This window comes from Uranotaenia lowii, chromosome 1 (assembly GCF_029784155.1).
Source record: "Uranotaenia lowii strain MFRU-FL chromosome 1, ASM2978415v1, whole genome shotgun sequence".
NCBI classification, from domain to species: Eukaryota; Metazoa; Arthropoda; class Insecta; order Diptera; family Culicidae; genus Uranotaenia; species Uranotaenia lowii.
Window position 1 is genome coordinate 156,110,350 of NC_073691.1, and position 288,358 is coordinate 156,398,707.

Genomic DNA, 288,358 nt, shown 5'->3' on the forward strand with positions numbered 1-288,358 from the left:
GGAACAAAACTGTTCGGTTTACAACAATTCCAGTTGCACAAACCGCAACATACTTACAGTTATCAATAACCAGTGCCTAAGAAGGGTTACAGGTTTGACCAGATCCACTCCAAGAAATGTAATTGTTGCTCTCAGTGGGCAAGAGCCCGTAGGGTTAAGACAAGAATTCGTGACTTGCAAGGAATTATGCAGACATTTCTCCCGCAATAATGTCATTGCCCAACAGTTGAGAAATGTGGTGCTACCAGAAGATAAAAATAGCTGGAAGAAATTTTCGTATCAAGAGCAAATTTACTGGGTCCACAAAGAGATTTTCGATAACATTCAGCCAATCTTACGCTCAGACTTTTTCCAACCTGTCGAAATATTCCCTGAATTGGAAGGTCTAACTACGGCGAAACAAAATACGAACCCGATGAGATCCAAACAACTCGCCTTATTCGTTATGAACGGTAGAAACAAGGGTAGAGGACGTGTTTTTACTGATGCCTCGAAAGATGGGTCGAAGTGTTCCATAGGAGTGTTTTTCGAAATGACGAATCTTCGGCTTTCCATGCTGTTAGGCAAGGAAACAAGTATAACCTCAGCAGAATTAATTGCCATCAGAGAAGCTACACGGATCATCGAAGAAAGATCACTGGTGCGATCGGTAATATACACTGACTCCAAAGCATCCTGTCTCATGTTACAGGCAGCCCAGGAGTCCAAACAAGATGAAAGGATTTTAATCGAAATTCTACGAGTATGCTCTCACCATCAAGTTGCTATTCAATGGATCCCTAGCCACGTTTCCATCCAAGGAAACGAAATTGCAGATAGTCTGGCTAAGCACGGCCTTCAGTCGGCTAACGTTTATGAAAACCACTTGATGGTAAAGGACAGCATGGCTTTCTTCAAAAGGTACTTAGGAGAGAAAACAGAGTCTTGGTACAGCTCATACTCGGAGGAGAAAGGCAAAATTTTTCATTCCATTCAACCCAAATTCTCAAAAACTCCATGGTTCATTGGACAAGATATGGATGGCAGAGACATTCGTCTCTTGAACCGTCTAATGACCACTCACGACTACTCGAAGTACTGGCTGGCGAGGATGAAAATAGTTGAGGACGCCAATTGCGAAACTTGTTCAGTACCAGAAACGGCAAACCACATAATAATAGAATGTCCCCGGTTCACATCTCTAAGATTACAATACGATTTCAACGGATTATATTCAAACATTCAAGATATCTTCAAGTCAAAGACAATTATGCACTATAAGGAAATCGTAGAATTTGTACGCAAGACAAAGATCGAATTCTAAATCGTACCGACGAAGTATAACAGGGCATATAGTCTAAGCCACTGGCCCTTACACCCCCTGGACTGCAGCCCAAACAGCCACAGTCCAGAAGTAGAAAGAAGAAGAAGAAGAGGACCCATTATTTGATGTAATTTTCTCTCCTCAGATAATAGTTCATAACTCTCAACATTTTAGAAAATTTCAACCGTTTTCAAATGTTTATCAGGCTTCTTTTTAACCTTCTGGAGGAAAATCAGCGAATTTAGGTCGAAGCGCTTGAGCAACACACGCTTTGAAAAAAAAAAGGCGGGTAAGACGGACACATGAGTTTTCCCAGGTATTTAAAATTTTTCATCGGTTTGATCCTCCATATGACTTTCAAAGACCTTGACAAGAACAATTGTCGACCGAAAAGCCTCAGCATCTCAAACAGGCCAAAAAAACTGTAAAAACTGGATCCCTGGTGAAGACAGCGCCTATAAAATGCGGAATTCCGAAAACCATACTGATTTGCTTCTGGACACGGACCAGCTGGTTCCATTATGGTTTCACCTTAGATATTTTTCTCACAAAAATATGTACTTTTCCGTCAATTTTTACGGCAAAATGTACCTTTTCTACGCAGTGTCCGATATACCCGACCATTTCTGGAAAGTGTAATTTGCAAGCATGTTTAAGATTGCTATAAAAACAGTCTTGATGAAGGAAATTGATTTATTCCAATGGTTAATGCGATAGCAATCAACCTAAACTGCCCATCTGCACGCATACTGCGATGAAAAAAGCAATATCTGATTTTCTATTGGGATTCTACCTTAGGGTGTCCGTTTTACCCGACTAAAACTCTTTCATACGATACCACTGTTGCGTAAAAATTTTATAATTTCAAGTATTCTAAAGGGCGAACACCAAATTATTGCAACACATTCAACAGGGCATAACTTTTTTTACCATTGGGTAAAAATCAACCAAATTTTGCATACTTTCTCATTGATGTATATTGTTTACATGCTGTCAAACTTGAAGTCGTGTTTTTCGATTGAACTGAAATGGAGGTGAACCAACGCGACAAAGATAGTAGATGTAAAGATACCCAACTCTTAACATTTTCCATATAAATCCCAACAGACATTCTTTCTACAAACATCAGCACCACCTACTGACGGAAAAGGTCAACATTTCTCACATATTGTGTTTAATGATCGTTGCGTTTATAAAAAATGACGTTCAACTCAAGATGCACTCTGATATGTTTTCAATCAAATTTAAATTCAAAACTATTCTAAATGCACTCTGACATAATTTGGATAAATTTTACAGAAAACAAAGCAAATGACTGAGTTAAATTGAGCTAACCACGTTTAGATTCATCGGTGATGAAAAAATGAAACTCATTCAGTAAATTGATTAATGGAAACATAAATGTTCACAATGTTATTAAGTTGATAATGAAATCAAATGAAAAATCTTATTTTGTCAATAACTTAAAAAAGCGACACATTTTAATTTTCTTACATGGTGGAAGGGATGGGGAATAGTGAAGTTACTCCAAGTGGCGTATTAATTAAAAAAAAAAAAAAGATTATTTCATTGTTCATTTGGAAAACTTTGAGTTTTTCTTAAAAACTCAACAAGCGAAAAACGAAATACGAGATAAACTATCGTATTTGGTCCGCAATATGTTAACTTGTAGTTCACAGAATGAAACTTTGTTTTGACATGTCGCACAAATGTCACAATCCACAGTAATGAAGTGCGCAGTATCATTTAATCAATAATGCGCACCTTTATTTCTGGCACGAAAACTTTTGAGTTATTGCTTTTTGATTGCTGTGGTTAAAAACTCTCAGTTCAGTACATGTTTTCCACCGATTGATAAAAACTGCAATACATGAGTTATCTGTGCTAACAGTGTTCGCTGTGTTTTAGTTGCAGTTCTGCCGTCATATTTGATGGTGGCGCTTTTTATTTTTGTCTCCCGGTTTTCCTAAGAGTCGGGAATCTTTATATTAATTATTTTTGAACGCGAGTCGTGAAAACAAATTCTTTCCAAACACCTGGAATTTCTTGACCGGTCGCCCCGGCAGCTGTGAAAAATGTTGAACATTCACTATTCAACCGTCTCCAGAGTGTTGAAGCGGTTCCAGGAGCGGTTGACGTTGGACCACGGCAAAGAAGAAAACCGGGGCCGGGGAACAAAAAGACGGATAGAAAGGTGAAGCGGATGATTAAAGCAAATCCCAACGACTTAAACCATTATTTGGCTATAAAGATCGTCATATCGCCGGGCTACGTCCAGAATGTAAAGAAGAGAGTTGACCTATATACATACATACAAGGTACAGAACTTCGCAAACCGCGATAAGCGGCAACAATCGACGGCTAAAACTCGGGAACGAAAGCTCTACGAGAAGATGCTGACAAAATATGGCTGCTGTGTGATGGACGACAAAACGTATATAAAAGCCGATTTAAAGCTAATTCCAGGGTTGGAGTTTTTCACTGGCAAGTGCAAGTTTGATGTGGACGACAAATTAAGGAAGAAGAAAATGTCGAAGTTTGCCTCCAAATATCTCGTTTGGCAGGCCATCTGCTCTTGCGGACTGAGGAGCTAGCCTTTGGTGGCAAAAGGGCACAGTAAATGGCAAAATCTACTAATCGGAGTGCCTCGAGAAGCGCCTTTGGAAGTTCTTGCAGCAGCACGACGAAGCTCCGCTATTTTGGCTAGATTTGGCATCGTGCCACTATTCTCAAAGTGTCCTGGAGTGGTATGAGGCCAATTGTTTCTATTTTGTTCCAAAGGACATGAACCCGTCAAACTGTCCGGAGTTGCGCCTGGTGGAGCAGTACTGGGCAATAACGAAGCGGGAACTTCGGAAGAGCAAAAAGACAATCAAAGACGAGAAGGACATGTTTAGAAAAAAGAGAAAATCTGAGAAACTGGTACCGGATGACATTGTAAAGACTTTGATGGAGGGCATCAAGCGAAAATGCGTTCAATTTTTCACTCAAGGCTCCATCGATTAACTTTTCTTCTGATTTTGAAAGTAAATATATGTATAAAACTACCTTAAAGTTTTGGTTTGATTCTAAACATTATAAGAAAATTGGCATGACATTTTCGGTGTCGCAATAATTTCGTGTTCGCCCTTTAAGGCAGTCTCCTTACTGGAGTAATCACGCATGACTTACGGTCCAATGTTTTGTCCACATGACCCGGTATCCACCCAGATTTTTTTTTGTCAACGAAGTTCATTTCCTCTCCCTACTTCTCAATTTCATTTCAGATTGCTCCAATGCTTATTTCTTCCATTTTCGGCATTTGACTAAGCGAAATGTTGAGGATTACTATCACCAACATTTTGTTGAGTCATTTGTGCTCGATATTTTTGCACTTTTCCGGGGTATTGCTTCTAAGAAAACGAGAGCTGACGGTTCACAGAATTTTAAGTTGAACTGTAAACAATAACACATAGCGAAAATCAGCTGTTTAAACGTCATCCGGAATGATCAGAGTTTTATCAAAATTGTGCAAAGACATAATGGGACACCCTATAAAGAATTGAAATAGTTGCTTGGGACTGTATAATGCATTTAATGGAAATTATCCCTAACCGGAATCAATTCAGTGTTTCAATTCGATGAAGAATAAGGTTCTTGCTTTTAGTTCTATTGCTATATTGAACGAAATATTTTGAGGCAATTTTAAATCGGTTGTCAAAAAAAAGGAAAACGCTTCAGTGAAACAGGATGCTTCAACATTTTTATTTACGATAAACAATGATTACTCGGCGAAGCAATAAATCACATCCCAAAACAGGTTTAGCCATTCCAGCCAGCGATATTGTTTTATTTGTTGTGAAACATACGTGGGATCATATCGAAGCAGTTGATGATAGTTGATAGAATGTCTTTTACACCGTCCACCAGAGGAGTTTTGTTGACAGAATGTGTTTTCCATATCATATGCAGAAATAAGTTAGAGTAATGGCTTGTTTTACTTATATTTGGGCACTGTAGAAAAATAACTAAGGTCACGAATAAAAAAGTAACTAATTATGTTCAATTCAGGTATGCATGATTTTTCGTCTTTTGACGTCAGAACCATTTTAGTCCGGATCTTGACCGTTTTACCCTTCAACGAGTGGTTGGGAGCGATTGGTTCCGTTTCGCAAAATGGTTGCAAATTATAATATTAGTCATGCTTCGCGTTAAATAAGTAATTAACATTTGGTCGTTTTGAACCGAATTCGAGTTTTGAAATTAACAAGTCATCCGATTAGCTCACGACCTACGTACCTACTGAAATTAAGTTAGAGCGCTTCAAGAGAAAACTTGCTTAAAGCTTATAGGTCATTTTGTCACCTTACGACCGATGTAAACAAAAATGTGTACTCCAGGTTCCGTTTCGGCTCAGAACGGTGGGCTGGATTGTTGTTTCTCCGTTTTGTCACAAAGGCGCAGAAATTATCGCCCTGAACCTGAATGACAATCAGTTGGTTTCTGTTTTTGTTTTGTTTCCACACCGTTTTCAAGGTTATTCCGGATTCCTGCAGAGCCGTTGGCGTCGCCACTTAGCCTAAGAGCATCGGATACTTGTTGGGGCAAAATTGGATCCCGCGATTGTCATCTTTCGTTAGCAACTCCTGAATTATTCCGCTCAACCTCCAGTGTAGAGAGACGTTCGATTGGTATCAATTTTAATTACTGTTTTATTTGCTTGCACTACGAAAACAAGCACTTGCTTCATTCTATTTAAAAAAACTGCTCATAAAACAGCTAACTAACTGTCACGATCGCATTCCGTTCCGCCCAATTTGGACAGGCGACACGTTCTTCCGATCGAATATGATGGATTCAGATCAGCTGTCGATTCAGATAAGTCCGTTCTAGCTTCCAGTACAGTAAATAGAAATATCTCGAACCAGTCACATACCGGCTTGCTAAAATTGAACAAGCCAGAACAAGCATGAGATACGATTCATAACTAGGACTTGGACTTATGGGAAGTGTGTGGAATGTTGATTCAGTTAGTACAAATTAAGTTTCACTTACGCAGCGGTTGCGGACGCATGGGCGTAGAACATTTGCAGTACATAAATACATATATGTATGTTTGTAGGTAGTTGCGGGAAATTCAAAAAGCAAAAAAAATGCAAGAAAATATAAATTATCAGGTATGTATTTGTGTTTAAAAATAAACAATTAAGAATGGAACTTCAAAAGCTGAACAATCTTATAAGCGTCCTTCCATTAAAAATTTAGTTCGTGGTCTTATTTTAGTTTTGAATTTTGTTTTTTTTCTTCGTCCTTTAAGTGTAGAATTGGTTTTATTCACAGAGGATCAATTTATCAAACATGTAACCTTGATGTCATTAAATTCAAATGCTATACGCACAATTTCTCTAATTCCGTACAAGATGTTTAACTGTCTTGTTGTGTTTTATGTTTTATCTGTTAAATTTAATAATTTGAAGTAGTTTTTCTGAATTTTTACAATCAAATTGGTATTTCTTTTTTAACAGGTAACTGATTGAAGTTGACAATACTCCTTAACCTTTGAATGACAATCGACATGTAAGTAAAGTACTTTTTCATACGAATTTAATTCATTAGGATCATTCTTCCACGACAGGTAAAGTATACGGTATTATTATTTGGTTTGTTCTGGTTTCAAACGTTACGTTTTTTTTTCTCGTAAATACGTAAGCAAATGTGCTTCAGAAATGTCAAAAACCAGGTTGTTTGTATCTCCGATTCGAGTGTACAGTAACTAGGAAAAATAAGCGCCTGGTATTAAAAGTTCCTAAATGCTGGTGGTAGAGTTGAGACGAAGTGACCATTGATCGATTAGTTTTTGCTGCGGCACCAAAAAGTTTAAGATCAAGTTCACCGGTGTTGGGAAAAAGTGGTAGGAATTTTGACACTTGTAGCACATTTTGAAAATTTTCCCATGTAAAAATGTTTTCAATATCCCTGGGCGTTGTATTTTTTACATCACTGTTTTTATTTCAGCCGTATGTGATAGAAATATTTCTGTTTCTGCATCATAGCATGCGAAAATAGAACACGTGTTGTAAAAAAATCTTGAAGGCCGCAGATTTTGAAAATGTTTTTGCATGGTAAAGTTTTCAAAATGTGCTAAAAGTTTCACAATTTCTACCAATTTTTCCCAACACCAGTGAACTTGCTCTAAAGTAGGCAGACAAACAGTTGAAATTGTTTTCGATGTGGTATGAGTTGTGAGCTATTTATGTGATTTATCTATAGGTAGGGACAACCAAAAACTTTCACTCTAAGCGGCTACAACCCAAAACCAAGTTGAGATGCCGCAAAATCGGATGAAACTGGCTCCCGACGAAAATAAGTTTAGAGGGGTTTTCCCAAACTTGAGAATCAAGCTCTTTCTCACACCCCAAAATCGAGAAAGCCATTCTGACGAGAAAACGATATTTATTTGATGTTCATAGCATTTAAAATGGACATATATTAATAAAAAAAGAAAACAAATGCGTTGTTTCAAGTTTTTTTTATTATGATTTGAAATAGTTTTTAACTCATTGTGTTTTAATGGTGTCTTATCTATAATTCCCAAGGTGAATTTTTTCGAACTCTGTAATGAGAATGGAAAACAAAGAAGAAGAAAAGTATTAGAATTAATGTGCAATTTAATGATCGAGTACAAAGGTACGTCATATTTATTGAGTTGTTAATGAAATTGATAATATTAAATATTGAAAATAATCTCCATTCAACTGCATGGTACAAATCTTCAGTTAAAAAATTATTCTACACTCACCTATAGCTTTTATATTTCTGTGGTATCCCCGTTCCATTTGTTGGTCCGTTGCTGCAACTTCCTCCAATCTTTTCCAAATTCCAACAATTGATGTAGCTGAAAATAAAAATAAATTGTTTTTATTTACACTATTTACTAATATAATGAATGTACCCAATGTTTTATAGCTTACCAATAATTTTTCACTCCTTTTTCAACCGAAAAAAATAAGTTTTTGACAAAAGAAATCGGCATATCGACAAGAAACGCAACAAATTCCGAACGATAAATTTTTGGGGCAGTCAGTTCAAGCTGTGAACTTTTATTTTGGGGTGTTGACAGCAGCCCAAAATTAAGAACAGCAGCTAAACTTTGTTTTGATGCCCGGGCGTTCTTAATTTTGGGTTGTTTTTATTCTGAGTGTTAGTATTAGTTCGTTGTCTCCGTACAGTTGTTTATGAACGATTGTGACGTAACGCGACGCCATCACGGAGTCAAGTATTAGGCGTCCAAATGATTTTTATTTGAAATTCGTTTATTTGGAAGGGTGCCGTGCGCTATCCCGGTTAGGCACTCTTCCGTCCAAATGAAGCCATAGAAACTTATTAGAAGGAATGTTTGGGACGCAAACTAAAATTTAGAAATCATGATGTCACAGTACTACGCGTCAGGAAGAAAAAGCGTAAATAAAAGGGTGCTATGATCGAGATTTTTTAAATAACATGAAACGTTGCAAGTCGTCGATGAATGGCGACACCAACGTCGAGACGCTCAAGAGCGTTTGTGACGTAGCAATCAAAACATTAAAAAAACTGATTCTCACACTCGTGCAAGGGTAGTCACTCAGAAAAATACTATTATACATGCCATAAGATTCTTTTATGAAGTGGCGCCATAAGAAAAATCATCAAAATTTATAAGACTTTCTTATGACGCGAATGAATTCTGAGATGAACACTAAGAGGATCTTATGGAAACAGGAAATGATGATAAAAATTCAAATTATTTGTTGTTTACTTTTTATTTTTCGTCAAATTCGTTTGAAATAACATCATGCATGTACTATGGTCACCATCACTAGCAAATCGACACCTGGTTACAATAAAAAATTTGCCGCATCCGGTTCTTTGGCCTTGCGCATTTTGCCGGTCAGTATGCTGAAAGGTAAACCAAAAATGTATTTTAAGTTCGCAAATATATTCAACGTTAGCAAAAAAAGAAACTTCAAATTAAACTTACCATTTAAAAGACCAGAAACACATTTAATTATGCATTTAGGAAAATATATATTCAACAATGAGTTCTTCGGCTGACGATGAAAAAAACTGAAGGAATGAATGAATGTGTTCATTTTATTTTCTCAATGTTGTTTCTTCTATTTTTCATAAGATGTTCCAATGAAAATTGAAAGAATTTCTTAAGACTCTTATGAAAACCAATTTTGCACTATAAAAAGTGGTTCATAAGACGCATCTTATGAAAATTATAATATGAATTTGCCTAAGTGTAGATAAACCACATAGAGTTGTGAGATCATGTTAATGTTATGAAAAAGTTAGATATCTTGAATTAAATACATTTTTTGATAGCTCTATCTCAATCCTATCACAATTTAAAGCCAACAACTACAAAATTGTTGCTTTGTTACACGGTACAACTCAAATAAAACTCATTAAATCGTATTTTTCCTGCATGTAGAAACGTTGCACATCTTTAAAGCTGGCTGGTTATAAAAATGTTTAATCTGATGTTAAAAATGTTCTTCGAATAGCCATTGTTTTGCTTATTTTGAAACATTTTAAAACATACATATTGAAGTATGTATGTCAATTCAGTTATAAGAAATGGCGCTTATTTCTACGCTTGAAAATAATTTAAAATTATATAAAAGTTAAATGTTTTACACTTTTTAAGCTTTGGAATGTTATTATGAATATTTATGGACTTTCTTAAAAAAAAAATGAACCTAACCCATCATTTGGAGGGCGAGTCCTAAAATTCCCAATTTTGGGACAATCTACTAAATAGGCTTAGTCATTGATAGAATATCCTTTTAAATGGGCATTGCCAGAAAATAAAGTTTTCCAGTGAATATGATTGAAAAAGTACCTAGTCTACTACTCAAAATCTAAATATAGGTACATATTAAAACTACGCTACAGACTGATTGTTAACTGATTTACGTGGTTTAACATTACAAAAGATTCAATAAAAATTATATTTAGTTTGGTTCTTAAATGTAAAGTTCTTTATTTAATTCTAAAACTATGTTCGTTTTCTTTTTAGATTAAAATTCACAAGAAAATCATACTTTTTTACGAACTTTTGAGCATAAAATAGGAAGCTTCAGTTATGTATATCTACAAAACAATAATGTATCTACGAACCATTTTTTAACGAACAATATCAGGATTTAAATGAAGAATTATTACCAGATTTTCCGTCAAGCACTCACAAATATGGCATTTGAGCTTTAATACTTCATCAAACTGTTCATTTTTTCATCAACATCAACCCTATATACTGGTTGTGATAGTCTTGGACTACATGTTCGAAATATACCATTTCCTAAAATCTATCGATCTTCGCCTATAATTCTTATAATTTTCATAATTGTCTATTAAAAGACTCGCCACTAGTCAGTCGGCAGGCGTCCCAGAGACTAGCCTAAACAATCCTTAGGGTCGGCAAGCTTACTGAATCAAATGCAAAATGCAGAGAATATTCGGAGGAAGAAACAACTCCACCTTCTAGCTTAACACATTATTTATTCCTTAGAATTTCGAGATTATTATTATTATTATTATTACATATTAGATTACGTGGCTTATCCATTGGCTTAGCATTTTTATCAAAATTTTCACAATAAGAAATTATTTCAAACGCAGGTAAAATAGTGGTTAATGTAAAAAAGTTTCCTCGGCATTTTGATAAGTTTCTTAAAGACCTTTGAATTTAAACTTTTCATTCTCTTTATTTTAAGAGACTTTCAGCCTTTAGCTGGTTCGTGTCTGAATTTAAAGTTAAAAAGTTGTACTATAGTATTCAACCATTGAAAACAGCTATAGTTTGTGAGTTACTTCATTGTTTCTTGTTCAGACACTGAAAATGTCTATTTCCTATCAGGCTAAAACTTGAAAAAGTAAATAAAAACGACGTTTAAAAATGCATTTTAAAATGTTTTGCCAAAAGCTGAAAATCAGTGACTGTAGGGGCATAACGAGAACCCTCATTGGGGCAGTTTGAGCACCATTCAACGGGGCACAATGAGCATTTTCTGCCGTAGAATCTAGCAGCAAATTCAACTCGATGAAGTTAACTTAATTATAGAGCTACAGCTTCAAAACACTCGAGTCCGATTCCTGGTCGAGGTGATTTTTTTTTCATTTAGCATTCATGATCATTTTTTTTTGTCTTTATTAGAGAGACTTTCAGCCTTTGTTTGATTTGTTTCGTACTTCCTATAGTATTAATTTTTCACAAAAAAAGGAGTCTCCTTATCATCTTTACAGAGATATATTTAAAAAAAATCCAGCTAGGTTCTCAAGTTACGAACATATTATATTTTTTGAGCATCACGAAATAAGCTCTTATGATTTTAAAATCATTTTGATCTATAATGTACGCACTGCAACATGATGTTCCTCCATTGTTCCTCAATTTTCATCATCATAAGTTTTTTGATTTTTCACTTTAATCAATTTTAAAAAGGGGTTTTAATTAAATTTATTGGCTCGGGGCGATCAGAGCACTATTAATCGGGGCACGATGAGCGTTTTCTGTCGTATAATCTAGCAGCGAATTCAACTCGTTGTAGTCAACTGAATTATAGAGCTACAGTTTGACAAGTTTACATCTGACGTTGTGGCCTATTGGTAAGGTGTCAGAGAGGTAATCGAAAGACTAGAGTTCGATTTCTGTTAGAAGTGATTTTTTATCCATTTAATTCATGATCGATTAATTTGATTGTTCTTTATATGACTAGTAGCATCATCTGCCAAACAAAGTATGAGTTTGTGTGAATTGCTTGTATTCTACAAAAAAAACATACAATATTTTGTTATTGCTTTGTTTGGTGAATCTATGACTCGCCGTTTAGTGCAAATTGCACCACCTAACCAATAGGCTAAATCGTCAGATGTAAATTAGTCAAGCTCGGGCTCTATAATTCAGTTGACTTCATCGAGTTGAATTCGTTTATAGATCCTACGGCAGAAAATGCTTATCGTGCCCCGGTCAATTATGCTTTATACGCCCCGAGTGAACAACACTACTCCTCATGAAAATTTATTTGAAAAAAAATCATACTTTCATGGAAAAGAAATTAACATTCAATTTTCAACAAACAAACAATAGGGTGGTGCTATTTATTTATGTTTCGCTCTGTGTGCATGTGTATGTATGTATATTAGAAGAAATAAAGTATCTGTAAAAAATTAGGAAGCGGGGAAACGGAAGTTTCATTACATTTCCAATAGTACAATGATCTGTAATAAATCAAGCGCCATGACTCGTGTAAACTAATGAAAAAGGGTTAGCCTTTTTCTTCTTGGCAAAATACCTAAACACATCACAGGTTGATAGTTACGACGAGAAATCAGAACAAAAACAACATTACACACGCCAATGGCCTCTGGCCGGCTGGAAAGCTTCAGAACGGAACCTAAACAAAATCTCCACGCGGAGTGAGGTACGTGCGGTATCCGGAACGGTCTAGACAAACTTAGCAAACACATTGTACCCCAACTATCTACTGTATGTATACTTGTACACTTGTTTGGTAAACAAAATAGCTCGGGATAAGCCATTTTCGTCGAACGCACTGAACCGGCTTAGGCGCTTGCGTTCGCGCGCATTGCGTATACCCAGCTTCGACCTTGTGGTCGTAACTGTTGTATCGCGATTTACGGCGCCGCATCTTCTGAGAACCGCCTCCACTGCACTGATTGGGCTTTGATGAGCGGGTGTCTAAGTTTCTAAGCTCAGCGATGCGTGCTGATTATGTTTACGCGCCAAGAGAGCAGCTTAGACGTGCCGTGGAACGCGGTGCGGAAGTATTCTCGCTCGCGCCTAAGTATAGCAGCTCACACGTGGCCTATCAACAGGTTTGGTTTGAGATCGTCTACCTGGTGCCGTTTGATCTATACGAATATGTAGTCTAGCTAAGCGTACGTGTTCAGCTGTAGAATCGGAATGCGTATAGTTTCGCGATCATTCTTGGCGTTGATGTGAGTTACCTTTATTGAAAAAAAAACAACCCAAAAACTGCGTATACGCTTAAGGGGGGGGTAGGGTCTAACGGGTATAAAAAAACACCATTTTCACGATTTTTTTCTAGAGCTATCGTTCAAACAAATGTATTAAAATTTTTCGCATTATACAAAGCATTGTTAAAAGAACATTTAGTAATTTTTTCGTAGAAAAATATTGAAAAATGAGCCGGTGACGGAGCATTTTCGAGGATGCCTTTTAGAAAACAGGATTTGCGGTGGACACTGTATCTCTGCACAGAATAATCTGAAGTCAAAAAATCGGAGCAAAATATTTTTAATAGATATTTTTCTGGACCCCAACGTTTTTGTTTAACTTAAAAATATTTTTATGAAATTTTTGTGGCTGTTTGAAGTAAAAACTACGATTTTTCACTTAAAAATCCGCCATTTTTCACCTCTAAAATCTCCCCAAAGTAAAAAAATCAAAAAAGAAAAACGTTGGGGTCTAGTATTTGATATGTAGAATATATGTTCCAAATTTGAAAAGAATCGGATAAGTAGTTTTCAAATGACGATGTCCACGGACTTTAAAAATGTGCTTTCGAGAAAAACGCGTTTGAAGTTTCTGCTCTTGCATTCTTGCAGTATTAGATAGGAGGGGATAAAGGCCTATAACTTCTACAGTTTTGCTTCAATTGACTTGAAAATTTGACACAACATTCTTGAAATGTTTTGCAATAAGAAAATAAAAAAATAAAAAAATCGATTTTTTGAAAGTGTTAGACCCTACCCCCCCCTTAAAGCTACTCAATAAGCCACAATAAGCGGATACGGTTCAGCGAATAACTAGCTGCGTCAACTCTCTACTTAGTCTTGGTCTCTCGATATGGGCTTGATGTAACTGAAGCGCGCGCTTGCGTTTGAAACCTAATAAGTGAGGACAAATATGATCCAATTCGTACGCCATTTACATCGTTTTCGGTTATTTTTGTTAGCCCACATCGCTATGTTTCAACCTTTTTTGCTTATACTCTTTCGCCGAAACTATGTGCCAAGTGCCGTCAATAAGCAGCTGATAATGGGTGTTAAACAGGTGCGGATCCAATAGTCGTGACATGTTGTATTCTATTTTCTGGCCCTTCTGAACAAATCCGCAATTAACTTTGATTACGATGACAATTTGACCTTACTGAACTGTAATTGTTTTTGAATAGCCATCATTAAACTTATCCATTTTGTTTTGATGCGTTGATTATCAACTCAGTTGTTTTAACTTGCTGCATAGGTACTTGTTCATAGAGCTTTACCAGCGACAGAATACCGAATAATACTTTTTTTTTACTATTTATGAGATGAATGTATTCAGCACTAGATTTTTTGGGTCTTTTTGAAAAAAAACTTGTTGGTTCAGAGAAAATGAGCATTTCATAAGATATTCTTCACTTAACAGTTAAACTTAAGATGCATTGTAACGAAACAAAGTCACATTTCAAGGAAAAAATAATAATCAATCGAACATATGATACGGTATCTTATTTGTCAGCTTCAAAACGTAAAAAAAAATATCCACATCTCCGAAAATATTTCAAATTTTGTATATACGACGCTGTCTAGAAAAAAAAACCAACAGGGGGTGCCTTCAAACTTTAAGTATCCTTTTTAAATAAATGGTTATAATTTATCAAGAAAACTTCGAACGAAACTTGTTCCTGATTGCATGTGTGGCGATTTCTTTAAATTTCAGATTCAGATTTCAGATTCAGATTTCAGATTCAGATTTCAGATTCAGATTTCAGATTCAGATTTCAGATTCAGATTTCAGATTCAGATTTCAGATTCAGATTTCAGATTCAGATTTCAGATTCAGATTTCAGATTCAGACTTCAGATTCAGATTTCAGATTCAGATTTCAGATTCAGATTTCAGATTTCAGATTCAGATTTCAGATTCAGATTTCAGATTCAGATTTCAGATTCAGATTTCAGATTCAGATTTCAGATTCAGATTTCAGATTCAGATTTCAGATTCAGATTTCAGATTCAGATTTCAGATTCAGATTTCAGATTCAGATTTCAGATTCAGATTTCAGATTCAGATTTCAGATTCAGATTTCAGATTCAGATTTCAGATTCAGATTTCAGATTCAGATTTCAGATTCAGATTTCAGATTCAGATTTCAGATTCAGATTTCAGATTCAGATTTCAGATTCAGATTTCAGATTCAGATTTCAGATTCAGATTTCAGATTCAGATTTCAGATTCAGATTTCAGATTCAGATTTCAGATTCAGATTTCAGATTCAGATTTCAGATTCAGATTTCAGATTCAGATTTCAGATTCAGATTTCAGATTCAGATTTCAGATTCAGATTTCAGATTCAGATTTCAGATTCAGATTTCAGATTCAGATTTCAGATTCAGATTTCAGATTCAGACTTCAGATTCAGATTTCAGATTCAGATTTCAGATTCAGATTTCAGATTTCAGATTCAGATTTCAGATTCAGATTTCAGATTCAGATTTCAGATTCAGATTTCAGATTCAGATTTCAGATTCAGATTTCAGATTCAGATTTCAGATTCAGATTTCAGATTCAGATTTCAGATTCAGATTTCAGATTCAGATTTCAGATTCAGATTTCAGATTCAGATTTCAGATTCAGATTTCAGATTCAGATTTCAGATTCAGATTTCAGATTCAGATTTCAGATTCAGATTTCAGATTCAGATTTCAGATTCAGATTTCAGATTCAGATTTCAGATTCAGATTTCAGATTCAGATTTCAGATTCAGATTTCAGATTCAGATTTCAGATTCAGATTTCAGATTCAGATTTCAGATTCAGATTTCAGATTCAGATTTCAGATTCAGATTTCAGATTCAGATTTCAGATTCAGATTTCAGATTCAGATTTCAGATTCAGATTTCAGATTCAGATTTCAGATTCAGATTTCAGATTCAGATTTCAGATTCAGATTTCAGATTCAGATTTCAGATTCAGATTTCAGATTCAGATTTCAGATTCAGATTTCAGATTCAGATTTCAGATTCAGATTTCAGATTCAGATTTCAGATTCAGATTTCAGATTCAGATTTCAGATTCAGATTTCAGATTCAGATTTCAGATTCAGATTTCAGATTCAGATTTCAGATTCAGATTTCAGATTCAGATTTTAGATTCAGATTTCAGATTCAGATTTCAGATTCAGATTTCAGATTCAGATTTCAGATTCAGATTTCAGATTCAGATTTCAGATTCAGATTTCAGATTCAGATTTCAGATTCTGATTTCAGATTCAGATTTCAGATTCTGATTTCAGATTCTGATTTCAGATTCTGATTTCAGATTCAGATTTCAGATTCAGATTTCAGATTCAGATTTCAGATTCAGATTTCAGATTCAGATTTCAGATTCAGATTTCAGATTCAGATTTCAGATTCAGATTTCAGATTCAGATTTCAGATTCAGATTTCAGATTCAGATTTCAGATTCAGATTTCAGATTCAGATTTCAGATTCAGATTTCAGATTCTGATTTCAGATTCAGATTTCAGATTCTGATTTCAGATTCTGATTTCAGATTCAGATTTCAGATTCAGATTTCAGATTCAGATTTCAGATTCAGATTTCAGATTCAGATTTCAGATTCAGATTTCAGATTCAGATTTCAGATTCAGATTTCAGATTCAGATTTCAGATTCAGATTTCAGATTCAGATTCAGATTTCAGATTCAGATTTCAGATTCAGATTTCAGATTCAGATTTCAGATTCAGATTTCAGATTCAGATTTCAGATTCAGATTTCAGATTCAGATTTCAGATTCAGATTTCAGATTCAGATTTCAGATTCAGATTTCAGATTCAGATTTCAGATTCAGATTTCAGATTCAGATTTCAGATTCAGATTTCAGATTCAGATTTCAGATTCAGATTTCAGATTCAGATTTCAGATTCAGATTTCAGATTCAGATTTCAGATTCAGATTTCAGATTCAGATTTCAGATTCAGATTTCAGATTCAGATTTCAGATTCAGATTTCAGATTCAGATTTCAGATTCAGATTTCAGATTCAGATTTCAGATTCAGATTTCAGATTCAGATTTCAGATTCAGATTTCAGATTCAGATTTCAGATTCAGATTTCAGATTCAGATTTCAGATTCAGATTTCAGATTCAGATTTCAGATTCAGATTTCAGATTCAGATTTCAGATTCAGATTTCAGATTCAGATTTCAGATTCAGATTTCAGATTCAGATTTCAGATTCAGATTTCAGATTCAGATTTCAGATTCAGATTTCAGATTCAGATTTCAGATTCAGATTTCAGATTCAGATTTCAGATTCAGATTTCAGATTCAGATTTCAGATTCAGATTTCAGATTCAGATTTCAGATTTCAGATTCAGGGTTCATATTCGATGTTTAGTTCCAGAATTCAGAACTTGTGAACTTTAGATTTAGAATTTGAAACAATTCACAATTAAAAATTTTGCTATGAGATTGAGAAGATAATGATTTTTGCCAGCTTATCAGCAATACAAGCGAAATTTTGATCGAATAGCGGTCAGTTATTTAAAATTCCAAACAGAGTACGAAGCGGCTCGCATTAAAAAACGATTTATAACCCAAAAAACAATCCCAAAGCACGTGATGATTGTTCAACAGATTTTTTTTTGCTTTATTTCACATTAACAAAAAGGTCTGGCAGCGATCATTTCGTAAACAAAAACAACTCACGCCCAAGATCACGAAGACCGATTGGAGCCCAGCCGTCATCAGCCGTAAAAGTTGAGATCGCCTGGCTGAATAATTGTCATTCATGCCGCTGCTCATTCGTCGTTAGTCAGCGGAATTTGCGCACCGTTTCGACGTTGTTGCCGGAGAATTTTTTTTGCCCAATCAGCTAGGGGGCGGGCGACCGGTTGTAACTGTCACTTTGCGGTTTACTCATTCAGCTGTAAAATATCTACTCGATCTGTGGAGCTGTCATATTAGCACCATGTGTTGCTACACGTGGACTGCCAAACTGTGACACTGTGAATAGTAACGAGGCATAGCCGTCCGATACGATTGATTCATTCTTTGGTTACAATTATCAGTTCCAGATTAGTGATTGGAATGGCCTAAACGTTTATCGAGATCAGGGGAAGCTGGTGCAAAAGTCCTCTGCATCAGAATAACAATAAATTAGATGATTATTCATTCTGTTTGTTCAAAACTGTGAAAAAATATCATAGAAGTCATATACTTACTCATTTATTTGCTATTTACTTACTTACTTACTTTTTTTTTACTTTCTCATCAACTTGTTTTCTCCGTAATACTTAAAGGTTTGAGCCGTTTCAAATAAACGAATTATTAAAAAAAAATCAACTTGTTTTTTACTTGCTTTTTTTATTATTTATTTACTAGCATATATTCGATCATTCTTTTCCAAGATCTTAAACATGTGAATAATTCAACCAAGCTCTACATACATATACCAATCGAAAACTCTTCATTCCATCTTCATGTATGAAGAACTAGGAAATTTCAATTCCCAGCAAAGTTATGTGACATCGAACCCGTTCTGCCAAGCCTCTCGCGGACAGAAAGTTGCTACACCAGGAAGGATTATGAATTGATTCCGCGTGACGCTTCTTCTTCGTTTCTGCTTGTCGCTGTGCGGGTGCCGATCTCGAGTGATGCAAGTCCCGGGAGAAAAATCGTCAGCTTCCGCAACCACCATCCACTGAGAACGAACGCGAAGACAAACTAGATCTGCGTCCCTGCTTGACTGTCCATTGTTATCGCCATTGAAGACAAAGCGCCGTTAACGAGAGATCTCTTCAGCAATCCAACAACCGGTTAAGTTTGCTGTTAGGGTGAAATGTAAACAAAACGCCTCATATGTCCATAAAACTTAATCCCTTTGGCGCGGAAGGATTTGATTTAATAATCTTTGTTTATGTGGGTTTTTTATTCTCATATATTTTGGTTATCAATTATTTTCCAAAGTTTGAATTACGATAAACAAAAAAAGTTTTTTAGGAAATGTAGAACCAAATATACAGCTAACGTTCAAATTGTAATCGACTGCGCCTAACCATCTGTATAACAGGATTATTATCTTACCTCAGCTTGCTAAGCGAATCCTTATCAAAATTCATCAATAGAATCATCGGAAATCACAATGATCATGCGGTACTGATGATGGCTTTATTTATGCACATTTCGCTCGGCGGTGCAGATTTGCCGCCATCACTCGCCATTAACGGGTTGGTCAACCTAAGTTCACGTTGTTGTCTGCCTTGAGCTCTTACAATACCCATCTACCTACTAGGTATACGTACCCATACGATCGATCCATCTACGCACGCGGTCCATCGATGCGATGCGATGACGCGCCCCCATTAATCAGTGAGAGTAATCCTGACGGCTGAATGATCTTGCCGGGTCTAGCGAATCCATTCAGTCGGTCGGTCACGTGAGTTGAATAATGGCCGCTTAGCCGGAGTCTAACCTGTTCGAAAACAAACGACGGGGTTGTCGTTAGGGGCTCGATATGTTTGTTCGAGGGCACGATTGAAATTTTGCTACACTAAAACGTAAACAGTATTGCAGGCTGAATCAATCCGATTGAAAACGATCACATATCCTCATTTAGGCTGCAATACTGTAAGCGTCAGGTAACACTTCCATCGGATTTTTGAGGATTGTCGCGAGAGCAACGACCTGATTACTCGGGTCAAGGTCGGTCAGGAACGGCGACTTACTGGTGCCAGCTCACTTCGGTATAAACCACCGACGCGTCGTGTGGAAAGCTAAAACGCTCTACACTGCTAACAACTGAATTTAACTGTGTTAAAAGCCAGCGCCAGGTAAGCAAAGAAGCCACCGAACTGCTATTTTGTCTTATCCAGGGTATGCCGCTTATGCATCCCTTGTTCCACCATAGGACCCCTTGATTTTCGGCAAAGAATTCCGGAACGGCCACAGAAATACGACGAACGAAGGTGTTTTGTCGATTTCAATCCCGAACCAATCGGATCGACAATCTCCTCCTTGAGGCAGCAGGCTATTTAGCAGACGTCCTACAAGCCCGTGGTCCACTAGCTTTCAACCAGGAGAAGGTGATTCGATCGGAGCCTCATCAGAAACACAAGGCTAAAGGTTTGGCTTATTTATATAAACGTGGGAGTAAGAGAGGTGTCTGCATAGAATTGTTAAACATACGTAGCTATTGAGAATTTTTGGAGTTTTACTAAATGACAGATGACTAGCGATGACAGAAATGAAGGCTGTGACTAGCTTGGTTTTGAGCAAGTAAAACATTCATAAGGAGGTCAAGGACCAGCTTGTAGAGGCTATGGATCTTTTTACAGAGGCAAACAAGGCAGTCCTAGAGATGATAAGAGCGCTAAATTGCAGCGCTACTAGTAGAGGAATAGAGACGGAGAAACACTCTAAGGCGAATGTCAGTCGCCCGAAATTGATCGATGCCTTCGTTCAAACGGTGAGGAATGAGCTCATTACTCTGAAAAGCTCTAAGAGTGTAAAAAGGATACGGGGGTCGCCAGGCGATCCAAGACCTGGCACTTTAAAAAAAGGGGGCCGAGACCCGATGGTTCGACAGGACCCTGGCCAACTGAAAGGTAAGGACGACAGACCCAACGAGGGAGCGCCCTCCGAATAGCAAACAGTGACGCGTAAACACCGTAAGAAGAGAGCTAAGAAAACAAACCCCAAGCCCAAAAAGCAGCGAAGCCGCGTAAGGGGAAAAGGTGAAGCTATCGTAGTTAAGGCGCCAGAGGGTACGTACGCGGACGTGCTTCGTCAGGTGCGGACCGACAACAAGCTTGCTGGACTAGGTGAAGACGTGAGGAGTATCCGTCGTACTCGTTCTGGTGAGATGATCCTCGAGTTGAAACGAAGTTCAGCAACAAAAAGTGCATCCTTCAAGGTGCTAGCGGAGGATGTTCTAGGCGAGAAGGCGGAGATGCGTGCGCTATGTCACGAAGTAACCATCCGTATCAAAAACCTCGACGAAATCACGACAGAAGATGAAGTCAGGACAGCAGTGTAAGATCGGTGAAGATCAGATCTCGATTCGATTGAGACAGAGTCCCCCCGAATCGGGAATAGAGGTTGCAGTTGTGAGGCCCAAGGTGTTCTGCCTGCCAAAAAGCGCTAGCAGCGATACCAAGGGCTTGAAAGTAATCCAAATCAACCTCAACCACTGTCACGAAGCACAAGAGCTTCTGCGACAGATGGCGGTGGAAGAGAAGCTAGACATAGCGTTAGTAGCAGACCCCTATTATAGAGCCCTGAATGGCACAAATTGGGTGATCGCAATAGGGGTGACAGGAAAGTTTCCCATACAAGAAGGTGTCACATCGAATAAGGAAGGCTTCGTGATAGCCAAAGTCAATGGGATCTTCTTCTGTAGCTGCTACGCTCCACCGAGGTGGACCTTGGAAAAATTTAGCGCTACGATGGATAAGATAGTCGAGGTGCTCACAGGAGTCACAGGTCGCAGCCCCGTTACTATCACGGGGGATTTCAATGCGTGAGCCCAGGAATGGGGTAGTTCCCTTACGAACGCCAAAGGACAGAGTCTACTTGAAACACTTGTAAGGCTGAATGTGGACCTGGTGAACGTAGGTTATACTAGAACCTACCATAGAGAGGGACGTGAATGCATTATAGATATCACATTTGCTAGTCCCAGATGGACAAGTAATTGGAGGGTGAGCGTGGACTACACTCATAGCGACCACTTTGCGATCCGTTATCGTGTGGGTAAAAGTGCACAGTCAGTCAGAGGAGAGGTAATGATAGGTGAACGACGCTGGAGGACATAACAATTTGACCGGAATGTCTTTGTCGAGGTTTTGAAGTGGGAGCAAAACCTGTCTAACTTGTCGGCGGAAAACCTGACGAAAGTACTCACACGTGCTTGTGACGCAGCAAAGACGAGGAGAGCTAATCGTAGAAACACATCCACCAGTTTATTGATGGACTGCAGAAATCGCGATTTTGCGTGCCAGCTGCCTTCGCGCTAGACGAAACATCCAGAGAGCACGAACTCAAATGGAGAGAGACGAGCGTAAGCCGCTTTTCAAAAATGCGAAAAGAAACCTATGCAAGGCAATTAAAGAGAGTAAAAAGGCATGTTTAAGAAAACTTTGTCTTGATGCCAATGACCGACCATGGGGCGATGCCTACAGGATGGTCGTGGCAAAAAACAAAAGCGGTAGTACACCACCTGAAATGTGCCCCTACAAACTGAGTGAAATAACGAGAGAGCTGTTCCCTCATCACGATATCAATAGCTGGCCACAAGTCCCGTACGACTGGGATACAAGCGAGGAGGAGTTAATATCGTTGGATGAACTGCGCGACATCGCCAAATCCCTTAAGCTGGAAAAGGCTCCGGGTCCAGATGGTATCCCGAACATTGCAGTTAAGGCCGCGATTATGGAATTTCCCGAAATGTTCCAATCGTCACTGCAAATTTGTATTAAGGAAAAGATGTTTCCAGAGGTTTGGAAATGGCAGAAGCTGGTTCTGCTGCCCAAACCAGGAAAGCCATTGGGGAACCCATCGGCATACAGGCCAATGTGCCTACTGGATACTGTTGGAAATGTTCTGGAAAAGATGATCTTGAATTGTATCCAGCAGTACACCGAGGGCGAAGGCGGATTGTCTAACAATAAATTCGGCTTTTGAAAAAGGCGATGCACAGTCGACGCTATTCGAACTGTCATCGAAACGGCTGATAAAGCCAGACTCAAGAAGTTTTTGTGCGACAGTAACATTGGACGTGTGCAATGCCTTCAATAGTGTCAGCTGGGCAGCGATTGCTTCTTCGCTTATAAAAATGAGGATACCGAAATATCTCTGCAAATTAGTGGAAAGCTATTTCCAGAACTGCAAGCTACTGTATATGACGAGCGAAGGATTTCAGGAAATGGATGTTACAGCTGGAGTACCGCAAGGGTTTATACTGGGCCCGGTTCTGTGGAATATTACGTATGATGAGGTGCTGACATTGAGCCTGCCAGGGGAAGTAAAGTTGGTTGGTTTCGCGGACGATGTCGTGCTTCTAGCGACGGGTTATTCAACAGAAATCGTCCAGCTAAGAGCTTCAGAGGCTGTAGAACCGGTAGAGAGCTGGATGCACTCCGAAAGTTTGCAGTTGGCTCACCACAAAACCGAGATGGTCCTGATATCAAACCTGTTGGATCATGCACTATCGAATCAAAGCGTGAGCTTAAATATTTGGGTGTGATGATTGACGACCGGCTCAGCTTTAAAAACCACGTTGAGTATGTATGCAAGAAGACGGCAACAGTACGAGGATAATGGCGAACAACTGGGGGATCTGAAGTAGTCAGCGAAGGATAATTTCGAGTGTAGATTCGTCAATCCTTCGGTATGGAGGGGCGGCCTGGAAATCTGGTCTAAACATCCAGTGTAACCAGCAGAAGCTGAACAGTGTACAAAGGCGAATGAAGTCATCAGTGCATACCGCACCGTTTCGTCGGAGGCTGCATGCGTTGTAGCGGGAGTCATACCCATGTCGGTTTTGTTGGTGGAGGACTCCTATTGCTACGAAAATAAAGGCACGCAAAACGTGAAAACACAAGCCAGGGTTATCTCCATGGTCAACTGGCAGCAGCTGTGGGACAGCTCACAAAGAGGAAGGTGAACCAATCGTATGATCTCAAATATCAAGGAGTGGATGAAGAGAAAGCATTACGAAGTGGATTTCTACATAACGCAATTCCTGACTGGTCATGGATGCTTCATGAAGTATCACCACATGCGGCCTCGCCGGTCTGCCTAACATGCGGTGACGTGGACAAGACACCCGAACACGTGGTATTCTATTGTCCAAGATTTGAAGAGGAGCAGGCCAACATATTCGCCGCCTGTGGATCAGAAACGACATCGGACAACATGTTGCAGAAGATGTGTGATGACATCAACACATGGCAGGCAGTCAGTGATGGGCTCGCCCGGATAATGACTACTTTGCAAAGGAGTTGGAGACTGACGCAAATTGTAATTGACGTAGGATAACGTAAGTAAACTTTAGTAAGCTTTAAGAGTCCGAAGCTATCAAATGAACTACGCAAAACAACGTAGCCGATGGGACCACAACGTGAAGATGATCCTGGGCGGTCAGGATGATATTTAATTTAAATATGAACTTTTTGGCGAGTGTTGCATAAGTAGCGCATATGCGTGAATTAGACACCCCCTGCCGTTGTATTGCCTTAGGACTTAATTTTCCTGTTGCTTTCTTCGGTGGATGATGTGAAACGCCAGAGCAAGTTTCGAAGCTTTTTTGAAAATTTCTGCCACATGAATTCCTCTCTTTTGTGGCACTATCACAATACAAGTACTGACGAAATGAATTCACATAACGACAGATTCCCCGACATGAATTTGTCGTAAGACTATGTGGCTGAGGGTGTGCGACTTGCCCCACCTTGAGGTGCTGATTTCGACCATAGTCAGTATCCTAAAGCAGCGTTTTTCACAGTTAAAGTGGAAAATCAAATCTCATGGCAGATAAAGTAAATTTATTTATCGATCATAAAAGGATATTTTCAAGAGCTCGAGAATTATAACTTTTTCGTCACCTTAGAGAACCCAATTGGCTTTTTAAATATACTTCCGTTTATTTGAAGAGCAATTGCATCTTAATGAAACATGAAAGTAACGTTTCCATTATTTATGGAACCAGAAATTCCTCCTTTACACAAATCATCCTAGCGACACGCCACTGTAAATGTTTCTCTGCAGAACTGGTAAAAACCCACCGAATCCGGAATTAGTTTTTTTTTGCTTCCATCATCTTTCCCGTGCTTTTCTTCTTTGTAAAGCGAACCGTCGAATGGTCGTCGTGGTGGGTGCGAAGAATGGCTTTGATTGAGTACATTGCATACGATCAATGGTATTGCGGTGACGCTCTGACCATCTCAAACCTGATGTAACTGGTTTGAGGTAATGTTCCGAACCAAAATTTCCGAGTGATTAGGATCGGAACGCAGTTGTAGGTGTATCAATTAATGATTAGCTTTAGAAGCATACGTCATTTAGTGGTACAATAGATCGAGAGGGGAGTAAGATTTATGATCAAACTCAAATTATACTTCCTGTATGTATGTATGTATGTAGATTATCCACCATGGTATTCACCGCAGTTTTACCAAAGCATGAACACCTTCACATTCTTACATTCTTCAATTCAATGTGTTTCATACCCGGCACCATGGCTTCGTGTTTTCTGTTGTGGATGGATGTTTCGTGTAACTGTATTAGTTTATTCTGGAAAAATGTTTCAATCATCTCCAAACCACACAGAAAAAAAATCTGAATCCTTAACAACACTGAAAATGAAAACCTTTATAATTACATGACGTGGAACGCGATTTATTAATGTAAATTTACAAAATAAAAAAAAGTTGAATCCTTAACAGCACTGAATTCTAATGACAAAAATATTACTCGACACGGAATGCGATTATTAGATGTAAATTTACATCACATGTGATGTAAATAAAAAGAAGCATCACATATGACGGAACTTTCAGTGCGAGTTGAAGATTACACGTCTTAAATATTTTACATGCCTCATATTTTACATGTCAGACGAAATTTACAGACGTGTAATATTCAACTCGCACTGAACATTCTTTCATCATATGTGATGCTTTTTTTTCTTTACATCATATATGATGTAATTTTAAATTTTTTTTTTGTTCACACAAGATTCTCAACAACACTGAATTAGAAATTTCTTAAAATTACACGACACGGAATGTTATAAGAACAATGAATTTGAATTTAATAAATATTACAACACACTGAACGTGATAATGTCATGTTAAATTATAAACTGCCAAGAACCGAACCAGACAAATGTAAACAATCTGTTAAGTGAATTGTTGAACCAAAGTATTTTGTATAAGCATTTTCCCCGCGCGCGAGTAAGTTTATCGGTTTTGATGGTGTCCGGAGATCTTCGAGAAGCGGTTCTGGAAGCGGTTCCCCGTAATTAAACTTTGGATCCGGTACTTCGGGGAAGAAAATAAAAGTTATAAAAAATATTTGTAAGATAAAAAATTTTGGCACCTAATAAAATGGAGAAAATAAATTATAGAAGCATTTTATTTTTTAAATGAGAAAATTCCATTATTGAATCATATTATCCATAAATAAAACAAAACAAATTCCAATTGGAAAGTTTTTCTTTCAATATTCAGTGATTTTATAATTACATCTTTTTTATTTTACACGATGCAAAATTGTACATCATTTTTAATTTTACACGTTGCAAAATTTTACTGGCGTGCAATTTCCAACCAGCACTGAAAATTCCGTCATATATGATGCTTCTTTTTATTTACATCACATGTGATGTGATTTTACAGATTTTTTTCGTAGTGTGCAGTTAAAAATTTATAAAATTTAAAATTCTATAAATTCACTCAGGCATTCCGGCATCCGTGTATATACCTGGCCAGTTTCCAGATGATGGAACATTTCGTTATATAAGAATATAATGATTACGAAATTTAATGTATTTAATGTACTTACCTAGTTATAGGACTTCAGCCCATAACTTACCTTACCCACCCTGATAACAATCCCAATTCACTTCTCTTTATAAACCTCTTATTGGTTTTCTGATCACCCCCTTCTTTACTACCACTAAGTTTTCTTAACAAATCACCCTGTAGTAATCATTCTTCGCCTTCTATTCGGTCTTAAACATTTATATTTCTCTTCGCTTCACTACTTTATCTTCACTTCAAACTTCCTCCCTTCCTCACTTGCTGGAAACCTAGGGTTGTTTTTTCAAAATATGGTTTTAACCCGTTCATTTTTCCCATAAACTGAGCACACATCTTTCACAATTTCAAATCCTGTAATAAAGGCTGTAGACCAGACATGTATCGCGATAATTGAATTTTCAAATTACTCTTCCGCGAGATTTCGGCCACTATTAATTTCTCAGGACAAACACATCAATATCAATCACCTTAATCCCCGCAAATTTTATCACCGAGGATTTAGCTTTGAGCGCAATGGCTCAATATTAAAAAAAAAATTTAATTTTCACTCCATTTCCCCATTTCTCCAATCACCCCTTTTTATTATTGGCTCATCTTTTCATTGCGCAAACCATTTGATAACTGCATAATAATCATAACCATTCCCTCTATATCTGGATAATTTTCATTATTGATTTTTCAAATGATTTGTGTTGTACAAACCAAACCGAAAATCGACGAAAAATTGAAAACTTTACGCCAATCCAGAAAAACGTAGTAGGCCATGATTAACTCCATGCCTTTATCACACAGCACAATTTAGCGCAGTTGAATAACTCGATACCCCACACCATTCTTTTCAATAACCAACATAAATACCACTTCCTTACCCCTGCCACTCAACGCTTGCTTTAATTTTTTTTCATACTCTTCTATCGTTTTGCAACGCCAAGCGCCTGGGAGACATGTTCTGACATGTCTCGGCGTCTTTTGTCAATTTAACGTTAATTGCCACTCAAACCCGATGTTATTTTAGTTCTAACACTTTGCGGAACTATCGTTAAAGTTATCTTTTTCTGGAATCGTTTCATAAAATGGTTTTAGCATACCGCACTTTTATAAAATTTGAAAATAACGACTGGAATAACCGTCAAAACTAACAACCAAACATTCACAGAGGAAACATGACTTTTGACGCCATTTTCTTCATTTGAGAGCTTTCCTCTGAGCGCACAATTTCAATTTCTTCCATCAATGCATTCATTTAAAAATATGATTAATATCATCGGTTAATTTTCGGATGTACTACGATTCTCGTGTTTATCTAAGCCATCGAACTAAAACTGGATTTCGTTCACCGATTCGCCGAGCACTACGCGTAGGAAAGGAGCAAACAAACAAACGAACCTAACTGCTTGAGCTCTCGCGCACGACGAAAAGATCAAACTCAAATTATACTTCCTCGCGACAAATGGATTGAAAGTTATTACTGTGGAAGTAATCCGAGCCAATGATACCATAAAATACAGACCACGTGGTATGGAATAGGCAGAACATTAAGTTCATTGAATGTTCTTAAGAATAAAATTATAAAATAAGATGTCCTCTTAAGTCGAATTTTTCATGTGCCTGTAACTTATGATGGTCCATAAAAAGGGGTGATCCTGAATCTAAAACTTGGGGGCTACGATGGATGGATCAAACCATCTTTAATCAGCTCTGGGATAGGAATTTTACATGGCGATGGGACAGGACAAGGAGACGGAGGGATTTTAAAATATCAAATTGCTGAAAATTTGCAAAGTAATGGCAATATTTAGTATGGAAGGTGATATGCTCGGGTAGAGTGAGAAGCAGCATTTTTTAAACAACCGACACCATCAATCGAGAAGTTTACGTCAACGAGTTGCGCCCTGGAGTAGAGTCCTGGAGTAGAATTCGTGCCCAATTCTTGCCAAAGGATAAGAACCCTACCCTACCAACACCCAGAACTTAGCCTGATCGAACAATTCTGGGCCATCATACAGCGAACCTTACGAAAGACAAAAAACGTCGCAGGGAAGGTCCGAGCGTTCGTTTTTCCTGTATCAATGAAATTTTGAAGTTTTATCACTAAAAATGTCTTCTTTCCATCAGAAATATTTAAAAACATATTGGTGAGAATCACCTTTCCGATTTTTGTCCATGTAATCTTACATAGTGCAAGCACGGATCTTATTTTCCACGCAAAGCATTTAAAAAAACTATCAATTTTGCACCATAACCGCATATACACTGATGGAAATAAGTAAGTATTTGACATCACTTCACTCATCGCATTCAGATTCTGTAAATTGTCATCTCTATGAGCACATGAAAATGAAAATGAAAATGAACACATGAAAATGACTTTAGTCTGCTTTCATAACACGAAGGGAAGAAGGAGGCTGTGGAGATGAGATGAAGAATGTATAATTGTACGGAATAAAAATAAAAGTTATAGAAAGAATTAAAACAATTACGTAGCAACACTGAAATAGACGCTTCAAAGTGTGAAAGAAAACTCGAATCAGCTATTGGTTTCGTCTGTGGTGAAGCGAGATTTTTAATTATGATTCAGATTAATCGTCAGTTTACAACAATGGCGTAGTTGGTACGATGCGCGCGCATTTTAGAAAGGCTACTTTGTTGGTTTTGAATTGATGCCAGTTCCGGTAAATAAGAAGGACTGAAGAAGCGCAGATAAGGAAGCAGTTCCGGTAAATAAGACAAGCCGAAAAAGCGCAGATTTGAAAGGCTGCGGTTTTGTTTGTTTTAAAAAGGATTCCTGTTCAGGTGAATAATATGGATTGAAAAAGCGCTGATTAGAAAGGCTGCTGTTTTGAAATGATGCCAGTTCCGGAAAAATAAGACGGACGACTGAAGAAGCGCAGATTTGAAAGGCTGCTGCTCTGTTTGTTTCGAAATGATGCCAATTCCGGTTAATAAAACGGACTGAAAAAACCGTCCGTCTCGTAAATAAAAATGACCCTTTCTCAATCTAAGTAGACCTCAAAACTGTCTAACTGATTGTTTGTGTAAATGTCTCATTTTCTTTGATGAAGTTTTCGATGAAGATCTTTCGCTTTTGTTCTTTGTCTAAAAGACATATCCCTGTTCACCAACTTATAATTTTTGATTTAAGAAATTACGGTTTTGACATAAATGTCAAGCAATGAAACAGAATTTATAAAATGGCACAAAAATGTAATCGCGTGCTGAATTTCCCGTAACATTTTTAATTGTGATGAAAACTTACGAGAATCAACGAAAATAATAGATTTAGCTTAAGAATACTTCAGATGAGGCGTTTGGAGTCGGGAGGGAATAAGGCTTGTGCCACTTAGAATCGAGTTATATACAATTTCCGATTTCTTACAACAGTTACAGATGGCTTGCCAAATCATCAACTTGCGGGTAATTTACCCACGAAAACAAATTTGAACCTACCTAGAATATTCCCCTTACGCGTAATTACGGTTATTAAAATGAAATATCTGATCCGAGTTTTGCCAAAGTCCGCTTTAACATTAGTTTTGTTATCCATCAGTTGTAGAACTCTTTTTTTAATTAGTTGATCACCCAGGTGGTAAATCTTTTTACGGATTGCATTCCAAGGCACGGCGGTTGGCACGACTATCGTGCGCTCCACCTCTGTTCGAGACCACTGCAAGAGATCAATGACATCTCTCCTAAGGATCGAGATCTTGGCTCCACTTGGTTTGGCTCGAGGCCCTTATCCTGGACACGCACCTGCACGCACAGCACACGTCCGAGACTTTACGAAACTACTCGGATGATTCCCGGCGAAGACGTCATACCGACTCGAGTGACTCACCCGCCGACGACGTGAAGTCATCCGAAAGTATTTCGCGGCTTAAATACTCTTCCCCCAACGAGTTCGGCTGCGATGAAGGTCAAGTCTTATCCCCGCAGATTCCGTCGTTCGACTCGGATACTCCGCGATGGTAACGTTGGAGGTATCCTACACACAGAAGGTAGAGTCTTATTTATGTATGCTTTACTGCCAAGATCGGACGCACACTACTTAGATGCTCCCCGACGAAGGGGTCACCCTACACCTGTCGCGGACTGGTGCTGGTTTCAACTTCTCTGCAGAGCAGTCATGATCCGGGTGAACCCATCGCTAACCACGCGCCAAGTATTGGCATCCTCACACATCTTCCGCACGATGTTGTCGGCTGTCGTGTCTGGTCCGTAGGCGGCAAGCAGCGTAGCGTAGCGCGTACCCCTTCGAACCTCGGACAGTTGAACACTACGTGCTCAGGTGTCTCTACTGTGTCACCGCAGGTTGGGCAGAATGGCGAGGCCACGTGTCCAAACCGATAGTGGTACTGCATGAAGCATCCGTGACCAGTCAAGAACTGTGTCATGCAGAAATCCACCTCCTCATGTCTCCGATCCATCCAGAATCCGAAGTTAGGGGTCAAGCGATGGGTCCACCGGCCACGTTCAGAGCTGTTTCACTGGTGCTGCCAGTTGGACATCGAGGCCTCTCTGGCATGGCAGAAGATATCTTCCTCCAGCAGCTACCGAGGACACCGTTTGGTTTGCGCTGATTACTCGCAGTTTCACCAGCCGCTGCACACTGTAGAGCTTTGGCAGTTTACACTGCCTGTTGAAGGCTGCCTTCCAGGCTGCCGCTTCGTACCGCAAAATGGACGAGGCCACACTCGCCAGGACCCTCCTTCTGCTGCAGCGGATCTTCGAGTTATTCGACATGGCCCGTAAGAGGGCTGCTGTCGTCATTGCCGCTCTTTTATAGGCGTAGTCGACGTTGGTCGTAATGCTTAGCCGGTCGTCGATCATCATCTCCAAGATACTTGATCGCACGTTTGGATTCGATTGGGCACAGTCCAGCTGCAATCGTCCCTGATTGTGCTGAAATCAGGTTGGAGATCAGTAGCATCTCGGTCTTGTGGAGAGCTAGATGCAAGCTCTTGGAGCGCATCCAACTTTTCACCTTCTCAATCGCTACTGTGGCGATTAGCTGGACCTCTCCGTTTGATGGGCCCGATGCCAAGAGAACCACGTCGTCAGCGAATCCCCAAGTCTCACTCCCGTGGGGAGACGCAGTCTCAGCAGTTCGTCGTAGACAATGTTCACAATGCCGGGCCAAGTATCGATCCTTGTGGAACCCCTGCCGAGACACTCACTGTTTCCAGTCCCTCGACTGTAGTTGGCAGTTATGGCAGTAACACTCCACCATCCTCCAGATATATGCCGGAATCCTCATATGAATGAGCGACGACGCAATCGCTGCCCAACTGACGCTGTTGAAGGCGTTCTTCATGTCAAGGGTGACCACTGCGCAAAATCGGTCTCCTCTCCTCTTCTTCAGTGAGTTGTAGAACTCTGTCAGGACTTGGTCGTATAGCTTTCCTGCTCGGGATTTAGCAACCTGGTTCTATTTCTGCGCTCTGTTGGGTTGATAGCTGGCATGATACGATCATTCTCCTTCAGGAATATAGAATTGAGCAATTGTACTACTTGGTGCATCGACCTTTCCGCCAAATTACGGAGTTAGACACTTAAATCAATCCGGGCTGCTCTGATGACCTTTGCAAGTAGTTTCCGATCCAATTTTCCACTTCAAAGATTGGTTTGTTTAGCGCAATCTACCGTCGTCAATATATCCTGGATACGTTTGAGCTTGGTATTCACAGTCGATTTCGAGAGTTTGAGAGCCTTGGCGATCAATCCACCTCACCATAATGAGTTTTCAACGTAGTTAAGCAGAATTATGTCTCCTCTCTCGCGTTCGATCACGCGGATAATTTTTCAACGCGTGAACTAATCCTGACTTCTGTTTCTGACCTGCGTCTTCTTCGATGCCCATTTGGATTTCAGTCAAGCACCTCTCAACAAATCTCGTTCTCATCTTTTCGCAGCGTGTACCCAATCAATCTCTACTAACGTTCCCGAATCTCGATTTCTAGCACTTTTTGGTGAAACCTGCGTTCCACGTTTGAGATCTAGTTGCCAGGACACCAAGCGTGGATAATAGGTATTGCTGCAGGCAGCGATTCACAAATACTAGCCGTTTTCGCATCGTCACCGCATATCTGCATCAAATTTCGCACCCGTACAACAATACGGATTTAAAGTTCGAGTTGAAGATCCACCATCTGTCGTTATCTGGCTTCAAAGACACTGGAAGCACCAGACTTTCTCAACTAATTGCCCAGCTACCACGAAATTGGATGGATTTTCTGTGTTGATTTCCATCAATTTGGTCTTTCCGGCATTGACTTTGAGACCTGCTGCCTTGGAGCTTTCGGTGAGGTCGTCGTGTTTGCTCTGCATGTCTTGTTATCTTTGGGCGAGCGAAACAATACCGTCAGCAAGGTCAAGGTCGTTCAGTTGCTCCATTGTCAAGAGATTCCACGGCAATCCTCGATTTGGTCTACAGTCATTCGATCCAGTCGAAATCTCATCCATTACTTTGGGAAAAAGTAGCGGTGAAAATTCACATCCATGTCTCACTCCAGCAGCTACCGGGATTGGATCAGACAAGACACCATCATGCAGGACCTTGCACGAAAATGCCTCGTACTGTGCTTTGATGAGGTGGACTAGTTTGAAACTCCTTGTCGTCTAAGAGTCGATGATTTCATGGTTCAGTCGGTCGAATGCTTTTTCTAAATCAACGAATATCAGCAGAAGAGAATCCTGGAATTCGTTGTTTTGCTCCAGTATTATTAGTATAGCGTTGAGATGTGGCCAACACATGATCGTACGGATCGGAATCCGAATTGTTTCCGTCGGAGTGTAGCGTCAATCTTTCATCTTAATTTTTTTTTGAAAACTGTATCTTTTCAAAAAAAAAATGTAAAAAAGACGATACGAAAAATATGAATCGCGTTTACTCGGAAACAGTTTTCATGCACTTGTACCTCTTGACTCCAAGAGCTTCATATGTATTTAGACAAATAAAATTAAAATTTCTTTGCATGAAATACAGGCGTCATCTCACCATTTATATGCTATATTATAATGTATGTATGAATTTTTCTCTGTTACAATCGTGTATTTAAAATTGGAACACAACAAGAACATTATAGGGCACAAAATCCGCTAGGCCTTTAGTATAATTTAAAGTATTTATATTAATGATTGTCATTAAAATATTCTACCATACAGCCAACAATCTCGCTCTTCTAACTCAACAATTGCCTCGTTTTGACAGCTTAATTGTTATGAAATGATACACTGGTTTATTTACAATGTATTAAATATCATAGAAAGTACTAAATAGGGAATTATGTAAAACGAACAACCTACAGTACAGACCTTTATAAAACTTATATAATGAAGTGTAACGAAAGTGATCGGAAAAATCCATTGGGTGTTCAGACAATCGAAAATGCTGGAGAAACACTCATCTGGTGCTATCGTCAAGTGATTCGTCACCATTTTTATTTTTTTCGTACAAGCGGCTTCTGATCACATCAAACGCAAAACAATCGCGATAAGAATCGATCTATTGTTCGGCTTAAATTGTATTAAAGCTTAATGTACTGAAGCCTTTTGAATAGTTTAATCATTACAGGTTAACTATTCCCAGGCATCAAAACAAGATTGATGATGACATTTATTGTTGTTACTTTCGACCTATTGATAGCGATCAGAATATAGGAGCATTCCAACCGACACTTGTGGACATTTCGAGGCATTCATCAACACATGCTAGTAAACAACAGAAAATGTCTCTTTCAACAAACGTTCGTTTAATTCCTGGAAACATAATGTAAAAAACCACCAGAAAATATAACTGTTCTGGGAAAAATTTAAAATTTTGTATTGTCCAGCACGTGCCGATGATAAACTGAGATTGCAAACCGATCAAACGCTAGAAACCCGAAGCTGAGTAGCGGAAAAATTAGATGAGTTTTTTCGATAGCGCCTAAAGATAATCACAGAGAGCTTTATTATAGCATTCCGCGCAGCCTAGTGATTGTAATTAGGTAGCCCGGTGGCAGAACGGCAAGTAAACAGTTAGGTTGAGGTGGCAGCTGGGAATTGTTTTGATTCGATTGGGCGGAAGGTTCTAGTTAACATTCCCCAATAATAGAGGCTTCGGAAACGGTTCTGGCGAAAGGCAGCGTCATCGATATCTGTATTGGCAATCGGGCAGAAACGGAAAAGGAAATTCCGCATTGCAGCGAAATTACGATAAATATGAGCACATGTAGCAGCGTCAGTAAACAATTTAACTGAAATGCAACAGTGTTATTAAATTTATAATATTATTGATCAAGATGTAAAATGAAACGCAATCGAATCCATGGAAATTTAAGGACAAGGATTTAACCATCTGTGCACATTAGAGTCCCCCAGATGACCCGACTTCTAGAAAAGTTTTGCGCGGCAGATTAAAACTTATCCTAGGCCTAGTACAAGATCTCATGCTAAATTTGGGCCAGATCGGATCACAGGAAGGGGTCGCTAAACGAGCCTGCAGTTTGTAGGGGATTTTGTTCGAGAGAAACATGAAAAACTAGTTTTTCATCAAAAACGTTGTGCCCTGCGGCCGATTTCTTTTCAATAGGGTTTTAAATAAGGACTAAACTATGACAAATATTTCATCCGAAGACTGCATTTCGATTAGAGTTAAGATAAAAAAGTTATAAGGCTTCAAAACTAGGCTAACTTTTTTAAGGGTGGTATTCATCACTGTCAATGAGGCGTCAACATGATCGACCGCCCGACCAGAACACTCAATTTGTGCTCGTTTCGTCAAATAATGACCATGATTCATGTTTCTCCCAAAATGACTAAAAATCCCATACAAACTTCAGGCTCGTTGAGCGACCCCTTCCCGTGATCCAATCTGGCCCAAATTTGGCATGAGATCTTGTACTAGGTCAAGGATCAATTTTAGCCTGCAGCGCATAACATTTCACAGGTTTCAAATTCCCCAAACAAATTTGGGCAGTCTAGTGCACATGTTTTGCTTTTTAGAACATTGTGTCTCTTGGTGTCACTTTTGTAATAACTTTATACCCTCTATATTTTTCTTGAAAATATTATCTCCTCTTGAAACACACAGAAAAAACTGGTTCTTAGATGAAAAAAATAATAATAATAAAGTTGAAACTTTAAGGATATCATCTTTCTGAGGAATCGATTCTTTGAATCTATCATAAGCACATTGCTTCAGAAAAGGGCTAGACCTAATAGCACATTGCTCACTGACTTGGGGAAAACTAAGCTCCTCTAGGTGGGGTAAAATGAGTACCCGCTGCTTGATGTTAATGTGTCTTCCGTACATTTTTTCATACACCCTGCATGGTTAAATTTTTAGATTTTCATTATGCCTAAGAGGGTGATCAATTTGTCTTACAAAGTGCCAGTAGAAGTACGAGCTTAAATTGTAGGGGAGAGTGGGGTATCGTGGGCCATGGAGAAACGTGGGCCACTTTTAATATCTCAGATATGTGTTGAGATAAAAATCTTAAACCAACTGTCATCATCGTCGCTTTGTGTGAGCATATATTTCTATATGTTGTTGACTGAAATACGCACCATATGCTTCTTTTATTTATCAAGCTAAAAAAAGTTAGAAAAATTTACTTACATAATTAAAAAAAACACCTGTTAATTTCATCGATGGGGAACCTATAGTGCATAACAAAAATATGCTCATACGCTTATGATCTTAGTGTTGTCATGATCTTTCACGTGGAAAAGGAATTTTTGATGAAACATCAATAAGTCACACAAACGCAACCAATTTGCAAATCATAGCTTGTGGGGAATCGTGGGCCACACATCTTGAGCCACCTATATTTTTATGTTTTAATACACATTCAGAACTTAAAATACGTTCTACCTATTTGTAAAGTTTTCTTATGCCAAATGAAGAGTTATGAAAATATTTTGTCCATCATATATAAGAAATTCTGCCAAAACGTTCGCGAGCCAGGTTTTGGAATCTATGCGATCATACATAGCTCTGTTTTTTATTTCATCATCTGAAATTGCTTTTAAATAACGAAATGAATTAGGAAATCACAGTTTTGGGTCAACTAATAAACTTTGCATGTTATTTTGTCTATTTGGATTTGGTGGCCCACGATTCCCCACCACTTTTCAAAATCAAAAAAATATTGCTTTGTTTCAACAGACAGAATTTAGGGAAAATAACTTATTAAAAATTATAAAAAAATACCTTATGATACCTTGAAAATGTAGAAAACCATACCATTTTTTATTTCCATTTTATCTTTTATAATAAAGAAGTTATGGAACTACGAAAAAAGTGGCCCATGATTCCCCACTCTCCCATACTTTTATATGTTTTTATCTACTTTTTTTGCTTTCCATACAGGTAAGGTACTGAATGACTTTTATACGACTAACTCGATTTTGCACATGTCCTGCCAACGGCGATCTTTTTTCAACATTAGACACATTCGAGCGTGACGTGACGACTTTTCGACTTTTTTTTTGCATAATTTGTCAATGTTTCCCAACCCCAAATTACCTATCCAACGAGCTCATTTTTATCTTTTTCCAACTTGCGTTTCCGAAGTTTTTAAGAAAAATAAGAGTGGCGTGACGATGGGCGAGAAAATGACTTTTCCAAAATTAAAAAAAAACCCGATTTCTAGTCTCTCTTACATTTTAGCAAAAAACTTTGTTCTAGAGTCTAGCAAATGAATTTTGTCACAATACGGGAAATAAAAAAAATGTAAAATTTACCTTCTTGCGAAGTGATTTTTTTTCACCCCTCTTTTGAGGTAAATTTTACCTTTTTTTCATTCACCTAGCAAAAAGGTAAATTTTACCTTTTTCGCATTCACCCAGCAAAAAAGTAAATAATAATTTAAAAATACTAGGAACAAACCCATGCAATGTTTTTGTTAAAAACGAAGCATATTTTATTGACTGACACAAAATTTATCTTGTAGTTGAAATCCTTGAACAAACACTCCCCTATTTCGGAGCAAAGAAATGCGGGACACATCAAATAACAATAAATAATAATATCTAATATCTGTTAGACCTAACACCCGGATCTAATGATATGCATTATTCTATATTTCAGGAAGAGAAACCGCTAGACAGGATCGGTTGTCGTAGTAGGACTGAAACCGGAGTTGGATTGTAAAGTTAATCTGGCTTCAGGGAGTGCCTGTCTCTGAAAGCCCCGTGGCATCGATAACATTTAATAAGTTGTAAGTACGTACCTACTGCCCTCGAGTGAGATTTGTACGAGGAAATCAGAGTTTCAGAAATCGAATTCACTCGATAGCGTGCCAAGGTTATATTGAAAACGAGACATCTGAATCGCACATGAAATAGCAACAACGTTTTAGAATTTTCCCAGCAGCCGGTCTCGTGCAACTTTGCCAACGGGATTCATAAGTAATGAGCTCATTTGCCTGATGGGACTCCCTCCCACTTGCTTTTATAGGTTAATAGGGTAATCTGATCGATTAGTCATGAGCTGCGACTTGTAGAATGTTGAAACAATCGTAGCTATAGGTACTACACGAATGCAAATTAGAAAGTGTTTCTAAAGGATGGGGAAAATGGCGCAATGATTTTGCGCATTCAATTTTGTAAGGCTTTAGCAATGGCTCCATTAAATCTCTTTCCCTTAGTATGTAGGATTGAAGTTATGATTTCTTATTGTTTGTATGATGAGCTCAAATTTGGAATTAGCATTTCAGTATTTATAAAAAACTTGGTATACAAAAATTGTGTGAGAATTTGTTTTCGCAAATTATTTTACCTTGAAAAGAAAAATCCCAGAACGGCTTCCAGAATAAGTTGATTCACGCAAGAATTTGTACTCCATAACGGTAATTTGTTATCTTGAATCCACTCCTGATAAAGTTGTTGTGAAAAAATAACATCCCTATTGAAGAGGGATTTCCATATACTCTAATTGAGTTTAAAAATGTTTCAGACCCATTTGCATGGCGCTTGATAGCGCCTTTTTTCACATAAAATCTAAAATTTTAAACTGACTCATTATAACTTCCATGTAAATTTTTCATTTCTGTACAGTTGTTTCGAAAACAATATGGTCGATACTGATTTCATTTTCTGAATTTCTTTCTAGGGACTTTTCAAGAACCTGTGTAAACAAAAACTTATTTTACAAATATTTATATATTTTTTAAGGTATCAGCACTGATAAACTGACGTAACACTCAGCTCCATTTCCATCAACCATTATCTCAATAGTTAATGATTATACCGTTGATAGTGATTGCGCTAGTGGAATAGGAAATGCTCACACAGGAGCCTATGATTCGGAAATGATAGGCTAGATATTGCCCAGAGCTTTGGGCGATAAAATTTTCTTTGGTTTGCTTAGAGAGTTACATCAGTTTAAGAAAATTATTTTGATAAATCATCACTTTTTCTGACATCGCAGAAGGACGTTTATAAGCTTTTGATAAAAGATTTAAAAAAACTTTTTTGAAGACCGCAAAACTCATGCTCAAGAAATAAAAAAGATTTCTATTGTACTTATGGTTTATTTTATTTACATACCTATTTATTTATTTAGATCCTAGGATCTAGCCATTCATCTGAATTAAAACTTAAAGTAACACTTATTCTTAATTTTAGTTTGTTGTAATACGTCTCCTAATACTAGATTTATTTGGTCTCTGGACATGCTCCATTTCTTCGACATATGCGTTGAAACGTGCCGTCATTATATAAAGTCTGTTTCACACAGAATCTGGTCGGATAAAATAGATCATTTCTCCGCAAAGAAATAACGTACAACGAAAGTAAAAATGTCATTTTGTAGGGTTTTTATAGCACTTCAAGGAAAAAAAATACATAAAAATCATTCGTCAGCTTTTCGGATGAATTTTCGAATCATTTTTGTGATACCACCCATCATTTTCTGCACAGTACTTCTGGTAACCTCATTCGCCATCTTGTTCCACCACTTTTCCATTTGAGCGGGTTTTTTCATGGTTCTGCCACATTTCTTTCGTTTGCCCTTCACTATTGCCCAATATTTCTCGATGGGACGAAAATCCGGACAGTTTGGTGAATTGATACTTTTTTCAACAAAATCGATCTTGTTCTCCTTATACAACTTAACGACATCCCGGCTGTAATGGCAGCTTGCCAGGTCCGGCCAGAACTTCACCGGACCTTTGTGGGACCGAATGAATGGCAAAACCCTCTTCTGGAGACATTCTTCTTTGTAAACATTTCCATTCATTGCGTCCCCAGTGATGAAAATCTTAGTCTTCTTCCCACAACTACAGATCCCTTGCCAAATCATCAACTCACGAGCAAATTTAATCGCGAAAACAATCTTGAATCTACCCGCAACATTCCCTTTACGCTTCGCAAGATAAAATTTGTTACCGGGTATTTGTCCAAAATCCATTTTGACGTAAGTTTCGTCGTCCATCAAAATGCATCCGTTGTACTTGGTCAACACTTTCTCGTACAACTTCCTTGCCCTGGGTTTGGCAACCAGGTTTTGTTTCAGCGTCTTGTTGGGGTGTTTCCTTGCATGATACGACCGCAAGCCTTCTCGCAAACAAATTCGTTGAGCTGTACTGTGGTTCGTCTTGAACTTTTTCGCCAAATCACGCTAGGAGATTCCAGGATTATTGTGAACTGATCAAATTGCTCGCAGCTTCCGGTCATATGTTCCACTTTTACGCCTGGTTTGTTTTGCTCGATCCCGGTCTCCCGGTAACGTTGTAGCACCGAATGTACAGTCGATTTTGGATATTTCAGGAATTTCGCGGACTTTACCCCTGACCACGTCGGTTTCTCTACGTGATTGTTTCTGATTCTGCCACCGGTAGAAAGACGGATTGTTTATGTTTCGGCTCTAGTAAACAAAGACAGAGCGGCTGGAAAAGCACAGGTTGGAAAGGGTGTTGCTAAGAATGTTTTTATGTTATAATATTTTAATGGCATTTCGGCGAGATGACCTCTAGTAGAATGAAATTGAAAGATAGGAAATGATAGGTGGATAGTTAAAGCTAGGGCGCTTTTGGAGAAGAAACATTGAAAGGTGGTTTTTGAAAATGTAAGTCTAGGGCATGTGGGAGAAAGCTCAAACTAATCGGTTGAATCTTTGCTCGGCAACGGTTAATTCTTTATGGGAGGCGAAGCAATCGCAGCTCCCATACAGAATCAACCCGATGGATTAGATGTGTACCTACACACCTAATCGAGCTCGATGCGGGATGCGGGATGCGAGTAACCTAAGCGGAGATAGGGTGCCCAACCCCGGTGGATGCTTTGGTCGCATGCAGACTGAGAAGGTGGTCGCACGCGTCTGTTCCCCAGGTCAGGGGCGGCGTGCAACAACAACCGAGCGTCTGTTCTCCAGGTCAGGGGCGGCTCAAACAGTGTCTGTCTCGCAGCGAGCGGCTGAATTTATGAAATGCGGCTCCCGCCAGCTAAGTCCAAGATGGCAGCCCCATCGCGGGATAGGGACTTTAGGCTAACAACCTACTGCTCCCGATTCATAAAATTTTTGCGGAATCCGAAAGAAATGACCGATCTGGAACTTTTGCGACGACTTTTAGCATGAAAACACGGACACGAATTGGAACTTGGAACGCTTTAACCCTTGCCCAACAAGGCAAACTGGCACAACTTGCTAGAGAGGCTAGCCGCCTCAAGCTTGAAATTCTGGGACTGAGCGAAGTCCGTTGGCCTAACACTGGAGAACACAAGACACAGTCCGGGCAAGTCCTGCTTTACTCTGGCATACGAGGAGAACATGCTACTCGGGAACGAGGAGTTGGTTTCCTGTTAAGCCCGCAGGCCTAGGCGGCCCTCATTAGATGGGAACCGATAAACGAAAGAATAATCGTAGCCAGATTCAGAACACGGGTTAGAAACCTTACAATGGTCCAGTGTTATGCGCCAACTGACGTTACCAATTTGCAGGAGAAAGAGCAGTTTTACAGTCAACTGAACAGCGTGATAGAGAGAATTCCGAAGGGTGACATTCAAATCCATTTGGGCGACTTCAACGCAAAGATTGGCTCCGAAAATCAAGACCTTGAGCGCATCATGGGGCGCCATGGCCTAGGACAGATGAGCGAAAACGGAGAGCTGTTTGTAGAATTTTGTGGCAACAACAACATGGTGATCGGTGGATCGCTCTTCCCCCATCGACCAGCATAAGGTCACTTGGGTATCCCGAGATGGTCGAACAGAAAATCAAATTTACCACATCTGCATCAGCCGAAAATGGAGAAGGAGCCTTCTTGATGTCCGCAACAAACGAAGCGCAGACATTGCATCTGACCATCACCTCGTCCTTGGCGAGATACGACTGAGAGTTGCGCGTGTTCAACGGCGCGAGGAGAAAGTCGGGTGTCGATACGACGTCCGCCGGTTGGAGAATCCAGAGGTGAAAAGGGCATACGTTGAACAGCTTGAATCCCGAGCCTCGGAGCTGCCGATAGACGGAACAGTCGAAGAACAGTGATGTGGAATCAAGAATGCCTTTATCACGACGAGCCATGGTACTCTCGGTAAAGTTTGTGGAAGAAGAAGTGAATGGATGTCGGATGAAACTTGGAGGATGGTCGATGATCGGAGAAAGGCGAAAGTCGGAATTGAGCAGGCATGTATTGGGTCAGCCAAAGCAGCCGCCCGCTTACGATATGCGGAGCTGGAAAAGGCAGTTAAACGAGCTTGTAGACGAGACAAGAGAGCCTGGACAAACTCCCTAGCCGAAGAGGGGGAAAGAGCCGCCGCCAATGGAGATATCCGATTACTTTATGACATTTCTCGCCGCCTCAGTGGTGCAAGGACTAATGCAAAAATGCCGCTGAAAGACCGAGCAGGTCAGTTATTGACCGATCGAACAGATCAGCTCAAACGATGGACTGAGCACTTCGAACAACTCTTCCGAGTCACGAATAGCGATGGCCAATAGAACCCGCAGCTTGAAGCGCCAACAGTAAGTCGCATAAATGGCGTCAACTCGGAAGCGCCCTCGCTGGCTGAAATAGAAGCGGCAATCAAAAACATGAAATCCATCAAAGCACCTGGGATCGATTGCATCCCTGCTGAAATGCTGAAAGCCGACCCTGCCCTGTCAGCACAAATGTTGCACCGTCTTTTCGCTGACATCTGGGATACTGCAACATTCCCGGTCGACTGGATGCAGGGTATCCTCGTAAAGGTCCCGAAGAAAGGAGACCCGACAGAGTGCGGTAACTGGCGAGGCATAACGTTGATCTGTACAACCCTCAAAGTACTCTGCAAAGTGATCCTGAACAGGATCCAGGAGAAAATCGACGCTACACTCCGACGGCAACAAGCTGGATTTCGATCCGGACGATCATGTGTGGACCACATCACAACGCTACGAATCGTACTGGAACAAATCAACGAATTCCAGGACTCTTTTCTGCTGGTGTACGTTGATTTCGAAAAAGCATTCGACCGACTTAACCATGAAAACATCTGGGCGGCTCTAAGGCGACGAGGGGTCCCAGAGAAACTAGTCCATCTCATCGAAGCACAATACGAGGCATTTTCGTGCAAGGTCTTGCACGACGGTGTCTTGTCCGAACCAATCCCGGTAACTGCTGGAGTGAGACTAGGATGTATTTTATCACCGCTACTTTTTCTAATCGTAATGGATGAGATTCTGACTGGATCGATCGACTGTGCTCCGAACCGAGGATTGCCGTGGAATCCTTCAACAATGGAGCATCTGACGACCTTGACTTGGCTGACGATATTGTTTTGCTCGCCCAAACGCAACCGGATATGCAGAGCAAACTCGACGACCTCACCGAAAGTTCCAAGGCAGCAGGTCTCGAAGTCAATGTCAGAAAGACCAAGTCAATGGAGATCAACACAGGAAATCCCTCCAGTTTCATGGTGTCTGGGCAACAAGTTGAGAAAGTGGAGTGCTTCCAGTATCTTGGTAGCCAGATAACGCCTGATGGTGGTACCAGGAAAGACATCGAAACCTGGATCAGAAAGGCCCGATTTGCGTTCGCGAGTCTACGAAACATCTGGCGGTCACGCCAGATCTCTCTACGAACAAAAATCCGAATCTTCAACTCAAACGACAAATCCGTATTGCTGTACGGGTGCGAAACTTGGTGCAGATATGCGGTGACGACGCGAAAACTGCAAGTATTTGTAAACCGCTGCCTGCGGAATATCATCCGCGTCTGGTGGCCTGGCAACTGGATCTCAAATGAGGAACTACATCGCCGGTGTCATCAAAGGGCGCTAGAAATCGAGATTCGGGAACGTAAGTGGAGATGGATTGGGCACACGCTGCGAAAAGATGAAAACGAGATTTGCAGAGAGGCGCTAGATTGGAATCCAGAAGGTCATCGAAGAAGAGGCAGGCCCAGAAACTCGTGGCGGCGAAGCCTAGCCGCTGAAATCCGAACTGTCGACGAGAATCTTGACTGGGACCAGGTGAAGACGCTGGCTCCGGATCGTCAACAGTGGAGGTCTTTTACCACGGCCCTATGCACCGGAGGATCGGCGCGGGACAAGACAAGACAAGACAAAACACTGATCTCTGATCTATTCTTGTGAGCGACAGACGTGACTGAGAAAATCTCTGAATTGAGATTCGTTAGAATCGTAAAATCACGACATGTATATTAGTACCAGAGATATGAAGTATTCATCGAATCCCAAATAAAATCGAAAATCAAAGATGGAACGCTCATCCGGTGAACTTTTCTGCACACTTGGTGAGTTTTGCCGCACACTTGGTGAATTTCGCTCACACTTGGATGGATTCTGCCGCACATCTGATGTATTTTTCACAACTGGTGTATTTCCGTCCGTTCCAGCGCACAATTCCGCACACTTCAGTGTGCTATCAATGTGCTTTCCTCGCGTTCCAAATGAACGTTGCACATAGCTGATCAGCACAAACACGTGCTGTAGAACCTCGAGCAACTCCGTCATAACGGTGATTAAAAGGAGGGGTCCCTTTTGGTACACCACTGTTAATCAAGAAAGTACCGGATCTGAAGTTCCCTCACGTATTGAATACTTTGAATGTAGGGGAGGTAAGGGTATAATAGTCACCTTAAAAAAGACGCTTATTTATTTGTTTATTTGTATGAAAAATCAACGGATCACATGTTGATCCAAATGATAACTTAATCCTAAATAACTTATCAAAAATTAAATTCCACTCGACACAGTTCTGGACACGTCTAATATTTTCCTTCGGAACACATTTCTCGAAACGTCAAAGTCGAAATGCGCAGAAAAACGATTAAAAATTTTTAAGATTCCGACAAAAGCGCATCATTGTTTCCTCACTAAAAAGTCTATATCCTAACTGGTTGAAACTTGAAAAAAATAGATAAAAATTAATAAGAATGCATTTTACTTTTTTTTGGCGAAGCTGAAAATCAGTCACTTTAGGGGCATAATGAGAACCCCACCTGGGACAGTATAAGCACGATTAATCTGAGTATCATGAGCGTTTTCTACCGTACAATCTAGTAGCGAGTTCAACTCGATGAAGTCAACTGTACTACAGAGCTACAGCTGGACTAGTTTCATCTGACGATTTGGCGGAGGGATAATCAGATGACTCGAGTTAGAATCCTGGTCGGCGGCTGAACCCTATGAATGTGTCTATTTGAGACAGGTTCAGCCAATTTCATTTTAAAGCGTGGTTTACACTTCCCGTGAAAATGAACGTAAAAAAAAATTATTTTGTCCTCAACTTACATACATTAGAGTGAAACTATTCAAGAGATTATTTCAAGGGCCACCCTTTAGCTCTTATATTTAAAGTTTTAATTTCGATTTTCAAGATTCCATTTCTTTTCCTAGATTTATAGAACTTAAGTATGTTTTAATTTCTGCCTCTTTGTGAGGAGGGCTTGGGGGGTGGGAAGAGGGTTGCAGTAGGGGTGTTGGAATTTCCGAGGAAATTGCCCCCCGACGTTGGCTATAAAACTAAATAACTTTAAATATAAATTCTTTAAGTTGACGGCATATAGTACATTGACTTCACCATTTGAGTACTGAGAGCAGTTCAAAATTCATCTTTTAACTACACTTTACATCGATTTAACCATGTTACAACACCAAGGAAACAATAATTTTGTCGTACACATGATGTACAAACTCAAACTGCGCTTTTCATCCAATGTATAGAAATTTCTACCATAAAAGTAAAAAAGACGTTAAGCTTTTAGCTTTCAATATGCAATCCCCCCCTTTGCCCATGTTTGGTGAGAATGCATTAATCAAGTTTCATAAAATTTAATTTGCTTATTTTGTTATGATTATGGCCTCTCAGTGAGTTTACTAAGTACACTGAGGTTTTTTTTTACGCGGTTTTTTTTACACGGTTTTTTTTTTACGCGGCTTTTTTTACGCGGATTTTCGAATTAAAGCGGTTTTTTTTACGCGGATTTTCGAATTAACGCGGTTTTTGAGAGAAAATATTCTAAGACTTTTTCAAAGGAAAACACTTAGAATCTTTTCGTAGTTGGGAAAATCTTAGCTCTGAGACTAAGAACGTGATACATGATATCTGAGTCCTGAGACCTGAGACTTGAGACCTGAGACCTGAGACCTGATACATGAAACATGAAACATGAGACATGAGACCTGAGACATGAGACATGAGACCTGAGACATGAGACCTGAGACATGAGACATGAGACCTGAGACTTGAGACATGAGACATGAGACATGAGACCTGAGACATGAGACATGAGACATAAGACATGAGACCTGAGACCTGAGACCTGAGACCTGAGACATGAGACATGAGTCTTGAGACCTAAGACATGAGACCTGAGACATGAGACATGAGACATGAGACATGAGACATGAGACATGAGACCTGAGACCTGAGACCTGAGACATGAGACATGAAACATGAGACATGAGACCTGAGACATGAGACATGAGACCTGAGATATGAGACCTGAGACATGAGACATGAGACATGAGACCTAAGACATGACACCTGAGACAAAAGACATGAGACCTGAGATATGAGACCTGAGACATGAGACATGAGACCAGAGACATGAAACATGAGACCTGAGACATGAGACCTGAGACATGAGACATGGACATGAGACCTGAGACATGAGACATGAGACCTGGGATATGAGACCTAAGACATGAGACATGAGACCTGAGACATGGAACATGAGACCTGAGACATGAGACATCAGACGATCTAATTGATTTTGTTTTTTATCTTAAAAATAAACTATCATTGTACGCAAATTTTTAAATAATCATGGTTCTTTCGCATTTTTTTAGTAACGTGCTTTTTTGCTCAAATTTTTTAATTAAAATGGTTTTTTTACGTGGATTTTCGAAATTCGGGGTTTTTTTACGCGGATTTTCGAATTAACGAGGTTTTTTTTTACGCGGATTTTCGAATTAACGCGGTTTTTTTTTACGCGGATTTTCGAATTAACGCGGTTTTTTTTTACGCGGGTTTTTTTTTTACGCGGGACGAAATACCGCGTAAAAAAAAACCTGAGTGTATAAAGCATGGATCACTACAAATCTGGACGCATTAAAACGGGTCTATCTCGGAGCTATGTAAACGAAATAAAAATGTTTTGTACTTGAAATGTAGGGTTTTTATTGCACTTTAAAGGAAAAATAATAAAAAAATTATTCCGATGTTGTTTTGATGAATTTTCGAACTTTTGGTTGAGTATCACTCATTATAGTTTGAACACCCTATTCGCTGACCTCAGCGGCCATTTTGTTCCACAATCTCTTCATCTCTGTTGCTTCCCGAGTCGTCCTACCATTCTTCTTCATCTTCTGCTTGACAATTGCCCAAAATTTTTCGATAGGGCGGAATTGAGGGCAGTTGGGTGGGTTGATGTCCTTTTCGACAAAATCCACCCGTTGGCCCAATACCACTGTAGAACCTCCTAGCTGTAGTAGCAGCTTGCCAAATCTGGCGAAAACTTAACTAGTCCTTTGTGAGATCTAATGTACGAAAAAAAAAAGTTTTTCGGGCATTCCTCCTTGTAAATTTCGGAGTCCATGGTCTTGTTTTTCACAAAAACCGGAATTTTTCGTCCGCAGCTGCAAATACCTTGCCAGATCAAACACTTTCTTGCACACTTATCAGCAAAAACGAATTTGAAGTTGCCGGGGACATCACCATGACCAGTGCAGTGCACCACTGCAGTGGCTTTACATAATTTTTGGCCAGAAAGCTGCCCAAAATCCATCTTCACGTACGTTTCGTCATCCATGAGGATGCATCCGTCGAACTTCGTTGGAATCTTATTGTATAACTTGCGGGCACGTCCTTTGGCTACTAAATTCTGCTTCAATGTCCGGTTTGGTTGCTCACTGGTCCGATAGGATCGTATTCCTTCGCGTAGACGATTTCTGCTGACGGTGCACCGGTCGGTGTTGAATTTCTTGGCAATGTCATAGTCCGACTACCCTGTGTTTTCCTTGATCGTTCTCAACACCTTCAAATGCAGTTTCTGATTCTTAGGTCCACTATAACGCTTGGTATGAACCTGCCGATCTATAGTACGCATCTCACGGAAACGTTTGAGAACGCTACACACGGTTGATTTGACAATTTTTAACGATTTCGCGATTTTTGAACCCGACCACGTCGGGTTTTTGACGTGGGTGTTCAAAATTTATTTTCATCTCGCGGCTTCCATCACGCACAGTTAGAAAAATCCATGTAGCATTACATGCAACTGCATGGGTAGAAGGGAATCGGCCTTTTACATGCGATGATACTACATATTTCATGTAAAATCCCAATAGCACAACACTTGCTTTGTTTACTGTAAGTTTACATTTTATTACCCCAATTCAATATTCCTATTGGATTCTAATGTTCGGAATAAGATCGGAAACACAAGTTTGACCAGGCATTAATTCTTTATTAGCAGATTTTATGTTTGAAATGTACACCTGTCCATAAGTGTTTGAAGTTCCTCCGGTGATTGGACAGCAGAAAAGATAATTCAAACTATTCCTTTGTTGGGTTCGCCCGCTGCTTTTGGCTCTTATGATTTCTGAAAAAAGATCAATCGGTGTGAAAAATTAGTGACGAATGGTTAAAGTTCTTTAACACCGTCTTTTCACATACAGTTAGATAGATTTTAGATCAGAACTTACCTAGTTTGAATATTCTGCGAACAGCTAACGAAATTCAATTCCCACGGGAATTGGGCTGATACAAAAGCAAAAAAAAACTAAGTGTGTTGACAGTTGAAAAACATGCAGTTTCACGTAAATGTCCTCTAGAACATGCATTCCCATTGAGTTTCTGCGTGTTCCGCGTGCATATTCATGTAAAAATCTTTGCAATTACAAAGATGCTATAGCCTTTTTCATTTTTTTTTCAGAAATGATGCGGAAACGTAAAATCGCTTGTAAAGTAGGTTTACATTTTTCTTTCTGTGCGTGTAACTTTTTTGAAACAAAACGAATCGTAATGAAATTTTCAGCACTGGTAGAAAAAACATTCCTCTACAAAGTGCTGCCAAAACATTCCAGATCCGACAACTAGGAGCACTATGGTAAAATAAATACTGCGTCCAGATTTGTAGTGATCCATGCTTTAGTCTACTTTTTAACAATGAATATTTCATAGACTGAATATACATACCACAATCCTTGAAGAGTTAAATTGCTTCTTGAACAGTCCGATCCGTAATGAGCAGATGATAAATCATTCTGTTATTGTTTGAAGTGGTTTTCTGCGGCATCAAACCTGAAACTTTTTAACTTCCGTGTAGGCACTCTAGACTGTACGAATTGTCTACGCTCTATATTCTGCTAATAGCGATGTTTTAGTGAAATCATTTCTGAATGAAGCACGTGTATTAATGTTTTTTTTCGATGAGAATTTGTGTACGTTTTTCCACAAAAAGCAGAGAGCGGCATGACGTCAATGGATGGTCCCTAGCAAGTTTGATTCAACCAGAGAAACGCAAACAGGCGAACAATCAAGCTCGAACATTCGTAACCTAACCGGAACTTTCTATAGTGCTATTCTTTGAGAAATCGAAGCTCGTTCGCATATCCGCGGTAGACCTACCGGGCTCATAAAGTTAATATATCCACTTAGAACCCGTTTTCAAACAATTAACGCGCATTAATCGCTACCCGCGCCGCGCCAGGGGCTAATTGAATCGTTGCGAATCGCCGACCGCCGACCTGCCTAGATTACTAGAGCAAATTTTCCGCTATAGCGATTCGCGGCAGGAGACGCGATTGATCGATTGATTATCATTCATTTAGGGTGATATTCGATACCAAACAAACACCTAGGCTACTTACATCGACGTGCAAAGTGGGAAGTTGCTCCGGGTGCGCCGAAAGACGCAGGGAGCTGTGAAAACTGGAACTGAGCCGTTGTGGGATTTGCTCGTACATATGAAGAAAACTGGATTAACCGGAAAAGTCGTGACTTGTCGTCGTCGTCGGCCGATTGATCCCGCGGGACTGGTGGGCGACAAATCATCTCCCCTAGCTGGGCTGTTACAAAACGACCATCGGCAGTGTTTGGAATTGGGTACGCGGGATCATGGCATGAAACTCAACTATTTAAAAAAAAATCCGCATTCAAGATCACAAACAAAAAAATCAATGAAATACAATTATCTAACAGCTTTAGCAGACTTTACAAATAAATTTCTAGAACTAAGAATTTAAATTTGGGGAGGGGATAATAAAATATAATGTGAAAAAAACTTTAAATTGGAATAAACTGTAGAAAACTTTGTATGCATTAAAATTGCATACAATCCACATTGAATAGCATCAAAAAATCAAGTTATTTTGTTAACAAAAATGTTGATAACTTCACGAATACGAGAAGTAAAAGCAATGTGGCAAAATTTACTTTGTTTCTCATAAATTCGACTAAAATTGCACCACATAAAAAATGGTGTAGAAAACTATTCATTTTTTTCTTTAAATTTTAGATAAGTATTACTTTGCGATACAGTTTCCAAAACCGTGTCGAAAAGTGCTTCTTTTCGACCCTGTTTCATTTTGTAAGGAAAAAACTACAAACTGTTTCTTTAGGATGATAAACTTGATACCGAAGGGTATTTTTCGGTATTGCCAAAATATTGTGTATTGCAAAACTCGATTTCTTCAGCACTCGACGTTATTGCCCAACTCGACAAGCCTCTTGTACGACTCGTTGTATAAATAACAATTTAAATTTAAACTTCAATTCAATTACAACCTTAAGCTCATTCTAAAAATAAATGTTTGTTAAAATATAAAAACTGAAGAACAAACAATTGCAATTCACTTTTAATTGTTTTTATACGCCATGTAGATACGTTGTAAAACCACGCTCAAATTTAAAAAAAGTTATTCAACAAAAAAAGGTTTCTTTCACATTTTGATATCTTACTATAGACACTGAAATTTAACCTAAACGTTTGTTCAATAGTTCCTTAGATATAAACTGCAAAATCTGTTGTTCCCACTATTTCGTATAATTAAAACACATGTTAGGTCTTTGGGTGTAAGTTTGTCATTCATTAACAATTGCGATAAACAGAAATTCTCTGACGAAGCCTCACTTTGCAAACACTGGTCCCAAGCTAGGTGCAGGGGAGATTCAATAAATTCCTGCTGCTCCTGCTGTTAGACATGCAGAGACCGAATGATAGACTCAGTTGATTGAAATATTCACACGATTTTTAAGCCGCTAAACCACGCTGCTAAACAAACATGATCCGGTCCCTGGCTGGCATGTGCCAATATTCATGAGCCACACGTTTGTTAAACTTGTTCCGACGATTGATTAACAACTTGGGACAGTAATGGCTGGTTAATCAATTGATTGAATACATTTCCTCGAGTGATGTAAAATTGTGGTCAAACATTATCCTAAAGTTGAGGTAAATTTTACCCTAAATTTGCATAGTTTTTCACAAAATGACTTGAAAGATCGGGCGATTTCTTTGATTAAGTATTTCGGCAAGTTGGCTCAAATCTTAATGATCGAATTAACATTTCTTGGGAAAGACCATCATCAGCTGTTGGCGTACCGGTTAATTGACGTCAAACATGTCTTAAGATTATGTAAATAAGTAGATTTGAGGAAAATCTGCCTTGACGCTTAATACTTTAGGTATGAATTAAGAAATGAACTGGTTTCGAGGGCGAATGCTTTGAATGATCATCATAAACATTGTTGTTGTCGAACTAAACTATTTATAAGCATCAAACCGTGTGAGTTTTTGTTTCATATTCATTATATTCAGATTAATGGAAAATTTTCCAATCTATACGGGATAAAAAAACGACGCGTTGCACAGTGGGGAAAATTGAAACAAAAAGGCTTGAAATAACTATATCGATAGAAAAAAAAATCGGGTCTAGTAAACTTCCTCAATTTCTTCTCTCCAGCATTTCTTTCGATTCTGTTTTTTTTTAAAATTTAATGTTATTATAGAAATGCTCATTGAACAAGAACTATGCGTTACATGAGATTTAATCTAATCAGTAACATTTCATTGTTTTCGTTTGATGATCGTATCAGAAAACTAAACACCAAATCGCATGCAAATTTAGTAGCGAATGTAGGTAAATTAACATGTCAAAAAGGTAAAAACTCTCCATTCTAATTCTTTACCGCATCGCAAGAAGTACCTATATCCACGAATGTGCCGGTTGAGGGTCGAGGGCCGGTTCTTCAACACGCACCATCAACGTGCAGAGCCCTCACTTTGGAAGCACCGGTGACGACAAATACAAATTCTACGCGCAGCCCAAAACATGATATCAAGATCGCCATCGCGGATTTTATGCTCAGGTCGGCCAGGAGAAGGAATTGAAACCGACAATTGGAAGGTTCAGCGCGCACCAGCTGATCAACGAAAACGGGCTCAAACTCATCGATTTCGCCGCCTCCAAACGAATGGCCGTACGTAGTACTTTTTTCCAGCCCCGCCTTCCACACAAGTACATCTGGAGATCATCGTACCAAGAGCAATCACAGATTGACCACATTTTGATAGACAGGCGGCACTTCTTGAACATCATCGACGTAAATCTTGTCGAGACGCCAACATCGAGTCAGACCACTATTATTTGGTGATGATGAAGATGCGCCCAAAACTCTCCTTAGTGAACAACATACGAAACCGCCGCCCGCCTCGGTTAAATATTGCACGACAAAAGCAACTTGAGGTCGCGGCAGACTACGACGAGTGTAAAGAACCATCTTTGACGACATGCAAGAGATCAGAGTGTTTAGGCAAAGGATGAACCACGAGCTCGTGCGATTCTACGGCGAACCCAGTATCCAGAAGTTGGCGAAGGCTGGGCGGAATCCGGTAGGAACGAGACGAGCAGGGGCGCAACGAGCGAGGTGGTTAGGCCAAATGAAGCGTGATCAAACATGAAATTGTATAAGAAATAATAACTTAAGTCGTTGCGAATCGTAATTCCAACTGCATAGAGCATAGATCGTATAAAATGTCGTCTGAAGTTAGTTTAAATCGGATATCATAGAAAGTCCGCCATGTTTGCAAATCCAAAATGATTTTGCTCCCACGCGGGCTTCCAGTGAGAAAATCATCGTCATGTTCTCTCTACAATTAGCAGTGCATCCAGATGGCTGAAAATGAGATGGGAATTGAGTAATATTGACCAATAGGAGAACTGGAAAATATTTGTCGCTGGCAACGATTTGTAGGCTATGAGCCCTCTTGCATTCTTCGAATAGGTACGAATTAGGATTGGGCCTGCTAAAAAGAATAAAGCCTGCTCTTTACTCTTACACAGATTTCCATAAGAATGACAGCTAATCGGAGTGAAGGCTATTTCTCTCTCTGTTCAACACAAGAGAAATCGTATACCGGGACTGCGAGCGCACCCATCGTCCATTAGGTGTCGGATAACGTCCAACTGGTGTAGTTTTCGTCCCTTCAGAAAAAGCTGAAATTTATGTATCTACATATAGTGCCTACACTTTGGTAGGTAAATAGGGGAGAATGAGGATACTTGATCCCTGGGGATACTTGATTCCTTAGCTATATCTCCAAACTGGAATGTCGTACAAAGATCAAATGTTCTAGAAAAATGTGCCAAATGGAACAAAACAGCAATGGTTGAAGCTCTAAAAATTTTAACAAAATAAGCTTTTGGATTATTGAACTTTGAAAAATTTCACAAAATGTGACTTGAAGATCTTTTTTCATCATTTTAAAATATTCCTAACATGGAAATACTATACCAAAAGTATTTATTCCAATACATCAATTTTTGAAGTGTAGAATGAACTTCAAAATACAATATTTTCAACGCGATGGAAAACTCCCAGCTTTTTTCAGAAAAAGTTTTCTAAAAAGTTGATTTTGGGTACAATTGATCCCTAATATATGGGTACAAATGATCCCGGTATATTCTTCTTCTCAATGGATCGTGGTCATTGCTGATTGCGAGGTTACTTATATTTATCCAATAGCTAATATTCATTCATCAATTATCTGAAGAAAAGGGCTAAAATAATTGATTTTCTCTTGTTTATAAAAAATTGCGCCCGTAAGTATGCAATGTCATAAGGGTTGAGAATAAGCTATAGAATTTTTTTTTCTGACAATGATAGATTGTGAAATGAGAACAAACATGACCAAAATAGGAAATTAATATTCTATCTTGGAGTTTCGTTTGATTTTTTCCATGGATTAGGGCTTCCTGAATAAAGGATCAAGTCTCCCCTAACTTAAAAAATATCGCAATTTTTTTACTCCCACGAAAATGCTTCTAGTTCATCTACGGATTCAAGTATCGTTCTAATTTTAGGAGCATAGAAACTTGAAGTTACACGCTGTTAGAAAATGTAAAAGAGTGCGAGTTGCTAACTTTTTCCAAAAAGATATGGTGAAAATAAGAAAAAGGGATCAAGTATCCCCACTCTCCCCTACTGTTTTTTCAACTTTAATACGATCATTCTATAACGTATATGGAACGTATATCAAAACAGCATAAGAATATAGCTACAAAAATGTTTGCTGAGTAAATAAAACCTATACTTTAGAAATTTTATTTCATAGAAAACCTCAGGAAGTAAAAGGTGTTCGGATTAGAAAATTTCGGGAATTCCCGAATCCCGGGAAACGCTTCAAAAATCCCGGCAATTCCCGAAGTCAGTAAAATGTTCTAAATTGCTACAAATTTACACGATCTAAATTCGAAAAATGAATCATATTGAGCAAAGAAAATGATAGTTTTACCACTGACCATTCTGACTCGACACTCGATTTCGTTGGTTGGGTAATTTTTCCAACAGGACGCAATATCGATTCCAGAGTGCGGATCGATCGATTTGAGAAATGCTATCCCAGTTACGATAAAATCGGGCTAAACAGGTTAATTTTTTCGTCGATTTTGGAAACCTACAAACTTTGACAAAAAAAAAGCCTGAACATGGTTGAATTTGTTTTCTAAGTGTCATGTCAGTGTTATCAGTGACCTTGATGGCTTAGTCTTAAATATTTTTTTTTCTTAAATCTGGTTAGCACAAAGAATTTGATAAGAACATGTTTTTCCTATCGAAAACTTAGTGTAATAGTGAAAACGCCAAAGAATCTATAAAACTACTTTCATAAAGCACAGGTATCCCGATCAGGAGAGAAAAACTAAATTATATCAAGATGAGATATTTTGATACTAATTTTGTCCTATCTAAATGAGTTATTATTCTGTACTCGTAGGATGTTAAAATATCTCAAATTATATCAAAAAATCTACACGATCATAGCTAAATTATATCAATTTTTGATATGCTCCTTTCAAGATTATATCTCCTTCAGATAGCATAGTTTGATATTGGGCAGAACAAAACTTATCAAAATTATAACTTATCAAGATATGAGTGCTTCGAGAAAAATTACTAGTGGAATGTCAATAAACCATATTATTTGCTCAAACCATGTTCCATTTTTAGTTTCCTAAAAATTGGATTCAAATTTAAGGATCTGTTGAGCGAATCTCATTAATGTACGGTTTGGGCCGTTGACTTCGATGTCCGTGTTTCAGAAAAAGTTGTACATATATCAAAATAAGATATAATCATTTTATTTCGGGACAACCCGAAAAAATTCTTTATCATTGAAAATTATCTCAACCCCGTTCAAGTCTGTCAATCAGAATAAGATATAATTCAGATTGGAGAAACTTAAAATCTAAATTTTTTAGTACTTAATTATAACTGAATCAGATGTAAATATCTTGGTGAGATACGTTTGAGTTATTATTTTGATATGTTCTCCTGATCGGGATACCAGTAGTACTCAACACTTGGCGATAGTGAACTCGTTCAACATCAGCATTCCCAAAGGCCCTTTTAAGAAATCAACGAGCGTAAGGGAGCAGTCCCCGATGGTCTGCCCCCGATTTTCATCAAGCGGAGTTGTGACTCTCTGGCACTTCCGGTAAGCATGATTTTTAACAAGTTCCTGAAGACGTTTACCTTCCCTAAACTCTGGAAAACTGCCGCAATCACTCTCATTCACAAATCAGGGAACATACATCTCGTAGAGAATTACAGGGATATCTCTAAATTGAATTGCTTGGCAAAGGTTTTCGAACTCTTGGTATTCAACGTAATGAGCACTGTTTCTTCACACATTATCGCAGAATGTCAGCACGGTTTTCGCAAAAAGAGGTCAACTTTATCAAATTTGATGGTGTATGTTCCCTTCGTCAGCAGCTGTCTTGCAAATAAAAAGCAACTGGATGCAATATACGTGGATTTTTTCAAGGCATTCGATCGGCTCCCCCACAACCTCTGAATCGACAAACTTGATAGAATGGGTTTCCCAACTTGGCTGGTTAAATGGCTCGAGTCATATCTTCGATGCAGGATTGCTTTCGTCAGACAGGCCCACATCAAATTCCAACATTTCACTGTTCCTTATGGGGTCCCCCAAGGTAGCGATCTAGGTCCTCTCCTGTTTAACCTATTCATGAACGACCTTTGTCAATTAATTGGTTCTGAATTAGTGTTTTATGCAGACGATCTGAAAATGTACCGCTCAATTACGCATTACTCAGACTGTTTGCTTCTTCAGCGAGATCTTGATAATCTTATGCTCTGGTACCAAGTGAATGCGATGGAAGTCAACCTAAAAAAATGTAAGATTCTTACGTTCAACAGAAGCAGAGTTGAGATTACCCATTTGTACACAGCTGTTAGCGTGTCTCTTGAAAAAGTTGAGTCTATTAGGGATCTTGGTGTGATTATGGATAAATCTCTGACATTCAAGGAGCATTTAGCTGTAACCGTGGCCAAGCAAAAACTGTGCTGGGATTTCTGGTAAGGAACACCGAAGGATTAAGTGACATTACCACTTTCAAAGCATTATAAATACTGCTCACTCGTTCGCAGCGGTTTGGAGTACAATATCCAAATATGGGCAACTAATTCAATTGGAGGGCTGAAACTACTTGAGTCAGTTCAAAGGCGGTTCCTGCAATACGCGCTTCCAAATTTACCATGGAATGAACCTCAGCGACTTCCCTCCTACCATATGACCGATGTGGAATCTTGAATATCGAACCAATCGGCTCACGTGCTGTGCTGCTTCGTCGTTTGTTTATATTAGACGTCATATCCGGAAATATAGATAGTGCCAGTCTCATCGAAATGATACCGTATCATGTACCATCTCGTTCCCTAAGAAATTTCGAGCCGCTAAGATAAAACAATTATGGAAGAAATGAATTTTATAACCCATTTGACATCTCTTGTAGATTGTTCAACCAAGTGAATGTGTATTTTGATTTTAATATAAGTAAGGATAGTTTTAAGCGTAGTTTAAGTAACCAGTCTGTATGATATTAAGTTATCGAAGACCGTGAACAATAAATAAATAAATAAAACTAATAATGAAACGCTACGGAAACAATCTGAATGTTCTATTTTGCAACATCATTTAGAACCACCGTTTCGGATACTGTTTACAGTAGCAAAATCATCAGCAAAGAAATGACATATTGTTAAACAAATGGATAGTTATCTGAAAATTTACGAATAATAACAGTCTAGCTAACTAACTTTTACGGATAGTGAGAAATCTTTCTCAATTATTTCAAATTTTTGCAGTTAGAATCAGACCGGTTTTTCGGTAAAAGTACTTTGTTTTTGGGTCTTTGGTTTGCTTATTGAATTTCTGACGCATTAAAAAAGTTTGAAATATTTTGAGATACTAGGTACTACTTTAAATTTAATAATACCATATTGATAAGAATTCATACGCAGTAGAGGATTATGATCTCCATGTTGAAATCTTCATTTTCAATTTTTCCGGGATTCCGGGAATTCCCGGGAAAAGGATCGTCAGATTTCCCGATTCCCGGGAACGCTAAAATGGCCGGGAAATAGACTTTCTAGTTCGGAAAAAAGTGATTAAACTAAATTGCGCGTAAATCAATTACATATTTGTTTTGAAAAAAATCCTAGTATCTTTCTTTCAATATGTATAAAAGACGGAACAAATACTCAGTTAAGATTCCAGTCGATCGCCCAAATTGGCGAGCCTTTCATTTGACGCCTGCCATCAGATTACACATTACAGTCACTTTATCCACTTTCTTCGCCGCAGAACGCCCGTTTTCTTTGAACTTCTTCTCGCTGCTAACAGTTTTTAAGTCTTCTTAAGGTTCTGCTAAACTATCGCCCAATATTTTTCTATTTGGTGTAGTTCGGGTGTGTTGGGAGTTGGGAGGGATCCTTGGGCACATTCTGAATATTGCTAGCTTCATACCACTCCATGGCCTTCTTTCCATAATGACAGGATGTCAAATCCGGCCGAAATAGAACAGACTTGTCATGTTCTTTCAGGAAAGGCAGCAAACGCTTTTGAAGGCAATCTTTCACCTAAATTTCCTGGTTGACGGTCCCAGCCTCAGGTACAGAAAGCTTGCCAAACGTGATATTTCTTGGCAAACTGTGATAGTTTAATAAGCTTGAAAATGTCTGCCAACTTTCCCCTTCCAGTTGCTGCATAATATACTCTTGCCTAAGAAGCTGTCTAAAGTCTGCCTTGGCGTAGGTTTCGTCGTCCATTACCATGCAATCAAACTTTATCAACAATGTCGAGATCTTGTTTATGCCGTAAGGTTTTGCCTATCGTTGCGATTTGGGGTCACTACATTCTCGCAAGTTCATAGTCCGGATCATTTTTAAGTTTCATACACTATTGCAGACGGAAAAGTTGAGGTTGCGCTTGAAAGCGCAAGCCACTCTTTTGTTCGTCACTGCGGCTCCCGGATTTCGATTTCCCCAAGATTCAGGCTTCCAAGTTGTCGACGAACGCGTGTAGTTTGGATTTTTACGACGCATGTACAAAATTTTGGTTCGTAGCTCCCCTTGCATGGACGTGATTTTGATAATCAATTAATAGAATGATGCTTCAATTTTGATTTTGACATAAGATATTTAATATCTTATGTCAAAATCAAAATAGAAGCATCATTCTACATACACACCTAACTACAAAATTTGGTACATCATTCTACATACAAATATATTTACGATAAAAAAGATACGGTTTATTTAAGTTGACCACTTTTTGACCCGAACACTCTTTAACTATAAGAGAACTAGTTTATTTTTCATCCTGGATGTTTTATAGACATATGAGTCGTTTTCGTATTTTTTTAAAGTACGGAACAAGTTCACCTCCGTCCTAAGGAACCTTTTGGTTTTTTAATTCAAACAACTGATATTTTCGATAAAACGAGTGAAAAATATACCAGTAATTTCTAGGGAAAAAAAAATTTAATTACGCTTTGAGGGGCTGAACCTTTCTGAATATTTTTCACCAATTGATTTATTTATTCACATAGATTTAAAAGCGACCAAAATTGTTCATGCTTTGACTTCAATCCAACAGGCTGGGAAAACTGGGGAATTCACCGGATGAAAACTAACTTTAAATTTAAAAGAAATTCCATTTTGCTTCCACTCAGTTGGAAATATATCTTGATGTCAATGCTAATAAACGTACCCCTTCAATGGGTAAGATTGCAGATTAAACACATGCCTCAATGGGAATCCCTGGTCCCGGTCGGTGGATTAAACTGGAAATTCCGTATGTAGGTTCTGCTTCATGTTCTGCCTGGCGGAACACCGAGCTTGTCTAGACTTGTTTGTTACAGTTCACATGGCAATCGTTTGATGACGTTTTTTTTTGTTTAGATTGTAACGATTTGCCGAATTAACCCTTTACGCATACTAAACCATAAATGTTGTTCGGAAGTTGATATTACGTTTTGAGCTTAATCCATTTATAAATTTTATTAGCAATTATACAACCCGAAAGACTAATGCATACAAAAACTGCTACTATTTTGTGAACACTATTCGTAAAACTAAAACAACTTATCAAGAGCCGCACAATTTGGATATTAGATCACTGAAGTCTAATTTTCGTATGTTTTTGTCAATCCAAGGTGGTCCTTAGCATTACCTCGGATAAAAATGCGCTTACCCTAAATAAACAAAACAATATCTGTAACAAGACAAGAACGTATAGGATTTTTTCCGGCATCATCATTTTAGATCTATCTTCCATGTCGGTACACTTGAATTGTTTTGCTCTAAATCATTTCACACCCTGTTCAATGTTCCTTAAGGAAGGCATCTTGGCCCAGTTGGTTTTATGCTGTTGGGCCGAATTAGTCTCTTAGAGTTAATTTATGCTGTTGGGCCGAATTAGTCTCTTAGAGTTAATTTGAACCGCCGAAGAGCCGCCGAAGAGCCGAATTGAAACCTCATGTCGGTGAGTCCAGAGTTTCTTTTTTTACTGTCTATTCGATCTTATATTCTAACTGCCTTCTAGTGACATTTGTTCAAATTTACTAAAAAGTAAGTCTTCAACGGAAACGCATTGATGGAGAGTGAAATTTGTTTGCGACATCGGAATTCTTCTTATCAAGCATAGACAGAGCTCATATAAGCCATGTGGCTCGAAAACAGTGAATTCCTGATAGCCGATTGATTCAGATCAGCCACAAAAAACGTGATTCCAGGGTATTCTCTACCAAATGCCGGTTAATTTTTTGTCATGCGGTAGCCGATGATCACTGAAGCGATTGCCACGATCAAGCCATGATAACAAATGCCTCGAGCGGTGAATTCAGGCGAGAGAGGAAGAGCCGCCTGGTGGAAGTACGCTAGTTCGAGGAATCCCCCATTGAGCTATTATACCTTCATGTAGGTAGGTAGCCGAGGGCTGGGGATCTTCGGCCAATAACGAACTATGTAGTTTCCATCGGAACAACCAGCTGTTTGATAGAGAACTTGTTTGTTTACGATTCGTTCGGAAAACCGACTCTACCAGCAGGCTCCCGCCCGATGATGATGATCGTTGATGATCGTTGGAATCGCCGAACCTGCTTCGGTCGACCGAACTGAGCCCGGTCTGGTGAGAGAATAAAGAGCGTGATTGTTTGTGCTCAGTTTACACCTATTGAATTGATTAGTGGGCGCCTCGATCGGGACGCGATCTTTCTGTGACTGAGCTGATTGTGTCATGTGTGGGTGGTTGAGCTGCTCTTTCTCTCTGTCTCTGCCAGGTCGGGTTGGATGGAATTGTTACTGACGATGATCGCTGCTGCGTTACTGACGAATGATTGCAGCGGTGCGCGCTGATAACAACCCGGGTAAAAGTGTTCGGCATCGACAGTCGTGGCTTAGCCGGCATCGAGTCAAGTACACTATTAGTGCGCGCAAATCGTTTGAAAGTCGGTGTCTTTTATTCGTCGGGGAATATTTGATAATTTCTGAGACTGAAATTAACAAGTATTGTTTGTGTTGTTAACGCGTGATCGTGATTAAAATTGATTGAAAAAACTGTCAGTGAAAACTGAAAGCAAGTTGTCAAAAGCTGAAAGTGTTTTGTGGAAGGTTGGTGTGATTCATAAAATCTTTAAATAAGAGGTGTTAAATAAATGAGAAGAAAATGTTGAAATATTGAATCAAAGTTCGGTTTCCAAACATGAGTGATTATTGATTCCCAACCGACGTACCTTGTTCAAAAAAGGGGGCATAAGTGATTGATTCAAGCATGGTCAGGAACCTGGTGAATAAATGGTATTATGCTCAAAGGAGATAGACCCAACAGATTAAAAGCGCTGAAATGGAATGTTTGTGCATTCAATTTGTAATGATAACTAAAAATGTGTAAAAATGTTTATATTCCGTTTTATTGAATAGAATGCTGCTAAGTATCTTAATGCCTTAGGAGAGTTAAGGGCGTAATGACCACCTTAAGGAGGACGCTTATTTAACCATAGAAAACAGCTATAATGTGTGAGTTACCTAATTTTTTCGTGTTCAGACGCTAGAAAAGTCTATTTCCTTACTAGCTGAGTCTTGAAAAAGTAGATACATACGTTTAAAAATGCATTTTAAATTTTTTTGCCCAAAGCTGAAAATCACTCACTGTAGGGGCATAATGAGAACCCCCCCGGGACAGTATAAACACCATTAATCGGGGCACGATTAGCGTTTTCTGCCGTAGAATCTAGCAGCTTATTCAACTCGATGAAGTCAACTGAATTCTAGAGTTACAGCTTGACTAGTTTCGTCTGACGATTTTACCCATTGGTAAGGTGCCGAAGAGATAATCAGAGGAATCGAGTTCGATTCCTGGTCGAGGCGAATTCTTTTTTTTTTCATTTACCATTCAAGATCGATGCATTCTCTACACTAAACGGTGAGTCGTAGATCCCTAAAACAAAGCAATAACAATATGATGTACATATGTAGAATACAAACAATTCACACACAGGACTTGGTAGGCTGTGAGCGAAGTAAGCGGACGTATTTTTTTGACAGAAAAATTTGTTGCAATTTGTGATATTTGAGGAATATTTGAAGATGGAAGCTTTTATGGTAATTTAAGTTCGGAAAATGGAACCGGCCGGACTCTGGAAAAGTGGCCCACCCGAAAGAAGACCTTACTAGTAGCTTTGGTTCCTACGAAGCCGGAAGTTTCCCAACCATCACCGCAGTTAAAGCTGTTCCTGTGTCCTGAATAATCTGTAATCTCTTTGATTTGGTTAGCCCGTTCTTTATTATTTTTAATCTGTTTTTTTTTTCTACTGCTCACATTCTTTGTTACAAAGATAACTTTGGAACTTGGACACGATTTCCACTCACTCTAAATTTTTCGTCAATTTTAACAAAATGTGTCACATAGCTTAATTTCATAAATTATTCTCTCAATATTTCTGAGCAACAAATTATTATAAAATATTCAAAATATTACATTCCGCCTAAAACTGAAATCATACAATCTTAAAATGAAAACTAATTAGAGTTGAGCTTAAGAAATTATGAAACATAACTAGCACAAGAACATAGAGGTAGGAGGATATGAAGGGAAATGTTTAAAAATACTATTCCCAGGAAAGCAATACACTATACTTTGATTTTATACAGCAGCGAGCTCCCGATTATTTTTTTTTATTTTTTTAATTAGGTTTTTGAGATTTGATTGAATTTTAACAGATTTCAACTTTTGACATACCTTCTGCCAATGGAAACAAAATCTATTAAAATATTATCACATGAATAATTTGCAAAAAATATTCTAGATATTTCAGTACAACCACTTCATTATCGATAAATGTTTTTTCATGGCACAGATAATTTTTTATTTGTCATCAATTTTCTTTAGGCAGAATTTATTATTAAATTTTCAGAAAAAACGACATCACAACCAAATCGTTAATAATGATTGAAGTTAACTTAAGAAGTCTCAGATATGTGTCACAAAAAGTAAAATATGACTTAATAGAAGTTTTTTAAAACTTTTTTTCTAATTTAGGGATAGGAATATATTTCATTCACATAATGATATTTCCAGGTGATTCCGGGAGAACATATACAAATTTAATGCGATTACCAAACTTCCAAAGTCGATACATCATCGATCCGAATTGTAATTCCTTAGTTTTCCTTAGGTCTTCAACCATTAAAGCCCTTTTGCAAACTTTCTGCTTCAACAGGGATCACGGTTAGAAAAAAGAGCTAGTTTATCAAGGAAGAAATTTGGATGGTATTAACACTAAACGTACCGGAGGCGGTCAAATGACGGTTTTTGAACTTTAAACGATGACTACGCCTTAAATAATTGTTTTTTCGCAAATTTAACGACAGGACTATTTTTGTTTTTGAAATGCAAGTATTTTTGCGTTTTTAAATTTTTTTTAAGTGTTACGGTTTTCGAATAACGTATGTGGTATACCTATTCATACCGCGAGCGGTCAAATGACGGCAAACACCGTTTTCGCTAAAACTCCCTTGTTTCTCAACCGATTTCTACCAAATTTATAGTTTTGAAAAGCTTATAGCTCGACTCAAATATGTTTCTCAGACAGTTTTCAGCTACAATCAATAACTTTAAAGTTATTTACAGTACAAGAAAAATTTTATGAAAAAACATGCTTCAGGAAAAAGGTTGTAAATCAGTTATTAAGTGCTTGAAAAAAATTTCACTTAATGCCTGAGAAAGCTGAAGTTAGAAGCTATATGTTGCACATATGGAAAAAAATTTTGAAAATTTTCTAAGATCATGGCCACAAAAAATCTAAAAAAGTTGTGTAAAACCCGTACTTTTCAATCAATCAACCGCCAAAGCTGTTCCTGTTACAGTAGAAAATTTTGAAAAAGTGAAATGAAAAGTAGACGTAATTTGTAACATTTTGGCATCTTTAGATTTTTGAAATACGAAGTACATAATTTATGACGACTTTTCAAAGGTAGCAGTTTTTCGAACTTTTTATCAATTTTGATTTTCTAAGACAATTCCTACACCAAGCTCAGCTTTGCACTGGATTTTGAGTACGTTAACGTAAGGTTTAGGCAATAAAACTATATGCAAAAGAAAGCTTATTTCATACCGATTCTTGTGGTGTAACTGCATTGGCGTTGCAATGCTTGGCAAAAATATGATAAATAAAACAGTGAACTAGTTTCTGAATTTTGAGAAGTCAGCACAAATTCTTGATTGGCAGACGGGCGCAGTGGGTGGTAATATCTCAAAGCTATTTTGCACACGAAGACGGATGAAAAGAAACGAAAAAACAAACAAGCATTAGCCCAAATTTTCTAGTTTTACTTTCAGAAATATATTTATTATATTTTTTTAAAGCATTGCACCGCCGATGCAGTTACATCACTAGAACCGGCATGAAATTTGCTTTCTTTTGCATATAGTTTTATTGCCTAAACTATACGTTAACGTACTCAAAATCCAGTGCAAAGCTGAATTTGGGTGTAGGGATTGTCTCAGAAAATCCAGATTCATAAAAAGTTCGCAAAACAACTACCTTTGAAAAGCCGTAAAAATTATGCATTTAGTATTTTAAAAATCTAAAGATGCCAAAATGTGACAAATTACGTCTACTTTTCAATTCACTTTTTCAAAATTTTCTACTGTAACAGGAACAGCTTTGGCAGTTGATTGATTGAAAAGTACGGGTTTTACACAACTTTTTTACATTTTTTGTGGCCATGATCTTAGAAAATTTTCAAAATTGTTTTTCCATATGTGCAACATATAGCTTCTAACTTCAGCTTTCTGAGGCACTAAGTGAAATTTTTTTCGAGCACTTAATAACTGATTTACAACCTTTGTCCTGAAGCATGTTTTTTCATAAAATTTTTCTTGTACTGTAAATAACTTTAAAGTTATTGATTGTAGCTGAAAATTGTCTGAGAAACATATTTGAGTCGAATTATAAGCTTTTCAAAACTATAAATTTGGTAGAAATCCGGTGAGAAACAAGGGAGTTTTAGCGAAAACGGTGTTTGCCGTCATTTGACCGCTCGCGGTATGAATAGGTATATACAAAGTGTCGGTATGTTTAGTGTTAAATGCCCTTATCACTCCTATTACTCTTAAAATATTTCAAGACCGGTTTTATCATTCACTCAATAATATTCTCGATCGCATTGAAAAAAATAAATCAAGTGAAATGAGTGTTAGTGATTCATTCAATTTCCGAAATTCGTCTAAAATTCGGATTCACGCTATAATGAATAATTAAACTCAAGAAGCATCGAATCCTTGAACCGGACCCACACCGAAACGACCGCAAAATCTGCAAAAGTCGAGGTAGAAAAAAAAAAACTAATTTCTTCTTGTTGACAAAAGCCCCTGATGCGCCGGCGATGTCAAACAATCGAGAGGTGTGATATTTCTAGTGTCGGTAATTAAATATTTACCAGACTCTATTGTAGCAATTGTTGCTGACATTTACTCATCTTTTAACGATTTAGCATTCCAATCTTGCGAGGGGCTGCTGGAAAAAATCATTAGCATTGTGCGAATATTTCTGCACATCTGCAGAGCAGATAAAAGCTTTCATGATATTTGAATTCTGTTGTTGAAAGTTATTTACAATATGTTCAAGGGAAACGGAAGAGGGATACTCAGTTGATTCTTTATCAGAATCTTGGTTCTGAACCATTTGGACATGAACATTGTTTACTTCAATGATTTTTAACACATTGCGGAAAAAATACAAGATATCTCATTTTTTCGCTTAACTCGAAACTGCTACATTTAGAATAATAACTAAATTGTAATAAATTGTATAATAAAACACTGTTCAACAAAAATATACACAACACTTTCGGTAGCTTAAAGTTACTGTATTTCAAGAATTTGGTCTAGTGATTTCTGACATATAAAATGCGGAATTGATGTTCTCCGGCATAGATATTTTAGCAGTCCTTAATGTGTTAAGCTAGGCTTGCCAGATACTTTCAGAAAAAGCGGGACATTTCACGATAAAAATGCGGGACACAGCCGAAAAAAGCGGGACATTTGAAAAAATTTTAAAACATCAATTTTTTCCTTTAAAAAAATAAAACAGCTTATTTGTGTAACCAAACATCACCCGAAGTTGTTCATTGAACACTTTTTTTCACGCGGATTTTTTTGTTCAATTTTTTCTTACATGACTTCGATTTTCCCTGGTTTTTGCCATAAACACGTTTAATTTTCACGTTTCTCGCAAATTTACACGTTATTTAAGAGAAAATATATATAAAATAAAAGCCCTACAAGTAAATGGTGGATTTGATACAGCGTATAAAACTTTTGTGTAATAACAAATATATTTTAAATTTGTTTTAAACATTTGAAAACTCAAGAAAATTTTCATCATTGTAAATTAATTAAAATTTCGGCGAAAAATTAAGATCTTCAATCATTTGGAAGCAACCTTCACAATACTTTCTTCCTACTGAATCATACACCCTTATTCTTGTTTACGACGTATCTGTCGTTCGTTCGAACGGATACTTTCGATCGAATTCGAAAAAGGTATTCTTGTTTTCGTTCGAACGTGCTACGTTCGATGTTGGTGTTACCAGATCGAATTAGAAATTTCGAAGAACAGAGATGTGTCAAAAAACAAATTTCGCCATGACAACACAATGTAAACAACTGTTTATTTTCGTAGTTAGTGAAATTTCGGGTGGTCGGATCCGTAATCCGTATGAAAAGGAAAACTCAAGTCTCTGTACCGATCGAGTTGGGCCGGTCTCCAAATCCCGATCAGCCGAATTGATCGGATCCTTAGAGAAGGCAACTATGGCGAACGATTCGGAACAGGTGCCCCAACATTTTTTCCGCTGCCTTGAGGTATCTAGCGGCTAAAGTGATACAGTTCATAGGAAACGTGCGGACAAAAAAAATCAGAACCATCCCTCGTCATTTGAAATTAGCCGTTCAGAATGATGTGGATCTGAACAAGCTCCTGGTGGGCTAGACCGGATCGGAGAATCAAGGACATTTTGCAGCCAGCGGTTCTGGCCCGGAACAAAATTTCGTATTTGTCGATTTTGAGCTTCGATTGTTTAACGAACCGGAGCCGGATCCATTCGATGGTAAGTTTGCAGTCGCTGCTGCTTCTGAAAACTTATCCCATATTGGGGAATAAGCCATTGATGCTTAAAATCCCTTGAGGAAAACATTGCCCCATCGATGGAGATATGTGTATTGAAAATAAAGAAAGAAATCCAATGTGTAAAGAAACATTTGAAATAAAAATAATTATAAATCTAGAAAATTTGGATTTTTGAATCGTTTACTTTCATTCTTTAACATGGGTACTTCTCTAATTTTCCTTTTTTTTGTGTTAAAGTATATTTTTTTCATCAAACGCCTGCCGTTCGCAGCAGTAGACTTGCGTTTGTTGCGCGGTAGTAAAAATACGTTCGATCGTAAACCGGAATGCTACGATTCGTTCGTACGAACTATGTTCGAAAGATCGAACTGCTCGCATTCGTTCGAACGAAAACAAGAATATAAAATAGCAAAACTTTCGAACGAATGTCATTCGATCGAAAACGAGAATAAGGGTGATAATCTTTCTGTAATGCTATGAACATTAGAGTTATTCAGTATTGCTTTACATGAAATATGAAAAATGCTGCATATTTTGAGAAAACAAGTTTTAGAAACCTTCGCTGTGTTGAACCAATGAATTCAAATTGAGGCTAAAGTTTGATTTTTTCTAGTGTAAGCTAGTGCACTTTGTTAAAATTTTCCAAGAAAAAAAGCGGGACATTTTGAGGAAAAAGCGGGACAGCGGGACATTCAACAAAAAAGCGGGACATGTCCCGCTTTTGCGGGACGGATGGCAACCCTATGTTAAGCACATATTTTTATCCGATTCCTGGTAAGAGCATAGCTTTGAACCAAAAACCAGAATCAGAAAACCAAGATGGGCTTGTGCTAACGCTCAGTTGGCAAGTCCGTTGCTTCCTGAGCCGAACTCCTTGTTTTCTTTTATCTAAACAAATAAAAAGGCTACTTATTACACAAGACTGAGTCGATTTGGGGTCATTTTTTAATTTCTCAAACCCTGGGGTCTTAAAAGCTTCGTTTTGGTCATAAACTCATCCTTGATTGTTGCTTATAATTTTTATGCCAATTTATAAATTTCCTAGAGAAAATCTTCCGCTGAAAAATTTTTTTTTCGAAGACCGTAACTTCTTATTTTATAAGACAAAAAAGTTATTAGTTGTTGAATGGGGATATGTCTTTTGGCATTGGCAACAGTTTATTACTTTTTTGCCCAATAAGATACGCAGTTACGGTCTTCAACAAAATTGTTCAACGGAGAATTTCCTTTTGGGAATTTATAAATTGACAAAAAACATCAGCTGGCCCGGTTTCACAGAAGTAACAAAAATAATATAGATTTTTCAGTACAAAATATTCAATTTTTCCATACAATCCTAAAAATTCAAATTTACTCATATACGTTAAATAAAAATTCTGCAAAAAATCATGGTTGAGTTTTCGATCAAAACGAAGCTTTTTAGATTTCATGGTTTTGAGAAATTCAAAAATGGTCCCAAATCGACTCAGTCTAATACCTTTTCTAATGCACTTCCCAAAGAAAAAAAAAATGATTGTGTTCGGGGTGAAGAAGTTGATAATCTATAATTATTTTTAACATGAGAACTTTTGTTCAACAGCGTTAGTTCTGCATACTCGATATGTTAGTAAAAATTACATGGCAAACATAACAATGCATGGGAATTTTAACTAAAGCATCTGAAAACCAGCTTCTTACTTTTTAACATCACATTCAACTGATAAACGTGTATACATGAAAATTGTAAATTACATCTACATACGTTTTCTCATCGATGAAAACAAATAAAATGGAGCATTTATGTATTTTTCACAATGCGAATAATTTTCCCATTTTAAAAGTGAATAATTTAGCTATCGATCATCTGGATTCGAGCGTCTTACCCGGGATTTTCCGACTAGGAAGCTAAAATATCCCGGAAATTTCTGAAGCCAATAAAAGTGCTTGAATACTCAAAATTTACACGAGCTAAATTGGAAAAATGGATCAGATTGAGCAAGGAAAATGGTAGTTCTTCTTTGTTTTATATGGTTTAGACTCGAACTTTATTTTTAAACTGGTTAATACATTGAATTTGATAAAAAATGCTTTTTTGGATCGAAAACATAATTTAAAACTGAAAAACGACAAGAATATTCTATATAACCTAACAATGCCAATAAAGAAACGCTACGGAAAGAATCATAATGTTCTTATTTGCAACACTCTTCATTTAGAACATCTGTTTTGCAAACTGCTGACAGTAGCAAAATCATCGGCAAAGGAATGATATATTTTGAAAAAAAAAGGATAACTATGGATTTCATTTTTGCGTATGATTACCCATATTGTCGATATTGGTGAATTTATGACAAAAAACACTAAAAATAACTTCTGGCGAAAATATATATTTTCGTAATCTTTGGATGAATAATAGTTTTTGGATCAATTGAGCTAAAATGTGATCATGACTCGTTTAGCTAAAAACATATCTTTTTGAACTCAAGGGATCAATTAAACCCATAGGCAATATTAAAAAAATCTTTTTCAAAAAAAAAAAATTTGAGTGAACCTTTGCTCTGAAACTATGGCATCATGAACGGTTCCTCAACGATTATTGACAAAATTGTATAAATACTTTTGATAAATTTTGTTCCTGAGTTTCATTCATTTTGTTAAATTTTTCGCCAACAGTTCAATAACTTATTTAATATATTGTTTGAAATTAAGGTCACAGAAGGTCATTCCATTTGGCACATTTTTCTAGAACATTAGATTTTTGTTAGATTTTCCAGTTACGAGATATAGCTGAGGGATCAAATCACCTCAGGGATCAAGTATCCTCATTCTCACTAGAGTGTCCATTTTCCGACCATTTCAACGTTCCCGCCAGGAATCGGGAAGTCTGAAGATCCATTTCCCGGGAAAAATTAAAAATAAAAGATTTTGACACTCTACTGCATATTAAACCTTTAACTATAAGGTATGGTTGCCATCCGTCCCGCAAAAGCGAGATATGTCCCGTTTTTTTTTAGTAAATATCCCGCCGTCCACCTTTTTTCTCAAAATGTCCCGCTTTTTGCTGAGAAAACTTTTGTGGTCGACTCATCCTTCTCCGATTCTACCACTTCAAAATAGTCGGTCCTTGCTTGATGAAAACGTTTCTCATGAAATCTATCCTCTCTCCTGACATTTTTTCTAATCTCCGGGCAACCGGATTTCCAAAATTTGGGTCAAATATTCGGGCAAGTTCGGGTAAAACCGGGCCGTTTGGCAAGCTTACTTTTCAGTTTACTTAACTTTTCACCTATAAGGCCGATAAATTTAGTAAAAAACATAAATTAAGATGATTATCATCTTCAAAAAGTCAAAAATATTAAAAAAGTGTTTTTTTTACAGAAATTTCTTAGTAACCGGTAACCAAGGTAATTTCCACCGAACACAGTTTTTTTTAACTTCTTTTACATTTCTTGCATTAGATGGTTAAAACACAAATGGTTTAGTATCATGTATACTGCCCCTACTTTCATAACAGTCCCATATGCAAAACCAAGCAAGCGAGAAAATCAGCTTTTTCTGTTTTGGAATATATTTTTTAATTATGACCACTACTTAAAGCATAAACGAAAATTGTTTGATGGAATGTGTTCTAGGTTGTCATAATTAATCGTAAGACCTGAAGCTTTTGAAATTGGGCCCTCGGTAACGTCGGGAGGAACATTTTATTCGTTATGGGACACTTTTGCGAGCATATTTGAGACCATTTTCAAATCTACTCGCATAACAGTCCCATACAGAACATGTTTTGCTAACCAAGCTACTTAAAAAAACTTAAATTTGATAATTTTTGAACTTCTAAATGCAGATATCAGAAAAAGAAACACACTTTTGGAAAAATATCGTGAATTCTACATTGTAAGTTGAATCTTTTTACTATTTTGATTGCATTTTGCTCAGGAAGACATCCCTTCCTTCTTACTGACATAATTCGACATCAAGTGAGTTTAAATCGTTTAAATGATTCGAACAATAAATCAAAGACTATTTCGCCGAAAGAAGCAATGAAAAGTAACCAAATCCGTGATATTTCACATATGGGACTGTTATGTGGGTATATTTCATATGGGACAGCCACAAGTTGATATTTTTTCAAAATTTCTTGAACAAAATCTCTTTTTTTATTGTTTTATGTTGAAGCCCTATGTTCAAAATGACGAACTGTCAGGTTAGATGAAAAATGACGAAAATTCATATGGGACTGTTATGCGAGTAGGGGCAGTATATACATCAAATTATTCAGTGTAGGTACTTAGCAGTAAAATAGAATTAGCAGTTAAAGAGAATACGATACTTTAACCGACAATACAAAAATTTGAAATAATTGAGAAAGATTTTTCACTATCGATTGGTGTTGGTTTAGTAGATTTCAGTTTACTCGAAAAATCTCTTAAATTTTCAGACAACTGTAGCTGAATTCAAAGGAATCTTCGACTACTTTGAAATCATAGTTTCATTCAGCTAAGAGGTTCTTCAAACCTTTAATTATTAGTGTCAAATCTCTCTGATCAAATCAGTGCAAAGGTTCTAATTTTTTTTTCTTTAGAATAATAATAAAGTCTGCTTCATTTAATATTGGAACAAATTCTTTTGCTCATTGTGGCGCTCCTAGTGGACGGATTTGGAAACTTTTTTCACCCACGTGTCGGGAAATTCATTACCTTTCACCATGTATTTATGTCATAACACCAAACGATAGCATTTTGTAAACAACCGCCATGGAAGCCGAACGGAGAGATCAAATTGTGCACAGTTTTCTTCCGAGTACGAGTTCGAGAATTTCTTCGAAACAGCAATGAATAATTTTTTTAATTTTTTTTTCTTATTTAATTTTTGGCATTTCGGCGAGTTGTGAAAATTCAAGGTAGAATATTTAGAAAGAACATGAAAGTATTATAGGTGGAAAGATCAAAGCTAGAGCGCTTTGGGTAGAAGAAATTGAATAGGGTAACGGACTTATTTTGGACCGGGTACATATTTTGGACCACCTTGTAGCTTTTTGCCAATATTTCTCTCATAAATTATGTTATTCATAAAAAATTTGAACAAATACAGTTAAAGCTACTTCTTATGATTCTAATCACATCTTAAATTTAATTAAAGTAAGCTGTTAACGGAGAGAAAATTGAAAATAAAGTTTTGATTTTTCACAGTTGGACCGAATCAGGCCCATTTCAGGAGGACGTGCCATTATTGGAGTCAACTTTCAAGAGGTTTGCTGCATAGCCGTGATGAATTTTACAAATACAAATATGTTCACAACTACGATAAAACACGTGAAAACTATTTTGCAAGCTCGAAAAACCAAAATAACTGGTTTTAATAGCAATTTGACCCATGTCGAAAATAGGTCCTACTTTACTCCTTAGGGACTTATTTTGGACCACTCAACATAACCTGGGTATTAAATTTGCTGTTAAATGTTCATTAACGTAATAAGACGTTGTACGACGATATGAAAAAATTAAGCACACTATTTCAATCACTCATTATGAATAAAATTTGGAGTTTAAGCATGATTTTTTTTAAAACAACTTGCCAAAGCCCAAACTCACCATTAGACGAGGTTCACTTTAATCGGCATAAAACCAAGCCAATCATAGTTTTAACTTACTTTTTGTGCACGATGCTTTCAATCACGTTAATCTTACAATCTACATCAATGGCAACTGTTTGATAAACAGTTGTTAAAAGCTACAGCTTAAAGAAGCCGTTACAGGTCACTGTGAATGCAGATATCACATGAAAAAAATTGGCAGATTAAACTCTGACGAGTGTCGTTTCTGCAGTATGGAGAAGGAATCGTCAGAGCATCTTCTTTGCGAATGTCCTTCTCTTATATCGAAACGGATTAAACTAATCGGCTGTTGTGGTATATTAGATCCCTCCGAAGTTTTTTCAATTGGTCCTAAAAAGGTGAACAGCTTCATAAGAGCGGTTATACCAGATTGGGAAAATGCTAAATCTCAAGATAGGGACACTATCTAATATATGAAAGTGATCTTCCTTGACTTAGCATACATTAAACAGGGGACATATTACAATAGATCAACTAACTGGTCGCAGTAATAGGTACCCAACAAAAAAAAAAAAAAAAAAAAGAAGCCTTAAAACATGAAAACTTGGACTTGCACCAATTTTTTATTAAGTCATTGTTTTTTATGCTTCATGAAAAATTATTAAAAGTTTAGTCTAAAAGTTTCAACCATTTAGGATTGCCAATGGAATGAGTGCATTCAGGAATGATTTTCGTGGAAAAAACTTGGCTTAAGTAGAAGAAACACAATATAAAACCTGTCTAAAGGAGGGGTTTGGAAAAAAAACAACAAATCGGCAAATATGCAAGGAGTTTAATTTTTGTAACAGTTGAAATATTTTAATTAATATTAGAACAATTTTATCAAATAATATATTCAATTATAGTTATATATGTTTCAAAACTTGGGAAAAGGTGGTTGAAATGTGTAAATTTTACAAGCGATAAAATACTAAAAATCTAGTTTTTTAGCCCCTGTGGTTATGTGATTCTAAAAAAAACTGTTGGAAAATTACTCCAACGATAAATTTTATCCTAGAACAAAGTTAGTGTCAAACTTAAAACTGAATTTTTGTGAAAAAAAAAATCTGGATTTTTGATGGCTAAAAAAAATAGCATAAATCTCGCACATTTTTATCTTTTTGAATCTATCTACAGAACTGAAGCCAAACCAAATTCACTAAGGTTTTGGAAGTCAAAATGCATCAATTGATGTCGTGAAGTTCATGATGTCAGACTTTCTCAACTTATCATTCGGTCGCCTGAAGGAGATTTGCGTTCTGAAAATTGAGCCTGAAGATAAGCCAAATGGCCAGTATTGAACACTGCAGAAAAAATTTCGTCGAGATTTCAGTGTGCTGTCAGAATTTTCATAGCATTTGGAACACACTATATAACAGGAATTTTACTGTTTTTACTCTGTTCTTATTGAACAAACAAAACTTGACTAGTCTATAACAATAAGAAAAGACAAAATTATCTGAATCATTCGCATAATTGCGCATCAATTGCTGTCGAAATTTAGAAGAAAAAAACTTATTTAGTTTAAGGGTGGTCCAAAATAGGTCCAAAGGGTGGTCCAAAATAGAAACCTGGTGGTCCAAAATACTGACCAGAATAATGATTGAAGAAACGTGTTTTTAGGCTTAAATCTTGTTACATTGCAACAAACGACGATATGTTTCGATAGAAAAAGCCTTGATCTTCGTAATGAACGGATAAAGCAGTAGAAAATTGTAACATATGCTATTTTATTCCAGAATATAGCGTAGCCACTTCCCAAAGCGGTCCAAAATAGGTCCGTTACCCTAGTTGGTGAAAATGTGAGCAGGGCTTTTTGTTTTGTGAACAGCTTTTGAACTACTTGCGTGATTCTTTGCCGCGCGCCGTTTCAATGTTGATAGGAAGCGATGAAGAAAGCCATCGCATTCCTACCCACATTGAAACACGGACGGGTCAAACACATGAGATTGTGTCCGACCGGGCAAAAAATCACCCAAGCAGCGCTCACATGTGCTGTTCTATTGCTAAGCCAATTCTATCGATGCGTGCTACTTTTTTAGGTACATCGGATGGTTGCTACTTTTGTTTTCGCATATTATCCATCCGATGCCTTACTTTTTTGCCAAATGCATCGTGGTGAATTGTGTTGTAATTTTTTTTTTATCCCATTTCCCCCCTTCTTTAGCCAAGTGATTCTGTTATCTTATTTTAATCGCCGCTGGGATATATTCTTATTTAATTTTTGGCATTTCGGCGAGTTGTGAAAATTCAAGGTAGAATGAAAGTATTATAGTATGCTTGGGTGATTTTTTGCCCGGTCGGACACAATCTCATGTGTTCGACCCGTCCGTTGTTTCAATGTGGGTAGGAATGCGATGGGTTTCTTCATCGCTTCCTATCAACATTGAAACGGCGCGCGGCAAAGAATCACGCAAGTAGTTCAAAAGCTGTTCACAAAACAAAAAGCCCTGTTCACATTTTCACCAACTATTCAATTTCTTCTACCCAAAGCGCTCTAGCTTTGATCTTTCCACCTATAATACTTTCATGTTCTTTCTAAATATTCTACCTTGAATTTTCACAACTCGCCGAAATGCCAAAAATTAAATAAGAATATATCCCAGCGGCGATTAAAATAAGATAATTTTTTTTTATGAAAGAGTAAAGAAAATGCTACATTTGTATGAAAAACAAATTATGAATTCGTTAATAAATGACTGAACTACACGCAATTGTTTGTGTTCCAATATTAAATGAAGCAGACTTTACATCCGTCGAACTTGGTCAGCACTTGGTCGTACAGCTTTCGAGCACGGATTCTGGCCACATTGTTCTGCTTCAGCGTTCGATTTGGCTGTTTGCTGGCTCGGAATGACCTTATTCCTTCCCGGAGACGAATTCGTCGCACCGTACTGTGAGCGGCCTGGAACTTATTGGCCAAATCGCGGTCTGAAAGATTGGGATTCCTCTTGACGGCCTTGATGACTTTCCCACGCAGTTTCCGGTCGACAGTTCCACTCCGACGCTTCGAATGCGGCTTCCGAGCCGTCGTCAATGTTTCCTTGTACTGCTTGATAACACGCCATACGGTATTTCTGGGCATTTTAAGCTGTTTAGCTAGCTTCGATGCCGACAACAATGGATTTTCAAGAAAACTGTGCACAATTTGATCTCTCCGTTCGGCTTCCATGGCGGTTGTTTACAAAATGCTATCGTTTGGTGTTATGACATAAATACATGGTGAAAGGTAATGAATTTCCCGACACGTGGGTGAAAAAAGTTTCCAAATCCGTCCACTAGGAGCGCCACAATGAGCAAAAGAATTTGTTCCAATATTAAATGAAGCAGACTTTAATAAAACTTTTTTTTAAATTCTTTAAGACAGTTATGAACAGTTGTACTAGTATCACCAAACTAAAATGCCTACACCCACAAATCAGATTTTACTCCAATAATGAACCTCCTTGGAGGTGGAATTACCGGTATAAGATTCTATGCCGAACCGGCATTAACAAGCTTTCTAATAACTGACATTATCCTCCCAGCGCAACCGTATTGCGTAAGTCTGAAAGAAAACAAACAAAACATATCCCTCATTCCCTATCACAAGACCAAGTAGGGTGGAAATAATCAGCCAGCAAGAATATTTTCGAACGATGTACCGTGCAAGTCTTCGACAAAGTTGTTCAGCGGAAAATTTCCTTCGGAGTTTTATAAATTGGCACAAAAACTGTCAGCTGGCTCGGTTCCACAGAAGAAACAAAAATGATGTTGATTTTTCAGTACAAAATATTCAATTTTCCCATACAAACCTAAAAGTTCAAATTTACTCATGTAAACGTTACTTAAAAATTCTACAAAAAATCATGGATGAGTTTTGGACCAAGACGAAGCTTTCAAGACCCCAGGGTTTGAGAAATTCAAAAATGACCCCAAATCGACTCAGTCTATTGGCACAGTACAAGCGCATTTTCGGCAACAGAGCTACATATTTCGGTCGCCAGCAGATCACGAACCTATGCAGATGTTTTAAAGGCCACCAGGCGACAGAAACCTGTATTCTTGAAGGTCTGGGTCGAAATCACCCATACTTCCCTAAGGAAGATCAACAGATCACCCTGAAGAGATGCAGATCTGTCAATTCACGTAGCAGGAATAGTTCTACGGCGTGTCCTCGAGCTGTGGACACGTCCCCATTTTAGTTTTAGCTAGTGGTTTTTCTGCAGGACTTCGCATAAGCTCACAAAGGGAGGAAAACCCAGTTTTGTATGCAAATTTTTTTTTGAGGGTTTATTTCGAGCTCGGAGTGGTCGGCTAGTTCGCCTGACCTAAACCCTATCGACTTAATTGTCTAAGGTATATTGAGGCCCGAAGTCTGCTCTACAAAACATTAATCTTTGGAAGTTCTGAAGCGTCATATAGCTGAATCCTGAGGTAAAATACCACAAAAACCACTGCGGGATTTTTGAATATGCGCTTTGAGCTCCATTTTACCCGACCTTGCAACTTTTTTTTAAACGTTGGTTGCCCATAGCGACGTGAAAAAAAAATCGCTGGTTTGCTTTCTGTTTGCTGATGAAGCCTTTTTCCGAGTTGAAAATATAACATCAAATAGCGGATCCCCAATGTTTTGGTTTGTTATGTTTGAAGTGTGAAAGTGCTTTGAGATTAGTGAAACGCATTGTAATTTTAGAAATATTGAAAGTGTCCGTTTTACTAACAGCCGCCTTACCTAGGCTTACCAGACACTTTCAAAAAAAGCGGGACATTTGAAAAATTCTTTAAAAAAGGCTTGATTGCTTAGCCAAACTTATTCGTTTACCGTCAGCCAAAGTTATTCATAAAAAGTACACTAAGGTTTTGTTTCGCGGATCGATTTTGCTCTGTTTTTTTCTCAAATGACTTCTATTTACAAGGTTTTTTGCCATAAGCACGTTTATTTTAAATGGTTATCGCGGATTATCACGTTATTTGAGAGAAAATATTTCAAGTCCTACATGACATGTAAACGGCGGATTTGATACTCCGTATAAAACCTTTGAGTAATAACAAACACACTTAAAATATGTTTAAAAAATTAGAAAACTCTAGAAAATTTTCATCATTGTGTACTTTGTAAAATTGAATCTTAAAAAGATGGTGCATAAAATAAGGAAATTTAATAAAGATTACGACGAAAAATACAGATCTATAATCATTTGGAAGCAACTTAAAAAATATTTTCTTGATACCAAAGTTATTTACATTGCATCGGTTCAACATGCCCTAAGAACGCTAAACCGAATCAGAATCATACTATAATGCATAAGAGTTATTAAGTATTTATTGTCTAGTATAAACTATTAAAAAGGCTGCTTATTGTGAGGAAAAAAAATATTTTAAAGTTTTTTGTGTTGAGCCAAAATGAATTCAAATTGAGGCTGAAGGTTGATTTTTACTAACGACTAACGACGACCTTCCTTATATGCAATATTGGGACACGCTGTTGTACACATGATAAGGTCTGATAAGGTTGGATTATTAGGAGCTCTACACACAAAAAAAAAGAACAACTTTAGAATGCACATTTCTATTCATCGTCGGAAAACTCCGGTTCATGTTCAATAACCACCCTGCTGACTGACGCAAATAACCTGATGGGACCGAACTTTTGATTTCTCTATAAACATATGTTTTAACAGCAGCAATCGTTTAGTCATCGGGCTGGTTTTAACTGTCGGTTTCGATTGCAATTCTCATCCTCTAGATCCGCCCATCGTAAACGAGCGCTGATCCCGCCCAGTCTAGTCATCGAGATCGTGATCAGCCAAGCAAAATGCGAACCCAGCTCAGTCCGGACGGTTCCTACGCCAACGAGGCCATGACGTGTTCGACGCTGGACATCACCATGCCCCCGGAACCACATGGCGGCCTCACGGGATCGAATGAGTTTATATGTAAGTTTTTTCTTTCTTTTTTAACATGTTTGACTGTTTTTGTTTATGGAGAAATTTTTTGGTTTTTTATCCAGTATCGGCTAGTGGTAAAAAAATCCCCGCCGAAAGTCGGCTGGACGAGGTCAACCAGTGGTGCCAACGGAAAGCCAAAAGTGCCTTTTCCCGGAAAATGCTGTACAAACGAATCCCGATTCTGCGATGGCTTCCAAAGTAAGTGGCTAATTTACATTTGTTATTTACATGGGTCCGGTAATCATATACCTGTGCCACTTAGAAGAGCAACTTCAAGCTGTGGTTTTTCGTCAACCTTTCTAATTGCGATTTGCATCGTTTGTGCGTTAATGTCTTCGACAGCTACAACTCAACCGATGCCGTTGGGGATTTAGTGGCGGGAATAACCGTTGGCCTCACAGTGATTCCTCAAGCCCTAGCCTATTCGGGCATTGCTGGGCTTCCCGCAGCGGTAAGTTGAGTTCGGAATTCTTTCAAATGTGTGTTACGTTGCGTGTAAATAACCAACTGGAACTCGATTTCGGTGGATCACACTGGGCGTGAACTAGATTTCCGTCACCATGTGGTGTGCGTTACGTGAATCACTAAACCGGTACCCTCTTCCACTCTTCCCCACAGTACGGTCTGTATGGTTCCTTCCTCGGTTGCATCGTGTATATTTTCCTCGGTAGCTGCAAAGATGTCCCGATGGGTCCGACGGCCATTGCTGCCTTGCTCACCGGCCAGACGGCGAAGGGCAGCGTCGGAAAATCGATCCTGCTCTGTCTGCTGACTGGGATCATCGAGCTGCTGATGGGACTGTTTGGGCTGGGCTTCCTGGTCGATTTCGTGTCCGGACCGGTTTCGTCCGGTTTTACCTCGGCCGTGGCCCTCATCATCGTCACGTCTCAGATTAAGGATGTGCTGGGAATTTCGGCCAAGGGCGCCACCTTTGTGGACATGTGGAGCTCGATCTTCCAAGACATTCACAACATCCGCGCCTGGGACACGGTGCTGGGAATCACGTGCATCGCGGTGCTTCTCATCATGAGAGTAAGTATGATTTAGAAATTTCGCTACAGAAATGTTTCTGTTTTTTTGATGGATTTTAACTTCTTAAAGTCATTCATCCCTAAATGTTCCAGTGTGTTTGTACAGCTTGTGCTTTGCCTTTTTATAAAATTGTCGTTGGAATTTCTTTTCTGTCATTGAAGTCTTGAGTCTTCAGTCTTGAAGAATCACATTGCTCTCTGCAGCCTTTATTGCATGCTTTGTAAAAGTAATAAAAAAAATTAACTTATAAACTCTACCAAAATTGAAATATTTTCTTAAATTATTCGATGCACGTCAACAGATTTAAGAACGCTGCACTGAATATAATTTCCATTTAAAATGTAAGTGACCTCTGGAGTGAACTTTGGCCATTTGTGAATTCATGTGAAATTTGAGTGACCGTTAAGTGAAATTCACTTAAGTGGCTGGTCAAATGTATGCTCAGGTCGATTAAATCTTTCAGTAATATTGATTTTAACATGAAATTTTCGGAATATCAATGATAAATCAACTTTGTTTAATCAAAATGAAGTTTTGACTTGAAAAATCATCCGCTTTTTCGCTATTTTTCCAAAAATTTTGGTTGATATTTTCTGAAAATAATAAAACTTAAATTAATTATGTTTTGAGGCTTTTTCTTTTTCATGATATGTATGTACTTACTTTCATTTGCAGTGTACTGTACTGTAAATAAAATATCATTGCGAAGGATTTCCGGAACCTGTTTGAAAGGAAGCAGAAAGAAAATATTTTGATTATTTAAAATTTATCCCAACTTACATCTAACAAAGATTCCCACCATAGAAAGTTTATTCATAGTTGCTCTGTAGAAGTAACAACTTCTGCCGATTCCTATTTTGGTCCCTCATTCGGACGAATAGTTGCTCTACGACGTGTTACCCGATTCACAGGATATTTTTCTCGGGCTTCTGAAGTAGCTACACATTTGTTATGAAACTTATAAATTACTCTTTTTCTGCACCTACCAGTTCATACCCAACTCTGTTACGTTTCCATAATAAAAACCATTTTTTACAACTTTGCTAACATTCGCTACCCGTACATTCATTTAAATTTTAAGAGACCAGTCAAGTGAAATTGACAATCAAGTGACGGGTCAAGTGAATTTTAAGTGAGCATGCAATGAAATTGAAGTGAGCGGCCGGCTAAGTATGTTGACATTCAGAGGAATTTCAAGGGCCAGTTGTAGTAACCGGACGTCTTTATGTCGAACTTTATTTTCACGAAGAACCACTTAACAGCGTCTATTCTCCTCTAAAATATTTTCTTAACTGATTTCTTCACACCTCCTCAGCTAGAAGCTAGGAAGAGAGATACTGATTCCTACACCAGTCACTTAAAACTCTAGTGATGAGTTAGTGAACATTGATTTGGTCACTTGAAACGTAAGTGAGGGGTATTCAAGTCAAATATACATGAGCCATTTGAAATGAAGAAATTCACTCAAAATTTACTTTTATGTGAAACTTCAAGAGTATTTTAAGTGTGATTTGGGGTTCAGTGTGAAATACTTTTTTTTATTGTAGTATATGTTGTATAGTCCTATTTGCCGCTAGTAGTATTAGTGTCATAATTCAGAAAGTGTCACTAATACTATTCAATTTTGGAAACATTAACCTAAAAAACGACCGTGTTCATCGGCTGGCTGCCCAGTTTTTGCACTGAAATTTGTACCGAGAGTTTTTGAGGTTAATTGTCCCGACTCATCTGTACACGCTCAGCGAGTGTGCGTAAGAAATGTCAAAAACAACTCTATGTACCTACAAGCTGAGTTGCCAACATTTTTGTTTGTCGTCAATCTATAATTTGACCTTCACCAATGTCTTTAATGCAGTTCCGTACCACCCATTTTCCATCATACACGCAGAAAAATAGAAATTAGTTTCAAAGGAAAGTGCCGCAAAAACAAAGGATTTTTTCCTTTGATTTTGGGACAAATAAAAATTCCTTCGATTCAAAAACATTTTCTTTTGTTTCGAAGAAATGCTTTCCTTTGAATCAAAACTTTTTCTTTGATTCGAAAAACAAAATGCTTTTGATTCAAAAGTCTTTTCGTTTAATTTTATGAACTTTTCGTTTGTTCCAACGGTATTTGGGTTTCAATTTAAAAGCATTTGTTCTTCAATTCTACTTTTTGTTTTAATAATTCTAGTACTACATATTAATTTTCTTCCAATTGGAAAAAAAAGAAATCAATTATGGTTTACAACATTTTATTTATTTAGATTACATTATCACATTCACATTATCGATTTTCCCTATGATTTAAGTTTTGAACCGGTACATCTGTAAATAAAGAGGAGAACAAAATGTACACATGAAATTTTTACATAGCGCACATAATACGAAGTTATGACAAAAATGCTTCTCTTGTTATGAAGCTCACAAAAAACGATATTAAGCTAAATAATGCTAACAATTAAAAATTAAAATTGCATGGAAAGTACTTACTGAACGATGTTTGTTGGCGACAGTTCCTTTCGAACAACTCATGAAGGGTTTCGGCGCCAGATTTCTCCTTGGACCGGATCGGAAGGAATTAGTTGGATGAATGGTTGCCCTGAAAAAGTTTGTTAGGTTTGTTTATTTGAAATTAAATTGATTTTGAAAGACTTACCTAGGAGTCACTATCGTCTGCCCTCTTAAAGCTGTCAAGACTTTCCTACGCCGGATCTTGTGTTTCCGGTGCTGTCTGGCTGGTGCGCGGCAAACCTTCTTGCCGTCCCGTTCACCAAACAGAAGCTAATGAAGATGTGTCGACTGTTTGACGAAAAAATACTTTGATTCAAAAGAAAATTCATCTAAATCAATGAATTTTCACATTGATTCTGAGTCAAAAAAAAAATTCTTTAAATTCAAATTAAATACTTTGATTCAAAAATTTGGAACATTGGTTTAATGGAAAAAAATTTCGGTTCAATATAAAATTTACTTGAATCAAGGGAAATGGATTTTGTTTCAATGTACACGTGGTTTTTGAATCGAAGATGTATTTTTTTTATCTCAATGGTACTACTTTTCGCTGCGTGTATTCACAAAAATCAGGCTAGTTTCCAAAAATCAGGAAAAACGAAGGCTTGTCAGAATATCAGATTGGGCCTAAAAAAATAAGGCAATTCTCGAAAAATCAGGCACATTGGCAACCTTGCCTACACGCAAAATTATCTGCACGTAGTGGCTACGTGAAAAACTACGTAATTTTTATCCAATTGATAATCAAGTACACTGACAAACCATTCCATGCTTTGTTGAGTGAAATTTCACACATTATCGAAATTACTAAACCAACACATTAAATGTGTGGAAGTACTGGCTGCACATTAATGTAAAACACCATTTAAAGCACATTTAGCAAAAAGCGTTTAAAACGAGAAAATGTGTGAAACAAACAAAGCCAGAAAAGGAAATGTGTAAAATCAAGCTATTGGTTCAGAAGAGGCGCAATTTCCATTAGGATTTTAAATCAAATGAATTGTTCATAACTATGGTGGTAGTCTATCAAAAAGATGTTATTCCTTTCAATGTACAGAAGATGATAAGAATTTTTTTGAAATCGTACATTTTTTTTTAAATTATTCCTTCGAGCGGCAAACAGCACCTGGTAGGATACAGAATCTAGATAAACATGAAGGAATAATATCATCAACACATATTAGGTAAAAATAATGATGATCATTTACCTCAAATTTTTTTTACGACTTCTGAGGAAGATCTAGCCGAATAAATGGATAAATTTTCCGTTGAGGTTTGTTTCTACATGGCTGACTTAAAAAATGATGAAGAAACATTTCAAACAAAAAGTATGAATTCACACACTTACACCCAAAATAATCTGCACGTAGCGGCTACGTGAAAAACTGTATAAAATTTATCCAATTGATTTTCACGTAGCTTCTACGCATAAAACATGTAAACGTTCCCCTAATAAGAATCGGTGCTTCATGAATGTCATCTAAAATTTACGTGAATTTAAGATGGTTTCCATTTGGTTTGATAGTGAAAGTTACGTGAAATTCATTTAGTGCCGAGGTGTTATTTGATCAATTTCATTGTTTCTCTTAATCATTTATACTATAATCTGTGCTATAATTATATTTCGAAATGCATTTTAATAAAAAATCAATCATTATTTACGTAAAATCGTTTATATTGTGGAATATTTTCAACTTATAGTAATGTTGCCATTGCATTTGTTTATGATGCTGCTGCTTATTATCGTACCAGTTGTGTTGAGGTGCCTGTAAGGTGAAGCAAAAATTAAAACTGATATGATTTGATATCTCCTCCTGATATCTTGACTTACCGGTAGATGCATTTGAGGACCACCAGTTTTGCCACCTCCGGCCTTTCCCTGAAGGCCTTGATCCTCCAGCCGCTGCAGGATTGAGAAAGCCATCACGATCCCGTCTTTTTTCGTCGACACCAGGGCCACTGTTGTCGTTCAGTTCTAGAAAACAAAACAAAAGAAAAAAAAGAATAATTTACAGAAAATCGGAAAAATATTTCTTTCTACTCACTGCGTTGCTTGCTGTCTTCTTTTAACGGTTGTCTTCTTTCTCTTGGACATCGATGTTGGGCACACTAAAACTTAAAAATCAGCGAGAACACTATATTCTTTATCTCCAATTCCGCCCAAAGTTTGTGGGGACAAAGACTGACGAATGACTGTTCCGTTTTTTTCTTTTAAGAATCTCATACTACAAGTTCGTTAAAGTTAGACTTTACGTGAATTTCATGTGACGTCTATGTGGAAGAAATAAAGGTATTACAAAATCACGTAGAATCGATCAGATGAAACAAAATCTTCGTTTACGTGAAAAATACCGTAGAATAAGTTTCTAAATTATTTTGGGTGTAATCCGCTCTTGAGTGTCAATATGACATTATTGGAAGTTTGGCGACTTGTATATTTATTCAGGGGCAAATAAAAAAAAAATCTGGGAACCTCAATGAATTCATAAAATTTTTAATTTTTAATCATTACTTTTTAAGGGACGCACCCTGAAACACATTGAAACTCCCTAATCAGACCTTGATTGTTAATTTTCCACTTCTCGCTTAAAATCGCTATATCTCTCTTGTTTCTAAACTGATTTGTAAAAAAATATAGTTTTAGAAACCTCGGAGTGTAACTCAATATGTTTCTCAAACTCAATATGTTTCTCAGACAATATTCAGCTACAACACTTCATTTATATGTAAGCCATTCAAAATCTAAGAAAAAAAATCCGAAAAAACATGCTGCGGAAAAAAATCTGTAGATCAGCTACGAAATGCTCAAAAAAAATTCACTAAGTATCCAAAAGAGCTGACGTTAGAAGCTATATGTTGCGCAAAAGTATATATTTAAAAAAAATGTTAAAAGCTGGTGTAAAAACCGTACTTCTCATTCAATGAAACGTCGAAATTGTTTTATTCACAGTAGATGAATTTTTAAAGTCGGATTAAAAAGTTGATGTAATTTGAAACGATTTGGCATTTTCAGATTCTCAAATACTGGATTTTGAGTTCATTAATGGAAAACTTTCACAATTAATTTATATTGTATGTATGTATGTTTGTATGTTTGACCCACTAGTGGCTGGTAGGTCTTTCGACCCGAGTCGGTACGGGAAGTCTCGATCGCACATTCAAATATTGTTCATACTTAACTCATCAACAATATTTGCAGCACAACCAAGGGGTCCGCACTGACCATACTGACTGGACACTCGATTTCGTTTTCTGGAGAATTTTTCCAACAGTACGCAATGTCGATTCCAGAGTGCGCATCGATCGATTCGAAGAAATGCTATCCCAGTTAGGAAATGCCACCCAACTTTCAAAATAAAACACGCAATTTCTACGATAAAATCGGGCTAAACAGGACCATTTTTCCTATAGGGCATTTTTTGTCAATTTTTTCAGGTTCGCCACCTGCCGTCGGTATTGCGAACCTGCAAAATCTGACAACAAAAAAATAGACAGAAAATGGTTGAATGTTTGTTCTAAGTGTCATGTCAGTGTGGTCAGTGGGGTCCGTTACCACTGGCTTGGGACAGGTTTTACTCATCTCACTGCCTTCCAACTGTTCGAAACAAATAAAGAATCCTGAAAAGGTACCTAAGTAGCATATTCATGATTCCAAATTTGCCGAGATACTCCGGCTGGCTTAAATCCACAATCCATTGTACATCAGTTTTCCGCTCGTTTGATGCCCTGTCCTACCCCCCTCTAATCTCCAAGAATAGAGTTAAGCTATTCAAAATATATCTATCTATATATATAAAAATGAATGTTTGTCTGTCTGTCTGTTCCCTATAGACTCGGAAACTACTGAACCGATCATCGTCAAAACTGGCATATGAGGGTTTTTGAGGCCGGGGATGGTTTCTGTAATAGTCAAAACTCCATCCGACTTAAGGCAGGGGGGGCTTTCATACAAAATTTGTAGTTTTTCGAAACAAATTAAAGTCATGACATCCATTTTCTTGAGATTCTTTTTCCTTTGGGCGGTTTGTTTTTCGGCATAGCATACTAATCAGAAGGAATATTTTGGCGCGTATTTCTCAACCAAGCATATTTTCTTTGAGGGGTTTGTTTTTCGTCTCCAAGGGTGAGCAAACGTCGTCGCAAGAGGATAGTAACCAAAGCACACTATTCATTGATTGCTGGAAAATTTAACAATAAGGCGCCTGTTTCTCAAACACGTGGGGACGATATGCAACCTAGATGTGTTTTTTTCTTGCTTATTTGATTTGTACACAGCACGTGGTAATAAATGACGCCTAGATGTGACACTGATTGGTATTTTTTCAATCGAAAGATTTGCAAAAATACTTCCATATTTAGTTCGTGTTTATGTAGGCAGCATTCGACTTTTCATTCAAGGAACATTATAACATGTTCAAACGTTCAACTTTTTCTGTTAAAAAAAAATTAAAAATTATGTTTTCTTCTAGAAATTGTTACTTCGGCCCAAATACACGACTGAAACGAATTTAGAAATGAAACTGGGAGCTTTTTAATTTAAATTATTCTGAAAAAACCATCGTACTTTTTGCTTACATACCAATTCAAGTACGTACTTAACATGACAAGTGTTTTTGTGTTACATGGCTGCATAAAAGAGAAAACAATATTCCCTTCTGTCAACTTGCACGGTGGGACAAGGGCAAAAGTCGAACTTTTGAGAAATTCATCTTCAAAATAATTCAATATGTTGGAAAGACCAGAAGGGGTATTCCGAATGTTGAAACTGCAGCGGATATTGAAAATTCTAAAATGGCTTTGTAAATGAAGGTCATTCCCTTTGAACAGCATTCGTTAAAAGTGGAGTAACAAACATAAATTTATATTGCAGGAATACTGCAGATATATCAGTGAAACTTGATAGAACAAAAAACAGAAATTCGTATGAAATCCATTTTAAAACCATTACTCTGACGCATCTGTAAATAAGCTTTGCATTGACACTTGCCCCAATATACGGGACAAATGTAAACTTAGAAATTTGTTTTTGCCAACATTTTTGAATATTTGACTTTCAAAAAGAAATTAAAAAAAAACGCTGAGAACTTATTAAGTGATGCAACTGTTATTTTTTTAAATATTAATATTTTTGCCGTAGTAAATTTATTTAAAAAAAAAGAAATTTGCACTGTATTTAATACATAACTAATTTATTATATTTTTCATTACCATGATAAGTGCTGTTTGGGTCTCGAGCCGGTTAAATTTACATACCTTCTTCAAGCAGTGGGGGACAAAATTGGAAAAGATGGGAGAGCTCCCATGTAAATTTAAGATAAAGAGCTTTTCAAAGAAGGGACCATATTTAAAAAGGTTTATTTGGGTGCAGAGTACAAATTTCAGATCTTGAAAAACGAGTTTAGAGATCAAGTTTCAGTAAATAATATATACCATCCTTGAATTGCAATTCAGAACTGCAGCTGCAGCTCTCATTTCAAAGTTGTTGATTTTGAAGTATGATGAGGTTTGATTTAAAAAAATGCTCTCTAAAATCTAAATTTGGATAAATTTTTACAAATTGCATTTATTTCTGGAAGGTGTAGCAAAGCACAACGGGTCAGCTAGTAATAAATAAAAAGTTACATATTTTTCCATCTTACCTTTCAACCAACTACTTCGCTTACCTTGTTGTTCTTACTTCCAACTTCGACTTTATAATAATGAACTGTATGTTTCCATATCCTTAACCTGACATTTAGTTTATAACTGACAGGCTCACATACTCCTTACAATAAACATTCAAGATTTTGATTTTGATTACCAAAATTTTCTGCAACCTGGACATAATTCCTGAAAATCAAATTGCATTAATATGCGCAAATGTTTCATTCAATGCGCTTGCATAATCCCTATCAATCGATTGATTCTAAATTAGGGTGGTCTAACCGGTTTTACCGAAACCGGTAAAACCGGTAAAACCGTCCATTTTCCAATACCGGAAATACCGACTTTTAGGACGGTAAAAAACCGGGATTTCCGGTAAATTTTTCATCAACTTTTCATCATCTTTTCATCAACGGCACTGTAATAAAATTGACACAGCTAAATGTTTTTTTTACCAAATATGTATGAGTAGAAATACTTATATTTTGTTCAATCAGTTTCAAACTCTAAGCTCAATAAACCTTGCTACAAGGTTTAAGTATATGAGATTTGATTGTTGCTAACACTTGCCGATGTACTTTTTGAATTAAAGCTAGAGTGGCGTTTAAAAAAGCATTGACAAGCTGCCATCTCTCACTCAGATGAAATATTTTCATGAAACTTTACACATTTCAGTTCAGCTATCGAACTAACGCTTCACAACATTTCAAGACTGTACAAGTGAACAATGACTGAAAAAAGAAACAGCTACAAGAAATTTAATATTGCTTGATTATTATATCACAGTAGTTTTCATTAAAAAACTTGAATTTGGTCAAAAGATGCGAAAATGTTTAATCTATAAACAGGCCAAGTTTTTCCAAATCGTTCTAAACGGTAAAGGGCTTTCAAAAATTAAAAACCAAAAATGTTGATAAGAAACTTCCTACTTTGTTTTAAAAATTAAAATGTTTCAATAGAGCCAGCATTTAAACACATGTTGAAATATTTGTATGAAATTTCTCTATCAATATTTTCAAGTTGATTGATGAATCTCTGTTGTTTTTATTTTTAATGCTGTTGAAGCATTTTCTTTTTCCGACAAAGCAGTAAAAAAGTTTTTATAAATTTGCAACAGTATTATATCAACAAAGAGCGTATGGATCAGAACCAAACAACTATATTTATTGCTGAATTTTGGCTGATTTTTTAAAAGATTTTCTTTTCTATTTGTTTGTTTTAATTTTGGAAAGGCAAACATAATGCTATCACGACCTAGGTTGCGAGGATTTCATGAAAGTCTATAAAAACTTTTACTTAATCTGTAAAATCTATTCTTCAATACTGTTCTACAGAGTTTAGGACAAAAATTCGTCGCAAACTATATGAAACTTCTATCATTTCTGCATTCTCAATGTGAAATTAAAATAATAAAATGACGATGATAAATATCATGATTATCAGGAGGGTGATGATAGATTTATTACAAAGTGATAATTTAAAGGCTTAATGCAATATTTTTCAATTGAAAATGTTGCAAAATCTATTGCGTTATAAATTCTACGCATTTTATGCCATTACTACTGCAATTAGACGGAACCTTTTTATGAATTCGATATACTTTGAAAAATACCGGTTTTACCGGTTTTATCGGTTTTGAAAATTCCAAATACCGAAATACCGGATTTGAAAAACACCGGTAAATCCGACCACCCTATTCTAAATGCGTATAATACCTGGAATAGTAAGGGAATTTTTCCGAAAGTATTTGGTTTGCTAGTGACGACACTCATGCGCACGCAGCACACACAAAATGAATGAAACTTAATAAAAAAATTTCAAAATTAATTTATATTCACCAGAAATTCAATTCCATACTGGAAAAATGAAAATATGAAAATATCTGTAGAATCTATTGGAAATAGTTTAAGACACCGCACGAGCTTACGAACGAAGATGTAGTGCCTTTTTAACCCCTAATTCCCCAATATTTTGTAAACAATCCAGGAAGCAAAACTGATTTGAACAAAACTAATTTGGAATTGACTGTCATGTGTGTTTTTTTCCGAGAAATCAAACGAAGGCTTTTTGAGCCACCGCACGCATCGGAAACTGGAGTTATGGCCATTTTACCCTCAATTTCCCAACATTTTTAATACAGTTCTGAAAAAGCTTGTTCGGACTGGACAATTTTTGAGAAAATAAGACCTTTCTAGTGTGGAGTCGAATTGAGGCTGTTGGAACCATAGCATGCATTGGAAAGTGGGGTTACATCTGTGTTCCCCTAAATTCCCCTTAATTTTCTATCAATTTAGAAAAAAGCATTTTCGGACTTGCTCGCCGAAAGGAGCCCTGACTTGGTCCGATCCTAAGTCAAATAAATTCGAATCATCTTCCAAGTGTGATCAGGAGTTCAAAGCGCAGATGCTTGAATATTGTGAAGATTGATGAACATAGTACATAATTATTTTATTCAACTTTATTAACTCCGAACATACATTTACATTTTCTGAATTAATAGAGAAATGAAGGGAAATTGAGGGTAAAACATTCATAACTCCAGTTTCCAAAGCAGGTGGTAGCTCAAACAGCCTTCATTCGACGATTCTTCGGGGAAAAAAATCACACAAAATGGGTCTCTTTTGGATACAAATTTGTTGTAAAAATTTTAAATGTTTTTACTTAACTATTTCAAAAATGTAGAGAAGTTTAGGGTAAAAACAGTCATAAACCCATTTTTGGAAGCGTGCGGTGGCTCAAACAGCCTTCATTCGGTTTCTTGAAAAAAAAACACACAAGATACACACTACCAAAAAAATCTGTAAAAATACATCACATAAGATGTAAATAAAAAGAAGCATCATATATGACGGAATTTTCAGTGCGAGATGTATATTAAGCGTCTGTAATTTGAAAAAAAACCTGTAATCTTAAACTCGCATGGGAAATTCCGTCATTGATGACGTTTCTTTTTGATTACATCATATGTGATGTAATTTTACAATTGTTTCAAGGCTTTTTCGTTTCCAATAAGAAATCAAAGGAAAAAGTTGTTTTTCAATTGTATTGGCATTTGTTTACATTTTAATAATAACATTGAATTCTAAACTTGAAGATAATTACACAATTGACCCTCTCATTAAAATATTTTCAAAATCTACGTTTACGATGCACTTTCGAATCTCCTTGAAAGCGCAGCCACTACGGCGGCTTCGCATGGCAATCAGATACGCTCTCCTTTCGGTCATTGTCCGTCTATAGCTTTACGAATGGCACCTGCTTAGACTTCTTCTGGAAAACTGCTTCCATAGCTCACATCGCTGAACGAAATCTGTTGAAGAAGTAAATAAAAATAACTACCAGGCATAATAATTTAACGGAAATCTCACCTGAACAACCAGCAAAACTTCGATTAGTTTTTAAAGCAAATTTCCGATGGATAAGATTGTATTGCTTTCCAAAGGAAGCACTTGTATAGATTCCGTTCGCAGCGTAAATTTTATCGACTGGCACAGTTTTTTTGAAATGTTGCCACGTGAAACGTTCGCTGCTTGGAGTAAATATTGGCTCATCAGAATACCAAATTACATGCAGTAGCATCAAGAATGCTCTTTTAATACTTGGTTCGGACCGCGAAGATAGTTATTGTAGGGTGCTGTAGGGAAAATTTAAAATTATTGCTTGTTGTTTCAAAAGCTTATTATACTTACTTTTTTCATCAATATCAAGAAAAATAAAATGATCCAGAATGAGAGTAATTCCTGTCGGGAGAGTGCTTCTTCTGTTTTCTGAATATGCTTCTCAATATTATCTTTATCCACATTTTCTTCAGTTTGCATTCCGCTGACCCTGATGACCACCTCATCCGACTTTAACAAATACGGAGTTCCTGTAAAACAAGAAACATGAATCAAATTACTCTGTTTATTAATATTAGGCAAAGTTGTTAATCTAATTTTTGTATTGAATTCTGGAAATATTTTTGAAAAAGGGATATTAAAACACTAAATGAAAAAAAAAAAACAAAACTAATATTGATATTCTTAACTCCAATAGAATTTTCAAGAAATCTGATTGCACACATTAGAAGATTAATCAACTCTTATCTACTAATGTGTACAATCAAATTTCTCGAAAGTTCTTATTCACTGGTGGCAGCAGTATGGAAAATTCTTTTCTAGATCCGGTTTTTATAACTTTAGATTCCAAAGTTATATAAGAACTTACCTTCAACAGTCGTTAGATCTAGTTGTGCGCCTGTTCAGGAACAAAACGACATCGCCAACTCGAGATTGAATTTTGAATGTTTGATGTAGTTCCGATAGATTCGGGATTCAAATGCTCCTTTTTTGCCAACTATTTTGTATTCATTAAAGAATCTTATTTTGCTAGAACAGAAATAAGGTAAATTAACACACTACCGTTTATTTTGTAAATATTATTTTTAATTATTAAATTAAATATTTCTTCGGAATTCTGATTCTAAAAAAAATTCTCGTTTAAAATAATCTCGTCTTTAAACTCTAGACGTTCTATTAAAAAAATGATTTGATATCGTTTCAGAATTATTGTTGATATTGAAGTCTGATTAAAATATTAAAATTCATTATAATTAGAAGCTACGAAATTTACAATCAAATTAAATTTCTTAGCCTCAAAGTTGATTTTTAATATCAAAATGTATAAGGTAGTTAAATATATTATCCATTTAGAATAAAATTTGAAAAAATGATTAAATAGCTTGAACTTTATTTTGGTTTCTATTTTTAATAAAAATTCAAGGAAAAGTTCTCACAATGGGGAGAGACATTGCACTTACCTTAGACTGGTTCTTGATTAATTTGTGGGTTAGATGAAACTCCAATTCACAATACTTCTGTCGTCCATTTCGAATTCCATAAGACTGACTGCATGCAATTTTTTGTAAATGGTCCGTCGACGGTTTTGTCCTTTTGTCCCAGACAAACGAATTATCCACTTGAAGCACGGATCTGCCGAAGGGAAATAATTATCATAAAAATAAGCAGTCCTCACACCGAGAATTACGACAAACTTCCGGCTTTGGCACCGGAACTTACCGTACCGCACGACTAAATCGGCTTAACTCAAAAATAGATGCACAAAAAGCTTTTCTGACAAAATTTTGGTTGTTTACTCTTGCTTGACTGTTGTCTCGAGTTTTACCGTTTTGTTTACATCGGCTATTTTCTTATAAGAATTATCTCGGTGTAACAGCGTACGGCGTAAAAGGTGTAATTTGCGGATGCTTAAATCACGGATTGATGCTCGAATCACGAATAAAAACACTGATCAACTTTGTAGCAACTTTTTCTCAAAATGAAAAGTTATGTTTTTATTTATCACAGACAGAGTTTTAATCGCTGCATATAAATAACATTTAAAACTGGAAATTGAATTTTCAGTGCTGCTGAGAATTCAACGTCTTTAATTTACATCACAAGAACGGGATCGGCGTCATGTGAAATTATTGATTTTAAATTTCAGTGTTGTTGAGGAATCACACTTTTAAAAAATATTTGTAAAATTACATCACATATGATGTAAACTAAAAGAAGCATCATAAATGACGTAATATTACATGACAAAGTCGTGTTCTATGTCATGCAATATAAGTGTTATTAGATTCCAGTGTTGTAAACAGTTCAATCATTCTTTATTTTGTAATTTTACATTACGAAAATGAGTTCTTTGTAATGTAATATTAAGGGTTTTAAATTTCAGTGCTGTTACGGATTCAGATTTTTTTTCTGTGTATGTCTCATTTCGTATAACATTTTCAAGTCCGAACATGCTTTTTCTGAAATAGTTTGAATAGGGGGAATTGAGCATAAAACAGCCTTTACTCTATTTTACGATGCGTGCGGTGTGGTCCAAATAGCCTTCATTAGATTCCTCGAAATAAAATCACACTAGATAGGTCTATTTTTTTAAATATTTCTAGTCCATATTAGTTTTCTGGATTGCTTACAAAAAATAGGGGAATTTGGGGTAAAAAGGATCGCCGCTCGTGCGGCGTTTGAAATCATGTCCAATCAATTTTCCGGATATTTTCACTAAAGGAAGCGGTAGTTTGCTCTGACAAATGAATATTTAGACAGGATTTCACATTTTTATTTATCATATTTTTGTAAATTATTGCGGTAATGTAATCACACCACTAGAACCGGTATAAAATTGCTTTTCTGGTGAATGTAAATATTGTGAAAATTTCCAATATGCCAGATTGATTTCAAGTGTTAGACGATCTAGAAAATTGTAAGTCGATAAATAGTTAGTAAAAACAGCTACCTTTTTTATTATTATTATAATATTTATTCATCGAACATTTTGTTTAAATGAATTAGAATATAAAACAAACACCAATCAGATAGAATTAAATAGACTGGACTGGCGAACACGACGAATAAAACGACTAGCTGGTTCATTGAACTGGTGCAGATGTTCAGCGTCCTGGAATACTCGCATCATCGCACTCAATGGCTCATTATAGCCGTAGGATGTTCGGTGGACTCGATTTGATAGTAACGAGTGAGATCTTAAGGTTCTTAATGGCGCACTAAAGCATATCATTTCCAGCAAGTGTGGTGACTGGACCTCACCGTTCAATACTTTAGCGACGAATGTTGCTTGTTGAATCCTTCGGCGGCGTTCCAGTGTTTCAGGATGGTGCCATGGCAGATGTCGTAGGGCGAATCTTAAAAAACGCTTCTGTATGCGCTCAATTCGTAAGATCCAACACAGCTGGTAGGGGGCCCAGACAATTGCAGCATGTTCTATTATGGATCGGACGAGTGCACAGTAGAGCGACTTCAAGCACAGCGGATCAGTAAATTCTCGTGCTATTTTTGAAATGAAACCAAGTTGTCGATTGGCTTTATTTATAACGGTTGTTCGATGGCTGTTGAACGTGAGCTGTGCATCAAGGGTAACACCTATATCGTCAACTTCCAATACCCTTTTAAGATGCTGATGATCGATGCTATAGTCGTGTAGAATGGGTGATTTTTTTCGATGGAAGGTTATTACATAGCATTTAGGGATACTAACCGATAACTTATTCAGTCTACACCATTCACTAAACCGATCGAGCAGCGATTGGAGCTGGGCACAATCCTCGGTGCATTCTATTGGGACATATATTTTCAAATCATCAGCATATGCAATCTTATTTCCATCATCCAAACTGATTATCAGATCGTTGAAAAACAATACAAACAGCAGAGGCCCAAGATTGCTTCCCTGAGGCACCCCAGACCGATTTATGAAAGGAAAGGATATGCTATCACCAAATTTAATTCTGATACACCGATCTGTGAGGAAGGATTCCAACCAAACAACCATGTTCTCATGAACACCAAGTTTAGATAGTTTGGCAAGCAATATTCTGTGATTAATCCTGTCAAATGCAGCCTTGATGTCGGTGTAAACAGCATCTACTTGGTTTTTACACTCCATCTGGTTCAGGCAAAATGATGTGTATTGCAAAAGGTTTGTACTCACCGATCTACCAGGCATAAACCCGTGCTGTTCAGCCGCAATATATTGGGATGAAGCTTGCAATAGAGCGCCACTCACGATGATTTCGAAAAGTTTAGAACCTGCCGACAAACTGGTTATACCTCGATACTGCTTTACGTCTCTTCGATCGCCATTTTTAAACACTGGAAACATAAACGAATTTTTCCATTTTTCAGGAAATTTACGTTGCTGAAAAGATCTGTTGTAAATTCGTGCTAGAGGCATTGAAAGAGCTTCGATGCAGCGGCAGTAAATTACAGCTGGAATTCCATCAGGTCCAGGAGCGAATGAGGATTTCAATTTCCTCGTGGCGTGTACAATTAGCTCTTGGTTTATCACAAAAGTGTTAAGTTCGATAGCATCGGCTGGGACATGATAATTGGCTTCGCTGCACTCAGTTTCGGAAGAAACAGTGTCTGAAAACACCGATCGAAAATGCTCTGCAAATAAGTTGCAACAGGTATCCGGGGAGTTACCAACAGCATCATGGTAGAAAACGGAAGTAGGTAAAGAGCTCGTTTTACGTTTTGAGTTTACGAAAGTCCAAAAACTTCGCGGATTACTGCGTAAACTAGATTGTAAGCGTAGGACGTGGAGCTTATATAACGATGCGTTTAGTCTACGGTAAGCGACGCTTGCTGTTTTGAACTGTTGTTGAAAATTCTCTGTTCGATTTTTTCTCAGTCTGCGAAGACAAGCATTTTTTTCCCGTCGTAGTTGCCGCAAGGTGGGCGTGCTCCAAGCGGGTGTCATAGGCGCTTTAAATCTGGGAACATGCGAATCCAACCAGGTACAGATCAAGTTGCAGAACGATTCTGTCATAGCATCAACTGATGAGTCTCCGAAAACTGCATCCCAGTCAACACTGTTCAAGTATTGAAAGAGCAACGAAAAGTCTATCTTCCGAAAATTTAAAGGCTTATTCCTAGGTTCGGAGGTTTTTCGAGAACCGTAATTGGTGGACATAGTAGCAGGTAAATCGAAGACGATAGGTGGGTGATGCAAGTCTATCGGTACGAGTACATCGGGAGCATTTCTAATTACAATTAGTTCCTCACTAGAACCAAAAACAAGATCCAGTATCCGACCGAGGTGATTGCTGATAGCGTTGAATTGATTCAGATTGAGCGAATTCATTCCATCGATCAATGAGGCAGCGGCAGCACTGATGGGTGTAACATTCAAGACCTTTGAAAATTCGTCAAAATTCTGTGTTTTGTATTTTGAGAATTTAAAGGTGCCAAAATGTGTCAAACTACGTCAACTTTCCAATCCTCTTTTCAAAATTTCTCTACTGTGACTAACACAATTTTGACGTTTCACTGATTTAAAAATACGGTTTTACTTTCTTACATTTTTTGTGATCACGATCTTTAAAAATATTCAAACAAAAAAAAAAATCCTTGTGCGCAACTTCTAACTTCAGCTGTCGAAAATAAGTTAACTTAAATTTTTTCATTACAGATCGTAGCCGGTCTGAAGGTCGGCCCGGAGGACGATGACTACAAATCAAAGAAGCATCGAATCATAAACAAGTTCATGTGGCTGGTGGGAACCTCCCGGAACGCCATCCTGGTGGTCGTTTGTGGTGCCATCGGGTACGTGTTCCAGTCGTCCGTTTCGGCTCCATTCAAGCTGATCGGGGACATCCCCCCGGGCATGCCGGCCTTCCAGGCGCCTCCCTTTTCGCTGGACGCCAACGAAACGGGTCACGGACGGGGTGAAGATTTCGCCGAGATGGTTTCCAGTATGGGTTCTGGGTTGATTGTGGTCCCTCTGATCGCCCTGATGGAGAACATTGCCATTTGCAAAGCTTTCTGTGAGTATTTTTTTTTTGAAAATAATTTTTCATGAGTATAATTTTGTAAAATTCTAAAAAAATAGCTAATGGCAAACCGGTGGACGCCACGCAGGAGTTGATCGCCATCGGAATGGCCAACATTGCCAACTCGTTCGTACAGGGTTTCCCCGGAACCGGATCTCTGAGTCGAAGTGCCGTCAACAACGCGTCCGGAGTTCGTACCCCGATGGGCAATATCTACACTGGCGCTCTGGTTATCCTTTCGTTGCTCTTCTTCACGCCCTACTTCTCGTACATTCCGAAGGCCACCCTGGCTGCCATCATTATTGCTGCCGTCGTTTTCATGGTGGAAGTGAAGGTCGTGAAGCCTATGTGGCGTACGAAGAGTAAGTTTTCTATTTGTAGATTCAAGTTCGTTGCTTGTCTCTCGTTCAGCTTTCTCATTATTTATCTTCCTTCGATGGAAATTTCTTCCAACAGAAAGTGACCTGGTTCCTGGATTGGGTACCTTCATCGCCTGCCTGGCGCTACCCCTGGAGATGGGAATCCTTCTGGGAGTTGGACTGAACGTTGTCTTCATTCTATACCACGCAGCTCGTCCCAAAATTTCAGTCGAAAGATTAACGGTAAGCCACACGCTGTCCCGTAAACTGGAGAGTTCATTTATCACATTTTTTTTCAATTTTTTTGCCAGGGGTTCCCTTTTTGTTTCATTTGAAGGTTTCAAAATTTAGCTTTAGCTTTACAATTCTGAGATAAGGAATATTTAAAATACAGACAGACATACAAAGTTATTGATGGTTTGCCGAACACTTTTCCTCGTGATCAATGTTTCCACAGTTTACGGTCCCTGAAAATTTCCAAGAACTTTAACACCAACGTCCATTTTTTCCATTTCAGAGCCCTGGGGGTACCGAGTATCTGATCATAACGCCGGATCGCTGCCTGATCTTCCCATCGGTCGATTACGTGCGGAACCTGGTCACCAAACAATCGATCCGGCAATCGCTTCCGGTGGTGATCGATTGTTCCCACGTGTACGGAGCAGATTTCACGGCAGCCACCGTCATCGACAGCCTGACCCAGGACTTTGCCAAACGCAATCAGCCTCTGTTCTTCTACAATCTGAAACCGAGCGTCTGTGCCGTATTCGAAGGCCTTTCGCCGGTCGACTTTGTTGTGTACTACCGCGAGGAGGATCTGGATGAGCTAATGCGGGAGCGTGCCTACAAACCGAAGGAAGTGCTCAGCGCTTAGCTAGTAGGATTCGGAAATGATATTCGCAAACAGTATTAAGTGAGATGCACCGTTAATGAAACTGGTTCGGAAATCTACGGGAAAACTGAGTTCACAGTAGCAACGATATTCCAAGAATTGATGCACCCAGACAGAATACGTTAAGAAATGATGCCATTCCAATGAAATACAAAAAAAAAACGGAGCCAGCAGCCAGCCGGACGAAGAGAGTCCAAAGCAGCGATGGGGGCCGGCATTACCCTGTTACCTAATAATCGCAAGATAATAAGTTCATCCCAACGATCACTATCCGGTCGTTGAGCATCCTCAACATGGAACATTGTGCCGGCAAGATGAAAATGCGCACAATCAATAATATCGATAAAGTTGTTTTATTTAATTCAGTATAGCGTCGAACGACGAACTAAGCTAGGATCGAGTCAAAATGTAACTGTTTTTTTTAAACGAGTACTTAGATTATTCTGTGATAAGGTTGTAATTTATCAAATAAACGAAAAATTAAAAAAATCCGCTTCATTCCATCCATTCACATGCCCTTTTATTACTTCATGCATTATTTCGTAAAGGAAGTTAAGTAGCATAAAATTTTTAAAAACTAATTATATTTGCTATCTTTTTCCTAACTGTGGAATCCCGAGGGGCCCGTTTTCAGGGTTCTCTCGAGACTGGTACACAACTGACATCATCGAAACCTAGCTACTTAGAGGGCCAGTTGTACGAGCGATTGCTATCGCTGATGATCCTTTTCTGGCTGTGAGAGCCAGAAGCATATCTAGGATGCCACACTGACCTACTATCTTTCCATCCAATATTGAACTGACTTGTGATTCTATCTAAATATTCTGAATCTGTATTCTGAATCTTAATCTAATTTCTGATTCTGTATTCTGAATCTGAATTCTGAATCTGAATTCTGAATCTGAATTCTGAATCTGAATTCTGAATCTGAATTCTGAATCTGAATTCTAAATCTGAATTCTGAATCTGCTTTTTGAATCTGAATTCTGAATATGAATTCTGAATCTGAATTCTGGATTTGAATTCTGAATTTGAATTCTGAATCTGAATTCTGAATCTGAATTCTGAATCTGGATTCTGAATCTGAATTCTGAATCTGAATTCTGAATCTGAATTCTGAACCTTGTAGTGACCGGACGATATATATTCCGCTTCGAATCAAACGATTACGGAGATAAAAGCAAAAACCGATATCCGCTTTGGTTAGCCCTCAACCGAAAAACGCATGTTTCCGTTACAAACATCGTTTCTTAACTGACTTTTTCTTCCAACATTCACACTCACAGTCACATAACATTTCATTCTACTAGAGATATTGTAACCGTTTGGTACATTTTATTTATTTGTGACCTCGTCACAAACTCTAATCATGACTGTACCGCGTTGTGAACGCGTCCCGAGTAGCCCAATACAGGGTAAACCATTCCTTTTCCCAATCTCCTGCACGCAGCCACTTTCTCTCTTAGGCCGATGACATAGTGAATACGATGCGATGCGATGCGGTGAATGCGATTCAATGCGGTGAACCACATTTGATGAAAATGTATGTGAATCGCTAAAACCTGACATACTCAACGCGGCGAAGCAGATGTCAATTTGTTCCGCCGCTCGAGTTCGCGTAGGCTGCGTCCGTAAATTTTCCGCCAATTCGCATCGCATCGCACTCACTATGTCATCGGCCTTAGGGTTATCCACGGGCGTCAAGTTTAGGCAGGGTTCGTCACGGGCAGAGTATTTGAATTATAGGGTACCGTAATCATGCGTGAACGTACCCCCACGCCGGGAATGATGACGTAGTTGTTATGAGATTCGTCATACATTCCATAGGAATAAAAAATAAATCTACGTTTTTCGTCATTTGGATACAAAAGTTCAGTAATTAGTGTTAAAGAACTAAAGTTAGTGTTAAAACAATTGATTACAGTATGAAATGTATTGAATAAAGAGCTTGGAATCATTCCAAAACTCGAATAAGAAAATAGTTACGATAAAAGATGATTTATCGATTTCATATTTTACTGTTAACGAACTCAAAATTTGCGTTTTAAATGATTCATTAGAACTATTAAATGTGTCCTCATGCGATATTTTCAATTTTTAAGCTAAGAATTTGCTTAGAAATAATTCCGAGTAATAACAATTTCCCCGAATAATTAGACGTTTCCGCGGTAAATTTGCATTTTATGCAGAACCGCAAACCAAACCGTGTTTTTTAAAGAAGCTGATAAATCAGAGAAGTTGAATTTATGAATTTGAGGACAGTAGCATACAAGTTACTTTTTTTTTGTAAAAATGGTTTTATTCGTACAAAATATAACAGTTTACAAGATATTACATACATTCAAAAGCAAAATCAAGATTTTCAGTAGTTAACATATTTCTAGAGTATAATACAAAGTTAACATATGTTATGAACAATTTTAGAGCTTTATTTTTAGCTTCTCGACTTTTCGATTTAAGTTCTGGGAAAGCAAACATGTTATAGGAGATATTTCTGCCTACAATTGGTTCCAGATGCAGCTTCAGATGATTCCATAGGTGGCCGATTCGGGTACAGGATGAAAATTTGTGTTCCAACGTTTCCATTACATTCGGACAATGTTCACAGTTAGAACTGCTAGCCCTTCCAGTTCTTGCCATTAGAGCACCATGGGGAATTTTCTTATGCACAAGGAGGTACAGTTGGGATTTTTCTTGGGAATTCAAAGTGGATTTGTGTATGTTTCGCCATATGAGCTTCCATGTCACGTGTGGGTGTTCCTCGACGACTTTTGGCTTATTCGAAGATTGTCTGTAGTACATGTAGAGAGCTGAAGCTGTCGGTTGATCTTTCAGTCGAAAGTTACTGGCATAAATAATAATTTTTATGGAAAAACTGAAGAATTCGGTACAATGCTTGCTTCTTTTCATAACAACTACGTCATCATTCTGGAAATCTGCCAACCAATATGGCGGATGAGGTAACCTGTTATTTCGAAGAACTTTGCGTCACGGGGAAGTGTTATTACCCGGAGAGCGACGCACCCGCGTAAAATTGTTGCCGAGAATGTATGTGTGCGTCGGTCGGACAAATGTTAACGCTTTCTGTTCGTCGGCTATGGCATGGCTTGTTCTTTCTGTCCGTGACCTCATTAGAAAACGGAAGTGCGCGCCGTGTGTTAAATGTAAAATTACAGTTTTATATAAATTGGTGTAAAAGGTTTTAAAACTTATTCTAACTAATTACAGATTAAAAGAAAGCTAAGTGTAAGAAACACGAAAAGTTTAGTACGGTTAACAAACAATTAAAATCTAATAGTACGGTTAGTAAACTAAAAATGTTATTATGAACGAAACGGTAAAATGTGGTTAACTTTTACTTCAATTTTTCTTAACATGCAGCTACAAAAGTTACTGTTAAAACAATGCGTTATAAGTGTTAAAATTGTATATCGAAAAAAAAAACATAAAGGAAAAAGGTAATTGAAACACAAAATGTAAAACAATGTAAACACGTGGAAATTGTAGACGTCACTGGTATTCTAACCTCATTGGACAGGTCCAAGAGGGCCTTTTTTTTCTTCCCTATTTATAATTTAAACAAGCTTGGCAATTCCTGCGGAAGCACGGTGACACAACAAAACAACGGACAGAAAAGAGGTATCAGGACATAACATAACCTGATTCACCTACGATCGTATCATAACCAAGCGATCGGATTAACATCGAGCAAATCAATCGACAACGCACGATCAACAACAAAACATCGGATTTGCAAAAGGAGTTCTGTTTACTCTCACACAGAACGGTATTTCTCGCCAGGTAGAGTGTAGAAGATCCCAGTCCTGAATTCGGGGAATTATTATTTTTAAATAATAATAATAATAATAAAAAAAAAAAAAAAATAAAATCATAATAATAGGCTTTAAAAAAATCAAATCAAATCAATGGTTCAAAATAATTCGGGCTTAGCCAAATTGGACCGTTGACCCTAATGATTAGCACTCATACAGTGCATTCATGCCGTGATAACGAAATATCAACACGGCTAGCGCATCGATAGAACCATTGCGCGCAATAGGGAAGCTTTCTGGAGCTTAACGTACGCCATATTTTGCCCGTCCGGAGTATACGTGTTCACCACATGTAGACTTCGGACCAACCAGATTTCATTGTATAGGTTAAGGTAGTGCCACCTCTATCCCGGTACTACTTCTCCTAAATAATGAAATGTTGCAGGGTAAAGTATGGTGTACGTTAATAAGTTTCCTCGCAAAAATGCTCTTTCGCTCTTTTCAACATCTGTAAATTTTCTTCTCACTTCTCTATCCATCTTTATCAATTTCATAACTACTTTTCACCGATATGCCGAAAAATAAATTTACAAAATTAATTAACGGTGGTTAACTTATCTTAAGAATCTGAATTCTGAATCTGAATTCTGAATCTGTATTCTGAATCTGAGTTTTGAATCTGAATTCTGAATCTGAATTCTGAACTTTTGTATCTAAATTCTGAATCTGGATGCTGAATCGTAATTCTGAATCTGAATCAGAATTTTGATTCTGAATCTGAATTTTTGTCCTATTTTAAATTATTTTTTTTTATTGATAGATTGACGTCTTGGAAAACGTTAAAATTATTCTGAAATTGGAAAAAAAAATCAATTTGAAATCTGATTTCCGAGCCAGATCATCTTATTTTGAAAGAATATTAGAATTTCATTATCTACGTTGATCATTTGAATTCTGGATCTTTTCTATGATTTAAGCTCATAAATTAGGATACCTTAAAAACATATATGTGGGGATTCATTGAAAGTATTGTCCGTTATCCCCAAACTTCCGGTAGGTATATAGAAAAAAAAATTCTAACTGCAAAAAGGCATCCAATTTTTGCTTCGCTTTCTTTTTTTTGCAATGAACCGATTCGCTATCCTCGAATTTAAGTTTTTTCTCGTTAGTTTGTTAATTTTTTTTTCATAGAGCATGTGATATGATGCGATATCAAACTTTAACATCTCAATTCTTCAGCATATTCGAATGATGATTTGAATGAGCCGTCATACCCAGGGGGGTGACATCCCTATCCTTTGTCATTGATTTTGACAACCATCAAAATTTGACATTTTGCTGTCAAAGAACCGGACTAGATGTCAAATTCTAGAGAATTATGAATGATTGCACACTAACACAACAATCATTCTGGTTCCTCATTGGTTGAAATTTTGACTTTTCAACTATGTACTGCTTTGAGAGGAAAACACCATAAACGTTTCTCCCGATGGATAGAAAAAAAGAAAAAAAATTCTTGTTCGCAAGAAGAACCAGATTGCCACCCCCTGGTCATACCCGAATGGTTATATTTTTTTGTGCGTTGAAATTACATCCTAGCTGAATAGTCCAATTTTAGCGTGTTTACTATTAAAGAACACCCTGCGCATTTTGGAGCACGTGCGATACCTGGCTCTTGGTCTGTTGTTGTTGTGTGCGTGTTGAAATGTCAAACGCTTGAGAGGTAAACAAACTTGAGACAACAACGTGTGCAGCAGATTTGCCGATAAGTTTGAATTTTATTCTATAATCGATTGGTTTTGTTTTTTAAACTTTAATCTAAAAAGCAACTACCCTAAAGATGAAACGTTTATCGGAAGAAAAGACTAAAGTTTTGTTTGAGAAGTTATCGAAATAGTAAGTACTACTTAATGTTGAGATTTGTGCTGAAGTTTAACTTATCTTTTCCCGCAGCATCGGTTCAAACGTGAAACTGCTAATAGACCGACCGGATGGGACCTACTGCTTCCGGGAGATGAATTCTCGGGTATACTATATGTCCGAGAAGATCCTCAAGCTGGCCGAAGGCATGAAGAAGGGCGAATTGGTTTCGGTTGGCACCTGTTTCGGGAAGTTCACCAAGGGCAACAAATTCATTCTGCACATAACGGCGTTGGCCTATCTAGCCCCATACGCACAGTACAAAATCTGGGTAAAACCATCGACCGAGCAACAGTTTCTGTACGGCAATCACATTACCAAGGCCGGCCTGGGCCGGATAACAGAAAACACCCCGATGTACCAGGGCGTGGTGGTAATGTCGATGAACGATACCCCGCTAGGATTCGGTGTGGCGGCCAAATCGACGGCGGACTGTAAACTGGCGGATCCCCTCGTAACGGTAGCCTTCCATCAGGCTGACATCGGCGAATACATTCGTTCGGAAGATACGTTAATCTAGAATTGGTTCAATATATATATTTTTTTAAACTATTTACTGTTAATTTGTTTCTTGGAAATGTCCTTGAAAAGTATGTTATTTGCTGCAGATTTCACTAACTGAATTTTTATTTTAGTTTTATTTTTATTGTTATCATTTGCCTAGTAACGTTTGTAAATTGCATGAATTATTGATCCATGACTAGGTCTGGTTTAATTAACGCTTAGGTAATTTTTTTTTATATCAAATTTATTGAAGCACCGCCTTAAGAGTCGATAATCTGAAATTTAAACTCAAACTGATTAGTTATTAAGAAATTTGAATTTGGGACATCAAATCTCTACGAATTTGGGACCTATCTTTTGTGTGAAACATGTTTTCGAATTTGTAATTTGAAATTAAAACTAACCAGAATTTCTATCTATTTAGCTTAGAAGAACGTCAGATCTGGCACCTTTTACCTCAGGAATCACTGAACCGATTTTTACTAACTTTACACCATTGAGTTATTTGAAATGATAATATTATTTTTGCCACACAAGGTTTTTTTCAAGTTAAACTACAGTTTATGAGCAAAATATCATAATTTAGGCAACTACTGTTTAATGAATGTAAACGGACGTACTTTTATATGCGTTTCCCGATTAACCCCACAATTAGTGTGTCAATGAATGTTTTGTCAAAATTTGACACCATTTGAAACAGTTTGAATTGGTTATCTTCTACATCGTACACTAAAATTCTACACCATACACCAAACTTGCATAGACCATGAAAAATTCCTCTGTGGAGTATTTTCAAACAACATTTGATATGGTTATGGATTTTTTTAGTGAGATTTTATACCAATTGGTTTATTCATCCCCATGGTTATGGAATTTTACAAATTTCTCTCTTTTCTGTTCAAATTCACCCCATTTTACACTATGCTCAAATTCAAGACTCCTAATTAAAGAAAATTAGATAAATTGAAAGCATGTGATACAGATCTTGTGTGTGGCCAAATTCGGTCGCAATTGTTGCATAATTAAAGGCGAAAAACAATCCATGACGGCTTTCCAAGACGACGCTCAAGCGTCATTTGTTTCGCCTTCATTTATGCAACTACTGTTTTATGGACCGTTATAAAATTATAAAATCGACCAACTATGAATATTCGAGTAAGCAAATTTGTTAGGAAAAATACGTTGATACAAGATAGGTTGTCGGAATTCCATACGTTAACCCCCTTAACCTTACGGTTTTGCCAATCTTTTTTTTCCACTTAAATATTTGGCTTGTTTGAACACCACCGTGTAATATCAGGTGCGTTTACTTCTGCTCTGTTTTGTTTTGCTCCAGCCGTACTCAGTACCGTTTTAATATTTTTTTTTACCACTTTGTGTCAGTTTCATTCATAAAAGAGAGCTATAAAGTCGCCGTCTTGTTCGTTCGTCCAATTTTCTCGGTTCAAGTTTTCTGATTCAGAACAGGTCTCGATTGCCAAATAATTTGTGCAATATTATCGTCAAGAGAACTATTGGGGTACCTGTTTGTTCAATTACTTGAAGTCGTAGTTATTGAAATCTACCGATTGACGCACGAAAGTTTTCAATAATCATCGAGTCCACACAAAAAGTCCATTGAACTTGTGTGATTGTTTGTGTACACCTTTTTTGCCCCGTTTATTACCGTTCAAAGTCCATCGATAACTCGATTGCCCCAGTGTGTAAAAGTGGTTTCTCGTCGGTGTTGAAAGGTTAAATTATTCAGTCGCACTCGAGTACTTTGTCGCACAGCAGCTTACGGTCCTGGTACGATGAACCGAGATACTATATACCATTTACCGGAGGATAGTGAGGAGTCCACATTTTGCTACGATGAATCGCGCCCAGCTTTGCCTTTACCAAAATTGGAGCACACCCTGAAGCGGTATCTAGAATCGTTGAAACCCTTCGGGACACCCGAAGAGCTGGAGCGATCGAAGACCATAATCGAAGCCTTTAGGACCGGAATCGGTGCCAAACTACACGCAATGCTGGAGGAAAAGGCGAAAAACGAAAAGAATTGGGTGAGTTTTTTACACGAGTTTTATATTTTTGATCGATGAAATAGCATACATTCGGGCGTTTACTTTTGGATAGGTGACGGTGACCTGGTAATTATTTTATCTTATCATCAGCGTCGCAAAGAACCTAATTTAGGAGTTTACTCAATTGTCCCTCTTTATCTCGGGACTGCTATACGCATTGGCAAACACTTCTTGCACCTTTTTTCTTAAAGATTCGTCCGACCTGGGCAGATGACCGGTACGTTCTGTTTCTTCAACTAGCTGAAGAATTTCAAATTGAACATCCTCTGGGAACTGATCCAGGAACTCCTGTATTTTTTCTCGGGAAGGAAGAATAAACCCGTGTCGAATCCGTTCCAAATGGTCGTAGATTTTTTGCTGTAATGCCGGAGACAAATGTTCCAGTCCTCCTTTCAGCAAAAGTTCCGCCAGTATTTCACGCTGCAGATTTCCTGGTATCAGTAGTTGCAGCCGCTCCAGATTGATGGGAGTCTTTACCTTGGGAGCAGCTTCCATGCCAATGACATCCGCAATTCCAACTGCAACAGCTGCCTTCAAGGCATCTGTCATTTCGGTTTGATCATCCTCGGGAAATCGGCTCAAAAAATGTTGCACAGCCTCCGGAGTAGGAATTACCTTCCTTATTAATGCGACATGTTTTTCTATTTTGTTTACCAACTGCTTCGAGGGTTTGAAAATTGAACCTTGATCATTAGCGAGTTCCTTCATGAGTTGCTCGTGAATTTCGATTGGAAAAGACTCATGGATCAAGTCTATAATGAATGGCGGGTCCATAAGTTCCGAAGCCAAATTGAAACCGAACAATCCCAATATCAAAAGAAAAGGGAACATTTTGCATCGGGCCTTGACGATAACTGTTTCTATTTGAAGAACCTTTGCGATATCGATATAACTTTTTTTTTTATCTATTGCCGAATGTTTTTGGTGTTTTCTTCTCTATTAGGGTCTTCTTATTGCTCTATTTGTCAAGATAAATTGATATGAAGTAGTGTTCTCATTCATATTACAGTCTCTCTAGTCCGACTCGACCCTAAAAAGAATTTGATTCCTTCTGGCCCTTATCGATCGAAATCAAAAAGAGTAGTTTCTGTAAAAGTGATTTGTGCTTGCAATTGCTTAACACTGTTGGTTAAGTTTGGTTCTTAAGCGGGCCATACATTACCCAGATGGCGTGTGCAAATTCGAGGATTCCAAAACGATTGTTTGATTCTATGCTAGCCCACACACGATACAAACAAATTTCGCGCGAACATAAACGCTTGCTGGCGAAAACAGCAACAGCAAAAAAACTACCTCCACTTTGGCTGGGGCTTAGTAAATGGCCTGAAATTCGTACAAACAGCACCATGCCACAAAAGGTTTTTTGTACAAAAAATTCCGATTCCCACGATTTTTCTCAAACCGTTTGCGTGCTCATGCAAGCAGTAGCCATAAACGATGCAAATCGTGTTCACAGCGATAAATTTCAAAGCACAAGCCACAAAGCACAGCAGCGACATCGTTCCCAAGAAATACGAAAGTTCTATCAGAAATTCAACGCATCCGGCAAAGGCTTCGTGCCGCAAGCCGAAATGTGCCGGGATAAGGACGGAGGCATCCTGACAGACAATCGTGAGGTGATCAAAAGGTGGAAGCAGCACTTCGATGAAAACCTGAACGGCGCAGATGCAGGAGACCAAGACAGTGAGGGAAACTCCATCGCTGGCGTAGAAAACGACGTAGAGTAGGTACTCCCAACGCTAGCTGAATAGAAACAAATCGGCTGGGAAGGATGTCATCGCAGTTGAACCACTTGAACTTATCAAAATGGGCCCGGACAATTAGTCCGATTATCTACATCGGTTGATGGTCCGGTTCAGGGACACAGAACAGCTACAAGAGGGGGATAATATACCCCATCTTCAAGAAGGGCGACAAATTGAACTGTGAGAACTATCGAGCGATCACTATCCTCAATGCCGCCTACAAAGTGCTGTCCCGAATCCTACTCCACCGTCTAACGATTCGTGGGAAGTCATTAGGCCGGCTTCATGGAGGGACAGTCTACGACGAAGCAGATCTTAACACTACGGCAAATCCTCCAGAAATGCCGTGAACACCAAACCCCTACGCACCATCTGTGCTCAATTTGCGAATTGAGGGGAGGTGTTGAAACTCACCGTTTGGTTCGGATCCTCTAACCAGCAAACGGTTTTGCTGGCAGCAGAGGATTCTGCTGCTCCGCCGTTGAAACCAAAACATTGTTTTGGTTCCCACTTGTTCCATACAATTCGCAATTGCAAACAATAGCAGTTAAAGTTTATGAGCGCAGAGGACCACCAGCGTAGAAGATCACCAGTGCAGAGGCCACGAGATGATCCAGGTCAGCCGGAAGGTGTCAATGGAGTTCGAGACCAGAAAGTCAGTTTTCGAGAGGGTTGCTCTAGATGTTGTCACGAGTTAATTTCCGATGGCCGAGAGGAGGACTCGCGGGATCTGCAACGATAAGTCAGCGTCTAAATCTTCAGATCCAGCCCGGATAAGAGGGTGGAAGAGGCTTTTTGTTGAGAGGGCTTCTCTCGGGATATGAAGCTACGCTGCGGTCAGCACGCGTAAGCTGATCCAAGCCTGCAGTACGATTTTTCTGCGGCTTTGGAGGAGGTGTTTTGGGCGACGGTTAGTTGCCAGCAACTTCAGTAACGTACCAGAGTCAGATTGGACTCATGCTGCTGAACGTTGCCCTCCGGCTTCCAGGAGAGGTCAAAGAGTTGATGCAATGGGACGAAAGTCTATGAAGCTGCATGTCGAGAATATCGTTATCGTTCTTTTTATCTGCGCTGTGGTTAGCATGCGCGAGCTTGTCTTCGCCGTTTGGAAACTGTTCCGGGTGCTGCGGTCGAGGTGGTTCAGGCGACGCACACAGGAGTATATAGAACAAAAAGTTGGCCAAAAGTGTTTTTTGATGTTTATACTCAGTCATACGTTTGAATATCTTGCAATGAGACTATTAAAATATTATTAAAGTTTAAAAAAATAATTTTTAGCCAATTCAATTACATGAATAGCAGTGATTTTTAAGCTTTCTAATAAAAAAAAGTCAATATCGAAACCGCTTGATATTTCAATTATTTACTTCCACCTTAAGTTATATGAATATCATCATGAAAATCCTTTAAATTTCTTACAGCTTTTTTGTACTTACTAATTTCTACTCAAATTTGCATCAACAATTTTTTGTAGTTTTTTTTATGTAATGTGCTTCAATAAGATTCTACAATTCAGCTGCTTTGCCAGGTGTCTCAGAAACTTTTTTGATTTTTTTTCGAATCCTGCTGCCCTTAGTTCATTTGTGCTGCATAGCTTAAAACATCGATAGGGACGATTTAATGGAGCTTCAGTGTTTTTTCACGTTTTATCGTCTATCTGGAGCACATCGTGAAATCTCAACAAGCCTTTTCTCTAAAAATAATGTATTGCTTCTATAGAGCAATATCTATACTGCATGATTATTTTGAACAGCTTAGCTATGGAAAACAAATGTTGTGTCATAGAGTGATGGAAAACTCCCATTCCTCGATTTGATAATATCCAGAAAAAAAGATAATGCGGTAAAAATTTTCGATCTATCGAAACCAACATCTATTGCTACATAACAGTTGATTACAATCTCTTCGGTGCTCAAAAACAAGCTGCTTTTCACTCTATGACGCATCGTTTATACAACATACCTATGGAAACCAGCAAGTTTAAGAATGAAAAAGAAAAAAATATTATTGGCTGCAAATCTGCATGGATACTAGGAAAAGGTCCCAAATAATGCAACTAACTAACGATATTCGAAAGATTCTCTCTAACCCTGGTTTGAAAGTTGCATACAAAAGCTCACTGGAAGACAACCCAAGCAATCAGAATTCCCTTAAAAAGGTTCCATAGCAGGGCTGAAGAGAATGCTTTTCAGTCTCCAAGAGAAAGTCAAAAAACTTCTACGCGCAAAAAAAAATCCGGTTGACAGATTGTTCTTACAACCAGATGACAGACTGGTAGCCTGTCGGTCTATCTAAGTTTATCTCATTGATTTTAATGTTTGCTTTTTACAGATTTGATAAAGAATAAGCTACTTAAGCTATGAGAATTTCACCAGCCTCTCGATCAAACCAACAATAGTCTCTAGAACTGTATATTAAGAAGTATTTAAACTTTACTTTATGAAATCACATTACATGAAATAAACATCTCCCCTCAATTCGGACATTGAGAACGCTGTACAGCTTCCCATGCCTCGCTCTCGGCAGCTCCTTCGTTAACGCATCAGCTGGCTGATCCTCAGTGGAGATGTGTCGCAAAGATAGTTCATCACTTCTCATGATCTCCCTGATGAACGCATACTTCACGTCTAGATGCTTAACGTGAAAGGAGTGCTAATCACACCCAATTCACCCAGGAAGTTTGTTATCTCAGCTTCGGTCGACGACAGACTGACCGTCTGCTGACGTTTCGTTTACCACGAAATAAGATTCCCGAAGATCATGTAAGCGTAGCTTGATAAAGATCTTCGATCATCGGAGTCGTTGGCAAAATCTGCATCAGCATATCCGATGAGTGGTTCCGATTTCGCGTTTCTGGCTTTACTAGTGCCTATCCGCCAGGCTGCCCTGGTACTTGCTCAGTGCGTTAACCGCAGCACAGATATCTGGTCTCGAAGAACAGAATGGCCTGGGGTAAGTTGAACGCTAATCATAAACCTCAGTCGTCCCGTCGCTTCAACTCGCTGATATTCTCATCAATACCAGCGACTACATTAGCCAGGTAGCTCAGAATAGCTCTTCTGATTCGCTGACTGCGTCTGAGGGCCGTTTCGGGATTCACGGAATCTTGATCATTATCGTCCGTCATCTTATTTATCGCTACTCTCGTAGTCGCTCTTGTCCAGTGCGATATGCTGACTTTCATCAAAACCGATGACGAATCTAATCATTCGTTGATTTAGGTGGCTGATAACAGCATGCGAACGTACAGCATATCTCGCATATTGCTTTCTGGTAACCCCAGTAACGCAACCTGAGAATTAGCCAGACTTCGATCGACAGCACTCATCCAAAATACCTTAGAAATCAAGACAACACGATCGACCGAGCTATGGAAAATCATGGCCAATAACGACTTCTTCGGGAAGCTGACCTGACTGATCAGGGCGACGATGGATGGAACGCTGTGCTGTGTGCGGTTTCCGAGTGAATTGTTGAGCTCATTCGAATCGCGCAGGGGTCTTCGACAAGGCGATGGTCTATCCTGTATGATGTTCAACGTGGCGCTAGAATGTGTTATTCAACGTGCAGTGGGCGAAATGCAGGGCACGATTTTCAACAAATCCAGTCAACTTATCTTTTTTGCCGACGACATTGATATAGTCGGCAGATCGCCTGCGGCAGTGGAGGAGATCTATCGCAAATTGAAAGGCGGGGCAGGAAGAATTAGGTTCATGATTAATACGTCCAAGTCTAAGTATATGCTGGCCTGCAGATTCGAGACCGACCGAGCCCGCTTATACAGTAATAACAAGGTCACGATCGACGGCGACGAGCTGGAGATAGTCGCAGATTTAGTCTTTCTCGGCTCACTGGTGGCCGCAGACAATTACACCAGCCGTGAGATTCGGCGGCGAATGATCAGCGAAAGTCGTTCCTACTGTGGACTGCATAAGCAACTGCGGTCGAGAAGACTTAAGGCAGCCACACAATACCGCGTCGTCCGTCGCGTCGCGTCAGCTGTCAACGCCGTCGTTGTGTACTAAAACGCTGACGCGACGCACTCTACAATTTTCGCACCACAATATAGCGTCCACTGACAGGGCTGACAGGGAAATATTGAGAGAAAACTCGCAAACTCCAACGCAAAATGTTTTATTTATTTTTATTTAAAAAAAAAACGGGAACATACAAACCAAGTTAATATTTCTAAAAAACGCTTTATATGTAATTTCATCATTATCATTATAATGTTAAAAATAAATTTCAATGACGTTTTTCAACAAATGTGTATCATCGAAGAGATAAAATGACGATGATATGATTTTTGAATCTGTTTGTGTCAATCTTTGACGAAAAAATATCAAATACGATTAGTTCAAACCCATGCTGACGCGCTTAAATTTTGATATTTTTCAAAATCAAAACGTCGACGCTCGAAAACGCTGCCGTTTAGAACAAGTTTTGCGTTTTAGTACAATGCCTTCGCTGACGCGACGCACCATTGTGGCGACTCAAACGGAAAATGGCATCCTCAAAATTAAATGTCAACGCGACGCGACGATCGACGCTGTATTGTGTGGCAGCCTTAACTTTTACATGACGCTCATTAGACCGGTTGTTCTCTACGGGCACGAGACGTGGATATTGCTCGAAGAGGACCGCGAACACTCGGAGTATTTAAGCGACGGGTGTTGAGAACCATTTTTGGCGGCGTGTAGGAGAACAGAGTGTGGAGACGAAGGATGAACCATGAGCTCGCGCGGAGGCGAAGGTTGGACGAGTAAATACGCTGGGCAGGACATGTTGCGAGAATGCCAGATGACTGTCCTGCAAAACAGGTGCTCGCTACGAATCCGGTAGGAACGAGACGAGCAGGGGCACAACGAGCAAGGTGATTAGATCGAGTGGAGTTTAATCTGGCGTATGTGGGATGCCCGAGAAGTTGGAGAACGGTTGCCATGGACCGAGTGAATTGGAGGAATACTGTTCATCAGGTTATGTCGTGAGACGGAACACCATGTAAAAAATTGAAAATAAATAACACTAAAATGCTGCATCTTTGTCATATTGAAAATTTAAGATATATCTTACTCTATGAATTTTATTAATAAACTAGAACTCAATGTAAGAAACGTCATCAAATGAAACTGTCTCTAATAACAGTATGAGTGATGATTTGAAGATGCATTTTTAACTATATGATGAATCATTGTGATTCCCAGGAATCATTCATGCATCGGCGAAAGGAGATAAAATGTAAATTGATTTGTCAAAATCAGATGATAACGAAGCTGTATCATCTGAACTCGTGATGATAAGCATCCGGACGGTATAAAGTTAGGTACCGAGGAGCAGTTTCCATCAGTTTCAAGTTTCCACTGGACTCCATCAGGATGAATTCGATAGTGACGACGCTGTTAGTCTCCCTGGTCTTCGGCTCGGTTTTGGCCAGGCCGTCGATTACGGTGCCGCTCCGGGCTAAACGAGAAGTAGCGCAGGAAACCATCGATATGGTGTTTGATACTGCTGTCATCACATTTCGAACAGTGGTAGCCAGCTATCCCCCGGATCTGATGCAAGATATTGTTCATGAAGTGCTAGAAAACGATGGAGAGTTCAACTTTTCGCCAGGGCTGCGGTCTAGATTGGATGCTACCCGAGTACAGCTTGCCTTCAACCTCAAGTTGGCATATTTGAAGATCGTGACCGGTGGAGAACCTGTTCCGGAAGAAATTCTCGATAAAATTCGATTCTACTTCGATTACGCCGTCGACAAGCTATTGTCCATTACTCCGTATGATTTGATGGAGGCGGTCTCCAAGGAAGTTCTGAAGAATCAAGGATCATTCACGCTAACTTCAGAGATAGTGGAATTGCTGGACAGAAGTCGTGCTGCCTACAAATCTATGGCTCGGGAGCTGCTAAGCTACGAATTTGAAGTGTTTGAAGATCTGATCGACGTCGATGATGAACTGCTGGAGAAAATTTTCCTGGCGTCTGACCTGTGGGTAGATCGCATTTTCGACATGATCCCGTGGGAAATTCTGGAGGATGCAGTCTTCTTCATTCTGAGCAATGATGGATCCATTGACTTTAGTGAAGAAATTGTGGAGCGTTTCGAAGTTACCAAGGATGAACTTCGCGAGGGTATTCGGGATGCTCTGGATGATATCACTGACCTCATTAATGGATAATTTTGAATGTAATCAACATGAGAATAAAATGATACCTTGTTTATTGACAGATTTTTTTTATTATTCGTTTTCGAAGGGGAGAAGTTCTGGGGAGTTATCTTTTTATTTTTGGTTTTAATTAAAATAATGTATATGAGGCAACATCAGTTGCTAACTGAACTTTCCATAGGCCGTAGCTCAAAGCTTACCTCAAAACTTAGGTTGAGTTGAAAGGAGTTGAGTGAAGATGATGTAAATGAACGCGAGTTAATCTGTTTCCAGATTGCGTTCTGAGGTTCCGTTTTCGTTCTCGAAATATTGGACTCTATGCTTCAACTGACAATGCTGATGGCGATGTTAATAGGGTAGTTTTTCCAAGGAATGAAGGAATGAAGAATATTTGTTTCTTGAGGAGCTGAATCGTGATTCGTCTATCCAGCCCCGTTTGTTGAATTTTTACTGCTTTGTTGATGATGGCTAGATGGCACATTGGACTTTTTTTTACTTGTGTTTTTGTTCGATTTATTTTTGGAATCTGGATTATGCCATATTAGGCTTATTCACTTAAAGTATACCAACTAATGCAATACAATTCCGCTAATGGCCAATATGTTTTACCGTTGATATGCTTGGATGGGAATGGTGAATAGAACCACTTTAATAGAAAAAAAGATCTTGGATTACCATAACTTTATTCAAGATTTCGTTCCACTGAAACCCCTCACAAGATTGATTTTAGATTCCTCCACAGCTCTGGATTTTTAGATAACAATGCGTAGAGCTGCTGTGCAGTCTTATCGCTGTCTTCATGGCTTTCCACAACATCTTCTCATTTCAAAGATTCAGGCTCGTTAACATCTTCTGCCTTGGGTTGTTGGGTGATTTGCCCTATTGGAAGTTGACCGAGTATTTCCTGGATTCTTCCCCAAACCTTCTGTGTTGCTACATCTAAATTGTTGCTGTCCTGGGTAGGCGGGATTAGATTGTTGCAGTGCTGATGAACTTCGTTACGGATGTCGGCCTTCACGTCAACATTGATGGTGACGATGTCTCCGAAAGAGTTTTGAGCAGATACGTCAGCCAGCTGTATGGCCAGAACCAGGCAGGTTAAGGAAATCGTTAAATACTTCATTGTTTCGACTTGAATGAGCAATGAATGATTCCTAACATTCGACGGTCTCGTGCTTAAATTATGAAAGATTGGCCCATTGGCGAATAAGAACAAAACAATCCATCATGATGTGCTTGCATCCCGTCAAGATTAAATTGATTTTTAATTGTTTGTTCTCTGTATCATTTCAGGTTGCCAAATGGTGGGAAGATTACGCATACTGTACCCTGCGGATGCCTCTGATACCGTACTGCGTGATGGCTCAGCCGCTGATGTTTGAAACGGTCGGTTTGGATGCTGTTCCGGAGAATTTTTTGAAAGGTGCTGCCATCTTCTGCTGGATCAATATGCGCTTCTGGAAGCTGGTGAGAACTGAAACGTTGCGGCCAATCGCCAGTGCCGATAAGAAGATAATCTTCTCGTCGGAACTGTACAAACGGCTGTTCAACACGGCACGCATTCCAGGACTGGAGATGGACAAGATTGAAACCTATTTCAAAACGGAAAAAGAAGGTGAATGTCCCTCGCACCTTTTGGTGATCTACGATGGAAGAATATTCAAATTAAATGGTCTACACGAGAACGGAGAAATACTGAGTCCACAGGAATTTTTGCTGATGCTGCAGCAAATCCAGCAAAAGGTGGACAGTGAACGGGCTAGTCACTCGGGAGTTCCGCTTCTGACCAATGATGATCGGACGACCTGGGCAAGGAATCGGAATCATCTGATGGAACTTTCCGAACATAATCGTTATTTGTTTAAGGAAATCGAGGGAGCGGTAGCGCTCTTTTCGTTGGATACCAACGAGCCAGGCAATTATTCCGAGGTAGCTGCCCGTACCTTGGTCGGTGACTTACATTCCAAATGGGCCGATAAAAGCGCCGTTATGGTGTGTTTCAAAAATGGCAGGATGGGCTGCATGGGAGAACATTCCTGCTACGATGGAACGATTTCCATTTCCATGAGTTTGTATTGCATGCTAACTATCTATGAGGAAGGCATTCCTGATTGGAGCATCCCGCCTAAAAAACTGGTTCAACCAGTCGAGCTGGTATTCGATGTGGATGATAATATACGTTCAGAGATTATTCGGATGCAGGAAGTGGCTGATAAAATGGTTAGTATCGCAGGCATGACAATACTATTTTTTAAATGCGGCTTAATTATTCCCTTGTTTTTGTCTGTAAGGGAAAAGAAAAGATAACAATCGTTGCCGATTAGGCGTGGCATCCTAAGTGTATGATAGACAAGTTTTCAGAATGTATCTAATCAATGAGATCAGTTGCTAGAAAGGACTGCACAGATAGATTTGTTCGCCCAGCAATAAGGCAAACAGGCGTTTGAATGCCACGATATGGGTAAAAACGTATGGTATTCTCAAAAATAGCAAGAGGCATTCGATAGCCCAAAAGTTCAAGAGATATTTGAACTAAAAAAGGCATAAGTAGATAAAAACTTGAATATAGAACAATAACAGTCAGGTTTCAGCACCTGGAAACCAATATACAGTAAGGTTTTTTTTAGACTGATATACGTACCGCGTACAAAAAACCGTGTAAAAAAACCGTGTTGATTTCCGAAAACCGTGTAAAAAAAGACCGTTCGAATTCTGCAGCTCTGAAGTTCTGACACTTAAGACCTGAGACCTGAGACTTGAGACATGCTTGAAAATGTAGTAGAAATTATTTTAGCTCCGATTTCAACTTTCGACCGGTCAAATGAAAGGGTTTAACTTATAGGTGACGAAAAATAGGGTCGCGTCTTCGCTAGTACAAGCTACTAGTGTTAGCACAGCGAGAAATTAGTTTAGCTCCGATTTCAACTTTTGACCGGTCAAGTGAAAGGGTTTGACTTGTAGATGACGAAAAATAGTGTCGCGACTTCGCTAGTACAAGCTACTAGGATTAGTACCGCGAGAAATTAGTTAAGCTCCGATTTCAACTTGCGACCCCTCTAGTGAAAGGGTTTGACTTGTAGGTGACGAAAAACAGTGTCGCGAGTTCGCTAGTACAAGCTACTAGGATTAGTACCGCGAGAAATTAGTTAAGCTCATATTTAGACTTGCGACCCCTCTAGTGAAAGGGTTTGACTTGTAGATGACGAAAAATAGTGTTGCGACTTTGCTAGTACAAGCTACTAGTGTTAGTGCCGCGAGAAATTAGTTAAGCTCCGATTTCAACTTTCGACCCGTCAAGTGAAAGGGATTGACTTGTTGGTAATATTGGTTACAGGGGGTAATCTTGAGAATCCGGGGAATTGAATAGTATTTAATGTGTATTTTTATATTTTGTATCACGTTTTGTTTTAATAACTGGAAAAATAAATCAAAACGCGCAAGCAGAAACTGCAGCACCCAGCTGAAAATTGAGGAAAATCATCATTCTAGAGAGCTCTGAGAGCTGTGAGCCCGTGCGTTTTTTGATTGTTTGAAAACTTGAACAAGATGCTACAAATTTTCGAAAAATTTTATCAAACATCGCATTCTTTGAAATTTGCAGTTAATGAAAAAATAACTTCAAAATTTTTATCCATCCAATCATGAATTTTTATGATTTCAGCTAGTAGAATTTGTTACAGTATTTTTCACCCCTAAATGTTTGTAGAACCCTCATGCTTTTTCTATAAAAACACTTATGGTTTAAAAAATATAAAATTAATAATAATCTCACAACTAACCTTGAGTTCTGTTTGCTTCAAACACTTTAACTTGATTGGTCGCAAGTTGAAATCGGAAATGAAACTTCTTTCTACCGGTAATAACACTAGTAGCTTGTACTAGCGAACTCGCGACACTATTTTTCATCACCTAAAAGTCAACCCCTTTCATTTGACCGGTCGAAAGTTGCAATCGGAGCTAAACTAATTTCTCGCTGTGCTAACACTAGTAGCTTGTACTAGCGAAGTCGCGACACTATTTTTCGTCATCTACAAGTCAAACCCTTTCACTTGACCGGTCGAAAGTTGAAATCAGAGCTTAGCTAATTTCTCGCGGTACTAACACTAGTAGCTTGTACTTGCGAAGTCGCGACACTATTTTTTACTCATCTACAAGTCAAACCCTTTCATTTGACCGGTCGAAAGTTGAAATCGGAGCCAAGCTAATTTCTCGCGGTACTAACACTAGTAGCTTGTACTAGCGAAGTCGCGACACTATTTTTCGTCATCTACAAGTCAAACTCTTTCACTAGAGGGGTCGCATGTTGAAATCGGAGCTTAACTAATTTTTCGCGGTACTAATCCTAGTAGCTTGTACTAGCGAAGTCGTGACACAGGGCCGTAGGAAGAACCGACTCATGGGGGGGGTTTTGGTGACTAATTTTTATCTATGAATTTTTGCCCAACAACACACGGAAAAAAATATGTTTGTTACTATATGATTATTCATTTTTAAGTACTCATTAATAGTTTTCGTATGAAATCGTAACTTTAGAGAAGGCACAAATGCCACAAGGATGGTATAGTGTCATTAATAAAACCTTTAAAAAAGTAACCTCTAGAAACAAAATATAAAATTTGCTTCTATCGATGGTCAAAATTTTTGAGCTTGTTTAAAACTCTGGTAGATAAAAGTTATTTGATTTGAGCATAAAATAAGCTCTTACCTTGAATTTCTTAAATTAATTTCTCAAATCAAACAAGCCTTTTCTTCTAAACTCTTTCACAAATTCCAAGATTCTAACTTTTGATGAAAATAAATAAAATTTTCCACCAAAAAAAACAGTTAGAGATAAAAAAATTTTGGATCAAATTTGTTTGATACAAACTTGAACTAAACTTATGATTTTCTTTTGAAATTTGGCTTTAAAAAAAATGCAATTTTAATAATGTTAAATCAAACACTGAGAAAATAAAGACTTGTGTGCAGATTTTTAGGCGAAGATCAGATACATGTTTTTTTAACAGGGAACATTTTTCATGAAAAATCAATAACATAATAAAAATCCTGCGGATGTTTTTTTTTAAATATAATTTGGGATATTAGGCATGAATCAAAACCTAGAAAATTTACTCAAATTCTACTTTATATTTGTGATTTTCAGCTGAATTGTATGTACAAATTAATTCTGATTTAAAAAAATGAAATCTGGAAAATGAGTTGACAAGCAAATTTTAAAGTTTATGTTCTTTTGAATTTTTCAACAATTTTATGTTGACTGAAAAACTCATCCACAAGCAAAATCCTTTTCTGAATTTAAATCTGAATTCTAAACCTGAGCTCAAAAATTGAACTTTGAGTTTGTTCCGATTTTTTATAAGATTGCTGAAATGTACAAAAATACGATTTGAGAATCTTAATTCCAGATTAGAATTTTAGGAGGCAAGTCTTTGAGCCCTCATTCATGAATCTATTACATAAATTTTGTATTGCTGGTTTAAGCTTAATTCATTATTTTAATTATTTGACTTTAATCAGTTTTTTGAATCTGATAAAATGTGAATTTCAAATGATGAATCTGAATCTGAGTTTTCATTTTTTGGATCGCCATTTAGAAGTTTAAAATGCTAAAATTTTGTGTTGCAATAAAATTTGGGAACTTCGAATTTGAATATTAAACAAAATTCTTGTTTTTTTTACATTTTGAAAACTATTGAAAATGCATGTGATTTTCGAAAAACATTATTCAATGTTAATATGAAATGCAGAACCGAATTTGAACAAGGATTTCAAATCAGCTTTTCATTCCTAATTTTTTATGATTATTCGAACTGAAAATCAAGAATCCTAAACTGGACAAAATCAGAAATACGAAAATATGTTGAAATTCAATTTTGGTTATGAGAATATGGAACCAGAACCTTCAAAATGGGTTTAATTTAAAATTTAATTTTCAGAACGGAATTTTTATGATAAGGTTGCAAGATTGCTTGGTTTTAACCGCATTGATCCGGATATTCAATAGAAAATTTGGGAAAAGTCCGATCCTACCCGGTTGCCCGGATTTCATTGGAAAAGTCTGGATTTTACCCGGGTTTGTTCTAATGTTCATTCTTAAATCAAACTTAAAAATACATATTGAGTTGAATTTTTTTTTCCTTGGTTTTGACCAAAATTGCCCAGTATTAACTGGATTTTGGTCGACAATTTTGATATCAAATATCCGGATCTTGCCAGGTTTTTATTTAAAACAGCCCGAATTTGTCCGACCCGGATACGTGCTGAAAAAATCTGACAACTTTATTCTATGAAGAAGTGAGAAAATTTTGAAAAACTATAGCAGAATTTTCAACTTAGGATGGGTTTTTGAAATTTTTGCATTAGTTTTAAAATTTTGAGTCTAGTGTAGAATATTTCGCTTGCTTTTCTGGACCCTCATGGGGGGGGGTTTAACCCCCAAAACCCCCCCCGTTCCTACGGCCATGTCGTGACACTATTTTTCGTCACCTACAAGTCAAACCCTTTCACTTGACCGGTCGAAAGTTGAAATCGGTGCTAAACTAATTTCTCGCTGTACTAACACTAGTAGCTTGTACTAGCGAAGTCGCGACACTATTTTTTGTTAACAAAAAGTCAAACCCTTTCACTAGAGGGGTCGCAAGTATAAATCGGAGCTTAACTAATTTCTCGCGGTACTAACACTAGTAGCTTGTACTAGCGAAGTCGCGACACTATTTTTCATCATCTACAAGTCAAACCCTTTCACTAGAGGGGTCGCATGTTGAAATCGGAGGTTAACTTGTTTCTCGCGGTACTAATTCTAGTAGCTTGTCTCCGGTCTCAGGTCCAAAGTCTCATGTCTCAGGTCTCAGGTCTCATGTTTCATGGCTCTTGTCTCATGCCTCAGTTCTCATGTCTTATGTCTCATGCCTCATGTCTCATGTCCCATGTCTCAGGTCTAAAGTCTCATGTTTCATGGCTCTTGTCTCATGCCTCAGGTCTCAGGTCTCAGGTCTCATGTCTCATGCTGAGGTCTCAAGTCTAATATCCCTTGTCTCAGGTTTCTGGTCTCAGGTCTCATGTCTAATTTCTAATGTTTCATGTCTCAGGTCTCAGGTCTCATGTCTCATGTCTCAGGTCTCAAGCCTCAGGTCTCAGGTCTCAGGTCTCAAGTCTTAGGTATCAGGTCTCAGGTCTCAGGTCCCAGGCCTCAGGTCTCATGTATCATGTTCTTAGTCTAAGAGATAAGATTTTCCCAACTTCAAAAAGATTCTAAGTGTTTTCCTTTGAAAAGGACTCAAAAACCGTGTTAATTCGCGAAAACCGTGTAAAGAAAAACCGTGTTAATTTCCGAAAACCGTGTAAAAAAAATCGTGTAAAAAAAACCGCGTAAAAAAAACCGTGTAAAAAAAACCTAGGTGTACTGTCTAGCTAGCTCAATGAAAATGGACTCTACACAGTAATAGGGAAAAATGCCACAATGTGGTAAACTCTTGGCAAAAAAAATTAAAACAAATCTTCAAAGCCACCGGAAATTACCAAGCTCGGTAGTTATTTTTCCGGATTCCTAACATGTGGAGTTCGTTAAACTGTTCAGTAATTTTTGCATAACTGAGAAGTGACAGCTGTCAAATATTTCTGAACTTTTTCGGCTAAAAATAACCGATATTCGGTTGTTTATATCCAGGGAGGCCAGGTGATGAGCAATGTGGTACAAAGAAGGTGATGAAGAAACACGCACACTATTACAGAACTCGTTATTCAAAAAGTAAAAAGGTAAACAAAGCCTACGTCACTTGCCAGGATGTTTATGTATCCTATAGGCGAGAATCGTAAACAGCAGTTGGCAATGGTTTTTTCCTCTAGTTTTCGTTGGTACAGCACGGGATTTCCATCGCCACCTGACATGTGTATACAGGTTGGGTGATAAGGACAAAAAATCTGGGAAATTTGGAAGAAAAAGTTTGTGTATGTCTGTGCACAAAGAAGATCACAAATTTGGTATCAAACAAAACAAAATGCGAGAGGAGTGGGTAATGTTTGTGTAGTTTTGTATTCAGGTTATTTTTGGGTTTGCGAACTGTATAACTAACACTGTTCCCTACCACATAGAACCATGCCGATCTAATTTAAATAATTAAGTTTTAATTAATAATTGGAGAAAAACCAATGCATACTAGCGAGATTTCTAATAATCCGGCACTTACGGATCCGATACATGAATATTGATTTCATAACTCAATTTTGAAAGTCTGTAAAATCTGGCAACTCTGAGCAAAGATCTGGGCAAAATCTGTCTCTGACCAATATCTGAACGCAGGGTCAAAAGTCTGTGTTTTACAGATAAATCTGGGCACCTGGCAACCCAGTTCATATCCCAGATCATTTGTCAAAATATTGACAGTTGTCAAAGTGACAGATCGTTGTGATAACGAACAACCGGTAGATAGTCACCGAACTGCCTGTATTTATTATCGAAAAACCGGTAATATTTACCCGAAAAACTATAAAAGTTCGGTAATACATACCGAACAACCGGTGTAAACCCCTGTTATTATTACCAAAATATCTGTAGCCGTTATCGAACATCCTGTAAATTTTGAAGAAAAATCGGTAATTTTACGGGAAAAAATTAAAAAGTTCGGTAGTATTTACCAAAAAACGGATAGAGTATATCGAAATATCTGTAATTAATACCGAAATTCCGGTAAATATTCACTGAACAATAAACAAAAGGCCAAATCGACAGACGAAACAAGTCAAGCTGTAGCTCTATTATTCAGTTGACTTCATCGAGTTGAATTCGCTGCTAGATTCCCCGGCAGAAAACGCTCATCATGCCTTCATTCATAGTGCTCTGTTCGCCTCTAGTGAACAAATTATACTAAAAAAGCGTTTTAAAATTGATTAAAGTGAAACATCAAAAATTTTATGATGTTGAAAGTTGAGAAACAATGTGTAAATCATGTTACAGTGCGTACATTTCGGATCTAGATGATTTAAAGGTCATAAAAGCTTATTTGGTGGTGCTCAAAAATTATAATATTTTCGTCACTTGAGAACTTAGCTGGTTATTATTTAATACTAGCTGACCCGGTGTGCATTGCTACACCTTGCAAAAATAAATGTAATATATAAAAATTTATTCAGATTTAGATTTTTGTAAGCATTTTTTGAATCAAACCTCATCATGGTTTAGATCTTACAACTTTGAAATGAGAGCTGCAGCTGGAGTTCCAAATTGCAATTCAAAGATGGTATATATTATTTACTGAAGCTTGATCTCTAAACTTGTTTTTCAAGATCTGAAATTTGTACTCTGTTTTAAAGCTTCATAATGTCAATATTTATGGATTTTCCACCTTTTTTTTCCCAAAGTGGGAAGTTACAAACTTTCATAAAAAAAATTTGTCACATCTATTTATGAGTTATGCTCCCCCATCTTTTCCAATTCTGTTTTTTTTTGTTAATTTTATACAGTGCAGATATCTGTTTTTTTTTTCAATAAATTCATATAAAAAAAAAATTCAGTGCATCACTAAATAATTTCTCCGCATTTTTTAATTTCTCTTTGAAAGTCAAATATACAAAAATGTTGGCAAAAACAAATTTCTAAGTTAACATTTGTCCCGTATGTTGGGGCAAGTGTAAATGCAAAGCTTATTTTCAGATGCGTCAGATGCTGTTCAAAGCAAATGTCCTTCATTTACAAAGATATTTAAGAATTTTAAATATCCGCTTCAGTTTCAACATTCGGAATACCTCTTCTGGTTTTTCCAACATATTGAATCATTTTGAAGATGAATTTCTTAAAAGTTCGACGTTTGCCTTTGCCCCATCGTGTAAGTTGAAAGGAGGAAATATTGTTTTGAACACTTTAAAAGTATTCTAAAAATTTCTCATAAAAATTTTGCTTCCAGTTGAATATCAGTTCTAAAGTCTCACTTTTCAAATAGAAGCGGATCGAAAGTCTCTTTTATGCAGCCATGTAACACAAAAACACTTTTCATGTTAAGTACGTACTTGAATTGGTATGTAAGCAAAAAGTACGATGTTTTTTTTTCAGAGTTATTTAAAATAAAAAGCTCCTATTTTCATTTCTAAATTCGTTACAATTGTGTATTTGTGCCGAAGTAACAATTTTTAGAAGAAAAAATATTGTTTTATTTTTTTGTAACAGAGAAAAGTTGAACGTTTGAACATGCTCTGAAATGAAAATTCTTTCGGAAAATGAATTCCCTCACTTTTGGTCAATAAAAATCAGTTTATTTCACTGATACCTTTCACTAATGAACACGTTAGTCCTATCTTATCTAATTTAAGAAAAGGCTCTTGATCAGTTCTTGTGTCGGATCGGATTTTTTGATCTTCTTTTTCAGTTAAGTACATTTTTACATGAACAACTAAATGTTTCCGATCTACTTCTGTAGAAAATATCTCATTCATATTTCTGTTATCAATATGATTCAAAAATAACCTTGTAGGAAAATAGGTTAAAAATTGTATGTAAATTCTTTACTTTCTGTATTTTTTTTTTTCAATTTTCCGCAAAGTGTCATACCATTATTTCATTAGCATCAGATCTAAATTTATATTTTTTTAAATTAACACGAACTGTTTTTGCAAATCTTTCAATTCGTTTTGATTCGATTGATAAAATACCAATCCGTGTCACATCTAGGCGTCATTTATTTCCACGTGTTGTGTACAATTAAGCAAGAAAAAACATATCTAGGTTGCATATCGCCCCCACGTGCATAAGAAATATAGGTACTTGCATGAGCCTAATTGTTAAATTTTTCCAGCGATCAATGAACAGTATGTTTTGGTTACTATCCGCTTGCGACGACCGTTTGCTTGACCATAAAGACGAAAAACAAACCCTTGAAAGAAAAGGAAATCTCTAAAAATGAATGCCATGCCTTTCCAATTTCAGATTTTGGAGAAAAAAAAAGTTCCTACCTATATGTATTATTCGATCGGCAAAATGTCAATCTGGGTCACATCTAGGCGTCATTGATAACCATGTGCTGTACAAATGAGCTAGGAGTCAAGTAGAAAAAAACACATCAAGGCTTCATATCGCCATCCCTTGCATTGAAAATATGCTTGGTTGAGAAATACGCGCCAAAATATTCCCACTGATCAGTATGCTATGCCATGGTTACTATCCTCTTGCGACGTTGGCTCGCGACGCCTCGACCATGGAGACGAAAAACAAACCGCCCAAAGGAAAAAAAACTTTGGGAAAATGGATGTCATGACTTTAATTTGTTTCGAAAAACTACAAATTTTGTATGGGAGCCCTCCCTCCCATAAGTCGGAGCGGTTTGTGACCCCGGCCCCAAAAACCCTCAGATGCCAAGTTTCACGATGATCGGTTCAGTAGTTTCCGAGTCTATAGGGAACAGACAGACAGACAAACATTCATTTTTATATATATAGATTTCTGTAAATATGAATAGGATATTTTTTTTGGTGAAAAATTAATACTATAGGTAGTACGAAACAAGTCCTTATGAAAATTTGTTCAAGAAAATACGTACTTACACGCTCTTTTTTTTAAACTCAAAATTAAGTAGTTTTGGTTCAAAACAGCACTTCAGTGGCTGCCCTCAACTTTGAGTTTGTCTGGGCAATAGCAAAACTAAGTTCTGATAGGCATACTCAATACTAAGTTCGGCAGTCGAACTCGAATTTATCCTTTTTTTCGAGGGTAGCTTATTTTCAGGGAGTTAAAGGATGATTAAAATTTGTTTTTCCCGGATGTTGCTGTTCCGGTACATTGCATTGCAATTACAGAGCGGTGGAAAATTTTGACACTCCCGGTCAAAGAAAACTTCCGGATGTTACTTCCTACGGGAAGTAAACAACATCCGGAAGTTTCCGGACATTCCAAGCCGCTCACCGTATGATGACAATGACGGACAGAATTTTACGCTGACACGGTGAACATGCATTTCATTATGAAGTTCCTTCATAGTCTTCCGGTAATTGTTCCGGAACGACAAAATTTTGCGACGTGTTAGTTGATTGATGTTCCGGTTCGAACTGAACTCGCTAAGTGTTTTCAGTCCAACAAAGAGAGTTCAATTTTTAGTTCATATGGTTGAACTCAGCTTTGCTCCCTTGCCGAAGGAAAAAAAAGGGATCAATTTTGAGTTCGCAGTTCGAACTCCGTTTTGAACCATCGCAAGGAGAAAAAAGGGTACTTAACTTTAAGTTCATAGAATCAAACTATGTTTTGAACCTCGGTCGTACTTAATTTTGAGTTAAAATAAAAGAGCGTGTATGTACACTCAGCCGAAAAGGAAACGTTAAATTCACCTAGATTTTCACGTAGGCACTCATTACGTGAATTTTTGCTTTGTTTACGTGAAGCACTTGGAAGCTAATACGAAATCACTTAATCCTTACGTGAAATTCCCATAGTTGTCATGCTTCAAAACAAAGACACGTTCGATTTACGTGAAAATCCAGTGAACCGCCAATCACAAACGGGTTTGTGGGATTTTATGTGTTCACTTAGCTCTGAAGGGCTCATTTGCGTAAAATCTATGTAAAAGAACAAAAGTTCCCAATATGGTGCGCGTGAATTCAAGTGCTATCGACTGTCGTGAAGAGCAGTTTTTATTGCGGTGGAGAAGCTGTATTTTTGTAAGTAGTAAAAATATCATTCTTTGGTTGTTGTTTACATATTTTGCCATTTCAACGGGATGCGGAATTGGAGCAGCTGGGACGATCACCCAATCGCTAAATGAAATACAATTTTTTGGAGACTTTGTGAAGTGAAGAAATGTAAAGTGAAGTTCAATTGTGAAAAGTTGTGTATACTTTTTTATGCGGGTAACTAAAAAGTTATTGTGATGTGATATAAATTCCGGTAAATAAAATCTTTTTTCCGAATAAATAATTTATTATTTCATGGATGCCAAATACAACACAATACGTTCATATTTTAATTAAATCTACGTGAAAAGTATGCAGTAGATCGAATCCGTACGTCTCGGTAGTCGAGTGGTTAGCGTGATAAAACGGTAATCGCTGGTCCACTGATGGCATGGGTTCGATTCCCATCTCGGTACTGGGTATTAAATGTTAATCTTAAGTTGTCCATGTCATTTATTCAGTCTGTAAGCCTAAATCGGCTAAGACGGTGTGTGTCTTTTGAATCCTTATTCACATCCAATCTACGTTATTTTCCCGTACGCTTCACTTACAACTCATATGAAAATTACGTGAATTCTGCTTGCTGTGCGAGTTCTGTTTGCTACCTGAAATTCACGTAGATTTCACGTGATTTTCATGGTGGCAAAAATCTATGTACATTTTCACGTAGCGTTCATGTGAAAAGTTTTTTCGGTGTAGAAAAGAGGAGTGCTTAATATCCCGCTTAATAAAAATTCCACTAGGGCTACTAGAATTCTAGTAGCAGTTCTAGTAGAATTCTACTAGAATCTCTGCAGGCAGCCAAGTAGAAAATGGCCCAACCGTTTCTACTTGGAATGAATTTTCCCGTTTCAGAATGACAGTTCTCGTCATCAGCTGGCACGATATGGTAGTATGGGTGTGTTTTGAAGGCGCTTCTGTGTGTGTGAACCAAAATTAAAAATGTACACAGCAAATTTTTTTTTGCTGGAAACCAGCAAAATTTTGCTGGTTTTTGTCCCGCTGACTTTCCAGCAAAATTTCCAGCAATTTAAATTGCTGGAAAAAACAGCAAACGTTAATGCTGGTTTCCAGCAATTCAAATTGCTGGAAAATCAGTAATCCAGATTGCTGGAAACCAGCTATTTCTTTCAACACAACCGGCAGTATTTAGTATGAAATTTATATTCAATTCAAAATTAAAGTTTAATATTGGCTGTGCATATAATAAGCAATAAATACAATTATTTTCTCCCATTTTCAATAAGGGATTAATTTATTTTCCAAAAAAAAACTTTTTTTTCACAACTTTCACACCGGCTCTGGGGTGGCCGCTTTGTGCCAAAATGTTGATCATCCGCCACCTGTAAAAATAGTTTTGATGAGTATCTTCTATGGAATATCTACCTGTACAATAAAAACTTACCCTTGGTAAGTTTGCTGGTTGCTAGAATATAGAGGAAAATAAAATAATTATATTAATTTAACCTTAATTCGTAAAATAGAATCTCACCTTACTTCAGCGTACGAAACAAAAACAAACTCCAAATTGACAACTCGATTGCTGATTTTCCAGCAAACTAGGTCAATTGCTGGAAAGTCCAGCAATTTGAAAACCGATTGCTGATTTTTCAGCAAAAATGACAAGCACATAACCGAATGCTGAAAAATCCAGCAATTCGAAAACCGATTGCTGGTTTCCAGCAAAAATTTGGATTGCTGAACGTTTCCAGCAATTTTTTTTGCTGGAAATCGAGGCAAAAATTTACAGTGTATATGTATGAGTGAGTGTTAATTCAAGAATGCATTCAAGGAAATTTCTCAAAATTTCAACGAAATGTTTCTTTTATTGTCTATAAATTTATCAAATTTTATCCAAAGCACACCTATTATACACATTTTTATCGTCTTAGTTTTATATTTTCATTCAATGCACTTTTCAACCACATCACTGCCACACGACTAAGCTCAACTCACTTTTTCAAAACGGAGGAAATTCTGAGCGTTCCGTTGTCCTTCTACGTATGAGTCGTCTTTTAGAGTTTCCGCCGTCATCGATTGGTTCTAGGGCAGTTTTGTTCCGCAAGAATCACCAGCATCCAACCTCCGGATCCGTATACCGCTAGTGTTGCGGTAGCACCAGTCTGAGCCCCAGGCCGCTTTCCGGCATGGAAAATGTTATGGCAAGCTCTGTCGTAATAGATTTTTTGGCTGGACGTCGACTAAAATAAAAGAAACGCCCTAATTATTTAAATTGTGAATGATGAAGGAAAACTTACCATTGCGCTCTTCGGTCCTCGATAGTAGGAAGTAAAATGGCCGTTGATAAAAAAAATCTTTGCTCTTCGTTTTCTCTGCATCAGTGCTGCCATGTTTTAAGAATATTATTTATCTAGCTTAAAATATTGAGGATTTCAATATTCATTGAAAAGAAAGTTGAATTTATTTTATGTTTTTCTATACTTGAAATACCAAGTTGATGTCTTTTAATTTGAAATTAAAAATTTAATGCGGTGCAATCTCAGAGAGTTATCTTCTGCAGTTATTTTTGTGGTATAGTTTTAGTAATGTTTGAAATATGGTAAATGTGATAAAATCAAAATTTTGGTCGTTGTTGTTGATAAAGTAAGATTATTATTGGTAGAACTACAAAGTACTTTAAAATAGGATTTTAAACACTAAAAAAGTGTGTAGTAATTTAGATAGAAAACTCAACAGAAAAAAAAAGAAATATAAAGATACAACATGCTCAGAATCGGAATTCCATTTCAGGGGTGGAATAATATAAATTAATGGATATCTGCTAACACATGTTTCAAAAATGTACATACAAATATTTGATAAATATATAAATACTTCAACCATCAATTTCATCCGAATTTAAATTTAATCAAATTCGTTAAACATATTCCCCTGGAGTTACTGCCGCAACCATGATTGTTTTTGAGTCTTGCAGTATGGCCGCCGGGCAGCCATGCTTGGATCACTCACACTTGCAGGGAAAAATTTGAACAAGATGAACAATCATAAGAATGGTTCATCTTGTTTGTATAGCATACGCATGAATAACATTAGGTGTAGATGTATTTGTGACCTATTTCAATATAACTCACAATTACTAAGAATTTTGACAGTGGAACTGCCAGTAATCTGTCATAAATACACGTTTAAAAAAAGTCAGGTAGAATAATAATTGACTGGGATGCCCTCGGTGCTCGTTATGCCCATGATGCCTCTAGTATGGTGATCTCATATGCCAAATCGCCATTCCGCCATATTGAAAAAAGTTTTGACAGCTGGCTGTAGTGTTTACGAAAAAAGGGGTCCAGGGATGCCAGGTGTTAGAGATAAAAAATCAGATGGCAAAAAAGTGTGTATGTGCACAAGCCAATCTTAATCGAAAGATCAATAGATTCACAACTGTACTGGGGTTTAGTTTATTTTATTATATTTAAATTGAGTTTTCGGAAAAAAAACAATGATATGAGTATATTCAATGAATGAATTTGTATTCTAAACACTTTTAATAATAAAATTACAATACAGCTCGGTCTATCCGTATGTTCCGAAAAAGAAAAACTTTTCATTGACCGTTATGATAGAAAGGATCTTAAAGGGTGGAACAAACAACCAAAACCCTAAACCGGATGTTGCTTGTTCCTTATTCTTGTTACCTTATCCAAAGAGGTATTTTGTTTCCCTCCAATCGAAAAGTATTGGATGAAAATAAAAGTAAACCGGTTCTGCTAAAGGAATGCTATAAATTCTGCTATTGATAATTTTCATGATTAAATGATAAACGATTTTATGGTTCGAAATTTTTTTTCAAATAACTGTTGCATCATGTAAATACTGCTTAAGCCTTTTTCAATATTAACATATTCAGTTAATGTACCTTCACCACCACTAACGAGCAGCGCTGAGCTGGAGCTTTGCTGCACTTGAGGATGACTAGCAATTGGACAGCATCACCTGCAGAATCCTTCAGGGACTCAATCCATTCCGGACAATCAACAGTCTGCAGTGGATCGAACTGATTCCCCAACCCACTCATCGGACTTATCGTCATGCTGCTCAGGCGCCTAACGTTGCGCCTATTTTCCTATTTCATCTCATCGGTCCCATCATTCAAAAGTACCAAAAACTTCATCTGATTTTCCCAAATGCTACCCATCAGATCCGGATAACTCGATTGGATCTTCTGGAGCAGCGATGGCAACAGACGGGGGTCCTCCTGAAGCAGCTTTTTCATCTCGATGAAGATCGAATGTTCCTGCAGGAGGGCGCTTCTCGGACGATGGAATGTAACGCCTCGCCATGTTACCATCCGATTCGATGACTTTCTGCTGCTTCTACATAGCTCTTGAAAGAAAAAAGTGTTGAATAAGCATAAATTTGTCATAAGTAATGCAAAATTAATGTTACTCACCGCTACCGACAAAGGTGGCACCGTCGTTTATAGGTCCAACTTCTTCCAGCTTTGCTTACCAGGCCGGAGCTCAGCCGGAAGATTTTGTTTCGATTCTATGAATTATATTTGCAAAAATCAAGGCGAAATCTTTGTCTAAGCAATATCTTGGTGATTTGCAAAACTTCGTGTTTTAAAAAAAATCAGAGCACCTGGCATCCCAGCCAGCCAGCAGCCAGCCGAACAGCCATCTGTCAAATTTCGGCTCCTCCTCCGCATCCAACCCTCGTCTACTTTTTGCCAAAGTGAGACCACCATATCTAGAAGCATCATGGTTATGCCCTTATCTCCCCTACACGTGATTTAAGTGATGAATACTTTTTTGCGACATCGTTGCTTCCAAAAAAAGATACTAACGGCATTGGCGTTTTTTACCGTTTTGTAACTTGAAGATATTTGAATAAGATACAGTACCGTTTTTGGGGGTCCAAATTATCAGATATCGATTAACAAATGCGTGTTCACTGTTAGACGTAAACTTTATTAATACTCATATTCTATGTACAACTATTGCTATTTATATTGCTATTCTATGTACAACTATTGCTATTTATACTGTTTGGTGTGTATGTGTGTGTGAGAGATTGGATGTGTCGTATACGCTATTGTACATGCAGTTGGTTGTATGTTATTGCTATTGTTGTTCCCTATTGTCTGCTTCCGTTGTCGACTGTCGTCTGCTGTTGTTGTTGTTGGTAGCCGGCTATTGTCTGTCGCCGGTAATTGCTGCTACCTGAAATTGCGTGTCGCTGATTGGCTGACGCAATTGTCGCGTCGCTGATTGGCCGGCGCAAGCGTCGTGCGTTCTGGATGTGGAATGTTCTCGATGAGAATGTTCTGGAACATTCGATGCGCTGACGTAAGAAGGGATCGGCGGTAAAGTACGCCACAGTACTCCCCCCTTAATGGTTCCAGAATTTGGATGGTATTTTGACCTGGCGTCCTGAACGGGTTCGAACTGCAGGAGTGCTGTCATCGGTGACATCCAAAGGCTGGGTTGAGTTGGTTGAAGATGTAGGCTCGTAGGGTACGATGAATGCGGCTTTCAGGCGATCAATTGAAATCGGCGAACGCTTGCCGTTGATGTCGATGATGAATACCTTTTTCTTCCGGCGAAGTACTCGGTATGGGCCATCAAAAGGTTGACTGAGTGGAGGTTTAATGGCACATACACAGAAAAAAATATGGACTATTACGTGTCATTGAAAATGGTTACCTTTAAAATAATTCAACCTGTAATTCAGGAATCACGTAATTTTCAATTGATTGGTTGAAAAGTAAATGTTAAATCATTTGATATTATAGCAAATGTCCTGTAACAAAAAGGAGCAGGACATGTACTGTAGTTTTACAGGTCGAAGCATTATTTTTAAGTGAGAGCATTATTTACAGGCTGGTTCCGTGCATATGAATGTAGTGTGTCTTCGCTGTTGCTGCCAAGTCACGTCAGGAAAAAAACACCGCACACACAAAATTTCTCGGCCTCAACTTAGCAAAAATATGCCATTACTTTTTGTTAGCAAATTTTTTTTTACTCCTGAGTTAGCACTTTCCCCAGTTTCCCATATTGTCGTGACTTTTGCTCAATTTGAGTTAAAAACACCCATTTTCTACTAACTTCAGCAATTGCATTAGCGAAGACTCAAACTTTTAGCCTGTTATCAAACCGTAGTAGTTTTTGTTTTGTTTTTCCGGATCGCGATCAAACTCGTTCCTTCAATCGTGTTTTCGGAGTGAATAATTGTCCAAATTGACCGATTTCGGACCACAATTTCCGGTTCTTCTGAATACTTTGCAGTACGAATTGTGTCTGGATCGATTAGTTCCGTTTCCGCCGGTTTGAAATGAAACTTTCCACTAAAAGAAGGATTGCTGTGGCATGCATTTTAAGTGGCCCAACGTCAAGGACATCCAGCAGTGCCGGAAGTGTCACAAGATTTGTTTGTTTTGCATATTATGGTAGCTGTGGGGGCAAACCTCCCAAAAATGGAACACAATTGAAAGAAAAAGATTTTGGATGGAGCTAAGCAGAGGTAAGTTTTTGCTTCATTATCAATTATAGCAAATTTTACATTTGATGTTATTTTTCAGGAAAGGATCAACATAAAAGAAACCAATCGCACCTTGAAGGCCTCGAAAAAGGAAGAAGCTCCTCCGGATGATGGTCCCACTATTCCAGCTAAAGGGTAACGCCCACTGGACTCCGCATACCGGCTTTTTTTCGTATTTTTCAACGGAGTAGGAAAAGTGAAACATTCGTGTGTTTTCGTAAGGGAATCCGGAAATGAGGTAAGTGTATTTTAATGTTAATAAGTGCCCTTTGATTGAAATTATGAAAAAGGATGATGCTTTCTGGCAAAGAATAAAACTTTTCTGCACCTTAAAGGCAACTTTAAGAATTTCCATTTTCAAACAGTGACGTAGTTAGAACTGCAAATTAGACCAATTGAAATTGAAAGAATCGATACAATTAAACTAATGAAAGTAAACATTTTTATTCTAAATTGAATTTTAAGTTTGAAATTGCAACATTTTTTTTCCCTTAGTTCATTCGGCTGACAGACTGAAGCATTTGACGAAATGTGCTCAATCGTACCTCTACGATGATGACGTAGGCGCCAATTATACAGGAGGCAAGGCAAGGAATGCAGCTGCTTTGAGGTTAATCTGCCAGTTAAAAAAATGGAAACAGACCGAAGAAAATGCCGATTCTAACTAATTCGATTAGTGATCATAGTAACTTCGGAAGCTTAACCCGATTCAGGTAATATGAACGTAAACAAAATTATTTTATTAAAAACTCACAACACGACAAAACTAGCATGTGTAACGTGGGGGAATCAATTGGGAATGGTTGAAAAATAAAATTCTAGCCGGACTTATTCATTAAAATATTCTAGACCTGTTTTTATTTTAATTCCCCCGGTTTTCACCGCAGAAATTTCATGAAAACAGTTTTATCATGTTTGAAGAAACGAGTCGGGCTGGAATTTAATCTTTAAACCATTCTCCATCGATTCCACTAGGTTACAAAAGTTTCGTCGCGTTGTTGAGCTATTGACGAAATAGCTTTTTCACGTGAAGTGTAAATGGGACTTTACTTGTTACTATTCAAATCTTATAAATAGTCGCTAGCAATAATTTTGGGAAGGATATTAAACATAATTAGCATTATCTTGAATTGAGTGTTAATCAAATTCGATATAAAATATTGAGTCCGACTTATTATTTTCTGGATCAGAATCATGTAATTTATGTTTCATACTCGATTTAAATCAGCGAGGCTAGGGATCCGGGAGTGCCGGTAAAACTTTGGCATTTCATTTTATAAACTTAAAAAAGGTAAATCTTAATATAACAATTTTTTACAAAATTTCAGCTCAGCTCTTTGGTCTGGCCTTTATTCCGCCTCTCGGTTTGCTTTCAGCAATGGCATGATCGTCGCCAAGATTTGGATGAAATCGGACCTCGTCGTATCAAGCGTGCTAGTAAAATGATGTAAGTTCTAAATTCGTTAATTATCTATTAAATTTTATTCTAACTCTAACCATGCATTTATTTTTACAGAACGGTATCGGCCTTACACCCAGAACTACCAACGAGTTGATTTCACTCGCAATAACGCCGTTCCTGCCGGCATGAAAACTGGCACATAGTATGTCAGCTGGGCTCCGGATACCATCATACAATGTTGATACCGAGGCACATCGAATATAATTGTTACGGTGCGAAAGAAACAAAAACATTCTTGTTGCAGTTTTTCTGAGTAAATAAGTCAAAGTAATTCAAATCCAATTTGTTAAGCTTTTTAAAGAGAAAAAACGGTATACGAATTCAATTTGGTTTATTCATTAATGAAATTTCACTGTATTATAATAAATCGAAACAATTAAATTACGTGCAAATTGTTTTACTGGTCCCTTGAAATTACAGGTCGCTTGCATTTACAGGTTGCTTGCAATTACAGATCGCTTGCAATTAAAGGTCGCTTGATATTACAGGCCTGTAATTTTAAACTATCCTGTGAATTGCCATGTCCTCGACCTGTAAAATTAAGGTAAATGTCCTGCTCCTTTTTGTTACAGGACATTTACTGTAATTTTACAGAAAATAATTTTTTCTGTGTACCTTGACGAAGACGTGGCTGCAGGTTTGCAGATCCTTTTGGATGAAGGTGGCATTCTTGGCGTGGTTGGTCGTAGGCGTTGGTTGCAGCTTATTCATGGCTTTTTTCAGGTCGGCCACGAATTCCGATGACGGTTGTTTCAGTTGATTTTCGACGAAGAAGTCACCTGGCAAACGCAATGAAGTGCCATAGGTGAGATCAGCGATCGTCGCTTGGAGGTCTTCCTTGAGGGCGGTTCTCATTCCGAGGAGCACGAGTGGTAGCGACTCTGTCCACCTAGCGTTTTGGTGACACATAATCGCTGCTTTTAGTTGGCGATGAGTCCTCTCGATTTGCCCATTTGCCTGGGGATGGTATGGCGTTGTGCGAAGATGCGTTATTCCAAGTAAAGTGTTCAGCTCACGGAAGAGCTCCGACTCGAATTGACGACCAAGATCAGTCGTCACGTTGACTGGTACTCCGAACCTTGAGATCCAGCCGTTAACGAATGCTCGAGCGACGGTGATGGCAGTCATATTTGGGATTGGTATGACTTCTGGCCAACGGGTGAATTTGTCTATCATCGTGAGGCAATAGGCATTTCCTTCCGATGGAGGTAGAGGTCCAATGAGGTCCATATGAACGTGTGCAAAACGATCCGATGGGGTTTGAATTTGCACAACTGGCGTTTTGTTGTACCGGTGTACCTTAGATTTCTGGCAGGGCAGGCAATGTGTGACAAAAATTTTGCAATCTCGACGAATCGATGGCCAAACATATCGATCACTGACAAGTCGTGTCGTTGATCGTATGCCTGGATGCGAATTATTGTGAAGCTTCCTGATGATGGCTTGCCGAGATTCCTTCGGAACAAACGGTCTGATGGCTTCGGTGGAAATGTCACAGTAGATCGGTTGTGAGCATAAAGGCGACTTGAGCTTCTTCAGCAGTAAGCTAGTATTTGCTGGAGGGGATCGCAAATACTGCTGTAGCTCGGGATCGGTTTCCTGCTGGGTGGCCATTTGCTCGAAGTCAATTGTTTCGCTAGTGGTCGAGATGGTTTCAATTCGGCTGAGCATATCGGCAACCTTGTTCGACTCACCGGGAACGTGCCGAATATCCGTCGTATACTCGCTAATGAAACCTAGATGACGAGTTTGGGTTGGTGTCGATTTTTCAGGGCGCTGATGAAAGGCGTGAGTGAGTGGCTTGTGGTCGGTGTAGATGCAGAACTCACGTCCAATGAGGGTGTCCTTGAAGTACTTGACCGCTTCGTACATTGCGTAGAGCTCACGATCGTATGTACTTGCCTTTCGTTGGGCTTCCTTCAATTTGCGGGAAAAGAATGTGAGGGGCTGGCATCCTTTTTCGGTGATTTGGTGCAGAACAGCGCCAATTGCTGTTCCTGAAGCATCGACGTCTAATGCTAATTTCGCTTGGGCCGATGGGTGAGCGAGTTGAGTAGCATTAGCTAGAGCTGTTTTGCACTGTTGGAATGCTGCGAGGGTGATCTCGTTCCATTGCAGAGGTGTTTGGTCGTTTCGGATGTTACCGGTAATCATTTGCTGGAGCAACTGTTGCTGGGCGGCAGCGCCGGGTATGAAACGACGATAGAAATTTATTGTTCCTAAAAATCGCTTCATCTGCCGGGCAGTCGTGGGTTGAGGATAATTTAGCACAGCTTCGACCTTGCTCGGGTTTGGTTTGATGCCCTCGGGAGTGATGAGATGACCCAGGAATTTCACCTCAGATTTCCCGATTTGGCATTTGCTGGCGTTGATGGTCAGGTTGTTTTCCCTCAGGATCTGGAATACTTGACGCAGATGCCGTTTATGCTCTTCGATGCTGGCGGAGGCGATGCATAAGTCGTCGACGTACGGGAAAACATATTCCAGGTGGCCCAGAATCTGATGGAGGTGCCTCTGGAGAGTTTGACCGGCGTTACGCAATCCAAATGTCATGAATTTGAACTCGAAAAGGCCAAACGGGGTCGTAATTGCGGTCTTCGGTACGTCTTCCGGTGCTACGGGAATTTGGTGGTAGGCACGTTGTAGATCAATGCATGAGAAAATGCATTTTCCATAGAGGATGTTGGAAAAGTCCTGGATATGTGGCACTGGGTAACGATCGGGAACGGTAATGGCGTTAAGGTTCCGATAGTCACCACACGGTCTCCATTTGCCATTGGATTTGCGTACCATGTGTAGAGGACTGGCCCAGGAACTTTTCGACGGTTGGCATATTCCCTGCTCCATGAGGAAACGGAATTCCTCTTTGGCTTCCTTCAGCTTGTCGGGTGGCAACCGGCGGGGGCGACAGAAAACTGGTTGGCCTGTCGTAATGATCTGATGGACGGTGTTCGACTTGGTCGGGTGATGGTTCATATTCAGGATGGTGATGTCTTGGAATTCCTTCAGGATGTCTGAGAAGGGCGAGTTCACATCAAATGTGGTTATCGTCGGCTCGGAGGCAGCGTTGATGTTGTTCACTTGCAGGTTGGTGAGGTTGTCAATCAGCTTGTTGCGTTTCAGATCCACCAGAAGATCAAAGTGCTTCAAAAAATCAGCTCCAATGATCGGGGATTTCACATCGGCGATAGTGAAAATCCACACAAATGGTCGGCGGAGTCCGATGTCCAATTGCAACCGCTTGGTGCCATAAGTTTGTATGGGGCTGCCATTTGCTGCGTAGAGACGATGAGACGGTGAAGGATGAAGCTGTTCTCGTGGTGTCGGTGGTAGCACGGAAATATCAGCACCAGTGTCGATTAGAAACTGTTGTGCTGATTGCTGATCATGCACGTGGATACGCAAGATGTCCTTGTTGAGTTCGATGCTGGATACATCGGCTTGTGCTGGTTCGAAGGAGGCTTCGGATGGTTGCGTGCAATCAGGTGATTGCACGGAAATTAATTTTTTGCAGGCCGGGTGTACACATTCAACTTGCCGTCGTAGAATATACACGGCACGTTGGCGTTGTCTCCTCTCTACTTCTCGCACTTCTCAGCCTGGGCGCCATGTCGGTAGTGGAACCAACATATCCATCGGCGGGAGCTTGTTGACCGGGAGGGCGTTTGTGAGCGACGGTTTGAAGATCGGGTTTGATCTCGGTATGTTGGCTGCTCACGACTGCGGGATTTTCCACCAAGCACCTGATCGAGACGGCGAGAAAGTGCCTCGATGCGTTGTTCCAATGCGGACGGTTCGACGGAGTGAACGGATGGCGGATCACTCCTCGGGACTTCCAAAATCTTGTCGGCAACTTTCGCTTGTTCGTCCAATGAGGCGGTTGGCATCGCTGCGATGATGGAACGCACTGTGACTGGCAGTGCACGGAGCCACAAGTTGGAAAGAACGTTGTACGAACACCCGTCACCACCCAGGCGGCGCATTTCCGAAAGAAGAACGCTCGGCTTCTGGTCACCTAGAATCATTCCGGAAAGCAAACTCGTTAGTCGCTGGTTATCAGAGAGGCGGAAATGCGAAATCACGGCGGATTTCAGTGTTTCGTATTTGTCGTTGTTCGCAAATTCGGTGCATTGTGCAATTGTGGTATGCACAAATTTACATCGGGGCCCAAGAGCAACAATCACGGTGTGAAATTTATTCCTGTCGCTCCTGACACAATTCACGCTAAACGCGGCTTCCAGACACAAGAACCAAGTTTCGATGTCGTCTGGATCGAATGCAGGATAACTGACTTTAGAAATCAGCACCGGTTCCGCTGCTAGTGAATGTTCACTTTTCACGTCGTTTTGGGCCATGGTTCCACTGTTGGTTTTTTCACTAATATCACTGATCCTCAGAAAGGTTTTTTTTTCACTATATGTACTGGTTTACTGATGCCACGGTTGGTTCTTTTTCGATCACGTCGGGGTCACCAAAATTTGGGGGTCCAAATTATCAGATATCGATTAACAAATGCGTGTTCACTGTTAGACGTAAACTTTATTAATACTCATATTCTATGTACAACTATTGCTATTTATACTGTTTGGTGTGTATGTGTGTGTGAGAGATTGGATGTGTCGTATACGCTATTGTACATGCAGTTGGTTGTATGTTATTGCTATTGTTGTTCCCTATTGTCTGCTTCCGTTGTCGACTGTCGTCTGCTGTTGTTGTTGTTGGTAGCCGGCTATTGTCTGTCGCCGGTAATTGCTGCTACCTGAAATTGCGTGTCGCTGATTGGCTGACGCAATTGTCGCGTCGCTGATTGGCCGGCGCAAGCGTCGTGCGTTCTGGATGTGGAATGTTCTCGATGAGAATGTTCTGGAACATTCGATGCGCTGACGTAAGAAGGGATCGGCGGTAAAGTACGCCACACGTTCATAATTGTATAGAAATTGAAAGTACGCTCACTGTCACTTCGACTTTGAACTTCCATTACTTTTTACTCTGATGATATTTTTGATCGAATTTTCTGCGTAAGATAGATCAAGTATCACACTAATAAATTACAAAATTTGAAAAGTTCTATCAATGTGATCACGGGGTACAAAATTTCAAGCATGAACCTGAAAAGGCGATTTCTTTAGAATTTTGGACGATTCATGAGAACAATATCGTTTCCATCCACAAATCAGTCAAAAAATGTCTGGCAGAAGCAATAAAGGATAGAAAAATAGAATAAATGATCAATTGAATTAATTGAAATAGATTTATTGTTTGTTGAACGTGAAATATGACTTTCTTATGGAAACATTCGTCCAAAATTCTGAAGAAATTGCATTTTTAGGTTCATGCCTGAAATATTGTACCTCGCGTAACTTTTGATCCCAACGTTAGAACTTTTTTAAAAACTTCAGACACGGTTACTTTGTATTTGAACAATCACTCTGCAAAATTTAAATTTAAAGCGTAGAGAAATTTCTAAGATATTGCAGTTTGAATAGTTTAAGTTCAAAATGTACGATTTTCGTAGAATTACTGTATCCCAGGCCACACAAACATTAGGAAGCTCGAATTTTGTGATATATAAGTGTGATAATTGATCTATCTTACGCAAAAAACTTGATCAAATAATATCATCAGAGTAAACAGTTATGGAAGTTTAAAGTCGAAGTGACAGTGCGCGTGCATCCAATTTCTATACAATTATGAACGGTACTGTATCTACGAATTTCGGCAATAGAATTATTGATTAACGAAATTCGGGGAAAAATAATGGACGAAAAAGTCATCATTACATATTCCGAAGAAAAAAAAATTCGGATCTCTTAGATTCCCGATTACTGTGTATTAGGGTGGCAACGGACGTGTGGGAAAAAGCCAAATGACTTATAAATGTATGCTTCGTCGAGATCGGGCGTTATCTCGAAGAAAAAAAAAATTTAGCCATAAGAAGGCTCGGTTCCGCAGAAGGAACAAAAATGATGTTTGTTTTCTCAGAACCAAATATCCAATATTCCCATAAAAACATAGAAGTCCAAATTTACTAATGTAAACGTTACTTAAAAATTCTGCAAAAAAATTATGAATGATTTTATTATCGATACAAAGCTTTTAAGAACCTTTTAAGAAGGTTTGAGAAATTCAAAAAAGATTCCTAATTGACTCAGTCTAACAACATATACATAGGTACAATACAATCTCTACTGTATTTTCAGCAAAACTGTGTCATAGTGACGGTTGACCAGTTCACCGGTTACGGCAAGGAATACATGAAGTCTAAAAAGATTCATCCGGATTCGTGGGTACAGACGGCCTTGCTTCTGGCTTACTACAGACTTCACGGAACTTTTGCGCCCACCTACGAGACGGCTATGATGCGCCAGTACTACAAGGGACGGACGGAAACATGCCGGTCATGTAGCATTGAAACGGTGAACTTCATCGAAGCCATGCAACAACATTCCAAAGAAAGTTCCGGCGCCACCAAGGCAAAGTTGTTCCGAACCGCGGCCTATCGACAGACGGAATTAATGAACGAAGCTAGGAAGGGAAACGGCATCGATCGGCACCTTTTCGGCCTCTGGTGTATGGCCTACGACCAGGGCCTGCCGATTCCGGAACTTTACGATGATCCCTTGTACAGTAAGAGGTAAGGGTCACATTTTAACGTTTATTTCCTAGTAGGTGTTCAAGTTCTAATGCACTTTTTTTCACTTCATTGTAGTGGTGGCGGAGGAAACTTTATCCTGTCGACAAGTACCCTCGGTTTCACCATCAATTGCGGGTTCGTGGCCCCGATGTGCATGGATGGGTACGGGTGTTTCTACTCGATGCTAACGGACAACGTATGGTCCATTATGACGGCTTACAAGGATTCGGAAGTGACCAGTTGTCACAAGCTGGTAGCTGCCTTCCATCAGGCCATGGAGGACATCCGATCGTTAATGGAGGCCGAGGATGTGTCGTCGAACAAACTTTAGAAATCAAATAGAGATTAGGTCATTATTGGTATGTTTTATTGGCGACTGACAACGGTATTAGGTGATTATTATGTTATGATTGTGCTTTGTGTCCGAGATTCTGTAAATAAAGAAGCTTTTTTTAATTTGCTATTTCAAAACACATCCGCCGTTTGAAAATGTTCCAGACGAAAGCCTGATTTATAGAGTTCGATGCGTGACATTTATTGTGACTGGGAGGTTTAATGTGCTGACACATGCAATAACGTATTGTTGCGTAATTGGATTTTGCAGCTCCGGTGCGAAATATGGCATATTTTGAATCAATAATGAACATCAAACTCAGTCCAAACCCTTCCGCCGCCTAATGCTTCGATTCAGAAACCGGGGCATGATTGCACATCCATAAGGAAAACCACAAAATAATGGGAACACTATTTGACCCTTGGTGAATGGGCATTTATTTGAATATTGTTCTGGGGTAGTGAATCAGTATTGTAGTTGCATTGGGTAAGTAGTTGGTTGAGCTCAATCTTTTTTGGAAATGACACAATGTGCTCACATGTGAAAGATTTCGCCTTTAATTTGAAACACTTTACTTTATAAGCTTTTCCAAGATTTAATCCTTCTTTAAACATGAACGTACCATCAAATGCACTTAAACTTCTCTGTGCTTCAACTAATGTAATTGCTTGATTGTCTAGAGAGCAAATAGGTGAACTGAAAATCATTTGAGGTACACAAATGCCTTCACACTAAGGAGTGTATTCGAAAAAGGCAACACTTTGTTTTGTGAATAATAGCAAATATTGCATGGATGGAAATTGATGATATTTTCAGTGTGCCTAGCAATGTAATGTTTACTTGTGTTTATTTTTGTAAAGTTCTGTCAAGTGGCTTTTGAGATAGCGTCCAATGAAGAAGTTTTTTGACTTTTATTTTTGGGCACCATGTGCGCCATCTATAATACTTACTATGCACCATCCTTTTTCCAAAGCAAGGAAATTTATGATTACGTTTTCTATTTTCTGAAGCTTGACCTTAAAATTACTCAAAATTATTGAATTTGGTCGAAGTTTTGACAAATTGAGTCAATTGTCCTGCTTCGGCACAAAAAACAACACATTTTACTTTTTATCACTCTACCACAGTTTTCGCTTAATGGCACGTTTAAAGATACAACCAAAACAGAGTATGAAACACTGACTGATTTGCTGCTTCCACAGATCGTCACCCTTCTCAAGTTCTTGAGATCAATTTTTTTTTAAATTTTTCTCCTTGTTTATCTCCGAAAGTTTAAGAGTTCGTGTTGCTGATAATTACGAAAATTCTCAAAATATCTCCCCACTTGTGGGACAAATGTTTTACGTACGATTTGACCACCGTATTCTGTTTATTTAACCGGGGGACAGCTTTTCTACTTTGTAGAAATGATTCAGGTCAGTTTATTAGACAGCTAGATGAACCAGTTAGAAAAAATCAACTTTTTATCACTACCCGTATTGAAATTTTCGGATTGCGCTTGCTAAAACCTCTCACATTCATTAACTTCATAGAATCGCTTCTCTTTAATTCCAATTTTAGCTCACCATTAAATCCTCTAGGGCTCCTTAAACGACTTAAAATACACGGAAAATTAAAAAAGGTAAAATTTACCGAGATATCAACGCTCGTGAATGCCAAAAAGGTAACTTCTACTTCTTCGAGGTGAAACTCACCTCACAGCGAGGTAAAAAATCGAAGTTGAAAAAAAGGTGTAATTCACCGAGAAAAAAGGTGAATCCAAATAAGATAACACTTACCTCGTAGTGAGGTGAATTTGACCTGGATTGAGCTAAACAAAACGGTACAATTCATCTCGAAAAAAGTAACTATTTGCGTAGAGAAATGAATCCAACTTAGATGAAATTTCAGGGACTAGATAAGGGAAAATTGATGTTGAAAAACATGCGAAAAAAATTCGCCTTGTCTCCCGGTGAGACTTGAACCCACATCTTGCGCCTCTCCGGGGCCCATGTATTAACATTCTACTACAGGAGACCAACCTGGCGTATGAATATTATACTGGTTGAGTGTCGATGTCTATCGGAATGAAGGGAATAGTTCTCCCATGTGATCATAATCATTTTTCCTGGTCTATTTCTATTCCCATCTTTTCATCTTACGGTAGTTGGACTCAAATTTGGATATTTTAGGCACGGCAAGATTTGCATTGCCTTCTCATATACTGCACGGGTTGTCAGTTATGATGAGAAATGATGCGTTTGCCGTATTTGGATATCCAACCAAATTCGGTGTTTGGCACCGCCTTATTTTCTATTTTTAAACTGTGACCCAAAGATGGGTCTTGACTCAAACATTCAGTCAGCGAAACTTTTTTTGTAGAGAAATGAATCCAACTTAGATGAAATTTCAGGGACTAGATAAGGGAAAATTGATGTTGAAAAACATGCGAAAAAAAACTATTTGCCGAATCCGTTTATTGAGATTAAGCCAAAGCTGTTTTGTCGTTCAGAAGGGAAGTTTTGCTTTGTGCCCAATATAAGAAAATCGGAACAGAATGGTAAGTATTCTCTTAGATATTATTTAGTTTTGCTGATTCTCGTCATAATACTTTGCTTTTGTTTCATCCAAGCTTCGAGGTGTATTCCTCTTCATCCTCCAGATATCATTCCGGAAAAGCCTCGCCTGACCGGATTAGTCGAACGGAGAAGGGCATGAAAGTGTTAACGCAGTGCAGGAGGATTCAGAGGCCATTATGGCGCGGAAGAACGCGAAGCCGAATTGCTACGAGCCTGGCAAAAAAGGACTTTCTTCAATAATTTTTTCAAACACGGTGAATCATTTCAAAAATAAATAATAGGTAAATATCCCTGTTTATTTCAAATAAATATAAATTTTTGATTGAATTTTGTTTGTATTTTTATTGAAGAAACCAATAAAACCAACTAGCATTTATATCAATGAATGGAAAAACGGTATTATTTACTATTTTGCTAGGTGAATGCGAAAAAGGTAAAATTTACCTTTTTGCTAGGTGAATGAAAAAAAAAGTAAAATTTACCTCGAAAGAGGAGTGGAAAAAAATCACCTCGCAAAAAGGTAAATTGTATGAACTTTGTTGATTTCGATCTGTTCCTGGGGATTTTTTTTTCGATCCAGCCCCAAAAAAAAAGGTCAATTAGTTTCTGTATTGAGCGTTATCTCAAAAACAATTTGACAGATTGTCACCAAATTTAGCACACGTACACATTACATTACTAGGCGACTCTACTTAATATTTCATCAATTTCAATCCATGCATTCAAAAGTTGTTCACGAAACAAAGTGTTGCATTTTATTCGAATACACTCTTTACTGTCTAAGACGCTCTCAGCCTTGGCCTCTGTTGCTAATGTTGACTCGTTTTAGTTCCTGAAGTTGGCATTCTGTTTATCTTTGTCCTCACGACCTTAAAATTTTCACTGATCAATTCAGACGTTGCAAATTTAAGCATTGCAAATTTTGCCAATTTCGTTGAGGGAGGTATTTCATATCATTAAAAAAATCCTCCAGTTTCGGAAGAAAAATATATTTTTTCAAGTGCCGTGCGGGGCAATATAACACGAAGCGTACTTTAAAGTCATCATAACTCGTAAGAACAAAATCGGAAAAATCTGAAATTTGAAACTATTGTGGGAAGCCGCAAAATACACAATCTGTAGTTCCAGATAAGTTCCGGTAACCACCGGAAATGGCAACGTGAAAATAAAAAACCGATAATATGCCGTTCGGGTTAAATTGATCGGAGCTCTTTTTATCGTTCCCATGGCCACAAATGTTGACCGATTTTGATGATATTATATTTATTTTTTTTGGTAATTTAATCTAATTTCTTCTATTTACATATACATATAAAAACAAATGTTTGCCTGTCTGTTCCCTGTACACACGAAAGCTACTGAACCGATCAATTCGAAATTTGGTATGTATGAGTTTTTGGAGTCGAGGATGGTTTCTAAAATACTTTTAAACCGCTCCGGCTTAAAGGAGGGAGAGTAGGGGCTCCTATACAAAATCAATAAAAATTTGACACAATTCGAACAATTTACAGAAACTACTAAACCGATCAAGGTGAAATTCGGTGTGTACCCGTATCGAAGATCGGTAATCGTTTCTAAAATACTTTCGAAACCCCTCCAAACTGAGGGATGAGGAAGGGCTCCCATACAAAGTTAATAAAAATATGATACAATTCGAACAATATCCGGGATCTACTGAACTGATCAACGTGAAATTATGCGTGTAGTCCTTTTACTAGACCGGGAATGGTTTGCAAAGCTTAGTTCTTTTAGAAATGGGACACTTTCTTTTGCTGATAGCTTATTTACTAGTAATCGGACATTCAAAATTTTGACAGCATTTTGTTGCCTGTTAAAAGTACTGTCAGACATATTTTTTCATAATTTTAAATTTACGCCTTTCCGAGATATTCACAATGCAAGTCAAAAAGTAAAAAAACATTTTGCACAATTTCCTTAAAAATCTATTATTTTCAAATTTATAGTTGACAAAACCTTTGATTATTTAAAGATTTACTGTGTAAGAGTATTGGAAAAGAATGCAAACACTGTCAAAAATGTCCACAAAGTTCAAATCAAGCATTGGAGTGAAGCACATGATCGGCAATAACGGTTTAGGGTCATCAGGGAAGTCAAGGCTCATACCAGAATGTTTAATTTTTAGTAAGCGAAAAACTAAGTGTAGATTACTGAAATGTAAAAAAAATTACTCCGATAACGGCAAAGTGTTGGCTAGTTATGAGTCATCCAAACCTAACATCAAACAACGAGTTTTTGCTAGTTCCAGAGTTCGTAAACTGTAGGGGAGAGTGGGGATACTTGATCCCCTTTTTTTATTTTCACCATATCTTTTTGGAAAAATTTAGCAACTCACCGTCTTTGACATTTTCTGACAGCTTGTAACTTCAAGTTTCTATGCTCCAAAAATTAGAACGATACTTGAACCCGTTGAAGAACTATAAGCATTTTCGTGGGAGTAAAAAAATTGCGATTTTTCTGAAGTTAGGGGAGACTTGATCCCCTATTGAAGGAGGCTTAATCTTTTATTCAGGAAGCCCTAATCCTTGTATAAAAATCAAACAAAACCCCAAGATAGAATGTTAATTGACTATTTTGGCCATGATTGTTCTCATTTCACAATTTATAGCAGACATAAAAAGAAAATTCTATAACTTTGTCTCAACGCTAAAAACATTGCCTACTTAAAGGCGCTATTTTTTATAATTAAGAGAAAATTAATTATTTTTGCTCTTTTCTTCAGACAATTGTTTGATAAATATTAGTTTTTGGATAAATATTAGTAATTTCGTAATCAGCAATCATAACGATCAATTCAGAAGAAGAATATGCCATTTGGAAGGGGGATCAATTGTACCCAACTCTAGGGGATCAATTGTACCCTTAATCAACATTTTAGAAAACTTTTTCTGAAAAAAGTTGAGAGTTTTCCATTGCTTTGAAAATGTGGCATTATGGAGTTCATTTTACGCTCGAACGATTGATACATTGGAACAAATATTTTTTTTATAATTTTCCCATGTATAGAACATTTTAAAGTGATGAAAAAAGATCTACAAGTTACATTTTGTGAAATTTTTCAAACAAAGTTCAATTACTCAAATAATTATTTTGTTAAAATTATTTAAACTACAAGCATTGTTATTTTGCTCATTTTGGCACATTTTTCTAGAACATTTGATCTTTGTAAGACATTCCAGTTTCGAGATATAGCTAAGGAATCAATTTTCCCAGGGGTCAAGTATCCTCATTCTCCCCTATAGCTGGAAAAGAGGCATTGAGACAGATGATTTCTGAAGGACGATGAAACTTATGAAAAACCCTATTTCAAACAAATTCCAGCGTTTGAATCCTTCAACATGTCTGCTTCTGGTAAAACTAGCAAATTAAAGTTTGTATTTGCTGGTTGTTTTGTATAAAATATTATGATTTGCCAAGATTCTGCTCCTGTGGAAAAGTACAACAATTTTCAAAACGAAAGTATTGGTTTTTGCTGTTTCAAAAAGCCAAAACAGCGTTATCTTGTATGTTCCCTTCACAATCTACGATAACCAATTTTTCTTTAAGTTCAATCTCATAATGGTTTTACTTCGTTATTGTCAGATTTTTCCTGCAGAAATTCCATTTGAAACGCTTTTGAATGACTCAAAAATAATCAAGTTTTTTTTAAAATTTTGAAACAGCTGTATCCACAAAATTGCGTTTAGTCCCTTCATAAAGAGAAGTATTGGTCCGAAAACTAGCATAAATTGAAGGAGGAGGATGCAGCCACCTAAAATACAGATTAGACGAATTATAAGTTAAAAAAAAACTGATCAAAATCATGACTGAAAAAGCGGGCGCGGGCCGATGGGGGATACCAAGCATAAAGTACAAAAAACGATAAATATTTTTTTTCAAATTTTTTCATTAATTATCATAAAATAACCTTCATTTCCTCCAGAGAAAGTATTTCGATCAAGCGAATGGTTTTTGAGATACACGCATTTGTAACTGTCTCATTTCTAAATGCACTAAGCTTTAGAATACTTCAGCTTCCTCTAAATTAGAGAAGAGAGGGCTCCCATACAAAATTTTAAAAAAAATTGACACAATTCGAACAATTTTCGGAAACTACTGAACTGATCAACATGGAATTTTGGGTGTACCCGTTTTCAAGACCGGGAATGGTTTCAACAATCAAACCCCTCCAAATCCATAAAGGGAGAGGGAGGGCTCCCATTCAAAATTAACAATAAAATTATACAATTTTCGGTGACTTTTTGGGTTAAAAATTGATAAACAAGCGATTTGACATAATTTACGATGATTTATTGAATTTCCAAATAAGTTTTCAGAAAATAAGATGATATATTTCTGATGATATATACATCGAGCTAGGTATAAAAAATTGCTAAGAATAGCATCGAATCGACATTTTGTCGCGTGAAAGGCGGAACGTCACTTCAAAGGGATTTCTCCAAACAAAACTGGAATCCCGTTGCAAATTACTCTCCCTATCTGGCTGGCATTTTGCGGTTGAACCAGGAAAATTTCTCTAATAAACGCGTGGGCAAATGTTTGACAGGCTGGCAAAAATATGCATCCCGGATTTCATTGCAGTTTGCACTGCGGGGTTAATCCGCTGCTCACCCATGGGACCGGAAAAATTGCGAGCGCCCAACTATTGTAGGTATCGGCGCACGAACCACTTCCGCCTTAATAACTGTCCCGCGAAATTGCTATTGTTGCTGCGCTATTATGGTCCCTCAGTCAACCGCCGTGGGTCGTGTGGTCGATTAATTTCAATTGGTTTCCGGTGAAATTACGAAAAAGGGTTAACTTATGGCACACCTGGAGTTAGGCTGGCTGTCATGCATCGGTCAATTATCGTTTGCCTCCCCTCTTTTCCACCGAGTCCAGCTCTGAGGCGATAATCGGTTTCCGATTGACTTCAACTGACGGACGTGAACTGTTACCATTGGAATTTGGATTAATTTGTCATATGACATGTTGAGTTGGATGAAATTACCGGGGGATGGCATTTTCAAACAATTATAATAAATTCTGTTAAGTCACACTTACAAGAGTGCAAACGCATGAATAATCAATCAATGCAAACGCATTGGTTGGTTGGAAAAATGTGATAAAAACTTCCCTGATGAGTTCATTGTTAATTTAAATATATAAACAAGTTTACAATATGGATCTCAATGGGAGAAAATTTCCTTTAAAGAGATCCATTTATTATTTTTAATATGGTACACTAATCAGGATTACTAAACTAAACTTAACTCGGTAGACTTCGTTCCACCATAACTTCTATTGATTGATCAATTCGATATTGATAATATCGTGTTGTCAACTATTTTATTTCTTATTTCACTATGATTTTATATGTGACCCCTTCCGTTTTTCAAGTGGGAGGTTTTTTTCAATACAATTAAATCGTCTCTTTATACCGAAACTTTCATGTGTGCAAAATTTCATAAAAATAATTGAAAACGTTTGAGCCTATTTGTTTCGGTGCAATGATTCATTTTGTTAGGTAAAAAAAATTGATGCGTCACAGAGCTTTTAGTTCAGTTACAATTTCTCTGTGTAACAATTGAGGTGTGACCCTTCATTTCGAGGTTGGGTGGCTCTTCTTATATATTAAAACATAAGTTACATAAATTATCTTTGGCCCAAAAAACTCTCGGATACCAAATTTCTCGTCATTCATGGATGTGTATAAAGTTTGACCAAAATCGCTTGACTGTTGATCGAGTTGTGTCGTATTTTACGTTGGTTTTGTATGAGAGCCCGCTTATTTTATTTAAAGTGATATTGGCCATTCAGTAGAATCAATAATCTTATTATTTCAAACTTTGCATATGTACCAAATTTCATGAAAATCATATAAATACTGTTTGCATTCTGTCGTTTTTTCAATAAATTCTATTTGGACCCCCCTTTTTGATAAGCGGTAGGGTTGATACTGTTAAAAAAAAAACAACTTCGTCTGTCAAACTATGCCTCTGTACCCATTTTCTTGAAAATCATGTGAAAATGTTTTTGGTATTTCATATTTTGCGATAAATTTGTATGGGAGTCCCTCTTCCAAGAAATTTGAGGGTTCACATCATTCTGACCACCCGGCATCGGAGGGTATTTGGGAATGAGAAATGACTTCGTGAGTTTTAGTGAACCCTCCTTCCAATGGGGAAATAGGAGAGGGGAAGAGGTCCTTTTTTACGATTTTTACATAACTGAAGAACAAATCGAGCAAATGGAACCAAATTAGGCATGGAAGGGTAATTTAGAACAAAAAAAGTTTCTATCGATATCTGGTACCACTCCCTCCTTCCAGTGTGGAGAGATTTTTTGCATAAATTGATGATTTATCAAGCAAATGAAATCAAATTTGGCATGGAAGACCATAAGTTCCGAGAATTTGGATTTATGATTATTTGAAACCCCTAAATTCTATCATTGGGAATATAGAAAGCGAGCAGGGAGGTTCCCATACAAAACTTCACATGGAAAAGGACTTGAGCACGATAAATGGTTCTTTTAGAATTTGAGACACCACTCTTCTTCCAATAAGTTTAAAGGAAGAAGGAGGGCCCCTAGTACAATTTTATGGGCATAAATTAGGCCTTAATCAAGAGAATGGAATCAAATTTGGCATGGGGAGCTATTTGGGTACGAGATGTATTTCTAAGATTAATATTAACCCTTCCGCCTTTCATGGAGAAGAGGACCAAATTTGATATGAAAGGGTTTTGGGTACGAAAAAATGGCTATGATTATAAGAAACGCAAACCTCCATCAAGTGAAGCATGGATCACGATAAATATGGACGCATTAGAACGGGTCTATCTCGGAGCTTTGTGAACAAAATAAAAATGTTTTGTACTTAAAATGTAGGGTTTTTATTGCACTTTAAATGAAAAATAATTAAAAAAATATTCCGATGTTGTCTTGATGAATTTTCGAACTTTTCGTTGAGTACCACTCATCATAGTTTGGACCTACTCGCTGACCTCAGCGGCCATTTTGTTCCACAATCTCTTCATCTCTGCTGCATCCCGAGTCGTTCTATCATTCTTCTTCATTTTCTGCTTGACAATTGCCGAAAACTTTTCGATAGGGCGGAAGGTTGTACTCCATTTACCCGAAAACCATTGCCTAGAATGAAAAATCCCCAGAATTTCAATCGCCAGAAAGAACCATTCCCCAGAATTTTTTTCCCCAGACGAACCATTCCCCAGAAAAATTTTCGCCAGAATATACCATTTCCCAGAAATTTTTTCACCAGAATGAACCATTTACCAGAAATTTTTTCGCCAGAAGAACCTTTTACCAGAAAATTGAAAATATTCATCCTCACTAGAAATTAAACAAAAAAGGAATTGTTACAAAAAAATGGGGTTTCATAACTTAATTCTTTTGCGGCAAAGCCGCAACCAACGAAGATGAAGGGGCTGAGGCGGCACAAAGCCGCCAAATCTCCCAAATCCGAGGTGGCCGCCGACCCGCCGTCGGAAGCGGCGGCCCTAAGACATTGGTCTAGGTCTGTCGGGGCTTACTAGGTCTGCGTGAATGCTAGGGGTGATCCCTTAGCCCCGTCCGCCACGCGATAGCGTGAAGGACAAAACGTCTTTCAAATTCGAACGCGCACCGTGAGGAGTCGGATACCAAAACGGTTTTTTAAAGGACCATGGTAAGCATTGAATCAATTAAAGTACCACAAACCATAAACAAAGCACAATATTGGTTCTAAAATAAATTTTGTTGAAAAATTTCAAAGTTGTAGTTTTATTTAAAAAAACCATTTTGAAAAAAAGAATTTCGAATCATGTGATATTTACAAGAATTCATTAGAAAAAAAAAACAAATAAAAATACAAGAGGAAAAAATCTGGGATTTGTGCCATTCTGGGAAATGTTCCATTCTGGGGAAAAAAATTCTGGGAAATGGTCCATTCTGGGAAAAAAAATTCTGGTAAATGGTGCATTCTGGGGATTTTTTTTTCTGGGAAATGGTTCATTCTGGGGTTTGATTTCGGGTATTTGTCATTCTGGGAAAAATTCATTCTGGGCAATGGTTTTCGGGTAAATGGGATACAATCAGGGCGGAATTGAGGGCAATTGGGTGGGTTGATGTCCTTTTCGACAAAATCCACAGGTTGTTCCGATACCACTGTAGTGGCAGCTTGCCAAATCTGGCGAAAACTTTACTGGTCCTTTGTGAGATCTAATGTTCGGAAAACACGTTTTTCAGGCACCTTGTACATTTCGGAGTCCATGGTCTAGTTTTTCACAAAAACCGGGGTTTTTCGTCCGCAGCTGGAAATACATATCTTGCCAGATCATACACTTTCTTGCAAACTTATCGGCAAAACGAATTTGAACTTGGCGGGGACATCACGCCGACCAGTGGCTTTGTAATTTTTTTTTGGCCAGAAAGCCGCTCAAAATCCATCTTCACGTACATTTCGTCATCCATGAGGATGCATCCGTCGTACTTCGCTAGAACCTTGTTGTATAACTTCCGGGCCTGTCGTTTGGCTTCTACATTCTTCTTCAATGTCCGGTTTGGTTGCTTACTGACCCGATAAGATCGTATTCCTTCGCGCAGACGAAGCCTTCTGAAGGTGTGCCGGTCGGTTTTGAATTTCTTGGCGATGTCATAGTCCGACTGTCCTGGGTTTACCTTGATCGTTCTCAACACCTTGAAATGCAGTTTCCGATCCTTAGGTCCACTATAACGCTTGGTATGAACCTGCCGATCAAAGTATGCATCTCACGGAAACGTTTGAGAACGCTGCACACGGTCGATTTGACCATCTTTACAGATTTCGCGATTTTTAAACCCGACAAAGTCGGGTTTTTGACGCGGGTGCCCAACATTAATTCTCGTCTCGCGGCTTCCATCACGTGTAACTTTTTTGGAACAAAACGAATCGTAATGAAATTTTTAGCACTGATAGAGGAAACATTTCCGAACAAAGTACTGTCAAAATATTCCAGATCCGACAAGGAGTGCTATGGTATAATAAACAGTGCGTGCAGATTTAAGAAGATCCATGCTTTAGTGGTGGATGGGGAAGAAAAAAGGGAGAGATTTTCATTGGCATTAATCCATACAGTTTTTATTGGCAAAGATCGAGCAATTATCAATCAAAAGGAACTGCTTCATAATCGCCCAGTACTTCTCGATTGGGCGGAGCTCTGGAGTGTTGGAAGGGTTGAACATTTTCGGCACGAAATTGACCTTATTCTCCGTATACCAGCACATCCTTGGAGTAGAACCATAAAACCAAAACTGGCCAGAAGATTGTTGGGACGTTGTGGGGCTTCAGGAGAGGAAGCAGCCGCTTCTGGAGGCACTCTTTCATGTACACCTGTCCGTTCATCGTGTCCTCCCAGCAAACATAACATCGCATTAGAAATGTCAGTTCAACTCGTTAACAATGTTAATGCGAATCGTAATTCCTACCAAACCAAGTAAATGATCGTAAACATGGTTAGTTAAAGTCTACCGACTCGTATATGACAATTTTGCGCCATGTTTGCAAATTTGTCTCCCGCGTGCGGGATTCAAGTGAGAAAACAACCTTGTTGTTCTCTCTGCGATTAGCAGTGCAACCAGATTTCTAAAAACAGAGGGTTCGTTTGGTTAAACTGTCCAATGAGAGAAGCAGCAAATATTGTCGCTGGCAACGGTTTGCATGCATTGAGAGCAAAACTTGCGCTCTCTCGCATGCTGTCAGGATGTACGGTAAAAGGTGTTGTATATCGTCCAATTTTTGCAACACTTATCGCATAAGCCAGAAGTTAAAAATATGTATGTATATTGCCTCCACTTTAGTACGTAAATGCTGTTTTTTTCGAGTTATATAAGATGATTTTATAATGTATATGAGGCGTATAGCAAAGTAGGTTGAGAAATGTACCTACAAAAATGTTTGCTGGGCTGGGTCACGAAAGGTGCACTCCGTTTCCTGCACGTGCAGATGGCTTGCCAAGCTATGAATTTCTTTGCAAATTTGGACATCTTCTGAGTGCGGACATGCTCCGGAACGCTGAACTTATCCTTGGCCGTGAAAAACAGGTTGCCGGGGATCTGTTTGATGTCGGCCTTCACATATATTTCGTCGTCAATGATGCTGCATTTAACTTTCGTCAGCATGTTGAGGTACAACTTCCTGGCACGGGTTTTGGCGGACTTGTACTGCTTCTCGTCGCGATTAGGGGCCTTTTGTACCTTGAACGTTCGAAGCCCAGCCTTCGTTTTGGCCTTCTGGACAAAACTGTGGCTTAGGTGCAGCTTCTTAGCCACATCTCGAACGGAGGCGTTCGGGTTTCGGTTGAAGGCCCCAACTACGCGGTTGTGATTTTTGATGTTGTACGGAATACTTTTTCCTTCCCTTTTCGGGCTTCCGATCGGTGGTCAACCGTTCCTCGAACCGTTTAATCACTCGCGACACCGTGGAATTCGCTATTCCCAACGTTTTAGCGAATTTCCTCTAGTTTTGATCACAGAACTTTAATTTGCAGAATGTATACAATGCACTATGAACTAAATTCTCCCAAATTTTCATTAAATTCTACTCAACGGTTAAAATGTTAGAGCAATTTCATAGTGTGGCAATTTCATCGTGGACATCCTTTATTCGGCATGAATTGAAAATTCAACAAACCATTGGAGCCAAATGTGGCATGTGACGGTCTTTTGATACAAATTAAAGTTTTTTATGAAGGTTGGTGAGCTCTCCCCACTTTTAAAGAGGTAGAGGGCGGAGAATCCATACGAATAAAACATACATTTCGGCATAATTAAAGATCTCATGAAACTTATAAAAGCACATTAAAAATTTCAGATCTCGAATAACAAATTGAAAGATCAAGTTTAACTTTATAAGATGAAATCGTTTTTGATTTACAGTTATGCCTACAAAAAAATATCAATAATTTTTATAAATTTCATTTGTTTTAAGAAGGTTTAGCAAAGCATTTTGTCCACTGGCGCGGGGCAAAACCTTTTCTATATAAACAAACAGAATTGTCACCCGGGACGATGCAAATATATGGTTGCTATAGTCACACTTACGCTTACCCCCAACACTTACAACTTCTACGGGTTGCAACCGCCTGCTTGAGGTTCAAACCTCGGTCAAACCTGGTGGACTTCTAAATTAATAAACGAACACAATGGCAGCAGTTAGGGCAAAACTCGTGGATAACTAGGTTGTCACTGCTCATAAACGAAATCGCTATAGGACAAAAAGCAATTTCAGTGTGATTGTTTGTTCACGGTTAACTCAGCCATCTTAAGACCTGGAGAGTTGAAGTTTGTCATGGGAGCTTGTTATGGGCAGGAATGGTGAGTAATATTTTCAAATTATCGGATGTCCCCTTTAGTAAATAAGGGGCTGGCATAAGAGATCACTGTTTTTGTGAAGTTGACGTTATTACTTATGCATCGGACTGAGATGGAAATTTGCACTGGCGCTATTATACAGGGTGACAAAAAAAGTCCGGTCACACAGAAAAATCTCAATATTTCAAAGAATAAGAAGAAAATCAGAATCTGATTTTCATAGCTTTAATCAGTAACTCATCAAGATACTTCACAGACGATATCTCGAAATTACACCACCTTTCTCTGATCGAACCAGCTTCAGACGTCTCGGAAAGTCGTCGCAAGCGGCGCGCACGTCCGGTCTCGTATAATCTTTGTCTACCTTGCAAGGTTCTCACAGACATTGGTCGTCCAGATCATGTCTTGGCCTCGGTGCCTCTGGTCTCTAGGATCGATTTATGGTCTGGTACACGAATTTCCGGTTGATTACGAGCGGTTTTAGGTGTTTGAATATGTTGAATATGTATCCCGGTTTGTACCCTCTCACATATTCAGCAATAACAGCTGCTCTCAACTCTGCCACTCACAACTTATGGCGTATTTTTTTTGGATTCCGGATTTGGCTCTGGAACAGTCAGAATAAAAAAAACAACTTTCGGGTTTCGAGTTATTCCATACGTAGGTGTGCGTGAGAACGAGCGCAATGTTTACATGCAGCTGTCATTTGTTCTCCCTTCTGGATTTCTTCATTCGGTTCTTCACATCCGGATTGCCATTTTTCGTGTCCGGATTGCACTGAACAGCAGATAGTACGATTTTGCTTGGCTGAGAGGTTCAAAATCGCGGCAATAGTCATTTTCCCGTTCATTATTTCAACTGTTTTGCTTTCAGCCAAAAACAGCTGTTTAATGTTTTGACAACAACGTTGAGAGTATTGGTGAACTTCTCGCAAAACTGACTTTCTTCTCAGGGCGACTCCGTCCGTTTTTCGAGCGAAACTAGGTTGCCTCTCGAGCAATAAATGAGCACGATGACAGCAGTTAGAGCGAACCTAGGTTGCCTCTAGTTTGCCTCCAGGTGAAAAAATACGGCATTAATGTACACAAACTGCACAGAAACGAAACTCTGCCACTGTGGGCAGCAAAGTTAGCCCTTTCATTTGACATATAGATGGCACCAGAGAGATACAACGTATAGACTACAGGCGACCCAAAAAAAAAAGCGTGACAGGACTTTTTTGTCACCCTGTATACCTTGGATCGAAACGAAAATTTAAACACGAGAAATTTAAAAGGCGCAAAATTTATATCTCGTTTTAAAATATTTATTAAACAACAGAACAAGTGGGTCGTTATTTTTTAATGTTTTTGCTATAATTTCTTTATTACGCATTCGATCAAGACGAGAACTATTGTGTATTTCGACGGTCAATAAATTTCTCGCTATGAATTTAAATTTGATGAACAAGAAAATGGTTGTTCAAAAATACCAATAGCAAAACGGAGTTCGGGTTATAACTACAGTTATAACTATATCCCTAAATTCAGCCTTTACTCCAATCATGGCTTCTCAATATTTCAACGTCATTGGCATAAGAGGCCAGCAGTGGTTATTCGATTTGAGCCCCATAGTTAGGTTTTGTTTAATTTTCAACGAAAGTTCAATAACACAAAAGTGGTATGTTTTTCTTAATTGTGTTTTTTAAATAGGGGAAAAGTTCATATAACGCCCCATGTGGCTGATACGCGCCACCTTTGTTTTGAAGAATCTGAAACATTTGAAGCCTGCAAAATATTACCAATTTGTTCTAAATGCTGTGATAGGTCATGGCAAGTATGAATTTTTCCTTAAAATGCCCCTGTGTCGTGATAATTTCACAATTTAGGTTTTTCGTCATTTTGATCTAAATTTTAAAACACTTTCAATAAGGTTTCACCAAGCAGAGAAAAACGAATAAGACAATATTTTCTGACACATCGATAGAGGAGAATCTAAACTATGATTTTATGCTAAAAAATCATACTGAACTCGCAAAGGTATGCTTTTTATGGGTATGTTCTATCACGGCCCATGCGCTCTTTATAACGCGCCAATCGTAGTAGGCTGAAAATAGCATTAATTTTTCAAAAAGGCCAATTTTCATTGAAAATAAACAAAAAGTCTAAAACCATATTTTGAGCGTTAATTCAGCCCAAAAATCTACTTTTCATTTTTTTTTCAAAATTTTGATTAGTCCATTTTGATTTTCTTTTCAGTCAAAGTGTCTGTAGTGTGTTTTTGGTTTTCGGCTGCTTTCGGGTGTGTTCGGCTGCTAGGCGCATATTGAATACACAGCGGCGCGTATTTGCAACACAGTTTTGTTCTGTGGCTTTGAATATGGTTTTTAAAAATCAAGTTTTTGAAGCAACTATAATAATTTGAGTAATAAAATATCATAGGCATTTGTAGAAAACATTTTTCTTCGACGATTGCACCCATTTTCAACACAATTTGCACGTGGAATACATAGAAAATCAGCGATTCGCTTAGGTGGCGCATAATAGGGCATGTTCCCCTATTAAATAAATTTAACTGAGTATGATTCAATAAAGCGATCTTCATTTATTGGAACCGGAAACTAGAAGAACTTTCAATTCGCTAGCTTCCGGTAAATAAACGACAAGTTAGAGAAACTTATCCGATTATCGTTTTAGTGACCAACACTGCCATTCAACATCGTACCTTAAAAAACCTGGATTCCTTAACGTTTTTGTATAAAATTTCGACATACGCATTATTTGGGAATGAATATCAAAGCTCAGGTAAACGGCTGGCAGCTGCCTAGCCATACGCTGCCGTCACAAACATCGTTAATTTATTGCCTGTGTCGAGTGGTTCATTTCACGCCGGTAATTCCGAGTGCGAATTTTCGGCTCATGAAATGGCAAATTTGGCGTATGCTGGTGGCTGCCCCGTTTGTAATTGGCTTTCCCGGATGTAAGATGCCGCTGCCGTGCGCGCTCGGTTGCATCCGGAAAATGGCGCACACAAACAGCGCGTCACCAACCGTGTCACAGGCAGATAAATAAATTCGCAACAGCAATATCCTAGCGTGAGTACACGGAATTAACGAACCCCGGTTTTGCACACATAGAGCTACCATCAAGTCAGCACACGGCATGGGTTGTGTTTGGGGCCCGGGTTGGCGTAACGGTGGAACCATAATCTCGGGGTGTCAAATAGATTTGTGGCTTTCTTAACATATTTCATTTGTCACCCAAAGCAGTCTAACTTTTGTAGTTACTCCAGCCCAGCAGAAGCAACTGCGGCCGAGTGGGGTGGAAAGATGAATAGAGACGAGAACGAGTGCATGCGGCTTCCGTTTACTTGGGATACGGTGACGGTACCGGAAGTCGTCGGATGCCAGTATCATAAATCTGTACAGATGGAACAATGAATTTCCTTCCATTTCGGTCGACCGAAGACTTATGATAAGAAAGGTAGAGGTGGCTGAGACTTGAGTAAATGGCGCGAAATCTTCCTCCGCCGTGTGTCTGAAATTTGGATCATCGTTTTCCGGAATATAAGTTCAACAAAATAGATCCATTGATGAGGAATGGTTCGAAGATACATGACAGAACATATAGACAACAGCGAAGAAAAATTATCCTGTTCGAAGGACCACCGGGACCTGCTGCTATTGTAGCCTCATTCGTTGAAAGGTAGGCAATTTTTAACCAATCAGCTTGGCATCGGCCAAGGGTGATGCTCGGTGAACACCATCTGCACTTCCAAACGGCTAAAAAACTGGACTAGAAGAGAGAGGACATAGCTTTCAAGCTACAGTACACAGCTTTAAAAACACACCTCGGCAGCTTAGCTCGGTGGAGATGCCGGGGGTGCACCAAATTACAGAGCTGTGAAAACCATACCGGATCAATGCCTGAATTCTGCGAATTTTCAGCAATTTCCAACGGATTTCTAAGGATTGTCGAGAATTATTGGGGAACAGCTAAACGAAACGACCAATAAAAAAACGACCACACACTTAATCTTTTCTCCTGAGGTCGGGACGATTTTGTCCTGTATTTTCAACAGCTGAAATTACAGAACAACTTCAGGACAGAAAAACAGCTCAGAGAAACAAATGTTTAATGCACCTGTAGGTTCGGAACAGTTTTCTGCTGTAATTTGCAGGGAGTTCCATAGTATTCCTGTAGGTTTGGATGGCTTCCATGCGATATTTTCATGGAATTTAGAAATTGTTTCATCAAAGTTACAAAGTAATTTTTTTAATTTAAATTTATCCACAATTAATAATTCTAAATATTCTTATCTCATAAATAATACATAAAATTCCTCTGCTGCATTTCCTGGTGGTTTGTTAATTTTGGTTGGGTTCACCTGAAAACAAATAACAGTAAAATCTCAGTTTTCAGTCAATTATAAATTTATTCAAAATACTAACCTGCTCCAGCTCCATAACTTGCTACTGATTCCAGTCGATTTACATATTTATCAGGTAGGATGCCCTAATTAGATCTCGCCGCTGACTGTTAGGATTAGATCTCTAGCAGTCAGCGGCGGCTTCAACGGTATCATCAGCAATCAATATCCCCAGTAGTCAACAGAGGCTTCATCGATAACGGAAAGAAGGCTGTGACGGCCAATTCTTCGACCTGTTGGTTCCTACCCCCAGGCTTTTAGCAGCTGCCGCTAACGACTGTTTATTTACTTCACAAGGTTCACAACAGGACGACCGAAAACGTTTGACAGCTGATACAGGACGATTGTTGCAGTGCCTATGCATTCGTGAAAATTATGTCTTGGATTTCAGGAGAAACTAAGCGTCCCGAGAATCTGGAAGGTTCCTATACGAGCCTCGAATAAATTCAGGTATTCCTTGCGGAGAGTCATTTTCCCGAGTAGGAAATTTGCAATCTTAGTGTAGTTTTATTTGCCAAAATCAGTTCATTTTTCGTTATTTGTCAAATTTACGTATTTAAACAGTGTGCAATCTGGCAACGCTGGGACATGGAAGAAATCGATCAGAGTTAATTGGTGTCATTCGAGCGCCGGCATCGCTCGGCATTTGGCTTCGGTTTCACTCGATCTCGAGTAGCGTTGCCAGATTGTAAACCGTTTAAGTCCGTAGTTTTGCCGGAAATCGAGAAATGTACTGATTATGAAAAATGAAAGTTGATAACTACACTCAGAAAAATACTATTATGTATGCCATAAGATTCTCTTATGAAGTGGCGCCATAAGAAAAATTAATGAAATTCATAAGATTGTCTTATGACGCGAATGAATTCTGAAGATGAACGCCTACTTCAATGAGAGGTTGTTGCTTTTCATAAGAGATTCTTATGGAAACAGTAAATCACTTTCTAATAAGAAAAATTCTTGATATTTCATGCTGAAAACATTCACTTTATTGTTTGCCAAATTCGCTTAAAATTAAATCCTTCACTGTCACCATCAGCAGCGCATCAACAGACGGCTCCATCAAAGTTTTTTTTTTGCCGCATCTTAATCCTCGACCTTTCGTTTTTTGCCGATCAGCTTGCTGAAAAGTAAACAAATAATGTATGTTAGTTTACTAATATATTCAACGTTCACACCAAAAACATCAAATCGAACTTACCATTCCGGAGATAACAATAACATTTAACATTGAAGGAAAACTATAATAACTATGAACTGGCGATTGCTTCGTACTGTTAGATGATGAAAAAATTCTACGTCAAAAACTGATGCTATGAATGAATGTGTTCATCATTTTTTCACAATGCCGTTTCTTCTATTTTTCATAAGAACATCGTATGAAAATTGAAAGAATTTCATAAGACTCTTATGAAAAATTAGTTTGGACGCAAAAAAGTGGTTCATAAGATGTATCTTATGAAATTTATAATAAGATTTCCTCTGAGTGTATATGTTTGGTCCGTAGATTTCGAGCATCGATCTGTAGCTCCGTAGAAATGCTTAAAATCCGTAGATCTACGGAGAAATCCGTAGATCTGGCAACGCTGAGCTTATGGCATTTCGGGAAAAAGTGTAGCGCTCTCGTAATCAAAGCAGAGAACAGAACGATTCTCACAATGCGCTATCGGATGTGAGATGTTCTGACCAACCATGGTTCCAAAGAATGTTACTGGTTGTTAAGTTGATTCGATTAGATTTTTAGTGTAGCAATTTAAAGATGTTTGCATGACAGTATTCCTGTTCAAAAGACAGATGTATTTTGCATTATTGATTGAATCTAGCCTGCATACATATATACTTTTACAGAAACCATCACTACCTAATCATTGTTTTATTATCGCCAGTTTTTTTTTTATCTTGATCCTATATGAGTCAACTAGCTGATAAAAAATAATCGCAAAATCAAAACATCCTGACCTAGCTAAACGACATCAGTAGTCGCTTAAAACCACGCCATCCAGAAAGTTGTCGGCAGCGGATTTTATACCCGGTTGAGCTCCAGACATAAATCCAAAATGCCGCTTCCGGTAAAAATTGTATCTTTAACAGTGTTGCTGATGCTAGCCGTTGATTCATCACTGGCCATTCCAAGACCTAGTCATTCAGCATCATCTTCCCCTTTATCGGCATCACCGGCGGTGGCAGATGGATCAGTACTGTTCGATAAGACCTGGCTGGCGGGGTTCCCATTAGAAGGCCAAGCAGAGGCAGACGCGGCAGGTCACGGGATGTCCATCCAGGGGCCGCTCAGTATCCGCGAGAGTACCGTTGGCGATATCATCAACATTTCGATCAACGTAAACGGCACCATTCGGACAGACCTTTCGGTTCAGTTTGTCACCGTGCTGATTTCAGCGTTGAATGACTTTGGGAATTACGGGATTAGCATGAGTGACGTGAGGGCGGCGCTGCTTGGCTACGCGGCAAAAGTCGGCAGGGGCAGCGGAAGTGGATAGATTGTGTAACCTTGAAACGTTGATAATGAAATGAAAATAAACGATGTTTGTCCGTCCCATCTACATTATATGAATTGGATTCTTTAATTGAAAGATTTAAACTGTAATAGAATAAATCGTAAAGGTAAGACCGAGGCACATATGTTTGTCTAAAAAAACCAATATTGTTTAAATGAGTTTTCCTTTTTTTTTCCTTTTCACCATAAAAATATCCATATACACTCGAAGACCCATCCTAATGCCAGAAATTCCATCTGCGCTCTCGGTGCCATAGTTGGCATAACGAGATGCTCACAAACGGAACAATCATCCATGGTGAATGAGAAAAAAACGGAGAAGATGCTCCACATTTCGTTGGACAATAGAGAAAATATCTATTATTTTTGCTTGGATGTTAACTTCGAGTTAATTTAGTGATTTTCCACATTTTTTTCCATATGCTAGAAAAAGCTACTTAAAGCATGGATCATCCTAAATCTGCACGCACTTTTTATTATACCATAGCGCTCCTAGTAGTCAGATCTGGAATGTTCTGACATTATTTTGTTTTGGAATGTTTCCTCTATCAGTGCTGAAAATTTTATTACGATTCGTTATGTTTCAAAAAAGTTATACGCGATGAAAGCCGCGAGACGGAAATAAATTGTTGACACCCACGTCAAAAAATGAAATCGTTAAAAATGGTCAAATCGACCGTGTGCAGCGCTCTCAAACGTTTCCGTGAGATGGATACTATCATTCGGCAGGTTCATACCAAGCTTCATAGCCTCATAGCATCGAAAACTTATGGGTAAGTCGGATTTGATCGGATTAGCGTATATTCCATCGGAATATACGCTATCTCCATCCTAGATCTTCATGTGAATGCTCTATCGGAAGCTAGATTGCAACATCCTTCATGCGGTATAATTTTTCTTGGCGATTTTAACCAACCCCAATTATTGTGGATCCCTGGCCAAGGCAACAACTTGTTGATCGATCCCTCATCGGTGATAAGTACGGCAAGTGCCTCTCTAGTGGATGGAACTATTTTAAATGGAATGCATCAACGTAATGGTGTACGGAACCTTCATAATCGAACGCTGGATTTAGTCTTCACCGATGAGTCTATCTTTATCAGCACCATCATCGAGGCCAATGAAGTTGTTGTCCCCAAAGACGTGCATCATCCTCCGATTGAATTCGATATTTCGTTCCTGAATCCTGTAGCTTTTATTTAGAACTTCGACGCATCCGCTCGTGACTTTTGTCGAGCTGATTTTGAGTTATTGAACCGAGCGCTATTACCGAAGAAATGGTTCTTGATGCTATCAAAAATTTGAAGTTTTCTACTTCAAGGTTTAAGAGAGGAACGTCAACGATGTAATGTTTTCTTCGTGCCGGAGTTGGATTTCTGAAAATTAGCATGGATTTTTTCCCAAAAGGTCAGTAACCTCAAACCTGGCAGTTTTCACATCATTCTTTTTATCCAATATCGATGGCGGCAAGCAACTTGATGCCATATATATTGACATTACTGCCGCGTTTCATTCAGTGAATCACGAAATTTTGCTCGAGAAGCTACAAAGTTTAGGATTTTCCGAAAGACTGTGTGAATGGATCAGGAGATACCTAACAAACCGTCTCGTTTAGCTGTCAGAATTGGCTCCGCTGAATCGATCGACTTCATTCCAACTTCAGGGGTACCACAAGGCAGTAATTTGGGCCCATTACTGTTTACGCTGTTCTGCAATGATATAAACATGCTTCTTGTTGGATGTGGAGTACTTCTGAATGCGGATGATCTGAAAATATTTCTGACTTCTTTCTCGATTTCATATAGGGGAACATGCCCTATTATGCGCCACCTAAGCGAATCGCTGGAATTTTATGTATTCTACGTACAAATTGTGTCAAAAATGGGTGTAATTGTTGAAGAAAAGTGTTTTCTACAAATGCCTATGATTTTTTATTACTCAAATTGATAGAATTGCTTCAAAAACTTGATTTTCAAAAACCATATTCCAAGCCACAGAACAAAACTGTGTTTCAAATACGCGCCGCTGTGTATTCAATACGCGCCTAGCAGCCGAGCACACCCGAAAGCAGCCGAAGACCGAAAACATACCAATACAAAATCAAAATGGACTCATCAAAATTTGAAAAAAAAATGAAAAGTAGATTTTTTGGGCTGAATTAACGCTTAAAATATGGTTTTAGACTTTTTGTTAATTTGCAATGAAAATTGGCCTTTTTAAAAAATTAGTGCTATTTTCAGCCTACTACGATTAGCGCGTTATAACGAGCGCATGGGCCGTGATAGAACATACCCATAAAAAGCATACCTTAGCGAGTTTAGTATGGTTTTTTAGCATAAAATCATAGTTTAGATTTCTATCGATGTGTCAGAAAATATTGTCTTATTCGTTTTTCTCTGCTTGGTGACACCTTATTGAAAGTGTTTTAAAATTTAGATCGAAATGAAGAAAAACTTAAATTGTGAAATTATCACGACACAGGGGCATTTTAAGGAAAAATTCATACTAGCCATGGCCAATCACAGCATTTAAAACAAACTGGTAATATTTTGCAGGCTTAAAATGTTTCAGATTCCTCAAAACAAGGGTGGCGCTTATTAGCCACATGGGGCATTATATGAACTTTTCCCCTATATACCCCTGAAAGAGCTCCGCGAAATCGTCACTGGCTTTCACTAGAATCTAGAAGCACTCGGTATGGTAGTAGCGACCCTTTACGTTCCGCAAAAATAAGCTTTTTACGTTTTTATACGCTTTTTGACTTCAATGTATGTATAACAACCTTTAAACGAAGGATTGAATCTTATTTAAGTGACGAATTGAGAAATAATAATTAGAAACATCATCGTTCGTGCAATATATTTATGTACCTAACCTTAAATTAAGTTTATCATTAAGACAACTATGTCGGATGGATTTTCAAACAATAAATAAATAAATAAATAGTGGAACTAAGGATCGGAAACCGCATTTGAAGGTGTTGAGAACGATCAAGGCAAACCCAGGGCAGTCGGACTATGACATCGCCAATAAATTCAATGCCGATCGGTGCACCGTCAGAAGGATTTGTAAGCAACCAAACCGAACATTGAAGCAGAATGTAGTAGCCAAAGGACGGGCCCGGAAGTAATACAACAATGTTCTAACGAAGTACGACGGATGCATCCTTATGGATGACGAAACGTATGTGAAGATGGATTTTGAGCAGCTTCCTGGCCAAAAATTTTATGAAGCCACTGGTCGAGGTGATGTCCCCACCAAGTTCAAATTCGCAAGAAAGTGTTTGATCTGGCAAGGTATTTCCAGCTGCGGACGAAACAACATAGACTCCAAAATGTACAAGGAGGAGTGCCTAAGAAAACGTATTCTTCCATACATTAGATCTCACAAAGAACCAGTAAAGTTTTGGCTAGATTTGGCAAGCTGCCACTACAGCAAAGAGGTACTACAGTGGTATCGGGACAAGGGGGTGGATTTTGTCGAAAAGGACATCAACCCACCCTGCCTACACTGTCCTCAATTCCACCCTATCGAAAAATATTGGGCAATTGTCAAGCAGAAGATGAAGAAGAATGGGAGGACGACTTTGTATGCAACAGAGATGAAGAGATGATGGCACAAAATGGTCGCTGAGGTCAGCGAACAGGGTGTTCAAGCTATGATGAAATATGATGAAAACATCGGAATATTTTTTTAAATTATTTTTCCTTTTTGAGTGCAATAAAAAATCTACATTTTGAGTATTAAAGATTTTTATTTCGTTTACATAGCTCCAATAGACTCGTTTTAATGCGTCCAGATTTAAGATAATCTATGCTTTATTCCAATGCATTTAATTAATGGATTCGGTAAATTTCGGTTGTTTTCTATTGAATCTGATCGTTTGTATTGTCTGTCGAGAGCGAGCCTTATTTTTAACATCAATTGATTGTACCCGACATAACCACTTGATAAATCTTATAAATTTTTTTTTGACAGAAGTAAGGGTTGAAATTTGATGCGTGAGATTGCTTGTCGCAGTCCCCATTTTCCAACATTGAATAGCTTTTGAATTGATAAAAATCAGTTAAGCCAGCAGCAGATAATTGATAGACATAAAAGGTGTTTCTATTAGGGGTACTATGAATTAGTTTCGAAATTAGTCGACCGATCAACATGCATTCAGCATTTTTGTTGTGGATGTTACTGACATTGGCGGTTGTAGTCGTTCAGTCAGAACCGGTCCCGAATCCTCGGTTTTCGGTCAAAATCAATAATATCATCAAAGGTGACGATTCGTGGAGTGGAATTCCGGCAATGTTAAAATATTTACCCTCGAAAGCTGGCAAATCCACCGGTGATCTTTCGGAACTGTTGATGAAACTGATTCAGGACGCCCAGCAACTGCCATCCGTGCCTGTTCCACCGGTGCATACCCCACCAGACAGGAATGTCCCCATAGCCAACTCTCACCAAAACTTTGGTCCATCGTTCGAAACCGAAATCGGCAATTCAGTTGACTAAGCTCTCGGGAACCAATACAAAACCCATACCGGAATTCATTGCAACCGCACATTTAATCACACCGAAATTCTCCACCTCAAAAATTTAATTATTCGTAAACACATAAATTCGACTGAATTATGATAATGAATATTTTTAATTAAACCATATGTTTCATCGGAACGTCCGGAAGTGAACGGTAGGATACGGCTTACGGATTGCGTGATTTCGAGCCTTGGGGGCGCTGGGCTGTGAATGTGCATGGCGGCCACGCGTGAACGGAAGAGTAATAAATTTTCCATTCCTACCATTATTCGGAGCAGGGAAAACTGTGTCGCCATTGGGTATCACTTTCGTTGAAGCGACAAAATATCATAACGGAATATTGCATTGCTGCTTGCTCGGGATTGACATCCGCATCGATTTCTGGTCTGATGCGTACACTTGGGGAAACCGTATTTTAAAAAAAATTGCATTCAGATTAATCAAGTCTTTGACAACCAGTTTCCAAATCTTGAATTTCTTGATACTTTGTAAGTGTACCTTATTTTAAGCTAAACTGATTATAAAAAATCAAAACAAACGTGTGCTTTTCAACATTAAATTAGCATTATCACTTTTAAAATGTAGAATTAATAACTATTATACACACTATGTTGTATTGTTCGTTGATATTTTCTTCATTGTAGTAGATTAGTTCTATTGAATATTTTCCTTTCTATTATTTATGATGAAGTGCTAGACTTAAGTAATCAATTTTAAAAGAAAAAAAAAACTAGTTTGGCTCCTTAAAGCTTAAAGCTATATGTTGGCCAGGCCCAACACGACGAACGCCATGATTTATCAATGCACCGTAGCTAATATTAATGCTGTCTGTCATCACCTAAGCTCATCGTCTTTGTTGTGCATCGCTGATACAACAAACCTCTCCGATACCATCCCATCGATGTGTTAAATGCTGAATCACTGTACGGGATGAATAAGCAAACAAGTTTAAAATCCCAGATAAAAGAAAAAAAAATGCTGAATCACTGTGCACACAAAACTTTCGAGGCTCCACTTAGCAAAAATGAGCTGTTACTTTCCGTTAGCAAAAAAAAATTTTTACTGTTGAGTTAGCACTTTCTGATTTCGTCTTGCATTTTGCTCAATTTGAGTAAAAATAACCGATTTGCTACTGCATTTAGTATTTCCAGTAGTATGGACTCGAACTTTTAGTTAGTACACGAACCGCGTTTCGTTTTGACAGGAATTTGTTTTTTTTCGGGCGGTCGCGATTTCAAAACGTTTACGCGGATCGCTTGCGTTTTCGGAACATTTGCATTCCGCTTTCGCCTGGTGGTTCCTTCATCAAATGAAACGGACGGCTGTGCACAATCGATGGGTTCTTTCTGAGCTGAATGGTGGTTTTGGGTGTTCCCGAGGAATTAGATTTCACTAGTATTGTTTGACCTTGCTGCTCCGGAGCTGCTGCTTTCTATCGTTGCTGCTCCCGACTCCACTTGCCCATCTGACTTGACCACCCCCAAGGCCACTCGTCCGTGGCCTTGGAGGAAGAAGCGGAACGGCCTATAAGATTTCCAAGGCAAAAAACTGTAGGGTTTCCGGAAATCAACCAGCTTCTTAAGATTATTCAATCTGGATGGTCACACCGTAGGCTAAGCAGCCTTTTCTTCCCCATCTGGTTGGTAGAAACCTGTTTGGAATGGCTGCACCGAAACCAACAAAACAAAACCCTTAATTAATTAAGTGCAAAGTGGGCTGCAGATTATCCGGAAAATAGGGAGGAAGCCGTTCTGGATTCGTGTTGCATTCCGTGCGTAAAGGGCTTGTTACAAAAAAAAAGTTACAGAGGTTGTATATAAGAAACGACCGATAAGTTCACGTAGAATTACGACAGCCTGTCCTTTGTCAATGTGTTTTTCGTCTTAAATTAGCATTCTAGAATAAAGTATGTCGATTTTTTTTAAAAGGAAATGATCTTCAAGAAAAATCAGTCTTCCCTAAATTGTCGTTTTAATACCTATTAATGGTCTAAAACGACCCATGTAGATAGAATGCAGCTTGCTCAACTGCATAACGAAAGGCAAATTAAATATAAGTATAAGCAGAAACAAAGCCGATGTCGTCGAAATGATTGCGCCCGGCAGTTATGCAAATAATGTTATCAACGCACGAGCTTTGTATCAAACGCTTGCGAGAATAACTTTCAATGACTGCTTTGATCTAAACGCTTGACTCAGTGCAAAAGTTCTCGAACTGTTTCGCCTCATGCGTCTCGTTGGAATCAGTATTATGTTTTCATTTCCCTTCAGATCACATTGCAATCGCTAACTTAAAATGTTGATTTTACCTAGGATTCCGGAGCAAGCGTTATATTAACCATGTTTTCGTTCCATCAAAGAATTATAAACGGTCCTTATCAGGACCAAAAATTATCAGAGAGTTGTTCTTGATCTTTTTAAATTTTTAGAAGTCGTGTGCGTTGAGTGGGCGGTATGGATGTTGGTATGAATGAATGAATGTTGGCGGTATGGATGATAGTTGGTGGTGTGCGATGGGTAGGTGGTGGTGTGCGTTGGGTGGGTGGCACGTAACGGCTGGGCGGTGTGAAATGGATGTGTGGAGGTGTGCGATGGGTAGTGAGGTTGGGTGGGTGAGTGGTACAGCGTGATCGGTGGTGAGGTTTGGTAGGTGGTAATTAGCGATGGGTGGGTGGTGTGTGGTGGGTGGATTGTGAGCGACAGATGGGGATGGGAAGTATGAAGAGTGATGTGGGAAGAGGGTGGCGGTTGGCGGGTGATGTTCCATGAAAGGTTTTTTTTTTGGGATGGGAGGTGTGTCTGTGTGTGTGTGTGTGTGTGTGTGTGTGTGTGTGTGTGTGTGTGTGTGTGTGTGTGTGTGTGTGTGTGTGTGTGTGTGTGTGTGTGTGTGTGTGTGTGTGTGTGTGTGTGTGTGTGTGTGTGTGTGTGTGTGTGTGTGTGTGTGTGTGTGTGTGTGTGTGTGTGTGTGTGTGTGTGTGTGTGTGTGTGTGTGTGTGTGTGTGTGTGTGTGTGTGTGTGTGTGTGTGTGTGTGTGTGTGTGTGTGTGTGTGTGTGTGTGCGTGTGTGCGTGTGTGTGTGTGTGTGTGTGTGTGTGATGTCATCTTAGTTGTCACAATTTTTTTCCGGCGCGCTGTTGGCCATCTCTGATGCTGCACATGTGACAAGTTTGAGTTTCTTTTCACAAATGAAACAAACCGTCAGTCGACTCCTTCTTTTATAACTTTCGTTGGCAGGAAACAACAAAAATCATGAAGGGGCGGGGCTTTCAAGTTTTTTTTTCCATTTTCGAATAGCCAATCAACGTTAAGCAGGATTGGTTTGTCTTTCAAGAAAGATGTCTCTCAAAGAGGCGTTTTTCGTGACGCGAGATCCGTTCGCGGATTTCAATTTACCCCCCTATAGTGTTGCCGTAAGACGTAATTCTACGTCAAAAAATATTTCTGTTTATTTAATTGATGTTTCCTTTGTTTTCAGGTCATCTTTTTTTCTGCCCCTGCTCGTGGATATCTGTTTAAAAATCACACTTATGTTCTGCCGATATCGATTGTCATTTGGCCCCACTGTCTCTCTGATCCAGATTCAGACCGCTTTCATTCTGCCGTCTAAATCAATGGGCATAAAAATGATAGTTTTCGTTGCGCCGCTAGAGGCGGAAAAATCGTTGCCGAAAGGACTGTTTCTTCGTGTTTGCCAAAAAAGAGTGTTGGTAAGTTCTTTTAAATTAATATAAATCGCTCATCAGTATTGTGCCTTTCGCAGCAGCAGTTTCGAAATCTGCTTTGAATTTGAATTTGAAAGAATTTTTTCCATTTCAGATTTTCAAAGTTCATACATCTTTTAGAAGAGCTACTAATGTTATGCGGGCAAACATTGTACACCGTAATGGAATCATGTGGATATCACCCGGGCATGTCTCAAGCACCGAGGAAATTATGGAGAGATTCGTTTTTGGTAGCATAAGGAAAAAAAGGTTAGTTGACATTTTTTTAAGTAAACTTCCTAACAGACCCTAAGGGCCAAAGAGAGTATGAGTGCAAAACTGCTCTATCAAGATTTAATAATGTTCAACGATTTTTCAAATTTTATTAAAAATTATGTGAAAATCTGATTTGCTTAGTAATACATACTTTCATGCTTTTTTGATCGATCAAAAACTACCACTTTGCGAAAAATATAAAGAAAATAACAACACAAAAAACGAAAAAAAATTTTTTGCACCTTTATCATCATGATGTGGTAAATTGAAAATAAATTTCCGACATTTTAATCATTCAAACTCGGAAAACGTTCTTGCCCACTGAACGTTTTCAAGTATTAAGGTAAATTTTTGTCAGCTCTCATTTAAGATTAATTTAGTTTTAAATAAATTCATTGCAAAAATATCGTTACATAAATCCTTACATGATGAACGTAATCATTTTTTATACAGATTCATAATTAGGCTTCAATAAAACGAAATTTCTATTTAACATTGAAATATATTGCTTTCGGTTTTCTTCTGTCGAGTGAAAATTTTAGGCGTCAACCATAATTGATAGAACCGGGAAATAAAAATACTTATATAAAATGTAAGAATCAAAATCTGAATTCTTATACAATTCTATAAATGAAACAAAATCTTAACAGACTACTAATTTTTGGCTTTCTTAATAATAGCCCAAAAGCTTAATACCATTCGAAACTCCCTATAGTTTTTAGGGGATATTCTTTTTATTGGATGATTCATCCCACCCCTTAAAAAGAATCTAAAATATTGTTCTTCAATGTGACTTAATCTGTCCAGCATTATTAACAATTTATGTAATTTTTTTTCCAATTCTCAGATTCCGGAGGACGCGATTCATGGATGGTTCATATATCAATATTTTTTGTATCCATGGAACGCCTTCATGTTTCGAAAAACACCAGCGGGATTATGCATCCTTCAGACGGTTGCGTTGTTGTGGTCGCTGTAGATGGAACACCCGCTTACCCCTCACCTAAGCGGGTGTTCCAAATTGTGCATTAATTGAGTATACTTTACTTTATAAAGTGTAAAATAAAATGAAATAAATCCAAAATGCATTAAACATATTCATTTCTAAATAGAATCACAACGGATAATTCAAAATTTTGAATTAACTAAAATTCTAGTAATTTTTGGGGCAAAAATATTTTTGCTAAAATTTTAGCAAACAAAGATTTTATTTACTGAAAAATTAGTAAAAACTTACTCCGGACACTTTTGACTATTTTGCTAAAATTTTAGTAATTTTTTTTTGCTAATTTCATTGCTAACTTTTTAGCTGGTCAAATTTGAGCAAAATTTTGCTAAATTCCGGCCTCAGAAATTTTGTGTGTGGCACAGCGTTGCCAGATCTACGGATTTCTCCGTAAATCTACGCATTTTAAGCAATTTCACGGAGCTACTGATCGATACTTAAAATCTACGGACTTTCAGCATTACGGATTATTTATTGTAAAAATTAACGTGATTCTGCGGTCAAACGAAAATTCCATCTGACGACCAAAAAACAAGATCATCAAGTTTCATTTTGCCAAAATCAGTACCTACATTTTTTCGATTTTCGTCAAACCTACGGACTTGAGCGATATGGTTTGAAGCTTTCCAAACTTCTCCTAATTATGCTAACAAAATTATTATGACTTGACGATTACCTCATGGATCCAAATAGATGTTTAAATATTATGAATTTGAACGCTAGATCTTTGCTGGCTAACCAAGATGAGTTCTTTTTATTTTTGAAAACCCAAAACATACATGCTGCCGCCATCACTGAAATTTTTTAACTTAATAACTTGAAAAGTAATGCTTTCTTTAAAATTTTGCGAAATGATCGACTTGATCGACAAGGTGGAGGTGTAGCTATTGTCATCAAAGTCGTCTCAAATTTAGACTTCTTCCTTCTTTCAATACAAAAGTCTTAGAAACAACTGGAATATAATTAGAAACTTCTATGGGGATAAATATAATTGTTGCCGTATACTTGCCTTTCCAATATAGCGGTGAACAGGAAAATTTTTGAAGGGAGATTTACAAAAACTCACCAGAAATAAATCTAAATTTTTTTTTAATTATTGGTGACTTATGTGTGAATGGATTAATTCTACACCTCGTCATTCGTCACAAGCGTGTACGCGGTCAGTCAGTCAGTCAGTCGGTTAGCGAGCGAGTGTGTGTGATTCGCCCGGTAATTCGTGAACACTCCGATTCTGCTTCCGGGCTTAGGAGCTCCAGACCGGTCTGCACATTTGGCGACCGTGACCGGTAATTTCTTTTTAACTTTATAAAACGAGAAGTTATAAAAAAAAGTCGAACCGAAAAAGGTAAACAAACGCGATGAACGATTCACGTTTAATTAATTTTCATCGAACTAGATTAAAAATCAAATAGTTCATAAATGACCCGTTTGAGAAAAAGACTGATAAATGAGTAAATGATGTGAAATGTATATTGTGACAAGTTGAAATGAAGGAAAAAGGAAAATATAGTGCCGTATATGATAAATTACTATTAGTGAAAATAAACGGGTAATGAAATAACACCGAAACAAAAATCGATAAGAAAAATTAACTGAGCTGAAATAAGAATGAAAATGACAGATTAAGCGAGTCGAGAGGACAGATTGATCATGTTCACAATTTCAAGCGAATTGAGTGGACAGCTTGAAATTGAAAGGCGAGTTGGGAGGACAGCCAGAACGTATCGATAGAAATTTCAAGCGAGTTGAGAGGACAGCTTGAAATTGTCAGGCGAGTTGAGAGGACAGCCTAAACGTATTGATAGAAATTAGAGCGAGTCGAGAGGACAGCTGAAAATAGAAAGGCGAGTTGAGAGGACAGCCTGGAAGTATCGATAGAAATTTTAAGCGAGTTGAGAGGACAGCCTGAAAGTATCGATAGAAATTTTAAGCAAGTTGAGAGGACAGCTGAAAATAGAAAGGCGAGTTGAGAGGACAGCCTGAAAGTATCGATAGAAATTTTAAGCGAGTTGAGAGGACAGCCTGAAAGTATCGATAGAATTTTCAAGCTAGTTGAGAGGACAACTTGAAATCGAAAAGCAAGTTGAGAAGACAGCCTGAACGTATCGATAGAAACTCCATGCAAATTGAGAGGACAGCTTGCAATTGAAATGCAAGTTGAGAGAATAGCCTGAAAGTATCGATAATTGCAAACGGGTTGAGAGGGTAGCTTGAAATCAGAAGGCGAGATGAAGGACAGTCTAAGTGTTTTATCTTGTGGGAAATCAAGCAGCTTGAAAAAGAAATAATTGGAAATTGAGCGAGTCGAGAGGACACATCTTATCAAATTGATGATCAGAAATTTAAAGCGAGTCGAGAAGACAGCTTGGAATTTGTAAAAATAAAGTTGGGCGAGCTGAAATATCTTATAAATTTGAAAATCAAGCGAGTTAAGAAAACAGCTTGATAAAAGATTCAACTATGATACAAGTCGAGAAGAAAGTTTGAAATTAGGAAAAGGCGTGTCGAGAGGAAGGCTTCAAGAAAGCTTGAACTAAACAATCACAAATGTACACATATAGGAGATAACAGCTCAAATGTTTTTTTTTAATTTTAAGTGAGTTGACAGGACTGCATTGGCAAACAAAATTCGTAAAGACAGCTTCCTCATTTAAGGAATAAACTGGAGGGCGTCTTGATAGGACAACTTTGGTATCTGATCAAATAAATAACCAGGTGGGTTAGCATGAAGAGCAGCATGAAAAAAATAATTGAAAAGAGTTAGGCGGTTCTAGAGAACGGCCAAAAAAATCCTGTATCAAATTGAGAGCTAAAAAATGAAAAAGAGCAGGTCGAATAGAAACTGACCAAATATTGTTTCCTGTACATTAGTTCGAATTTTGTCAAAAGCTCAGAGACGAAGTTCTATAACCAATACTTCATGCATTACTGTAAGAAACTATCTTCTCTGCGTGAGATACATTGAATCAAAATGCACAATTTATGGAAAACAAAATTGACCTTGATGAACAGAGTATAATGTGTGATATTTCAGATTAAACAGTAATTTTGAGTTTCTTGTTGATTTCGAAATTTTATACAACGTGGTTTCATGTTAATTCAGGGAGGCAATTAATTGAAATTCAGAAAAGATTCAGCCATAGGCAGTGTTATAGAATTTGTTGTTTCAGTTTTGACATTGTTTGCATTTTTGGAACAATTGACGCTTAAGGCACAATTTTCCCGTATATTTAGATAACGTGCCGCTATAAAGCCTACCCCTACTCTGAAGATAGGTAAGCATCGACAACGCACAAAAGCGTAAGCTTTTCATACCCCCTTCACGTATGTATATTTATTGATAGGAATCATGGCGGAAGCCAAGTAGACGAGTGTTCTTGAATCGGTATTTCAAATTGTGATAATTGTTCTGTAATGTCTCCCTGTTTTCATTATCACATTTTATTAAGAACTTTTTAAAAAGAAACGATTTTATAACAGTCTATTAGTAATTTCATTAATGTTATTTTGTTTGGGATAGGAGGAGGATGTGTGAATGGATTAAATCTACATCTCGCCATTCGTCACAAGCATGTACGCGTTCAGTCAGTCAGTCAGTCGGTTAGCAAGCGAGTGAGTCGAGTAGCGTGTTTTGATTCGCCCGGTAATTCGTGAACAGTTGACTCTCCGATTCTGCTTCCGGGCTTCGGAGCTCCAGGTCTGCACAACTTTAATGATAACACCGATCTTGGAATAGTATTTTATCAAATTCTAATGGAAATATTTTATTTAATGACTGCTCTACAGGTTAATATACTGTTGAGTATCCTAATTGGCATACTTGTTTCTCTTCAATTAGAAATCCCTCCACAATTAATTTGGTTCTAAAGGATTAAGGCGAGCATTGCACAGTGGTGCAGAACATCAATCTAGCTGTACGAAATTAATAGCGCCCAGGAATGAAGAGATAGACATTTGATGTCTTCAGCAACATTGTTCAATTTTCTATAGAGCATTTTTCTATATCAAAATTTTTGCCGAGGGGTCCACCAATAGCGAGAAAAAAATGCTAACTTTTTTGTTCTTCAAATTAGGGCTTTTATGTCTTCAACAAAAATGTTTATCTAATCAAAATACATAAGTTTGTTGAATATGTCAAAGTTCTATCACATCACCCTCAGGAGTTACAGTCAAAGTTAAAAAAATCTCTTTAAAAAACAGTTTTTTGAACCTGACACGTTGTAGATCGGATAAAATGGTTCGCTGTCTTTGAAACAAAGTTGCAACAAGCCACGATATATAATTGTTTCATACATTATGATGGGTTTTGAAGTTGCTGAAGCCCCATAGAAAGCATTTAGTGTATTTAATTGGCAATTTTTGAAGGCTCGTCCATCGAAAAGTGCACATTTTCGCAACACCCCCTTTATTGTGATTAATGTTGATGGTAAGCGGAACCATTTCCATTTGAAATTAGCGGGGAAATCGGTTGAAGTAGTAGAAATTTGAATGATTGAAAATACACTTTTTATATGAAAATTACCTATTTTCTTTATAGAAAAAACGTTGATAACATTTAATTCATTAATAAAGTGTTGTTTTTACCTTTAATTTATTTTATTGATTTATAAAATACATTAAATGCTTTCTTTAGGGCTTCAGCAACTTCTAAACCCATCATAATGTATGAAACAATTGTATATCGTGGCTTGTTACAACTTTGTTTCAAAGACAGCGAACCATTTTATCCGATCTACAACGTGTCAGGTTCAAAAAACTGTTTTTTAGAGAGATTTTTTTAACTTTGACTGTAACTCCTGAGGGTGATGTGATAGAACTTTGACATATTCAACAAACTTATGTATTTTGATTAGATAAACATTTTTGTCGAAGACATCAAAGCCCTAATTTGAAGAACAAAAAAATTAGCATTTTTATCTCGCTATTGGTGGACCCCTCGGCAAAAATTTTGATATAGAAAAATGCTCCATAGAAAACTGAACAATGTTGCTGAAGACATCAAATGTCTATCTCTTCATTCCTGGCCGCTAATAATTTCGTACAGCTAGATTCGTGTTCTGCACCACTGTGCATTGTAGTAAATTAGCTCCTCATGAAGACCTCGATTCAGACCACCTTCCAGTAACTTTTTCTTTGTCCCAAAGTTCGATTGAAAACCCTTTAACATCAACATTAAACTTTCAAAAAGCTAGCTGGAAGCGATATAGGAATTTTATTGAACGTAATTTGGATGTAAACGATCCACTGAAATCAATAGAAGATATTGATTTGGCTGTAGACAATTTGACAACATCAATTGTCAACGTTAAAGCCGCTTCAATACCTAAAGTTAAACATAAATTTAATCAACCTTTAATTGATGATGATCTTCAGTTTTTAATACGACTGAAAAACATTCGTCGACGCCAATATCAACGTACTAGGGATCCTTATTTGAAATTTATTTATTGCGACATTCAAAAAAAGATCAAACGTCGTTTAAATTTCATCCGTAATGAAAATTTTGCTAAAGCAGTAGAGGACATAAAACCCTACTCAAAGCCGTTTTGGAAATTAACTAAAATTCTGAAAAAGCCCCAGAAGCCAATTCCTACTTTAAAAATTGGGATAAATTCTTTTAACTAACGCAGAAAAAGCTCAAAAATTAGCCCAACCATTTGAGTCTGCTCATGATTTTAATTTGAACGTTGTTAGTCCAATTGATGCTCAAATTTCCCTTGAATTTGATGAAATTCTTTCTAAACAAAATGTATTTTAAAGTTCTTGTGAGATAAATATTGATGAGCTTGAATTGATTTTCAAAAAATTTAAAAATATGAAAGCTCCGGGGGAAGATGGGAATTTCTATTATCTTTTTAAAAAGTTGCCTGAAAGCACTTTAATTTTTTTAGTTAAAATCTTCAATAAATGTTTTCACTTGGCTTATTTTCCCAATAAATGGAAAAATGCCAAAATAACTCCAATTTTGAAACCTGGAAAAAGTGCTTCAGAGCCTTCAAGTTATCGACCAATTAGTTTGCTTCCTTCTTTAAGTAAACTATTTGAGAGAGTTATTTTGAATAGAATGATGATTCACATTAATCAGAATTCTATTTTCCCTGATGAACAATTTGGGTTTCGTCATGGACATTCTTCTACACATCAACTTTGGAGTGTAACTAATATGATTAACGCTAGCAAATCTGAAGTTTATTCAACTGGTGTTGCTCTTCTAGATATTGAAAAAGCTTTTGACAGTGTTTGGCACAAAAGTTTAGTAGCTAAATTAGCTCGATTTGATTTTCCTGTATATCTCACCAAAATTTTTCAAAACTATTTTACTAGCCGAATTTTACAAGTGAGCTATCAAAATTCGTGCTCTGAAAGGATACCCATTAGAGCTGGTGTCCCTCAGGGTAGTATACTTGGGCCTATTTTATACAATATTTTTTCTTCTGACCTTCCTGATGTACCAGAAGGAAAAGGTAGAAGTTAATATTTGCTGACGATACTTTGCTTTCAGCCAAAGATCGAAATTTACGGGTGGTCCTTTTTGATTTATTTGAAAATGTGAAAAAATTTTCCTAACGCTTCCAAAACTCAATTTATTTTATTTCCCTATAAGCCAAGAGCAAATTTTTTTAAACCTGATGAAAATCATTCCGTAACTTTTAATGGGGTTTTATTAGAATGGTTTGATCACGTACTTGGGACTCACACTTGATTGGAATCTTACTCTTTAAAATCATATTGAAGATATTCAATCTAACTTAATGTAATAAATACATTAAATCTTTTTATTATCTCATCAACAGGAAATCCTGACTGTGCCAGAGGAATAAGATGCTGATCTACAAACAGGTGTTCCGGCCAGCGATAATGTAGGTATGCAGTTCCGATTTCATCTAGCTGCTGCGCGACAAGGAAAAATGCCATCTGAGGATTTAGAACAAGGTTCTGTAAATGATTTTTCGGCTTCGACCTTGGCACAGCACCGAAGATCTCCATCAGATTGCGGGTATTGAATCGATCGAAGAGATGGCCAACAAAATCATTTCTAACTTCAGAGGCAAATCGCAGATTTTGAGAACTTCAATGATTCATTTAAAAATCAAAACATAACATACACAAATGATTCAAAACATTAACGAAAGAAGCTTCCACGTGTAGCAATGCTCGGCAGATAACAATAAACAAAGCGTGATTCGAGAATTGTTACCCCCCCTCTATAATATGTTTCATACTACATCGATAGAAAAGGTTGGTCGATTAAATTGTGCAGCGATTAAAAAAAAACACAAAAGCAACTCTTATCAAAATGATGAAACCACATTGTTGATTGCTGTTAAAAAAAAAGATCCCGAAATTCATCCCAATCATCATAGCTGACGGAACTCGAATTCGAAACGCTACGTAGTTTACCAGAAAATGCGTCTGCCGTTGTTTGTAATTTGCCTCGGCTGCTGTTGCTGCATTGGAAAATCGTTCGCCATTTTTGGTCAGCAGTTATCGTCGTCGTCCTCGTTCTCAGCATCATCGCAGATTGCAACGGAGCAGCATCCATCGGAGGTGGCATCAGGTCAAACCGCCATCGACCATCGGCAGGCTATCATCAAGCCATCCGGTTCCGTCGATTGCCGCTGGGTGTACAGGTGTTGCGATTCCGATTCCGGTCAACCGGGCAGCTGCCGGAAACTTTGTCCAACGCCGGAAATAATTTGCGAACCGGGTGCGGTTTCGAGCCAGCTGCCATCCAATTCGAGACACATTTTTGTTGCGCCATCCTGTCACGAAGGTTATCGGTTGGATCGGCGAGGCCAGTGCAAGTTGGTGTTCAAATAGTTAGCCGTGTGAGAACTTGATGAGATTGGCATTCGCAGGGATGCTGTTGTCATTGTTGTTCTTGATGTTGATACTAGTTGCCGGTGCCCAAACGTCGACGACCGGCTTTGTGGACGACAACGGAGATCGTTGTGAATGGATTTACGGTTGCTGCCGAATCAAATCGGATGGAATCTGTGAGGTAGTCTGTCGTGAGCCGAGCTCCGTCAAGTGTGTCGATGCTGCCGGACAGCCTCAGGTTTTTAACTTAATTAATGTACACTCATGCCCCGAAGGTTACTTGCGGGATCAGAAAAACCAATGTAGAAAAGTTTTCGATTTTTCCGAAGGATGATAAAAGAGCTTCTAACAAAACGTTCAGCGATGTTGTGATCCGAAGCGTCCTTTTCTGATAAAGATATGATCTTTTAGTATCCGAGCACTATATTTCGGTGATAGCTACGTTACTAGAGCTCGAATATTCAATTTGGCAGCGTTGTGGACTATCTTGCCTATTTTTTAAGATTTTCAAATTTACTATTTACGGTGCAAACAGACATGGTAAAAATAATTTTGCACAATGCCCTTGAAAATTCTTCATTGTCGATTTGAAACCTCATGAACTGTTGATTTTTGTGAATTTTTTGGCCCAAGTGGTCAAAAAGTATAAGAATCCACTCTAGGATGCTCACTTAATGCAGACCCCTTAACTATGCAGTAAATCCGTTTCCGGCAGGCAAAAAGTGTTGCCTGTCTAGTAGACACTCAGCAAATAACAATAATGAACAGTTCCATGGATGCAACCGGTTTTTGCGCAATGTGACAGAAATTTATGTAAAAACCGAATTTAAGAGGTCAAATTCTTCGAGATGCCTACCCATTTTTTTTCCTGTAGGGGAGAGCCCACTGCGACCAGTAGTTGATCTAGTGTGGTGTTTACCCCGCGTTACTATATGCTTTCAGGTTCACCTGCACTATTGATTGGAGTGACAGTTGATTGCTGACTAAGCATTTCATCCCAATCGGGTATGATATCAAAGATGTATGATATAACCTTCTTAGGGCTGATATGCAACCATATGTCTTGTGCGCTTATTAACTTTGCCCCAAGTACACGCTCTCTCCTATTTGGGAGGGCGCAGCAGTTGCATAGAAGATGCTCTGCAGTTTCTTTTTCGAACCCGCAGAACCGACAGTCATCGTTTTGAATTATGTTTATCCTTTTGAGATGTTGTTTTGTTGGACAATGTCCGGTCAAGAGACCTGTGTAAGTACTTAATTCGTGCTTACTTAAGTTCAAAATGTTTTTTGAGAGTCGTGCGCTTGGTTCAATGAATCTTTTTGCCTGAGATGCTTCCTCCGGTGTTTTCCAGTTGGAAACAATAGTGGTGCTTTCCCAGTTCTTGAGCTCCATAGTCAAGGCACTTCTCGATACTCCGCAGAAAGGTTCAGGTCCAATCAACAGTCCCTGAGATCCTACCCTAGCTAGTTGGTCTGCTTCTTCGTTCCCTAGGATACCGCAGTGGCCTGCACAGAAAATTTTTTTGACTATTACGTGTCACTGAAAACTGAAACCTTTAAAATAAATCACCTGTAATTAACAAAACCTGTAATTTTAAATTGTTTTCCTTGAAAGTTAACGAAGATTCATTTATTATTACAGCAAATGTCCTGTAAAAAAGTTGTACACTAAAAATTAAATGTCACGTAGTCATATTTTCGACCTGTAAAATTATGGTAAATGTCCTGTTCCTTTTTGTTACAGGACATTTGCGTAATTTTACAGGAAATAATTTTTGCTGTGTGGTACCCAGAATAAAGAAACTCTGTTCCTTATGGCCAGGTTTCTTAGTGCAACTATACACTCCCAAACTAGTTTGGAGTAACATGTGAACGTACTTAGTGTTCGGAGAGCAGCCTGGCTTTCAGAAAACATGCAGATACTTGTTGTTGGACACCAGAAAGCAAACTATTTGCACAGGAGGAATAATTATAAATAGACAGTTACACAATGGAACTATTCTACCATTTAGACGCCCCTCGGCGATAAGTCATCAGACGCGTTCCGCTCTCACGCACACATCCACCATCATCATCGTCGCCAGTCGCGATCCAACCGACCGCTCGACGCGTCGGTCGCCAGTGAAGTCTAGTGCAGTCTAATACGGCATTATTGTGTTCCCTTCGGACTTACGCCAGGTAAGCAACCGGATTTCCTATTGTCCATTCCGTGGCCCTGCCCTGAACCCACAATTGGTGATCCGGCCAGGTTTTCCCATTTTTCTCGGGAAAACAAACGTACAAAGAATCCTAGGAAAATATTGTGACGGCCATTTTGATTTTTTTTTTCGTTGTGCAGTGAGAATTTACTGTTATTTAAATTTGAGTAATAATTCAAACACGGGATTTATATGCTGCGTCGTTCAACGAGATTTTAATGAATTTATAAAAATATGGAAACCTTGTGGAAAATTCATTCCATGATAAGCTTTAATGGAAATTAACGTTAATTTTGTCAGAATGTTCGGAAAGTAGAATAATTTGTGCGGCGGAGATCTCCGCAACGAAAGATTTAATTGTTGGTATATTGAATTGCAATGAGTTTGAGCTCCCTGATATTAAGCTTTGCGCGATGAAGACTTCCGCAAACCAGGTAATGCAAAAGGGCGCGACGAAGACCTCCGCCACTATAGTTCAAGTTGTATTGAATTTTAACATCCCTGATATTGAGCTTTGCGCGATGAAGACTTCCGCAAAACAGGGAACGCAGATTGGCGCGACGAAGACCTCCGCCACGATGGTTCATTTTTTTGTTTTGTTTGTTGAATTGAACTTTGAAATTCCTGATATGCAGCTTTGCGCGATGCAGACTTCCGCAAACCAGGGAATTTAGATTGGCGCGACGAAGACCTCCGCCACGAACAATTTGATTGTTTGTTTATTGAATTGAAATAAGTTTTGAGCTCTCTGATGACTTATCGCCGAGGGGCGTCTAAATGGTAGAATAGTTCCATTGTGTAACTGTCTATTTATAATTATTCCTCCTGTGCAAATAGTTTGCTTTCTGGTGTCCCGCCTGTATCCCCTTTTCAAACAGGCTAAAGTGCATTCATAGAATGGCTTGAATTTCAGCTTGGAATACTGTTGGCCAATTTCCCATAGGAATTGAGATCCTGAGTCTAGGTCCGAAAACCCCTGCCCCAGTTCTTTTATCCATTTTTGACCCATCAGTAAGAATAGGATCGATCTGGGAGGAACCGCAGGTCCACCGTACTCCCACACGTCCCTATCATTGATAGTTACATTGTATGGTATGTCTAGGTTGAAAATGGGCTCCATACAGTCATCATTTTTCACAATAAGTGAGTTTAACTTAAATTTCTTTAGGATTTTGAGGTGTCCTGTAAGATCTCCTTCATAGAGAGTTTTGTGTTTGGAGAGTCTCAAGGCACTACGTTCCGCCTCTAACTCAATGAATTGATGTAGAGGCAGAATATTTAGTAGTGCATTTAGAGCCTCATTCGGTGTGCTTCGCTTGGCGCCAGTTATAGATAGCGTTGCTAGTCTTTGGAGCTTCGCTAGTTTTTTTCTGGGCCGTAATTTGCATAGTTTTGGTCCACCATACTAAGGAGGCATAAGAGATTTTGGGTCTTATAATAGCTGGAAATATCCAGTAGATAATTTTCGGCTGTAGCCCCCATTTTTTCCCTACTCCTTTGAGGCAGACCCATAGAGCTGTTGTAGCCTTAGCGATTACATGCTCTATCTGTGGGTTCCATGATAGTTTTGAGTCTAGTACTATGCCTACCCATGAAAAGACCAACCAGATTCAAAAAGGTTTTTCCAGGTGAATTTGTGTAAAATATCATGATTTGGCAAAGGTTTTGCTTCTGTGGTAACAATAACAGATCAATACATGACTTAAAAAAGTGTGCAAAAATAAAAAAAAAGATTTTATGATAAAGTAAGAGTATTTCTTGAAATCATCGGTAAATTTGTTTTTTTATTTTAACATTAATTATCATATTAACACCTTCGTTTCATCCATAGAAGGTTTTTCTATCAAATTAATAGTTTTTAAAATACACACGTTTGAAATTGCCCGGATTTAAAATGATCATAGGACATGGAGTCGCTAGTGTTTGCTTAATAACTCCCTATAGCTGTAAACACTAGCGATACCATGTCTTCCATAGAAAAGTTTAGATTAGTAAGGAAGCTTTATGAATGCTTTTGGGAACGGCCATAGATTTTCTTATAACTACAAAACGTCAAATATTTACGTGGCATCGCAGATGGCGACGAACGTGTTAAAATGCCATTCAGTTTGAAAAAAACTGGGGCTTACCCTGAGAGTCAGAAACCTGGCCTTGTGTTCAAGGCAGGTACAACACGCACGCAGCGTTGCCAACATTTATTTAATAAATTCAGGGAGCTTGAAAATAGCCACTTTTGGTCACCGTTGTAAAATGTTATGGAGCTGATACACAGTACCGCTAATAATTCTTTGTCACTTCAACCTATAAATGCGATTATTTTTTATTTCATGCCTTTTATTCATATTTCCTATCAAAGATAGACCAGCTTTCACAAGTTCAACTGACAAAATATAGCGTTTTTCAAATACGTGATCCGGAAGTTGTTTGAAAATCTACCTTTTTGGACATTTTAGATTCAAACTTTAATAATTGAGATACTTATCAAAGCCTTATTAGCAGATAAGTTGACTGGATCTCTTGAAAATCGTGACCCATTTCCCCATTTCGCCCACCACTCGTCGAATAACGCATTTAAGTGCCACGTTGAATATCATGCAGGATAGACCATCGCCTTGTCGGAGCCCCCTGCGCGATTCGAATGAACTCGACAATTCACCCGAAATCCGCACACAGCAATGCATTCCACACACCGTTGCCTTAATCCCGGTGAAGCCGTTCTCGTCCATGATTTTCGATAGCTCGTCACGGTCGACTGTGTCTTGTGCGGCTTAGAAGTCGTAGGAACTTGCTACACGGCATTTTTGGAAGATTTGCCGTAGTGTGGTCCGTCGTAGACCGTCCCTCCATGAAGCCGGCCTGATTACTTCTCACGAATCTGTTTGCTTGTGGCGTAAGGCGTAGAATTCGGGACAGCACTTTTTAGGCGGTATTTAGGACCGTGTTCGCTCGGTAGTGCTCACAGTCCAATTTGTCGCCTTTCTTGTAGATGGGGCATATTACCCCCTCCTTCCACTCCTCCGGTAGCTGTTCTATGTCCCAGATCCGGACCATCAACCGGTGTAGGAAATCGGCCTACTTGTCCGGGCCCATTTCAATGAGTTCAGCTGCGATGCCATCCTTCCCAGCCGATTTGTTGCTATTCAGCTGATGAATGGCTTCCTTAAGTTAACTTATTGTTGGGAATGGCTCCTCTATGTCATTAGCTAAGCCGGCGTTTTAGCTTCCCCCACCTTCATGGTCTCCTGCTTGTGCGCCGTTCAGGTATTCATCGAAGTGCTGCTTCCACACTTTGATCGCCTCATGGTTGTCCGTCCGGATGCCTCCGTCCTTATCCTGGCACATTTCGGCATGCGACACGATGCCTTTACGGAATGCGTTAAGTTTCTGATAGCAGTTGCTCTCGCTCCTCGAGGCGGCGCTTTTTCTCTTGGAAATTTAGAACTTGCTGCCTTTTCCGCTATCGTTGGTTTTCCACGTTTCGACAAGTGCTTCTTGCGCTACTGCTACCTGTGCGGCGTTCTCTTCGTCCATCATCCTCCTACATTCCTCGTTGAACCAGTCGTTCCGTTGTATTCGTATCACATGCCTGATTACGTTCTCTGCAACGCTGTTGATGGCTGTCTGATGGTTTCCCAACAGTCCTCGAGAGGGGCTACGTCCAGCTCGCTCTTTGCCGGCAGCGCTGCTTCGAGCGATTGCGCGTAGACTGCTGCGACTCCAGGTTGTATCGGTCGTGCGGTATTGTACCTAGGTGGGCGTCGGTTTCGTGTGTTGTTCACTACGGAGAGTTTTGGGCGCATTTGAACCATCATCAGATAGTGGTCTGACTCGATGTTGGCGCATCGACAGGATCTGACGTCGATGATGTCCGAGAAGTGCCGGCTGTCTGACAAAACGTGGTCGTTGCTGGTTTTTTTTCTCAGTCACGGGCTCGCAAGACCCTCAGCTAACCCCACTATCTTGAAGAAGGACCGTCATGAAGTTGCTGTTTTGGGTCCCGAACACCACCAGGACGTTGTTGCACGCCGCCCCTGAAATGGTAAACAGACACGTCCGGAGCCCACTAACTCAGTTAGCTTGCGACCAAAACATCCGTGTTGGGTACCCGATCTCCGCTAAGGTTGCTCGCACCCCAGCTAGCACCACAGGGAGGTAGAGAATCGGAGTTGTAAGAAAAGAGGTGATATGACCACTACCCGAAGGTTAGGTGTATGGGATCTCGAGTTGAACATTGTCTACCATTCGCCGGCCAAATCAACACGTATTAAAATTCAAATATCTCGGAATCGCGTGGATATTTTTTATTTGTGTAATAGCCAAAAGTATTCTTGAGATTTTTTTTAGATAATCCACCATGGGTGCACGGATTCACCGCAGTTTCGCCAACGTATGCGCTGAATTGCATTCTTTAAATCATGAGTTCGGCTAATCTTCAATGCAAATCACCACATACCCGACACCATGGCTTCGTGTGAACTGTCATGTAATGAATGTGTGAGTCTTATTTGGAGAACGAGTCAATCAGTTTCGCAACCGTATAAAATGCATCCCATTTTCAGTGTTATAAATCTACGACTGGTATTCCGCACTCGTGTACCTACATACCTAGCCAGTTGACAACTGATTAAACATTCTTATTATATAGTCAGTTGTAAGAGAAAACACATCTTACCTGTCGGCCACTTATGTGATTTGAACACAAAAGTTTTCTTGCCGGTACCGGGAATCGAACCCACTACGCCTGGCATACCAAAACCAGACTCGCGCCAGCCTATTCACTAGACCACATCGGCGCTCCAATTAACTAAAAATATTCTTGAGGTTATCATAAATTTGCGGTGGTATTTTTATTACGAAATTGCTAATTTATGTGTAAGATATTGAAGAAAGTTTTCAGAAAAATTGCCAAAATCAAATTTATTAATTTTTTGTTGGGAAGGAATTTGTAAAACCGTATTGAAATAAATCAACAATTTCCAAAATTATTTTTCAATTTTGATTGGTCATATCTTTTATAAGACTGAAACGGCTTCACCTGTTCAATTGTGTAATTCGAACTTAAATGTTACTATTCCACTTACTCAATAACTGTTTTTCTGATTAAAAAAAGTCATGCATTAAGAGGTTAAATTTTTTTTTCAAAATATTCGATTAGGTTCTCTTAGTTTTCTGTTGAGTGAACTTAATTAAAACAACGGAACCAGCAAAATTTTGCTGGTTTTTGTCCCGCTGGTTTTCCAACAAAATTTCCTGCAATTTACATCGCTGGAAACGATCAGCAAACTCAATTGATGGAAATCATTCATGGGTTCTAACTTGAATTTTATTTTCAGTTTTCATATTCAACATTAATATTTCTCAAGCTATGTATAATGAAAATAAAATTAGTTTATTTTTTACAAAATCAAAATTGATTAAAATGACCATGTCTCGAACTACATCCTCTACCTTTGATTGGTTTCATGCATTGGTAGAATATGGAGGAAAACAATGGTTAATATAATTTTTATAGAATAGTTTCTCAAACAGAATTTCACCTCACAACACCGTAACCGTCATTGTTGGAACGACAGTCTTCACCAGCACCGAAAAAAACTGACAAAAACAATAAAACATTTAAGTTTGACAGATTGATTGCTGGTTTTCAGCAATGCAGATGAAGTGCTGGAAAAATCATCAAGAAGGAGAATGTTTGCTGGTTTCCAGCAAAAACTTGGATTGCTGGAAATCGAGGCAAAAATTTACTGTGTATGTACCTTTTTAACTAAACTGCAATTGAAATGTTTGTTGGGAATCGACTCGAGGGGCAAAAAAAAATTGCCCGATAATTGTCAAATCTGCTCCGGTATCAGCCGAGGTGACTAAATATCGGTGATGTTAAGTATCCGCATCGGCGATAAGCATCCGGTCTGTTATCATTGATTTTATTTTATCAATTAATAGGACAGCTTAGCAGAGGACTATAAAAAGAGAACAGTAAAAGTTTGCTAAATCACAAACAGTCCACCACCGAAAGTAAAACCAAAGGATCATCAGCAAGCCTAAACACCAAATCTCACCATGAAGAACTTTTTCGCCTTGTTCTTTGCTGTTGCCCTCTGCTGCATAGCTGCTGTTTCGGCCGACCCAATCCAGGTGTCAAACAACAATGTTGGTAATATTGCCGTGGTAGGAATCAACGTTGAAACCGAAATAGAGGCTAGTGCGGAGATAAACATCATCAACGTGCTGATCGCCATTCTGGTTCACATTGGAGCCCTGGATCCGGATCAGTTGCCTTCGTTGCCCACGATGCCGCCGACGCCCCCAACGTCTCCAACGCTTCCACCTCCATCAACCACAACCGAAAGCGAGTTTCCGTCCACGACGACGTTGTCCCCGGCCCCGCTCAATGCTGCAGAACGTCAACTGTTCAACACTTTGATGCAGAAACTGCAGGAGGCTAAGCATGTCTAGTGAATTTCTTATTATAAATGTAATAAATTATTTAACATTATTAGCTGGGTATACAAATTCTTTTTCGAAATGACTATGAGAAAGTATAGGTACCTTATGCCACAACCAAGATATTTGATTGAACTATACACAGATGTTATTACTTAAAGGGTGATACGGTCAAAATTTGGTCAATATCAACTTGACGTATTTCTTTCAATTTTGCATTTAAAAAACCTGAACACCCCTCATTTTGAAGGTGTGTGTGTGTAGAATGTTGCTCCTATTTTGATTTTGGAATTCACTCTTCAGTTGTCAAAATGCCGTCCAAGGAGGAAGAGCAGCGTATCAAAATTTTGCTCGCGCATCGCGAAAATCCGAGCTACTATCATGCAAAGCTGGCAAATTCGATAAAATTTGCTAAATCAACCGTTACAAATGTAATTAAAGTGTTTGGGGAACGTTTGTCGACAGCCAGGAAGTCTGGATCGGGGGGAAATCGAAAACCGGAAGCCGCTGAGACGACAAAGAGAGTTGCTGGTAGTTTCAAGGGAAACCCTAATCTCTCTCTCCGAGATGCCGCAAATAAGCTGGGTGTATCGTCTACAACCGTGCATCAAGCCGAAAAACGAGCCAGACTATCGACTTACAAGAAGGTAGTGACTCCAAATCGCAATGATAAACAAAATACGACGGCCAAAGCGCGATCCTGGAGGCTGTACACGACGATGCTGACGAAGTTTGACTGCGTGGTAATGGACGACGAAACCTACGTCAAAGCCGACTGCAAGCAGCTTCCGGGACAGGAGTTTTATACTTCAAAAGGAAGGGGAAAGGTAGCAGATATTTTCAAGCACATGAAACTGTCAAAGTTCGCGAAGAAATATCTATGAAAAGCAGCATTTTCATAGCTTCCGGGACTGTCAACCAAGAAATTTACGTGAAAGAGTGTATTAATAAACGTCTGCTGCCTTTCCTGAAGAAACAGGGCTGTTCCGTAATATTTTGGTCGATTTGGCATCTTGCCATTACGGTAAAAAGGCCTTGGAGTGGTAAGCCGCCAACAACGTGCAGGTGGTTCCCAAGGACAAGAACCATCCCAACACGCCAGAGCTCCACCCAATTGAGAAATACTGGGCTATTGTCAAGCGGAACCTGAAGAAGACCAAAAAAACTACTAAGTACGAGCAGCAGCTCAAGGCAAACTGGCTTTCTGCGGCGAAGAAGGTGGACAAGGTGGCTGCACAAAATCTGATGGCAGGGGTTAAGCGTAAGGCCCGGCAATTCGGATTTGGAAAAGCGGAAGGCTAACTGAATATTTTTTCTGAATTTTATACTAATTAAACATGAAAAAGAAATTTAATTTGATTTTTTAAATAAACGATTTCACCGATTTACATGATCACCACCAGCAATAACAACACCAGCTACGCAAGCGTAGCCAAATTGCAATCTCGTCCTATATCGGATAACAAACCAAAACTGAAGACTTTCAGCACCGATCCGAAAAAAGCTCAACAACAGAAACATCAACCCAACCTTAACAGCAAACGAAGCCACCAAAAACCGAATGTATCACCAAACGAACGATCCAGTGCGATCGTGCAATCGGACTCTCTGCATAAAAATAGGAATGATCCCCAAACCAGCTGCTCTTCCTCAGATCCAGAGATGGAAGTGAATTGTGATCAGAGCAAAAATAAAGAAACCCCTATCTTCACTTATGCGCAACAGTGCAACTCCCAACCCTTTCCCTTTCCCTAAATCCAAAAAACCCAACCTTAGTTTTAAAAAATAGATGTAGTAAAATTGAACATCGGCCAGATAAACTTTGTATTAAGTAATAGGCCTCATAAACTAACGTTAAAAAAAAGATGCATCCCTGTCTCACTCACTCCAGCAGGTACCGGGATGTGATTGGACAAGACACCATCGTGCAAAACCTTGCACGAAAATGCCTCGTACTGTGCTTCGATGAGATGGACTAGTTTTTCTGGGACCCCTCGTCGCCTTAAAGCTGCCCAGATGTTTTCGTGGTTAAGTCGGTCGAATGCTTTTCCGAAATCAACGAACACCAGCAGAAGAGAGCCCTGGAATTCGTTGAAATGTTCCAGTATGATTCGTAGCTGTGTGATTTGGTCCACACATGATCGTCCGGATCGAAATCCAGCTTGTTGCCGTCGGAGTGTAGCGTCGATTTTCTCCTGGATTCTGTTCAGGATCACTTTGCAGAGTATTTTGAGGGTTGTATAGATCAACGTTATGTCTCGCCTGTTACCGCACTCTGTCAGGTCTCCTTTCTTCGGGACCTTTACGAGGATACCCTGCATTCAGTCGGCCGGGAATGTTGCAGTATCCCAAATGTCAGCAAAAAGACGGTGCAACATTTGTGCTGACAGGGCAGAGTCGGCTTTCAGCATTTCAGCAGGGATGCAATCGATCCCAGGTGCTGAATTTCACGTCTTTGATTGCCGCTTCTATTTTCGCCAGCTAGGGCGCTTCCAAATTGTCGCCATTTATGCGACTTACTGTTGGCTCTTTGAACTGTGAGTTCTGTTGGCCATCGCTATTCGTGATTCGGAAGAGGTGTTCGAAGTGCTCAGTCTATTGTTTGAGCTTTTAGATCAGACAATAACTTACCTGCTCTGTCTTTTAGCGACATTCTAGCATTAGTCCTTGCACCACAAAGGCGGCGAGAAATGTCATAAAGTAATCGGATATCTCCATTGGCGGCAGCTCTTTCTCCCTCTTCGGCTAGGGAGTTTGTCTAGACTCTCTTGTCTCTTCTACAAGCTCGTTTAACTGCCTTTTCCAGCTTCGCTGCCCGGCCTGCTCAATTCCGACTTTCGCCTTTCTCCGATCATCGACCATCCTCCAAGTTTCATCCGACATCCATTCTCTTCTTCTTCCACAAACTGTACCGAGAGTGCCATGGGTCGTCGTGATAAAGGCATTCTTGATTCCACACCTCTGTTCTTCGACCGTTCCGTCTGTCGGCAATTCCGAGGCTAGGGACTCTAACTGTTCAACGTATGCCCTTTTCACCTCTGGATTCTCCAAACGGCGGACGTCGTATCGACACCCGACTTTCTCCACTCGCCGCCGGACACGCGCAACTCTCAGTCGTATCGCGCCCAGAAAGAGGTGGTGGTCAGATGTAATGTCTGCGCTTCGTTTGTTGCGGACATCAAGAAGGCTCCTTCTCCATTTTCGGCTGATGCAGATGTGGTCAATTTGATTTTCTGTTCGGCCATCTCGAGATACCCAAGTGACCTTATGTGCTGTTCGATGGGGAAGAGCGATCCACCAATCACCATGTTGTTGTTCCCACCAAATTCTACTAACAACTCTCCGTTTTCGATCATCTGCCCTAGACAATGGCGCCCCATGATGCGCACAAGGTCCTGAATGTCGGGGCCTATCTTAGCGTTGAAGTCGCCCAAATGGATTAGAATGTCACCCTTCGGAATTCTAGTCTCAACCACGTTGTTTAGTTTAGTTTAGTAAAACTGCTCTTTCTCCTGCAAATCGGCAGCGTCAGTTGGCGTATAACACTGGACCATTGTAAGGTTTCTAACCCGTGTTCTGAATCTGCCTACGATTATTCTTTTGGGGGGCCTCTTGTTGCACATTATCCACCATTTGCCAGCCTTGTGCTGCTGAGATTTTATTAAATTTTATTTTCGGATTCAACAGCCGATTTTAAATTAAAACTATGTAAAATGATCTTCAGTTCCTTAACCTTCTTCTGGAGCGCATTTGTTCTATAAGGGCCTCTCAGAAGAACTCTGATTAAAAAAAGCAATTTATTCTGTACCTAAAGAATCTACACCAACTACAGTGAACATCACTGTTAATACAAACCGAGCAAGATGTAAGGCTTCGGTTACATTGCTGATGAAAGGGATCATCCATTTTCCGCATCGGTTGCACCAAGCCGGACAAACGAATTCTCGAAATGAAAGAAGACTGGGGAACAGAACAGAAAACAGCAACGTGCCAGGCTGGATTTTTGCGGAAGCAGCTTGTTAGGCCAGGTCTTCATTTGCAAGCAACAAAAGACACAGTGCGCCTCGATGATTGGGTAGGTAATAAACATCAAAGGGGTAGGTCTTTCTCGGTTCCATTTGTGGCTTTACGTTCTTCTTAGATCTATGATTTTTTCATTCTGGGAAAATTTGCTCTGATTATTTGACAATCAAAAAATATGCAATAGTAACATTGAACAGAAGTACAGATTTTTAGCAAGAAGGAAGCCGTATAATATCACTGGATCATGAATCAGCTTTCAACTTTTCTGGAAAATTTGCAAATGAAATTGCTCCATTCTTGTTGATGAAATCTTCCATTCGATTTTAGAATTGGGAGAACATCAGTTCTTAATTTCATTGGTATTCCTGCTAAAATTGTTCCTTTGCTTCAATTGAACTTGTCTAGTTTAGTATTGTTCTTTAAATGGTGATATTAAAATTGAAATGAAACGAATTAATTAAGGGGATTGGATTATAAAGTGAAATTGATTTTTTATCTCAACCCTAGATAGTGGTGATAAGTAGCTTCTGCAAAAGCTTAAAACAATTCAATCATATTGAGGATCTTATGATATCAAATGTCAAAATGCATTTTTTTCAGGGTTTTTTCAAACTTTAAGCTTTTTAAATATAAAACTTCAAATATCAAATTTCAGACGATGTTCATGGAAACTACGCTTAGCTCGATTAACTATGTACTCTCATGCACAGGGTTGCCAAAATTTTGTTCTCCATAAATTCGGGAAATTTTATTATATTAAAATCAGGATAAATCAGGCTTGACCCTAATCCGCTCTTGAATGTCAATACGACACTATTGGAAGTTTGGCAACTTGTAACTTTATTCGGGTGCATCCAAATAGAACAATTTCTTCGGGGACCCACAATGAATTCTTAAAAATCTTTAATTTTGCATCGTTACTTTTATAAATTCAAAAAAGACCTTCTCGTTTATTACCATAAATATGAAGTGAAAATTTTTCAATGGAGTATTTCATCGTTTTCAAAACTATTAAGAGTATGTCAAAAAAGGTGTAGTCATATCGATGAATATTGCTCTTCTTGAGTAACATAACATTCTTCAATATGGCTGTAAATTAACAAAACAAAACAATGGTGTAAATTAGGGCAATCAAAATTTTTCTCGCACGTATCCAGGCTATTTTATCTAGAAACCTGACAATATCCGGCATTTGATTTCAAAATTTTTAAACAAAATATCTCGCCTAAGGTTTCATTACGTCGAATGAAACAGAACGAAAACAAACAGTTTTATTACGAAAAAATACAAAAACTTGTCGCAGCATCTTTACATTTACAATATTTATAGCCTGGACAACATATTATATATGTGAAATAAAAAATTTAAAGTTGTTTTGATAATTTTTGCAGTAGTTTTCTGTGAATTCTTAAGATGTATCATACGACGTAATGAAAGCTCAAGCGAAATATGGCCACAATTTCTACTCAACCAAAATCACAAAAAAAACACCTGAATCATTTTTTTTTACATCGAAACACATGAGCTGATATTGGATTGTATTTTAAGCTCTTAGAGACCGCTCATGATCATTTAGCTAAAAAATTGATCAGAAAATTTATATACGTCAAAATTTTAATCATGGAACACACGGAGAAAAACAAACAATATTTCGTCTATATTCAGTTATATATCTGATTGCTTCTCGACCAACTATAAATCTGAAGATTTCCACTATATATAATAGGTTATCAGATTAATATTTTGCTTTTAACAATACAGATTCAACTAAAGTTGATGTTGCGCATTCAACAATAAATATAGAAAATTTATCTATACTGGTATAGTTGATTTAACTGTAAATATAACAGATTCAATGATTTATTTTAAGAGATCAAAAATAGATATTGTAGATTCCCACCATATACTTAATTTTACTATGCAGTTTTTTTCGGATTATGTTATTAACTTTTCCCAATTAAAGCATTTATTTAGTCATATTTTCATATTATTTGACCAGCAACTCCATCGAGCAATCCGAATATGTATTCCAGTTAAAGGGCCAACGCGAAATTCTTGTGTCACGGAAAATGTCATGCCAATTTTCTTATAAAGTTTAGAATCAAACCAAAATTTTAAGGTAGTTTTATACATATGTTTACTTCATAAATCAAAATAAAAGTTAATCGCTTTTGACGCCATCCTACTCTCGGTGATTTAAATAAAAAAAAAATGTAAATTGGGTGCCATGACTGTTATTTGTTCCGAATAAAAGCTAAAAATTCATTATCAAATTCCACAAAAACATTTTTGAAATAATCTTTCCGTTGTGTTTTTTTCGCGAAAAGACGATAGATATATTGATTTTAGTCAGGAGTGTCAAATTGACACTCCTGGGACTGTAACGGGAAAAAATTTAAGAGGCGGATGACGGTTATGTCACGAATGTCATGAAAATGGGTTTTCCAGTGATTTTTGAGGGTTTAAACAAAATTTAAATTACTTAATAAAAAAAATCTGTTGTATACAGATGTCTAAAGGAAAATTTAAACTGTGGGTTTCAATAATTATATTATTATTCATTTTAATAATGAAGAAAAAAGTTTTCTTTACACGAAACATTTGAATTCTTTCTGTAAGCATCAAGTAAATCAGACTCTTGATTACGATTGCTTTGCCTAGAGCTACCTATAAAGGTAGGTAACAGGATTTATTTTCTACTGAACTTCGTTCTCGGGAACCACCAAATAAATCCGCCATCACGCTCAAGGGAATCTCCGGGATTGATTGAAAGCTGTAAAAATTCTTATCATCCTGTCGTGACTGTGGTAATGGTGAAGTACCGCCCACCAAAAGTTGTAAATTAATATCAAAAATGGTTGTTGTTTGTTTAAAAAAAAAGGCGAAATAAACCGTTTCTTATCGCTATGCTGATTCACTTTTTTTTTAATTATCTTGAATCACGGACGGGCCTTCCTTTGGGATTTAGAGTCAGTCGATATTGGGACAAAGGTTAATACCACATCACCTGTACATGGATTAAAGCAATGCGTTTTTCTAAACCTTTCGTTTTGGATTTTTCGATAGTCATGAAAAATACAGGTTGATTGTGCGGGTTTGAAGATTAAGATAGCAATAAGGGGATTTTAGTTTATTGGATAAAATTTGGACAACATTTTAAAAAATGTTGTCAAATTCGTAAAATCGTAGTTTTTTTTTCTCAGCTTCTGATCAGTTTAGATGAATCGTGAATGTTTGCTTGGGTGCTTTTTTTAAACATCGGGTTTGCTTGGGGATATCGAGAACCAATTTCCCGTTTCTACCTTAGGCGGTGACGATACATGGCAAAAAGTCCTTGATTTCGTTCCGGAAACGCTGAAGATAAACAACATAAAAAAAAACAAACCAAACACAAAACCACTCTGAACCGGAACCAGTCAACCAAGGTAATTGGTCAAAATTCAAGTCGGAAATTTGGCAAATACACCGAGATCTTTCGGACAGTGCAGTCATCCATTCGCGCTGCTACGGCTAGGGGGAGATCCCAAGGAGGAGGAGGAGGATTGCCGAGGTCCTTTCCGAAATCCACTTTTGTACTGATTTCGCTGCAATGGAAAATGCTCTCACATGTTGGACCAGGGCAAGAATTCGATGGAGGAACACCATTCATTCAAAAACATCAAACCACAATCATGTGGCGGGCAAACTCGCAAATCGGAAAACTGTAGAACTGCTCCCCCTTTTCAACCGGACTACTGGCGGCGGCGGCGGTGTTATGAGATGCAGGCCATTTTCCGACAGATGTCTATCGGGCCCTGATGAAGCGTTGAGCGTGTTTTGATTTTGGAGCCCGCACACCGGGCCATGGATTCAAATGTGATCTCTATAACTTTGTTTTCATTTTAAACTTTTTATTAATTTTGTAGCTACTGATAACTTCCAACGATCAAATTGATATACATCTTTAATGAATTATTTTTATTAACATTTTTTTGCAGTGAATATTATAGATTTGCTGGTTGTTCTATAAATATTGAAAAAGTTTGTTAAAAGATTACATTATTCTTCTCTTGTTTCATATTTTTCGAAATACATCTGATTTCGTTCAGTGGAATTGGAGTGGGGGAGGAGGAGCAGTATGCAGCTTATATTGTACTCACTTGAAAGTGGCAATCCTCACTTCCCCCCCCCCTGGCCACCCTTCCCCATCTCTTTTTGCTTTTTTGAAATGATCGTTTTTTCACCAGATATTACGTTCCTTCATATTGACTGATTTTTGAAAATTTGGAAAATCACCCCCCCCCCCCCCAAGAGCCAACTCTAGGACCGCCCCTGGTTCTCATTTCACAATTTATAGCAGACATAAGAAAAAAATTCTATAACTTTGTCTCAACGCTAATAACATTGCATACTTAAATGCGCTATTTTTTATAATTAAGAGAAAATTTATTATTTTTGCTCTTTTCTTCAGACAATTGTTTGATAAATATTAGTTTTTGGATTAATATTAGTAATTTCGTGATCAGCAATCATAACGATCAATTCAGAAGAAGAATATGACGTTTGGAAGGGATATCAATTGTACCCAACTCTAGGGGATCAATTGTACCCATAATCAACACTTTAGAAAACTTTTTCTGAAAAAAGTTGAGAGTTTTCCATAACTTTGAAAATATGGCATTATGAAGTTCATTTTACGCTCGAACGATTGATGCATTGGAACAAATATTTTTTTCATAACTTTCCCATGTAAGTAACATTTTAAAGTGATGCAAAAAGATCTTCAAGTTACATTTTGTGAAATTTTTCAAACAAAGTTCAATTACTCAAACAATTATTTCGTCAAAATTTTTTAAACTACAAGCATTGTTATTTTGCTCATTTTGGCACATTTTTCTAGAACATTTGATCTTTGTAAGACATTCCAGTTTGGAGATATAGCTAAGGAATCAAGTATCCCTAGGAATCAAGTATCCTCATTCTCCCCCTACTGTTACCTGGTACCCAGATGCACCACTTCTTCCGCGCAGATTTGGTAGATCTTTCGACGGCCTCTAGTGGGTTTAGCGGTATTTTTCTTAGCCATTCACCTGTAATCGCCGGGACTTGCAGACACATTACCGCCCTGGACCACGCGGAGTTGAAGCTACCAACCCAGAGATGGTTGAACTGTGTTGTCTTCTTGAGGTGTTCATCTATCTTCGACTCTCGACTTCCTGGTCACGTTTTTTGCCCCGCTTTATAACTATGACTAACACATATCTGCGGTCACTTGATGTGAGTTTTGAGATCTGAGACTTTGGGCCTGAAACCTAGAACATAACAGGAACCTGTGATCTGAGTACTGAAAACTTAGAAGACTTGTGACCTGACATCTGAACCCTGAGATCAGAGACCTGAGTATTGAGACCTGAGAACTGAGGTCAGAGTTATTTGACCTAAGACCTGATACCTAAGACCTATGACCTGGAACTTGTGATCTGAAACCTCGTACATGTAACCTGAGCACTGAGCCGATTAGAGACCTGAGACCTGAGGTCAGAGGTCTGAGACTTGAAACCTGAGACCTGAACCTCCAGCACTCCCAGCACTTGTTTTCTCGACCTCGATTTAGGATCCGGACGATAACTATGGCTATCACACATCTGAAGTCTCCTAACGTGAGATTGGAGACCTTGAGACTGAGATCTGATACCTGATTTCTGAGAGCTGAGATTTGAGACCTGAGACCTAAAAACTGACATCTGAGACCAGAGACCTAAAAACTGATACTTAAGGCCTGAGTTTTGAGATCTGAAACCTAATACCTGATAGCTGAGATCTGAGACCAGAAACCTGCGATCTGATACTTGAGACTTTAGAGCAGTGGTTTTCAAACTCTTTTCACTCACCGCCCCCTTTTGCTGTATTTCGAAGCTCAACGCCCCTTTCCAAAAAAAAAATATCTAAAAATAAAGCTGTGTGGAATCATCAAAAACCATATGCTTGTTGACAGACAATACTAAAAATAGGGGAGATGGGGGCATAATGACCACCTTAAGGAAAACGCTTATTTAACCATAGAGAACAGCTGTAATATGTGAATTACATCATTGTTTCGTGTTCAGACACTCAAATAGTCTATTGCCTAATTGGATGAAACTTGCAAAACGGCATAATGAGCGTTTTCTGCCAGGGATTCTAGCAGCAAATTCGACTCGATGTAGTCAACTGAGTAATAGAGCTACAGCTTGACTTGTATCGTCTGTCGATTTGGCCTATTGGTAAGATGTCGGAGAGGTAATCAGTAGGCTCGAGTTCGATTCCTGGTCGAGGTGATTTTTTTTTCATTTATCATTCATGATCATGATTGCACTAAACGCTGAGGCGTAGATTCATCAAACAAAGCAATATCAAAATAATATAGGATCATTCTATCCAAGTAGCTCGGCTAGTACGGATGTCATTTTTCCCGTTCCGTTTCAAAGCGTTGCGAAAAATCGAAGTTTGGCTGCCTTTAAATATTGGAAAGTGCAGTATTGCCTACAGATTGTGATTTTCGCTGGTTCCTGCTGGTTCGGTCATCAATTGCCGTACCCCACCAACCAACAACCGGTGCGAGTGTGCAGTTACTAATTCCCGCAGCAGCGGATTTGTTGCCGTCGTCTTCAATCCACCAAGGCCATCGTTATTGAAAGGGTGCTCCTGTTCGCTCTGTTACATGCCGAGAAAAGCGTTCCAAAGAATCTGGTTCTGATTGCCGCAATCGGGATACAGGAAGGACCCAGCATTTTACCTGACATTGCCATCTTCAACCAACGAAGGACGTCTACGTGGTGGAACCGGTGTCTGACAAGCAGATTTACTCGTTAAGAAGAGCTTGCAAGTAGTTCATTTTATTCTTTTTTCACTGTTTCTTTTTTCTATTATTTCTCTGTATTTATATTTCATTATTGACTGCTTCGCTCATATTTTTCACACGGAAGGCATTGAGGGAAGGCGGGGGGCTAAATCCTTCAACTGTGGATAATGAGAGTGTCAGCCACGAGGATGAAGAACAGCTGGAGGATCCGGTTGATGCTGGTTTTTCAGATGTTAGTCATTCTCAGGTGGAAGATAATTCAGCATCACCCACAGTTGATAGAAAAGCAACCCGTCTCCGAGCCTACACGGAGAGCCCTGATTTTTCTGGTCCGTGGGTGGTTTTTATCCGGCCCAAATTAAACGGAAAACCTTTGAATGTGGTTCAGATCACCAAAGATCTGGCGAGATGGCCCTCCGTGACCGTTATTACTAAGGTACGATCAAATAAGTTGCGCGTTGTTGTGGGCAACCGAAAATCTGCCAATGAAATTGTTGCCAGTAATTTTCTGAACCTCGAATACCACGTTTATATTCCGTCTCGAGACGTAGAAATCGAGGGTGTAATCACAGAAATGAGCTTGAAGGCAGAATACATTAAATCCAACGGCGTTGGTAAGTTCAAAAGCCTTGATTCGACTTCAGTCGAAATCTTGGAGTGTCGTCAACTCAGGACTGCCAACGTCGAAAAAGGAGTTACAAAGTACTCTCCTTCAGCCTCATTTCGTGTGACCTTCGCAGGTACCGCCCTCCCTCACTTTGCTTGATTGACGGAGTTTTAAGGCTTCCCGTGCGGCTCTTTGTGCCTCGACCAATGCAATGTAAAAATTGCATAAAATTGGGACACACAGCGTCCCATTGCTGCAACAAGACGCGGTGTCCCAACTGTGGGGAGAGTCATGGGGAAGGATCATGCTCAGCAATAAAGCAGATATGTGTTTATTGCGGAGGCTCTCCCCATGATATCTCCCTATGCGAGGCATTCAAGAGTCGCTGGGATAGTCAAAAGCGCTCATTGACGGAACGGTCAAAACGGACCTATGCCGCCATGTTGAAGAGCGCGGCGCCTCCGTCCCAACCTCATTCCAGTAATATTTTTTCTGTGCTATCAGTTGACAGTGTAGATACAGACACAGCGGACGAAGCACTCCCAGTAAAATTGAATGCAAACTCCTGGAAACGATCAAAACCCGCTTCCAAGATTCCCAAAATTCCTAACAAAATTCCAGCAATAGGCTCATCAACCAGAGTTAATAAAAATATTTCAGCAGTAAAAGAAAATCAAATCCCCCCTGGATTCCGCGTAAATTGTTCACGCCAGAATATCCCGGAAGTAGCGGGGCCCTCAAAGATCTCCAATCCTAATCCTGTTTTGTCAGAATCAACTTCCAATGCGGGACTATTTAAGTTATCTGACATTCTTCATGGAGTTTTCTCTTTTTTCCACGTATCAGAGTCCATAAGAGGCATTGTTACTACAATGCTCCCGTTAGTGAAGACACTTTTAAAGCAATTGATGCAAACTTGGCCACTCCTTTCAGTGTTCATCTCTCTCGATGGCTAATTTAAGCCGAGAGGTCGGAGATATCACTGTTCTACAGTGGAATTGTCGTAGTCTAATCCCTAAACAGGATCCGTTCAAATTTCTTCTTCATAAAACTAATTGCGATGTATTTGCTCTGTCCGAAACTTGGCTTTCTTCACAAACTGATCTCTCATTCCACGATTTTAACATTATCCGTCTGGATCGTAACGATTCTTATGGAGGGGTGCTTTTGGGGATCAAGAAGCGCCACTCCTTTTATAGAATCCACCTCCCTTTATCAGGAGGAATTGAAGCTGTTGCATGTCATATAACTATAAGAGGTAAGGACTTATGCGTTGTCAGTTTGTACTGGCCTCATAGAGTTGCAGTGGATCGAAGTCACCTGGAGGACCTGTGCTCAGTGCTTCCTGAGCCAAGGTTGATCCTGGGTGACTTCAATTCACATGGAACTGTCTGGGGAGAACAAATTGACGATAGTCGTTCTACTCTTATCTATGACATTTGTGACAGTTTCAATTTAACAATTTTGAACACGGGTGAATAAACACGGGTACCTAAACCTCCAGCAAGACCAAGCGCAATTGACCTCTCACTCTGCTCAAATTCATTATCATTGCATTGCCAGTGGAAGGTAATCCCTGATCCCAATGGTAGTGACCACTTACCAATCAAAATTCAGAACGGAATGTGGAGGCGAAGGATGAACCACGAGCTCGCGCGACTCTACGGCGAACCCAGTATCCAGAAGGTGGTGAAAGCTGGCCGGATACGATGGGCGGGACATGTTGCGCGAATGCCGGACGACTGTCCTGCAAAACAGGTGTTCGCTACGAATCCGGTAGGAACAAGACGAGCAGGGGCGCAACGAGCGAGGTGGTTAGACCAAGTGGAGCGTGATCTGGTGAACGTGGGGTGCCCGAGAAATTGGAGAACGGTTACCATGGACCGAGTGAATTTTAGGAATTATGTTCGTCAAGTTATGTCGTAAGACGGAATACTATGTAAATAAATAAATAAATTACCAATCAAAATTACAATCACCAATGGGGCCAGTACTTCAAATCATACAAATATGGCATATGACCTTACAAGACACATCGACTGGAAAAAATATGCGGACACGATTACAACAACCATCAATTCTATGAATGTTCTACCTCCTTTAGAAGAATACAATTTTCTCGCTTGTTTGATACATGAAAGTGCAGTTTGTGCTCAAACAAAACCCATCGCAGATTCATCTGTACGTCGAAGGCCTCCTAATCCATGGTGGGACAACCAGTGTTCTAAGCTTTATAAGGACAAATCAAAAGCTTTCAAAGATTTTAGAAAACATGGAACCCTCGATCAGTTCGAAACATATCTGTCCCTTGAAAATCAATTCAAAAAATTGATTAAAGGGAAAAAACTAGCACATTGGCGTACATTCGTGGAGGGTTTATCGCGAGAAACGTCCTTGAATACCTTGTGGAAAGTAGCACGAAACATGCGTAATCGATCTTCAACAAATGAAAGTGAGGAACATTCACATAGGTGGATATTCAACTTCGCACGGAAAGTCTGTCCCGACTCCACACCGAACCAAAAAATTGTCCGGAATGTGTCCCTAGATAGGTGTGATCTAGATTCCAGCTTTTCGATGGTCGAATTCTCACTTGCCCTCCTCTCTTGCAACAATTCAGCTCCGGGAATTGATAAAATCAAGTTTAACTTGTTGAAAAACCTTCCGGATGCCGCAAAATTTCGCTTGTTAAATTTATTTAATCAATTCTTGGAGCATAGCATTGTTCCCCAAGAGTGGAGACAAGTGAGAGTCATTGCTATCCAAAAACCTGGAAAACCAGCGTCTGATCCCAATTCGTACCGCCCAATAGCGATGTTGTCTTGTATACGCAAATTGATGGAGAAAATGATATTGTTTCGTTTGGACAAATGGGTGGAAATAAATGGTCTCCTTTCAGATACTCAATTTGGGTTTCGAAGGGGCAAAGGGACAAACGATTGTCTTGCTTTGCTGTCTTCAGAGATACAAATGGCGTACGCAAAACGTGAGCAAATGGCTTCAGTGTTTCTAGACATAAAGGGAGCTTTTGATGCAGTCTCAATAGAGGTGTTGTCAGACAAATTGCACTCTCGGGGTCTGCCTCCTCTATTAAACAACATCTTATACAGCTTGCTTTGTGAGAAACATCTGAACTTTGCTCACGGAGATATTGCAGTTAGAAGAATCTCTTACATGGGCCTTCCGCAAGGTTCATGTTTGAGTCCACTTTTGTACAACTTTTACGTAAGTGACATCGACAGTTGTCTCTCTGAAGGCTGCACTCTAAGACAACTTGTAGATGACGGCGTGGTTTCTGTACTTGGAGGGCCCATATTGAGTATCTAAAAGGAAAATGCCAACAAAGAATCAATTTTCTCCGATCAATAACTGGCACCTGGTGGGGAGCCCATCCAGAAGATCTTTTAAAAGTGTATCGAACAACTATTCTCTCAGTGATGGAATATGGTAGCTTCTGTTTCCAGTCAGCTGCCAAAACTCACCTCATCAAACTTGAGCGTATCCAATACCGCTGTCTCCGGATCGCTTTGGGGGATAGCCTGAGCTCTGTTGAAGCAATACATTCAATAAAACCGGGAAAGCACTCGCCGTACTTCCTCGAGAAGATACGTAATAATTTGAGTGCTTTATCAAAACGTCGCTTTACTATCACCTTTGTTTGGGTTCCCTCTCATTGCTCGATAGTGGGTAATGAAAAGGCAGACTCTCTGGCAAAGGTGGGGGCGATGGAGGGCGACACGTATCCACGTGAAATCGTCTTCAACGAATTTTCCTATTTGGTTCGAAGAAACTCTCTTGTTAACTGGCAGCGCAAATGGGACGAGGATGAGTTGGGTCGGTGGCTCCACTCGATTATCCCAAAGGTAAGCCCTAAATCCTGGTTTAATAGGTTGAACCTGAGTCGGGATTTTATTCGTATATTTTCCCGTCTCATGTCTAACCATTATTCCTTGGACGCGGTACTTTATCGTTTTGATATTGCTGGCAGCAATTTGTGTGGTTGCGGCAAAGGCTACCATGACATCGAGCATATTGTTTGGTCGTGTGAGATCCATCTTGTCGCCAGAACGAATTAAATAGACTCCCTTCGGGCCCGAGGAAAACCACCTAACGTTCCAGTGAGAGATGTACTAGCTGTGCTAGATTTGGACTACATGTATGAAATCTACCTTTTTCTAAAAGCTATCGATCTTCGTCTATAATCCTTTTTATTTTCACATTTCTCTTTCTATCTTCTTTTTTCTTCTAAAAAAGTGCTAAGCTAAGCAAACGATTGTAAAAAGAAAACGAGTTTGGCTCCTTCAAACCTAATCGTATGAGCGTATAATATAGGTCTGTTTGTAGAATTCAAAGAATGAACACATGCTCATACATTAAGTTTCTGGTGTTTTGTTTGACGGATGATGCTTTGATGCTATTAGCCGTATAATGTAATAATAAAAAAAAACAAACATGAATGGTATGTGCGAAAAAAAAAATTCCCTCGAACAGGAATTGAACTCGAGTCTACTGATTACCTCTCCTACACTTTACCAATAGGCCAAATCGACAGACGAAACAAGCCAAGCTGTAGCTCTATTATTCAGTTGACTTCATCGAGTTGAATTCGCTGCTAGATTCCCCGGAAGAAAATGCTCATTATGCCTTCATTGAAAGTGCTCTGTTCGCCTCTAGTGAACAAATTTAAGTAAAAAAGCGTTTTAAAATTGATTAAAGTGAAAAATCAAAAATTTTATGATGTTGAAAATTGAGAAACAATTAGTAGATCATATTGCAGTGCATACATTTCAGATCAAGATGATTTAATGGTCATAAAAGCTTATTTGGTGGTGCTCAAAAATTATAATATTTTCGTCACTTGAGAACCTAGCTGGTTAATATTTAATATTTCTGTAAAGATGAAAAGAATATTTCTTTTTTGGTGAAAAATTAATACTATGGATAGTACGAAACAAGTACTTATGAAAATTTGTTTAAAAAAACGTACTTATGTAGAAAAAAGGAGTGCTCATTATGCCCTGGGTGCTCGTTTTGCCCTCATCTCCCCTACTATCAAGTTATTAACAATATTTCATTGAAACATGACATTTTTCAAATGAATGCTTAATCTCGTTAATATTCGAACAGCAGAACAAATGTTTAAAATATTGCTAAACTCATTTGCCAATTCTGACATCTCTAACACTCTGAATTTTGTGGAAAAATTCTACCTTCAATCAAATAAAACCCATTATTTTTTAAATTTAAAAACTACAAATCTTCAGAATTCTGGATAAAAACGGAGCGTAGTAACGCAACTTATCATAGCGTTACTGAATCGTTAAATACCCGGACTAGTATTTTCACGTTACATTCGGCCGGAAAAGTACTTCACTAGCTTCCGAATTTGTTTAATTCATTATTAACCTTCCCATGCCGTTCGGGTCAATATGACCCGAAGCGCACATTTAAAATCTCTTATCTTCATTCCAATATACTGAAGAACTTGGAATTTTGACTGACCAAGTATGTTCTATGAAAATAATGATCAAATTAACGTCAAAAAATTGAAATTTGAGTTTTGAAAATCGGTTCATTGGGAAATGAAATACAGCTAAGCAAAGCAAAAATTGGATATCGTTTTTTCAAGTTAGATTTTTTTACTACCGGAAGATCTGAGATAGCGGTCAAAACTTTCATTGGACCCCAACATATCTATACACTGTCAGAAAGATGGATTCTTGACGATTTCAAACATCAATGAAACACTTAAATACAAAAACGCTGTCAAAAGTTATGAGCATTTTAAAAATAAAATTGATTTTTCGGACTTTTTACTTTCTGAACCAGTTTCTGTTAACTTGGTAATACATATCGACTTTATTTTAAAATTTTGAGTAGTAAGAACAAATTACCTACACAATGAATATAATATCATCAAAATCGGTTAACATTTACAGTCAGGAGAACGAAATCAAACTACAACTCAAATTTCCCCGAAACGGATATTTTGCGAACGGCATGGGAAGGTTAAATTTGTATTCTATATATTAAATTTTTAATCTATTTATTCTGAGAATTAGGGATATTGATAAAAAAAATCTGCTGGTATTAAGATACTGACTTCAAAAATCATTGAATTTAAAAAAAAATATCGATAAAGTGGAGCATACTACAGAAACTGTGTTAAAGATATGCATAAAGAATCCAGTATGAACTAAATAAAATATAAAATTTCCCGAACTTATAAGTACTCAAGCTTGAAATTAATCAGTTTGTATTGAAAATACAACGCCTATCTTCAATTTTGGTGATCAAAATTCTTTTCTGCTAAATTCACCATAATTGTTAACAAACTTTTTACTGTAATTTCGGAGAAATAAAAGAAAAAGGCACAATAAAGCATCTACGAGCCTTAAAATTATCTCTGATACCAATTATTGAATTTCGGTCATTTCAGTGATACGCGAATAGTTTTGAAAGTTTGGCCATAACAATGGCACAGTTGAATTTTTGAAATGATTTAATCAAAGAGGAAAAAAACCAAACATAAAAATAGAAGGACAGAACGTCAAAATTCATTTTTTTCCCCTAAAATCTATCTAAGCTTTGCCTTTTCACAGTGTTTTAGAAAACATTTTTTACTCAGCGAATATTTTGAGTCTATATTGCAATACATGAAAATTTCCAAGCATTGCCATTCAAAATTACTGCCTCTTGTTAAACCCAATATTAACTAAAAAAATATGACTATGTGAAATTAAAAAAAAAATAATCATCTTAAACCTAACTTTAATTTGGTATTTTAGTTCTGCATTTCAATTTCATTGTTGTCCATTAGACTTACTCGTTGTCTTTTTAATTCTAAGTTGTTTCGTTATTGTGACATTATAAATTTGGATAAGACTTCACCGCCCCCCTGAGCCCATCCAACGGCCCCCAAATTTCAAAGCTGCGTTCACCGCCCCTCTGGCAACTATCAACGCCCCCCAGGGGGCTGTAGGGACCACTTTGAAAACCACTGCTTTAGAGTTTTTAACTCAGATCTAAAATCTAAGCTCTGACCTCTGATACTCGAGACCTGAAAACTGGGGCCTTAAAACTGAGACCTGAAGTTTGAGGCCTGAAACCTCTCAGTTCTCAGTTCTAGTTCTCAGAGACATGAGAACTAAAACCAGAGTGATCTGAGACAGGACTGAAGACTTGAAACATAAAACCTGAGACATGATAACTAAGATCTGAGACGTGAGATCTGAAAACTAACAATTATGACTTGAGACCTGAGACTTGGGACAAGAGACCTGAGACAGGAGTCCTGAAAATTGACACCGATACCAATGATCTGAAATGAGAGATCTGAAAGCAATTGAAGATTCCCTTCAATTCAACCACGGTATAAGAAAAGTTCAGACTCCATTATTTCGAAAAGCAACTTACTATCTTCTTCAGTGAGCGTTTACGGTGTTCGATCGAAAACGCTCACAAAAGAAGGTAGTACTTTGCTATCGAAATACCGGTATCTAAACTTTTCTTACACCTTGGATGAATTTAAGGGAATCTTTCGATTGCTTTGATTCAGTAGAATTATTCAACCCAGTAGGCTTACAACACATATAAGAAATCTGAGAGTTTATCGAAGAGATAATTTTTGAAGATTTTCAAAATAGTAAAGCGCTTGAACCTGTTTCACAGTCGATGTTCAAAGGAAATATTTTTTTTTTTAATTCAAATTTGGCCTTTCCATTAACCACCTTCTCACCGTGCAGATCTATGCCGAAAATGGCTGATTGATCGCCACGATGAAGCCGGCAGCCATCATTGCCAACTGGCCAACAGCTCTTCGAAAATGAGCTGTTTGGGATCTCCGAAGTGTGGAATAGAAGTTAGGATAGAGGACATACGAACACCGTTATGAGAATTCCAGGAAGCATCCAGGTCATTCGTTCGGTCAGTCGACATCAGGGATTGAAATGCTCTTGCTCAAGCGGCTGAGCATCTAAGCTCTTAAAGCTCGAGAGCGAAGAAAGCTGGAGCCAATTCTAGCCCACCAATAAATGCTCAAATTAAGCTCAGACCTCTTCTGGCTCTAGGAGCCAAGGTTTTGCATTTTGCTTTGAGTTTGTTAGCTCAAGGAGCCGAAATTTCTTGAGCTTGCTGGCTCAGCAAAATTGTAACACTTGAGCCAAATGTTGCGTATTGACTTTGCTATTGTGGTGCTGTGTGAGCCAACGGCTTTTTTTATGCACCAGGAACTGTGGGAGGGCTTGTTGGGATTAATAAAATGAATGTTAAAGATTTCTTGTAACTGGTAAAAGTTACCACCACTAGTAACTATGAAATAGTAAAATTTACAATTTTTCGGGAAAAACGCCAAATGAAAGGGCTTTTTGCGAGGATTATTAAAATCAATGTTAGAGAGTTCTAGTTACTAGTTAAAGTTACCAGCACTAGTAACTATGAAATAGTAAAATTTACTATTTTTCGGGAAAAACGCCAAATGAAAGAGCTTTTTGCGAGGATTATTAAAATCAATATTAGAGAGTTCTAGTTACTAGTTAAAGTTACCAGCACTAGTAACTATGAAATAGTAAAATTTACTATTTTTCGGGAAAAATGCCAAATGAAAGGACTTTTTGCGAGGATTATTAAAATCAATGTTAGAGAGTTCTAGTTACTAGTTAAAGTTACCAGCACTAGTAACTATGAAATAGTAAAATTTACAATTTTTCGGGAAAAACGCCAAATGAAAGAGCTTTTTGCGAGGATTATTAAAATCAATATAAGAGAGTTCTAGTTACTAGTTAAAGTTACCAGCACTAGTAACTATGAAATAGTAAAATTTACTATTTTTCGGGAAAAATGCCAAATGAAAGGGCTTTTTGCGAGGATTATTAAAATCAATGTAAGAGAGTTCTAGTTACTAGTTAAAGTTACCAGCACTAGTAACTATGAAATAGTAAAATTTACTATTTTTCGGGAAAAATGCCAAATGAAAGGGCTTTTTGCGAGGATTATTAAAATCAATGTTAGAGAGTTCTAGTTACTAGTTAAAGTTACCAGCACTAGTAACTATGATATAGTAAAATTTACTATTTTTCGGGAAAAATGCCAAATGAAAGGGCTTTTTGCGAGGATTATTAAAATCAATGTTAGAGAGTTCTAGTTACTAGTTAAAGTTACCAGCACTAGTAACTATGAAATAGTAAAATTTACTATTTTTCAGGAAAAATGCCTAATGAAAGGGCTTTTTGCGAGGATTATTAAAATCAATGTTAGAGAGTTCTAGTTACTAGTTAGAGTTACCAGCACTAGTAACTATGAAATAGTAAAATTTACTATTTTTCGGAAAAAAACGCCAAATGAAAGGGCTTGTTGCGAGGATTTTTAAAATCAATGTTAGAGAGTTCTAGTTACTAGTTAAAGCTACCAGCACTAGTAACTAAGAAATAGTAAAATTTACAAATTTTCGAGAAAAACGAAAAATAAAAGGGCTTGTTGCGAGGATTATTAAAATCAAAGTAAATGTGTAAAAAAAATGTAAATTTTACTGTTTCATAGTTACTAGTACTGGTAACTTTAACTAGTTACTAAAACTCTCTAACATTGATTTTAATAATCCTCGCAACAAGCCCTTTCATTTGGCGTTTTTCCCGAAAATTTATAAATTTTACTATTTCATAGTTACTAGTGCTGGTAACTTTAACTAGTAACTAGAACTCTCTAACATTGATTTTGATAATCCTCGCAAAAAGCCCTTTCATTTGGCGTTTTTTCGAAAATTTGTAAATTTTACTATTTCATAGTTACTAGTGCTGGTAACTTTAACTAGTAACTAGAACTCTCTGACATTGATTTTAATAATCCTCGCAAAAAGCTCTTTCATTTGGCATTTTTTCCGAAAAATAGTAAATTTTACTATTTTACTATTTTTACTATACTAGTAAACTTTAACTAGTAACTAGAACTCTCTAACATTGATTTTAATAATCCTCGCAAAAAGCTCTTTCATTTGGCGTTTTTCCCGAAAAATAGTAAATTTTACTATTTCATAGTTACTAGTTCTCGTAATTTTAACTAGTAACTAGAACTCCCTAACATTGATTTTAATAATCCTCGCAAAAAGCCCTTTCATTTGGCGTTTTTTCCGAAAAATAGTAAATTTTACTATTTCATAGTTACTAGTGCTGGTAACTTTTACTAGTTACTAAAACCGCCCAACATTTATTTTAAAGATCCATGCGACAAGCCCTTTTTTTAGTTTCTTCACCTGTGCACAAAAAAGCAGGCGTTGGCTCGAACAGCAGCAGTGAAAACAAGCTCAACGAATTTAAATCGGTTGAGCCAACAAGCTCAAGCTCCTCTGGAGGCATGAGCTAACGGGCTCACGAGGCAAAAAAAGAGCTAAGGTTTCTTCCAAATAAGAGCTTAGCAATACGAAGCTCCGGAGACAAAAACGATAGGAGCTTCGTCAATTGCTCTGTAAGCGGAGCTATGGAAATAAAGAGCTATGAAGCTCGCTCAAATGAGCTTAATTTTCAATCCCTGGTCGACATACATAGAGGTACGTTTCCATGCTTCGATGCGGTCTTTTCATCTTGGATTGACAGCGTTGAACTAACCGAGAGGCCGTTGATGGCTAGGTTGACGTTGATAATAAAAACCGGGAGCCAGATTTTTGTCCATTGCTATATCTTCGAATGATTTTCCTGCAGCTGCAAGCAGAATGACAAGCCCATAATCAGCTTTTGATGTTGATAAATTCGATGAACTTGGAGTGCTGTGTTTATGCTGGTGGCACACGATTCTCTCATGCAAGAGATGCTCTCTTTGAACGATTATTAAACGTTTTGAAAATCAAGTCTTAGTTTTTAGAATTTCTCTCAGAAATAAATTTAAGAAGTTTCAATTGCTATTGTTTATTGTGCATAATTTTTCATTCAAAAGGGTTAATGTTTTTTCTTCTTTTAAGGACAATCAGCGATGAGGATGCATCTTTTCTCGGCATTATGAACATATCCCTCATTGCATTTACAGCCCACATCGTAGGAAGGGGGTCCGGATTGTGGTGGCGGCGGATTGTTCAAGGTATCACATGAAGGTTCGAACTTGGTAACAAAGTTATTCCAATCACTATTCGGGGGGCCTGTAATAGAGAAAAAAAATTAATAAGATAGTTGAACTTGATTTGTCAAAGTTCAAAGTTCTTAAACACTTCGAACTCAGCGTAATTAACCATTTTAAATTTAAATATAAGCGTTTTTGCTAGTCAGCTGCCCAAAATGACTCATCGATGCATACTATTTATTGCCGGAAACGAATATTTCATGTGGAAAGGTAATAGTGAAAAATTCCCATCAAATTGTTCCAGGGCCTTATCTGCCGGATCAGTGACGCGATTGGCGTAATGGTTCAGCTGCAGCACGCCATTCAAATTAGTCGCAATGCTGACGACAGCAAAACGACTGCCTATTATTTAGTGTGGGAAATGTGCATTTAGCTCGGGTTGATGCTGCAGGTGAATTATGACTAATTGAGAAGTTTATTGATTTTAAAGCAGTCTATTGGGTTGTTTTTATTGCATTTCGTTCATCATATTATTGATGAAGTTTTTCGAATTATAATGTTCAGAATCAATAACTCATTGGGCATCCAAAAGTAGAACTTGGATCGTTTAAACCGAAATGAGAGCTACGTTATACAGTTGAAGAACCATTTATCTGATGGTATGATAACAAAAAAAAGATTACACTAGTTAACACAATTTTTGATCTACGTAAACCGAATGTCATTTTAAAAGTAAAATTGGCCGCAGAATCCGAAAATGAAATACAAAAACACTATACTGTAGTGATTGTAGGAGCTAATAGAAAATATCAGAATAAATCACGAAGTTATTGTAAACTATATTTATGAGCATATATTATGAAATATGCAATAGACACCTTTTAGCGTGTATGACTCAGAAGATGCGTGAACGCGCCCGGGAGTTTATTAACTAATCTTGGGATTAACGTTCGTGCATTTAGGAGATAAAAAAAATCCTTAGTTTCACGAATCAATTGTATTTTTAGTGACAATTTGATTGCAAGTACGACATATACATGCATGTTTAAGCATGCAACAGCCGGGCTGGATGCATCATGATTGCGCACGCCACCCTTTCATATAAACAAATTAAAAAACAAGAAATCAGAAACACTAATCTCTTTTAAAAAACGCTTAACCTTCCCATGCCGTTCGCAAAATATCCGTTTCGGAGAAATTTGAGTTGTAGTTTGATTTCGTTCTCCTGGCTGTAAATGTTAACCGATTTTGATGATATTATATTCATTGTGTAGGTGATTTGTTCTTATTACTCAACATTTAAAAAAAAAGTCGATATGTATTACCAAGTTATCAGAAACTGGTTCAGAAAGTAAAAAGTGCGAAAAATCAATTTTATTTTTAAAATGCTCATAACTTTTGACAGCTTTTATGTATTTAAGTGTATCATTGATGTTTAAAATTGTCAAGAATCCATCTATCCGACAGTGTATAGATATGTTGGGGTTCAATGAAAATTTTGACCGCTATCTCAGATCTTCCGGTAGAAAAAAATCTAACTTTAAAAAAACGATATCCAGTTTTTGCTTAGCTTAGCTGTATTTCATTTCCCAATGAACCGATTTTCAAAACTCAAATTTCATTTTTTTGACGTTAACTTGATCATTACTTTCATAGAACATACTTGGTCTGTCAAAATTACAAGTTCTTCAGTATATTGGAATGATGATAAAGAGATTTTAAATGTGCGCTTCGGGTCATATTGACCCGAACGGCATGGGAAGGTTAAATTCACCCGCATCTGTAGATGATTCGCATAACCAAAAATTTTTACTTTTTTGGAGTGGCTCACCAATCTCAAATAACAACACTAGCATTTGCGTGATATTTAAATACTTAAGTCGATAATTAAAACTGTTTTTAAAATCCAATTGACTATTTTAAAAACTGTACAGCTAAAGTAAGCAGCTCAATAGCATTTTCATATTATTGAATACTTATATACCATAACATAAACCATAGAAAATATCATGAACAAAGACGCTCTACGTATTTGAAAGAAACTTAAGGTCCTGGATACGGTTTCTGTGTTCGAGCGTGAATTTGGCGAGTTTTGATAAAATCGAACAGTGGTAAAATCTGAAAACTACTGTATACCAAAACACTTGTTCATTTTTTATTTTAATATAATTTAATAAAATTTTCATTTAATGATAACAAAATGATGATGACAAACTTTATCACATCGTGACATTTAAAAAAAAATTCTAATTCATTTACCCGTCTGGGCTAAAATGGAACAAAATGCAAATCAAAGATTCACCATTTGAATCTCGTTTCCATAAGCTGGAATATGATTGTTTTTCATCACGTGTTTGTTAGTTTCATAATTTCATCCATCCAAATATTAAGTTTTATGATTTCAGCGAATAGAATTTTTTGTATGTATGCGATGAAATTCGATGAAACTCTGTTGCTGTGAATACGCTTTGCATCATGTATGGAACTACTTGAATGAGCGCGCAAACGGTTTGAGTAAAATCGGTTGGCATCCATTTTTTTTGTGTCGATCAATTGGTTTTCCCCGTTTTCCCTAAATAGTTTCAAAACAATGTAATTACATTAATTCCATATTTAACATCCAATAGCCCCTTGACAATTGGGTCAAGTCGAACTGTAGTCGTCACCAGGGGTGTCAGGTGTCCTGATTTTTCAGGATTTGTCCTGATTTTCGAGAAGCCGTCCTGATTTTTCAAAAACGCTTGAATTGTCCTGATTTTTGAAAAATTACCTCTAAAATGTCCTGATTTGTCCTGATTTTTCAAAAAATATCTAAACTGTAACTAAATTCATTGTTTAATGATGAGAAAATCAAACAAATCTTTAAAAATATAGTTGAACCAGTTTAACCGGTGATAATCTTTGGTTCAAATGATATTTAAATAGTGCTTTTCGATATTAACATCAGGCCATCCAAGGTTCTTCTAACTTTAGTTACATAATTTGAGGCATCTTCAGCCCTTTATTTCGCCTTTAGTTATGCAATTTGAGCAGAGCTGCTTGATATTTTCATCAATTTAGTGGTGTCCTGAAAAATCCTGATTTTTTTCATCGCAGTGTCCTGATTTTTGTCAAAACCACCTGGCACCCCTGGTCGTCACTCTCGCCAACATCCTTCGGTCACACACACACGCGCAACCTATATCCAGCGATGCAACACATACCGATTTTCCGGTATTTATACCGATTTTTTGAGCAAAATTTTGCCCAAGAATCGGTATACACCGATTACCGATTTTTGGCAAAACATATCGATTTAATACCGATTTTTAAGATTTTAACTCAAACTTCAGTCCACACTTCAACATTCCCACTTAATTCAAGCTATCCTCGTAAAGGTCCCGTTCCCGTAGAAAGGAGACAAAGTGCGATAGCTGGCGTGGCGTAAGTTGATCTGTACAACTTTTAAAGTACCCTGCAAAGATCTCCACGGCTCACTCTCATAATTTGTTCTGTCAAATGATGCACTATTATCACTCTATTATAGTGTCCAACCTCAAAGCCAATGGACTAAGCTCAAGGCTGATATTTGACCTTTCGGCGACTGCCAGCAGAAGGCGGAAGTTTCTAAAGATCAATCTCAATTGACAATGCTCTTCCCGCATAATCAATTACAATATATAGAGAATATTCTATATTGTCTCTAAACGTTATCGTTTATTGTAAAGTGAACAGTATATGTACAATAACACAGACCATATTAACAATCTGTATTATGATTATCTGTTAAAGTACCATATGGGGAAAGGGCTGTTAAGCATGTTTACCATTCAAAAAGAGCGATTTTTTCGAACAAATATTTCATGCTACATTATTGGATACGGTTAAAATATCATCCACTTTTGGCGAGCAAAACAATCTACCTGAATGTTCTAGCTACGTTGGAATACAAAATCATAGATTTCATCAACTTCAATGGATATAGTTTGCTTATAGTAGTTTGTAGTAAAAATAACGCTCAATCATACGTTCCGCATATTGTAAAATATTTTTAAAAAGAGCTTCCCTGTACCATAACCAATATAGTTCCAATTCTTTCCCACAAAAAATAAAATAAAATTAAAAAATTTAAATGTTGAGATTTTTATTTTTTATTTCTGATATTATACATGGATTATACAATCTTACCTATTTGTGCAGATCTGCATTGTTCAGCCTTTCAGTAGATTTTTTTTCCGCTCTCCGCTCAGCAGAGATCTTTGTTTCTGTAATTTCATTAGTTTTATTTAATCTCACTAGTTTTTATCGATAATATAATATAGTTTTACTTACTTTTCGCGTTCTGTGTGTTTTTCTCAGCGTGATTCTTTTTTTTCGGAGCCATTTTGAACACAGTTTTCAGTTCCGAACCTGGCGTGGGGTTGCCGACACAAATTTTAACGAAGTGAAGTGAAAATTAGCAGATGATGAACCCAAGAGCGAAAAAATGCATAAGCTCACAACTACATCTTAAAATAACAATATTAGTTATTATCCGCAAGAGGTGAAATGATAACGACTTGTCTAACTCATACAATGTTGTCAATGTTGTTTTTTTTTTTAATTTAATGTCTAATGCTAAGAAAATATAAGGAAACTTTGTCGTACACTGTTAGAGTCCTGGATAAGGTCCAGAGACAATATTCAAAGGTTGCAAATTTTTATTCTCTTATTATACTATACTTACTAAATCATATATCATATTGTCACTGTCACTGATACGATCCTGTCATAATTTATTGAGGTAATAAAATTTTGAACATGTATAATGAAATGATACTTGGAAGATATTTCATACTGGTACTGCTACCAATATATTAAGTTAATAGTTAGTACTATATCCCCAACTGTTTTTAATTATGCGGGTTGTCTCCTGAAATTCTTACTTTTCAAGGGAAAATATACACCGTTGGAATATAATTCTTGTTCAACTTGTCGCCAGATGTGGTATGTCAACATTTGAAGTGCAATCAGATACACGGTTTGTCATATAATCGGTATAATCTTCAATCCTTCTCCATCTTATTAGCCAAATAAATGATATCACATGTATGCAGAGATCGCCAGGCCACGCCAGGCAAAATGGGTATTTTAAGTTTTGGAAAAACTATGTGTTTTTTAAATATTTTTATTAATAACACCTTCTTTTAGAACACGTTTCTCATTTATTTTCGCATAAAATTATTGGGTTTTCATATGAATAATGCGTGATTTTCAAAAAATAAAATCAATTTTCCATTGGCTGACAAAAAAATTGAAGCAACAACTCTCTCAACTTTCTGCAACCATTTCTTTTTTTTTAATCGCTAGAACTCATATCTAATACTAAAGGATTTGAAAGCTGAAATGGCCATATTTACCTAGAATATCAAAAAGCCATTGGATTTGTAAGTGCTTACTAAATTAAAATTACCTTTAGGTTGACCTGGTTCTATTGCCTTGTCGAATTTATCAAATTTACATCCCCCTTTAGCTAAACATCAATTAAAGAATCAAGTTACTCATTAATATGCTTAAACCACGTGTAACCTGAAGGTGATCGTCATGCCCTTATTGTTCTTATCAAACGGTAACTTTTAAATTAGATTTCCATTCAATTATAGTACTGGAAAGGAACACTTATTTTGGATTCTTAGCTGAATTTTCATTTGTGATTTTTAGTTTTCGTCCGCAAAATCAGATAGTTTTTAAATTAAAAAAAAATGCATAAGTCGAAACAAACATAAACTTGCGTTACCTAGAACCAAGATAGAAGAGGAATAATATATGCTAATACACACTTAGTCAGCTAGTTTAATACTAAATATAACACTCATAAGAGTTGTTAGACTTGCTTTTTTGCAAGCTTCCATTTTTATTAAAAATCCGTTAGGAAGTTGAAAATGAAATCAAATACCGATTTTCATACCGATTTTTAGAATTTCCATACCGATAAAAGATATTTTTGGGTTCCAAAATACCGATAAAAATGTGGCATCACTGCCTATATCAAACACTATTTGTTCGCTTTTCAGTTGTGTACAAAACCATTTAAGAAAGTTGCTTCTGTGAATATTGAGATATTGATTACTGCTTGTAAACTTATGGCATACTCAAAGGCTCTTATCGCACTCGCTGTTTATTACGATTTAAAGATACCTTTAATGAACAGGATATTCAAATAAGCTGTTGTAAGTTGTATTTCTTTGAAACACAGTAGGAACGTTTCGTAAAATTTCAAAAAACGAAGAGTACGCCCATTTCTCGTTCGGAAAAGAGTACATGTGCTCTTAAAAGAGTACGTATCGTATCCCTACACCCATAGAAGAGGTTGCAAAAATCCAATGCCTATTTAGCAAATCTCTGTGTCGATAATGCGCTGAAATGTGCACTGTGCCGAAGACGGTATGTTTGAAAAACCGTAACTGGCATAAGGACTCTGCTCCCAACCAAAATGATGACCACTACATTCAAGCGAAACAAGAAAAACATTTTATGGGATTTCCTTCCTATTGGATAATTCATCCCAGAAACAAGAAAATAAAAATTAAAACCACAGCGCTGTAGTGAGAATCGAACTCACATCACTAATTGTATCGTCTTGCCAGTCCGACAATCTAACCAGTGTACTATTCGAGCTTCATGCAGGACGAGGTATATTTGTCATAGGCTTTCTGTTACCGATCAATCACAAAAAACGTACAACGGCGGCTTCCCGGCGTTTGGCCTCCTTTCAATGCATTCCTTTGTCTTAAGATGGAAACGGGAAAGGGAACGGGAGTGAAGGAACGGGAAACCCATTGAATGAGAACTGTGCTTTGCTTACTGCCTGCTATTACATACACACGCTACATATACACAGCTGCTAAAGCCGGGCAGCTTGGCCGGTGTTGTTTGCCGGTAAATTGAAGGAATGTTTTTGTTGTTGCTTTTGCTACATACACACGCACAGCTTAGCCGTGTTTGCCGGTTGATTGAATTAGAAGGAAGTTTTTGTTGTTGCTTTTGCTACATTCACACGCACAGTGCTCGGTTCGCTGGCTGCCTGGTGTTGGCCGGTATTTATTTCCATCCTTCTTCGGCTTGTGATGCGATGGGGAGGGACGCAAAAACGTTTTTATTTTGTTTCATTCAGACATACGCAATTCGGTTGCGCTGGGAGCTTAATGCCGGTGGGCGCAAATCGAATCAGTGCCGGTCGCGTTATCTTCTTGTACCAATGCACACTGGTACAGAACATCAATCTAGCGGAACTAAATTAATAGCGCCCAGGGATGAAAAGATAGGCTTTTGATGTCTTCGACAACATTGCATAATTTTACAAGGCGCACACTTTGAAATAAAATATAGAGTCGAGGGGTCCACCAATAGCAAGATAAAAATGCTAACTTTTTTGTTATGCATTTTAGAGCTTTGGTTTCTTCTACAAAGTTGTTTATCTTGATAAAATACATAAAGTTGCTGAACAAGTCAAAGTTCTACAATTTCATTCTAAGGAGTTATAAAGAAATTAAAAAAGAAACCTTGAAAAAACAGTTTTTTAAATCTGAAACGTTGTAGGTAAGACAAAACAATTTTCAGTCTTCGAAACAAAGTTGAAAAAACTTGAGATCTACAATCGTTTAGTACATTATGATGTGTTTTGAAATTGCTGAAGCGCTGTAGAGAGCATTTAATGTAAAATATTGACGATTTTCAAAGAAAAGTTTATCGAATTGCGCAAATTTTCGCACCATCAGCCAATGTGGATTTTATTCTCGGTGTTAAGAGGAATCATTTCCATATAAAACTAGAGTGGAACTCGGTGGAACTCGAAGAAATTTTAAGATTGAAAATCTAGTATTTTGTTCACAAATATCACTTTTTTAGACACTTTATAAGTTTCTTAGCTTCTTTGATGCAATTAACTTGTAGAATTTGAGAATAAGAAATAATTAAATGGTTTAACCGGTTTCCTGTTTCAAATTTATCAATAGAATATGTTGTAGTACATCATTATGTAAATGATATCTGTACCAACATGTGAAAGTGATTTAACGCCGAAATTAAAGTAGCTTTCAGCCTTCAGGTAGGAGTCGCAGTTGGAGTAGTAGTTGTTTTTACAACATTTCGGTCAGGAGTAAATGTTGTATATCAACGTGTTGACAGCTCTGGTATCAAAATGGTCATAGAGTTTGTAATCCAACAAAAACTTTTTATCTCAAAAGTGTTTTTTTTTTGTTAAATAGACCATAAATTGGCTTGCCACCAGCTACTGAAAGCTGAAAGCTACTTTAATTTTGGCGTTAAATCACTTTCACGTGTTGGTACAGATATCATTTACATAATGATGTACTAGAACAGATTCTATTGATAAATTTGAAACAGAAAACCGGTTAAACCATTTAATTATTTCTTATTCTCAAATTCTGCAAGTTAATTGCATCAAAGAAGCTAAGAAACTTATAAAGTGTCTAAAAAAGTGATATTTGTGAACAAAATACTAGATTTTCAATCTTAAAATTTCTTCGAGTTCCACCGAGTTCCACTCTAGTTTTATATGGAAATGATTCCTCTTAACACCGAGAATAAAATCCACATTGGCTGATGGTGCGAAAATTTGCGCAATTCGATAAACTTTTCTTTGAAAATCGTCAATATTTTACATTAAATGCTCTCTACAGCGCTTCAGCAATTTCAAAACACATCATAATGTACTAAACGATTGTAGATCTCAAGTTTTTTCAACTTTGTTTCGAAGACTGAAAATTGTTTTGTCTTACCTACAACGTTTCAGATTTAAAAAACTGTTTTTTCAAGGTTTCTTTTTTAATTTCTTTATAACTCCTTAGAATGAAATTGTAGAACTTTGTTTTGTTCAGCAACTTTATGTATTTTATCAAGATAAACAACTTTGTAGAAGAAACCAAAGCTCTAAAATGCATAACAAAAAAGTTAGCATTTTTATCTTGCTATTGGTGGACCCCTCGACTCTATATTTTATTTCAAAGTGTGCGCCTTGTAAAATTATGCAATGTTGTCGAAGACATCAAAAGCCTATCTTTTCATCCCTGGGCGCTATTAATTTAGTTCCGCTAGATTGATGTTCTGTACCAGTGTGCAATGATGCTATGAAATTGACTACATGCCATTGGCACAGAGGCTGAATTTTGGGTGTAATAACCACAACAGTCTTCTTATTTACTACGATTAAACAATTCGCGCATTAAAGATCGCAAGTGGAACTAGCATAGGGTTACCATATCCTGCAATGCAAAAATAGTACAATGAAAACAAGTCCCAATGAATTAAAAAAAACTTTATAAAACAAAGAAAAAACAGAGCTATTTTTAGTCATTCAAATACTCCTAATTTGTTGGGAGCTATAGATATGACTTATGGTTTTTCAAAGAAAAAAAAAGAATAGAAAAAACTACGATACGGTCCGTTTGCCCAGATATCGAGAAAAATTTCAGGATTTATCGAAAATCCAAGCAAAATCCAAACCAAAATCCACACCAACATTTTTTTAACACTAAACATACCGACACTTTGTATATACCTATTCATACCGCGAGCGGTCAAATGACGGTTTACACTGTTTTCGCTAAAACTTTCTTGTTTCTCATTCGATTTCTTTAAAATTTATAGTTTTGAAAAGCTTATAATGTGACTCAAATATGTTTCTCAGACAGTTTTCAGCTACAATCAATTATTTTAAAGTTATTTGAAGTCCAAGAAATTTTTTATGAAAAAACATGCTTCAGGAAAATTGCTATAAATCAGTTATTTAATGCTCGAAAAAAATTTCACTTAGTGCCTGAAAAAGCTGAAGTTAGAAGCTATATGCTGCACATACGGAATTTTTTTTCGATTTTTTTTTAAGATCATGCCCACAAAAAATGTAAAAAGTTGTGTAAAACTCGTACTTTTTAATCAATCAACCGCCAAAGCTGTTCCTGTTACAGTAGAAAAATTTCAAAAAATGAATTGGAAAGAGGACGTAATTTGTCACATTTTGGCATCTTTAGATTTTGTGAAATACGAAATACATAATTTATGACAACTTTTCAAAGGTAGCTGTTTTTCGAACATTTCATCAATTCGGAGTTTTGATACAATTCTTACACCTAAATTCAGCTTTGCACTGGATTTTGAGTATGTTACCGTAAGGTTTAGGCAATGAAACTATATGCAAAAGAAAGCTAATTTCATACCGGTTCTAGTGATGTCACTACATTGGCGGTGCGATGCTTGACAAAAATATAATAAATATATTTCTGAAAGTAAAACCAGAAAATTTGAGCGAATGCTCGTTTGTTTTTTCGTTTCCTTTCACCCGTCTTCGTGTGCAAAATAGCCTTGAGATATTACCACCCACTGCGCCCGTCTGCCAAGCAAGAATTTGTGCTGACTTCTCAAAATTCAGAAACTACTTCACTGTTTTATTTATCATATTTTTGCTAAGGATTGCACCGCCAATGCAGTTACACCACTAGAACCGGTATAAAATTAGCTTTCTTTTGCATATAGTTTTATTGCCTAAACCTTACGTTAACATAGGGGAACTGGGGGTATAATGCCCATTGTGGGCAAAACGCCCCACTGCGATATCTAGCTAGATATACACTTATTTTAAGAATTCGGTACGGTAATTAACAGTAGAAACCTTTTGTACAAAAAATTGGCATCAAATATGCGATAAATCCTTGCAAAAATCCAAAAATACTATTCAAGCCATATTCCTTGCAATTTGTGCCTTGACTTTCGTAAGGAATAACGGCATCTATCGCCAAAAAAAATTACCTGACATCTGTTACAATGATGAACATTGGTCTTGAAAATCATCACAAAACGAAAAATTTCCTTATTTAATTATTTTTTATGTTATTTTGAACGATTTTTAATAAACTTGTCTAGGTGGGGCAAAACGCGCCATGTCTGTTTATCATTAAGCATGTTTCATATTTGTTTAAATTTATATGCAGTTTCATCACAACAATTTTAAAGATATTTATAAGTTGTATTGGAAAACATAACTTGAATATAAACGAATATATTTAAAATTCCTAAATTTAATATAGATTTAATTAACTATTCACAAGAATTTCAGTATATCTGGCAGCACTGCGCGTAACAATACATTTTTCCATCTGTGAAGTAGAATAGAAGTGTTTTTACCTGGCAAACACTTTCGGAGGCACTTGGATCAATAAACACTTATTAAACGTTAAACGGCGCGATTGAGTACACACATATGCGCATTATGCCCCTACTGAATCTGAAATCCAGTTTTCTACCTACTCTTCGAACTTCGTTAAATTAGTGGCCTTTTTTGACCTTACAGTTATTCTAACTATCAGATTTAGACAAAAAATAAACCAAACTTCCAAACACAATCGAAAATTAAAGTTAATCTTTTCAAATGTATTCTTAAACAAGGCTTTCTTCTTAACGTGGGCATTATGCCCCCTCTTCCCCTACTCAAAATCCAGTGCAAAGCTGAGCTTAGATGTAAGAATTGTCTCAGAAAATCCAAATTGATTAAAAGTTCGAAAAACAGCTACCTTTGAAAAGTTGTCATAAATTATGTATTTCGTATTTCACAAAATCTAAAGATGTCAAAATGTGACAAATTACGTCCCCTTTCCAATTCATTTTTTGAAATTTTTCTACTGTAACAGGAACAGCTTTGGCGGTTGATTGATTGAAAAGTACGGGTTTTACACAACTTTTTTACATTTTTTGTGGGAATGACCTTAAAAAAAATTTGATAAAAAATTCCGTATGTGCGGCATATAGCTTCTAACTTCAACTTTCTCAGGCACTAAGTGAAATTTTTTTCGAGCATTAAATAACTGATTTATAGCAATTTTCCTGAGGCTGTTTTTTCATAAAAAATTTCTTGGACTTCAAATACCTTTGAAATAATTGATTGTAGCTGAAAACTGCCTGAGAAACATATTTGAGTCACATTATAAGCTTTTCAAAACTATAAATTTTAAAAAAATCGGTTGAGAAACAAGAAAGTTTTAGCGAAAACAGTGTAAACCGTCATTTGACCGCTCGCGGTATGAATAGGTATACCACATGCGTTATTCGAAAACCACAACACTTAGAAAAAATTTAAAAACGCAAAAATACTTGCTTTTTGAAAATAAAAATAGTCCTGTCGTTAAATTGGCGAAAAAAAAAATTATATAAGGCGTAATCATCCTTCAAAGTTTGAAAACCGTCATTTGACCGCCTCCGGTACGTTTAGTGTTAAACAATGTATGAATTTTTGGGCTTGTTTTATCGAAATACACGTGCAAATATTTTTTCTTGGAAATGTAAAATTTTAATTGAACACCGCTGATGACACTCAATAAAGAATAGTTTTTCATGTGTTCATTTTTCACTTTTGCTCTTGAATTTTAATGGGCCTGGATTTATGTCGGATTTGCCAAGATATTTCCCGGTTTTTTTTACTGAAAATTTTAAAATCCCGAGGTTTTTGGGTAAAATTGCCCAATTTTCCAGGCCCAAAAACGTCCAGAAAAAATCCTGGAAAGCTTAGGAATGAAGTATCTGAGACCTACTTATAAATTTTCTCACAATTTTTTTTCAACTAATGAACAGAGAAAAGTCAGAGACTGAATATTCCTTTTTGGATTATTCGAAGGAAAATTTGTATTTCATGTTATGCTGACAAACCACACCAAAACTGATGGAATACTTGATTTAAAAGAAAATTAGGCGCGTACATTTCTTTCAAACAAACGATATATTAGATTTGTGCTCTACGAAGCATTTCAGTATATTGTTTTTGTGCTCTTTAATAACTGTTCGGGGGTTTATTGCATACTCAGCGGCGCTTATTTCGCTCACTGTAAATTACGATTCAAAGATGCTTTCATGATCAAATTCATTTCTGGTTGAATAACTGTCATAAAAAAAAACATTTCGTAAAATTTCACCAAAAGAAGAGTACGGCCATTTCTCGATCGAAAAAGAGTACATGTACTCTTAAAAGAGTACGTATGGTAACCCTAAACTAGCAATCGCTAGTATAGAGTGATGCTATGTAAGGACCTTACTTAAGTAGTCAACAGAGATGCCAATGTGCCTGATTTTTCGAGACTCAGCCTGACAACCTGATAACCCAAGCAACCAAAAGTCACATATTTACTTGAATGAACACATTGAAAGTTACATATTGGCTGACAAAGAGAATCAACTGCCCAATTCCCTTTAGTGAACTTTATGTACACATTAATGAACTTGAAAGTTGCAAAAGTAATTAATATGTACATTGTATGTGACTTGTTTTGACCAATTCCCATTAGTGAACTATATGTACTCATTAACGAACTTGAAAGTTGCAAAAGTGATCTATACGTACGTTATACGGGACTTAAGTCACATAGAGGGCACAAAAGTGCTCAATATGGGATTTGGTAAATCACATAAAGGGCACAAAAGTGCTCAAACGCGATTTGATAAGTCACAAAAAGTGCATTGATGTGCTTTAAAAATCAAATCACCTGTTCGAGTTTTAGTTTCAGTTAGAACAACATCTAGGCGTGGTCTCGTGGTAGCATGTTCGATTGTCACCACGAAGGTCGGGGTTCGATCCCCAAGCCGGAAAAGTTTTTTTTTCAATAAGTAATTTTGTATTTGAGTGACCATTCTGATGCGATATATGTAGGAAATGTAGGAAAGAAGCAATTGAGCAATTTATCGAGTTTGAAATCCGGCGCGTGGCATCATGGTGGCACCGGTACAGAACACAGTAAATAATCAAGAGAAGGGGATATGAACCGAAGCCAACGGTTCAGTTGAGATAGAGAGAGATTTTTTCGCTCATTTTGCACTTTTTTGGAAGCTGAATTAAGAGGCCGCCGGAAGCTGAATAGAAGATCATTAAGATTTGTTTTGGAACTTGAAAGTATCAATAAGAACTTAAATTTGGAGCTGCATAGAACGTATTTCATATCAATGATGGGGCTGAGTAAGCGTTTTTGTACCTGTTTTATGAGACTTTTGGTTGCTTGGGTCTACATCACTTCACGATAAAACGACATATTATTATTTGTTTATCGAGTAGGAACAAAAGAAGTGCCTTTGTATTTTCAAAACCGATACAAAACGACCGATCATTTGGGGGAAATATCTAGATATAAACAGAATAGAAAACAAGATAGGGCAAAACTTGCAAATATAAAAACTTACTGAAAAAATGCACTTTTTGCGATAATCAACGTGCAATAATTGAACATTGAGCAATAGTTTTTGAACAAACGTTGTTTTTTGAATAGGTTTTAGTAAGATGTTCCAAACGTTTTTCTCGATTGGAGCGTCTTTATGAAATGTTGCACAAATCGTTTTCTTTAGCATGAGGTTTGACAGCTCTACAGCATCTCTCTGTAAAATAGTTTCATTCATTAATCCATTAACAGATTTATATTGGCTTTTCTAGTTGATACTTTTCGGTGAATTTGAAATCAAATAAAAACAATTCTTTTGACGTTTCGGCCTACTACCTTCAGCCATCCTCAGAAAACTATATTATAAACAAGAAACTTAAATTAATACAAAAAATTCTTCACAATATTCCATCACAATTTCACTGCACTTTTGCACTTACGATTTGTATCGCCGCGTGCTTCCTGAACGGCTGTCTTACTTGTTTTAAGTCCGGTTTTGAATCGCTTCTAGCAGCTGGCGTCTATCATTTCCGGTGTCGTCGTGATGTTGGTTGTTGTCGTCGTGTTCGGTGACGTCGTCGAACACGACGACAACAACCAACATCGCGACGACACCGGGAATGATAGACGCCAGCTGCTAGAAGCGATTCAAAACCGGACTTAAATCAAGTAAGACAGCCGTTCAGGAAGCACGCGGCGATACAAATCGTAAGTGCAAAAGTGCAGTGAAATTGTGATGGAATATTGTGAAGAATTTTTTGTATTAATTTAAGTTTCTTGTTTATAATATAGTTTTCTGAGGATGGCTGAAGGTAGTAGGCCGAAACGTCAAAAGAATTGTTTTTATTTGATTTCAAATTCACCGAAAAGTATCAACCAGAAAAGCCAATAAGAATCAGCGATGATAAAAGCTCGTTAACAGATTTATAGAGTTGTTTTTGACATTTCTTACGCACATTTGCTGAGCGTGTACAGATGAGACGGGACAATTAACCTCTAAAACTCTCGGTACAAAAAAACGGGCGTTTTTTAGGTTGATTGTCCCAGAACTGAAAAGTCTTGGTGAAACAACCAACATTATGTCACGAACACTACCAGCGGCAAATAAGACTATATCTACGAAAAAGGGGCTCTGCGAGCACTGGTTCCTTGCGAACGCGATTCTTCTCGCAGAAATTTTAAAGTTAATTGTTACTGACAGAGATGTCAACCCAAAGTAACCAAAAGTCACATAGCTACTTAATCTTGTACGTTTAAAGCTCACATTTGGCTGAATAAAAGGTACTTGAGAGAAATGAAAATCGTTTCACTAAAGTGCTTGATTTGGACTTCTGACCGAACATAAAAAGTCTAAACAAGTAGCATAGAATATCTTCGTGTGTTTAAGTACCTTGAAAAGTTCGTCAATCGATTTGACCTATCGTGCTATGTTACGAACTTCTTGCGAACTTTTTGGTTCCATGAGGAACTTCTTACATACTTTTTGGTTCCATGCGGATCTTCTTACGAACTTTTTGGTTCCGAGCGAAACCTCCATGGAATTTCAATGTGAATTGAGTTGTGTCAAAAATTTTCAAAGTTTCTTTAAGAAACTTTTTCGAAGGCATTCTCAATTTGTGGACAAAAAATGGATTATTTACAAAAAATAAGAAAGCAAAAATGGACTGAGGAAAAAATTTTGCACAGAAAAGTCTAGGTGCATAAGTAAATAACACTGTGGGAATACTTTACTTATTCAAAGATAATTTTCTGCACCAGCCTCCCTTAGTCCGAGTTTTTCAAACACAAATTCTATACATTGTTTTGAAACCTCAATGATTTGATGAAAATGAAAGCTTTGTTGAACCACAACTCGTTACATCTGAAAATGAGGATGACGAAACCCAAAACGAATTTCGATGAAGACCTTATCAAAAATTTAAAACTTTGCTTTCAAAACGGGGCAAAAAATTTGATCAACTATTTTTTCTTCAATTATTATTTATTCAAAGCACTACGCAATGGTTGAGTAGCCTTCTATTCAGCTTTGAATATGGAACATGAAAGTATCAATAAGAACTTAAATTTTAAGCTGTATAGAATGCTATACAGCCCTCGAGCAGAACTGAGTAAGCTTTAAAGAGCCTGTTTTGTGGAATTTTTGGTTACTGGGGAATGTGCCTGATTTTTGAAAGTCTATCCTGATATCCTGATAAGCCTCGATTTGTCCCTAGTTTTTGGAAGTAAGCCTGATTTTGACTGATTTTTTGGTTTTTACAGATAAAAAACTTAATAGAAATTCAGCGTTTGCTAGTCGTCATTCTAACCTTGAACTCAATAAATTCTGTTAGATTCAAGTTTTTTTTTAATGTGTTAAAACTGGTAGATTTTGTATATCGTATCTAGTTTTACTGATAAGACGATTAAAAAAAACATTGGTAAATGTACTTTCTATCAAAATTATTTGACTATAGTATTAAAAGTTTTGAACATTTCTATAGAAATCAAAATTTTTGTTTCATGTTTCTAAAACTGTTCATGAGTATCTTTTGCTACGAAAACTTTTGAAATCTGCCACATTTAAGCCTAACTTTGTGAGAACTACTATGAAGAAGTTTGAATAAAAAAAGTCCAAAGGTAGATTTTCAAACAACAAACGCTATATTTCGTCAGTTCAAAGTGTGAAATCTGGTCAATCCAAAAATATTACGTTTAAAGGTTGAAGTGACAGTGAGTATGTAGCTAATTTAAGAGAATTATGAACGGTACTATGTATCAGATCCATAACACTTTACAACGGTGACCAAACATTCTCAATCTGCGAATTAAGAGGAGGTGTCGAAACCCATGATTGAACAATTTTCGTATTAACAATCGCTGGTGGAACTAGCAATCGCTAGTATAGAGTGTACTGAAAACTCAACATCATTCTTCTGTGGAACCGAACCTGCTAATGGTTTTTGTGCCAATTTATAAATTCTCCAAAGGAAATTTTCCGCTGAACAATTTTGTACAGGGCCGTAACTTCGTATCTTATCTGGCAAATAAGTTATTTGTTGTTTAATCAGGGCATGTCTAGCGAGATATTGTATTACTACTTTGCATGAAACTTTCACGAGGCCAAGCTTTTAAGACCGAAGCTTTTAAGACCCCAAGGTTTGAGAAATTAAAAATGACCCCAAATCGACTCAGTCTACTGTACCTAAGTTCTAAAGTGTTACGGCTTTACCGGAGTAACTAGCTAGAAAGTGCTTTTTAAGACAACATCACTCAAAATTTTAAAATGAAAGGTTTAAGTTAAGCATTCCAGGAGGCCGATTTTCATCGGGATTGCCCGAAGTTTATAGAATAGATTTTTTTTATAGAAACCCAATGCCCAGATTTGGGGTAAAAATGTCTGGATTTGCCCGGCCAGGATTGTTTTGCTATATTTGTGACATGGTGACAATCGAAATTGCTAATAGGTTGCACCAGACAATAAAAAAGGGGAAGATCACTTCATTCTAAAATTGTAGAATTAAATTACAAATCATATTCCCAATTTTAAAACATCGTGTCACAATAATAATTCCCTGTTAAAACGCTTGTTTGTTTCCAGAATCACTTTCTATACTACTTTTGCATTACATTCACTCGTACACGCTTGACATTTGCATAACACAACTGGACCGTGAGAAAATTTAATGTGAATTGTTTAGAGGCAGTTATAATTGAAACAAACAGACGGAATCGAACGTCAGCAGCAGGTCGTGTTTCTTTTTGAGTGGAGCGAATGCTTGATGTAGATAGACGATAACTGAATTTGTGTAGTCACATTGTTCACGAGTTTACCTAAGGTTTGATTATTCATGAGATATAGATCACACTTTCTTATCACTTCGATCCTTTTTTAAAAGATTTTAACCGGATGTATCACTTTGGAATTTCCAAAAAATCTTCCTGTCCCCACCGCCCAAAACTTACAATCAGGCTTCGGGAGGCTCGTAGCAGCGCACACGGCGACCAGAACGGAGAAAACTAGGAAACACTTCATCTTGAACTTTGATTCATTCATCCGAAACGGGCCGACTTTTATACTAAACTGTGAACAGCCAGACCACACGGCAACCAAATAACTAAGTTCTAACCCCTTTCCGCTCCCGGCATTACTGACATATGTATCCAGAACGAGCGCCGATAGTTTTCTCCAGGCCGCACACGTTTGACGTTGCCCACCACCATTCTTCCATTGATGGGGTCGTCGTGCAGGCAGCAGGTTTCCGTAATTATTAAATGATGTGCTGTAAATTCTACTTTGAGGCCTAGTAGCGACGAGCGAGGGGAATATGAGTGGTTGTTAGAGTGATTCAAACTGGAGGCGGTTTTCTTACAAATGACCTGTTGCGATCCATATTGCTGTTTGATTTACTTTGATTATATCCTTGGCACATCCGGTAATACCAAACTAGAAGGTATACAATTGGTAGGGTCAAAAAGAATTATATCTGCAATTGTCAACTGCGTTGTTCCTATTAAAGCTAAAAGAAAAAAAAAACAATGTAACGCTCCAAACGATTTCAGAGAACCGGAATGTAAAACAATCTATAATAATCAAAGTCTAAAAATCCCCAGTATGCCTTTAGGAAAGATTCAATTAGTCTGATAACCGAAAACTAATTTCCACCGGTTAACTTTGCAGTTCTTGTTACAGACGTCATTTATTAGCACGCTGATGAGTACCTACCTGATATATGTTTCTTACATCGTAATATGATCATGGACTGAGATTGTTCAAACTTGAATTTTATCCAAGTTTTTTATAGCTAATGTTTGAAGCGTTATAGTATGAAAAACGAGCAGCACGTAAGAGATGCGACGTGAGACGTGAGACGTGAGACGTGAGACGTGAGACGTGAGACCTGAGACCTGTGACATGTGACGTTTGACATGTGACATGTGACGTGTGACGTGTGACGTGTGACGTGTGACGGGTGGCGGGTGCATGTGACGTGTGACGTGTGACGTGTGACGGGTGACGGGTGACGGGTGACGAGTGACGGGTGACGGGTGACGTGTGACGTGTGACGGGTGACGGGTGACGGGTGACGAGTGACGGGTGACGGGTGACGGGTGACGTGTGACGGGTGACGGGTGACGGGTGACGGGTGACGGGTGACGGGTGACGGGTGACGGGTGACGGGTGACGTGTGACGTATGACGTGTGACGTGTGAAATATGTGACGTGTGACGTGAGACGTGAGACGTTAGACGTGAGACGTTAGACGTGAGACATGAGACGGGAGACGTTAGACGTTAGACGTGAGACGTGAGACGTGAGACGTGAGACGTGAGACGTGAGACGTGAGACGTGAGACGTGAGACGTGAGACGTGCGACGTGAGACGTGAGACGTGAGACGTGAGACGTGAGACGTGAGACGTGAGACGTGAGACGTGAGACGTGAGACGTGAGACGTGAGACGTGAGACGTGTGACGTGTGACGTGTGACGTGAGACGTGAGACGTGAGACGTGAGACGTGTGACGTGAGACATGTGACGTGTGACGTGAGACATGTGACGTGTGTTGTGAGACGTGAGACGTGAGACGTGGAACGTGAGACGTGAGACGTGAGACGTGAGACGTGAGACGTGTGACGTGAGACGTGAGACGTGAGACGTGAGACGTGAGACGTGAGACGTGAGACGTGAGACGTGAGACGTGAGACGTGAGACGTGAGACGTGAGACGTGAGACGTGAGACGTGAGACGTGAGACGTGAGACGTGAGACGTGAGACGTGAGACGTGAGACGTGAGACGTGAGACGTGAGACGTGAGACGTGAGACGTGAGACGTGAGACATGAGACGTGAGACGTGAGACATGAGACGTGAGACGTGAGACCTGAGACGTGAGACGTGAGACGTGAGACGTGAGACGTGAGACGTGAGACGTGTGACGTGAGACGTGTGACGTGAGACGTGAAACGTGAGACGTGAGACGTGAGACGTGAGACGTGAGACGTGTGACGTGAGACGTGAGACGTGAGACGTGAGACGTGAGACGTGAGACGTGAGACGTGAGACGTGAGACGTGAGACGTGAGACGTGAGACGTGAGACGTGAGACGTGAGACGTGAGACGTGTGACGTGTGACGTGTGACGTGAGACGTGAGACGTGAGACGTGAGACGTGTGACGTGAGACATGTGACGTGTGACGTGAGACATGTGACGTGTGTTGTGAGACGTGAGACGTGAGACGTGGAACGTGAGACGTGAGACGTGAGACGTGAGACGTGAGATGTGAGACGCGAGTCGAATTGATGAAATAGCCGCTATTTTGAATGCGCTAAAGAACGATACAATGAAGCTTTAACGGAGCTCTCGAAATTGTTTTGAAAACACTAGGGATGATGTTTTATCCAAGCTTTAATAGAGCTTATAGCTCTGTTTTGACATATTTCAAGCCTTTCTTATAGTTTATTCAAAATAGTGATAAAACTGTGGTACATTGAGTAACCTTTAACCTAAAGCATGGATCATCTTAAATTTGGACGCACTGTTTATTATACCATAGCGTTCCCAAAGTGTGGTACTTGGGGTGAAACGCGAGACTTGAAATGATAGACGCTTTCACACTCCTGTCTTCAGAAGAAGTGTATGGAATTTCGTATATATTAAGGAAACATGAAAGCTAGAACCAATAAAGTTGATTTTGAGTTTATCAAATGAGCCAGAATTTGTAATAGAGCATTTCGGAAGACCCAGTAACGTTGTCAGCCCCACCTTAAGGTACATGCTTGTATGGGTTCATTAGGAAAAACTTTAGTAATTCGACTGAAACGTGGAATGGAAAATTCTCGTTTTCTCGTATTGGATCACTCTAGTCCTAGTCGGTAAACATCACGCCCACTGACGTACATACGTTCACAGGCAATTAGTTTAATCGAAAATTGCATTGGAGATCATAAACGCTTCAGATTTAAGCCCCTACTAGACGTTTATCGAAGATCGGGATTTACACCGTGAATCATGCTTTCTGAAAATGGATTGGCATAATGGTTGCTAAATCGTGATTTGAGGGATGATTAGAATAAAATGCAAACTCCAACACTCGTTATCATTGAACCGAAAACGGATAAAGCAAGCAAATCCAACCAAACAACTGGGTCGACAAGAGTTCACTGACCAATTCATTACGAGACAGATGTGTTGAATTGTGCAAAAATGTCCATACGTGACATTACGACCTTTTCGGTGAACCTGGATGTTTGTTGATAGGAATTTGACGAGCATGTTCACCTTGTTAGGAACACTTTGACACTTTGTATCGAACAGTTACTGAGCGGATTGCATCTTTGTTTTTAGTGGTAACTGAAGGTTCAGACAAATTTTATGAGCCCATAGATGAGTTTTGTTTGGCGACACTAACTGAGTTCTCAACGATGGTTTGCATTAAGCTAAAAGATAGAATGTTATTTCATATCAAGAAAAATCATTAATGAAAAAATATTTCATTAACAGAATAATCTTAATTATCTGTTGAGTGTGTTGCGAGCAGTGCTTAACCTAAAATATGTTAAATAAGACTGTTTGATTGAAACTTGTATGGTGTTTTTAGTTTTATCACAGAGAACAGACGTACAAGCTCGAACAAAAAGTCTTCAAAAAAGTGTGTAAAATTTCAAATGCTGGCATCCAAAAATACGTTGGAAATTGACTTGAAACAGTGCCATCTAGTGCGCCGTTCAAAAGTTACAAATCAAATTTTCAAGTGACCATTTTCGAAAAGGCGTAATCATATATGAATCCATTAAAAATTCAACTAAAGCCGCTCAAAAATAGACGGGATCGATTTATAAGTGTTACTTTTGACTGGACAGAATTTCAGAAGCAACATTTTTTTTTAAACTAGCTGTCCCGGTAAACTTCGTTTTACCTTCTAAAGTAAAAAAGGAGGCGTTTTCTTTGTAACAACATCACGTTTGAATGGTCGGTCGGAATGAAGTGAAATTTGGTATCCGAGGGTTTTTTGGCTCAGAGATGATGTGAAGAGATAATTTTGTATGGGGACCCTCCTTTCATTAAATGTGAGATTCTTGAAACTATTATACAAACCATCTCTGACCCAAAAAACCCTCGGATACTAAATTTCACTTCATTCTGACCGACCATTCATACGTGATGTTGTTACAAAAAAATGCCTCCATTTTTATATATAAGACTAGCTGATCCCATACGAACTCCGTTTCGCTTTCAACTTGGAATATGTCATGAACAGTTTGTATGAAAGTCAATTACTAAGCATTTTCCAGATGCACTTTTGAATTCATTTTTAATTAATAATTGCAAAAACATTGGACGATCATTTCGTCTGTCGTCTGCTACTAAATTTGAAAAAAGGAATTAAAAACCACGTGTTTAAATTTTGACTAAATCATTGCATAACAACGCAATTATTGAAAAAAGCTAAATAAACCTCTTTCGGGGGCTCTTATATAATCTTTGATATTTGAAATCGATTGCCCTTCCCTCAAAACTCCCGTGTGCAAATTTTCAAAGCAATCCATTGTATAATAACGTCAATATTGCTTAAAAATAGTGAAAAATTAATTTATACGGACGACCCCTTTCGTCGACCCCTGGCAAAACATTTGACATCTGAAATCGATTGCCCGTCCCTGAAAACTACCGTGTGCAAATTTTCATCCCAATCCGAAGTATAATAACGACGATATTGCAAAAATATTGAAAGGTTTATATGGACGACCCTTTTTGCCGGCCCCTTAAACTGAATTTAATAATTGAAATCCATTGCTCATCTCTCAAAACTGTCGTGTACCATTTTTCGTTTGAATCCGAAGTATAATAACGACAATATCGCATCAACAGTGAATAGTTAACATGGACGACCCCTTTGGTCGACCCCTGATTTTAGTTTGGGTAAGTGAAATCAGTTGTTTGCCCCTAATAACTCCTATGTGCAAATTTTCATCCCAATCCGATGTATAAAAACGACAATATCACTAAGATTCTGAAAATTTTATATGGACGACCCCTTTTGCCGGCCCCTTACACTGAATATGATACCTCAAATCGATTGCACGTCACTCGAAACTATCGTGTACCAATTTTCATCTGAATACGATGTATAATAACGTCAATATCGTAAAAACAGCGAACAGTTCATATGGACGACCCCTTTGGCCGACCCCTTACACAAAATTGAACAACTGGAATCGATTGCTCGTCTTTCAAAATACTCATGTGCAAATTTTCAACACGATCCGACGAAAAGTAACGTCAATATCGCGAAAACAATATTTGTGTTGTATGGACGACCCCCTTCAGAAGGGGTCATCCAAAAATCTGAAAACATTTTTCATCCTTCCTGGTCCTAATGAGTATCCATGCCAAATTTCAGACCTCTAGCTCTTAAGACGGCTGAGTCTATAGAGGACAAACAAACAAACAAACAAACAAACAAACAAACAAACATACAGAAATTGCTTTTTATATATATAGAATAGATTTATGTAATGTTTGAAGTTATTTTTCTTCACCCATTTTTAGATGTTCCCCAGAGTAACCCGAAAAGTAAAGTAAAATTAAAATAAAACAAGTTTTTTCACTGACAGAAAAATGCAATAAGTAAAAACCGTATAAAAAGTATTAATAATTAACTTTTATTCATTCCTTTATTGTTGCACTACTGAAGCAGTTGAAATAACAAACAGTTTAACAATCAATTTTTGCACTTCTTGAGTTCATCAGAGGACGAATCGACTATATCCAGTCAGTAAGGAACATTCTTGACGATCAGTTTTAACCATCAGAACTGATTCTAGACATCTCAGAGTGGGTTACTTAGAAGTAACACTTTTGCATCCCATTGTCCTAAATTGAGCGTTAGGTTTTGACAGTTCTCTTTGGTGTGTTTGGAGACATCTGGTGGCCCAGCAAAAAAAAACAAAAATTATTTCAAAACGATCGTTTGAAATTTTACACAAGTTTCATGGGCTAGCTTGTACGTCTGTTCTCTGTGGTTTTATTACCCTAGAAATATGGGTAAACTCTGAAAAATCTAATCAAAAATTATTTATTTTGAAAAATTGTTGTTAACTAGTCAATAATTTTGACCATAACGTGCAATAAAATCAAATTTGAACCTTCCCTTCCTAACCTGTCAATAATTCATATGATACCGGGAAGCCTGCAAACGTCTATAAGCCATGTAGATGGCTTGACTCTTGGTCGATTGATCTTTCGGTAGATTGTTTGTATTGAGCACAGGTGAGTTTAGTCTATCAGAAGATCAGAAAACTATTCTTAGTAATTATTCTTCATTATTTGCGGTCAAGTTTGAACACTGTGGCTTCAAAAATTACATCATTATCATCATTGCTAAAGAGTTTATAATCAATCAGTGATCAAAACTGCAAACATGGGATTTAAAAATTATTTCGATTTCTTATCATTTATATATGAATACTAGCTGACCCGGTGCGCTTTGCTACACCTCCCTAAAATAAAAAAATTTTTTATGAAATTTCTTTATCGGCTTTTGTAGTGAAATTTAATATTCTTTGAGAAAGAATATTTAAGAATTGAAAGATTATAGACGGATAGAAGATTAGAATAATACCCTCCCATTCCAAATTTGGTCCCGTTGGCTGGATAAGTATGGAAGCACCCTTCTTCCCCTCGAAGTTTTTCCCACTGGAAGAGCAGAGGGTTCACAAAATATCATAGAAAACATCATAGAAAAATTTCTCGTAATCCAATACTTTCCCATGTCGAATTTGATGCCATTTGCTTTATTAGTTTTCCAGTTATGCTGAAAATTGAAAAGGAGCCGGGACTGAAGTGGGCGTTGACGGAATCGGACGTATATTTTTTTTCCGCGTGTGTTAAAATCGTGGAAGAAATTTTTTTTTTGTTTGTTTTCATGTTTTCAATTATTGGAAGAATAGTTACACAGGGCAGTTTCCACTTATTGTGAAGCTGGATCAACCTTTTAGGCCCTCGAATATCGATGCTGTTCTTCCCGGAATTCCCTAGTGCGAGTGAGCAAGCCTAGTGGGGCGTAGTGTTGTTCCAAAAGTCGGGTGTTGCCCAGCGGCCCACAGATGTCGGTTCCAGACTGCGGATGAGTCAAAATTGGAAAAAATAAGGCCGAAGCTAAGTATCCTTTACTTCATTCTTTAAAAAGCGAAATCAATATGATCAAAAAGTTTTTTTGCGGTAATTTCCGATGCATATTATTTGCTTTGGATAGGTATTTAGCATGGAAATTCACTTTCCCGCACCGTTTGGAAACTTTAGCTCAAATTCAAGTAATCATCCCTGACAAATGTTCGTTATTTTAATTTGAAATTTCTTATGTTGCTTGAATTATTTTGTTGCGATCTACTTAGCATATATTATAATCATATTATTTCATGTGAAATTTACGTGGCTTAAAAAAACGAAAAATTGATTATTTGAGATTTAAAACTGAAAAATTTGTTATTTTGAAAAATTTTAATTTTGAAAATCTGTTAATAATTGGAAAAATAATCTAGATTTTGACGGGAGCTAGTTTTCGACAAATTTTTGAAAATAGGTATATCGATATACACTTATCGGTATTCATATTTACTAGGGATCGCGTGAACACCAATTATAATGATGTACCCAATATTGTTCGAAATAACGGAAAGCTTATCTCAAAATATTTCGCATTCTGCATATAACACTATATCGCGCGGCATTTCGGAGTGTTTCCGTTACGATCATACGTAAGAGCAATCTTCATAAGCATCCTTATATGGTTCAAAACATCCAAATAACCAGGCAAAAATTTGAGCAATAAAACAATAATAATTCTTACTTGGCTAGGGCTTCCAGATTGTAGAATTTGAATTATTACGAATAATTTGACAGTATATCAATTTATAAATAGAAAGTATGTAAGATAGAAAAACATCAGAAAGCTAGATATGTGTTTCGTTCAAGAAGTTCAAAAGAAATAAGATTAATTCCATTCACAAATAATAGTAGCGTAGAAGAGAATTTCAAATTATTGATCACATTTGTCAAAAGTGTCTCCTGGTCATATCCTTCCACCCAAATCTCCAAGCCAAAATTATTTGCTAGGATGCAGAAGTGACCTCGGTCCTAAGGCATGAATTATAAATCTTTCAATCCCTTTTCTCTCTTTCAATCTATCTATTGACTACTAGGACGTGGCCGGCGCCGTTATTGATGTTCAAAGAGAGAGCATCAGTTTTGGACATTGTGAATGTGCTGCCAATCCCAGACACCATTCATTTGACCTCTGATCAAAGCTGATGGCCTCGGTCAATCACGGAGTAGCAACCACTGGCGATGCGGAATTTGTTCTACTAGCCACGCTTGAAAACATGGAGTTCGAAATGCAAAAAAAAAGAAGCAATAACCTGATCCAAGTAATTAAATATTATGTATTGAAAAAAACACCAATCAATTGTTGTCTCATAAGAATTTTTTTGTTAAAATTAATGGAGAAGCATTTCGTATTCAATGGTTTTAGGTGGATGTGAGTAGTCAATCAAGCTAAGCTAAGCTATGCTGAAAATTGTAAAGGAGCCGCCTCTCCTTTCTGTCACTTAACTGGAAGAAGGGAGGGGTACCTAATATTAATACAACCATTTCTCGTACTCAAATACTCTTCCAAGCCAAATTTGGTTCCATTTGATCGAATAGTTATCAAGTTATGCAATAAAAAAGTATAGAAGCCCCCCTCTTCTCTTCCAATATCCCCACTGGAAGATAGGAAGGGTCTGAAATAATCATACACTGAGCGAAATAAGAACTGTACCACTATGGGTTTTGCTTGTAAAATATGAATGATTGAAAATCATCAAAATTTTCTTCTACAGTTTGTCTAAAACTGTTCAACGCTTGAGATGATAAACGATAAAACATAGATTCGAGGCTGCATTTGAATCCAAAAAAACAGGCTTCTCATTCAAACATAACAATTTGCTTCGTTTGTCGCGAGATGACAAGTTAATTGTTTTCGCACAAACATACCTCAAAAGTGGAGCGAATAAGCCGTAAGAAATCCCTGGAAACCTCGCCAGCGCAATCCGAAGCAGTCGGTCGTCTGTTGTGCCGTTTTTTTTCTCCGGTACCACTCGTTTTTGGCACTGTTTTTGTAAACTGTTTCACTGAATTTTTCGGAGCCATTTTATTTTCGTTTTTTCACCGATTTCTCCAACACGAAATGGCTAGCAAAGGAGGACTAATGAGAACCCCGCCTGCTGTAAATAGCGACACGTCAGTCGCAGGGGCTTGCAGGAACTCATCGCCAGCCGTAAACATTAACGCGTCAGTCGCAGGGGCTTGCAGAAAATCATCATCAACTATGCTGTGAAAATGTTACTTGATCAGTTTTCGGAAACAAACCGAAATATTGAAATCTTGCGATGTGACATAAACAATAAAATCGATTCTGTTAAGGCTTAACTCGATGAAAAACTGAAAACGGTGTCTGAGGAAATTAACTCATTGAAGGATGATTGCAATCTGAAGTTTGGAGCGAATGAATCAACACTTAATTCATTCAACACAAGGCTGGAAGTTATTTCACGTACTGTGGACAACCTGGACTACCGAAGCGATCTGGTGATCAGTGGAATCCCTCAAATAAACGGCGAGAACCTGCGAGACTATTTCAATTCTATTTGCGTATACCTGGGCTGGAACACTTGCGAAATACCGACTGTGGACATTCGACGCTTGAAGCCCGGGTCTGGTGACGATGGAAAGAAAAGTATCATTGCTGTTCAGTTTGCGCTAAGGAATTCTCGTGACGATTTTTTCAATTCGTATCTGCGGAAATGTGACCTCCAGCTAAAACATCTGGGACTGAATTCGGACAACAGGATATTCATCAACGAGAATCTTCCGGTTGCTGCTCGTCGAGTGAAGGTCGCTGCTTTACGTTTGAAGAAGTCTGGTAAGCTGACAACCGTTTTCTCCAAGCTTGGCGTTGTATATGTTAAACGCACGGTTGATAGTAATACTATCCCCATTTACACCGAGAATTAACTGAATCAATTTTTATAAATCTGCTCACTTTTAAATTGTATAATTGATTGATTATCTGTAACATTGTGAAGATTTTATTGATCGAGTTTTCTCGATAATTTTTATATTGATGTGGTGTTTAATAGCCAATATTGTGAAATTCAAACAAGGAGCTAGTTTATATAATTAATATAAAAAAAACTGTATTTGAATCCCACACAAATGCCTGCTAATTTACATTTACATTTACTAATATTATTCCTGGTGCTGTTTTAAATGCTGTTCTTGTCCCTGGAAAGTTGAACATTTGTCATGGAAATGCTCAAAGTTTGTGCGCACGTAACTTTAACAAACTGGATGAGCTACGCCTGGCCTTGGTGGAATCCAAAGTAGAAATTGCTTGTTTTACTGAATCTTGACTTACAAAAAAAGAATAATCAGCGTGAGCTTATGTTTCAAGGATACTCGATACATCGTAACGATCGAAATTATAAGCGCGGGGGTGGAATCATTGTTTATTCGAAAGAGCATCTACGCGTGAAACAAGTGTTATCTCGCGATTCTGTGGACAAGACTGAGGCCGATGACATAGTGAGTGCGATGCGATGCGAATTGGCGGAAAATTTACGGACGCAGCCTACGCGAACTCGTGCGGTGGAACAAATTGACATATGCTTCGCCGCGTTGAGTATGTCAGGTTTAAGCGATTCACATACATTTTCATCAAATGTGGTTCACCGCATTGAATCGCATTCGCCGGTTCGCATCGCATCGCACTCACTATGTCATCGGCCTGAGTGTCTGGCTCTGGAAATCCAATTGAGATTTGATAAAATATTGCTGTTTGTTATTTATAATCCGCCGGATAACAATTGCTCTCCTTTTCTGGAGCAGAAGCTTGCTGATCTTGCCACATTGTATGAAACTATTTTTCTAATTGGAGACTTTAACACTGACCTTTTGCAACCTAGTAGAAAACGCACACTCCTAGAAACTGTTCTCGAGAATTTTTCGATCTGTACAGTTAATAAAGAACCTACATTTTTACACGAAAACGGATGTACTCGGCTGGATCTTTTTCTGACAAGTCAACGCAATAAAGTTATTCGCTTTGGACAAGTTAGTTTCTCCTGTTTATCGCAACATGACCTAATTTTCGGTTCGTTAGATTTGAACGTTTTTCGTGACTATAAGAATCCTGATCAGAGCTTAAAACTGTCGACAGCCTTGCGTCAATGTGAAATTTCTCTCCATTCAGAGTCTTCCGTTTTCGTTTCCTTCATTGCCTTCTCTCACTCAAAAAGCTCTCTCTGACTGACAGCGTTTACAATTTTCTTTCGCTCATCTTCCCATTCGTTTTGGCCTACGGTCACAGTCACTTCGAGGACATGACTGTGAGCTTCAATGCAAATTCAGTCATTTCGAATTTGAATGAATGGAATCCGTTTGAGCAAAGTTGAACTTACGCGTTGTTCCCGGCGCAAAGCTATCAAATTAATAGAGGCTAAACGGTAAACGATAGAACCTTGATGTCTTCAAGAGAATTTATTAACGCAACAAGATTTTTAATATTCTGTTTAAAAATAAATGATTGATTCACATAGAAGGGAGATTAAAAATATTTTAAAAAATACTTCGTGTATACACCTGATTCATTTAATAGATCTGTAGATCGTGCAATTGAAAAAAATGTCGAGGACATCACAGAACGAATGAAAAAACAGAAAAAGGTGTAAGCAATTTAAAAAATAAAATGTGAATTTTTCAGTTTTTGTTAATCCTCTAGAACCCAATTTTTTTTTTCGCTGAAAAATTCACAAAAGCCTAGTTTTATGATTACAAACAAGGTTTTTTCTACGAAAAACTTTTAAGATGAGACAGAAATTTTGACAATTGCATAGGAGCTAAAGAAATTCACTTTCAGTACTTTTTCGATTGTAGTTTCTATGAATTCAACCAATTTCTACTTATTTTTTAAATATATAAATCCTGACCAAAAGTTATATTTTAAAGTAATTTTTGTTGAAATTTTTCCACAAATAACTTAGATATTTCAACTTATACTAAAAGTAAATATTGTACATATTTTTCGAATTGTTGTCATACTTTTCCAACCCCACCTCTTAGCGGGGTTCATCTCTCCTACCTAACTTAGGAATTTGTCTTTTAAAAAAATCAAACCAGAATGGTGGTAACTTTTTAACCTTACTGCCAATATTTTTTTAGATAGTAAAACTCATTGACCAAGGATTTCTGAGGCTACCAAATTGATCATTTTTCGAAAAATAGGTAAATTTTTAGTTTTCTCATATTTTCAAACTTTGCTTAGCTGTTGCTTTAGACAACTGCTTGTCAAACCATTTGCATTAGTATGGTTTGTTAGCTTACCATATTAAGAATGAATCTGCGAAAAAAGTAAATAAAAATTATTGTAGTAAAAAATTGATTTTTTGGCGATTTTAGTAGACCCCGTCTTAAGGCGGGTTTGGCACTAGAGGGTTAAATAATTTTTTTTATAAGTTTCAGAAAATCAGTGTATTTATCAATACACATCAATGTTCAAATTGCTAAAACACCCAACTTTGTTGAACATTATAGAGACAAGAAGAATTTATACCAATTCAATGCCCCCAATTATTACTTCAAGAGTATTTTTTTTTATTATTTGATTCATGTTATCAGCTTTTTAATGATGTAAAAGCGAAACATTAGATTGCATTAGTTTATTTATCATTCATTCATTGACTTTTTCTAGGTGAAAACGTCTCAGTTTCCAATTCATCTAAAGAAAATTAATGTTTCGTGCGCTTACATCGTCTGAAAGTTAATAACTTTGAAAAATGAATCCATTAATGAAAATGTACGAACTCAGCCAAACTCGTATAAGTTGATTGAAAATAGGCATTTTTCCCATCTAAATGAATTTTTAAGATGTTTTTCAATAGAATATGAAAGTTTTTTTTGCGTAGATAAATTGTCTCGAAGACATCAAGTGTCTATCGTTTACCGTTTAGCCGCTTTTAATTTTGATCGCTTTTTTCGGTAGGGCTAGGTGGGGTAATTATGAACAAAATTTCTTGGTTTGGCACACTTACTGTCACCATATGTTCATTTCTTATCGCAAACTCTGAAAAGCTGCCAATAATGAATGTTTTCGTGCTCTTCATCATTCTGTAGAACAACTTTTTGTTTTTGGTCGCAACCTCTGTCCTTGAGACGTCTGTTCATAATTACCCCGTCTGTTCATATTTACCCCACTGTCTAGGGGGTAGTTATGAACACGGATTACGAACTTGGTATAAAGTTTTTGAAAAGTAACAGTAGTTATACGTTACATTTATCCATAGTAAACAGTGTATGGTGATTTTTTACTTAAAAAATTATGTTCATAATTACCCCAAACTCTGTTCATAATTACCCCGGACTATGTTCATATTTACCCCGAGACTTGTCCAATATGATTTATTTGGTGTCAGAAAATCTCAATCCAACACCAAATAATGAAAATTATTAGCAGTAATGAGAAAATGAGTTGTTTTATAAAAACTCAATTCAATTCATGCACAAAACTTGCAAAATATACAAATGTAATGAAAGTTAACGATTTAAACGATAGAAAAATTGCTATTTAGTGTTCTTTTTTATTGATATTTTTCTATTTTTTGTTTTGAGTATCTTTTACGGTTTGGTTGTTTTTTTCCGTTTCTTTATGTCTTATCAGAAAATTTTTATTTGATAGGACCTCTCCATGCGTGTGAAATATCAGACGAGTTAGGCTAGGGGAGGAGCGGGCTATATGCGCCTATTAAGCAGAATACTGATTTAATCAAATATTACATCAACTATGTGTACAAAAACTATATACACATAAACAGACATCTGTTTTCTATACATTGAAGTAATTTTATTGTTTAAATCTCCTTCCGTTTTTGAGAAATTGAATTTATTATAACTGTTGTCAAAATTGCCGAACCTCAAAACGTTTGGGCTGAATGCGCCTATTTATGGTTTAGGCAAAATTTCTGTTTTTTTTTGGCAATATTTCCATATAATTTCATTGGAAATGCTAGAAACTGATAACTTTCATACGACAAAGCTGAAATTTTATAAAAATCTAGGTCTTTTATAACTTTATGGAATGAATAAAAATTAGGGTTGCCATAATATGGAGGAATTTCATTCCTAAGATAAATTTTATCAAATCTCTTTTGGTTTGCTCTTAAGATGTTAATTAGAGCTAAGATTTGAAATTTTATTGATAAAAATCATATATTTATTCTATTTAACCTGTTATTATAGGGAAGCGACATTTTACAAACATGATGGGAGCATACAAAAACACTCTCTTATTCCACTTTCCCATCATTATGAAACCATCATAAAAGCTTAAATTTGTTTTACTTCTAAGGTTCATTTGAATAAGAAACAAAAACCACCCAACTTTTTGTTATGAGCTTCTTCATGTATAATTTTTAAAAGTCAAAATATTACATCAAAAGACATCAAAATCTTGTATGAATTTTTAAATTTTTTTGAGGTGGTTTATTCATGAAATTCTTGTTTGCCTTATGTTCAAAGCGTATTACCCTCAAAATGCATTGATTAGATATATTGTCTTGTCAGCCATTTCGTCAAACGGCCGTAGGCGCATTTAACCCGATAGGCCCATTGAGGAAACCTTTCCCCTACTCGATAGTTTTTACATCCGTTTAAAATGCCTTGCGCAGCAAACATCAAGTCTTCATCAAAATGTCGTGGGCTAGGCTTTTCACGTACGTGTGAAGTATCATGAAATTAAAACCTATACATATACAGAAAATTCTAAAATATTTTAAAAAGGTTGTTTCACAAAAACACTCATTAATATCTTCTTGGATCAGTGAACAGTCATTTTTTACAAGGCTTGTCAGTTCTATATGATCGACAGTTTTAAAAATATTTACGCTTATAATTTTTTTTATCACCTGTATGAAATTTCACATAAGTAGCTCTATTGTTTACAAACAAAATTGAAGCACTACCGAAGTTTTCCTCAACAAACTGAAAGAGAAAATCTTCAACCAAAAAATATTCATTTAGCACCAAATAAAAAAAAATCATCTTTTGTCACTTAGAGTTGGAACATCGCGAGGGGAGGGATAATAAAAAATAATGCGAAAAACATATAAATTGGAATAAATTGCACGAAAGCTTGTATGCAAAAAAATTGCATACTATCTCATTGCACAGAACCTATAAATCAAGAAATTTTTTATCGAAAAATTCAATAAAATCAAGAATACAAAAGGTTAAATAACTCACATCATCAAAAATTTGTTAATTGTTCTTGTTATCTTTCTGAAATTAGAATTTTTTTCAAAATTTACATAAAATACTGCAAACTTTATTGACTTCCTCTTTGGGTTTTTGAAAATTTTGAAGGGGGGGGGGGGGGTGTTAAAAAAGAAGAAAATGATATTTGTTTCAGAATTATCAATTCAAAGAAAAACTGGTTTTTAAAGGACGTAAAACCTGTATTCGGTATTAGAGAACTATTCCTGGGATACAGGTTTTCGGTTTTGGTATTACCAGTAAAACTATTACGCACCACTCACTTAATCTAAGAAAACATTTGACTGCCTTTTTTCTTTTAATAAAAAGTAAGTTCTTATCACTATTTTTTTTAAATTAAATTAGGACTTGATTAAATGTGATAACGGAATGAGCTTTTTTAAAATTTCTGTTTTATTCACTTTTTTCACTTTTGAAATATTATTTTCAGTATTGATAAAATTTAGTTCAAAAGGTTTTTTGTCAAAGACTGAAAAGAACTGGCATAGTTTTTTTTCAAATCCGAATCTCATTTTTAGAAAAAAAAAATCAATTTCTCAAAAATTCAAAAATTAGCACTCAACACATTGCGGACCTAATTTTAATATGAAATTTATTGAATTTGGTCAAGTGGATTCTGTGATATAGAATGCCAAGTGTTAATGTTTCCCGGCTAATATTTCTTCACGGTCCTTATTGTGTTAAGACCTTACAGAAGAAGGGGGGGGGGGGGGGGCTAGCTTTGTAAGATATTTCTTACAAGGGGAGGAGGGGGAAAGGGGTATGGAAATGCTTGGGTTATTAGTGAATGGCCCGGTAAGTTGATGAATAAAACATTTGACCATCGAAAAGCCAAAGAAATGACAGGAAATGCATAAGAAGATGTGTTCATAATTACCCCATAGGACGAAAACTATGGGGTAAATATGAACACTCATCTGTGAATCAGTGCGAATAAAATTTTTCAAAATTTCTTCAAAATCCAGACAAAGCATCATAAACTGGATGTAAAATAGGTGATAACAACATTCCAGCTGGATTTCCTACGATCAGATATTCAAAACATTGAACATTGTCGAAAACGATTTCCGTTTCACGGGGTAATGGTTTTTTAAAACATCTAAAATTATATCATTTGGATTTTAAAACAGATCGAAAACAGCTTATAGCTATCAATTGGATGTTAAACTACCACTTTTGGTACTTTTTGTTTTCATTCATCCCCCACAGCAACGCGTATGGCACTTGTTCGGAATTACCCCGTGTTCATAATTACCCCACTTGACCCTACATGCAAAGTAGCACAGGCGAATATGATTGGCTCACACATTCAAAGTGGATCCAATTGAATGATTTTTGAACGTTTGATCCTGTCACGACTTTGTGGAACGAATGAGTGTGAAACGAATGGTGAAACAAAAGAGAAGACATTCACAGTCAACAAGAAGCTCACTCTCTCCAAACGGAGATTATTTCATCGACTACCGGAGAAGATGAAAGGGAGAGCTTTTTCTCTCACATTCAACCCGTTTTCTGTCAATGAAGGTGACTGTTTCGAGCACTGATCCTGATACAAGCGGCATCGAAAACGCCTTACAGTCACTTAGCTGGGAAAGTTTTTACTTAATGGAAAATCGAGATGATATTTATGTTGCATTTCGTTAACAGGAATTTATGCTTAATTCATGAAAACTTTGTGCCCTTACGAACTTCATCCGCTCGAAAAAATGCAAATAGCTGGTTCAAACTCAGTGCGAAAAGCTATATTAAAGAGGAACCTAGCATATCACGACTGGCGTAGAGCTCCACCACACTTGAACGATTTTAAACGAAGAAGATATAAAACTCTACGAAACCAAACTAACTCTCTTATTATCAGAACTAAAAACCAACACCTGCATCAATTCCTGGGCGATCAGGTTCCGGCAAATGTCCTATGGAAACGCGTGAAAAGTCTTAGTGTTGGTAAGGTTAAAACAACGCAGGCGTGTAGTTTTGATCCAGATGTAGTAAACCAAAAGTTTTCGTCCAACTACTCAATAGATGGTGGTCATCGGCAGTTTAGGGCTGTTGCAGAGCCATCACCATTCAACTTCTGTTTTCGGCCAGTTGCATGGTGGGAAGTTGTTAACTCCGTTTGTGATATAAAATCGAATGCTGAAGGTTTAGATCGCGTACCCATAAAGTTGATTAAACTTGTGCTGCCGTTAATTGCCCATCATTTGACTCATCTGTTTAATGTGATCATAAAAACATCTATCTATCCTGACTGCTGGAAAAATGCAAAAGTTATACCTTTGAAGAAAAAGCCTCAACTGAACACACTTGAAAATCTAAGACCCATAAGCATACCTACTTTGTGCTTTATTTAAAACGTTTGAAAAAATAATGAAGGATCAAATGTCAACATTCATAAACAACAACAATTTGCTGACAGATACTCAAGCTGGTTTCCGCAAAGGTCAAAGTGTGAAAACAGCAGTAATTCGTGTTTACGATGAACTTGCAGCGGCAGTGGATGAAAAAATGTCAGGCGTGTTACTTTTGCTTGATTTTAGCAAGGCTTTTGACACTATTTTACTTAGAAAACTTTGTGACAAGCTTGTCGAACAATTTCATTTTTCGAATGCTGCTGCTGTTCTAATTTCTAATAAAAGGCTCCATTCTTGGGCCGCTTCTTTTTACGTGTTCCTACATTAACGACTTGCCTCTTGTGTTGAAACATTGTGCTATCCAACTAGGGGAGAGGCGGGTAATATGCGCATATTAAGGAAAACACTCATTTTCTCCCATATTCCGATAGATAGGAGCCTGAAAACTATATGCACATGAGCGGACATCTGTTTTCTATACGTAAGAGCAGTTTTTCTGCTAAAATCTCTTACAGTTTTTGTGAAAAAAAATTTATAATAAAAGAAGTCAAAATAGCCGATTTCCGAAACCGGCGGGCTAAATGCGCATATTTATGTTTTAAGCTATATTTCATTTACACTCGCAATATTTTGAAATTATTTAATTGAAAATGGTAGAAACGGATGTTAGGCATACGTCAAGGCTGAAATTTTGGTGAAATTTTTTACATCACTAGTTCTTTTGCATGAAACATAGTTAAGTATGCCATATGGCCATATTTCATCGTAATATTTTGTTCATATTGTATTTTTATTGGATCAGTATGAAGTTCTTCTTTTTTCGCTGTAAGATCGTGATTTGAGCGTAGATTTAATGTTTAAATGATAGGAAGTAAAAAATTTATAAGAATAATCTATTTTTCTTGATATAGGCATTTAACCTGCCTTGATATGGGCATTCAGAACCTATCTCGTATTCCAATATCTTATCATCTACAACTTTGCCAAAAGCTTCAATTTGTTGAATTTCCGATTTCCAGATGAATAAGAAAGAAAAAACCATTAAAATTTTTGTTCACAGAATCTGTACGCACGATAATTAAAATTCAATATATTATATCAAAACTGACAAAAATCTTGTTTGAATTTTTAAATTTTTTCGACTTTATATAACAATCTAATTTTTTCATGCCATGTGTTAAAAGTGTTCTACCCTCAAACTGCACTGATTAGATATGATGAATATCTAGCCATATCGTCAATCGGCTGTATGCGCATATTACCTAACATGCGCATTTAGGAACACTTCCCCCTATATACTGATGATGTCCAGCTCTATGCTGTCGATCGGAATCGGAACTCAAATGAACTTGTCAGGCTGGTCAACGAAGATCTAGCAAGAGTTGCTGCGTGGTGTTTGAGAAATTGACTACTAGTGAACCATACCAAAAGCAAGGCACTGTATATAACCAAATCTAGAAGGCAAGCTGTCCATGGTTCCCTCCCCAATGTCTTCATCAACGATGAGCAAATCCACTGGAGCAAAACTGCGAACAATCTTGGATATATTTTTAAGGGGGGGGTAGGGTCTAACGGTTATAAAAAAACACCATTTTCTCGATTTTTTTCTAGAGCTATCGTTCAAACAAATGTATTCAAATTTTTTGCATTATACAAAGCATTGTTAAAAGAACATTTAGTAATTTTTTCGTGGAAAAATATTGAAAAATGAGCCGGTGACGGAGCACTTTCGAGGATGCCTTTTAGAAAACAGGATTTGCGGTGGACACTGTATCTCAGCACAGAATCATCTGAAGTCAAAAAATCAGAGCAAAATATTTTTAATAGATGTTTTTCTGGACCCCAACGTTTTTATTTAACTTAAAAAATATTTTTATGAAATTTTTGTGGCTGTTTGAAGTAAAAACTACGATTTTTCACGAAAAAATCCGCCATTTTTCACCTGTAAAATCTCCCCAAAGTAAAAAAAATCAAAAAAGAAAAACGTTGGGGTCTGGTATTTTATATGTAGAAAATATGTTCCAAATTTGAAAAGAATCGGATAAGTAGTTTTCAAATGACGATGTCCACGGACTTTAAAAATGTGCTTTCGAGAAAAACGCGTTTGAAGTTTCTGCTCTTGCTTCTTGCAGTATTAGATAGCAGGAGATAAAGGTCTATAACTTCTACAGTTTTGCTTCAATTGACTTGAAAATTTGACACAACATTCCTGAAATGTTTTACAATAGGAAAATAAAAAAATAAAAAAATCGATTTTTTGAAAGTGTTAGACCCTACCCCCCCCTTAACGAAAATTTATTGTGGGACGATCTGATCATGCAACAATGTGGAAAAGTTTACGGCTGTTTGCGCAATCTTTACAGAAGTACATACTCCGCACCAACCAATACGCAAATCTGTTTGTTTAAAGCCTTGATCCTCCCACATTTTCTGTTTGGTGATGTACTCCATGTTCGCCCTAGTTCTGGTGCTCTGAATAGACTGAATATTGCATTGAATTTTTGCGTGCGATATGTCTATGGCCTATCTATGGCAATCACATTGGATGTTCTATGAAAAATTTCAATGCATTCAGATCCTGCATGTTTATGCGTAAGCTTGGTTCGACTCGTTATCCCCCCGCACTATTTGAAAAGCTCATATGCGCCCAAGGAAGCCGTTTGCGCAATTATGTTGTGCCTATTAATAGGACCACTTTGTATGCAAATTCTCTTTTTGTGAGAGGTGTTGTCAACTACAACTCATTACCCCCAAATGTTAAGCGTATACAATCAGAAGCCATTTTTAAAAGAGAATGTCTGAACTATTGGAAACAGCACTAGAATTAGCAGCCGCGTTGGATTCTTACTGTGAAAATAATTAGTTATAGGAAATAAAATACAATAGGATTAAAATTAAAATTAAAATAAGTGAACGTGAATGACAAATTGTGTATATCGGAAGTAGAATTTGAAAAGAATATCGTATTCTTACTCTACTGGAACAATAAACAAACAAACAAACAAAAAAACACACAAACAAACAAACATAATTATTAGATTAGATTAATCGATCCAAATTCGTAATATACAGTCTCAACTTGCTTCAGCGTGCGAAAGCTAACAGACTCCAAATCCACAACTCGATTGCTGATTTTCCAGCAAACAAGACCAATTGCTGGAAAATTTAGCCATTTGAAACCCGATTGCCGATTTTTCCAGCAAAAATGACAAGAACAAAACCGAATGCTGAAAAATTCAGCAATTAGAAAACCGATTGCTGGTTTCCAAATTTGGATTGCTGAACGTTTCCAGCAAATTTTTTGCTGCTGAAAACCGAATGAACATCAAAGTTTGTAGAGTTAGCGCCGAGCAGCATTGAAATTTCGCAATCTCTTTTTTGGTTGTACAATTCATTGTAGAAATTTTAAATAGATCTTAATAAACACAATATAAAAATTGAATTTTAAATTTGAGCTCGGAATTAGCAAACCGAGATTTTGTTTTTTATATATATATTTGTAAGATTTACTATTATCTTGGTGACATACGAGAAATAAATCGTGAAACAATAAAATTTAGAACGAAAACACACACAAAAAAATTACGACCGTTGGCGTTTTTATGACTGTTTATGATTTTTTCTATCTATATTGTTTTTATAGTTCTGAAGCCCGATATGGTGTGTTTTCCTCCACTATAGTTCTAAATAGCGTCAAATATTATTTTTAATTCAACATAGAAGCAACAGGTTGCCTAACATTAAAAAAATACTATGTTGATTAAATTTCAGAATAGGCTTTATTCACTTCAGATTTGGATTTGGACGGGTGTGATTAATTTTGAATAAGCAAGTAGAATATTGTTGAAGGTAGTTGATGGAGTGTATTGATAGCGAAAATAAATTATTACGAGCTAAACTTTTGTTGCTCATAATCATACACATTTTCAATGCCTGCCAAACCATCCGTGTTTTTTTTCCTTTTTCTCGCAATCAATTAAGTTTTCCAGTCAAGTGAAACTACCAGCGAATTTCACTGGGGAAAATTATTGAAAGGATAACTTTTCCGCAAATCTAGACAAGTAAGACTTCAGCCGCATGAAACTAGAGCAACAAACAACAAAAACAACGTCAGCGGAAAACATGTTGAGAGAAGTTTCAAAACAAATGTTAAATTTTCAAGTGGCATAAAGTGTGTCGAGAATGTGTGAGTGTTTGTGTTTTCTGTGTCGTGAATGTTTCTCAGTACTTTAGGAATGAAAAGTACTACGCAGACAGAGAGAGAGAGAGAACGAGGAAAAGAGAAGAAATGAAAAAAACCCTCTACAGGAAGTTGAAGGAAACATAACACAAAGCTACGATAAAAGCATATAAAAATTTGCATAAAACTTTTTCTGTTTTCCTCGACCGATACAACTTTTGCTTTCCTACATGCTGCCTAACTGCCGGCTTAGAAATAAATGTAAATGAATGTGTTCCGTTGCCGTCGTTGTTTTTCTTCGGTTGTTCTTGTCAAAGGATCTGATCCTGATGCCCCATAATGGCAAGTCGGCAGTTAGTTTTGTTTTTCTTGTCCTGGTTCCGCATTCAGGGATTCTGTTCTGTTTTTGGGAACTTCGATACACATGTCTGACTCTGCCGAGCGTCTTGTCCGAAAAAGTTGTCCTTCAAATATCTCCTCTTCTCGGCAGACCGAAATCATTTTCTAATTGATATCATCCATTTGTTCGGCTATGCAGAAACAACAAACATTTGTAGTTTCTTCTTGGTAGAATGGGGTGAGCTCAGTTTATTCCAATGGAAATGTTGTTTTTTTTACAGCCCAGACTTTACATTTTGAACCCTCTAGTAAAGCATAGTCTAATCGAAACAGAAAGCGTCGCTGACTTTTGAGAAAGCTTCTTCAGGAGAATACTTCAGAATATCATGAATTTAAAATTACTTTATTGTTTTGGAAATTTCATTCCGTAGAAAAACACAGCCACAATTCCGCTAAAGTGAATGATCTTGAGTTGATTCCAATGGCTAAATTAGAAGTAACTAACTTAAAACAAATAATCAAGGATATGGATGAATTTTTTTAGAGTCAAACGGAAAGATCTAGGTTTCTGCTTTCTTATACATTTTTGAATAATATTTCAGAGCAAAGATTGATAACGCTAGAGCAATTTAAATCAAGATAAAACTCTGGTCTTCAGTTGGGCTAAAATATGATTAAGTTGAACCATTTTTCGCTGACCACATGATCACAATGATGAGTATATGAAGGGAAAAATAATGAAAAAATATTGTTTCCACATATTCATTGTTGCTAATTTGCAACAACACCTTGTTATAAGGAGTGTATCGAAAATTAACTACACGGAGAGAAAAATATAGATATATCAGTTGAATTACGCGTCTACAGGTCTTTGTAACTGCCGCACTGATTGTTTTTTGCTGTTGCTGGGTGACCGCCGCCTTGGCCTGAAAAAATGCTCTTTATTTTTTCTGGTGAAAGTCGAACATCCGGCACCCTGAAAGAAAATAAAAGCTCTTGTTAAACCATGATTATGATAAAAATTTCAAAAAATTATGAATACCTACTTACTTGATATCGTCTTGTTGATCCTTGGTTTTATTTATTTCACCTTCCGGATCCTCGGGGGTACGCCCTCTCTCTATGGATCTGAAAACTTTAAATATAGCTTATGAAAAGAAAATTAATCGAAAAAATTAAAACATATTTACCTTTCCGCTTCGTGTAGGTCGACTACTTCCATGAGAAGTAACAGCTGACTCTGACTGATTTTTCCTAGAAGTCAGACAATTTTCTAGCTTTTTTATCCGAAATTCGAGGTCTAGTCAAGCATCAATGATATTTGAGAACTAACTATCAGATAGTATATGTAAAATAGGAAAAATAGCCAAATCTACATACGACTCCACCATTGTTCTGGCCGGATTTGGCGTCAGCCCACTACGCTAAATCCACTCTTAGATGGTTTGAGGATAACGATGTAGATTTCGTTGAGAAAGATATTAGCCCACTAAACTGCCCCCAGCTTCGCCCCATAGAACGATATTGGGCTATCGTCAAGAGAGTTTTCAAGAAGGATGGTAAGACTAACAGGACCATGGCGGTTTTCAAGATAAATAGGAATGCTGCGGCCAAGGTTGCCGAAAAAAATTCTGTGTTTTCGTGAAAAAATTTCTGACATTCTGTGATTTTACCCAAACATTCTGTGATAAATTTCTGTGACGCCATTTCCTTTAATTTCATTGAAAATTCATGACGGGTTGGGTCTTTTTTATATTTTAGTTAGGAAAAATCAATTAACATAATCAATCTCATCGTTTTTTCCTAATACAAAGTAAAACATCTAAATTTTATACTGACCATAAAACTAATAATTTTTGAAATTCAATTAATATTCTAAATTATGTGAAATCTGTGAATATTTGAAAATTCTGTGTTCTGTGACACAGATTCTGTGATGAAGATTTGCTCAAAATTCTGTGAAATTACTGATTATTCTGTGATTTTGGCTGCAGCCAAGAAGTGTGCTCAGTCTGCTGTACAAAACCTAATGAAACGCGTCAAGTTGAAAGTCCGAGAATATTATTAATAATTACTTTTTTACTTGTTTTTCTTGTAAGAATATTATTAATATTATTTCTTGTAAGAAGAATATTGTTAGAATTAACTTTTTAAAGCGCTTCCGAACTGTTTCTTTGTTTGAATCATCTATAAAATCAACACAATGAAGAAAAATGTGTTTATAACTTATTTTCGATTCACTCCTTACCTTTTTGTTCTTCACACAAGACGATTATAAATAAATGCTTTCTCTTAATTTCTGTTGCAGTAATCATAGTTTTAGCGTAAAAGCTTCGGCAATCTAGTTTCTTGGACACCGTGAGATTTGAGAATTTAGCTGGGAGTAGTTAAGCGATAATATAAAACCTACTGAGGAACTTATTCTTTACGTTTGTTGAAGCTGGAGCTTCTTTCCAATAAATTTTTTTGGGAACTTAACCTTAACGAATTAAAATTTTAAAGTTTTGCTTGGTATAAAATAAGGGTCGTACGTTTTTTCATACGTGATAAATTAAATTGATTTTTCCTGATTTTTTCAGTTACTAGGTTTTATGGAACTCGTAGTTTATTTGAAGGGTTACTTATTTATGTTCATTTTTGTGAAAGATTTACTAATAATCTTCGTGTTCATGTTTCTTTAGCGCGATATCAATATTAAAGCTCTTCTATCAGTGCTGAGCAAAAATGGGATCACCGGTGTTAGTTTACAATGGATACGTTCGTACCTCATAGAAAGGATATAACGAGAGGCCCGCCACACTTGCGTTTTTAAGTGGGTGGCTTAAGCGCCACTTCTGGATGGAAGACCACCTACCCTGTCTTAGTTTGCCCAGCTGATGAGACTCGGTCGCGAGTTCCTTTCGATTCCCTATTTTGGGAAAGAATCAGAAGGGTCACCAAAAAGAGATTCGTACTTCGGCCCTTTTGAGGCCGCCCCAAAGACGAGACGAAACCCTGCAGAAATTCGTGGAAAGGGAAGTTAGCTGTTGTTCGGCCCAAAGATAAACTACCAGGGTTTAAACCGTCGTACAAGACTACGCCCTCTACCCCGGCTTAGCGGAAGAATGATCGTGACTGGATTCGCGGCCAGTCTCCGTAGTAAAACTCTAAAGTGGAAAAATGCAAACGAAAAAAAAGAAACAACTTGTAACCCCCTTTCCCAATACCTTAATTAATCATGCATACTAACTTCTCATTTCCTTCGAGACTTATAGGAGCCGATGTTCATTTATGCAAAAACATTCTTTATCTACGATAAAGGTGTCATAACATAACATAACATAACATAACATAACATAACATAACATAACATAACATAACATAACAAAACATAACATAACATAACAAAACATAACAAAACATAACATAACATAACATAACATAACATAACATAACATAACATAACATAACATAACATAACATAACATAACATAACATAACATAACATAACATAACATAACATAACATAACATAACATAACATAACATAACATAACATAACATAACATAACATAACATAACATAACATAACATAACATAACATAACATAACATAACATAACATAACATAACATAACATAACATAACATAACATAACATAACATAACATAACATAACATAACATAACATAACATAACATAACATAACATAACAGAATTAGCACCAACGAATACCAATGAAGCGAACGACGAGATGGACACGACCAATTTTGTGTTGGTCACAAAAAAACGAGGAAAGCAATCATCATCCGAAGGCAGCGCCGGCTCAGACCAGTCTCCACGAGGCCGGTCAAGATCGAAGAAGGTATTCACCAACACCACCAGAGATACGCGAACACGATCACGATCGGGTAAGGCTTAATAATTTTGTTTTCGGCTTGCATCACGTGCTCATATTCAAAGTGACAGTTAAACGCTCCATATTCGAATCATGGTTTCTAATTGTCTTTAGTTATTTGAAAAATACCTCTTTTTCTGAATCACAAAACTATTGATGTCATTCGTGCGTAGACTAGCCACTGTTAATCTAAATGCAATTAACTCTAATATTAAAAAGTCACTTTTTCGCGATTTTGTGTGGAACAATGATTTAGATATTGTTTTTATGCAGGAACTGGCCTTTGACAATTTTTCATTCATACCTTCCCACAACGCAATTGTGAATATAAGTGAGGATTTAAAAGGAACCGGAATTTTATTAAGAAACTAGCTGACCCCATACGAACTCCGTTTCGCTTTCGATTTAAAATATGTCCTGAACAGTTTGAATTAATATCAATTGCCAGGCTTTTTCCAGACGCATTTTCGAATGCATTATTGAGCAATCATTGCAAAAATATGGAACACGTTATATGTTTGATCACTTTTTCTGTGGTTTGCTACTAAATTTGAATTCAGGAATCAATTGACCGTGCCAAAAAAAACCCCGTATAGGAATTTTCGCCTTGATGCGATAAAAACTCATGTAATTGTTGCTGAAACAAATTCAACAGTTAATATGGAAGACCCCCTTTTTAGACCATTGATATAAATATTGATATCAGGAATCAATTGACCGTCCCAACTCCCAAATTTCGACTCGATCATTGCAGATCGGTGGCCTCTTTTACGAACTTTGATTTCTGAAATCTATTACCCTTCCCTCAGAACTCCCGTGAGCAAATTTTCAAAACAATCCATTACATAATAACGTCAATATCGCAAAAAGCAGTGAAAAGTTAATATGGACGACTTCTTTGGCGGACCCCTGACCCAAAATTGGATAATTGGAATAATTGTGCGTCCTTGAAAATACCTATGCACAAATTTTCGCCACAATTCGATGAATAATAACGTCAATATAACAGAAAAAATTGAAAAGGTGATATGGATGACCCCTTTTGCTGACCCCTTACACTGAATTCCAAACCTAAAATCGTTTGCACGTCATTAAAAATTCTCGTGTACCAATTTTCATCTGAATCCGATGTATAATAACGTCAATATCGTGAAAATAGCGAACAGTTAATATGGACGACCCCTTTGGCTGACCCCTTACACAAAATTTTACACCGGCAATCGATTGCCCGTCCTTAAAAACATCCGAGCGCAAATTTTCATCCCAATCCGATGAATAATAACGTCAATATCACAAAAATATTGAAAATTTAATATGGACGACCCCTTTTGCCGACCCCTGACTCCAAATTCAATACCTGAAATCAATTCCCTAACTTTAAAAACCCTCATGAGCAAATTTTCATCATGATCCGACGAAAAATAACGTCAATAACGTGAAAACAACATTTGTCTTGTATGGACTATTGAACTATATATAACTTTTGAAAATTTGAAACTAAAAAACTCTTTTGTGAACTTTAGTTATTGGTGGAACAACGACATGAAAAGCATTACTAAAAGATTTTTAAAAAAGCAAGTTTTGAGAGAAATCATGAAATAAATTGCGAAAAAAATTTAAATTACAACTGCCTTAATGAAATCTTTGAAAAGCAAAAAACTAATATAGATGTAAGCAATGATCTAAAAGTTGTAAAATCTAGATTGATGGAAATCGATGATGAAGATCGACAAAATCTGAATAAACCAATAGAACTTTCAGAACTAGAATATGCTCTTAAAAACGCGTCAAATAATTCTTCGCCAGGACCAGACGGCTTAACATATAATTTTTATAAATCATGTTTTGAAATCATTAAGTTTGATCTCCTTAAGTTGTTTAATTCGTATTTGTGTGATGGTGTTCATCCTCCTGATTTGTTTACAGCAGGGATTATAACTTTTGTCCCAAAGAAAGGGGTTTCACATGACTTAGCCAATAGACGACCAATAAGCATGCTCAACTCAGACTACAAGTTGTTTACGAAAATTTTGTTAGTTAGACTTCAACCACTTATGATCAAACTTCTAGGCCCAGGACAAACAGCTTGTATTGCAGAAAAATCTTGTATCTATAACCTCCAAACAATGAGAAATGTACTAGTTCAATCTCAGCGTTCCAAATCCTTCAAATGTATGCTCATGAGCATTGATCTCGAAAAAGCGTTTGATAGGGTAGATCATGGTTTTCTTTGGACAGTTCTTCAACAATTTGAGTTTCCTTTAGCTTTCATAGAATGCCTCAAAAATCTTTATCAAAATGCCACATCCAGGATTTTATTCAATGGTTTTCTTACTGATTCAATACCAATTCGTACATCTGTAAGACAGGGGTGTCCACTTAGTATGGCACTTTTTTGTTTGTACATAGAACCTTTGATACGTATGTTGTTTGAAGCTATTGACGGTTGTTTGATAGGAAATAATTTTGTTAAAATAGTAGCCTTTGCAGATGACATAAACTTATTAATACGTAATAACCATGAGTTTGATCAGGTTCTTGAGCTTATCAATTATTATAGTATTTTTGCTAAAATAAAAATGAACACCGTTAAATCGCAATTTATGCGATTTAATTGCTGTCGTTCTGGGCCACATCTGGTTAAAGAAGTTGATCATTTGAAAATTTTAGGAGTAGAATTTCATAAAACATTTCAGGAATCGGTATAGATAAAACGTATAGCGCAATTATCCGAAATTTATGTTCCGTTTTAGCTTTGCATCATAGAAGAAATTTAAATATTTTACAAAAAGTTTTCATTTTGAATACATATATCCTTTCAAAAGTTTGGTATGTAGCTCAGGTGCTACCCCCAAGGAAAAAGCATAACGCGAATATTACGAAGATTTGTTGTAAATTTATATGGCAAGGTTATTTCTATAGTGTTGCAAAACAAGAACTTTATTTACCCTTTAGTAAAGGTGGATTAGCACTACAAGATGTTCATTGCAAAACGAAAAGTCTTTTCATTAAAAATATTTTGTTTAAAGATACTAACCTTCAAGAAGACACTTTCATGTTAGCTCAAGAAAATAATCCTATTCTTAGCAGTAACACTCGTGAATGGATCAAAGAAGCAAAACGATTAAAGCAACGAACTGAACTTTGTTCATGTAAAACGTTTTACAATTATTTTATCGATGAATTGAAAATTGTTCCTAAAACTCAATCTAAGTTTCCTGAAGTGTTGTGAGAGAGCATTTATGATAATTTTGATAAGAACTATCTTACCTTGAACGGTAAATCCGCAATATTTACAATATTTAATGATTTAACACCCACAAATGGTAAAATGTTTGTACATAAAATTCGTGGAGTAAATTCTCCTAACTGTTTTTGTGGGGCATTCGATTCAGCAAATCATCGTATAAAACAGTGTGGTTCGGCTCAACTTGTTTGGGCTTATGTTTCAGAATTAATTAAAAACAATTTAAAAGTAAATACGAACAATCCAGAAGAGTTAATATCATGGAAGATAGACGATAAAAACTATAGGCTCAAAGCAGCGTTGTGGCTAACGGTTGAAGCCATTCATTTTAATTTGAAACGTTACGGTAAAAGTGATAGCAATAGTTTAACTAAATTCAAAAACAGAGTTCGCGATATTCGTTGGAATAATAAATGCTTATTTGAAAAGCACTTTAAACATTTTTTGAATACGAGCTAAAACTGTAAGACGTGATGTGAAATGGAAGCAAGAAAAAATAGCCAGACCCAAAAAAATTGTGCGATGATTTATACAGATATACAGTGAATACAATATTAAGTATGTAAACGGATGAAATAGTCAATAAAATTAAAAAAAAAAACTGATGTACCGTAAACTGGGATAACTTTGATCAACATAAAATTTTCGCAGATAATCATGAAAACTGTTTCGTATGTTTGAAAGCCTATAAATTGAGTTTCAAAAGGGCTGCATTTGGTTTTTTTTTATTATTTTTTTTATTACCGTAATCCGGGGTAATATTGATCACTTTTTTAACATATTTTTCGATTATTTTTTCTGTTGAGGGGAATGTTGCATGTTTCATATTTTTTTAAATCAGTACTGGACCCTAATTAAGGTAAAAAATTGTTGCAAAAATTAATTAGACCATTTTAAATATGATTAAAAAGTCGATTTCGTCTCTGTTTTGAATTTGATTCTCTGGGGTTACATTGATCAGTCTCTATTTTGACGGTTCTAACGAGTTTTTTCCGAATATAAAGGATACAAAACACCTTCATTATATTAACAAACGCTAGTTTATCAATTTTATCTTGCTTTTGAACGTTTTCTTTTGAAAACGTTTATAATGGAAAAATTCCTATTATGTTGCATACATTTAGGGGCAAAAATTAAAACAATTGCTAAATAGTTTGAGCTAAAAAATACAAATGAAATTTTACCTTAAAACTCCCACTCAGTATTTCAATTTTCCTTCAAAAGTCCTTCCTTCAAAGTCAACCATTTGATAGGGTTTCTATCCAATTGTACAATACGGGATTACTCTTGGAAAATGTCCTTAATTTTTAAATATCAAAAATTTATCCATATAGACTTTAGAAATAGCACTATAACCACAGAGGACATTTCACGAAACTTGTGTAAAATTTCCAACGAACATTTTAACCAATTTTTCCTTTTTGGCCTAGCCACCGAATGTCTCCAAATACACCAAAGAGAACTGTGAAAATTTGATTTGTAACTTTTGAACGGCGCAATAGATGGCACTGTTTCAAGTCAATTTTCAACGTATTTTTTGGGTGTCAGCATTTGAAATTTTACACATTTTTTTAAAGATTTTTTGTTCGAGCTTGTACGTCTGTTCTCTGTGCTATAACTATACATATAAAAAGAAAAAAGAAGTTCTTTTACATTCAACAAACCCGTTTGCTTCTAAATGCTTTTTGGTTTCATCAGGAAAGCTGTTTGTTTGCAAGCCTTGGAAAAAGTAGATATTTTCAGATTAATATTAATAGAAAAAAAAAATCAAATTCATACCAAATTTTGTCTATTTGATACTCAATTTAAAGGCTTTCAAACGTAGAAAACAGTTTTTAAAAATTCAAACTATAGACTGAGTTATTGATGATAATGTGAAAAAAATTATTGTTGGTCAAAGATAACCCGCTGATCAAAGTTACCCCGTTTTACAGTTCTTAAAATGTAGTTTTAATGTTATCTGTTTTTTCGAATACTCACAAACAAACACCTCTCCTGATGATGTTTTATATGAAAGTTTAACTATTTTCCTTTGTGTAGGTATAATTTTAGAGTTATTTTTATGATCGTTATATGATAATTTTTTAATATAAAAAAAACGGACATTTTCTATTAGAAATCCTGTTCAGAAGTAATGGCTAAAAACCCTATAAAATGGTTAAGTTTCAATAAAAGAGAACAAAAGAACAGTGGGAGGACCTTAGGAATTGCATGATTGTAAAATTTCATTAGTATGTGCGTTCAAAAAATACTGCGAAATGTTTATAATTTTTGCATCTGCCTCAATTGAGTGCAAACAAAAAAATACTGTTATTGATGTTTTAAGCCCGATGTGCAAAATGGCATCAAAACAATTATTTTGAAGATTTTTAGATACGTTAAAACCAGTGTGATCAAAGTTGCCCCGAAACATGAAGTCTGGTTTTGTAACAAACATTTAGTTATAGCCACTAATGTCGTTTGAATATTCTGCTATCGATGATCATGCTTTACACTCCTTACCTCAATAAGTATTTTAAAAATTTTTATTCTTACGAAAAAGCAACCCCTTCCAAAATATTCGAAAGTGAATTGAAAAAGTGATCAACATTCCCCAAGTTGACGGTAACTAACTTGAGTACAAGTATTGCATGTTGAAAATATGTAACATTACTTAAAACTTCAGTAAGTAAGTAAGTAAGTAAATAAGTAAGTAAGTAAGTAAGTAAGTAAGTAAGTAAGTAAGTTAGTAAGTAAGTAAGTGAGTAAGTAAGTAAGTAAGTAAGTAAGTAAGTAAGTAAGTAAGTAAGTAAGTAAGTAAGTAAGTAAGTAAGTAAGTAAGTAAGTAAGTAAGTAAGTAAGTAAGTAAGTAAGTAAGTAAGTAAGTAAGTAAGTAAGTAAGTAAGTAAGTAAGTAAGTAAGTAAGTAAGTAAGTAAGTAAGTAAGTAAGTAAGTAAGTAAGTAAGTAAGTAAGTAAGTAAGTAAGTAAGTAAGTAAGTAAGTAAGTAAGTAAGTAAGTAAGTAAGTAAGTAAGTAAGTAAGTAAGTAAGTAAGTAAGTAAGTAAGTAAGTAAGTAAGTAAGTAAGTAAGTAAGTAAGTAAGTAAGTAAGTAAGTAAGTAAGTAAGTAAGTAAGTAAGTAAGTAAGTAAGTAAGTAAGTAAGTAAGTAAGTAAGTAAGTAAGTAAGTAAGTAAGTAAGTAAGTAAGTAAGTAAGTAAGTAAGTAAGTAAGTAAGTAAGTAAGTAAGTAAGTAAGTGAGTAAGTAAGTTAGTAAGTAAGTAAGTTAGCAATCTTTATTTCGAATGATCAAGTTGGTTGAAATCATCAATGAATAAACAAAATAGAATAGAACAGATTCCAAAGTCCAAATGTTGTGTTCAATGTCTTCAATTCAAAATTACATCATCTCATTTTTGAACTTTGATTCTAATTTTTGAATCTGATTTCTTATCTTATCCTGGATTCTGAGCGAAAATTTACTGACAAAAATTCTATTTGAAAATATATGTAGGAACGAGCAATACTTATTGCTGATTTCTTTAACAAAAGTTTGTAGAGGATTTTTTTGAATTTTTACGAATGAAGTCCCGGCAAATTGAAAACATAACTGTTTTTTTAATCTTCTAAAATGCGTTCATGATAATTGTTATTTGACAGGGCAAGCTCATTGGCCAGCTGCTGCGGTGCCAAAGTTCCAAAACCGGTAGTTCACCTCTCGATTGCAACTCGGATGCAGGAATATCCAGGCGATGATTGCAAATTTGAACGATAAACAAATGAATTAATTTGCTTTCTGGGTGCAATAAGCCAACCGGCAGTCGCATTTGTCTGACACAAGCATTAGCACAGCAACTCATCCGGTCCGGTCCGGATCAGAGTCTGGCTAACCGTATCGGATCCTGCCATTCTCCACACCCCTCCTAAAATAAGGGGCACATGAATGATCCTGCTCTTGTATGTTCAACATGAATGGGTCCCTACTTGAACCCAGCCCTCTTCTAGCTGGGACAGGTCCTGCAAATTACCTAGATATTTGGTGCAAATAGATTCGACAGCCGACACCAGACGCATCACAATGACCTGCCCGGAAAAGGTGTATACAATCTGTTTTCCAAAACGACACACAGCTTCCCCACAATTACGATTTCAAGTGAAAGAAGAGCTTTTCGATTTTCGACTGTTTCTATAATCCATAACTGTGAAATGGGAACTTGAGACATGAGAAGTGAGAAATGAGTCGTGAGAAGTGAGACGTGAAAAGTGAGCCGTGAGAGGTTAGAAGTAGAAAATGAGCCGAGGCGTTCTCTTCTCCCGCATCACGTCTCACTTCTCATTTCTGAATGTTCTCGTCTCACTTCTCACTTCTCACAGCGCAAATCTCACTTCTCACGGCTCATTTCTCACTTCCCACGTTCTCATTTAGAACTTCTCACGATTAATTTTTCACTTATCCTCTTACCGCAACTGGATGTGCGATATCTGTCTAGTGATTTGTGAGTGTCATGGAACAAATTTGGCTCTAGGAGTTCGTCATTTGTATTTCCCCGGAAAACCACAACTGAAGCTCACTGCCCACATCATGCAAAAAGCTCTGCTGACGGGGAAGGTAGAATAAGGTGGGCTAAACAGTTCGCAAAAAATCCGACCAGGGGCATGTCAGCCGCGTTTTACTTTGCCATAAATATACTACCTTCCAGTTGGCATTTCGTATTTCGAGAACACGTAGGTACATAGGTACATATGTATGTCGGTACCTTGTTACTCCGTCATCGGGCCAACTTCTATATGCTCTCTCGGCTTACTTGCAGTTCATAACTGATATCATTTCGTTCTTTTTCTGCCATCTTTGTGGTAAGTATTGTTTCTTTTTTGTCACATTTCTCCCCGTACTCAAGTTACCTAGCATGGCTTTTTGCTCAAGTTTCTCCAGGCGGTAGCGTGCTTTGTGACAGAATTTGTATCATGTGCGAAAACGTCTAGCACGATAAAAAAAACAGACTGTCACATCCGATAATTGTAATTTCGTTTGAGAATTAAACCCTGGGGCCCACTCTGTTGCACTTATGTCGTCGTGTATGCGCCCTCTGAGAATCGGATCCATTAGGTGCATTTTTTGTGCCACTTACCGGAGGTAAACTTCTCAGAAAAAAGATTTAAAAAAATGCTAAGTTCAGTTATCCTTTTTGAGCAGCCCCGTGGTGAGCATTTTTCCCAAGGTTTTATCCCCTCGCGAGGTGTACTTATGCACGAGGTTGGCTATGGGTGTAAACTGTTAGTTCATATTTCTTAAAATTTAATTTATTCCTCACCTGTCACGATACGGTGACGGCACGAATTTATTATGTGTGACACATTTCTCGAGAATCAACAACCGTTGCAGTCACATCCAGATGAAAAGGCAACTGTGGGAGCATTGTATTTAAAGGTGTAGTAAGGGCGAAATTTGACTAAAAAGGGCGGCCAGCGAGAAAATGCAGAGTTTTAAAAAGTTATTATTCAATTATATTCTACACCCATAAAAGAAGTTGCACAAATCCAACGCTAATTTAGCAAATCTTTGTGCCTTGCGCTGAAAAGTGTACTGTTGATATGTTTGAAAAAGCTTCGACAAAATCACCTGGCACCTCTGTATTTGTCATGAGCTTTCTGCAACTACTGATCAGTCACTAAAAACGCACAACTGTGGATTCCTGGAGTTTGGCCTTAGTTTTCTTTTTTTTTGAAATTTACCAAGGCATTTGGCCTCTTTTCAAGTGATTTTAGTCCTTTGTCTTCTGAAGGATCAGTTGTGCTAGCGATTGCTTGTCATAGCCCACAAGCTACTTGGCTTTCGGGCCATTTTCTTTCATTGTGATCGTGAGGGCAGAAGCATATACTAGGATGCCACATGAGAAAGGGAACGGGAGCGAAGGAAACCCCTTGAACGAGAACTGTGTTTTGCCACAAGACTGTAATGCTAAAGAATCCGTGTGGAGCACGTCTCTCAGACTTAAATTTTTTTGTCGGATTTTATCCTTTTTTGTCAGATTTATGCTTTTTTCTCAGATTAAGGTTTCATCTCCTATGCTCCCTAGGCAAAAAAGCTTAAATCTGAGGAAAAAAAGCTCAAAAACGAGATTCACTAACACTCAGCAAATAGATGTTGGTCACACGATACATAGACAAATCCTGTTTCATTGCAGGTGTCTGTGTTTTGCTTACTGCCTGCCTTACATAAAGGGTGATACGGTCAAAATTTGGTTAAGGGAAAACGCGTGTAAATCGGTGAAATCGTTTATTTAAAAAATCAAATTAAAGTTTAATTTGTATAAAATTCAGGAAAAATATTCAGTTGGGCATCCGCTTTTCCCAATCCAAATTGCCGGGCCTTATGCTTAACCGTTGCCATCAGATTTTGTACAGCCACCTTGTCCACCTTCTTCGCCGCAGAAAGCCAGTTTGCCTTGAACTGCTGCTCGTCCTTAGCAGTTTTTTGGTCTTTCTTAGGTTCCGCTTGACATTAGCTCAGTATTTCTCAATTGGGCGGAGCTCTGGCATGTTGGGAGGGTTCTTGTCCTTGGGAACCACCTGCACGTTGTTGGCGACGTACCACTCCATGGTCTTTTTACCGTAATGGCAAGATGCCAAATCCGGCCAAAACAGTACGGAACAACCGTGTTTCTTCAGGAAAGGCAGCAGACGTTTATTCAAACACTTTTTCACGTACATTTCTTGGATGACAGTCCCGGAAGCTATGAAAATGCTGCTTTTCAAGCCACAGGTACAGATGGCTTGCCAAAACAGATATTTCTTCGCAAATTTTGTCAGTTTCATGTGCTTGAAAATATCTGCTATCTTCCCCTTCATTTTGCCGTATAAAACTCCTGTCCCGGAAGCTGCTTGTAGTCGGCTTTGACGTAGGTTTCGTCGTCCATTACCACGCAGTCAGACTTCGTCAGCATCATCGTGTACAGCCTCCGGGATCGCGCTTTGGCCGTCGTATTTTGTTTATCATCGCGATTTGGAGTCACTGCCTTCTTGTAAGTCGATAGTCTGGCTCGTTTTTGGCTCGATGCACGGTTGTAGACGATACACCCAGCTTATTTGTGGCATCTCGGAGAGAACGGTTAGGGCTTCGCTTGAAACTACCGGCCACTCTCTTTGTCGTCTCAGCGGCTTCCGGATTTCGATTTCCTCCCGACCCAGACTTCCTGGCTGTCGACATACGTACCCTAAACTCTTTAATTACTTTTGTATCGGTTGAATTGGTTTCTTTTAGCAATTTTGCCAGCTTTGCGTGCGAGTAGCTCGGATTTTCGCGATGCGCGAGCAAAATTTTGATACGCTGCTCTTCTTCCTTGGACGGCATTTTGACAACTGAAGAGTGAATTCCAAGATCAAAATAGGAGCAACATTCTACACACACACCTTCAAAATGAGGGGTGTTTGGGTTTTTTAAATGCAAAATTGAAAGAAATACGTCAAGTTGATATTGACCAAATTTTGATCGTATCACCTTTTACACACGCATAGCTTCTAAATCCGGGCAGCTTTCGCTATTTACTGCGATACCCATCATCTATGAACCAAATTGAATATTCACGACGATTCAGGGATCAGATTTACGTCTTATCAAAAAGAAAAATTATGATAAAACACGATTTTGCTTATATTTTTGTAAAATTCTTAAACAGCCAGAAAAAAAGCCGCGGGGTAGAACGCCAAAACTAGTGGAGAGAACGCACCATACCGAAAGGGTGGTGAGAAATGGAACAATAATTATACTGAATGTAATAACTGAAACATCATTTTTTTTATTTTTCGCTTTTCAAAATTTACTTTTTTATATCCATACAAGTGAAACGCCTTCAGGTAGGCAACGAAATTCAATTTCTTGGCTGATATCCCAGCAAACATGACGGCAGATTATTTTATCGAGTCGAATATTAGTGCACCTCAAACAAGGACGAAATTTGATAAAATTATGCATTCTTATCGTAATTTAGTAGTCAGCAAACAAAAGGAATGACAATTTGTTTTGATATTCGGTTTTTCTCAAAAGTTAACAGCATTCAAAATTTGAGTGTAAAACACATGGTCATGCGGGCTGCCCCAATTTTGATATGATGAAATTGAGTTGAAATTTTTGGGAAATTATTGAATTACAAGAAAATATTTATAGTCTTCCGAAAGGGCATACGATTGGAAAAACAATAAGATGTAGTTTTATCAGTCTGCGCAGGCTGGTTTACCATGAAGCCTTATATGTTAACCATGAAAAATAAAAGTGTTACGCGGAATCCATTAATCTTTCTATTTTTAAGAATTTAAGTCGTTTCAGTGAACTTTCCACCCAAAATATGTTAAAAAAGCTCGTTTGCTACAATAAAAATGAAGAAAACGTCATTCGAAGCCATAGGTTAGTGTATTTTTGAGAAAGAATGGCATGGGCCATTTTACCCCGCTGGTGCGCCTGGTACAGTTTTCCTCTAGATGATAAATTCGTCCAAAACAAAGTTGGGGGACTGGGTATAAAATGCGCAGTCGGGACAAGATGCGCCACCATCAGTATTTCACTAAACAAACATTGTTCTACATTTCTGAAGATGCCAGTTTATTCTATTTACACTTTTATGCGTTTATAAACATTTGTGGACCTTCTAAGTTTTCAATATTTATTGCGTAAATTTGACAAAAACGAAAACAAAATTTTTTGGGAGCTTTTCTTGCAATTTTTCAAATTTTCTCGTAAGGATTTGCGGCATCTATCAGCAAAACATTAACCTGGCATCTGTTCCAATGATGAACATTGGTCTTGACAATTATCACACGACAAATTTCCTTATTCATTTAATTTTTCTGTTTTTTTAAACGATTTTTTATAAACATGTCTAGGCAGGGCAAAACGAGCCATGTCCGTTTTATCTTTAAGCATGTCTCATATTTGTTTAAATTTATATGCAGTTTTCATCACAAAAATTTTAAAAATATTTATATGTTGAATTGGAAAACATAACTTGAAAATAAACGAATATATTAAAAAATTCCTAAATTTATTATAGATTTATTTAACTAATCACAAGAACGTCAGTATATCTGGCAGCACTTGTAACGCCTCATTTAGTACTTATATTATTCCACTTAAATTCTTCGTAAAACCAATACACAAAAATATAAAATTATCCGTTTATTATTAAACACTTAAAATATCTTAAAATACTATCAGTAAGTAAATAATATTAATTCAAACACACAATTCACTTAGCAAGATAACTCAAACCCTAAACATTATCTGTTTCGAGTGGAAAATAAAATAAAAACAATTCGCGGTAGAGCAACCACCCTAATAGACAGTCATCAAATCATCACGGCGCCAGTAAATGCAAAGATCTTTCGACACAACTCCGTTTTCAAACATGTGGTTTAAGATGCCACTTCTCAAGATCACCAGCCGCATTCCTATTTTGGGTCAGGTGAATGACCTCTTTCGGGAGCCTTTGTGCACCTATTTTGGGCTTGCAAAAGATCGGCTCCTGGTTTTGTATCTCGAAGGGGAAGGCAAGGGCTATTCGAGAATTCGCGAAAGGCGAATTGATTGTTTAACTTCGCGATTAGATCACATCGTATCGGGTAGTTCCGGTTACGAAAATGAGCCTGATCAGGTCGCCAGAGGACTCTTGAGACTCCCAACCCACTGACGATTGGTGATTTGAAGAGTCGTGATCTTTTTTTTTTTAGTTGGTAACCACAGGTGGTAAATCCCGGTTTACGGATTGTATTCCAAGGCACGGCGAGCCACCGCGTCCCCCCAGTTTGCTACTCTGGGTCCATGGGTACAATGGGCAGACTCATGATATACTCCGTGTATACCCCCTACTCCCTAAACTCCACCTGGGGCCGCAGACCTGGTTCCCACCTCGAACTGTTTAGTACACTATGCTTCAATAGTGGGAGGTCTATTCGCGCTAATGCGCTCAAAGGCAATACTCATTAACGAGACCACTTTCAGCAAAACCTCTCATCCTTACGACTCGACACCTGAACTCTCCTCTAACGACTTGAGAACCGACATCTCCTCGCAATGACTCGAGATTCCCACACAAACCTCTCCTCTTCGCGACTTGAGGCCTGATCTCTCCTCTAACGACTTGAGATCCGACCCCTCCTCGCATCGACTCGAGGTTTACCTCTCCTCTGCACGATTCAAGGCCCGATCTCTCCTCTAACGACTTGAAATCTGACCTCTCCTCGTAATGACTCGAGGTGACCACTTGTACCCCTCTTCTTGTTGGTAAGGGGCCTGATCCCTCCTCTTACGACTCGGGACCCGACCTCTTATCATAAAGACTCGGGGTTGACCACACAAACCTCTCCGCCAGAAGGTTTGAGGCCTGACCTCTCCTCTAACGACTCGAAGCCCGACCTCTTATCTTCAGGGTTCGAAGTTTGCCACCTTGCCCGTCGTGTGCCAGATCGAGAGCAGCTTATCCTAGAATCGCGCCTGTCACGGCACACGCGCGGGACTTAACGCAACGACTCGGATGATTCCCGACGAAGACGTCATCCTACACCGACTCGAATAGCTCGCCCGGCGTCGAGAGCCACCCTACCCGTGGGTATTCCCCGAACGTAGAATAACCCTTTCCCAACGATTTCCACTGCGAAGATGGTCATGTCTTATCCCCGCAGCTTCTGTCGTTGAGAACCGCTCCACTCGGATACTCCCCGAAGGTGGAGCATCCTACTCACGAACGCGGCGCACCCACGGCATCCGCTACGCAGAAGGTATTGTCTTATCTTTGTAACTTCAAACCGCGGGGTCGGACGCACTCTACTCGACAGCCCCCCGTCGATGGGGTCAGTCTACTCCGACCGTTGTCCGGTCTTCTTTATCACCCTTGGTTGGCAACCCTAGGATTTTTGGCCCGCGGGTTTTCCTGCCCGTTGTGTGCCAAATCGAGAGCAGCTTATCCTAGACTCGCGACTGTCACGGCACACATTCGGGACTTGGAACGCTACGACTCGGATGTTTCCCGACGGTGACGACATCCTACACCGACTCGAGAGGCTCGCCCGGCGTCGAGAGCCTCTCTACCCGTGGGTATCCCCCGACAGTGGTTAACCCTCTTCCCTCGAGATCCGCTACGAGGAAGGTAAAGTCTTATCCCCGCAGTTTCCCTCTTAGGAAGCGGAACTACTCGGATACCCCCCGACGTTGGGGTATCCTACAAACGTTCGCGGCGCACCCCCGACCTCCGCTACGCAGAAGATGTTGCCTTATCTTTGTAGCTTCGATCAAGGGATCGGACGCACACTACTCAGATGCTCCCCGCCGATGGAGTCACCCTCACCGTTCGCGGACTGCCGTTGGTTCCAGCTCCTCTGCAGGGCAGTCATGATCCGGGTGAACCCATCGCTGACCGCATGCCAAGTGTTGGAATCCGCACACATCCTCTGTACAACGTTATCTGCTGTCGTGTCAGGCCCACAGGCGACAAATATGGAAGTACGTACCGCCGCAAACCTCGGACAGACAAACACCACATGTTCGGGTGTCTCCTCTTCATCACCACAATCTGGGCAATATGGCGAAGCCACATGTCCAAACCGGTAGTGGTACTTCATGAAGCATCCATGGCCAGTCAGGAATTGCGTCATATAGAAGTCCACTTCACCGTGCCTTCTTCCGATCCAGCTCCCGATGTGCGGGATCAGACGATGGGTCCACCTTCCTCTCGTTGAGCTGTCCCACAGCTGCTGCCAGTTAGACATCGAGTCCTCATTGGCGAGATCTCGGACGTTGGGCGTGTCTTTGTTGTCGTAGCAATAGACATCCTCCTCAAGCAAAACCGAGATGGGCTTAACACCCGCTACTACACAGGCGGCTTCGGACGACATGGTCCGGTATCCGCTGATAACCCGCAGGTTCATCAGCCGCTGAACGCTGCTAAGTCGCTGCAGGTTACAGCTTCCTCCCAAGGCCTGCCTCCAGGCCGCTGCTCCGTACCGCAATATCGATGTGGTCACACTTGCCAGGATCCGCCTTTTGCTGCTTTGGATGGCCGAGGAGTTCGGCATCATTCGTGTGAGTGCGGCCGTGGCCATTGCCGCTCTCTTGCACACGTATTCGACATGGCTCGTGAAGCTGAGCCTGTCGTCAATCATCACCCCTAGGTACTTGATTGCGCGTTTGGACACGATATTGCACGGTCCAACGGCAATGGTACCTGTTTGGGGTGATTTCAGGTTGGTGATAAGCACCATCTCGGTTTTGTGGTGGGCTAGACGCAGGCACTTGGAGTGCATCCAGCGTTCCACTGCCTGGATAGCTACCGTGGCCAGTAGCTCAACCTCCGCTGTTGAGGAGCCTCTCGCCAAGAGGACTACATCATCTGCAAATCCTACGAGTTCGGCTCCCGATGGGAGGCTCGTTCGTAGGAGTTCGTCGTAAGTGATGTTCCACAGAACCGGGCCGAGTATTGACCCCTGTGGAACACCTGCCGAAACCTCTTGTGTTCGAAAACCCTCACCGGTCATATACTGCAGTTGTGCTCTAGCCGCGTGGTTGACCTCCAGCTGATATCACGACAATAGGGTTGTAGGGTCTAACACTCTAAAAAAATCGATTTTTTTTCTTATTGTAAAACATTTCAAGAATGTTGTGTCAAATTTTCAAGTCAATTGAAGCAAAACTGTAGAAATTATAGGCCTTTATCTCCTCCTATCTAATACTGCAAGAAAGCAAGAGCAGAAACTTCAAACGCGTTTTTCTCGAAAGTACATTTTTAAAGTCCGTGGACATCGTTATTTGAAAACTACTTCACCAATTCTTTTCAAATTTGGAACATATTTTGTACATATAAAATACCAGACCCCAACGTTTTTTTTTTACTTTGGGGAGATTTTACAGATAAAAAATGGCGGATTTTTTCGTGAAAAATCGTAGTTTTTACTTCAAACAGCCACAAAAATTACATAAATTTTTTTTTTAAGTTAAATAAAATCGTTGGGGTCCAGAAAAACATCTATTAAAAATATTTTGCTCTGATTTTTTGACTTCAGATGATTCTGTGCTGAGATACAGTGTCCACCGCAAATCCTGTTTTCTAAAAGGCATCCTCGAAAGTGCTCCGTCACCGGCTCAATTATCAATATTTTTCTACGAAAAATTACTAAATGTTCTTTTAATAATAATTTGTATAATGCAAAAAATTTGAATACATTTGTTTGAACGATAGCTCTAAAAAAAATCGTGAAAATGGTGTTTTTTTACCCGTTAGACTCTAACCCTCCCTTTAATAAACACTTATTAATCGTTAAACTGCGCGTTTGGATACACACATATACGCACTTTGCCCCAAACGAAATGGAAATCATACTTTAGAAAGCCTTTCAAAATTCAACAATTAAGACATATATAATTGGTATAACATTTACGAGTAAGGAAAGATTCTTCTTAACGTGGGCGTCTTCCCCAGTTCCCCTATATTCCTGCGTGTTCGAGAACGACCGAGCCCGCATTTTCAGCAATAATAAAGTCACGATCGACGGCGACAAGCTGGAGGTAGTCGAAGACTTAGTCTATCTCTTAGTCTAGATTTGAAAAGCTGTCGTTATAATAATTTAAAATTATATTTTTGTTATCTTTTTAAGTTGATATTTTTCGGTGATTGTTGAGTCAAAATAATAACAATTTCTTTACGTTTCGGCCTACTGGACAATTTCAGCCATCTTCAGAAAAACTGTATTCAGGTAAAAATATACAAAATTTAAAATTAACACACTTAATTCACACGATATGTCTTAAAATTACTTCACTTTTCTCCACTTACAAATTGTATCGCCGTGTGCTTCCGTTACGGCTGTCTTATTTAATTTGAATCCAAAATTTTAACCGCTTCTAACAGCTGGTGTCCAGCATTCTCGGCGTCGGTGTCGGCGTCGTCGTGATGTCAGCTGGAATCCTCGTGTTTGGGGTCGTCGTGTTTGAATTTGTCGCTTTCGTTTTGAATTGAGGCGTCTCTCTAAGTTTTTTTATAATTGAGCTATATATTTTCGAAATTTCAATGGAATCTTGTTTGATGTTTACTGCATTTCCTTTCTTCAGTTTTATGTGCAATGTTTCAGCTGTTTTCCTTTTCCCTTCTTCATTTACTCTTTCTAAAATATACGCTCCCTCGAAGTTAAATTTGTGATTTTGTTCACGGGCATGTTGTGTTAATCCTGTGGCTCCGGCGCTTTGTTTGAGGCTTGTTTTATGGTTTTTAATCCGTTTTTCCAGAGTTTGTGATGTTTGGCCACAGTATTCTTTGCCGCATTCACATGGGATTGAGTAAACCACATTTGTTTGTTTTAATTTTGGTATTTGGTCTTTAGTTTTGGTAAATAGGCATGTTTTGATTTTGTTAATTGGTCTCGAAGACACAATAAGGTCATGTTTTCTGAGTAGTCTGCTGACCTTTTCGCTCAAACCTGGAATGTAAGTAAGCGAGACGTACTTTCCTTCTTTTTCCATGGTTTGATTACTGAGTGAATTATAAATAGCATCTACCCTGTTTTTTAAAATGTTTTTAACGAATTCATCCGGGTAGTTGTTTTGGTGCAGTATTCTTTTCACTTTACTGATACTCATTTCACGTTTTTCAACGTCGCTGAGTTTTAAAGCTCGATCAATCAGCGCAATTGCTGTGTTCTTTTTATGAACATATGGACTTTCTGAAAAATAGTCCAAATATCTCCCATTTTCCTGTTTTGTGTACCAGTTTTTCTCAACTTTTCCCTGACACCTGGAAAGTTTAAGATCTAAGAAACGTAATGAGTTTTCGGTTTCCTTCTCCAAAGTGAATTTTATGCTAGGGCATTGGTTGTTGAATTCAAAACGAAAGCGACAAATTCAAACACGACGACCCCAAACACGAGGATTCCAGCTGACATCACGACGACGCCGACACCGACGCCGAGAATGCTGGACACCAGCTGTTAGAAGCGGTTAAAATTTTGGATTCAAATTAAATAAGACAGCCGTAACGGAAGCACACGGCGATACAATTTGTAAGTGGAGAAAAGTGAAGTAATTTTAAGACATATCGTGTGAATTAAGTGTGTTAATTTTAAATTTTGTATATTTTTACCTGAATACAGTTTTTCTGAAGATGGCTGAAATTGTCCAGTAGGCCGAAACGTAAAGAAATTGTTATTATTTTGACTCAACAATCACCGAAAAATATCAACTTAAAAAGATAACAACAACTGGCGGTGATCAAAAATCGTAAACAATTATATTTTTGTCAAAAAAGTATGCATTCATTCTTCCAACCAAGTTATTTTGAATTTCTAATTCCTACATAGAATGGCAAAATCATTCTTGTGCATTAAAAATTAGTAGCTTTATTATTGCTTTATGAATTATGATTATTCATGATAATGAAGATAACGTTTCTAGAACTTTGTTCATGGAAGAGATGAGTCAATCATCAATGGATCGCAATGATTCTCCATAAGATCAAAATAATCTACCAAAAACTACCACATTTGTACCTTTTTAATACTTTATTCTCTGCTAACTCCATTTGGAATCAATTTAGCAACAAACTGTTCAGCATTCTCTCGCCAGATGTGTTCCTTTTGATCCTTGCTCAGGCCCGGTGCGGAAGCCTGCTCCTTGGCCTGCTGTATCAATCCAACTAGATCGTTCACGTGCTGTTCACCGAAGACCTCCGATGGTGGACCAAAGGTGGGGGGGCCAATAGTTGGTGGATTGGAAATCGGTGGACCGGTTGGTGGAAAGGTAGGTGGACCAATGCTTGGCGGTCCAGTTGGTGGTTCCGTAACTGGTGGTTCCGTAACTGGTGGTGCAACTGGCGGGTTGATGTCTCCAATCTTAGCCAGGACAGCCACCAAAATGTTGACTATGTCGACGCTTAAATCGGTCTGGATATCAGCGTCCACGTTCACTCCAATCGTTATGATGTCTCCGATATTGTTGTCACTAATCGAAATTGGGCCACAACTGATACCCGCAATGCCAATCAAAAAGATGAGCAGACAAGATTTCATATTGTAATTTGGTGAAATACAAGTAGTTCTAATGAGCTTCACTTCAAACTTGAGAATGACGTTGCCAGGTTAGTGCTAGGTGAATTTTTATATAATTTTTGTTACCGATAAACATCACTTTTCTTGATATGGCAAATGATTTCGACTAGAATCAGTAGCTGGATTAAGATAAGGCCACAGCACATCCGACTGGTGACTTCCGTCGATTATATGATTCACAATCAGTCTGATGTTGGTATGGAATGGTAGGTTCGGATACAGTTAATTAAATAGAGAATAAACAAAAACGCTATAATAAACAGTTCCAAAAACAGTCGCTCACCACCCAATTTTTTGTGGTATTTCGAAACTTTCCTCTAGAAATCCAAAGCGCACTTCTTGAATCGGTTTCCTATATAAATAGAAGAATAAATCTCAACAAGAATCCTTATCGGTTGACAACCGAAAAATAATATTTGATCTGTGCATTGTAATTTATCGCACTTCAATGCTTCGAGTTGCTCCCCAAAGGCCAAAGTCAAACGATGCTCCCAGCATCAACAAACTACCTTTTTGTCATTCATTCGGTTGCTTCCGGATGTAACCTAACGCTCTCGAACCCTAAACAAACTGAAAACCACAACAATACATAACATTTTCAACATTAAATTTGTCTCCAGACGGATCTGCTCCATGATGATGTAACAATCTGCCAAATCCTTTGTGTGAAATAATTCCTGTCAGAACCAAAGTCTGAATGTTCTAAGCAGCTGCTCACCGACCAGAGATCCGGGAGGGCTGAAAAGCTCACGTGTATAATCTGGCCATCTCGATGACTCGACTCGAATGGCCCAGCTTCTGACCGTTCGGTTTCGGTTGGCTTTAGTTAAGAATGACCACCACTTTCCCATGGCCTTCTTCCTTGGTGATGCCCCGTAGCTCAAGGTATCATTCCGATTGTTGCGACAATGAGACACAAAGAGCTCCATGTTTAGGTTATTAATTTAATTAAACAATCGTACGTGCATTTTGAATGTTTTGTTCGGCTTGACAGTCCAGGGGGAAAGCTTGCGGAATGAAGTCAACCTTTCGTCCTAGGACCAGCCGGCTCCCGGACCACATCACAAGGTAGTAGATATATTTGGTTCAACACATGTGCCAGGGCCAGGCTCGGCTAGAATCCTAAAACTGGGACCGTGTCAGCAGTTGAGTTCAGGGTAAATCATGGGACCAGGTTCTCTGCTACTTAACACACATTTGTCAACACCGGAACGATATGGATGCTCCGGCAGTTTGATGGCTGTGGAAAATGTTCCCTACCGGTAGCCTTCCCGAAGGATTCCTCAAATCTGGATCTGGAAAGGTACCGAAAGGAACTGATAACGTGTATAGGATTTGCGAGTATTTAACTGTTACCAGGTACTGTATAGGGTGTGATGATTTCCATTCCCTGTCATCGATTTATTCTCCTTGGAGTGCATGAAGTGTGAACTGTTAACGGATTTCATCGAAAAATTTTTGAATCAAGAATCTAAGAAAATGCTACCTCAGTTATATATTCTTTTGATCTAGATATACATACATCAAATGCCAAGTAACAATTTTAGCTTTATTATGGTCAGCAAAATTTCGTTTGGACTATAGCATTAGTCTTCATAGAAACATAACACATAACATCACTACAACTCTAATAAAGCTCTGGCTATTTGACCCTATCCAATCCAATCCAATCCAATCCATTAATCGTCCAATCATTCCATCATGACCAATTTTTTAAACCTCGATAAAATTATTATGCTGGTCACCAAAGCTTTTATAAATCCATTATTAAACATGTTAGCAATTTTTGTTTTTTTTTTCGATTCTGTGAGTTCTCTGAGTTTTGTTGATAAATCTGGTAAAATTAATAGCTAAAATACCAATGTTTTAACCAGATTATGAACATCTTTTCTACTGCCAGTCAGGATTTTAGGTAAAATATGTATTAAAATAAATGTGCTTCGTCAAATCTGATGGTCAATTATAATGGAATTGATGAAAAATAGGCCTTATAAAATATTTCCAAATACTTGCATTGTGAATCCATCAACATGGCGTCATTTTGTGCCCTTTGATTTTGCAACCAACAGTTTGTCAATTCAATAGTAAATAGCTTTTTTATGGTCAGATAAATGGCTAATTAGTATTATAATGGTTTGATGAGAGCCATAGAAAAAGCTAAAATTTGACGTTCCTCTTGCAAGCCAACCAATTACACGCTTAGGATGAGTTCCTCATTTCTGAGTTGTTAATCATTAGTAAAGTAAATGAGGACAGAATTTTTGAATGAAAAGGAATTGGTTGTGAATGATCCGTGGAATTAACCATGAGTTGAATTCGAATTTCTTTGTCTGACGCCATCATAAAATGCAAGATGGCGGCTTCCGCTGAACTTTAAAATGTTGTAAATGATTTAAAATCGCATGAAACCCCAACAATATTGGTATTAAGTGGAAAGACTGAACAAGTAGAAGTAGAATTTCGCTATTTGTTGTAATCTTGAAATTCAAGATGGCGGCACCCTCTCAACTTTAAATGCTTAAATGACAAAAAGTCGCATTAAACCACCACTGAATGGGTATTGGGTGAAAGGGCTAAACTAGAAGAAGTCGAATTTTTCCTTTCCGACGCCATTTTTAAATCCAAGATGGCGGCTTCCACTGAACTTTAAAATGCTGTAAATCACTGAAAATCGCATGAAAGCCCCACAATATGGGTATTGGATGAAAGGGCTAAACTAGGATGTGGTAACCATCCTTTTCCGAGCACATGATTTCCCAATTTTCCTCTTTCCCATTTCCAAAACACACATTTTCCACAATTTAAATTTTCCTTTTTTTTCACTCGTTGTTTCGTTCCAAAGTTCGTATCAAGAATGACAACACAAAACGTTCATCCACAAGTACTGTCAGTTCACTCACGGAACTCATGCGCCACTCAAATTACACACTCCGATCACGTTACAAAGTTTGCAATATTTTTAAATCATTTTACGCTGCCTTCTAGAATTAGCTAGATTTCATTTTTTTTACACATCTGAACATTCAAGTGAAATTTATATCCTTCAAAAGATTATTCCCGGATATTTTACTGAGGTATGAAAGGTGTTGATTCTCTAATTGATTAATTTTTTCAACATAAATCTTTTCTCAGGACTTACCTACCACATTCGCCTCCTTCTCTACTCTTTCCATAATAAGATACATAAGAGATAACTAAAGAAATATCAATTTTGTCACCTCTTAGCAAAAAATAATGCTTCATTGAAAACATCTCATGAATAGATTAATATTTGCTTTTTTTGTGTAGTAGTGGCATAAACTTATAAGAAATTTGTTCAATCAGTGATTAGGTAGGTATAACAATATATCACTCAGGCACCAACCCATTAAACTGGATAACATATTTAACTGTTATTTTTAATTCGACATTTACTGATATTATATTTATCATGTTTATGACCCCCTTCGAAATCTTATTCCTATTTTTCGCGTCAAACAAGCTGGATGAGTGAATTGAGTTCTCTCTCAATTAAAATTTCTGCATGCTATCATCGTATAAAATGTTTTTTTTTCTTTGTTCAATTTTACGCAGTGGTGAGTTTCGGGTAGTCGATTCTATTGAGACATGCACGTTTCTTTTCTTTTTTTTTCAATTGTGAATAGATGTTTGTTCCTAGTTACCCGATATAGTCATTTATGTAGCGAACTGAAATTAAACGTTTAAAGTAAAGGTTTTTTTTATAGCTTTATGAATCATTAACAATTTTTCTAAAAAAAAATTTCCGTGTAATTATAGTAATTCCCCAAATTTTACTACCGTACGCGATAAGTTTTTTCCACCCACTTCTTGGTAGAATTTTCTAAGCGTGTATAGTCACTCATTCCTTTGACAGATCAACACAAATTCGGAATCGATTTTTGTTTGTTGTGAAAATGTACGGAATTCCGAGTCCGGCGACCACCGAACATTTTCACGGCGTGGATATGGAAAAAGGAATCGGCCGAACAGCATTAAGGAAACTTCAGAAGCTGATCAAACACTCCGGGAAACGAAAGAAGTATGAAGATGCCGGACACATACAAGTCGGGTTTAACCGAGGTCACATTCACTATCAAAATAACGTCAGCAAAACGTATACTGTTCCCACTTATATTACCCCACGCGTAATCCATCCGTATGCATTGAACCTCGAAAGAAAATCATTGTAAATCTCATCTCCAGGAGCCAAAGTACGAAGGTAATTTAACCATCCAATAACCATGTAAATATTGTCGCAATCACGGCTGTTTACCAGGCATAGTTTCTGATTCCGTTTGAATAAAGAGTTACGAACTAACAATAAGTATTCTTTCCAGGCAAATCGAAAGTTTCCAAACTTCCCCAACATGCTTAGACCATCGCTTCGGAGACAGCACCAACCTAGATAACCTGAGTGAAAAGATTATTAGAGCTCCAAACCACCAGAATTCAAGAAATTAGTCAGCAAACAAGCTGACTGTTGCCTCAATAGTGAATTGCATCCGATTCAATATTGCGATTTAATGCCTCTATTTGTAAATGTCCATTTAATCCGCGTAAGAGAGAATGACAACATTTATTGTGACAACTTTTGCGGTAAAAATTCTTATTTTAAAACACAGCTTACCAAACGCTAACATGAATAATGAGCCTGACACTTAAAACTGGAAAAGACGATAAGAGCGCGGACTGATTGCTTAAATTGGTACTGCTGGAAGTTTTTTTTCCACATTCACATAATTTCCTTTCCGTAATGAAAATTAATAGTAACAGCTTTAAATAACTTACAACAATGACCTGTGAATATACATTATTATAATCACCATTTTAACTACGGTTCTTCAACTTTATTACTCCTTTAGCGTCCTGAATAGATGCATAAGTAAATTTAAGAATGTGTTTCTACCCTTTCTTCGATGTCGTGAAGGAGTCTCGATGAAATTAGCTATCACAAATTAAGACAATTTATACTCGTATTTTAAAATACGATAATATATTGTATATTATACAACTAGAAAGTTTCAGCATCTGCTGATTACTCTACGAGGTATTGGTAGGCCTATGAGGTAAAAAATTGTTTTCAATGGATTTTTTTTTATATTACATACTGTTTAGGCCATATTTTAAAAACAAAACTATATTTTAAAAACATGTCATTTTAAAGTATGAAATCCTGTTCAATTAAACTAGAGCAGCGTTCTGTTAAATCCAGAGGACTGAACCAGCTGTCAAATCGCATACAAACGCACCGTACCAAATTTTTGGAACCAGAACGTCAGTGTGGTTCCCGAAATTAAACACTTCACCCCATAATTGACTCGAAATAGGGTAACATTTTGGTTGCCAAACTTATCTGTTGTTGGCATACTGCAGATTTTGAATCAATTTTAACAAGGATTATGCTGAAAACTCTGCATTTTGTGCCCAACCATTATTTATTAATGTTACCAAAGATCCCTTTGATTGACATTCCCGAGCCGCAGGTATCATTTTAAAGATTATTAAAAAATTGCCTCTGGTAGAAATTGTTGCAATGAAGACGGCCATGTTGCCCATTTACGTGTTTCACTCGTTTCAATTTTCTTCTTCCTGCGGGTTTCTTGACTGAAAACTTGGTACGGAAATGTTTGCTTTCTTCAGCCCCTTGGTTAAATCAGACGCGTGAGATAGAAAACAGTGTTAGACGTCTTTAGAAAATCTAAAATATATAGTGTTGTTAAGTGTGATGTAGAGAATTCAATTTCTGTTATTCCATTCGAAGCGGACTCAAGTTGTATTTTATTTCCAATCATCAAATCAATCAATCAAAACCATACGATTTTTACAAAGTGTCTCCCACCGCAATTCAACCACAACTGTTGTAAGTAGTCTTTGGTTTGCTCTTTATTCATCGTATCTTTGATTGTTATGTATCATATTGCACCAAATGAAAAGGTCTATTTAAAGTTTAGGCTATTAACTGCTTAAAATAAATGCAAACAATTTCCTACAAGAACAACTTATCAAATTAGTTAAAATTCTTTATAAATAAACAAAACAAGCCAATTATTTTATGTATTTTTTTATTAACTAGGCATAAACGACCTAATCTTCTACTTTTTTTTTAATTAAAAATATAACCAAAATTTAACATGAAAAACATAATTAAAAACTTATTAAACTGACCTGTAAAAATGTTTTCAAAAATGTATGGTTAACATCACGATCTTAATTCGATGGTAATATTTACCTTTTGTTAAAGCTGTATTCAAAACTTGTTTCCTTTTGTATTTTATTTCTTTTAGTTTATTAGTTTCGGAGCTGAACAAACGAGACTGATTTGACTTTTCGCAAGCCGTCTTTCGATGATCCTCTATGATTGGGATCTGGGACAAAATTTGATTTGGATTAAAATAGTCGCAGTGTGTGTTTATCGATTGTCATATATCGAAATTCCATGAATAATAATTTATATTTTTTTTTGTATTTCATCCTATTTACGAGCTATTTCCGCAACCAGCCGAACTTGACCCTTCGCAAGCTGTATTCTTAATGATCATTATTAATTTTTTTTTTGTTTTCTGGACTTGGCCTTCGGCAAGCCGTCATTTTTCGTTATATAAATTTTCTGTGATCAAATTATTAAATTCTCCTGTATTGCATCTCATTCATTTCGTGCACCTCTTGCCTAACTGAATGTGACTTGATCTCTCGAATTCTTTTAATGATTCTTTTTAATCGCAATCTTTTTTCATTTTGTTTTGTTTTTTTTTTTTTTTTTTTGACAAAGCTAAGCCTTCTTTTTTATCGATAGTCTGTATTTCTGTATTTCATCTCATTCAGTTTGTAACCTGTCGCACAAACTAAACGTGACTTGACCTCTTTCAAGCCGTCTTTTGATGATTATCAACAATCACAATCTCTTCATTTCGGACTTGACCTTTCGCAAACCGTCTTTTATCGAACGTCATATAAACTTCCTATGAATTGAATACTTCTGTATTGCATCTCGTTCAGTTTGTGACTTGTCGCATACTCTAAACAGGACTTGACCTCTCGCAAGCCGTCTTTTAATGATTCTCAATATTCGAAATCTCTTTATTTTGGACTTGACTTTTCGCAAGCCATCTTTTATCGATCGTCATATAAACTTTCTATGAACAAATTATTCAGTACTTCTGTATTTCATCTCATTCAGTTTGTGACCTGTCGCACAAACTAAACGGGACTTGACCTCTCGCAAGCCGTCTTTTGATGATTCTCGATATTCGCAATCTCTTATTTTGGACTTGACCTTTCGCAAGCCATCTTTTATCGATCGTCATATAAACTTTCTATGAACAAATTATTCAGTACTTCTGTATTTCATCTCATTCAGTTTGTGACCTGTCGCACAAACTAAACGGGACTTGACCTCTCGCAAGCCGTCTTTTGATGATTCTCAATATTCGCAATCTCTTATTTTGGACTTGACCTTTCGCAAGCCATCTTTTATCGATCGTCATATAAACTTTCTATGAACAAATTATTCAGTACTTCTGTATTGCATCTCATTCAGTTTGTGACCTGTCGCACAAACTAAACGGGACTTGACTTCTCGCAAGTCGTCTTTTGATGGCTATCAATATTCGCAATCTCTTTATTTTGGACTTGACCTTTCGCAAGTCATCTTTTATCGATCGTCATATAAACTTTCTATGTATTCAATACTTCTATATTGCATCTCGTTCCTTTTGTGACCTATCGCACAAACTAAAAGGGACTTGACCTCTCGCAAGCCGTCTTTTGATGATACTCAATATTCGCAATCTCTTTATTTTGAACCTGACCTTTCGCAAGCCGTATTTTATTGATCGTCATATAAATTTTCTATGAACAAATTATTCAGTATTTCTGTATTTCATCTCATTCATTAGCAACTTTATTTTGGACCTAAACTGTCTTTAATGGCTCATTATTTAATCATTCTAAGAACAAATTATTTAACATATCTGTATTTCATCATAATCTCATCTCTTTTCAACTTGACCAATTCAAACCGTGTTTTGATATGAATGTCAATTATCTCGATCTTTTACGAAGCTTTATTTGAACATGTTAAACATAATTTTCAAATTTGATAAAACTTGTTTAAAGACCCAAGGCTTTATCCAGATCGTAGATTGACGATGAACATTTTTTGAATTGAAGATAATGTTTCTACTGTGTTCCATGAAAAAATCACATTATGTTATTAAATCGCAGTCATTTAAAAGATAACTGCATACCTCCTTCACACTACAGCATGCACAAAATAATTGCATGACTATTCTGGTCAGCAGATTATTAATAACCACGCTTCTTATACCTTTCCAAAAATTATAAATGCACTATGTGATATTCTAATGTATTTACATATCTTTGGTTGTTTGATAAGAGATTACATTGAATATATTTAGATTCACTCTATTTATTGGCTTTTGTTTCTACCAATCATAAATAACATGTATTAATGATAAAAATCAATGCATGCGACAAAGTTTTCTTCAGCTTTAGAAAACCAATTTAAGTAACTGATCATTTAAATTTGTCACATGTCGTCAAAGTTCGATAATTTGTCCTTTAATCTCCATCAAAAACCTATTCAATTAATTCATTCACCTCGCTGTTTCATGTACCATGCAAATTACACCGTCATGTCGTATTTTAAGTTCAAAGTAGGCATTTATCGTAGAAGGCATCTTGAACTGTACCAGTAATTAAGCGCCAGAAAACCAATGTAAATCATATCAAAGAACTAAACAAGAAAAATAGAAATTTCATATTAAATCAATGCTTCATAATATTATCTCGTCGTCGATCGATACATTTTCATCTGAATAAATTAATTAAAATTTCAATAGATTAGTCTTTTTGTGAATTTAAATAAAACTCGTGTTACACTTCTTCGTGCTTGTGACCACCTTAAGAATGTACAACCCTGTTTTTTTCAATTCATATCAACAGTTCATTTGTCATTGGATTAATTTCACTATTAAATTTATAAGAAGTATCGAAACTGTACATCGAACTAGTTAAAATGAGTTCAACATTTTGAAATATTTAAATCTTATCCAAATCGATCTGGCATCTCTGCAGATGTATCTCAACCCGGATGTACAAAATTTGTGCCCACTGCCATTTTAGCAATTTTAAATCGAATCAAATATTACTGAACATACTCACCCAACGGGAGCGTAAACTGCGCCATTGTGGTAACCATCCTTTTCCGAGCACATGATTTCCCAATTTTCCTCTTTCCCATTTCCAAAACACACATTTTCCACAATTTAAATTTTCCTTTTTTTTCACTCGTTGTTTCGTTCCAAAGTTCGTATCAAGAATGACAACACAAAACGTTCATCCACAAGTACTGTCAGTTCACTCACGGAACTCATGCGCCACTCAAATTACACACTCCGATCACGTTACAAAGTTTGCAATATTTTTAAATCATTTTACGCTGCCTTCTAGAATTAGCTAGATTTCATTTTTTTTACACATCTGAACATTCAAGTGAAATTTATATCCTTCAAAAGATTATTCCCGGATATTTTACTGAGGTATGAAAGGTGTTGATTCTCTAATTGATTAATTTTTTCAACATAAATCTTTTCTCAGGACTTACCTACCACATAGGAGAAGTCAAACTTTGCTATCGAACGCCTTTTTGAAATCCAAGAAGGCGGCCTCCACTAAACTTGCTACAAATCACTGAAAATCGCATGAAACTTCCACAATATGGCTATAAGTTGAAAGGGATCAACGAATAGAAGACAAATTTCGCTATCAGGCGTCATCTTGAAATCCAAGATGGCGGCTTCCACTGAACATTGAAATGATTTTAATTACTGAAAATCGCTTTTTTTTAAATTAATTATGTCTTTATTTGTACCAATTCATCATTACATTTATATGCAACTATTGCATTAAATTAGGAGTTCAGCTCAGTAATGAACTATTCAGAGCTTTATAGTTAACTAGACAATAAAAAATTATTTATGTATAAGACTTAAATTTGCTGAGCGTAATCATGTATTCGATGTAGGAGAACATCATGTAATAGCAAATATATTTTAAACTAAAAACTAAAAACTATCCTAAAATTAAACTAATTATAAAGAGAACGAATCTCTGCGATGGAAGACTGCATCGATTTGCCTCTGAAGTTGGAGATGATTTTGTTGGCCATCTCTTCGATAGATTCAATGCCCTCAATCCGATGATTATCGCAGGTCGGAACACCTGTTTGTAGATGAGCAACTTATTCCTCAGGCACAGCTTTGATTTCCTGTTGATAAAAGAATAAATGATTTAGTGGATTTATTACACTTAGATTGAATATCGTCAATGTGATTTTTGAAAAGTAAGACCATTCTAATGAAACTCCATTAAAAGTTATGGAATGATTTTCATTAAGTTTTAAAGAAAATTGCTCTTGGCTTATGGGGAAATAAAATAAGTTGAGTTTTAGAAGCGTTAGTAGAAATTTTCCCCATTTTCAAGTAATTCAAAAAGGAATTTCAATTTTGTTGCAATCTACTAAGTACTCATAAATTTCGACCTTTGGCAGAAAGCAAAGTATCATAAGCAAATAATCTTCTACCTTTTCCTTCTGGTTCATCAGGAAGATCAGAAGTAAAAATATTGTATAAAATTGGCCCAAGTATACTGCCCTGAGGGACACCAGCTCTAATGAGAGTCCTTTCAGAGCATGAATTTTGATAGCTTACCTGTAAATTTCGATTAGTCGAGTAATTTAGAATAATTTTGGTGGGATATACAAGAGAATCAAATCGAGCTAATTTAGTTACTAAACTTTTGTGCAATACACTTTCAAAGTCGCGAATGCCATAAAGATGGTAAAACGACTATAATCGAAACAAAAAAAACTGTCAAAAGCTTTATCAATATCTAGAAGAGCAACACCAGTTGAATAACCTTCCGATTTGCTAGCGTTAATCATATTAGTTACACTCAAAAGTTGATGTGTAGTAGAATGTCCATGACGAAAACCAAATTGTTCATCAGGGAAAATAGAATTCTGATTAATGAGAATCATCATTATATTCAAAATAACTTTCTCAAATAGTTTACCTAAAGAAGGAAGCAAACTAATTGGTCGATAACTTGAAGGCTCTGAAGCACTTTTTCCAGGTTTCAAAATTGGAGTAACTTTGGTATTTTTTCCATTTATTGGGAAAATAAGCCACGTGAAAACATTTATTGAAGACTAGCTGACCCGGTATGCTTTGCTGCACCTTTCAAAAACAGATGAAATTTTAAGAAATGATCTAAATTTTGTTTTTTTAAGTGCTTGGTTTTCGCAAAAAATGTGTATGGAAACCCCCCTTTCCCCTTCCCATCCCCAAATGCTGGAAGAGGTAGGGATCCCATTTTTTTAAATTAAACTCTGTCATATCAAATTTTGTTATATTGGTTGATAAGTTTTAAGTAATACATCAATATTTATATGAAACTTCCTCCGTCCCTCCCCTCTCCACACTGCATGGCTGAAGGGTGAAACATATTTCGAACTCAAATACCTTCCCATATAAAATTTGATTGTTTTTTGCTTGATTACTTCTATACCGAGAAAATTGTTTTGGACCCCCTCCCAATTTCCTATCTACTCACTGGAAAAAGATGGTGTTTCGAATAATCATAGAGCCATTTTTCGTACCCAAATGATTTCCCATGTCATATTTGGTTCCATTAGTTTGATAAGTTCTTGGTAAGTATCCCCAATTGAAGGAGAAAGGAGTCTCAAATAAGCATATAACTATTTATCGTATACAAATGCCCTCCCATGTCAAATTTGGTTCCATCTGCTCGATTAGTTTTCGATGTATGCGAAAAATTGTAACGGAGCCCCCCTCTTTCCTTCCTATCACCCCACTGGAAGGTGGCAGTAGTACAAAATACTCATAGGAACATTTCTCGTACTCAATTACCCTACCAGGCGAAATTTGGTTCCATTTGCTGGATAAGTTCTCGAGTGATGTAAAAAATTGTATGAGTGCATCCTTCTACCTTGAAATGTCCCCATAGAAAGAACAGAAGGTTCTCAAAATATCATAGGGACATTTCTCGAATTCAAATACCTTTCCATGTCAAATTTAGCTCTATTTGCTTTATAAGTTTTCCTTTCTATCTCTCCACAAAAAAGAAAGAAAGGTATTAAATATTCATAGAACCATTTCTCGTACCCAAATACCCTTCCAAACCAAATTTGGTTCCATTTGCTCGATAAGTTCTCAAGTTATGCAATTCAAAATGTATAGAAGCCCCATTCCCCCTTGCCATTATCTCCACTGAAAAAAGAGAAGGGTCTAAAATAACCCTAGAAACATTTCTTGTGTTCTAATACCCTCCCAAGTAAAATTTGGTTCCAATATCTTGATAAGTTCTCAAATTATGTGAAAAATTGTAAGGTAGTCCTCCTCCACCCTTTCTATCTCCCTACTGAAAGGAGGGAGAGGTACCTAATATTCGTAACAACATTCCTCATACCCAGATACTACCTGATGCCAAATTTGGTACCATTTGCTTTACTGGTTCTCAATTATGCAAACATTTGTCTTTTGATTGGGAGGCCCCTTCCCCCCTTTTCTGAGAGAGAGAGAGAGAGAGAGAGAGGGAGGGGTCTCAAACCACAATAGGAACCTTTCCCGGCCTCCAATAACCCCACCTGACAAGTTTCACGCAAATCGGTTCAGTAGTTTCGAGTCTATATGGCACAGA

The 288,358-nt window shown here is 37.7% G+C and overlaps 3 protein-coding genes and 4 long non-coding RNA genes across 9 annotated transcripts; 3 read left to right on the forward strand and 4 right to left on the reverse strand.

Annotated features, from left to right (window-relative positions):
- Nucleotides 1-7,754: 7,754 nt before the first annotated feature.
- On the reverse strand, nt 7,755-8,448 carry LOC129741728 (uncharacterized). The gene is made up of 3 exons (XR_008736485.1): nt 8,254-8,448; nt 8,082-8,177; nt 7,755-7,895 (listed from the first exon to the last, which is right to left on the reverse strand). It is a non-coding gene; the product is annotated as an uncharacterized LOC129741728 (long non-coding RNA).
- A 29,462-nt stretch (nt 8,449-37,910) lies between these two features.
- Nucleotides 37,911-99,499, forward strand: LOC129740646 (sodium-independent sulfate anion transporter). 3 transcript variants are annotated; one of them, XM_055732393.1, is made up of 9 exons: nt 37,911-38,042; nt 79,068-79,257; nt 79,332-79,467; nt 79,612-79,720; nt 79,888-80,301; nt 97,420-97,774; nt 97,840-98,142; nt 98,237-98,382; nt 98,657-99,499. In XM_055732393.1, the coding sequence occupies exons 2-9, from the start codon at nt 79,137-79,139 to the stop codon at nt 99,011-99,013; spliced, it is 1,941 nt and encodes a 646-aa protein (XP_055588368.1). In that variant the 5' UTR covers nt 37,911-38,042; nt 79,068-79,136; the 3' UTR covers nt 99,014-99,499. The 3 variants fall into 3 exon arrangements, with proteins under 3 accessions (XP_055588368.1, XP_055588369.1, XP_055588367.1); XM_055732394.1 differs by having other exon boundaries at nt 37,937-38,046; XM_055732392.1 differs by lacking the exon at nt 37,911-38,042 and adding an exon at nt 61,538-61,747.
- LOC129740648 (uncharacterized) lies at nt 82,260-83,346 on the reverse strand. Its single transcript, XR_008736313.1, has 3 exons — nt 82,940-83,346; nt 82,774-82,882; nt 82,260-82,608 (listed from the first exon to the last, which is right to left on the reverse strand). It is a non-coding gene; the product is annotated as an uncharacterized LOC129740648 (long non-coding RNA).
- Nucleotides 91,586-93,667, reverse strand: LOC129740649 (uncharacterized). The gene is made up of 6 exons (XR_008736314.1): nt 93,495-93,667; nt 93,236-93,407; nt 92,644-92,804; nt 92,127-92,305; nt 91,806-92,071; nt 91,586-91,747 (listed from the first exon to the last, which is right to left on the reverse strand). It is a non-coding gene; the product is annotated as an uncharacterized LOC129740649 (long non-coding RNA).
- Nucleotides 99,500-104,522: 5,023 nt separating the features above from the next.
- Nucleotides 104,523-105,276, forward strand: LOC129739209 (60S ribosome subunit biogenesis protein NIP7 homolog). The gene is made up of 2 exons (XM_055730631.1): nt 104,523-104,700; nt 104,758-105,276. The coding sequence occupies exons 1-2, from the start codon at nt 104,645-104,647 to the stop codon at nt 105,242-105,244; spliced, it is 543 nt and encodes a 180-aa protein (XP_055586606.1). The 5' UTR covers nt 104,523-104,644; the 3' UTR covers nt 105,245-105,276.
- A 1,340-nt stretch (nt 105,277-106,616) lies between these two features.
- On the forward strand, nt 106,617-142,918 carry LOC129740650 (peroxisomal carnitine O-octanoyltransferase). Its single transcript, XM_055732396.1, has 4 exons — nt 106,617-107,273; nt 116,497-117,423; nt 142,012-142,445; nt 142,521-142,918. Exons 1-4 carry the CDS (start codon nt 107,022-107,024, stop codon nt 142,774-142,776), a joined length of 1,869 nt encoding a protein of 622 aa, XP_055588371.1. The 5' UTR covers nt 106,617-107,021; the 3' UTR covers nt 142,777-142,918.
- Nucleotides 142,919-211,905: 68,987 nt separating this feature from the next.
- Nucleotides 211,906-230,427, reverse strand: LOC129740651 (uncharacterized). The gene is made up of 2 exons (XR_008736315.1): nt 230,177-230,427; nt 211,906-212,148 (listed from the first exon to the last, which is right to left on the reverse strand). It is a non-coding gene; the product is annotated as an uncharacterized LOC129740651 (long non-coding RNA).
- Between the last annotated feature and the right edge of the window lie 57,931 nt (nt 230,428-288,358).

Bases quoted from the DNA above. Each gene is read 5' to 3' on its own strand.
- LOC129740646 (XM_055732393.1), top strand. From the start codon at position 79,137: ATGCGAACCCAGCTCAGTCCGGACGGTTCCTACGCCAACGAGGCCATG. The intron at 79,721-79,887 runs GTAAGTTGAGTT...TCTTCCCCACAG, and splicing joins TTGCTGGGCTTCCCGCAGCG to TACGGTCTGTATGGTTCCTT. The intron at 97,775-97,839 runs GTGAGTATTTTT...CTAAAAAAATAG, and splicing joins TGCCATTTGCAAAGCTTTCT to CTAATGGCAAACCGGTGGAC.
- LOC129739209 (XM_055730631.1), top strand. From the start codon at position 104,645: ATGAAACGTTTATCGGAAGAAAAGACTAAAGTTTTGTTTGAGAAGTTA. The intron at 104,701-104,757 runs GTAAGTACTACT...CTTTTCCCGCAG, and splicing joins TTTGAGAAGTTATCGAAATA to CATCGGTTCAAACGTGAAAC.
- LOC129740650 (XM_055732396.1), top strand. From the start codon at position 107,022: ATGAACCGAGATACTATATACCATTTACCGGAGGATAGTGAGGAGTCC. The intron at 117,424-142,011 runs GTTAGTATCGCA...CTGTATTTTCAG, and splicing joins AGGAAGTGGCTGATAAAATG to CAAAACTGTGTCATAGTGAC. The intron at 142,446-142,520 runs GTAAGGGTCACA...ACTTCATTGTAG, and splicing joins GATCCCTTGTACAGTAAGAG to TGGTGGCGGAGGAAACTTTA.